The sequence below is a fragment of the Ursus maritimus genome, unplaced genomic scaffold (assembly GCF_017311325.1).
Source record: "Ursus maritimus isolate PB19 unplaced genomic scaffold, ASM1731132v1 scaffold_5, whole genome shotgun sequence".
NCBI lineage: Eukaryota > Metazoa > Chordata > Mammalia > Carnivora > Ursidae > Ursus > Ursus maritimus.
Genome location: NW_024426663.1, coordinates 37,734,386 through 38,022,743, shown reverse-complemented (window position 1 = coordinate 38,022,743; position 288,358 = coordinate 37,734,386). Strand labels below are relative to the sequence as shown.

Below are 288,358 nucleotides of genomic sequence, written 5' to 3'. Positions count from 1 at the left end.
TACAATTTCTTTTCTTCCGTTCAAGGTAGAAAAAAGTAGACCTAAGGATTTGGATAATAAAAACTGACTATATGTGGTTATTGAAAGTCACAAATGCTTTATCAGTGAAGATACAGATGACCCACTGATAAAGTTTTCAGGTGACTCTAAGTAAAGGTGAAAAATTAAAGTTCCAGAGGATCGCATCTCACTAGAGTACCATTCTAATAAAGAGATTCTTTTTTTTTTTTTTAAGATTTTATTTATTTATTTGACAGAGAGAGAGACAGCCAGCGAGAGAGGGAACACAAGCAGAGGGAGTGGGAGAGGAAGAAGCAGGCTCATAGCGGAGGAGCCTGATGTAGGGCTCGATCCCATCACGCCGGGATCACGCCCTGAGCCGAAGGCAGACGCTTAACCGCTGTGCCACCTAATAAAGAGATTCTTAATGATATTAAATATAAAGTGTTGTATTTAAATCACACCTATATAAGAGAAGGATAACATAAGAGCAGCACATAGGAAAAAACTCAAAATGTTTTGTTGTTTCCAGATTCAATATGAATTCGATTCATGTAGCTGCCAAAGAATAAGAGGGAAAAGAGTCACTTACCAGATGACACACTGAGTCTTGGGTGTTAGTTGTCAAATCCAGTGTATACTTTCCAGTCCTGACTTGCCTTAGTCTTTATGTAACATTTACACTGTTGGCCACACATTCTTGACTTCCAGAGATGTGAATTCCTAATTTTTTTACTATGAGCATTCCTCAAATTTTTTCAAGCTTCTTTTTCTTGACACATAGCCCTCAAATGCTAGTTTTTCTCAAGTTTCTCTCCTCAATGTCTACTGTAAAGCTCTTTTTCTGTCTCCTTGAGCATACCATACATGCTGAAGTCTCCTCTACACACACCATCCTGTCTGAAACCTTCCTCCAATCCAGTTAGTTTGCAGTCTTTTCCCCTCCCTACTGTTCTTATCTGTGTGCTCGCCGAGATATCCCAGTCTGTTCTGAGAATACGACATCTGAAGACATCTCTGTGTTTGTCTCTTGCCAAGAGCCGTGTCCTAGTCATCAGGTTCATATATCCAGTTGCTGAATTACCACACTTCCACGCCCTGCTGTGTCTTCCAGGCACTCATAAAGCAACCTGTCTGAAATCTACCTAGTACTGTTTCCCCAGCCTGGTCTTGCTCTTGCGGATTCTATCTGCAGTGGTGAGTTTGCTCTGTTTCATGAGAAACACTACCATCCGCCCACAGCATCCTGTCTCACAAAGTCCTGCCAGTCTTACCTTTTGAATATTTCTTGAATGCATTGTTTTCTCTCCCGCTTCTATTCCCACTTTTAATTATTGTCCATCCGTAGTAGTGAAGGCTCCCAACTAGTCTCCTTTACCTCCTAAAATTGGCCTCGCCCCCCTCCCCAGCTATCTGTGGATAAAGAAAGAAACCTTCCTGGCTAAACGATAAATCTTACCCTCTCACTGAGGGCATCCAATTGCCTCCAGAATGAAGTTCAGGCTCTAGTCTAGCATGACATTAAAGAACAAAAAACAGAGTCTTGCCTGTCAACCTCTCCAGCTTCATTTCTCTCTCATTTCCATTTCTAACTTCTAAATTGGCTGTGATTCCTAGAATACACTCTCCAGTGATTAAAAATAGGCCTCTGTTAGTCTTTCCATTATTCCAGGCTTGCTTTTAGGCTTCTTCACACATCCTATTCCATCTTTCCTAGGTAATTCCTATTCGTATCCCTTCTCCAGGAAACTTTCTCTGACTCCCCAGTCTGGGTTGAGTATTGGTCGTCTATGCAACTGTAACATCTTGATGTAACACTGTAGTTGCATTTGCAGTACCGTGTTGTCTGGTACACGTAAGTGATCAATAAGTATTTGCTAAATTCCTTTTTTTTTTTTTTGGAAGATTTTGTTTTTAAGTAATCTCTGCACCCAATGTGGGGCTTGAACTCATGACCCCAAGATCAAAAGTCACACGCTCCACCAACTGAGTCAGTCAGGCACCCCAGTGTATGCTAAATTCTAATGTGTTTCTCTGCCATACTAGCCAGTAAGTTCCTTGAAGCCTTATTCATCTTTTATCTTTACCAAATAGCTCCGAGTTCACTTTCTTCTCTGAGCTCCAAGTTCCTATTACATACCTTCACTTGGATAGCTTATTGGTGTTACAGACTGCCTATTTCCAAAATCGAATGCATGTAAAGTTCCTTTTTTCTCCAATCCTCCCACCCTCCCCCTATAAAAGAAAAAGACAGAAACAGTCTAATCTGCTTCTCCTTCTGAATCCTCTAGCTCTCACTCATGCCTATGTGCAACAGAAACACAGTCATGGATGCCCCTTCTCCTTCCATTCTCGCTTTACCAAATCTTCCTGGGGCTCCACTAGAAAGTAGAATCATTCCAGATGACTTCCAGTTCTGAAATTCTATTATTCTACCAGTAATCAGCAGCTTGGCTTATACAAAAATATATAACATTTTTAGGTTGAAAGAGGCAGCTTAGTAAATAGTTAAGCTTTCAGATTCTGGAATAAGAATGCCTGGTTCACATCCCACATGTGCCACTTACTTAGCTATGTGAGTCTGGAGTTAATACTTGAATGTTTGTCTGTGTTGGTTTCTTCATTTATAGAGTGAGGATTAAATGAGGTAACGCAAAGAAAACCCTTCGCATAGTGCATGGACATAATACGCACTTCACAAGTAGGTTAAATGACCTTGTGTTATATTCAAGTAGGTGCTTTCCTTTGCTTTCAATGTGACTTCGAAATCTAAAGGAGCTAAGGTTGGTAATTACTCATCTTTCATGTTTGTTATGAAATTTTTTTAAAACTACCCTTTATCTTTTCCTCGTGAGGTAGCTCTTCTCTGCTTTAAAGAGTAGCCTTTTGGTAGGTAGGCAGTCATAGAATTTGAAATCATTTTTATCATCGTGGTAAAATTTGCTAAGGATGTACATGTCTGATAGAAATACAAGGTGTCATCATTATTTTTCTTTCTCATATAGTCTCTTGACTTTTTTATTCCCCACGAAAGTACAGACAGTTGGCTTCTAGGGGCTGCTAAGGCACACCAGCAGGAGAATTGGGACATAGCATTAGTCAACATAGAACCACACAGGCCATGCTTTCTGATTATGTCTGTGCCTCTCTCAATAAGGACAGGACAGACTAAAGAAAAGTAGCGGGCACTGATGAGCTGTGGGCAACCTCAAGAGAATGACAGAAATGACCAAGTGCTTGGTGATAGACTGTAGTATTGAACTGCATGGCCTCTGGAGGAGGATTGCGTGGGTTACTGGCCATTTCTAGCGGTGTGACCTTAAGTAAGTGATTTAACCTCTCTGTGCCTTAATTTCACCATCTCTAAAAAAAGAGGTGATCTGTGTCACAGTATTGTTGGAAGGATTAAATGAGTTAGTATATGAAAAGCACTTAGAATCATACCTGCTATATAAATGTTTGTCATTGTTATTATTATTGATGGTGCTGGTATTGGTGGTTGACAGTGGCCAAGAAACAGCTAGAGGCTTACTTGTAACTAAATGAAGTAGCATGCCAGCCATCTGACAGCAATACTCAAAGTTGCTGGCCACCTGTTTTAGAAAGCCATATCCCTTGAAGCTTCTCTTAACAGTCCATTTACAATGTAACATTCATTATATCTGCGAGAAAGTAAAATGCTGAAGCATAAGCCTATAGTAGGCTACCCAGGACTTCACTGGCCTTCATCCTAAATTAAAGGATTTGAACTGGCTGGTTTCTAAGGCCCCTTCCAACTGTGAATTTATGAATCTTCATTCACTGGTTAAATATATTTATTCTTGTGCTCTTGTTTTCCTTTGAGGTTTGCTCCATTTAGTATCCCTTTTCTTTTTATTTATTTATTTTTAAGATTTTATTTTTAAATAATCTCTACACCCAACCTGGGGCTTGAACTTACAATCCTGAGATCAAGAGTTGCATTCTGTACTGGCAGAGCCAGCCAGGTGCCCCTAGTGTCCCTTTTAATATGCTTGCCAATGTGAGTTCATTTATGGAGTTCATGTTAATGTTGAGTTCATCTGTTTTTCAGACCATGTCTGAATTTAGAATAATAACTAGAGGGGCGCCTGGGTGGCACAGCGGTTAAGCGTCTGCCTTCGGCTCAGGGTGTGATCCCGGCGTTATGGGATTGAGCCCCACATCAGGCTCTTCCGTTATGAGCCTGCTTCTTCCTCTCCCACTCCCCCTGCTTGTGTTCCCACTCTCACTGGCTGTCTCTCTCTGTGTCAAATAAATAAATAAAATCTTAAAAAAAAAAAATAACTAGAGCAAGGCACATGAAAAGTCATTCATTTTTAAAAATTTTTTTATTATGTAAATTTTTCAATCATAAACCAAAGCCAAAAGTTAGTAGATGCACCTCCCTCACCAAGCTTCAAAATTGTCTGCTCATGGCCAGTCTGTTTTCATGTACTTCCTCTCCCAATTATTTTGAAACATATTCCCATTGTTATATTACTTTAATCATAGTAGTTCAGTATATAGCTCTAAGAGATCAATTACTTTTCAAAGATACATAATCTATGATAATTGATAGATAATAATAGATACATAATCTACATATCGTCATCACATGTAATAACAATAAACACCTATTTGTGGCTGAACCAGCCTTTAAAAAGAAAAGCAGACTAGTTGTTAGCTAAGCCTAGCATGAGGATTTAGCCATCATCATTCATTCAATAAAATATCCATGTGAGATGACCCAAAAAAGAGAGCCTAAGTATTAACTAATGTACCAAGGAGAGAAGTCTCTCTCCTGAGTAATTTAGTAAGGATTTCAATTCTGAAAAGTATACCCCAAACACCTATTAAATGTGCCAGAAGCAATTTATTCATCCTCCTAGAGAAAAATAAAAGTGGAATGTCTTCTTTGAATTGTGGTTTTCCATGAGTGTGGGTAGGCCATTTACTAATGAATTATTAAGGAAGTCTTGATTTCGTTTGTGAGGCAACACTTGATTTCAGATGCTATGATTCTCGAGTGGCTTTATTTAAGCCAGTTGAAGGATTTAGGAAGAGCAGTCTTTTCTTGTTCATTTACAGTACATTTCTTTAAAACCTGTAAATATTAAACCACTTGTGCTATATACAACATTAGCAGAAAATCATTTAGACTACTATCTTCTTCTTATTTTTCTATTTTTCTATTTCCTTCCTTCTAACTTTGTAATCAGCCTTCTCTATAAGTTCTATTTGCCAAAAGTAGAAATAGTACAAGTATTTCTAGTGTCACACAGTTCTTTGTATGACCTTAAGCAGTTTCTTTTTAACATTTTTTTTTAAAGATTTTATTTATTTATTCGACAGGATAGAGACAGCCAGCAAGAGAGGGAACACAAGCAGGGGGAGTGGGAGAGGAAGAAGCAGCCTCATAGCAGAGGAGCCTGATGTGGGGCTCGATCCCATAACGCCGGGATCACGCCCTGAGCCGAAGGCAGACGCTTAACTGCTGTGCCACCCCGGCGCCCCTCTTTTTAACATTTTTAATTTTTATTCCTATCTCTCGGAAAAGATGACTTTGAAGAGGCCCTTCTCATTTATTTACAGTGAAATTTGGGAACAAGAACTTACTTCCATTACATTCCAAAATCTAAAGAAAATTTCCTTTTTTGTTTTTTAAGTGGAACACTAACTTTTTTTAAGAAAGTGTTATTTATGTATTTATTTTAGAGAGAGACAGCACAAGGAGCAGTAGGGGACGGGGAGGGGCAGAGGGAGAGAGAGAGAATCTTAAGCAAGCTCCAAGCCCAGCATGGAGCCCGACTCCAGGCTCTGTCTCATGGCCCTGAGATCATGACCTGAGCCGAAACCAGGAGTCCTTTGAAACCAGGAGTGGTCAGTTAACTGACTGCACCACCCAGGCACCCCAGATCCCTAATATTTTAAGAAAGAGTTCACTAAACAGGATCATCGTTCATTCCTACGGGAGACTTTGTATAATATAATTAGTTCTACTTTTAAGCCTTACTGATAATAGGAAGTTGTACACAACTGAAGTTGTATGTGGCACTGGCTCCAAAATAAATAGTATATTTTCATTATGTAAAACCAAGATTGGACCTTTATAGCTGCACCGGTCATTTTAGTCATCAAATTTTTGTTGATAATTAAAAATAAACTTGTGTTTTTTTAAACAGTTCCAAGTTTATAGGGAAGTTGCCAGGATAGTGCAGAGAGTTCCCATAAATCCCTTACCCAGTTTCCCCTAATGTTAAAACATCTTACATTACTACAGAACCAATACTGATTCTTTAGTACGACTAAGGAACCAATACGTGTACATTACTCTTAATTAAATTCTACCCTCTATTCAGATTTCACTTATTTTTCCCTAATGTCCTCCCTTTTCCTCTTTCAAAATCCCTTTCAGGAGATCCCCTTCTATTTAATCAGCATGTTCCCTTATGCTCCTCTGGGCTGTGAGAGTCAATCATCCAGTCTTTGTTTTTAATGGCCTTGAGAGTTCTGAGTAGTACCAACAGGTATTTTATGGAATATCCCTCAACTTGTGTTTATCTCACACTTAGACTAAGGTTATAGGTTTTGGGGAAGAAGATGGCAGAGGTATTGTGCCCTTTTTATCATGTCATGTTTAGGGGTACACGATGTCTATGTGACATCACTGAAGATGTTAGTCTTGGTCAGTTCGCTGAGGTAGTGTTTGCCAGGTTTCTCTACTATAAAGTTACTTTTCCCCCACTTCTCCATGCCTGTCCTCTTTGGGAACAAGACACTAAGTACAGCCCATACCCAGGGCAGGAGAGAAATTAATCTTCACCTTCTTGAGTATTAGATATTTGGAATTTACCTGTACAGGAGCTTGGTTTTGTTTTGTTTTGTTTTTTCCTTTCTTGGTTCCTTCCCTCCTTCCTTCTCTCCTTCCTTCCTTTCCTTTCTTCTTTCCTTCTTTCTTTTTCATTCATGTATGTCAGTATGGAGTCATGGATTTTATACTTTGGAAGAACCAGTCATACTTTGACCCCCTCCCCTTAAAGGAGCTGCAAGTGGTATATACAGCGCTCAGCCACCTTTTTTAAAAACTTTAAATTTTGAGGGGTGGCTGGGTGGCCCAGTCAGTTAAGCATCTGCCTTCAGCTTAGGTCATGATCTGGGATCGAGCACCGTGTCAGGCTCCCTGATCAGTGGGAAGCCTGCTTCTCCTTCTCTTCCCCGCTTGTGCTCTCTCTTGCTATCTCTGTTGCCATCTCTCTCAAATAATTAAATAAAATCTTTTTTTAAAAAAAAACTTTAAATTTTGAGATACAGATTTACATGCAGTTATGAGAAATAACACAGAATGGTTCCATATCCACTTCATACAGTTTTCCCCAGTTACAATAAGGAATTGATGCAATCCACCAATCTTATTCACATTTCACCAGTTTTATATACACTCATTTCTATGTATTTTTCACATTTGTGAATCTCTGTGACCATTAGTCATCAAAGTTAAACACCACTTGCGTGAATACAAAAAAGGGACTGTACAATGAAAGAAAATAGATACTGCTTTTGGCTTTATCAGACATAGGAGGCTACTCAAAATAAAGGCCACTGGATTGTCTCTATGTTTAAGGTAGTTCTGCTCTGTACTCAAAGTATTTGTGGCTGAGATCATGGTATACATTTTTGTGAATGGGCTCTTTATGGGAAGCGAACTGTGTTATCTTTGCAAGAGCAGTTTGAAAGTTCAGTGTTTTTTTAAAGGTTTTCCTAGAGCTGCTAAACATTTTCTGTATAATCTAAGAAATTACTTTCCCATACCAGCAGGTGGAAGCAAGAGCAGTCTTATTGTGTACTTCACTTTCCAAGAATACTGGCATATTCTGTAGATAATCTGTCCATGACTCAAAGTATCTTTATGGTATATCCCTTAATTGCTTTTCTTCAACAACTTTATTGTGTTGGCACCTTCTCTTGATTGCTTTATTACGTTATTTACTTGGTGTCTTGGGCTGAACTTAATAGTCATTCTAGGACAAATTTAGATTTTTTTATTGCTTTTCTATCTCATTGATTCAGCAGTTACAACATGTATACTTTGCTCTAAGACGTTCTTCCCTATTTGCTAAGAAACACAAAGGTGACTAAGACATGGAGTGTGTTCTTAAAGGGCTTATATTCTAGTAGAATTAGAAGGAAAATGTCTTCATTCTTCCCCTGACCTTGGAGAAACAGAGCAGTCAGCCTTCCTCGTGTTTCACCAGCCAATCTATGGGTGGTATTCAATCTTCATATCAATTTTAATTCATTCAACAAATGTCTACTGAGTATCAGGCACTTTATAAGGACTTAACTTATAAATTTACGCTGTTTTCCTTATAGATTAAAAAGAAAAGACCAAAGCAGTCTTTAGATGTATCATTGATTTTTTTAATTTTTTAATAGATTGTATAGAGTAAGTATCCCAACATTCAGAGTAAACCCTGAAACATTGAACGTAAGGAATTTAGAAGTTAGAAGTAGTCAATGTTAGTAACGTTTCCTGGAATACACTTGGAAGACCTTCCACAAATGCTAATTGAAATAAAATGGAAGTGTAATACTCTAGGTCAATCCTGTTAGCTAGTTAGCAACAGCTAAGAAGAAGAAAATATTTATATAAAGTATATAAAAGAAAGGGGAGAACCAAGGTCTGAGGGTGTGTGTGTGTGTCTGTCTGTCTGTCTGCGGACAGAGAAGTACAGAAGAACTTGCCCATGGCAGAGTTGCTTGCTCTGTCCTTTAAATTCCCCATCACTTTATTCATATAAAATTCACTGCCTTGTATTCTCTTTGTCTCTTCCTCACAACTCTGTAAGCTCCCTGCAGGGCAATAACTGTGTCTTATTCACCTTTGTAACCTCAGTAAGTATTAATTAAAGGCATGATTGAAACAACTAATTCACTTCATGGGAAATCCCTTTATGATGAACCTTTTCTTGATAATATAATCTGGAGTGTAGGCATATTCACAGATGATGGTAATAGCTCACTGTATCTTATCTGAGAAATCATCAGGGAATAAAGAACTAGCCTTTGTTGCGTAAAAGTTTTCTTGGAATGCCTCAGCTGAACCTTATCTACGTGAAATGTAGATTTTTTGCCTGAGTACATTAAGAATGTGTGTGCAGCTTCCGATGAGTACACTTTTTCAGGTAGTTTACTGCTTACCTATGAACATTTACTCGAAGGGCTCTGGAAAAGAATGAGACCCAGTTGCAAAGGGTAGCCATCAGGTTGTCCCACTTTGAGGTGGTTTAGTCTTTGGAAATGGGTGACTCTAAGCCGCCCATGCCTACCTGGCCTGTTTTTCAGAGCTGGGTGAAAGCTGAAGTTGGGCACTCCTCCACAGCTTTTGCAGCAATCTTTCAGGGAGTAGCATAGATAGCAGATGAGGCAAGCAACATCAGTATGCATGCTTGACTTTCCTGATTCTCTCCCCATTATGAGTAGGGTGGACAATCATGGAGGTGCGACTAGTGAGAAATCTGCTATTTTCCTTCTCTAGGATGCAGTTGCAACATGAGTATAGCATGATAGTTAAGAATATGGGCTTTGTATGCAGATCTAGGTTTAAATCCCAGCTCCACACTTGCTTTGTGACGTTGATGCTTTACTCTCCGTGCCCCATACAAGCAGATTATTAATATGTGCCTCTTGGCTTCTTGGGAGAATTAAATGAGAGTCACGTAAACTCTTAAGCCAGCATATTAGCAGTCTTTTAATAAATAGTGGGGGTGATGTTGGTACTTATCAGTCATGTATGTGGCAAGCTTCTAGCTTCAGAGCCTAGATGATTAGTAAACTGGGAGTGGGAATTTGTGAGAAAGATCAAATTTTGGACATGTTGCATTTGAGATGTCTTCAGGTCTGGAGCTCTAGCTAGGCATCTGGATGGAATCATGGGAGGGGAGACACCAACTTTTTTCAGTGGGTACAGGAAGAGGAGCCAACAAAGGAGACTGAGAAGAAACGGTCAGAAAAGTGGAAGAAGGACTAAGAAAGAGTAAAAGTGAGCTTTCCCAGGGAACTTTTAGTGACATAATGTAGACGAATTAGTGATAAGACAAGAAATAGAGAGAGTAAGTGGGAAATTTGCAGGACATAGAAATTGAAGACTGTAAGTTGGAAGACACATCTTTCTTTAAAACTAAGAGAAAAAACATGGAAATGGGTAGAGGTTCAAGAGATTATCATACTTAATTGCATTCCTGTTAACTCAGTAGTCAAGCTAGAAGGATTTTTCTGGACATCAGTTCTGCTAAAGAACATCAAAAGTAATGATTTTGGCTAAGAATCTAACTCTCTGTTTACTGGGAAAAGGTGACTTATTCTAAGCCATGTAATTCTATAACATTCCGTTCGTGGAGCAGTTCTATCCTAAGTCAAATTAAAAGGTCCTTAAATGGGGGCACCTGGGTGGCTCTGTCGATTAAGCATCTGCCTTCAGCTCAGGTCATGATCTCAGGGCCCTGGGTCCCTGCTCAGCCAGGAGCCTGTTTCTCCCTCTGTCCCTTCCGCCACTCATGCACACTCTCTCTCCTCTCTGTCTCTCTCTCTCTCTTGCTCTTGCTCTGTCTCAAAATAAATAGTCTTTAAAAAAAATAAAAATAAAAAAATAAAAAGTCCTTAAATGAAAAAGCTGTTGCCTAAACCACTAGTAACTCAAATACCAGATGCTTACCTTTGTTAGAGAGCTCTATATACCCACACTGGAGGGCTCAGTGATGATTGAGTACTAATCCTGATCTGTTCCTCCAAAGCAGCAGTTGATTCAGAAGAAAAATTATTAGCAACATTCAGGATGCTTGAGTCCAGTATGTGCTGTGTTTTCCAGTCTGCACCATCTTCTCTAATTGCAGATCAGAGCTTTATATATAATGCTCCACAGAGGCTAAATACTCTCAAATGGAACTGCTTGTGTATTGGGCATGTAGATAATAGAAGAAAAGTATTGAATAACCTTAAGTGGAATTTTTTTGGGTCAGCTTGTCACCATTAAAATATACATGTACCACAAACAATGTTAGGTTCAGGGTCTTCATGTATCACTAAAACCCAGTCTCTGCTCAAGGTCTGTTGGACACACAACCGAGTCAATAAATGATTACTCTTCAGTATGATAAGTGCTTTGGTCATTGGACATGTAGAGTACTATCAGTTAATAGAGGAATAATTCCTAAAACAGCTGAAGGTAGTCACAAAAGGCTTCTGGAGAAGGGGAAGTTGGAGCTGAGATCGAAAACATAATCCCAGTCTGGGAGCATTGCAGTCCTCAGTGGCCGCTTTTGATAAACATTAGTTCTAAAGTCAATGTGAGGACCATTTGCCAGGTGTTTTAAAGAATTGGGGCAAGTTTCAGGAAATGCTATGCCACCACTTTAGAGAAAGGGTGAGGACAGAGATAAAATGTAAATTTGGAGGAATAGAAGTTAGGACATTTTGCAGAATGATCTTCAGTCTAGTCCTGGCTCTAATAAAACACATTTCCCTGCATGGATATTTATTTGTGACGTTGAAGGAAGATAGTGTTGCTGCAGTGTTTTAGCCACATCAGTCCCATCTCCTTTCAAGTGCACAATGTGCTCAGCAGTGTGCAGTGTGTTAGGGTTGGGGTTTTTGACAAAAGATATGTACAGTGCTTATTGTGCCTGGGAAAGCCCTAGTCTAATTTAGAGTATGAGTGAAGCCAATTGAACAGGCGGAGGATAGTAATTTAAATACCTAAAATGAATAGCATAAGTAAAAGGCTCAGATTTGGATGAACAGGAATGGTCAAAGAAGCCCTGATGGCAGGAAATGGAGGCCTTTAAACTATGCTTCAAAAGAATATGAATCCAATAAGTCAGAGCATTTCTGAAAGTACATTCCATAAAATGTTTTGCAAAAGTTTTAAGACAGTAACTCAGAATAATTGTAGCATGCTCGTTTTTCCAAATGAAATTCTGCAACCAGGTGATCTCTTTCAAAATCTGTGCCACTTGTTTTGTTTGTTTTTGTTTTTGTTTTGTGGGGTTTTTTGGGTGGTTTTTTTGTTTTTGTTTTTGTTTTTGAGTTTTTTTTTGCCAAACCTTATTTGTTTTTTGGACACAGGAGAGAGCCGCCCTAATAAAGGCACCTTCTTGTCAATTCCATTGTAGTATTCTGTATTGTTTCTTAGTTAGAAGTTTCAGAGTTTTGTGTTGAAAAGTGCTTTACAGAGAGAAGAGACACTGAAGAAGGTATGGATGGTAGAGAAATAATAGAGCCTGGAATTTTATAGAAAGAAAAACTCGTGTTTAATTACACAGTAGAATTCCCAGCTTTAATCTAGAGTCTCATTTTCAAATAATTGCATGTAATAACTCCTGTAGAGAAGACAGAATCATGCTGTGTTGCCTGCTTTCAACTTTGGTACTTCACAGCCGCAAAAAGTTACTAGAAAAATCCTCACCAGATTCTCAAGGGTACAATCACATTTGCTAGAGCGATTGCAGGTGCACTGGTTTCCCCACACAGGTGCAGTTCTCCAGGTCTGCAGAGGCACTGAAGGGGAAGAAAAGATCAATGTACCAGCATCTGAAGCGTTGAATGAGCTTGAAATCATAACAAAGGGGAATAGGGATATTCAGTAAAATGATGATGGAAGAGGAAAAGCAGAGACAATACAGAAAAAAATTCTCAATAGATCAAAATGTTTTAGTTAGAAGTAGGAGGGAATCCTTTTGTCTCCTTTTCTTTGGTAACAAGAATTATAAATCTTGAAAGAAATTAAAACAGAAACCCAGAAGGTGAGAAAAAGTAAAAGGTAAAAAAATATATAATGTGTTCTTTTGACCCATAAAATTATGGTTTCTAACTTCTGTTCCTTTGTTTTTATCCCTTCCGTATTCGGGGAATAGTATCACTTCAAGGAAGGAGTAGTCTTTCATTAATTGCAACAGAAACTGCGAAGGTGATTATGGGTATATCTTTTTTTTTTTTAATAAATTTTGTTTATTTATTTGACGGGGGGGGGAGAACAAGCAGGGGGAGCGGCAGAGGGAGAGGGAGAAGCAGGCTCTCCACTGAGCAGGGAGCCCAACGTGGGGCTTGATCCCAGGACCCCGGGATCATGACCCGAGCCAAAGGCAGCCATGTAACCGACTGAGCCACCCAGACACCCTGATCATGGGTATATCTTTTCAGCCAGGGTGGAGGTGCTGATATCCTTACCAGTTTCACTGAGTTACAATCATATATGCTGTGATCAAACACTCAACCTTTAGATAAATATTAGGAAATAAAGGAAAACTAGTGGAGGTTCATCATATCATTAAAGTTTGAGGTAATTTTCTCTTAAAGGTGTTTAACAATAATGAAAATTTGTCTGTAATAATTGGTTTGTACTTGCAAGAGTCGAGAAAAGAACAGGGGGTCGAGCTGCAAAAGTGCTGTGTTTCAGTCATCAGTCCACTTGCTGGTCGTTACATCAGCAATCCCATGCCCAGCCTCTTCACTTGTACTAGAACTTCCTTAGAAAGCCAGGCATTCATGGTCATGGCTGACTCCTCCTTGAGGCCTCAGTTCTGTGTTTCTGAGGGATTATGGAAATAATTATTTTGGACATTTTCAGCCAACCCCACATACTGAACTTTGCATCCCTATTATTCTCAGCTACCATCGAGTATTTAAGACCCTCTAGTCATCCATCATCTCTTGTGACCTTCCTGTTTGGTGTGTGTGTGTGTGTGCTCATTCCTTTATCAGTTTTCATTCCTTTATCAGTTACCATCCTCTATGAAGTAAATAACATAATACTGTCTTCAAACTGGCTAAAACATAACTAAAAAATAGCTCTAGGTCAGGTTTCAGAATTAATTGATGGTAGGGGTCAGGAATATCAGTAAATATTTGCTTTCCTTCCTTCGTTCTTCTGTTCACAGTGTTTGTTTCATAAGTCAGGTTCTACTCTTTGTCATAAGGTGGATGCCAGCTGCTGTCAAGGACATAAGCTTGCTCAATGACACACATTGGGAACAGGAGTTCTGAGGGTGGAGACAGCCACCTTCACAGATCATGGACTGGGGCAGGGGCGTTGGTGGTGTATGGGTACCAGGAAGAAAAATGTCTATATACTTAGTTAGAGGGCAGCAGTGAATGTCTGGACAACCAACACACGCTAGCTATCTATTCCACAGAAGGTAGACTTCTCCCTCGTTACTCCTGGAACTCCTGTCCCATAATAAACAAACTGTATGTTTTTATGCTCTCTGGCTTGTCTTTTCTTCTATTAACCTTAACTGGAATCCTTTCAACCCTGGGGAAAATATTTTCTATGCATCCCTCTTCCTTCCACACCCCATGTACCACAAACTAAGGAGGAAAGACCCCATCTTCTTTGTTCCCCAGCTCCTGCCTTGCCCCAGTTGTGCTCCCAGACCAGCACTTCTTTACCATTGTATAAAAACACCTCTGAGGCTCACAGTCTGATTTTATCATTCTGTGCCCTGCTCATGATGTCCTACACCAACTACCTGGTTAGTCTTCTCCAGTCTTTGAGGACTGGTTTCTGGTTCAGTCTTCCTTTCTACTCCCAGGTTCAGCTATCAAGCTGGTGACTCCAGTGTCCACATAGATGACTTTTTAAAAAAGATTTTACTTATTTATTTGACAGAGAGAGAGTGCACAAGCAGGGGGAGCAGCAGGGAGAGGGAGAAGCAGACTCCCCACTGAGCAGGGAGCCCAATGTGGGGCTCAATTCCAGGACCCTGGAATCAGGACCTGAGCTAAAGGCAGACACTTAACCGACTGAGCCACCCAGACACCCCTCACATAGACAGTTTGTCCGGTACTAGATTGTCAGTCATTTGCACTCTTTCACCTCATTTATATCAACCGTCCACTTCTGGGAAAATGTCCTGGATCTTGTCATACTGCTTAACCTTTGAATTCTTAAATTCAGACCCATACTTTTTTACTATAACCTAAGTACTCCCACTTTACCTGTTTTATTTATTTTACTGAGACTGGAGTCACTCTTTTCATCTAAATTGCATTCAGCTCTAGAAAATTGCTTAGATGCACTCTCCAGTTCTTTACCTTCTTCCTCCCCCTCAATCATAGGATTCTGACTTCCACCACGACCATCCCACTGACACTGCTCTTGCCAGAGCCATCAGGGACATTCCTGCTGCTAAATTTAACAGACTCTTCCATTTTTCTTGAGATTTGTACATTTGGCCCTTACGCACTCCCTCCGTTTTCCTGTGCTTACTTTTCACAACTTCCTAAATCCATTCTGGCTTGGTTTTCCTTCTACCTCAGTGACTAAATTTGAGTTAAGGCTCAGTTCCATTCTTACTCTGCAAACTCCCTTGGGCCAGTTCAACTAGTCCTGTAACTCCAATTACCATCTAATATTAACAAAATCTACTTAGCTGTGCTGCAGTCACTTCAGACTTGGCATGTCCAAAATTGAATTTCTCCTTTTCCCCACAAAGAGCCACCTCCTTCCAAATTTGCTATTTTGGTGATGGAACCACCACCATCCATCCATCTGGTTATAGGATAGAATCCTGGACAACATCCTTAGCTCTCTCACCCCCCCAACCCTAAACCAAGTACCAAGTCATATTAATTCTACTTTCTGAATATCTTCTAGGTCACTCCAGTTCCCCCTATTTCCTAGTTCAGGATACCATAGTATTATGCCCCAGTTACAGTAATAGCTTTCCTCTAGTATGATCTCTCTTTTCCAAACCTTTCAACTCACTATAATTTGGGCGATTTCTCTAGAATGTGTATCTTACTTCATCTCTTACCTGATTAAAACCCTTCAATGGCTCTCTCACTGCCGTCAGAATAAGGTTGAATTCTTCAGTGATTCCCAAGGCTCTTCATTCTCTAGTCCCTACTGACCTTATCAGACCTCTCTCCTTACAGCTTTTGGCATTTGGATAATTTCTGGACATTGTCCAGATCTTGGCTTGCTCCTTGTTCTCTCTGGAAAATCTTCCTAGAAAAGTTCCTTCTGTGGTCTTTCAGAGTTCCCTCTGCTTATCCCTGTCATAGTGCACATCTCAATGTAGTATAATAGATCGTTTATCAGTTGGTCTCTCCACTATAATAGCAGGGTCCTCGTCATTTTGCCTGTTTCTCTTTGATGTGTGTCACAATGACCAGACAGTATATGCTCATAAGTATCTGTTAAGTGAATGACCTTAAATAAGTCACTTAGCCTCTCTGAGTCTCAGCTGCATCATCTGTTAAAAGGGAATTATGTGCTGCCTGCTACATAAGGTTGTTTTGGAGGCTTAGAAGATAATAGGAATGAAGTTTAGCACAGTAGTTAAGAGTGCGGGTTTGGGGGGCAGCTGGGTGGTTCAGTCGTTAAGCGTCTGCCTTCGGCTCAGGGCGTGATCCCAGGGTCCTTGGATCGAGCCCCACATCGGGCTCCCTGCTCTGTTGGGAGCCTGCTTCTTCCTCTCCCACATCCCCCTGCTTGTGTTCCCTCTCTCCCTGGCTGTCTCTCTGTCAAATAAATAAATAAAATCTTTAAATTAAAAAAAAAAAAAGGTGCGGGTTTTGGATCTCTACTATCTGGTTTTCAATGCTAGCTCCCATCATATAACCAGCTGTGTGACCTTGGCCAAGTTACTTAACTTCCCTGTGCTTTAGCTTCCTCTTTGGTAAAATGAGAATAAGCACAGTATCTGCCTCATAGTTTTGTTGTGAAGACTGAGTGAATAAATGGAAAGCCTTTAGTACGGTGCCTAAACATACAAGAAATGTTAGCTATTATAATATTTTTATTTATAAGCTCTAAAATTATACTACATGGTATATATTACATATATACACACATATGGCATCAATTATTAGTTTGAGAGTTTTAAGGAGGTGCAGGCTTGGTATCATACATTTAATCTCTTTTTTCTTTTATCTTTTAGAATAATGTCATAGGAGTACCAGAGTTTATTTCCCAAGTCTTAATTTCAAATTGCCATAGTTGATTTACATGAAATTTTTGTAAAAAAAAATTTTTACATTGGTGTTCATTAAAAAAAGACCATTTTGAAAATGTTTTCTTGCTGAATCCCAAAATATTTTTTGAGTCTGTTACATTGTAGGTGGATATTAGCACAGAAAAACATTTAATACATTTATTTCTTTTTAATTTTTATTTTTTTAAAGATTTTATTTTTGTAAGTAATCTCCACACCCAACATGGGGCCTAAACTTAGAACCCCAAGATCAAGAGTCGCATGGTCTACCAACTTAGATAGCAAGGCGTCCCAGCACAGGAAAAACATTTAAGAAAGAAAGATTACTGGTTTAATGTATAAAGGACAGTATTATGTCTTTGACACCTAACTTTATTTCTCAACATGATTTAATTACATAATCAGTTCAGTGTTTGGTAGGTACTAATTCCATTAGACCTACATTCAAGGAGGAAAAAAAAATACAAAGGCATTTAGTTTTGTGCTGATGTGTTCACCTGAAAGAGATTTGTTCAATTTTATTAAAAAGTTCTTTTTAATGTGATTAGATAATACACATTTGTGTATTGACTTTGGACCAACAAATGCTTAATTTTTATTCGTTTTCTGATTCTTTTTAGAGTTGGTGGTTCCCGGATTTTATTCAGAATGACTTTAGGAAGAGAAGTGATGTCTCCTCATCAGGCAATGTCTTCCTATACTGTGGCTGGCAGAAATGTTTTAAGATGGGATCTTTCACCAGAGCAAATTAAAACAAGAACTGAGGAGCTCATTGTGCAGACCAAACAGGTGTATGATGCTATTGGAATGCTTGACATTGAGGAAGTAACTTACGAGAACTGTTTGCAGGCGCTGGCAGATGTAGAAGTGAAGTACATAGGTGAGTAGGATACAGAAAATCCTTGATATTTCATTTTGTAGGCATCATAAACCATTTTATGCATTCTGTTTTGGCAGTCCATTTTCCAATTTTACAAGACATTGATTTTTCCATAATCATTAATTGCCTAGAATTCAATTAAACAAGATTAAAATTTTTTATTATGTTGGCAATAGTGTTACAAAATGCACCTTCTCGTTACAACTGCTTTCTGGAGAGTTTTTTGACATAATATATCAAAACTCTTAAGAAGTTCATATCCTAGCCCTACAATTCCACATCTAGGCATTTAATCTAAGGAAATAATCAGATACAGGAAAAACTGTGTATAAATTCATGTTTAAACATGTACTCTGTCACAGCAAAAGTTTGGAAACAGCCCCTGGGTACCAACCAATAGAAACATGATACAATCATGTTGAGGAACAGTATTTAATAACATTTTTTTTAAAAGCACGGAGAAGAAAACCAGAAGAAAATACACAAATTTTAATAATAGCTAGTTTCTTGAGTATTGGGTTTACAGTTCATTTTTAGAAATTTACTTTTTCTGCTTTTCTCTACTTTTCATATTTCCTACATGTGAAATTTATTATGTTTGTAATATAAGTATTAGGCCCTTTGAGTTAAAAGGAATGAAGATTCACACCAGTTGCCTCTAAGGGTCAGGTGTACTCTGGGGTGTAGTTATGGCTAAGCAACCTTGGCCGTGTACCCAAGCTTCCATAGGTTATCTGTAGAATTGTGTATCATAAACGTGTGTATGTATTCTGCAGTTTGGAAGGTTGTCCAGAATCCTGCACAGCCTTAGTGACGTGGTCATCTCTTTACCCTCATCAGCCCTTCAACACCAAGTGTTCCCTACACCGTGTCCCTCCATACTAAGGACTCTCTTACCTCTTCTGTTTCATTTTCTGCCTCTTACCACCACTGCTTCATTCTGATGAAGGGCCACTAAATCTGGCTAAAAGTCTTGAACTCCTGAATAAAAAAGACCTGGTTGGTCTCATTAGTGAAACTCAGAGGGATGGAATTGGTCCCCATTCAGCAGAGTTTTCCCGGAAGGCAGCTTCATGTGTATCTCCCTCCCTGTATGCGGTTTGTCCTCCGTTCAGAGCCTCTGTTCTTCCATCACATATGGCCAAGATGGTGTGCCCACCTGGTGACTTATGCAGTTCACAAATATAGAAATCAGTGGGGAAAAAACAAAATCTTCTGCTTCTTCCCCAGTAATACATCCTTTAAATATACTTTCAGTTCTCTGATATTCTTGCTGTCCCGTAAGTTTAGCTTTGTGAGTTAATCATAAAAATTTTTGAGTTTCAGAGTAGCTTTTTAAAGACTAACTTGCTCTTATCAGTGTATGTTCTCAGAGCTCTGTCTGCCTCCTGCAAGAGCTGTTAAAACCTCATTTGTCTAGTGTCAGGTACTGTTTGCAGTTTGGCAGTGAGAGCATAAGTCTGGTTCAGGTCTTTGTGGCAAAGTAAGGAAGGAAATGGTTTTTAGTATTCTTGTTTGTTTAAGATTATGTTTCCAATTTTAGGCTCCTGCATTTTGTTCTGTTCATTTTAGTTCTGGAGCAATTTTGATTTTTTCTTAGTATCTTCTTGAGCTAATTTTAAAAAGTAAACAAATTGTAACTATATGGTTAACTCTATCAAACAAGTGCTGTGTGTATGAAATTTTAATTCTGTTCCATTTCTTTAGTCAAGGGACATAAAAGTGTGTATTTTAAATGAAATCCATAAAGAATAATTATTTAACTTGATTTTTTTAAACCACACATTATGAATTTATTCAGATATGTGAGGCAATTTTTTATACCTTTATCTGTAGCAATGTTTTAAGAAGACTGACATAAGTGAGGTAGCTTGTTTAACTGGACAATTGCTTGGTATGTTCTACTCTCTAACGTATATCACATGTGGAAGTTTTACCTCTTCGGAATACCTTCAAAGTACAAAAAATAATAAAAATGTATTCACTGCCACAGCATAGCCACAACCATCCCTATAAGCCATACTAATTTTTTTCCTGCAGTATGGGTTATTTCACTGACATCAGATTTTTGCCCAATTAAAGTCAAAATACAAATATATGAAAAACCCAAGAGACGATTTTAATATTTGAAAATTAGAGCAGACTACATTACCACCATCATGTAACAGGAATAGCCCCAGTATTGAGCTGCTTACTGGATGTGTCCACTGAGATTTCTGGGAATCTTCTGTAACTGTATGGAACTTTTTTATGCTTGTATGTAATGTTTGCATTGGGGGGAGGGTTTTTGATTAGATTCTCTAAGGAATCTCTAGTAAAGGTTAAGAATTTCTATTCTAAGCAACCCCTCCCCCACTAAATTGGTCTGCATTTTTCTAAAACATTCTCTGTCTCTGCCAGTCCCCACACTAGTAGTCTCTACTTCTCTAATCCTCTCCTGAGGTCTTCCTCTTGCCCTGCACATCCGAAGGTCCAGCCTTCCCCATAAGGCATGACAAAGTGCTCCAGTTCTTAGTATCGCTGTCTTGAGTTACTATCCCATTCATTGACAAGTAAGCTGCTCTGTCCTGTGTTGTTCCGTATCTTTTCATGTACTGTTCTGTACTCCCACGTCCCAAACTACAAAATGCATCACTGTGAGAACTATGTCTTTATCCTTCTGCGTTCCCAGTTAATAAATTACACCATAAACATACTTTGATAAGTGCTCAGCATACACCTTTATTGTTCCTAATAATGCCACTGCCACAGCCAAGTCCTGAATTAGATGCTGTTTCTTGATAGCCTTAGGTACCTTTACAGAAAGTATAAAATGAAAAATTTTAATTGGGATAATCATTCATCTAGTTAGGAGGTATTTTTCTTAGTACTGATTTGATGAGTCCTTATGGTTTTTTCCTCTATTGACAGTGGAGCGAACCATGCTAGACTTTCCCCAGCATGTCTCCTCTGACAAAGAAGTACGGGCAGCAAGTACAGAAGCAGACAAAAGACTTTCTCGTTTTGATATTGAGATGAGCATGAGAGAAGATATATTTCTGAGAATTGTACATTTACAGGTAAATTACATTATAAATCCCTTTAAAGGTTTATTTATTTATTTGAGAGAAAGAGAGCTTGCCTGTGCATGTAAAAGAGATGGGGGGGGCAGAGAGGGAGAGAGAATCTCAAGCAGACTCCCTGCAGAGTGCAGAGCCCTTCAGGGGGCTTGATCTCACGATCACGAGATCATGACCTGAGCCAAAATCAAGAGGCAAATGCTTACCCGACTGAGCCACCCAGGCACCCTAACATTATAAACCCCTTAAAAAGGAAAATGAAATCTATAATAAAAAAGTAAAAATCTTTGATCAACAATAAAAAGTATTTGAAAATGTCTAGATTTTGTTTCTAATTATTATAATAATGGGCATAGCATCGTGTTAATTTTGGAGGGTTTTTTTAGTGTTGTGTATTGTTACACCACATAGATTTATGTTGAGTTGCCAGTTACATTCACTTAACACTGAAGACCAAGTGTAAAAAAGTGTATATCTATAAATCTAAGGGTTTTTAACCATTGTAAAGGTAATGGTTCAATGTAAAAGCCTCTTTGAATTTTCAGACCATTGCAGGGTTTGTATTAGACAGGTCAACTACAAGCAAATGGTATTGTGAGTTGTTTATCTACAAATATTATGTGGTGTTGGCCATGATATTGATGATGTAACTGTTGATACTGCATGCCAGTCATTCTTTTTTTTTTATAATAATATTTTTTTATTATATTATGTTAGTCACCATACAGTACATCCCTGGTTTCTGATGTAAAGTTCGATGATGCATTAGTTGCGTGTAACACCCAGTGCACCATGCAATACGTGCCCTCCTTACTACCCATCACCGGTCTATCCCATTCCCCCACCCCCCTCCCCTCTGAAGCCCTCAGTTTGTTTTTCAGAGTCCATAGTCTCTCATGCTTCATTCCCCCTTCTGATTACTCCCCCTAAACCTTTCTTCCCCTACCGATCTTCCTAGTTCTTATGTTCCATAGATGAGAGAAACCACATGATAATTGTCTTCCTCTGCTTGACTTATTTCACTTAGCATTATCTCCTCCAGTGCCGTCCATGTTGCAGCAAATGTTGAGAACTCGTTCTTTCTGAAAGCTGAGTAATATTCCATTGTATATATGGACCACATCTTCTTAATCCATTCATCTGTTGAAGGGCATCTCGGCTCCTTCCACGATTTAGCTATTGTGGACAATGCTGCTATGAACAATGGGGTGCATATGGCCCTTCTCTTCACTATGTCTTTATCTTTCAGGTAAATGCCCAGTAGTGCAATGGCTGGGTCATAGGGTAGCTCAATTTTTAACTTTTTAAGGGACCTCCACACTGTTTTCCAGAGTGGCTGTACCAACTTGCATTCCCACCAACAATATAGGAGGGATCCCCTTTCTCCACATCCTCTCCAACAATTGTTGTCTCTTGCCTTGTCTATTTTTGGCATTCTAACTGGCGTAAGGTGGTATCTCAGTGTGGTTTTGATTTGAATTTCCTTGATGGCTAATGATTTTGAACATTTTTTGATGTGTCTGTTAGCCATTTGTATGTCTTCATTGGAAAAGTGTCTGTTCATATCTTCTGCCCATTTTTTGATTTGTTTATTTGTTTCTCGTGTATTGAGTTTGAGAAGTTCTTTGTAGATCTTGGATACCAGTCCTTTATCTGTAGTGTCATTTGCAAATATATTCTCCCATTCCGTGGGCTGCCTCTTAGTTTTTCTGACTGTTTCCTTGGCTGTGCAGAAACTTTTAATCTTGATGAAGTCCCATAAATTCATTTTATCTTTTGTTTCTCTTGCCTTTGGGGATGTATCATGAAAAAGGTTGCTTTGGCCGATGTCGTAGAGGTTGCTGCCTATGTTCTCCTCTAGAATTTTGATGGATTCCTGTCTCACATCGAGGTCTTTCATCCATTTGGAGTTTATTTTTGTGTATGGTGTGAGATAGTGGTCAAGTTTCATCCCCCAGCTTTGGTTTTCCTTTTCAACACTTCCTTGGCGATTCGGGGCCTTTTCTCGTTCCACACAAATTTAAGGGCTGTTTGTTCCAGTTCTTTGAAAAATGTCATTGGTATTTTGATTGGGATAGCATTGAAAGTGTAGATTGCTCTGGGTAGCATGGACATTTTAACTATGTTAATTCTTCTGATCCATGAGCATGGAATATTTTTCCATCTTTTTGTGTCTTCTTCAGTGTCTTTCAATAGTGATTTGTAGTTTCTAGAATATAGGTCCTTTACGTCTCTGGTTAAGTTAATTCCAAGATAACGTATGATTTTTGGTGCTATTGTAAATGGGATGGATTCCCTAATTTCTCTTTCTTCAGTCTCATTGTTCGTGTATAGAAATGCAACTGATTTCTGAGCATTGATTTTGTATCCCGCCACATTACTGAATTGCTCTATAACTTCTAGTAGTTTGGGGGTGGATTCTTTTGGGTTTTCCATATAGAGTATCATGTCATCTGCGAAGACAGACAGTTTGACTTCTTCTTTGCCGATTTGGATACATTTTATCCCTTTTTGTTGTCTGATTGCTGTTGCAAGGACTTCTAGTACTATGTTGAATAATAATGTGCACGCCAGTCATTCTTGTCTGTCATCCTTACGTTTTCAGGACTCACAGAAATGATGGATAATAAATGTTTCAGGTGGTTCTGCCTTGACTGTTTTTGATCTTTTCATTACCAATGTTGATTTGCTTCCTAGAGTTTCATTATGTCTTTGTTTTGAATTTTTATTTTCATGATACTCAGCAGTTTATTTGGAAAACAACCACTGTTTTACATTCCTAGACATTTTTGTTTAATTTTGCGTGTCTTTTTGCAAAATCTCAAAAATTTTGTTCTTTTTAGCAAATTATGACAAGAGTTGAAATAAAAAAGCAGTTTTATTTCAGATTTTTTTTGTAACTTACTAAAGAATATGTAATCAAGACTTTCTTTCTTTTTAAATATTATTTATTTATTTATTTATTTATTTGACAGAAAGATAGAGCACAAGTAGGCAGAGCAGCAGGCAGAGGGAGAGGGAGAAGCAGGCTCTCCGCTGAGTAGGGAGCCCTACTCGGGGCTCGATCCCAGGATCCCAGGATCATGACCCAAGCTGAAGGCAGAAGCTTAACCGACTGAGCCACCCAGGTGCCCCAAGACTTTATTTAGACATGTAAAATATACATGCTGTCTATCCCCTCATGTGAAACAGGCACTTTTCCTCCTGTATTTTGTACTCATCTCTGTGGTTTATAACTGTTCATCTTCAGAACTATAAAAATAACATAAATTATAATAACTTTATGACTGTTCATTATTAGTTACATTATTTTATTTTGTTCTTTGACCCCAGTTGTTATTCTGTGTGATTCAAGTCATGGCCCTTACAGTCTCCTTTTTTTTTTTTAAAAAAGATTTTATTTATTTTATTTATTTGTCAGAGAGAAAGAGAGGGAACACACGCGGGGGGAGCAGCAGGCAGAGGGAGAAGCAGGCTCCCTGCTGAGCAAGGAGCCCAATGCAGGACTCAATCCCAGGTCCCTGGGATCATGACCTGCGCTGAAGGCAGACACTTAACCGATGAGCCACCCAGGCGTCCCTGCAGTCTCCTACTTTTTATTTCATCGCCCAAAAATCTAATTTCTTTGCTAGCCCTATATTATATATGTATTTTAGAACTTTTTCCCAGAATTTCTAATTTCCTTTGATCAACTCTGTTTTCATTCTGACTTCTAAGTTTTTATTTGGGACTTTCTAGCCTCAAGAAGGTATTGCAATTTAATGTTATATGTCCTATCTAATGTTTTTCTCTGATTTTTATGAATAGTATCACAGTATAGGAGGTTTGTCACTTTAGATTTCTTTGTTACACTTTTAAATTTTGTATATGTTGTGATCTGATCCTGTTAAATTTGGGAACTAACTGCTGCGTGTCTAGTATACTAGTGTACTATACCACTATACCAGTGGATTCATCATATATATTCATTTGCTTGGGCTGGTTCACTTCAGGGTTTTATTGTGATAATTTGCAGTAGTTTCAGAATTGTTTCCATAATTTTTCCTTTTTTCCAAAAGAGTAATTATTACTATACATGTTGACTGTTGTGTCACCATTTTTAAAAGCTTTTATAATGTCTGTTAAGGCTAGATCAGAATAATAAAAAATAACTTGTAGTTTTTTTAATGCCCTGGAGCTTATATAGTGAATTTAGTTACCTTTAAACACTTTCCTTCACAAATAGTTGTATTTATTTAAGCAGTTTTTATTTTATTTTTATTTTTTTTTATTGTGGTATAGTTAACATACAGTGTTACATTAGTTTCAGGTATACGATATAGTGATTCAACAATTCTATATATTACTCAGTATTTAGGCAGTATTTTTTAAAATCTGAAACTATCAGTATGAGCTTTCTGGTAACATTTGGCACTTTAACAAGTGTCAAATCTCAGCTGATTCATAACTAAAAGCAAAGTTAGGGTCACCTGGGTGGCTCAGTGGGTTAAGCAACCAACTCTTAATTTTGGCTCAGGGTTGTGAGATTGAGCCTTGAGTCGGGCTCCACGGTGGGCGTCGAAACTGCTTAAGATTCTCTCCCTCTCCCTTTGCCCCTCCTACTTGCTGTGTGTGTGTCTCTCTCTCTCTCAAAAAATAAATTAAAAAAAAGAAAAAGTTAGATATATCTAAGTATTCTGTTTGTTATTCTGTTATGTTGTAAGTAAAATATGGCAACCATGATATAACACGTAAAGCCTTCATTAAGCTGGGTAATAGGATCTTAAATTTATATGAAGTCAGCAGTTTCAGGCGTGATCAACTAAAATGAAGGTGCTCTGGGGGCGCCTGGGTGGCACAGCGGTTAAGCGTCTGCCTTCAGCTCAGGGCGTGATCCCGGCGTTCTGGGATCGAGTCCCACATCAGGCTCCTCGGCTGTGAGCCTGCTTCTTCCTCTCCCACTCCCCCTGCTTGTGTTCCCTCTCTCGCTGGCTGTCTCTATCTCTGTCAAATAAATAAATAAAATCTTTAAAAAAAATAAAATAAAAAAATAAAATAAAATGAAGGTGCTCTGAATAATACTCAGGTGTCAAGATACCACCAATATAGACAACAATCTATAATATTCTTAATTCGATATAAAATGTTATTTTAGCTCTCATGTTATTCTTCACTTAGGATTGATGAATAGCAATAAGAAATTACTTTTCACAGTTCTTTATGCAAAATCTGTGCTCAGTAAGGCTTCCAGTTGTCTACTGATATATATAACCTATTCAGAACTTACTGACTGAAAATAGCAGCAGTCATTTTATTTTCTGTCATGGTTTCTGTGGATTAGGAATTGAGAAAGGAAGCATTTGGGTAATTCTGGCTTGGGGTCTTGCATGGATTGAAGGCAGTGGTGGCTAGAGCTGAAGCATGTAGAAGCCAACCAGATACCTCTCTCTTCATGTCATGTCTGGACAGCTCCATGTTGTCTCCTTATGTGGACTAATTTGGGCTTTCTCATATCATGGCAGCATCCGGGTAGTAGGACATGTTTCATGGAGACTCAGGACTCCAACAAGGGTGTCTCAACACACTACACAGAGGCTGCATTGCATTTTCTGACCATCTCAGAAGTCACATAGCATCGCTTCGGCCATACTGTATTGATTGACTAGTCCTTGCAGTCTGCCCAAATTCAAGGGACACTACATCTCAGTCTAGGAAGTATCAACTAATTTGCAATCATGTTTCACAACCTCCAAAATAAGTCATGTGTTGACTATAGATGGATGAAAATGTAATAGAGCCTGAGACTAACTAGCATACCCTAGTCTTCCTACCTTCTGCTTAATGTGTGGTTAGGTGTTTACATTGGCACAGCATTGTAGTTATCTAATTTAACTTTTATACCAATCTTGTGAGGCATCCCTTTTGATAAATGAAGATACTGAAGCTCACAAATGGTAACTTCCTAGGAGCCACAGAGGTAAATGTTTAGTGATTGTTCATCAAACCAAAGAGAGGAACAGTTGGTGACAGATCTAAAAGATAGGGCTTCAGTAACTGGTGCTAAGACATGGCTTATCCATCTAGAAAAAGGAAAAATTGGATCTCCTCACAACCAAACCGAGAAACATCTTCTATAAATTTATATAGAAATATATCTTTATGACACCTGAGCAGGGATATTTGTTAAACAAGACACCAAAGTGCTGACTGTAAAATGACTGATAAACATGACTAACTTAAAGAACTTTTGGGGCACCTGGGTGGCTCATTTGGATAAGCGTCTGACTCTTGGTTTTGGCTCAGGTCATGATCTCAGGGTCCTGAGATTGAGCCATGCATTAGGCTCCCTGCTCATCAGGGAGTCTGCCTGAGGACTCTCTCCCTCTTGCTCTGCCCCTCCCCCCTGCTTGTGCCCTCTTTCTTTCTCTCTCTAAAATAAATACATAAATCTTAAAAAATAATAATAAAGAACTTCTATCAATAAAGTGAAAAGACACTAATACTGGGGTGCCTGGGTGGCTCACTTGGTTAAGCGTCTGCCTTCAGCTCAGGTTGTGATCCCAGGGTCCTGGGATTGAGTCCCGCATCAGGCTCCCTGCCCAGCTGGGAGCCTGCTTCTCCCTCCCCCTCTGCGCCTCCCCCTCCTCGTGCACGTGCATGTGTAGTCTCTCTCTCAAATAAATAATAAAATCTTAAAAAAACACTAATACTCAAACTACTGAAATACTTAAATACTAAATTAAGAAATTTCTAAAACATAAAACTAGCAAAGCTTTAGTACCTAGAATATATAAAGAACTACTACAATCAATAAAAAAAGCAAACATCCCAAAAGAAAAATGTGCAAATGACATGAAAAATATTTCAGAAGAAAGACAAATGGCAGTTTAACATGAAAAGATGTTCAGCCTCATTAGTAATAAGGGAAGTGCAAATGAAGGTCACAATAAGATTCCATTTTTACTCATTAGACTGGCAAAAATAAAGAAGTCTAACAATGGTCAGTATCCATGAGTGTGAATCAGTGGGAATGTTTATGCACTGCTGGTAAAGGTGTAAATTGATTCAAAAATTTAGAGGAGTAACTAATCTGGAGAAAAATTTAGTATCATGAAGTTGGATCTCAAATTCTCCATAACTCAGCATATCCTCGCTGTCCCCCACCTCACTGTTTACCTAGAAATACTTTTGTGTTTGTACACAAAATTGAACAAATGTTCATAGCAACATTAGAATAGCAAAACGCTGAAACAACTCAGATTTCCATCAGCAGGAAAATGCATCAGCGAATTTTAGTATATTTACATTGGAATATTTTACAGCAGTAAGTAAGTACAGCAACATGCAACAGCATGGCTGAATCTTAGTAACAATGAAAGAAATATTTGCAGAACACTACATACAATGGGATATCATTTTAGCAAGCCCAAAAAGAAACAAAACTAAACAGTGTATATGTAAGTGGTAAAACTGGAAAAAAAAGTTTAGCATAGAAGTCAGAACGGTTATCTGTTGCACAGGTAAATGGAGTATCCATTTCATAAATTAAAGTGTGGCTTAATTTGTCATAACTTATGTATGTAATTTTATTCATTTATAGATTACAAATATTACATGCAAATTTAACGTGTTAAATTTAGCCTTAATTCTACCAGAAGAAAAGAAAAAGAATAAGAAATTAAAACAAGCATTTCCTCATTCCTAGCTAAAAACTTGTCCAGGTATCAAAAGCCAGCAGTCAGGGCCACGGGTCTTGGTGTTTCCCAGTCCTAACAAAGGTTTCTTAGTTGTTGGCTAAGAAGCCAGCAGAGGTTTCATAGACCCTCTTTCAAGCCATATTGGTGAGAAAAATGTGCAGTGTTTCCATGTTAAAAACATCGAGGCATATAATATTTTATTCCAGTAGACTGGTAACTAATCAGCACAGAAGAGGGATCCTTTAGTGAAGTCAGAGTCTCAGTTATGCCAGCCGAATCAAGAAATACAGGTGTCTGTTATAATATAGTTTATATTTTTTTCAGAGCCCTGGGCTTTGGTCAGGCCAATTCATCTTAGCCAATTAGTGACTTAAAGTTTTAATGTTACAGTGTAGAAGAATAGGTCACGGGGTTAAGTAGATGCTTTTAAGCATTATATGGGCTCCTACTCTACCAGCCATAGAGGCCTCATGCCAAATTAAAATACAACAAACCAACGCCTTAAGATCATGGCAAAGAAAAAAAAAAGGAAGAAGAAAGAAGGAAGGAAGGAGGGAAGGGGGAAGGAAGGAAAAAACTAAGTCCAAAATTCAGCATGGTAATGGTAATTCTCCTAACCCACACCATCCCTTCTTGATTTTGAAGCATGGAAGTCTAGTTATTGGTCAAATCACTACTACTGAAACATGTAACTTTGGGAGACTTTAAAAGCCTAGAGACCTGATATAAAGCATCAACCGCCTTGCCTTAGTTTCCCCATTAGCCAGACACCACTCTTGTGCTTCCCAAGTACTTAACTCTCTTTTTTACTCACTACCTGATATTGACATATCTGCTAATGTATTTGCATATTTGTATTTGACATATTTGCTAATGTATTCCTTCATATTACTTAAAGCACCTCAAGTATATTCATCTTTGTTTCTCCAGTACCTGGCCTAAGTAGGAGCTCAGTGAAGGCATGCTGAATGGAACTGAACGGGCCCTGGTTAAAATGTATCTTCATGCAGTATGGTTCCCCACTCCCAGTGTCCCCACTGTGCCTCTTGCTCACACCAAAGCAGGGGCTCTTGTGGTTGTATGTTGAATATATGCTGACTAGGCCAGCAAGCAGGCCTTTGTGTGGGCCCCCTCTCTGGGAACACAGGCGGCTACCTAAGAATGCCCTCTTCCCAATAGTCAGATGGAAACCTAACAGAAAACATAACATTGAAAAGAACAGGAAAGAAAGGAATGGACCTGCAAATAGAACACATTTAATTAAGCTACACCTCGGTCTTAGCTTTTGCAGTAGGATCTGTATTCTACTCTGTTATCTTCTATTGCTTTAGCATACTCACAGCTTATGAATCCATTTTGCTAAATGATTTTCAAAGAAATATACTATCTTAATTTTCAGGGTTCTTTTAACAACATCATAATTTCTACTTTGTATACACAATATAGAAAGTCCCACTGAAATTATTTTTTATTTACATAATTTAGAAACTGGAAATATGAGGGTCTTGCAAAGAAAAGGACACAGTTATGGGATAGAAGGTGGGGAGGATTGGAGAGAAATTAAGAACATTTTCACTTATGTATAATGAAATTTTGAATGATAATAAATTAAGGTGTTGTAATGTAGTGGTATAATATATTGGGGAAAGTGCCAAAGTAAGAATTTTGCAGAATTTATTTCTGTCCATTTTTACTAATAAATAGCTGAGTGATCTTAGGAAGATCATTTAACCTCAGTTTTCTTGTCTGTGAAATGAGTCTACAAGCACATGTGTTAAGTGTGTGTGCACAAATGTGCTCACACTTTTATGTGAAACCGCTTTGTTACAGGAGGAGGTTAGGAAAAAACTAAATCTTGTCACCACAGAGATTAAATAAAGTAAGAGCCTCTACTGTCAGATTATATAAATTTGAAAATTACTGAAGAGCACTTTAGGCCTTCCCCCACCCCTAAAGAGGAGAAACTTCACTCAGAGAGGTCTGAGACCTGGTTCCGACTCAAGTGGATTAAATTCTTATTCAGGAAGGAAGGTGCAACAACAGCAGAGCAGTCTGGAAGTATTGGCTGATTCCCTCTTAGAAAATCCTTAAGCAGTAATTCTGATCTTGCCTGGAGATTATAAGGGAGAATATTCATATGATCAGCTCTGGGACAGGAATGTGCTCTAGAAGCACATTTTAGAAGTGCTTTACTCCTACGAGAGCCCTCCAGAAATTTCTGAGACCTCAGAGTCTGACTGGCAGATGGTGCCTGGTTACAACTGAGTCAGAATTTCGTTAAGTATCATTTCTGTGGTAGGTCAAATATTTCACTACAGGTAGTCATATTTTAATTAGACCTAATTCGGGGCAGATTTTTCTCAGAACATCCTTCTACCTGTCTATGCTTGTCTTACCTTTTTGGGGAGTCAGTAGTTTTTACCTCATCAAGACCATGAGTTTGAGTTTACTGTGCTTGCTGAGTATGCTGCTGTGCTTTCTGAAGTAGCAGCCCGGGTCCTCCAATATACAGCAAGTACAGCCGCTCCTTTTATGCCAGCCCTTCCTGATCCAGCTGCTGAGACTCGTAATGAGCCTCTGTTCTAAGCTCAGAACCGCTGTGACCAGGTGAACCCAGGAACCCAAGTACCTGGGACACTGCTGTCCAGCAGTGTGCCCAGCTTCTCCCTTGGCTCACTGCCCTGCTGGGAAGGCCCTCTGCTTGGGATCTCCGCCTGCTTATTTGGATCCTTTACAATTTACCCCAGCTCTTTCCAGGCCCTTCTCATGGGGGATTTTTTTCCCTCTGTCCCTGCTACACATAGTTCCTGCCTAGATGCTCCCCAACCTTACAACATCCAGTATTATACCTTCTAGAATCTCCTCTTGCTATGCCCCACACCTCAGGACATACTTCCTGGTGTTGTTAAAACCAGCCTTGATCAACCCAGGTTAATCACGTGCACGTGAACACTGTGACTTGAACTGTTAGCCATCCCTAAGGGAGCCAGCCCACAGCCCTGTTATCTCCCTGGCCATTATGGGTTTCTTCCCATTGCAAGCACTGCTGCTGGGATCCCAGTGTGTGCCAATACCAGTTAGGGAGGGTTCCAACTCCGGTCATGCCAGCATGCTCAGAAGTTCTCCAAGGATATAAAAGGTTATTATGGAAAAAGGAGTCTAACCGTTCTCTGCCTCCATTGAGAATTAAACGCAGAGGAAACTGTGAGTAATGTGTGCTTTAGTACTAGGACATACAATTTTGTATTGATAGGCAAAGTTAGATACAGATCATCGTATTAAGCAGTACCCTCAGTTAAAATACAGCTATTTGGGGGGAGCCTGGGTGGCTCAGTAGGTCAAGCATCTGCCTTCGGCTCAGGTCATGATCTCAGGGTCCTGGGATTGAGCCCCCGTGCAGAGTTCCCTGCTCAGTGGCGAGTCTGCTTCTCCCTCTCCCTCTGCTTCTCCCCCCTACTCATGCATGTTCTCTCTCTCTCTCTCTCTCCCCCTCCCTCCCCCTCCCCCCAAATAAATAAATAAAACCTTTTTATTTTCTTTTTAAAGATTTTATTTATTTATTTGACAGAGAGATAGCCAGCGAGAGAGGGAACACAAGCAGGGGGAGTGGGAGAGGAAGAAGCAGGCTCCCAGTGGAGGAGCCCGATGTGGGGCTCAATCCCAGAACACCAGGATCACGCCCCAAGCCAAAGGCAGACGTTTAACGACTGAGCCACCCAGCCGCCCCTAAAAGCTTTTTAAAAATCTTATAAAATACAGCTATTTGCCTGCTACAACAGAGTGATAAATTACAGAATTATTTGCAGCAAACGCCTTACACCAGCAATCTAAAATGCAGGCTCTAAAGCTAAACATTGTTCTTTCAAAGATGTATTTAGTTGGGAAAATATAAACCTCAGAGGTGGGCAGCCCAGGTCTTGATGGAGAGAGAGTACACCCAATGGTAGGTCTCTAAGGCTCTAGAGACAGATGTCCCTCACTGGCTCTCACCCAGACTGAATCCATTACACCTGCTGAGTCTGTCTGGAGTGCATTTCCTCCCAGGGGCCATGAACTGACCAGCCATCCAGATGTGCCATATATATTCTGCCACCTGTTTTGAAGAAACATCTGGTGTTTTTATTACCTTGCTATTGCCAGGGGAATTTTCCATTTTCCTCCAGGGCCCTCCATTCTTGTGAGTGATGTTGTTTGTGTTGCTGCATATGGGTTCAAATGTTCTGTCCAGCTTTCCTCCTTTTTGTGCAGTGTTGACTCGTTTTCCCCAGATACTTGTTCATATGCTGTTTGCTATAGTCTCTTGATCTCTCTTGCCAAATGACAGTAAGGCATTTTTGAAGTGTTGGAAGCCTTTGGCTGGGGTTTTATCCAGCTGTCCTTGTTTGGTATGTTGGCAAAAGCGTCCCACTCTCCATTTGTGTAGAATTTGCCCATTATTTCTATTCCTGCCTCTCAAGTGGAACCAGGTTAGCAAATGATGGAAAATTAAATCCAGATGATTTGTGATAAGGAATATGTTTTTTGAAAAAGACCATGGTCATAGAGAATGCTCAGAATGAGATTATGCAAATATCTCTATTATCACACTTTCAAGTAGTACAGGCACTCTTGATTCTGATGCAAGGCAAGGCAATTCTGGTTAGCTTTTTCTTTATTTAATTTTTCTCCTTTAAATGAGCAAAGCTCACTAAAGCATAAAAGAAATTAGGTCTTCAAAAGAACCTGCCTCGTAATCACCTATGTGCTTCATAGCCCAACCGAGATGATAAATAAATTTGCTTTGGTCTCATGGTTTATAATTTACCCACGTACTATTGTAACAGAAATGGTTGTCAACTCTTTCATTTCAGGAAACATGTGATCTGAGTAAGATAAAACCTGAAGCCAGAAGATACTTGGAAAAGTCCATTAAAATGGGGAAAAGGAATGGGCTACATCTTCCAGAACAAGTACAAAATGTGAGTATATGTTTCTTTTTCTTATTGGGGACAAAAAAAAAAAAAAAAAAAAGAATAAAATACAACAAAAAACAGGTTGGGAAACAACACATTTGTAATATGGAAAATAATACATAATACAAATTCACTTACAATGTATTTGGTAGTCAGTGGTTTTAAATTCTACAACTCTTAATCTCATGGTGACTGACAGCTGATAATCTTTTTTTTTTAATCCTCTGCGAATTATATTTGTTTCATGTGTGGGGGGCTTATTTTCCCTGCTCTATTTTACATTTTCTTATGGCTGGTTCCAGGTCTTAATAGTTGATTTGCACTCTCACTCCCTTGGTCACTGGTAATAAAATTTTTATGGTGGAGAGTTTTAATATAAGGACTTTGGAATGGAATACCCTATGATTAAAACAGTTGACCCTTGAACAACCTGGGGGTTGAGGTGGCAACCCCCCCCTGCACAGTCAAAAATCCTTGTAACTTCTGACTCCCCAAAAACTTAACTACTAACAGCCTGCTATTGGCCAGAAGCTTTACCCATAACATAGTCAATTAACATGTGTTTTGTATATTATATGGTTTATATACTATCTTCTTATACAGTAAGCCAGAAAAAAAGAAAATGTTGCTGAGAAAATTATAAGGAAGAAAAAACACATTTATAGTACTGAACTTTATTTTTTGAAAAAAATTTGTATATCAGTTGCCCCAGACAGTTCAAATTCCTGTTGCTCAAGGGTCAAACGCATATGCCCTTTATTTATTTTTTTATTATTAACATATAATGTATTATTTGTTTCAGGGGTACAGGTCTGTGATTCATCAGTCTTACACAATACACAAAGCTCGCCATAACACTTAACCTCCCCAGTGTCCATCACCCAGCCACCCCATTCCTCCCACCCCCCTCCACTCTAGCAACCCTCAGTTTGTTTCCTGAGATTAAGAGTCTCTTATGGTGTGTCTCCCTCTTTGGTTTCATCTTGTTTCATTTTTTCCTCTCTTCCCCTATGATTCTCTGCCTTGTTTCTCACATTCCACATACAGTGAGATCATTTGATAATTGTCTTTCTCTGATTGACTTATTTTCCTTAGTGTAATACTACCCTCTAATCCATCCATGTCATTTCAAATGGTAAGATTTCGTTTTTTGATGGCTTCATAATATTCCATTGTATATATATACCACACCTTCTGTATCCATTCATCTGTTGATGGACATCTGGGCTCTTTCCATAGTTTAGCTATTGTGGATATTGCTGCTATAAACATTGGGGTGCATGTGCTGCTTCAGATCACTACATTTGTATCTTTGGGGTAAACACCCAGTAGTGCAATTTTTGGGTCATAGGGTAGCTCTATCTTCAACTTTTTGAGGAACTTCCATACTGTTTTCCAGAGTGGCTACACCAGCTTGCATTCCCATCAACAGTGGAGGAGGGTTCCCCTTTCTCCACATCCTTGCCAACATCTGTCATTTCCTGATTTGTTAATTTTAGCCATTCTGACTGGTGTGAGCTGATATCTCATTGTGGTTTTGATTTGTATTTCCCTGATGCCAAGTGATGTTGAGCACTTTTTCATGTGTCTGTTGGCCATTTGTATGTCGTCTTTGCAGAAACGTCTGTTCATGTCTTCTGCCCGTTGCTTGATTGGATTATTTGTTTCCTTGGGTATTGAGTTTGATAAGTTCTTTATAGATTTTGGGTAGTAGCCCTTTATCTGATATGTCATTTGCAAATATCTTCTCCCATTCTGTCGGTTGTCTTTTGGTTTTGTTGACTGTTTCCTTTGCTGTGCAAAAGCTTTTTATCTTGTTGAAGTCCCAGTAGTTCATTTCTGCCCTTGCTTCCCTTGCCTTTGGCGATGTGTCCAGGAAGAAGTTGCTGCAGCTGAGGTCGAAGGTTGCTGCCTGTGTTCTCCTCAAGGATTTTGATGGATTCCTGTCTCACATTTAGGCCTTCCATCCAATTTGAGTCTATTTTTGTGTATGGTGTAAGGAAATGGTCCAGTTTCATTCTTCTGCAGGTGGCTGTCCAATTTTCCCAACACCATTTGTTGAAGAGACTGTCTTTTTTCCATTGGATATTCTTTCCTGCTTTGTTGAAGATTAGTTGACCATAGAGTTGAGGGTCCATGTCCGAGTTCCCTATTCTGTTCCATTGATCTGTATGTCTGTTTTTGTGCCAATACCATACTGTCTCGATGACTACAGCTTTGTAATAGATCTTGAAGTCCGAAACTGTGATGCCAACAACTTTTGTGTTCTTTTTCAACATTCCTTTGACTACTGGGGTCTTTTCTGATTCCATACAAATTTTAGGATTATTTGTTCCAGCTCTGTGAAAAAGGTTGATGGCATTTTGATAGGGATTGCCTTGAATATGTACCTTGCTCTAGGTAGCATAGACATTTGAAAAATATTTGTTCTTCTAACCTGTGAGTATGGAACATTTTTCCATTTCTTTATGTCTTCCTCAATTTCATTCATGAGTGTTCTATAGTTTTCTGAGTACAGATCCTTTGCCTCTTTGGTTAGGTTTATTCTTAGGTATCTTACGGTTTTGGCTGCAGTTGTAAATGGGATCAACTTAATTTCTCTTTCTTCTGTTTCATTGTTAGTGTATAGAAATGCAACTGATTTCTGTGCATTGATTTTATATCTGGCCACTTTGCTGAATTCTTATATGAGTTCTAGCAATTTCGGGGTGGAGTCTTTTGGGTTTTGCACATAGAGTATCATGTCATCTGCGAAGAGTGAGAGTTTGACTTCTTTGCTGATTCAGATGCCTTTTATTTTTTTGTTGTCTGATTGCTGAGGCTAGGACTTATAGTACTATGTTGAACAGCAATGGTGAGAGTGGATATCCCTGCCTTGTTCCTGACCTTAGGGAAAAGTTCTCCATTGTTCCCCATTGAGAATGATATTCACTGTGGGTTTTTCATAGATGGCTTTTATGATATTGTGGTTTGTACTCTCTATCCCTCCACTGTGAACAGTTTTAATCAAGAAAGGATGTACTTTGTCAAATGCTTTTTCTGCATCTATTGCAAGTATCATATGGTTCTTGTCCTTTTTTTTAATTAATGTAGTGTATCACTTTGATTGATTTGAGGAATTTGAACCAACCTTGCAGCCCAGGAATGAATCCCCACTTGGTCGTGGTGAATAATCCTTTTAATGTACTGTTGGATCGTATTTTGGTGAAATTTTTGGCATCCATGTTTATCAGAGATAATGGTCTGTAAGTGTCCTTTTTGGTGGGTCCTTTATCTGGTTTTAGGATCAAGGTAATGCTGACCTCATAAAATGAATTTGGAAGTTTTCCTTCTGTTTCTATTTTTTGGAACAGTTTCAGAAGAATAGGTATTAATTCTTCTTTAAATGTTAGAATTCCCCTGGGAAGCCATCTGGCCCTGGACTCTTGTTTTTTGGAAGATTTTTGATTACTGCTTCAATTTCCTTGCTGGTTATGGGTCTGTTCAGGTTTTCTATTTCTTCCTGTTTCAGTTTTGTTAGTGTATACGTCTCTAAGAATGACGTATCCATTTCTTCCATATTGTCTAATTTGTTGGCATATAGTTGCTCGTAATATGTTCTTATAATTGTTTGTATTTCTTTGGTATTGATTGTGATCTCTCCTCTTTCATTCATGATTTTATTTATTTGGTTCCTTTCTCTTTTCTTTTTGATAAGTCTGGCCAGGGGTTTATCAATCTTAACTCCTAGTTTCATTGATCTATTCTCCTGTTCTTTTGGTTTCTATTTCATTGATTTCTGCTCTGATCTTTATTATTTCTCTTCTCCTGCTGGGTTTAGGCTTTATTTGCTGTTTTTTTTCCAACTCCTTTAGGTGAGGGTTAGGCTGTGTATTTGAGACCTTTCTTGTTTCTTGAGAAAGGCTTGTATTGCTATGTACTTCCCTCTTAGGACTGCCTTTGGTGCATCCCAAAGGTTTTGAACAGTTGTGTTTTTATTTTCATTTGTTTCCATGAATTTAATTCTTTTTTAATTTTCTGGTTGACCCATTCATTCTTTAGTAGGATGCTCTTTAGCCTCCATGTATTTGAGTTCTTTCCAATTTTCTTCTTGTGATTGAGTTCCAGTTTCAAAGCATTGTGGCCTGAAAATATGTAGGGAATGATCCCAATCTTTTCGTACTGGTTGAAACCTGATTTGTGACCCAGGATGTGATCTACTCTGGAGAATGTTCCATGTGCACTTGAGAAGAATGTGTATTCTGTAGCTTTGGGATGGAATATTCTGAATATATTTGTGAAGTCCATCAGTCCAGTATGTCACTGAAAGTCCTCATATCCTTGTTGATCTTTTGCTTAGATGATCTGTCCATTTCAGTGAGGGGGGTGTTAAAGTCCCCTACTATTATTGTATTATTGTCAATGTGTTTCTTTGACTTTGTTATTAATTGGCTTATATAATTGTTTGCTCCCATGATAGGGGCATAAATACTTACAATTGTTAGATCTTCTTGTTGGATAGACCCTTTACATATGATATAGTGTCCTTCCTCATCTCTTAGTACAGTCTTTGGCTTAAAATCTAATTTGTCTGTTATAAGGATTGCCACCCCAGCTTTCTTTTGATGTCCATTAGCATGATAAATGGTTTTCCATCCCCTCACTTTAAATCTAGAGGTGTCTTTGGGTCTAAAATGAGTCTCTTGCGGACAGCATATCAATGGGTCTTGCTTTTTTATCCAATCTGATACTCTGTGTCTTTTGATTGGGGCATTTAGCCCAATTACATTCAGGGTAACTATTGAAAGATATGAATTTAGTGTCATTGTATTGCCTCTAAGGTGACTGTTACTGTATATTGTCTCAGTTCCTTTCTGGTCTAAGTTACTTTTGGGCTCTCTCTTTGCTTAGAGGACCCTTTTCAATATTTTTTGTAGGACTGATTTGGTGATTGCAAATTCTTTTAGTTTCTGTTTGTCCTGGAAGCTTTTTATCTCTCCTTCTATTTTCAATGACAGCCTAGCTGGATAAAGTATTCTTGGCTGCATATTTTTCTCATTTAGTACCCTGAATATATCATGCCAGTCCTTTCTGGCTTGCCAGGTCTCTGTGGATAGGTCTGCTGCCAACCGTTGTAGGTTACAGACCTCTTGTCCCAAGCTGCATTCGGGATTTTCTCTTTGTCTCTGAGATTTGTAAGTTTTACTATTAGATGGTTGGGGTGTTGACCTATTTTTATTGATTTTGAGGGGTTCTCTGTGCCTCCTGGAATTTGATGCCTGTTTCCTTCCCCAAATTGGGGAAGTTCTCTGCATAATTTCCTCCAATATGCCTCTGCCTCTCTCTCTCTCTCTCTTTCTTCTTCTGGGATCCCAATTATTCTAATATTCTTTCACTTTATGGTATAACTTATCTCTCGAATTCTCTCCTTGTGATCCAGTAGTTGTTTATCTCCCTTTTTCTCAACTTTTTTCTCCATCATTTGGTCTTCTATGTCACTAATTCTCTCTTCTGCCTCATTTATCCTAGCGGTTAAAGAGCCTGCATTTTTTATTGCACCTCATTAATAGCCTTTTTGATTTCGACTTCGTTAGATTTTATTTCTCCAAAAAGGGATTTTCTAGTGTCTTCTGTGCTTTTTTCAAGCCCAGCTAGTATCTTTATAATCGTCATTTGAGCTCTAGTTCCAACATCTTACTAATGTCCATATTGATTAGGTCCCTGACAGTTGGTACTGCTTCTTGTTCTTTTTTTTTGAGGTGAATTTTTCCATTTTGTCATTTTGTCGAGAGAAGAACAGATAAACAAGAGAACAAAATACTGAAACTTATATATAAACTTATATATATACAAAAAATAAGACTAAATACAATGAAGGGTTAGACTATTACTGTAAAAATAAAAAAAGATTTTAAAAAAGGAATTGGTAAGATAAGTTGGTTGAAAAAGGAAATAAGAATAATTCAAAAAGAAAAAGAAAAAAATAAAGAAAATTTTAAAAATTAACTTTGAAAGACAAAAGAATCATGGGAAAAAGCCATGAATTCTCTGTGCTCTATTCCCCTAGCACTGGAGTTTCACAGGTCTCATTGATCAGTGAAACTTGGTCTTGGCTGGATGTTCTTGCTGATCTTCTGTGGGAAGGGCCCGTTGCAGTGATGCTCAAGTGTCTTTGCCCCAGGTGGAGTTGCACTGCGCTTGCTAGGGGCCAGGCTAAGTCATCTTCTTCGGTTTGCTCTCAGTAGCTTTTGTTCACTAAAGGCTTTCCGCACAGCTCTGAAGGATGAGAATGAAAACGGTGGCCTCCCAATCTCTGGCCCCAGAGGAGCTAAGAGCTCGGGGCTCTACTCCTCAGTGCGCCCTCAGAGAAAAGCAGTCAGTTACTCCTGTCTCCCTGGTCTCTGTCCGCACTCTGTGCTTGCCCAGCCTGTGACTTCACGTTTCTATCTCTGGTACACGGCCCTGTTTGGAATCTCCAAACCCAGGAGATTCCTGTGGCTTACCCCTGCACTCCTCCCTGGGGAGGAAGGGGAGTTCCCCAATCTGCTACTTGTTGGGCCTCAGTGCAAAGAGCAGTGGCTCGATTGTGCCTCGGATCACGGTTATGGCCACCCCAAACTGAGAGCCCACTCCTCGACTCTCTCTTTGCAGCTGACTTCCCCACTCAGATACGTGGGAGCTCTCCCGCCTTCAGTCACCCTCAGTCTTTCTGTGACCCCGAGGGTCCTGAGACCACATGTCCTACCCCCGCTTAGCCACCAGAGTGACGTCCCTCACTGGAGTAGACTTCTAAAAGTTCCAGGCTCTATCACTTGCCGGTAACCGGATGATGGAGGCTTCCATCCCCCTGCAGTCTGTCTTCCCCTATATCACCTTGGATTCACTTCTCCACACATCCTGCCTTCCAGAAAGTGGTTACTTTTCTGTTCACAGAGTTGCTATTTTCTTCGTTCTCCAGTTGAGTTCGTAGGTGTTCAGAATGGTTTGAAAAAAAAAAAAAATGAAATTTAGGTCTCCTACTCCTCCGCCTTCTTCAGCAATGCACAGAAAAGCCCTGTCATCGAAGGAGAGGTGCTGTGCAAGGACTGTACCAAGTTAAACACTTACAGCTCTGCCCTCCATGACCTTGTCAACCTCCGGTGCTGCATATGCCCTTTAAAGACAGACAGATTAGCTACTGAAAAGTGCTTCTCAAACTTTTTCTTTTGTCTAATGCTGATCCCATCATCCAGTTTCAGAAGTAAACCAGCTAAGCTACAGAATTAAATCATTCTTCTTGGACAGGACATATAATCCATGATCTGTTTCCAGATCATTCTTATAAACAGTAGAACAGAAAACAAGTGTGAAAGACATCCAAACCAAGTGATGTCAGCATAGTAGATATAACTGAAGGTACCACTGAGATACACGTACCTTTCTGTCACCTAAATGCCCTTCAAACAGCTTGTATCCTCTTCACCTTAGTTAGAGGAGAAATGTGTGACTGATCTCACTTACCTTACCTTTTGTCTTCCAGGTCATTCATCATTTCTGTTTGGGGCATTGTATTAGTTGAAATATACTTACAACTGACAAAACCCTGTTAACGCAGTTTAAACAATAGAAGAGATTTATTTGCTTGTGTAACTAGAAGATCCACCATCCAGAAGGACCTAGAGAAGCCTCCCTCAAATCTCCCCTCGTGTCTTAATGGCCCAGATTGGATCATATGCATAATCCTGAATTCCCCTTAGGCAGGAGAATGCCAGGCCTGGCTTACCTGAACCAGTCCATACTACAGCCGGGGTGGGATTATGTAGCTGGTGTAGAGTTACCCTGGAACTTCGGATAGGGTCAGGTCCCACCCAAACTACATGGCTAATGTAGAATGGGGGAAAGGTGGAACGGAGCTTGGGGTGACAACTGGAGTGTCCAAGAACAGTACTACACAGTATGTGTTCATTCAGCCGACTCAGCTTTAGTGCACATCAGAATTACCAGGTCATTCTTCTCCACAGTAGAACAGGAAACAAGTATGAAAGACGTTCCAAACCAAGTGACGGTTTACAGCAAAGCTGTTAAAGCTCCGAGTACAGGGTCCCACCTCTGAGAGTTTATGTTTTAGTTGGTTTGGTATAGGTCTCAAGAACATGAATTTTGAACAAGTTCCTAGGTGATGTTGAGGCTTCTGGTCAGGGCCATGCTTTGAGAACCATTAAGGTTGATGTAAATTTCATTATCTAGTATTTTTAGAAGATGGGACAAATTAATAAAAATATTTCGTGTTTTTTCTTGTGGTTTCCTTTTTTCTTCCTTTGATTTCCCACCTAATAGTTTTTATACAATTGTTAAGGTCCATATCACCTTAGTTTACAAAGGTCTTTAAAACTAAGACATGACCTTTTTTCCAAAGCAACCATAGAATTAGTTGTCTCTCCTTTTACTTCAGCACCAAATACTGATTGCTACATTAAAACTTTGAATTGGACAAGATTAAAAGATGTTAATTATTAACAGGCTACTGGAATCATTCACCCAGCAACTATTTATTGTGTGTATATATTATGTGCCTGAGTCTGCTTTGACCATACCTCCTAAATTTATTCAGTTGTTACGAGTTTACGACTTATTTCTAACACATCACTGGGATTGCCTTTTTGTACATGTTGCATACAGATACTCATGGACACAGCACAGAAGACTGCTGGAAACTGTTTTATGAAACATATCTTTTAAAAAACATACTTCCAGAGGGTTGGACATACAAGCCAATCTTCGTATAAAAGTGAAACTTACTTGACTGATGGCATTTAAAATGAAAGTTTCATTTTATTGTTAATGTTCTGTGTTTTGTCTTCTGTTCAGGAAATCAAAGCAATGAAGAAAAGAATGAGTGAGCTATGTATTGACTTCAACAAAAACCTCAATGAGGACGATACCTTCCTTGTATTTTCCAAGGCTGAACTCGGTAAAATTCTGGGAGTTTTTTCTGTTTAAATAATATAATTTAGGGAAATAATGTTACCTTATAGTTTGCCAAATCAAAGGTGAAGGAAACCTTTAAAAAATGATCCAGTACCTTCTACAGAACCCATCACCCCTTCTACAGAATAGACAACTGAACCGTGCCTAGATTTTATGATACTAAGAGTATATATTATTTCTAGAGATGCTCCAAAGGAGATTTCATAATATTTCTTGGTAACTTGTGCTGGTGTTTAACAGCCTTCAGTGCCTTGAAATTTTTTCCCTTGTAATATCCCCTACATTAAACTAGTCTCTTCTTAATCTGTTCTGGATCTTTCTTGGCTTAGTTTTGCCTGTTCTCCATCAAAACACCATCTGCACAAGTGCACTGAAGCCTATTCATTTTTTGAATTACCATCTCCTAAGCCACCTGTCCTCTAATCACCACCCCCATTCCAGTAACATCAAAATATTATAAAGATTGTCATTATTTTACTTGAATTTCAATTACTCCACAGAATTCCTAGAGCTTCTTAAAGGTACCATGCCGATGCTCAATAAACTAATAATGAGTGGAAAAATTGATGTATGAGAAAATGATTTTTTGCAGGTGCTCTTCCTGATGATTTCATTGACAGTTTAGAAAAGACAGATGATGACAAGTATAAAATTACCTTAAAATATCCACACTATTTTCCTGTCATGAAGAAATGCTGTATCCCTGAAACTAGAAGGAAGATGGAAATGGCTTTTAATACAAGATGCAAAGAGGTACTCTGAATGTTTGTCTTTCTTTTGTTTTTGTGGAAGATTTTAAGAAAGGGGTTTTCTTTGTTTACCAATGTTGAAGTCAGCTCAGAGACCAATATTCCTATTTGTGCGAGTATTATGCCTCCTGATTCCTGAAGGCTTTTAGTTTTTCCCTTGCTCATTGGTAGCCTTGGTGTGGCCACAGCCTAAGCTGTGCTAATAAAATAGAATGGGTTAAATAAACTAAAAGTTGTATTCTTTTACCAAGTCAGCAGTCCAGGGCTGGTGGAGCACCTCTCTGTCCTTAACAAGTGACTTCCAAGGCCATTCCAGCTGTCACCATTTCCCAGCCTGTCTGGAAGAGGAAAAATAAAGGACAGAGACAGCACCTTTAAGAAGACCTGTAAATGACATCAACTCCATTCACCTCCTAGTCCATCATCTAGTCATAGCTAGCTGCAGGGGAACCTGGGAAACGTAGTCTTCAGCTGACAGCCATTTATCCAGCTGAGGGGATTCTATTACCAAAAGGTAAAAAGGAAGAATTAGAAACGCATTCTCAGAGTCAGTGAGACAGCTCCACCACAGTCTGCCTCTCCAGATAACTGTGAGCACCTTTTTTTTCACACAGAGAACCCTTTCACCATATGCCGGATCATAACCAGTTACTGCCTTGAGCTCAAAGACCAGGATGTCTGGAGTCCTCTCAACTTGTAGCTTCTTCATGATCTAGCAACCCAAAAGAGAGGGCTTGTTGTCTGGTCTGTTCATCCCCAGGACACACATCCACTGCTAGAATAGGAACACAATAGCCATGGTAAAAACTCCTATATGGAAAAGGAAAGAATGGGAAACATACAACAGGCCCATACCAATTTTCAAAAACTGTTTGGCAGGAATTGTGAGCATTCCTTGTACTGATGAAGTTCCTTGGATTGCTCATTAAAGTGATTTGGGGTTTTTTTCCTAGCATGAATTTGTTTACCAATTGTACTACATGATCCCTGGTTGGGCCTGCCAAGAATTCTTTCTTGTCTGTTACCCTCTGCGACCATATTCTGGGCGGCTACTAGTAAAGATTCCTGCTGATGCTGGTCTGAAGCCTGAGGATTGCTTTAGGGATCAAATAACCGCAAGCTTTTGTAGGTCAAGCTCATGATGCCTTTGGTAATATAATTCCCTCAGAAACTTAGTAGGTTTCTTGTCTGTTTCCTTCCAGTCAGATTCATGTTAAAATAATTCTACCCCAATAATATTTTTAGTCAATAGTTCTTAAACCTATCAGATCTTTTTATATTGGCTCCTGTATCCTGTCCATCTTGCTTTTCCTCAATTTAATGGAGTCTGCTTTGGGGACTTCTGAAACAGTAGGCTTGAGGAGGAAGGTAACATTCTCAAACTAATCTTTACAATTCAGTAACTCTGAGGGACAGTCTTTTCTCCTGAAATTAAGAGTACAGAGCATTTGGCTTTGCCAGCCATCTGAAGTCCTAGATTGTAAGCCACAGACAGAACCTGTTAGTAGAAGTCTTTTCCTTCCGTCTTTGCAAACTGAACATTCTCGGTTGAGTTCATCTCTCTCATGTAATCTTTCTAAAAGTCACAAATAGCAACAAAGGTGCACCAGCATTAGTTTTCCCCAGCAGTTCCCCTAGAGCTAAGACTCAGTAGGTAATTGTTCTGCCTTCCAAGTTATGACATTAAGTCGTTGTAACAAATGTTACCCGTGGTATAATGAGGATCGCCAGCTTCCCAGCCGGCAGTGTCTTTGTCTTCACCTTCGCTTCCTGTACATTTTTCATTTTTCTTATAGCAGTACCCTGTTCCTAATATCAGCCTCTGTGGACGCAAGGGTACAGGTGAAGCAGCTACACAAACGCCAACCCAAAGCGCAGTGACTCAAATAATATAAAAGCTGTTTCTCTTCAGAAAGGATTAGTGGTTGGCAGAGGCTGGGGCCACTGGGGAATTACTCTTTAATGGTTACCAAGTTTCCGTTTGGGGTTTTGGAAAAGTTTTGGAAACAGATAGTGGTAGTGGTTGCACAACAGTGTGAACTGAACCAATTGTTGCCACTGAATTATACACTTAAAAATGGCTAAAATGGGAGTTCTGGCAGGAGTGGGAAGGAGAGTGGACCCCAGAGAGCCCTGAGCAGCCCCAGACCCATGGCCTACTTACCATCACACGGCGGGGGGGTAGGAGGGAGCGGCAGGAGGGGCGCAGCTGCCACAGCTGGCCCCATCCCCATCACTGTCATCCCGAGCAGCAAGTGAGGGGACGTGACCCAGCTCCCGCTGACCCTCTGCTCCTCGGACACCAGGCTTGGTATCCCGGGCAGTAGCCCAGCACCCTCACCTCCACGCACCCACTAGCGACGGCAAGCTCATCACAACAGAGGTTCTGGGAACAGTAAAGTGGTTCAGTGTAAGAAATTGATGTGGTTCCATCAACAGGGATGAGACCAAGGAAGATGTATTTGTATACCAGACTGCCATAGAGAATAACCCCGGGAGGTACCTGCACAGTGTAAGAGAGAGGGGGGCTGGAATTTGATGTTGGAGTAGGAAAGAGNTGCAGAGGCCCTGTTGGAGCCCCAGCGCAAGGCGGTAAATACGCAGCAGATGGTCACCATTACAGATGCTCTCCGTTGCAGGGATCCTCCCCAGTTACCGTAGAGGTATCAGGATACTGAGGGTTAGGAAAGAAGGAGGGCTGGGACAGTGCTCCTGAAGGCCAGGCCCGACTGTGCCGGCCCCCCCACAGGCCACAGTTTGTACCTGACTGCACCTCTCCGTGGGTGGCGACCACTCTTCCAACCCTCCTGCTCAGGGAGAAGTGCTGGAGGGCTCTGACAAGCAGGGTGCAAAAGAGCAAGGCAGACCAGTGAGACAGTGTGTATGGGGGTATAGACCACGATTCCACAGGGATCCTCCTCGGCAGAGACTGCCTGGAGAGGACTACTTTGAAGAAAGTAAGGAAAATTAAGATGAGACCCAATGTCAGCAGCCACCTCAGGGTCCCTGCCGATTTAATTTTAGTGACCCACGCAGATGCCCAGAAAACCCCAAATCACGAGGTTTCACAGAGGCAGAAGCAGCCAGTCTACAGCTGAGAATTGGTTGGCTTGCAAGCTTGAGAGGGCAGGGCTAAGTAAATGTGGGCTTACCATTGTTGGCATCATCCAGTTTAGTCATCCAACAAGAAGAGGTAAATGAGAAATTCCAGCCATAAGAAATGAGCAAAAGATTGGAGCTGAAGACCTTAAGTGCTTGCCTTTTGCCCATTGAGCAAATAACCAGAATTTCTAATCTGCATTATCTACGCAGCCTAGGGTTTCTATTGTTTTTACCTAAAAATGTCCCTTTTTGGGTCACCTGGGTGGCTCAGTCGGTTAAGCATCAGCCTTCAGCTCAGGCCATGATCCTGGAGTGCCCGGATCCAGCCCTGGCTGGCTCCCTGCTCAGCGGGGAGTCTCCTTCTCTCTCTCCCTCTGCCTCTCCCCATGCTCCTTCTCTCTCTCTCTCTCTCTCAAATAAATAAATAAATAAAGTCTTTTTAAAAAAATGATGTCCCTTTTTGGTAAGGATAAACGGGTTTGGTTTGGTTTGGTGTTTTTTATGGTTTTTTTTTTTTTAAGGCTGGTTTTTCTCAATACACCATTAAATGTTTTTAAATCATTTCATATCTGGCCGAGTTGAGATTTTTAAGAACCTCATTTTTAATTTGTGATAAAAGTTTACAACTTGATTTTTTTCAAAAAGTCAAATGGCAAACACCTGTTAATAAAGGTCTAAATTAGTTTTTTAAATGGTTAAAATGGCATTTTTTTATGTTATATATGTTTTACCACAATTTTTAAAGAAAGGTTGGTTTCTCTTGCAACTAACAGTCCTGAGGTGACTGATCCAGAGCTGGAGGAGAGTCTCTGCTATCCTTGGTATTATGGCTTTTAAAGTCGTTGTTGTCATACGCAGCTCACAGCTGGCAAGATAAACACCTGTAAAGTGATGACCCAGGAATTTTACTCATCACCTCTTTGATAGTCCCTTGTCCTGTTGTAGATCATGTGGCCACAACTAGTTTTAAGGAAGGCTGGGGAAGGAAGTCAGGGTATCACATGTCCAATAAAAACTCAGAAAATTCTTTTACTAAAAGAAAGAATTGGGGGGCAGGGGGGTGGGAGGTAGGTTTCAGGAAAATTGGCAGTCTACAGAGAGGTCTAGGAAATGGTGGACCCTAATTATGAACCTAGGTAGACTGACCTCTGTGTGTGATCTTCCTTAGAAACATGTCCATAAATATGATTTAATCATTGGGGATAATTTTTCTTTGACCTCAACATTTATTATTCTCCAGATCACTTTTCCTTTTATTGTTAAAAAAATAAAGCAATATCATTATTTGTGTTCTTAATACAGACCAAAAAAAAAAAAAAAAGTTTGTAATGATTTGAGACAAATCTCTGAAACATTCCTAAGTGTAGATAGTTCTGTGGCATTAAGTACATTCACACTGCTGTGCAACCATCACCACCATGTGTCTTCAGACTTTTTCTTCTTCCCCAGCTGAAACTCTGTACCCATTAAATGCTAACTCCCAACCCCCCATCTCCCCCATGCCTGGCTTCCACTGTTCTACTTTCTGGCTCTATGAATGAGGTTCATCGAGGAACCTCATGTAAATTGGAATCATGTAATATTTATTCTTTTATGACTGGCTTATTTTACTTAGCATAATATCTTCAAGTTTTTCCCATGTATTAGCATGTGTCAAAATTTCTTTCCCTTTTAAGACTGAATAATATTCCATTATACATATAGACCACATTTTCTTTATCCATTCATCCATTGATGGACATTTGGGTTGCTTCCACCACTTGGCTATTATTCACATAATGGTGTAGTGAACACAGGTGTACAAATATCTCTTTGAGTTCCTGCTTCCACTTTTTGGGACACATAACCACAAGTGGAATTGCTGGATTATATAGATTGTATTGCTGGATTATGGTAATTATGTGTTTAATTTTTTGAGGAATTGCAATACTGTTTTCCACAGCAGCTACACTTTTTACATTCGCGTCAGCAGTATACACAGTTTCCAAATTCTTCACATCCTCATTAACACTGTTTTCTATTGTTTTTATAATAGCCATACTAATGGGTGTGGAGTTAAAGTGGCAAACTTGTGTTTATATGTATTTATAACTACCAAAAAAGTATCAATATTTGTTCTAGTCTTGTCAATGAAATGGAATGGAATCACTGTATCAATATTTGTCCTAGTCTTGTCAGTGAAATGAAATGGAATCACTGTAGTCCTTAGGAATACATTTTCAGTCTAAGTTTATAATACCAACAATTCTATTAAGACTTCATAGCAATCTCCTGAGGCTTAAAAAGTCAATGATTTCAGAAGTAAAATTGGATCATGAATTTTAAAAAATGTCTGTAACACTGAAGTGGAGTCATTTATTAGGAGTTTGAGATGGTTTAAAAATAAATGACAGTTTTACCAACCTAAAAATACATGTAATAACTTCCTTTTAATGCTTTGGATCCAATTAATGATTAATCTTTGTTTTTGTTGTTGTTTATTGCTAGGAAAACACCGTAATTCTGCAGCAGCTACTCCCACTGCGGGCCAAAGTAGCCAGCCTCCTCGGCTATAGCACGCATGCTGACTTTGTCCTTGAAATGAACACTGCAAAGAGTACAAGCCATGTAACAGCCTTTCTAGGTGGGGTCTTTTTATAGTCATTTGTATATTTCCATTTTTCTTTTTCTTTGTTTCACTGTATTTATCTACATGCATATGGTCTTATATATTTGTCCTTCGCGATTTGTCACAACTGTAAGATAAACATGCGTTTGGCTCTGTACGGGACATGGCAGTTTGGGAGGCAACCCCAGAGTGTGAGGTGAAGGCAACAGCCTGAGACGCCCTCTAAGGAGAAAGAAGGAAACTTGTGGAAGCTACAAAGTGATCTAATTCTGATTAGGCCTGTAAGAGAATAGGTGAATACAGGCAACAAGAGGATAACTCAGATGGGAATATGCCAGTTTTAAATTAAAATAAATTAGGGAGAAAGTGAAATAGTCAGAATTAACCACAATATATAAATTGTGGTATCCATCCAAAAAGTGGAATTGCTGTATCCAAATGGACATTCTTTACAGGAAGGGATTAGTGATAAACAAAACCTGTGGCTGTTAAAGGCATTGAGCAATTTTTAGTAATAATGATCACAGGTTGCATCTGGTTTATTTTCCCTGGCTTTTTGAGGAGCCTAATCTCATTGAAGAATAATCATGTACATGAGATGGTTTCACTATTGTTTTGTTTCCTGAATTATAACATTCTGGAGTCAGAGTTCTCTGAGATAAACTTGAGCTTTGTTGATGGTGTGAGGAAGTTGTGGCTTGGTTTGGCTGGTGCTGAAAAAATGGGAGGGCAAGGAGCCCTGAAATAAATTACTGGGAAGAGAACAGCAGTGCTGTCATAATAGAGCCTGCTTTCCTTCCCTCCCTCCTTCCTTCCGGCCTTCCTTCCTCCCAGTTATCTACATCCAGTACTACAAAGGAGGAAGCACCATGCTAAAACACTGGTATATGGATGAATGTGCTTGCTTCCAAAAGCAATAAATCACTGACTTTTCCCACTTCCCTCACAGATGATTTAAGCCAGAAATTAAAGCCATTGGGTGAGGCAGAGCGAGAGTTTATTTTGAATTTGAAGAAAAAGGAATGTGACGAGAAAGGTTTTGACTATGATGGGAAAATCAATGCCTGGGATCTACATTACTACATGACGCAGACAGAAGAACTCAAGTACTCCATAGACCAAGAGATCCTCAAGGAATACTTCCCAATTGAAGTGGTCACTGAAGGCTTGCTGAACATCTACCAGGAGTTGTTGGGGCTTACGTTTGAGCAAGTGGCAGATGCTCATGTATGGAATAAAAGTGTGACACTTTACACTGTGAAGGATAAAGCCACAGGGGAAGTTTTGGGACAGTTCTACTTGGACCTCTATCCAAGGTACTGAGAACCACATTGTTGGAAGGGAGCCTAGGGATTGGATTCCTACTCAGATTAAGACTCTTCTCTTCCAGAGTTCTCATGTATGGTTCTTAGTGATGGAAGTAAAGATGTGGGCTCTGAAGACAGAGTGTCTGGCTCCATCACTTACTAGGCAACTTAGTGCCTCAGTTTCTTTAGCAGTATTATAGGTTGGACGAAACAGGAATATTAATTCTACCTGCTTTGTAGGGTTGTAAGGATAAAACAGTTGGTTAATTATGTACAGAACATTAACTGGAAGACTACCCTGCATATAGCTATTGCTTAATAAATGTCTGCAGCCATCATCATCATTATCATCATCTAGTTTGTTCACTACACTTAATTTAAAATTGGCCCCCAAAATATTTATTATTCAGGTAGTCTGTCTGCCAGTACTCATCAGTCTGTGGCCACTTCCCTGAGTCCGGCTGAGAGGCAGCAAAATACAGTAGGAATAACAAAATCTTTGTAGTCATTCAGATTGAGTTGGGATTCTTAAGTGACTTAATCTCTTTGAGACTCTGTTTCCTCCTCTGCAGTATGGGACTGGTATTCCCTTTATAGGATTGTTTCGTGCATTAGGCTATATATGCATATCACCCAAGCTAGGTAGTCAGTCATTGGTAAGAATTGAAAACATTATTGTCTCTGAAACATGTGGTAACCATGGACTCTGTAGCGCTTCATCAGACGTGAAAAGATTTGGATCACTTCCTCTCTAGGCTGCTTTCTAAAACAAAGCCAAAAATTACCAATTCATTTTTACTAACTAGGCCAAAGGAAATTACAGTAACCCCCTACTTTAGTAGCACAAACACGTTTTTAACCCACAGACTTTGGGTGACTTTGGGTAGATGCTGGGAAGCAGCCTGGATAACTGTGTCATCCAGACAGTGGACAATGGTGCCTTATCCCAGTGTTTTATGGACTTACTTTCACTTTCAAAATGATCAAAAAATGAGCCCTTGTCAAATGTAGATGGATCTATTTTTAATAAGAGTGTTAGCATACAATTTTAAGCCAAAAATTCCTTCAGGGGAAATCCTTCAACCCTGGAGTCTTCTAGAACTGTCCCCAGATTCTACTTCCAGGGTCAAAGATAGCCGTTCTTACCACTCCAGCCTGTGTCTCCCTGCCAACATATAATTGGTTTCTTTTGTACTCTGAGATCTAGCCTTTGCTAGCAGCACTGGTATGGGAATCAGAAGCTGATCTCTTGTGAAAGTAGTGACCTACTTAATATTCACTTCCTGTCACTTTCCTGTCACTTCCTAAAAGTGAGATGGAGTAACGTTTTATCTCAGTGACTCAAGAAAGGATACTTGGAACAGGTTTAAGAAAAACCAGTTACTTTCTTTTTTAAATCACATTTCAATTTTTATTTTTACCTGCTTTGTAGGGTTGTAAGGATAAAACGGTCGGTTAATTATGTACAGAACATTAACTGGAAGACAGAAACCTACTTCTAGAATAAAGTCCAATTGCACATAGCTTTTGGAGAGACCATCTAGACTGTTTAGAATACTGAGATTCTCAAACAAAACCAAAAATACCCTGATGGTTCCAACATAAGATGCTCGATAGGGACATTTTTATTTTTTATTTATTATTTTCTTAATTTGCACTTATTTTATGCAGCATTTACTCCTGGGACGTTAAGTTTTTGTTTCTTCAGTTTCTTCTGGGATATATTTTTCTTCTGTGCAGCCTCCTGTTCTGGTTTAGGAAAAGTCTGCTCGTTCAGTAAGGATCATCTCAGTGTGGCAGGGAGAACTCAGACATGGATTAATCTGACCATGAGCCCTGTAAGCTCCATGCCGCATCTGGGGGGCTTTGTTCACCAGAGAATCTACATATAAACCCTCAAGATACAGCGTTTTACTCCCTGCATTTTTAAGCATGTGCAGTAAAAATTCAGCACTCTTCTTGGGCCACCAACCCTGTGTCCAGCCCCACTGTTTGGCCTGGGCAATTACCAACTCCACCATTGTAGCGACGGAATGGCGCCCATTTCTTTTGCAAATTAGCACCCTTCAGATACTTGGTGACTTTTGGATATGCATACCCTTGATGGCCTACGCAGTTTCACGTGTGTTATAAAGTGAACATGAAGATTTGAACCTCTTGATTTGCAAGATTTTGTAGGATTTTCTGGGTCAGGTGAATAGCGAACCATTTACAGAAATCATCTCAGGCCACTTAGGGGAAGAGCGATAGGGACATTTTTAAAAATCACCATCATTTTGTAGACAAAATGTGAAAAGGCAAAACGTCAGAATAAAGAATTCTTTAAAATTAAATCAAGTTTTTTTTAAAGGAAAGATTAAAAACCCCTCAATGCCACTGATTTTTAAATTGATAGAAAATCTTTGATTTTAAGCTATTCTTGGACTTTAAAAGGTCTCCAAATATCTCAACCCTTGTCTGTCTAACACAGTAGCACCCATACTACTCTCAAGTGAAGAATATGCTTTCGGGGGAAAAAATACGCTTTTGGCCTTTTATAATGTACTAAGAGGTATAAAATAGGTTAAACAGGTCCAGATTACTTTAGTTTTCCCCCGTTAAAAATAGGGTTTATAGATCTGTTTACACATTTACAGCTAACTACATGAAATTATTTTAGAAAGCACCAGTTAGCCCATTGAACCACCAGAATCTGGGCTGGCTAAAAATGTTATCACATTCAGTGTATAGTTTCTGGTGTATCTGCTCATGGGTTCTATCCCCTCTTCTGTCTGCCTTTCCTTCCCATGTCCCTGCTCAGTGCTGTCTCAGCCTCTTCAGTAGGTCTCATTTGTAGATTTGGGCACACACTGTGTTCCTGTCCTTCCTTCAGACAGAGAGGATTTTTTTCTGTTCTCTTTGCCCCGGCAGTGGGTTTTCCCCAGTGCGTTTAGGGCAACAGTCTGTTGACCTTCCTCCTGGAAGCAAAGCAGTGCTTGATTCCTCTGTCCAGGCAGCTGCTCCCTCTCACCCTGCCACCGTCTTTCTGTGTGCCCCCAGAGAGGTTCAGGGAGAAGACCATGCAAACGGATGCAGAACGACCTTTTCTATAGCTCCCAGTGGCTCCCTGTTTTTGCTGGTCCACCATGGCCTTTAACAATTGGTTAAAAGACTCTTCTTACTGGTTTCTGCAGTATTTGCCACAGGTAAAAAAGTGCTTGCTTCCTCGCTTCCTCTCTCCTTGGAGGCATCTGTCTTGAACTGTAAGTTAGTTGATTGCCTTCCAGTTCGTGATGAATTCAAGAAAAGTTGTGATTTGGAGATTGTGTAGCATATTGTTGTTGTATGGATAGGAGCAATGCCCTTTCCAGCTTTATACCTCATAATGGGAAGCTGGAAAAAGCTCATTGTTTGTTTGGTTTTTTTTTTTAACTTGAATAGCATCAGCAGGCAAAACAGATTAATAAGGAGTCACCAAGAAAAGATAATATTAAAAAATTTATATATCAATCAAAACAAATCAAACTAAAAGTTCTATCCCAAACCTGAATGTACTGTTAGTCTTCTGAGCAAAAAAAAAGAAGACAGAAACCTACTTCTAGAATAAAGTCCAATTGCACATAGCTTTTGGAGAGACCATCACTGATACCCCATTGTCCAAGAACAGAGAACTTTATAGTGTAATTTATGCTTTTTCCCAAGCTAACTAAAAGCGTTCTGTTTCAAAAAGGCCTGACTAGTTTATAAAATGAGCACATTTAATTGTGAATACCAATTCTTCCTTTCTTGAATAAAAGGAACAACCTTATTGTCTGGCATTTGGTTTTTTTAATCAATTGTAATTTTAAGAAAAATCTGCTTAGTAAATCAAACTATATCTTTTATCTCAAGTTTGCTTTAACACAATTTAGTGTTTAGTGACACCATCTTTGAGGAAGAAAAGCAAGAGCCCGTTAAAGTAAACATTGGGCTCTACACTAGGTGTGGTGTATATTCTTGATTCTTACGTTAAGGTTTTTCAACAAAAGAAACCTTGGAAATAAAACTCATGTGAAGTGATAGTGGGGTTTTTGTTTGCTCAGTTTTAGTTTGTCCATTTTAATAAAATGTTGACCTCCTTTCTCAAGGGTGGATTGCATGTTTCAAAGTGTCCTCTGGTATCAAATCAGACTTCATGACTGAGAGAGGTCACAGCAGTGTTCTAGCTACAGAAGAGTGTTCATATCTCACCAGTGATGCTTCTGGTTCCCAGGGAAGGAAAGTACAACCACGCAGCCTGCTTTGGTCTCCAGCCTGGCTGCCTCCTCCCTGATGGAAGCCGCATGATGTCCGTGGCTGCCCTTGTGGTGAACTTCTCGCAGCCAACAGCAGGCCGTCCTTCTCTTCTGAGGCACGATGAAGTGCGGACTTACTTCCATGAATTTGGTCATGTCATGCATCAGATTTGTGCACAGGTGAGTGATTTTTTTATTGTAAACCTACCAGTTGTTTTTCTGGCTTTTTTTTTTTTTTTCTACTGCTGTTAGGTTCCTCCCCTTAACATGTTTTTTCGGAAGCTGAACACGCTCAAGAATGTCTTAGGCCAGGCGCCTGGGTGGCTCAGTCCGTTAAGGATCTGCCTTCAGCTCAGGTCATGACCCCAGGGTACTGGGGTCTAGTCCTGCATGGGGCTCCTTGCTCAGTGGGGAGCCTGCTTCTCCTTCTCCCTCTCTGCTTACCCTGCTTGTGCTCACTTTCACTCTGTCAAATAAATAAAAGTCTTTTAAAAAAAAAAAAAAAGAATCTCATAGGCCTTCTATAAAAACAGAATTTTTCTTATTGTGTCCTCTTACATAGCGTATTTCTCACTCAGAGGTTAATCCACTGATGAAGGATCTTCGTTGAATACCACTCTATGGAAAAAGAAGATTATCTGTTAAGGGTTACAGATACTCTGTTTTTTCCTTTTTATTCTTTTCTTCTCCATAGGAATTTAGTGTAAGTTTCACAGATAAACTGTGCTGTAATCTCTCTCTTCCACTTATTAATGCTTTGTTTAGTTGAGTGGTTTTCAACTGTCTCAGACTCTTCTCCTTTTTTAATAATAAATATGTTGAAACACCTCCATTACTAGCCTCAAATTAAAATCATAGATGATGTAGTATAACCATGTGGAGAATTTGCAAAAAAGGGTGTGTGTGTGTGCGCGCAGTGGATTGCAACTGATTTCCCCATTTCTGAAAATGAAAAGTACATTTTTTCTCAACTTCATAATACAGTTCAATAATCTAAGCCCACAGTATTAGAGGATAAACCATGTGAACTTGTTAATATTTAATGTTATCTGACATAAGAAAACATCGAGTTCGTAGTTCAGCCTAACAGTTTAGAAAACTGATATTAATAGAAATGGAGGAACAGTTTTCCAAATGTGAAATCTGTATGCATCTCTAAGGGCAAACTTTTTAATAAGAAGCTTTTTATTAAAATAGTTTTCAATTTACAGAAAAGTTGCAGATAGTACAAAAATTGCCCAGGTACCCCTTATACTGTTTCATCTTCTGTTAACATCTAGTATTACTGTAATAGATTTGTCACAGCCAAGAAGCCAGTATTGCTACATTACTCCTAACTAAACTCAGCACTTTATTTGGATTTTACTCATTTTTCCCGAACAGCCTTTCTCCATACAATTTTTTTCATTGATACAATGTCCTCACTGAACATAAATACATTTTTATGTTTTCCAAATAGTGATGTCTGGACATGGGTCTGTAGTAAGACATAATGAAGTCTTCATTATGAATAACCCTGAATCCAGCAGCAAAAACTACAGACTGATAAATGTGGTTTGTGTTGTCAACTCAAGCCCTAGACTGGTGTTGCCAACTGTCTTGGTTCAGGTTGGTGTAGCAGAATATCATAGCCTGGGTGGCTTAGAAGCAACAGAAATTTAACTCTCAAAGTCAGTTCTGGAGGCTAAAAGTCCACATCGAGGTGCTGGCAGATTTGGTGTCTTGTGCCTTCTCCCTCTGTCATTACATAGTGGAAGGGTGTGGGGGCTCCTTGGGACCTCTCTTGTAAGGACGCTAATCCCATTCATGGAGCCTCTGCCTTCATGACCTCATTACCTCCCAAACGCTCATCTCCTATCCTCACACTGGGGATTAGGTTTCAGTATACGATTTGGGGGAACAGAGACATTCCTTATTGGTCTATAGCACCAGTGGTGACATGATTTTCCAAAATGGTGAATGTTTCTTGGGAAACTTACAAACAAAAAAGCAGTCTTGCTTTGATTGACACAGGTAATCCCAATAGTTAAGAGTCCTGGAAATTAAAAGTGGGTACAAAATACTTCACAGAAATATGTTCAGTGGAGTTAGTTTCCGGGCTCGCTTAATTATAGATTTTTCACTTATGTGAATATGCAGTGGGACATATGAATGGCGTGCAGCATATGGGACAATTTTTTTTTTGTCCTGACATGTGCAGTTCAGTCCTGGACATCTAGCATCCCTGGCCCTCAGAATAGCCACTAATCATCATAATGACCAAAAATGTACCCACTCAGTTCCAAAGTGCTATAGTCACTATTGTTAAGAAACCGTTAAGTTCTTTCAAACATTTTATCTTTGCATTCTGGTGTTTCCATGTTTATTTTTTAAAAATGGGGAAATAAGATATGAATCTGTTCAAATAAAGAAGTCCTCATACACTGATATAGCCATTTCTATCCTGTGTTTAATCCAAGGAAAAGAAATCTTCCAGAATAACCTAAATTTTCTTTCTTACATAGTTTTAAAGTACTTTCACAGCTATAGGGTTCCTGAAATATTTATTTTCAATCAGTGTCCATTCTATGGCTGTTTCCTTTAATTAGAATAAATCTGATTTCCATTTTTCTAAAATATTTTTATGAGTAATTTAGAAAAGTCAAATACCTTTTCAAATTTCAGACTTTTGTAATATTACTTAGATTATCCAAGATCCAGTTATATATTTGTACATACATAAACTATAGCCTATTTTTAGAATAGTGCATCTTTTTTGGATATGAGGATTCTGTGAAAATCTGATTTAAACTGTGGATACCCCTTCTAGGAAAATGTACATACAACTCATACAATCAGATTTTTAGATGGGATTTCAAAGGGCTCACAGATTCCTTGAAGCCCAGACCATATTGAGTTCCAAGTTAAGAACTCCTGGTTATAGCAGTTTCCTCCTTATTTGTGTATTGATTATCAGCTAATGATTTCACAAGAAAGTAACTTGGTATCTTGATCACATTTATTAAAATAATAGTGGTTCTTGGATAGGGTTTTCAGTGCTCTTGATGTGTGTGCTCGTTTTCAGACACAGTCCTCTTAGAACCCAAGTATCATATGCTTACCATGTGCTCATAATGCATTTCTCTACCATTCCGTTATTCTCATGATCTTTTATGTTATTTTTGATCCTTTGAGATAGCCACTTTTAGTGCTGGAAAATAATGTTCCTGGTATTATGTCATTTTAGAGCTCTTTGACTCATGACTGAAATATATAAACCATATGAAAATATATACATGAATCAGTATATATACTGATATACTGATGACAGTATATATGGTGATGATAGCGTTTGTATATGATATCTCTGTCTTGAAACAGTGGGCTATATTTAATTCTTAGAGTTTGCCTAACTTCCTTCATGAACACAAAATGTGTCATATAGTTAAATAGTATGTGGTACAATACCTTGATTGGTCATTTCCTCCTGAGATTATCTTTGAAAAATCTCTTTTTGTCTATTAATTCTTTCAAATGTACTGTAATGTTTTAAGAACTTTTAAAGATATAAACATTAAATTACTATGTTGTACACCTGAAACTAATATAATATTATATGTCCACTACAGCTCAATTAAAAAATTTTAAAAAGAACTTTTAAGTTAATTGTATATGGAACCAATAATCAGTACTTTTGTCTCAGAAGTAATAGGCAAAGAACCACTTTTCTGCAGCTTATAATAATTTCAGAACCTTTTGTATTGACCTAAACTGGGTGGTAGTGAATAAGGAGCTTAATAGCTTCTGTGTTTAGTAATACTTTTGACTTCTTTGAGAAATATGTGAATTAAAAATTTGCCATACAGGGGCACCTGCGTGGCTAGTCAGTTAAGTGTCTGACTCTTGATTTCAGCTCAGGTGATAATCTACGCATTGTTTGATCAAGCCCCACATCAAGGTTCGCACTGGGTGAGGAGCCTGCTTAAGTTTCTCTCTCTCCCCCTCTGTCCCTCCCTTCCTCTCTCTCTTTCTCTAGTTAAAAAAAAAATTTTGCCATACACATCCATTAGATTGATTTTAAGATATGGCAGCTCAGTGTTTGGGTTCCCCACTTTGGCATTGTGCAAGTGTGGTGACCAGAAGAGCTCGTTGGAGCTTGTCATAGTAATATTTAAATGGGACTGCAGGAACACCCAGTTTTCAAACAGTAGGTGCACTAGTCAATACGTCTACTATTTCATCATTCAGGAGATGAGTTTCACTCATATTTTCTTGTGTTGATACTATGGGGCATATAATTTTGAAGATAGCAATCAAGAGGTAGTATCTGTTTTGTTTCTTGACGTTACTGTGGTTTGAGCTCTCAGTAATCACTGGCCTTTTGAACTTAGCTAGAAAAGAAGAGTAATGCTTCTTAACAGCTTCCATAATGACATGTGTGTTGGTGTGCACATTAGTAGTGAGTTGTACACTGTTAGAGATCATTATTTTAAAGCAACACAGGGCGTGCCTGGGTGTTGCAGTTGGTTAAGCATCCAACTCTTGGTTTCAGCTCAGATCACGATCTCGTGGTTGTGAGATCGAGACCCGCATCGGGCTTCATTCACAGTGGAGTCTGCTTGAGATTCTCTGTCCCGCTCCTGCGTGTATGTGCACTCTCTCTCTCGCTCTCAAAAAAATAAAATAAAATAAATAAGTCTTAAAGCAGCACAGAATCACAATAAAGCCTTACTAATTAAAAGTGAAAAGGATGAAAGGGCAGAAAAACTTCAAATTATGTAATTCCAAATAATGTGTTAATTTGGTCAAAAGGCTAATAGAGAGCTTCTTGTCTTGTAAATAAACCCTGAGGTACAGGGGTCAGGAAGGCACCCTAGTGTTAGGATAAGAACTGCCTTAGGGGCACCTGGGTGGCTCAGTCGGTTGAGCATCTTGACTCTTGGTTTCGTCTCAGGTCCTGATCTCTGGGTCGTGGGATCAGGTCCCTATGTAGAGCTCCACGCTCAACAGGGAGTCTGCCTGGGATTCTCTCCCTCTGCCCCTCCCCCAGCTTATACATGCTCACTCTCTTATAAGTAAATCTTAAACAAAATAAAAACAACACTTTATTAAAAATCCTCCATATGCTTGTGGGCCTGTTTGACTTTTAGCAAGTTATTACACTTCTTGAGCCATCTCATTTTTCTAATTCATAAATGAGGACAACAGTGCTCATACCTACTTCCCTGGGTGCCTGCAAGATTTAATAATATGTGAAAGGTACTTGGGAAAGCATTAAGTGCCATACATATTTGAAGTATTCTTCTAACTATATTTATACATAATTCAACCCTTTGGGGATCAATACGTAGCACACGAGTCATAATTTAAGAGGAGGAAAAAAGTTGCCATGAGGCAAAGTACTGTCACCTCCTGTTTAAGAAATTCACAAATGCCTACCCTCAGTAGATTTTTGGGTAAAGATCTGTGGAAGGTGATTAGAAACCGTCTGATTTAGGGGTGCCTGGGTAGCATAGTGCTTAAGGCTCCAACTCTTGGTTTCAGCTCAGGTCGTGATCTCAGGGTCGTGACAAGGAGCCCTACCTCAGGCTCTGTGCTCATTGTGGAGTCCGCTTGGGGTTCTCTCTCTCCCCCTCCCTCTGCCCCTCCCACTCATGTACACTCTCTTGCTCTCTTAAATAAATAAATCTATTTAAAAAAAAAAAAGCCAGCAGGTTTGTGTTTGTTTTTCTGTTGTTTTAATGTTTATTGCCTATTTGGAAATTTGATTCCTGAAGCTAGAGCAGCATGAGCAGTTTCGAGTATTGTGAATGGTGGGAAATGAGTTGAAAAGAATGTGGGTTTGTTTAATCTTCAGTATTAACACCGAAAAATAGGTCCTTGGAGGAAGCCAAGAACAAGCAGGATCAGACCAGCCAAGACCATACCTGGTTAGGCAAACTGGGCAGACTAAGGAGGCTAATAGCAGCCAAGATTTAGTGAGCACTGACCACATGCCAGACACTGTAATCAGTGCCTTACCTTCATTTATTAATTTTACCCTCACAGTATTTCCTGAAGTAGATTTACCAACCTACTTCTCTTATTAAACTATTATTCCCCCCATTTCCAAGTAGAGAAAACTGAGACTCAAGAGGGTTGGGTTGTTCGCCCACAGTCTGGTGGTCATGCTCTTCACCACTCTGTTGCCTGTAACCACTTTCGTGCTCTCAGTCCACGCCCTGGAAACAGCACTGTGTCACGTGGTCAGAATTTGCTCTCCCAAGTATGTGTCCCAAGTCGGATGGACTCTTTTCTCCTTCGCCTCCTAAATGACATTCCCTCTAAATCAACCACACGTAAGCATATGCGGAATGAATGAGTTTATCTAGTTCCGCATTTCCCTCTGGGTGAGGTGACCTTTCAGCTTTAGTCCTCAAGTACAGTAAACACTTAGCAGCAGCCTTGCCTCTGCTCCCTACCCCCGGCCCTGCACAGTGAGAGGTTCCATCATCAGTGTTAGAAGTGATTATTTTCAGAATCTCTTTTTTGTTATTTTATTTATTTGTGTGTTTATTTCCTTGTATATACACACATGTGTACACAAAACTAATGCTTAATGTTAGCTTGCGTCATGGTCTCAGAGCCTCAGGCTCCCTGCTGGGTGTGGGGCCTGCTTAAGATTCTGTCTCCCTTTCCCTCTGCCCTTCCCCACTACCCTACCATCACCACCGCCCCCGCCCCAACTTGCACGTGCAAGCGAGCGAGCTCTCTCTTAAAAAAAAAAAGTAGTATTTAAGACCTCTGCAGATTGTCTTTTAAATCATGGTGGTGATACAGATCTGCTGAACTATAGGGCTGCTGTGAAGATTAATAAGCAAGTTAGCAAAGTGTTATTCAGGGTCTCTTTATTACTATTATTACTTCCATTGATGGGTAGGTGTATGTGAAGTTAAAAGTATGAACTTTAACCCCCTATTTGTGGCAAAGTCTGGGAGACAGTGGCACTTCTCTTTTTTTAATGCTTTGTTACATAAACATCTGCAGCATCCCTGGATTTGGGGGTAAATCAGACGGGTCAGGATATGGAATGACTGCTAGGAAATCAATAGGGGATCACCTCAGACAGCCAGAGTCCATTCTCCTGGGGCCTTTTCTTCTAAACACAGTACACTTACTGATATCAGCAACTTCTTTTTCTTTGAGTTGGGATTTGGTATCATGAATATAAAACTTCCGTTGCAACCGCTAAAAGCATTTGGTCACTTAATTAGAACAATAATCTATTAAGACTTTGGTCTTTAAATACACCAAAAGCTCACATGACTTTTGAGCTTTAGTTTATATAATTTTGCTCCAGCTCCTGTTGTGTTGTCTGAATTGAGAAGTTAATCCCTGTAACATCAAATGATCTGTTGTGAAAATCTGTAACAGTGTATATTTTAGGCATCCTATTTTCTGTTTAAAAAGGTAATAATGAAAAATCTCATCATTTTAGACAACTTTCTTCCTCTCAAGAAATTATAACCAAACAGAAATCTAAGTTTACTTTGTTTTCTAGGCTTTTATTGTCAAAACCTTTCTTGCAGCAATAACGCTCTAAAACATTTTGAAGTGTCACCTGCAAAGTGATTTGTTAATCAGATTATTTTTGTTTATTTCACAATGCTCTGCTTTATCTGGGAAGTAAATTAACATCAGTAATTACTGTAGCCTATAATCTGCTATATATTCATCACCTTCAAATTGTTCTTACTGAAAACTATATTATATAAAGGACTTTTTAGGGTTCTTTGGAACCTACAGTTTAAAACTAGGGAGTGGTGTTTGCTGGCTGGTCAACAGTGAGTAATCATTCAGCAGTAGTGCTGTTTTGAGTGTCAGACCCCCAACAGGCTACTAGATCCTAAGACTTGTTCAGGGTTTCTTTGTAGACTTAATACAGTGGCTCACTGTGGATTCCTTTCTTTTTAGAATTTAGTCGTTTGCTGGAAATTGAGCTTTTGAATTTCGTAGGTTCTTTGTTCTCCTCATTTGAAAAATATTTAAATAATACTGCTCAAAGGGCACACAGAGAAACAGCGTGACTGACTTTCGGGAAATTAGTAAGCGGTAGGGTTATTTTTAGCTTTTACTCCTTGCAAACATTTCCTTTTGTTCTTTAGAAGACATTGTTGATCTGTTCATTCATTTGCTGTGCTCTCTCCCCCACCACCTGATGGCTTTGGACAGAATAAGCCTTCTCTTCTCTACTCTGAATGACATAACTGCGTTAATTTTTATTTTATTCAATTTTAGCTCATGAGTTATTCATTTGTTCATGTTTTTCTAGGTTCTGAAATACCACCACCACCGCCTTCAAACACACACATACATTTTGTTATTTGGGGTTGATTTGCACCCTCATTTGCAAATGTTGATGGCAAAATATTCACACAAGCAGAATATACAAAATGTGTATTTTTCTTAAAATAATTGTGTAGTGGTCGCTGATGGTGTGATTTATTTGTCTTTATTTGCTCTGTTACTACTTATTTAAAAACTGTAATCTTTAGAAAATTGTGCAGTTAGTATGACAGAATCCCAAGTGCAGGACAGGTGGTCACAAAGGCTGACCTTTACACCCAGCCTCAGGTTTGGTCCTTGAAACATCTTCCAGTATAGAGAGGAAGTAGGATTGCTAAGAAAGCACAGCTGAGACCTCAGTTTTGCTCTTCTTATGAAGGCAAGTTTGATATAAGACTTTTCTACTTTAGATAACGTCCAGGAAGATCTAGCCACTTTGTAACATCATAATGTAACCTTTTATGTTTTTCATTTTTCTTATAAGATAGAGAGGCACTAGAGCAATTGTGGTTAAAACCGTGGGTTCTGGAGTCAGACCACCTGGTTTCAAATCCTAGCTCTCCTGTTAATCTCATTATGTTTCAATTTCGTTACCTCAAAACAGAGGTTACAGTATGTACTTCATACAGTCATTTTGGAATTTGAATCGGATAATCCATAATGCCTTATGTGGTAAAGTCTCAATAGATGTCGGCCATTATGATTATTGTATCAGATTGTTTTATCTAAGTGTAGGATGTTTGTTATTTTAGAAGATTATATGCCAGAAAGAGGCAAAATATTCAGTTTTCTGGAACCCTTGCTTCTTTCCTGTAAGAATTTTTTATTGGGATGTCCTCAAACACAGGTGGCCTCATTCCAGCGCCTCATGAATTTCATCCCCTTTGGCCCTTCAGTATTTGCAGCTCTTCATATCTAGAATCAGCGCAATTATAATAGGAAGTCAAGCAAAACATTTTTTTGCATAAAGAGAGGAAGGCAGAATGTGCAATGGCTCTGACATCTGTGCTTCTGCCCCGGGCCAAAAGCAGAATCATTCTTTGCTGCTGATGCGGCGTCCCAGCTGCGGCATCCTCCGGTGCTTAAGCCCTTCTTCCTTTCCCGTCTCTGCAGAGCCGCAGGGACAGAGAAGTCAGGGAGGGGTCGGGGTGTCGTCACACATCTGAAGAGGGAAACAGGACAGAGGTTCAGGGAAGGACAGCACAGCGATACCCCCCATTCTGCAGATGACCCAGTTGGTTTAATGCGGAATCTCCTCTGCCGGTGGGGTTCTGTGGATGGTGTGCGGGTTCGAAAATATCAGCCTATTCTAGTGAATTCCCCTCTTTTCTGAGCAAGAGCTTTTCTGACATCTGATTCGACAATTTACTGAACTTCACTTTTTTAAAAAAAAACTTTTTGAACTCTTAGCCCACACCCTCAGAATAAGTCCTTTATTTTAACAAGGGATACCTTAACTCCTGAGTGTATCCTTTGTCCAGGAAACGATAGCCGCGTTTCACTCACCCCACTTGCCAGCCGATCCGCAGCTCTAACTCCCACTGAAGTGGCTTTCTACAGCACGGTTTTCTTAGAATCACTTATTTAAAGTTTAGAACACAAAGCATAACATACATGCAAACGATATCTGTCTGCAGTGGTGTCATTTAACTCTTTGATTTTGATTAAAACTTGAGTAGTTAAATAGAGTGACGTGTGCCCCCGGAAAAGCATGTATTGAATAAGTAAAAGGAAGCAAACAAAAGAGAAGTTGGGAGAAATTGTCTTAAATCTATTCATTTTTGGGGCACCTGGGTGGCGCAGTCGTTAAGTGTCTGCCTTCGGCTCAGGGCGTGATCCTGGCGTTCTGGGATCGAGCCCCACATCGGGCTTCTCCGCTGGGAGCCTGCTTCTTCCTCTCCCACTCCCCCTGCTTGTGTTCCCTCTCTCGCTGGCTGTCTCTCTCTCTCTCTTAAATAAATAATTAAAATCTTTAAAAAAAAATCTATTCATTTCTAATGGAAAAAAATTTTAAATATTTTTACTTCTAAAGCATAAGGCTAGTTTTAACTCAGACTGATTTTTGTTTTCAGTTCTGTTTCCTGATGATTGTTCCAGGTTTGTCTATGATTCAAAAGAATGAAATATTAATTTAACATAGAGTACTTGGTGGTTATTTTTCAGGCTGCTTGGCTATTGTGTTTTGTTTCCATTTAAATTTGAAGTTATCCTAACCCTTTATTCAAAGAGGCAGTTGACTCTGATTCTGACTTAAGTTTTGGAGGGTCTTTTTTTTTTTTTAAATATTTAAGTAATCTCTATACCTACTGTGGGGCTCACGACCCCAAGATCAAGAATCGCATGCTGTACCAACTGATCCAGCCAGGTACCCAAGTTTAGAGAGTCTTAATTATGATTCATCACATTTTCATTCAGTGCTTTAAAAAAAGACCTATGTGTTTGCTTTCTAGACTGATTTTGCACGATTTAGTGGAACAAATGTGGAAACGGATTTTGTAGAGGTGCCATCACAAATGCTTGAGAATTGGGTATGGGACATGGATTCCCTCCGAAGACTGTCAAAACATTATAAAGATGGAAGCCCTATTATGGATGATCTGCTTGAAAAACTTGTTGCTTCCAGACTGGTCAACACAGGTATGACTTGTAATTTTAGAAAAGGAAAATACATTAGAATTGCTTAATAGAGAATTGCTGGCCTCTTCTTCTATAGAACTTATTTCCCCTTTAATAATGATAGTACCCTCAGAGTGCTAACCTGGGGAGGGAAGACTGCTAAATATACTGGGATCGCGTCCAAGAAAAAAAGTCCACCCCTTCTAAATCTTAAAGGAGATACCTTGCTCCCATTCTGTACTGTGTACTACAGGCATCAGTTTTCGAAATCTTTGATCTTGTGATATTAGAACACGTAGTTCTCTCTTCTCCAAAACATGCCCAAACATTCTTATGTTATTAGGTCTTCTGACCTTACGCCAGATTGTTCTGAGCAAAGTCGATCAGTCTCTCCATACGAACGCATCGCTGGACGCTGCAAGTGAATATGCCAAATACTGCACAGAGGTCTTAGGCGTTGCAGCTACTCCGGGTAGGTAAATACCAAGACGTGGATTCACTTTCTCCTTGGGGCGCAGGGTATACTCCTACCAACACTGCCAGGGAAGGCAGAGTTCGTCAGGCAGCTTACCTCACGTAATTTGTTTCTGATTCCTATAATCAGGCCGTGACTTTCAGATAAGCTTACTCTGTCCGTAGGAGTTACCCTGTCCAAAAGTGCTTAAAGGAAAGGTGGCTCCAGCTCTGCAGCATTTTAGTGTAATCAGGCATGAGCAATTGGCCTCCACCCCAGAGCAGAGAAAGCCATTCACGTTTGGCAGCACCCACCTGACTCCTCCCTCCGTGTATGCACCGCGACTTCCCAGAGATTTCACTGAGAAATTGGCAGAAGGGGCAGTTTTAGAGAGAAGCACAAACTTCTACCTTGCTTCTGTTTTTGGTTCTGAGATCGGTTAAGGCAGTTTAGCACTTTGTAACTCAGTATTTATGGCACTCATGGGGGTGGGTGAGGAGGTGCACACACGTGTGTGTTCACGTTTATAGTTATATATTTGAAGCCAACATGTAGTTGTTCACGTATACATAGTTTGGTAACGAGACTTTTTTCACCGGCGAAGTCGTTATTTAAATGAATCCATCGCATTCATAGTGATACTAAAGGTCAGAAGAGTGAACTGAGTCAGTCCAGGCTCCTCACTTCCTTTTGTGATCTGTTTATAGTGGAGCATATACCAGCTTTGTGCCTGAGGCCACTTGGACAAAACCCCCTTTTTAAAAGTAGCCCTCGAGGTAGACAGAGTTGGTAAAACCTTTTTAGCTTTTTAAATAAAGAGTTCTTTCTCAGTAATTATGAACCTAAAATAAGTGCCGTTCTGACACATTTTAGATAGAAAGAGTTGTGACAAAGAGTAGGCTTACGATCAGAGTATCTGTAAGACACATGTCTAAGGGATAAGAAAGGACTGAGCAGTTCTGGAACACTGAGCTCTCTGGTGGGTGTGGACAAAGCCTCTGAAACTATTGTTAGGCATTCCAGAGCTTAGGGCCGAAACCATCTCCGAGGTTGAGTCATCGTAGCAGAGAAGTTTGTAAACATCTTGGCCAAGGACACAGGTAAAGCCAGGGAGTACAGGTAAGATCCTGCTTGTCTCTTCTCCCCAGTGTCGGGGCTCCGCATAAGGAAACCTTAGTCAGTTGATAACCTGATTAACATTGGCCATCACGTTGATTGAAATGTATCTTTCTTTAAAGGCACAAATATGCCGGCCACTTTTGGACATTTGGCAGGGGGATATGATGGCCAATATTATGGATATCTTTGGAGTGAAGTATTTTCCATGGACATGTTTTACAGCTGTTTTAAAAAAGAAGGGATAATGAATCCAGAGGTACTGTATTTTCTTTTCTCCTTTTGTTAATTTTGCAGTTGCTCCCTCCCCTTTATTTCATAGTGTAAAATATTAATTGCACCTAGATTTTAGAATAAGAGATTTGGTAACAGCTTTTAACTTTTAAGTCTTGCATCTTTTCATATCATACATCATTAAGTTGCAGTGCACAGGTGATTAACTCTAATTCTATAAGTTTAAAAAAAAAAACCTGCATTTTCGTGCTTATTAACATTCCAATATATTGCATAATTAAAATTCAAAGCTTTGTTTATGCATTTGAGCATTTATAGCAGCTAGTTTTGACATGTGCGGTACAATGTTTTAGTTTTATAGGAGGTTGGGAAGGAAAGGTAAACTCCTTCCTGATAGAAATAGTCTGCATATGTTCTGATATTCTCTACACAGTTTCTTTATACATTTTCTGTGGGAGGTATCCTTTCTCTGTAGCTGGCATACCCCACCTACGATGTAGTTTGCAACCCAAATGCCTCTAAGTAATTTAAGCTGCTTCATTAACCTGAGCCATTCCTTTCTGTGTACAGTGAATTGACTGCCAGGTGGCTACCAGCCAAACCTTCCTGAGTTACAGTCCCCCAGTCTCCACTCTTGTTGAAGACTCAGCTGTCAGATTATTTCTAGGGCTGATACATTTTCCAGTATGCTTTTTATTCTGTTTGATTCAGAAGTTAGAAGAACAAATTTTCAAAATCAGGCTCTCTGTGCTTATTTTAACCGACTAATTTGTTCTCCCAAACTTTGTTTCTGGATTGCGTAGTGCCTCAAACATATATGGTGAAATACATTGCCGTAATTTACACCACCATCCCCTCCCACCCCCCGCCCCCCCAAAAAAACACCTCCAGGACACCTACATTCTATACACTAGCCTTTCCAATCATACCATCTTCCATCCCACCCTACCCAGGCTCTTAGGTTACTATACACCTCCTTCCATTCCCTGGCCAGCCTGTTACAATGGTCAACCACTGACTGTTCTCATAAATATCTTGACTTCTGCATGACCTTGTGCCAAGTGCCCAGCCCTGGATTCCTCCACCATCTCACTTAGAGATGGTACCCTTGGGATTCAGAGTTTTCTGGAGAAGATTGTAGTGAATCCATGTTGCCCCACTACAAAGTCATGCTATCCGAACTGTCTGGACACCCAGTGTTACTCTGCTGTCCTGTCCACCTCCCTTATCGCGTTCCCCTGAGTCTCTCACTACCTCTCTGCTCTCCACTAAGAAAAGTAAAGTCATCAAGACTGAGTACTTCATCTTTTTTTCTCCTTGTATACTTCAGTACTTATCTTCTTTCCTTCTGTGTCAGAGATGTCTCTCATACCAAGCCTTACTGGTTTGCTGTCTTGGGAAAAAACTGGGGCTATTGCTACTGACTCTGACAACCCTATTGCTACTACTCAGTTGTTCTTTTTACCTAATTTCTCACTGTAAGAAACAGTCTTGGCGAACCTTTTTTATCTGGCTTTTGCCTCTACCAACTGAACTGGAAAGTTACTCTCTCTCCAGAGTTACCGCTGATGACCCGATGGCCAACTTCCTAAGGCTCTTAACTACTGGGTTTTCTTTTTATTTAATTCCTGATTCTTGTTAGTCCTCTCCTTGTTCACAGTCCTTAGCATAGCCATCAAATCCCTTCCTTACTTCCCAGAATTCTGTGTGTGAGCCAAATTTGTGTGTTCCTGTAGGTCGTTGCACCTTCGCAAATTTGTTCATTCTCGTTCTTCCACCTAAGATGTGTGCCTTCTTGTCTATGCCTCTTAAAAATTTTACCGTTCTTTTTTTTTTTAATTAATTTATTTGACAGAGAGACAGCGAGAGAGGGAACACAAGCAGAGGGAGTGGAGAAGGAGAAGCGGGCTTCCCGCTGAGCAGGGAGCCTGACGTGAGGCTCTATCCCAAGACTGCAGGATCATGACCTGAGCTGAAGGCAGACGCTTAACAGCTGAGCCACCCAGGTGCCCCCAAAATTTAACCATTCTTAAAGACCCTACTAAAATGGCCACTCACTTATGAAATCTTCCAAATCATTCAAACCAAAAGTGGCCTTTCCATTTTTTGAAGAGCAGAATGGACTTGAGCATGAGGAAGGGGCTTCAACAAGCTTTTTCTTATATCTGGAATTTTTAATATTAACTGTTACACAAAGCGGAAAGAAAAAAAACAGGTTATAAAATATTTTGGAGGCGCCTGGGTCGCTCAGTTGGTTAAAGTGTCTGCCTTGAGCTCAGGTCATGATCTCAGGGTCTTGGGATACAGCCCTGCATCAGGCTCCCTCCTCAGCGGGGAGCCTGCTTCTCCCTCTCCCACTCCCCCTGCTTGTACACTCTTTCTTTTTCTGTCAAATAAATAAATAAAATCTTTAAAAATAAATAAACTAAAAAAACAAAATGTTTTGTACCATAGAATGTAAATTTTTATTTTAAAATATATGTTTAGAAAAAGAGTACATCAAATGTTCATTCTTAGCATCGGGTGATAACTTGATGAGTGATTATTAAATATTTTTCTGTGCTTTCTGTGGCACTTTTCCTTATTTTTATGTAGAGCACATTATTATTGCCGAAATCAGAAAACAATGATTAAAGAGACACTAGGTCTAGTTATACAAAGGTACAATTATGACCTGTTACTGGCTCTTACTAGTTGGTGAGGCTTCCTGGCATAAGTGCTAACAGTACCTTTTTCAAGTAAGCTTCCTCACTCACCTCCTCGGTGCTTCCACTCACACAGCCACATCTCCAGCACCCTCCACCGTGACCGCTTCTCTCCCATCTGTCAACATGACAACCAAAGTTCTGATCCCAGTGGACCCCAAGGAACTTGCAAGTCCAGCAGCCTCAATCCCTGCCACTATGCTTCTAAGTACTTCCTCTTATTCTCAAGCTTCACAGCTTGGCAGACAGCCAGACTACTTTTAATTTAAGACCAGGGACCTGGGTTGAACTTGGAGAAAGCAAAATTCCCAAACAACTTGGAATTGTTGCCTTGTGGTGTTAAAAACAGTTTTCAGTTTTACTGTAATTCTGGATTTGACATTGCTGTATATTATTCATTTTATGCCATGAAGCTAGCTTTAATCCCTTCCGTTTTCTTTCCTCTCGAATACTCTGGGATATCATATCATTTCTTGCTCCCCTGCTGTCACAACAGTAGTGAATCTGGCTACAGTGACCAAGGGGAAATCCCTTTGCATCCAACCCTCACACTCTTCCCTGCAGTAGCAGATACTAAAATGGCTTTTTAAATAGCCATTTTGTTCCCTCCTACAAGTGCACTGTTTGGTTTTGTTTGCTCTGGGTTTTTTTTTGTTTGTTTGTTTGTTTGTTCGTTTGTTTGTTTGTTTTGCAAATGTTTGCTTTAAAGTAATACCTGATTTACAAAATTCAAATATCCACTTATTAAAAGTTAATACTTTGGGGGCACCTGGGTGGCTCAGTCATTAAGTGTCTGCCTTCGGCTCAGGGCAAGATCCCGGGGTCCTGGGATCGAGCCCTTCATCGGGCTCCCTGCTCAGTGCGAAGCCTGCTTCTTCCTCTCCCACGCCACCTGCTTGGGTTCCCTCTCTCGCTGGCTGTCTCTCTCTCTCTGTCAAATAAATAAATAAAGTCTTTAAAAATTAAATAAATAAATAAAAGTTAATACTTTGAGACAGTAATCCCATTCTACAAAAAACATCTGTCATTATTACAGGTTTGTTGTGATGAAGAGAAGGACTTTTTTTTAAGTTTATTTATCTATTTATTAATTTTTAGTAATCTCTACACCCAACATGGGTCTTGAACTGACAACCCCAAGATCAAGAGTTGCATGCTCCTCCAACTGAGCCAGCCAGGTGCCCCCAAAGATTTTTTACAGTATAAGGAACTACTGAATTTGATCTGAAGTCCTGAGTATCAGAGCAATCACAAGATCTCACACAGACTATGTTGTCTCAAGGCCCTCACCCTCCCTAATATGTTTTATATCTTTTTCCTCATCACTGAATTCTGCTATATTTTCTAGAATTACATAGTTTTTAATAGAAAGGGACCAGTTATTATTGCCCAGCATAGTGAATCAAAAAGACTTTCCCAAAGCCATTATAAAAATTCTGTAATAATAAGGATAAATAATAGACTCTAGAAACTTTTCAGTAATAAACCACAGCAAAAGCAAGCAAACAAATAAAAGGACACCTTGAAAGGAAGGAGAATTAGACTGTCTTAGGTTTCTTAATAAGCATCACAATTGAGTACATATTGGTACCACTGTAGCTATATAAGGTTGACATCTTTTTTTTTTTTTTAATTGAGGTATGGTTGACACATAATGGCATGTTAGTTTCACCTAGGAAGTGTTTGAATCATTTTGAGAAGATAGTGCTGTGGCCCTTTGAGGAATCAGAGCCTGCTATTCTCAGTCCTCAGACTCTAGAGAGGCTGTAGACTAAAAGATCACATGCCTTTGACATTATTGGTCCTGGCCATTGATATAAACAAACGAACATCTCCAGGCCTTCTCTCTGTAACCTCTTACCATCCTGCAAAGCTCAAGGTCTGCTCTGAGAAACATTCCAGATCTTAGCAAGCCTAACTGTAGAAAGTGCCCTACTCACTGGGAAAACAATAATAGGAAGGGTCAAATATAAAGCTTTTTTTTTTTTAAGTAATCTATATACCCAACGTGAGGCTCGAACTCACAACCCCAAGCTCAAGAGTAAGATGCTCTCCCAACTGAGCCAGCCAAGCACCCCAAACCTATAGTCTTCTGAATACCAAATGTAGCAATAGCATATTTTATGGTACAATGGTTTCATTCTGTTTTGAAGGTTTCTATCAAAGTATTAGAATTGGCCACTTATCTATAATAGCCAGAAGTTTGCTACCTCTGGTTTTATTTGTGATTTTCTCTCATCTTCATTGTAAATAGATAGACCATCTTAACTGTTTAGTTTGTTAAATATATTCTAAAGTCTTTGTTTCTAGTAGAATATGGAGAAGTCTCATTATCAGACAAATCTTTTCCTTCTCCAGCTCTTCTTTTAAATAACTGTGGAAGGGAGCTGCTTGGGAATAATTCTTTCCGGCAAGCTCTAGGGGCTCTTTGAAGATATCTTTAAGGTCACCAAATGTAGTTTCAAAATACAGCAGCTAATCATAGGGTTGAAAAAAATGGGGGCATTTTAACTAGGGCCATTTCTTTTTATAAGGCAACTTCATTGTGGGAAAATTTCCTAAGAGGTAAGAGACATTGTGGATTCAAAGACAATTATATTATTAAGCTAGAATTATCTTCCACCTCTTTTGCATTTAGAGAAATTGCTAACCTTTGTTTTTCCATCAATGAAGAGGGAAAAAAAAATCTAGTATCGCTGTATTTTAATCTGTAATGTAACTGGATCTTTACATATAATAACAGACACAGAAACATGATGAATTTGGGGTTAACATGCAAGAGAATTACCTGACAGAGAATGTGCAATATAAAGCTAAGTGTTCCAGTGCCCCTCAATCAGAATTCTAGGCCCAGTTCCTGCTGTAATGTGTTGCTAAGGGAGAATATGAAATTTCCTCTCCTGCAAGTCCTTCCAAATGGATTAACTTCTGCTTCAGCTCTCCGGATGTACCACCCCCAAGCTGATTTTTCTTACACTTCAGCCTTTTCCAATAGACTTAGATTTTGCCTGATTTGAGGATAAAGGAAGGAAATGGAATTGATTTCCAACTAACTTCTTACATATTTACAAGGCCAGACCTTCTAAGTCTCAAATCCCAACCAACTGGAAGCACTTTTTCTTCCTTTGTGTTCTTACAGCCCTTCTCTGTATTTCTCTTTGAACCCTAATAATCTGCTTGGTTAAGTGTCTATTCCTTTATCTCACCTCCTAGATCATAAGACCCTTGTAATAGGAGCTGTTTTGTTCATTTTTGTGTGTCCTCTGCTTCAGAACTATTACATTTAATTTTGGTCGTTCTCCCCATCCACCTCCCCTTCCCCCAGTACACACTGGCTGCCTTTTTATTTTTTTCCTGATCTCCCTCCCCATGAAAAAAACTTCTGTCTACCCTCACAAATTGAAACTTTGCTTAAGGTTTCCAGAAGGCCTGTTCGAATGGAGCAAAGATTCCTACCCACTGTTCTTGTTCCCATCTCCCTGACTACCAGCACCAGTCTTTGACTCTCTTCCTTTTTCTTTGTTGTTGTCCAAGGTATTCTTTTTCCACCCACGATCTCCCCACCCTCATAGAAAACAAAGGGTGTGCTGTTGGGAAGGAGTTCACAGATGGGCTGTGGAGGGAAACGTTCAAAGTCCACTCTTAAATTCACCCAGTGAGCCTGTGGGATGCCTGCTCGTCATCACCTGTGCTCAGGTGGACACTCTGCCCTGATGCCTGTTACTCAGAGTAGGAAAGAGACAGCTCTGGCTCTCCTCCCCAGAGTCAGTCACAACAGGAAGGAGGGAGGGTTGGAAGGCAGTGGAAGTCTGCATGTGCTGCCTCACGGATGCCCGAGATAGCAGGAGACCCAGGCTGTTGGCCATTTATACATTCTCATTACTGACAGATGATGGCATCCTTCCTTCAAGTCATATTGTTCTTAAAATATTACCCCAGGGGGTGCCTGGGTGACTCAGTCGGTTGAGCATCCAACTCTTGATTACAGCTCATGTCATGATCTTGTGGTCATGGGATCGAGCCCTGGGTGGGACTCCATGATCATTTCGGAGTCTGCTTCTCTCCTTCTCCCTCTGTCCCTCCCCCCAGTTTGCACACACACTCTCTCTCTAAAATAATTTGCTGAACAAATCTTTAAAAATAAATAAGTAAGTAAATAAATAAATATTACCTCAAATAAAGGGTACATATTCTTAGATAAAATGAGTGCCTGGTCTCTCCTACTTAATATTCCTACTGAATTGGGGAGTCTCTTTCTTATTAATAATGGAGACAAAGTCTTGTGCTTTTTTTAGCTTTATTAGGAGACAGAACTAATATTATGGTGATGCCAAACCAGGAGTGCATCTGTATCCCTGCTCTATACTTGAGACACTGAACGTAGGGCCAGTGTGAGAGGGGCAGAAGTGATCCCTGAGGATTACTGAGAGCCCCTGGCTGCCGTGTGTTCATTAGGGAGGAGGCAGTGTACTGAAATCATTTCTCATTCCCCATCAACTAAGTGAGGGAGGCATAGTCCTACTTGACAGGTAAGGAAACCAAGGCCCATAGCCACAGAGCCTAGGGTGAAGCCAAGATTCAGGTTTGGCCCTGACTCCCAAACTCCCGACCCTTCTTTAGAAAACACCCCTGTTAGAGAGGACTTGGACAGTCGCCAATAGATACACTCTCATCTTCCATGATTGAAAACCACACAGGTGACTAATGTTACTCACCTTCATGGAATAGTTAATAGAAGCTCTTACTATGTGCAATGCAGATCGTACTGAAGGATTTTTTCAGCATGAAAAATCTCCATGGTTGTCTTAGAACTTCTCTTTCTGCTTTGCTCTCAGTTCAAGTTTCTTTATTATGTAAACAAAATAGAATAACTCTGGGCAAAGACTCCTTCCACCTGTGGCATAAGTCTCCGAGACGGTGTTCTCACACCCAGAGAGCCAGTACCTTCGGAAAACACAAAAATTCACTTAACTTTTCTTTTCCTTTCTTTCTTTTTTTTTTTTTTTTCCTTTTTTTTTTTTTTTGAAGAAAAGCAAGATTCTATTACCAAAATGACTCTTAAACTGTTCTCCAAACTTCATTGCAAAGGAAATAAAACTATTAAAAGACCATTGCTCTGTAATTCAGGAAATTGAATCAACTTGTTTGGAGCCGTAAGCGGGGCAGGACTGGAGCTGTGCTGAGCCGCATACTGTGCGGGAGACGGAACAACGCCCGGCTCCAGGCTCCACGGTGACTTTACTGTTTGGAGGAGCCCTGAGCTGCGTCTTCACAGTGCCGGGCAGCTCCTCAAGGGCCTGCTTTCCTTTGCTACCTAAAACCACAGTTCTCTGTGCAAATGAGACTGTTTTGTGAGATACCGGTATTGTGGGAGATTTATTCTTTACCTTAATCTAGATTTTCATTGACGTTCCTATAATATTTGTGGAATGAAATATGTCTTTTAATAAGGAAAAGAATCTCAGATCTTAAGCATTAAGAATTTCTGCAGGTAAATATTAATTATGGAGTTTGGATGAAGAGTACCTGGGGCTCATCATACTGCTGTCTCCGCTATTAGTATATACTTATATTTTTTCCATTAAAAAGGGTTAAAGTATTTTTGTAATTCTGCAGATGAATTTAATTCACATTTTCTAAGTTCTTCCTATATTGCTACAGGCTTTCTTCCCCAGCCTGCCCAATCCCCCTGCTGATTCAACATTATAGGCAAATGTAAGCACATTGGGCAATGAAAGAAAGGGAAGGGAAGGAGATTGTTTGGGCTCCAGAGCCCTGAGCTGCTACTTCTTAGAATAATAAAGTCTTTGGTAGAAATAGCCATCACTCCCTTTTTAGGCTCTCGATTGCTGTTGTAACAGTCTTGGATTGCTGCAGACCAAGTAAGAAACGGCACATCATTTTTTTCCCCTAAAGAACATTAAATCTAGCTCTAAGCCTTCATTACCAGGGTTTCAGGAATTCAAATATCAGTGATTACAGGCACTACCCTTTTTAAGAAAATTTATCCAGAGCTTATAAATAAGGCAACAAGATTACTGCATGCCTTTTCAATGTCAGACTAGAATATTGTCCAACAGGCCCTTCTAAGGATCCTTGTGTGTTCCCGGCCTTGCACCTGTCCACTGGGGCAGCTACCCGTGGCTGTCAGACACCTGAAATGTGGCTGGTGCAACTGAAGAATTGGGTGTAAAAGTAAAAACCACATAGATTTTGATGACCTACAACAAAAAGTAAATCTCCGTAATTTTTATATTGATATATGTTGAAATAATGTAGATATACCAGTTAAAATATTTTATTAAAATTAATTTTACCAGGTTTTGTTGTTGTTGTTGTTACTTGTTTTAATTTCTTAAAAAAGCAGGGAGTCTGCTTGAGGATTCTCTCTCCCTCTCCTCCCCTACTTGCTCTCTCTCTTTCTCCAAAAAAAGGCTATTAGCCATATTGATCAAATGATATAATGAATATATGAAGTACTTATTTTATATGTGTATTTAGAATTAGGCTTCACTGAATTGTCTTGCTTTGCTTCCCCAAAAAGAATGATGAAAAGGAAGTGAAAATATTGAATAGCACTGATTCTGAATTACAGCCGTTTTCTTTCACTCTATTTTCTCATACATTATGTAAATAAAGGCAGGGTAACTGCAATGTGTTTTAAAATTCCAGACCTCATCCCCAAAGAAAACTTTAAAAAGATCTTTATTCCCAGCTCTAGGCCCACAGAAATATCTTACCCTACACCATGGGACATGTGCTATTGTCCTACTGCCATTCATAAAGATGAGGCGTTTTCTATAAGCCCCTCAGAAAAATGTTTGGCCATAGTGGTGCCACTGTTTACAGGTACACAGACCCCATGTTTGCGGCCTTCCTGAACACTGGCTTTGCTAACCCTTTTGAAATAGCTTTGAAGATGGGATAACCAAGAAGAATCTGTTATACATTCCATTTGGCTATTTTTTGTTCGTCTGTTTGCTCACTGTTGAGACTCTTAAGGAGACAAGACAGTAATAAAGAGGTGTGTAGAAGACCAGAGTTTGTAAGCCTCAGATCTCATAGCTACAAAACAAATAAGTACTACAGACCTGTAGTCTAGGCAAAAGAGAACCTCCAGACACAGTAAAGTCCTTTTTTTTTTCACCCTTACCCCTTTCTCTCTTGCATCTAGGGATTTGGAAAATTGCTTTAACAATGAATTATTAGGCATGATGTTTTATTTTATTAGGTTGGAATGAAATACAGAAACCTAATCCTGAAACCTGGGGGATCTCTGGACGGCATGGACATGCTCCAGAATTTCTTGAAACGTGAGCCAAACCAGAAAGCGTTCCTAATGAGTAGAGGCCTGCATGCTCCTTAAACTGGGGATCTTTGGTAGCAGTCCATGTCTGGAGGAGAAGTTGACATCGCCATGTGTTACTGGCCTGGAAACTGAAGGGAGTTTTGCAAAGGAAAGTTTAGATTTCTATTGACTGCCTTTTGTTTATCGCTTTGAAAAATTTTGCAGATGTAAATGGAATTATAAATACCAAGACCTAAGAAAACACCCATTAGAAAATAATTGTACTATAAAATTTCATAAAAATGGATTTGATTTCTTTTTATAAAAGTTTCATATGAATGTAATTTGATTTTTTACTATTGTAATCTAGATAATATAATGTAAGAGGGCTAAGAATTTTTAAATTGAATCATATACATTATATAATTTGATCCTTCTTATATCTTAAAGTTTTGTACTTGGGATTTCTGGACTGATAAATGAATCATCACATTCCTCTGGCAAATATTTTCTTAGAGCCCTACATCACCTTTGACCCTCTGTCTCATGGTAAAGTGTGACCTTTTTGCCCACATACCTCAGGGCCAGGAGAATATGCCCCAGTAATGCATTTATCTTTATATTTCAGGCCTTATGATTGCCACCTTTCTGCCACACTTAAGTTATGTTCCTCCATTGGGGTTTATCTTTTCTAAAGTCCTGTCAGAGAATACCAAAAAAAGTATGAGTTTTAACTGAACTGGCCTAATGTATATTGTTTTTGTGTCTTGTGTTAGAGGATTTTCGATCTAGTATTATAGGTTCTTTTCCACCTCAGCATATAAGATTGTCAGTCCTTTGGCATACTTGCCAGTTAGAGCACTAAAGCAAGTCCAAGGATACGTTTCTCTTCTCATGTTCTGATAAGTGGTTGGGACTTTGCCTCCTTTACTGCCATCTCATCCGCAGTGGCAGATAAACATGTCACAAATGGCAGTGTAGTGAAGAGAGCTAAAGCTGACGTGGGGCAGAAAGAGTTGAGAAACTCCAGAAGAGGCGTAGGTTCTGGACAGAGGTGTTTGAGGACAGCTGCTCCAGAGTGTTATGTGTTCTTAAACTCAGCCACAGGGAGGAGGCTCTTCATAGCCTATCTTGTCTGGTGATTTTTATTTTAAGTGAACCTTTGGATCTCTCTTTAACTTTCTTTTTTATGAGTCTAAATTCTACTTCTACAGCAGACCAGTAAACTCCCAGTACTTACTTTTCCCTAGGAGTCTACTCAATAAGGAAACCAAAATAGGATAATAAAAAAAATTTTTTTTGATTAAAAAATCCAAACTTTGAATGTACTCTGATAGATCTTCCAGTTGTTTTCCACTGTGTATCTGAGGTATGACTTTGCTGATGAGGTACAAAATGAGACAAATGGACTTTGTGCTAAATAAAAACATATATACATATATTTATTATGCTGCATAATAAAATTAATTATAGACAGTGGGAAAAATTAAGACCTCTAACAACACAGAAGAAAATTCTAAGATTATTATTGCCAAGCACATGCATTAAACATGCACAAGAAATCCTGCCCTCCCTCTGAGACAATTGCCTGGCCCTTCTCTCCCCCCCAAGTAGTTTTTCTAGCCTGTGGTACTTTTCTCATATCTTTTGTTTTTTCCCCCAGACTGTTCTGTTTTCCAGTTTCAGACAAAAACTCTCTTCAGCTTTTTCTATTGCCTTTCTATGTGTCTCCTTAACAGTAACTTTATCATTTTAAATCTTAACTTATTTCACATGGAAAAACTAATACTTGGTGTGAAAAAGGCTGCACACAATAAAGTTGCATTATTATCCATGACAATGAGCTCACGTTTCTTTCATACTTCAGTGTTAAAACTGAAATCCATAAGAAAACAAAAGCGCTATGATGTTCTTTTTATTTAAGGTCCACATCTGATAGTTAAAATCTTCCAAAGCATAGCAATAAATTCAAGTACTTATTCTTTAGCATAATTCAAAACTAAGGACTTATTTTTTAAAGCCTTTTTGAATGTAGCCATTCATCTATTTTTCTTTTCTTTTTCTTCAGATCAGAGCTTACAGTGTTGATAAGGCATTCTGAATCGTGGATAAACTATAAAAATTTTCGTTGGCCAACTTGCATTTGAGATTTGTGAATTGAACAACGTATAATAAAGTCTTTCTTGACTATTGATCCAGGAGATTTAGGTTTGTTTGGGGTTACCACAGAAAAGAGAAAGAAAAGGCATGATGTTATACCACCTAATAGAGACTTTTTTCCCTTTAGAAGGAATGCTGCATGTTACCTAGATGAATAACTAAAAATTATCTTGAGGAGCTATCACCTGAGCTATTTACGTGAAAATCTTGCTTTTCTAAAGTTAATAGGATGAAAGGTAAATAATCTGTAGCTCTGTAGAATTGAGAAACTGTATTGTGTAACAAGGCAAAATGGACAAAATATTTTTTAAAAAACTTTTAATTGATATGATTTTGTACGTGTACCTTCCTTAACTAGTAGGGAATGACTTAACTTTCTACTTTCTCATTTTGCCTTTAGGCTTTGTGTATGAATCAATGTGTAGAGCAATCCTGCCTCCTCAATGGATCATCTGACTTGTTTATGACCATTTTTCATTTTTTCCTTTGCTGTCATGCACAAGAAGAATTTCTCATGCTCTGAGGGAATTGAATTGAAATACTAATCCCCCAAATTGGGTTTAGGCATGGTTAACTGAGCCCCTAAAAGTGTTCAGAGAGAAACCCTGTTTCATCTGCATAGATGCAATGACCAAGGCTTCTTTCTTCTCTCAACACATTATTACAGTTATGTGTCTCCCTTCTGAAATTGGATAGCCCCTCAAAATTGAATATGCCTTCTCTGATGAATGTTTGGTGAAAATAAAAGCAAAAAGAAAAATAAAACATACATGCTTTCATTTTCTTTGAAAAACAGTCAATGTCCAAAGTTTACTTTTTCATTTGTTATTAATGGAGAAATTCACGTGGGAAATAGATCCACCTAAGAACCAGCTGTATCAAAGGCAAAGGGTAAACGTTGTAAGATCTAAATACTAGATCAAGGTAGCCTTTCCTGACACACCCACCATAAGACTTAAGACTTTGTCTGAAAAAGATCTTGAAAATTGGGGTAGTGAACAGAACCCCTCACATATCCCTCTCCAGTGAGTGATTCTTGAGTTTTTATTTGGCTGAATTTACCTCAGAGTTGCCTTTCCTAATAAAATATAGATCCAGTGCATCTGGTCCACTGTGTATGTACAAGAAAAGGGAAATGGTGACTATGACACAGGCTTTCTTGTTTCTACACCCATTCTGGCTGCTTATTTCATAGAACTTGGAGGCTCACCTAAAATTTTACTGCAATGATAAAATGTCCGTAGCGTTTGTTGTTGGGGAAACTGTTCGGCTTAGATTGGTTTAAAGGTACCAGATTCACTGAATCCAACAAGATACTGGACACCTCTTTTGAAATCTTTGTGGCTCAGATGGATAATCAGCCAGGTGGATTCCTAGCTATTGAAGAAACCTGAGAAACTGCAGGAAATTTCCAGTCCTTTGAATGAAGACACAGGAAATTCCATAAAAGGTATTATCAGATTTACAGATAACAGATTGGCAGTGGTTAAATATGATATTAAGATTTGAAATTATTTCAGTGCTGAGGCAAATTTAAGAAGAAATTGGACACATTCCATCGCCAAGGTGAATGGAACGGAAATTTAACTCGATACTTAGATCCTGGGTACTCAGGAAAAAAAGACACGACAGTTTTGTTTGACCAAATTCCAAGTTTATTTGCCCACAGTACAGCACACCTAGAAGGGGAACAGGAGGTAAGAATGAAAGCCTGTAAGAGTGTGTTGATGGAAGGTCATGTCCAGATCAAAAGAATTCCTCTTGACTCAGATGTGCTAAGATCAGTCACAGCTAGAATATCGTGTTCTGTTCTAGGTGTCACATTTTCAGCCGACTTTGGCCAAGTATCACAGTGTGTGAGAGAATAGGAACAGGAAGGTGATAACTGTGAAAATATTTCTCAAGAGGAATACATTGAAGAAAGGGAAGTGCAGCCTGAGATGAATTCAGAAATACAAATGATAGCTGTGTTCAAATACCTAAGGCTCTGGGAGAGAGAATGGGATTATTCTGCATTGCTCCAGAAGCCAAAGCTTAGAGAAATGGTTGGAAAAAATAAGGAGGTTTTAAAGCTCAGTACGAGGAAGTGGTTTCTTTCTTTTTTTTTTTTTTAATGAAATTTTGCAACATTTACATTTTTTTTTAAAGATTTTATTTATTTATGTGACAGAGAGACAGCCAGCGAGAGAGGGAACACAGCAGGGGGAGTGGGAGAGGAAGAAGCAGGCTCACAGCAGAGGAGCCCGATGTGGGACTCGATCCCAGTACGCCGGGATCACGCCCTGAGCCGAAGGCAGACGCCTTAACGACTGCGCTACCCAGGCGCCCCAGGAAGTGGTTTTTAATAATTATTGGTGACTGCAAATACATTCTGCTGCTGTTAATGAGGATTCAAACAAAGGAGTGTTACGGAGGACAGTCCTCCCTTGAGTAGACATTCATACCGGATCAGCTTTGAAGTCTCCCCAAAGTTTAAGATGCAACAAACTTATGATCGTTAGAAGGACATCACTCAGGTGAAAGAAATGTTTACATGCTTGGTCTTAGAAATGGCATGTAGATGGTTGCAGCTGCTCATACCACAGAGATAGAGTTTAAGCATTTACAGTTCAAGTGTTGCCTTCCTCCTCATCCATAATCAGTCAGTGCTTCTCCGGAGGTTATTATCAGACTCCTTATGGGTAATCTGGTAACAGGATGGAAGGTTAAAGTTGTATATGACCATAATAAAACCAAAGGTTCTTGCAGTCACATTTTCTTCCTTTACAGAATTTATAGTTGCTCTCTGCTTATTCTACCCATCATTACCTTCATCGCACACACACAGGCAAAAATCTAACTCAAGTACCCAGTTCATTATGCGTGCACTCCACCATATTTGGATTTGAGTCACTGTTTCTAGCCCCTGTCCTCCACAGTCCTTGACTCATAGTGAATAGTCCCTAAATGTTTGTTAAATAAACATACCTTCTTGGGGCACTTCAGTGACTCAGTCAGTTAAGCGTCCAACTCTTGATTTCGGTTCAGGTCATGACCTCAGGGTCCTGGGATCGAGCCCCACATCAGGCTCCACACTCAACAGGTAGTCTGCTTGAGGATTCTCTCCCTCTCCTGCTCCTCCCCCTGCTCACACACTCTCTCTAAGTAAATCTTTAAAACAAAATGCCTTTAAAATTATTTTTTTGCTATAAGGCTGCATTTTACTACAATAACTGCACAATATCTATAGGTGAATCTAAAACTACATAGATAATTTTTTTTACACCTTCCACATGAAGAGGCCCTTTTCCTTAGGGACTGAAAGAGTTTCTCTATGAAGTTTAGAGGAAAGAAACATGCTTTTTGTAAAAGAAAAATTGGGGAATAGGAAATATTTCTAAATATTCTTCCACTTCTCTCTGTGATTATGTCCTCTAAACCTAGGAATTTCTTAATCTAGATTCTCTGGTTCCCTAGAAGATCTAAGAAGAGAGAAAGCAGATGTCCACAATTGCCCAGAAATTATATTGGAACTTTTGTGTATGTGGATATGTGTATTTTTCTGAGAAAAGGATCCCTAGCATTAATCAGAAAAATTTAAGGACAATCTTAAACAATTTGCTTTCAAACTGCTGTTTTTTCATTCATTTTGGAGACTATGAAGTGCCATTATGTATCAGGCATTGTGCTTGGCTACCGAGGTTACAAAAAAATGACAAGAAGTCCTGAGGTCAAGTTGCTTAAATGCAGTGGGGAAGACAAATAAGTTTATAATACGTTGAGAAAAATTATAGAAGAAAGGTATGTATAAAAAGCCTTTCTACTGTTTTTCTCAACAGTGGTTGACTCCATTGTACAATTTGACTTTTGTGCCACCAAATTTTATGATTATCATGCCGCCTGCCACCACAGACTTATTTCTAACAAAATGGTTGATTTTCTCTTTTCAGCCTGTCAGCAGTGGAACTAAATGGTGCCCTTCCATCTCTGTTACATCCAGGAGTTTCTTAGGCCCTGTGATTAAAGGATTTACAAGTAAGAAAGGAAAATACTCACTTTAACCCTATCTCTCCATGTTGTGCTCAAATGGTTATAAACCAGGGCACCTGGGTGGCTCATTTGGTTAAGCATCTGACCCCATCTCAGCTCAAGTCTTGATCTCAATGTTGTGAGTTCAAGTCCCACGTTGGGCTCCATGCTGGGCATGAAGCCTACTTAAAAATTAAAAAAAAAAAAAAAAGTTTATAAACCTCTAGTCCTTAGAGGACTGACATGGGACTCCTCTTGACCTGACAAGTATAATATACCCAAGAAGCACTGGCACATCCTATAAATCCAGAAAACACACTGTTAATTAAGATAACTTTTATACCTCATTTCGTTGTGTAAATGTACTGTAATTTATTTAATCAACTTCCTGTTGATGAGCTTTTAGGACATTTTCACTCTTCAGACATAAACAATGCTGCTAAGATTATCTTTTCAAATATATCATTTTCCACAGCTATCAGTTTATCTGTTAAATAAATTCTTTAAAGTGTAGTTCCTGGTTCAAAGGGTAGAAGCATTTTAAGTATTGACAAATATTATCATATTAGAGCCATGTCTCTTAATACTGTTTACTACAATTGTTTAACTTTGAGGCAGTCACTAAAGATAAATGAGGAGAAGTAATGATTAGCAAACAAAAAAAAAAATCTGGTGTGATATCATTTATATTGCTTTCTTTCCCCCATTGGGTGATGAGAACTAAAGTTTACTTCTTTGAAAAAGTGGTAGGAGTGATTCCAGACAGGAATTTTCTTTCTCTATTAGTGATTGGATAGGTCCTACAAGGAATGTAAGACTTTATCCCAGAACAAAGCAGTCATCAGTCCTTTGTATTCAGGGCTAAGTGGGGAAAACCAAAAGATCCATTTTGTCATCCCTGTCCCAAATCAGATGCCTTTCTATGGTCTTAAACATTTGTGTGACTGACAAGTGGGACTTGTGTTGTAATTCACAATGCAATCACTGTTCTAAACACGCACATGGCCCACTCTGCCTCAGCTTCAATTATAAAGTCTTCAGCCAGAGGCTATTATCCTCTGTTTTGTTCAGTCAGCAGCACAGTTAGGCAGTGAATTTCCAACTGGGATCAGGTGGCAAGAGAGAAATTTCTCACACTTCATCTATCAATCCCTTATATATCCCAGCATATTTCTTCTTTTGGGGGACCCCTGATGAGGACAGTTTTTCTGGAGCCATTTGGGAAGGTGACCCAACTTTGCATTTCCTTTTTTCAATTCTACCTTAGTAAAGGAGGGAAATAGGACTAGTTGAATGTGACTTATCTAAATGAAGATAGGACCTCCAAATTCACAGAGCTCAGTGCTCCTGTGTAATGATTTTCATGTCACTAATTCTTCAGTAGATAAGCTGCATCCTCTGGTCTAACCAGCCCTATGAAGCATCACTTTCTCTCCTGCCTTCCCTTTCTTTCATCTGTCTTTCTCCCAAAAGACTAATTAGATGAATGGAAGATTTAAGCAAATGTCTCCAGATCCCAGGAGGAGCATGACAGAAGCCTGAGGCAGAATTCGTAGCTAGTGAGGCTGTGGACAAAGATCGAGGTGCTTTAGTTTGGGAGTGGGGGCTCGGAGGGCTTTTCTCACACCATCCCATTTTAGTTATGGTCACTATTCTAATGCCTGCAGGCTAAATAAGAGGTTTGGAAGGAGTAGAATAGGATAAATTATATAAACCACCCCTATAAGTAAATGCCATTTTAAAATGTTTGCAGAATGCTTAAGAGTTCTCAAAGATTTGGCTTCTTTCATAGCTCATCAACCCAATTTGAAGTAAGATTATATCCTTGTTCCAGAAAGCCAGACTGCTACCTGGTTGACCTTTTATCTACTGAAGTTCAGGTTAAGGTGGAAAAAAACATTCATTAAGCCCTAGTTAAATGTTTTGAATCCTAATTTAACTTTCCCCTAGTTAAAGCCAACTTCTTTTACAAGGGTGGTGTGCGTGTGTGTTAACATCTACAGAGACCCAGTGAGTTCCTCTGTCTACCTAATAAGATTCTCAGGACCATATCCAAATTTAGCCGGGCATGTTAGCACAGCAACACACTGTTGTCTGTGGCGCCAGTAGACAAAATGTCAGTACGCCTGCTGCATTCCTCGGGGATAATAGAAATGAAGTCATTACATCAGAAAATGGATCATGTGCTCAGGATATACTCCTCTCCCCCCTGAACACACTGGCTCTCCCAGGTTAAGGTCACTGAACCAGCAGCTGGAAGGGTTCTCGTAGCCAGGAAAGGGTGAGGCAGAAGTGCCACTTAGCAACACAGAGGTCTCTGCTATTGGAGACGGTCATGACAGAGGTTGGTATGGAGGCTGCAGTTTGAAAGTGCCTATCAGGAGGTAACCGCTGGGAGGTCAGTGTTAGAATGCAGGGGCAAGAACCTGACAGCAGGAAGGGCTGGTTGCGAACCATTGCAGGACTCAAAGGGGAGGGGGGCCCTGATATTTAAGAGAAGAAAGTGTTAGGCTTCAAGATATACTTGATTAACAAATTATTATTTTAATTCAAGATAAGTAGGGGAAGTTTTGCTTTTCAAAAGTAGTATAAGAGAATATCTCATTGTTTCCAACAAATTTTCAGGTCTTACTAACCTTTAATAATGAAAAGGTATGAAGTTAGAAGAAAAATCCTAGAGCCTCCTAACTGGCTCAGTTGGTGAAACGTGGGGCTCTTATTCTCGGGATTGTGAGTTCGAGCCTCATATTTGATGTAAGGATTACTTTAAAATAGAATCTTAAAAAAAAAGAAAAGAAAAAGAAAACTGCTAAAAACTTCCTTATTATCTCTTATGTATAGAAACTTTTGTAGTCTTGTTTTAATGGAACATTACCAAAGTTGACCTTTACTGTGCATGCCAGAAGAATCTAGCTGTCATCTTGAGACTCTAGAGGAAGCAATAAAAGGAGCTGTTTGACAAACTTGACAACCGTTTCTAACATTTCTAAACAGCCTAATCAATAAACAAAGGGATAAACGGTGTGGGTCAACTCTCTAGGAACCTATAACCAACATAAATAACTCTCCCCCATCAGACTTGTGTCTCGAGTCTCAGAAATTATCCTTTTTATCATGATTTTTATCTTGAATACTTCTTTGTGCCCACAAAGCTCACCCCGCTCCTCCACCCTTTCATACAACATTCTCACTTAGACCACATTCTTTGGATAAAGAAAATACAGTTTCAGGGTGGGTGTTTCTTTTGAAGCTAAGACACTTAAAAGGTAAGTGTGGAAAGCGAGAGAAGTAAATGCTTATTCCTTTCCCATCTGGATTTTGCAAAGCAAACTGCAAAAGAAAACAGCATAGTCTCAATCAGCGTGTGTTTAATTTCCTCTTGTCTCTCTCTCACTCTCCTCGGGATTAAATGTTCCCCTTGTCCTCGACCAAAATGGAAATATGATCTCATGTTTGTTTATTGGGTTACCTTCGCATTTCCTAGGACAGTAGGGTGTAAATTTTGATTTACTGACCTTACTTCTTCCCCCAAACACAGGGAAAGTCCTCAGGGAGCTTGCTGTAAGCATATCCACGTGCAGCTGAATCTCTTAGGTAGACACTGTGTAAAAATAGAGTGGTGCTTTAGGATGCTAAAGTGGCATCATTCAGTAGTGTCTCTGCACTCCAGGTGCAAGTCCAAGGATTCTGCTAAACAGAGTTGCCAAATACTAATTAAACTAATTGGTTATCAATGCTATTCTTAAACCTTCTGATTTTGGGATTTCTCCAGTGAGAAGAAAGAGGGATATATTTATTCCATTCTCCATACAAGATAAACAAATTCTGATCACATTGTATATTTAGTCAAGTGAACAAAAAACTATCAAGAGAAAACGATCTCAACAGTTTGGAGAGAAAGTGATGAGTCTGTTTATTTCTTTTCTCTCATTGTCATTTCACTGTGTCCAATAAATAATACTATATATTTCAAAGGAAAATGCAGGCTAACCTAAGTTAGACATATCAAAATGATGAGACTCATAATAAATGCTGCAATTTTCCATGATGAGGGAAAGAAAACAAATTTCCAATCTAGAAAATGGGATAAATTTAAGAAACTGGAGAGTTTCAAATGCATAGGAAACAGAAGGGAAGAAAGAAATTGCTATTCTTCTAAAACCAACAATGCAATTCCGCATCACAGCTATGAGACTGGCGGCAATACGACAAGATCTATTAAGGTTGAAGACGCACATGTCCAATAATTCCACTTAGGTGGATAGGTACTAGACAAAATCTTCTGAGTGTGCACCGTGAAATATCTACTAGAATGCTCACAACAGCTTTGTTTGGAATTGCAAAATAGTGAAAACCAAGAAAATATCCATCAACAGAAGAGTAGGTAATACCCTGGGGTATATTTGATTAATAGGCTCTATTGCAATCAGGATGAGCGAACTAAAGGTACATAGATCAATATGGGTATCACTTAAAAGAGTGTTGAATGAAAAGTCCCATTGTAGAAGGATATGTTCAGGTTAGTATTTATATAAAGTAGTGTGTGTGTGAGTGTGTGTGTGTGTGTGTGTGTGTGTGTGTGTGTGTGTGTGTTTAAAACACTACTATGTACCTTAGATCTATACATAGTATTAAAAGTACAAAAACATCCACATGAAAATGGACACCAAATTCAGACTATGATTTTCTCTGGTCAGGGGAAAAGAAGAATGGATCTGGGAGAGATGCTCAGGATGCCCCAACTCTAACTCCAGTAGTTTTTTCTTTAAAAACCCAGTGCAGGGGCACCCAGTGCAGAGACTCAGTTGGTTTAGCGTCCAACTCTTGGTTTCAGCTCAGGTCATGACCTCAGCAGCCTGGGGTGGAGCCCCGAGTCAGTCTCCATGCTCAGCGCAGAGTCTGCTTGAGAGTCTCTGTCTTCCTCTCCCTCTGCCCCTCCCCCCGCCCCCTGGCTCGAGTTTTCTCTCTCTCAAATAAATCTTCTTTAAAAATCCAGTGCAAATACGGCAGAATGGTAAGGTTTTCTAAAACATTGCTTTTTATTCCTTGGAATATTTTTAATTAAAAAAATGTATAATACTTTTGAGGGATTTGTCAAAAGGTGGATTTCAAAGCAAATTTTTACCAGTCCATCCAACCTCAGTCTTGCAAAATGCAGGCACAGATAACTGTCACATTCAAATATGTTAAGGATGCCCCTTGGGTGTCCCCCACTAAAGCCAAAAAGGAACATTCTAACCCAATGAAAATCAAGTTGAGGTTGTTATAGGAAAAATATGAGAGTGAGAGGTCCTGAGTCCTGCTCATGACCTCAGTGGTACTCTTGGCTGCAGGATTTAACCTAAGAGAGTTGGATTTGACCCCTGACTGCTCTTTCCCAGGTTGTAGTACTCAACCAGTGCTCATTACCATTCCCCTTTCTCCTTTTTCCTAACAGAGCCCGATTCTCAAGTATCTTGATTCATCTAAGGGTAATCCCATGGCCCTTGCCAATAATTGGCTCAGGAATGGGCATATGAATACCTCCAGGCCAATGATAAGTGAGGAAAATTTGCTAAGGACTTCTGAGGATGGCTTCCTAGTTTTCAAGACAAAGGGACAGAAAGGAATGGTCTTCTCCTCTGGCATTGTCCTGTGTAGTGTTGAGGCCAAGAACTGTGAGGCTCAAGATGAAGCCAAGGGCAGAACCAAGAGAATTACAAGGAAGTACAGTCAGTGCAGCTAGACTGTGTCAAGTCTGAAGACCACCTCACCTCTGGGCATCCAAGTAAGTGAGCCAACATATCTCTACGTTATTTAAACCAGTTAGAATTGGGTTTTCTTCCTTATGGCCAAAGACATTCCAACTGATACCTCCATGATTCGGCTTCCTCAGCTGTGTGTGATATTAATGTCTGGCCTTTCCTACCACCTCACTGAGTGGTTTGAAGTTCAAGATGAGCCAACATATGTGAATGTGCTTTGTAAACGATAAATTGCTATTCAAGGGCAAACTGGTGCTATTATTAATAATTTTGCTATAAAGCTGAGATAAAAATTTTAGTTCTCCACGTGAATTACATATGTGTCAGAATGTAGTTATTTGATTCATTTATTTTAAATGATACTTCAGAAACCTTATGAGAATGTGCATGTCATTCTTTTGAATCACATAAAGCAGTTATATGTTTATAGTATCAGTTGAGAATATCCTCAGCAAAGAGTTTTTACACGAGTACAGGACCGAGACATTTTAAATAGCCATAACTCCTTTATGTTAAAGGAGTTAAAAGCAAAACAAACAAACAAACAAAAAAGTTAAAAAAGAACATTGGTCTGTAAAATATGGTCTCCTTACTTAAAAACTGTGGGGTGTTTGGCATAACGTGTCTGTATCTCAGCATCTGCCATATCTGTCAGGGTTAAGGGAGAGAATTCGCGTAGAGTACTTAGACCAGCGCCTAACAGGTGACATAGTAACAAGTAGAATAATAGGTGTGCCTGGGTAGCTCAGTTGGTTAAGCGGCTGCCTTCGGCTCAAGTCATGACCTAAGGATCATGAGATGGAACCCCACGTCAGGCTCCCTGCTCAGTGGGAGCCTGCTTCCCCTCTCCCTCTGCTGCTCCCCCTGCTTGTGCTCTCTTGCTCATGCATACTCTCTCTCAAGTAAATAAATAAAATCTTTTTAAAAAAAAAAGAATAATAACAACCAATACTTGATTAACATGTTCTAGACATGTTCCACGCACCTCACATTTATCAGCTCATACACCAGACCTGTACTGTAGAGTTGTTGTAGTTTTAATTTTTAAAATAGCTTTATTCTTTTAGGGAAAATGTTATGTGATTGTTGCTTTAAAAATTAAAACAATACAGAAAAGTATACAAAGGAAATGGTCATCTTATTACCTAGGTGCTGAGTCTGGATAAGCAACCAGACACATGTCTGTGTAATGTGGCATGTACACATGCATACACATGCATATATACACAAAAGCATATGTATGTATGAGCGAATTATATGTATATGTGTGTGTATGTGTATATATATGTATACACACATACCTATACATAAGTTATACAGACATGAACACCTATTTTTGGTAGGACAAAACAAATGGCACTTTAAGTATATAGTTGCTTCCACCTCCTAGGGGATAAAGAAGTAAGACTTTTTTTTTTAGAATTTGTTTATTTTAGAAAGAGAACGTGCACACGTGTGCGTTGGGGGGGGGCAGAGGGAGAAAATCCCAAGCAGAGCCTGATATGGGGCTCGATCTCACAACTGTGAGATCACGACCTGAGCCGAAATCTAGAGTCGGGGCTCAACTGACTGAACCACCCAGGTGCCCCAAGAAGAAGTAAAATGATTTTGTATTGTTTAGGATATTGCTTGTAAGTGATTAAGGTTTAGTCAGGCAGCAGACACCTAAATACACCTTTACATAAATAAGGTCATGCTTTCCTTTTTTACTGGTCTTAATTTTTTTTAATTTAAAGGAGACCTCCAGTCACAGTACATCCCCACTATTTTTTTCATCGTTAACTACTTATTCCTACCTAATAATTCTCTTGTTAATTTGTTGGTTAACTCTCCTAACAATAGTCTCTTCTTATTTTTTGCTTTTTAAAAAAACTTTAAATCTTATTTTTTTATCAAAAAAATTTAATTGTGATAAAAAAAAACAGAACATTAAATTTACCGTCTTGACCATTCTCAAGTCTATGGTTCAGTAAATTTCATTGTTCAGTAGATTTCCAGACGTTTTCATCTCACGAAACTGAAACTGTGTACAGTACTCCCATTTTCTCCTCCCCAATCCTGGTACCATTCTACTTTCTGTTTCTATGAATTTGCAGCGATCTTATCTTCCTTTAACTCAACATTTATTCCCCAGCACCCAGTATAGTCATGTTCCACAAATATTTGTTGGGTAAACGAATGGATTTGTATTTGCACTATACAGAAAGTAGTTAAGAAGCAAAAAGAGGTCACAGCTTCATTTGTGCTAAGAAATCAATAACCTCCAAATAGCTAAAATTTATTGAGCATCTACTATGTATCAGGCACATTACGCTAATTCTGCACTTGGCCCTCTGCGGTCAATTTCCAACATAGCAGCCAGAGTGAACCTTTAAATATGTCAACTCCTCTACTCAAAACCCTGCAATGGCTCCTAATAACACTAAGATAAAAGTCAAAGTGGACTATGGGCCTTATTCTAGCTGGACCTCTTTACTTCTACCTTTTTCTGCTTTCCATCTCTGTCCCTTCCACTCTGAATATAATGGATTCTTTGCAGTTTCTCAAACATTCCAGTAACACTCACCGGTGGGCTGTCGGACGGGCTGTTCTTTCACCCTAGGCCATTCTTGTCCTAATATCCACATTGCTCATGCCCTCACTTCCATCAGCAATTTGTTCAATCATCCCGTCCTAGTGATCTGGTCCCTGACTATCCCAGTGAAAAAGCAACATGTGCCCCACCCCGACCCTGGTTCTCCCAAATTACTTTCTCTTTTCATCTGTGGAAGTTACCACCATATGACCTACCTATATTTTTCTTATATATTTTTGTTTGCTTCTGTTTCCCTCTACATAATGGCAGCTACTTTTATCTGTTTTATTCACTACTATGTCCCAGTGCCCAGAACTATGCCTGACACAGTGCTCAATAAATATTAGTTTAAAATGAATGAATTGATAAATCATGACAGAACGCAGGTCAGTGGTTGCCTTGGGCAGGCAAGTAGGGGTAGTTGAGCAGGAGAACAGGGAACTTCTAGATCTTGATCATGTATGTGATTACACACATGTGTAAGTTTGTTAAAACTTATTGGCATATACACTTAAATTATATCATATGTAAATTATACCTCAAGAAATGGATTTTTTTTTCATGTAGCAATTTGCTTAAAGTCAGCATTTGCAGAGTAGTAAAGCTGTAAATCAATCCCAGGTGTGTCTGATTCCAAAGTCCATCCTCTTTTTATGAGTCTGTACCACCTTCCCTAATCTCTGCCCTACCTAGTTTCCACGACCGCCCCGCTGAGGTCTTCACCGGAAGGCTCAGTCTCCATTGATTTCAGATTTATAAATCTTCAAGACAGGCAGTATGGTTCTGGTTTTTTAGATCTTAGGAATGAGAATCAGATAGATGAGTGGAATGCATTTGTCTCCCTCTGGGAAGGATGGTGTAGTGTAAACTCAATGATAGCAAACTGGTGTAATGGTCAGTTTTATTTGTCAGCTTGACTAGGTTATAAAGTACCTAGTCATTCAATCAAACACTAATCTGGGTGTTGCTGTACAGGTATTTTGTAGATGTGATAAACACAGTTATTTGACTTTAAGGAAAGAAGATTATCTTCCATAATCTAGGTGAGCCTGAACCAATCAGTAGGAAGGCCTAAGTCCAGAATTGAGGTCTTTCCAGAGGAAGAAGAAATGCTGCCTGTTGACTCAAGTGTCAACTCCTTCCTGAGGGTTTCCAGCCTGTCCTTCCTGATGGCTTGCCCTGCAGAGTCTGGACCTGACCAGTTAGCCCTCACAATCGCATAAGCCAATCCGTTGCAATAAATCTCTGTCTCTGTCTCTCTTTCTGTGTGTGTGTGTTTGTGTGTGTGTGTGTGTGTGTGTGTGTGTGTGTGAGTGATATAAATGAAAAGCAAGCAGAAGTGCCAAAAATGTGACTTCTTCCAACTATTAATGTCCTGATGATAATGCCTGGAGCTAATTAGTCCTCAGGTATCCATGTTCTTTTTTAAGATTTTATTTATCTATTTGACACAGAGAGAGACAGCCAGCGAGAGAGGGAACACAGCAGGGAGAGTGGGAGAGGAAGAAGCAGGCTCCCAGCGAAGGAACCCGATGTGGGGCTCGATACCAGAACGCCAGGATCACTCCCTGAGCCGAAGGCAGACGCTTAACGACTGAGCCACCCAGGCACCCGTCAGGTATCCATGTTCTTAACTGGACTTAGGGTGTCTACAGGGATGAGCCCTGCACGATTATGGTAATGTTACCATCTCCTCCCTCTCCCTGTCTGTGATAAGGTCAGCTCTGCACTGATCTCTACTTAAATCATCCCAGACCTAAGCCCTTCCCTGTCCTTCTAATCCGTGCCCCTGCATCACCCTTTAGACTAAGTCCTGAGTGGAGAGTACCTCCTGAGTTTCCTACAGCTGTGCCCAGCCTGCTTAATTGGAAGCTCTGTGGCCATCACTTCTGCATTGAAATGATTGTGTTCTTTGGTCACTGCATCAGTAGCTCTGCCTGTCCCAACTAGCTAGGCTTCTGGATCCACCGTGGCAGCCAGGTCTGTCTTGCCGTCCAACTGTGATGGGCAGATCTTAAACATTCCCCATCTCACCAACTTCATTCTGTGGCCGTCAGCAGAACATCAGACTTGCAAGGCTTGGTATAAACTGTAAAGGATGGTTAGAAAGACGAATCCAATTAATCATGAGTGGCTTAGTCACGAGAATAGCGGCCTTTTCTAAAAGCAAATCGAACTCAATCTTCTAAAGCTGAGATTGAAAACATGCTCTGTGTGTGTGTGTGTGTGTGTGTGTGTGTGTGTGTGTCTGTGTATTCACGCCTAACTTTGTGACTTGGATTATTTTCAGAAATTAGATTATTTTTCAACTAGCCGTTTGTTGTATTATCCATAGTTCTTAACCATTCTATCTATGCAGCTAAGTACGCTATATGCTGAATTCTGTAAGCTCTTAAATGTCACTGAGAACGGGAGAATGTTAAGCAAATATCGACTTTTTAAAAATTATTCATTTTAGTCATGGATTTCAACTTCCTTCACCACAAAAACCTTGCATCCAAGTTGTGAACAACTACCGAGAATGACTAATTTGAGGATTTTTTTTTCTCTTCTCACTTCTCCCTTCATGATACTTAAAGCAGTGATTGAAAACAAACAACAAAAAGTGAGAGATCTTAATTATCTCTAGACTTAATGGTGGAGATCTCTATACCTAATAGCCACAATCTTGGCCAGATCACTTAATGTCCTTGAACTTCATCAGCAGGTAAAGGAACTAGACCGGCTGTTTTTCAAAGTCTCTTTTAGCTCTAAAGTCCTGCGAGTTTCTGTGCTCTGACCCTGAGAATCAAAGCAGTGTTTGAATTTGCCCAAGGAAGGAGGAGCTACAGGGCAGGCAGAAGTCCTGTTTGCATAGGTCCTTCGGGGCTCCACCCACAGCGGGTAGTGGGTTAAAAATATGGCCAGTGCAGTGTACCCCCCTGCATATTAACAACAGAGAGAACACCCTTCTTTTCTCTTTCTAGATGAGAAGGTGATTTTAACTAAGTAAGAATGGGGTTTTAGAGAGTGAAACGGAGGAGGGGGGCCAGTGTTTATGTTTGTTTTATTTTTCTCTTGGTGGTGGAAGGGAAATTGCCACAGAATGGAGGATACTATAAGGTGGATTTCTGATCTGGATACTGTCATAGGGGCTCATCAGGGGAACCAGGGAGCTGCTGACCTGCCTAGGTGTGACTGAGCAGAGGCTGCCCCCTCTCCTGCTCTCCCCATACCAGCCCAGGTGGCTAGTGATCTGGAACTCCTTCCTGCCAGTAACACTCCACCGTCACCCAGTCCCAAGCCAAGCACTGTCTGCCCACCTCCGGGCCACCATGGCCACTGAGCGGAATCTCAGAGGGGCCTTGGGAATGGAGAGCCTCCCCACCAGAATAAGGTTCTTCCATCAGCAGAGTTGAAAGCTGCCCCCGCCTCTGGAGAGACAGTCTCTGAAAAGGACAGAAACTTACCGTCAGATCGGAGAGGAGTACTTGCTCCTTTGTGGCCAGGAGCTGAGGTTGTGGAAAATGCCTGACAGAGTGGCACAGGCTGGGGTCGCAGCAGTAGTGACCCCTACTAGCTCAGTCCCTGATGAAGATCCAAAACTGGTAAGAGCCAGACTGTTTCTGAGAACCTGTACAAGAGCTGTAATCGCTGACAGGCCAGACTAGTTCAGGTGGGCTGAAAGGGCTGACGTGTCCGGAGTGAACATCTGCCTGGTATTACCCACAGTCTCCCCGTGTCTTTCAGGTATCTGGTAGAAGCTGAAGAAATAAGGGTCACATATAAATAAACCTAATTGGATTGAGGGAAATGAAGAGGATTAACTCAATCCCTATTAATTTGGATTAACGTCACTTATACCTTCCAATGTAGGTCAAGCCTGGCTAAGGGAAATGAATTAAGATGAATAAGAGTTCTCTGTCTTCCAAAGACTACAGATATTTTCCTGACGAGTTAGATCTTTGTTAGTCATGACAGAAACAGCTCTAGGTAGGAAAAAATATTTTTATCGTGGTAAAAATAATAACATAAACTTTACCGTTTTCAGCATTTTTAAGTGCACAGTTCAGTGGCATTAAGTACCTTCACATCATTGTACAACCATCACCATTGTACCCATTAAACAACAACTCCTTATTCCACCCTCCCCCGTCCCCTGGCAACCAACATTTTACTTTCTAGGCATTTAACCAGTCTATATAGCTCACATAAGTGGAAATATACAGTATTGGCCCTTTTGTGTTTGGCTTGTATTATTTAGCATAATGTCCTCAAGGTTCATCCACATTGTAGCATGTATTAGAATTTCTTTCCTTTTTAAGGCTGAATAACATCCCATTGTGTGTGTGTGTGTGTGTGTGTGTGTGTGTATCACATTTTGATTATCCCATCATTTTGTCTGCACACATTTGGGTCGTTTCCACCTTTTGGCTATTGTGATGAATACTACTGTGAACTTTAGTGTGCAAATATCTGTTCAAGTCCTGGCTTTCAGTTCTTTTGGGTATCTATATGGAAGGAGAATTGCTAAATTTATATAGCAATTCTATGTTTAATTTTTTGAGAAACCACTGTATAGTTTTCCACAGCAACATTCCACCAGTGAAGAAGTGTTCCAGTTTTTCCACATGCTTGCCACTTGTTTTTTTCTGGGTGTTTTTTTATAATAGTCATTCCAATTTGTGTGAAGTGGTATCTCGTTGTGGGTATGAATTGCATGTACCCTAATGATTAGTGTATTGAACATTTTTATGTGCTTATTGTTCATTTACATATCAACCTTGGAGAAATGTCTGCTCAAGTCCTTTGCCCATTTTTTAGTTGGGTTGTTTGTGTTTTTGTTGTTGAACTGTAGGAGTTCTTTATATATTCTAGATATTAATCCCTTCGCAGATATATGATTCTAAGTACTTAGTCCTGAAACAGTTGTTCAAGTTGGCATGTTTTAACTTTTTTTTCAAGCCAGAACACATGCATTTTAGGACTAAAATGATATAGGGTCATGATATAGTTTTAAAAAAAACGAAAGGAATAAAAAAGTAGAAACCACTAGAAACTTCACAACCCAGAGATAACATTATTTTGCTGTACATCCTTCCAGGCATTTTCCTATGCCTGTAGAAAAATTTTCACAACCCAGACTATACATGTTATTTTATAACCTTTCTTTTTTTTTTTTAAGATTTTATTTATTTATTTATTTATTTATTTGACACAGAGAGAGAGAACGAGAGAGAGAGAGCGTGCAAGAGCATGCGAGCACAACCAGGGGGAGCAGCAGGCAGAGGGAGAGGGAGAAGCAGGTCCCCACTGACCAGGGAGCCTGCTGCAGGGCTTTATCCCAGGGCCCTGTAATCATGACCCGAGCCGAAGGCAGATGCTTAACTGATTGAGCCACCCAAGTGCCCCTCTATAACCTTTCCTTAGCAATAAACCAAGTATATATGATTGGTCTAAAGTACCACAAAGTACTCCACTAAATAGATATATCATAATGTTTTAATCACTCTACCAGCGATAAAAAATTGAGGTGGTTTCTAACTTATCCTTATTGGAAACAATGCTCCATGAAGGCCCTTCATGTATATCTTTACATATTTGTTCAGTTCATTCACTGGGAGAAATTCCCAGAAGTTGAATTTTTGGCCCAAAAGGTATGCATATTTAAAATTTTGATATCCTTTCTATTGCCAAATTACCTTCCAGAAAGGCGGAACCAACTGATACTCTTACTGTGTATGAGAGTACCCATTGTCCCACACCCTTGCCAAGCTGGCATGCTTTCAACAATGGTAAAAATAGGTTCTTGTCTGCTTTCCTCCCATGAATCCTGCCAAAGTGCATGACGTGAAACTAAATGAGAGGAATATAAAGTTGACAGATGGGAGGTATTTTGGTCACTGTAATGTTTTATCTAAAGCACACCATTTTCCCCTCAAAGCAAATGTGATAAAGTCCTCTTCATTTTTTAGTACAAGTTCTAGGAAGTAATTTCCTAAATGGATTGATTCCTTAGAGAGAGAATGTCTCTGAGGATATAGAAATTATTCAAACCAAATGTGCTTTTGGTTGATAGAGGATATACATTTTTTTTGACATAACATTATCTATCTTTTTTTAAAAGAAGCAAAGTGCTTCACTCGGTACTATTTATTCGAAGTGTCATATCACGGCTGATTCTCAATGTACTCAATTATTTGTCTAAAGTTTCTGCAGAGAAATTTTTTTCACCAACCTGGTTTTATGTTTTGTAAGTTTTTTAATTGAGGTATAATTTGCATTTAGTGTAAGTTTTTTCTCTTTAAAATCTGATTGCACATAACTTTCAAAGATAATCCTTTTATCTCAAATTAATGAGAGAGAATTATATATTTAAATATACTCTCTTTGGAAAGCACAGAAAGAAAAGAAGGGAGATTTTTATTTTTCTTAAAATTTCATTTATTTATTTGTCAGAGAAAGAAAGAGAGCACAAGCAGGGGGAGCAGCAGGCTCCCTTCTGAGCAGTGAACCCAGTGTGGGACTCAGTCCCAAGACCGTGGGATCATGACCTGAGCTGAAGGCAGACACTTAACTGACTGAGCCACCCAGGCATTGAAGGAGGGAGTTTTAAATCAGCTATTTCACTCTGTAGATATATAATCCCGAGCATTGAATTTAACATGATAGGCTTGTTTTCTCATCTGATAACCTAGAAAAATGAAATCTGCTACCTTCCCCATAGAGATGTTAGAAAGACAGAGATGTCCCAATCCTATAGGGAATTGAATTGTACATTTTTAAAAATATGTGGTCAGTCAAATATATCTAATTGTCTCATATCTGACCTTGAAGTTTTTGTGCCCAAAGGGATGTCTTTTTCAAACGAGAACATGTAAGTCAGATGTATGCTTTACAATACAAAATCACCCTCTTGTTTTGACATTCATATCAATTAAAAGCATTTTGAAACTGTTCAGCTTCACTGATAGTACTAATGAAACTTACATGTCAAAAAGCCAGAAAATAGTTTAGTTATAAAATGAGAACTGTACGTTAATAACCCTTTTTATTTTCCCCCTTTAAATTAAATTAAAATTTTCCCCTAATAAATTAAGTATATCAAATTATTATTAATGTAGTGCTTCCAATGTTAGCAAAATCATGTTTTTAAAAAGGCAATAAAATAACTAAAATTGTTTTGAGAAAAGAGAAAGACCACTCCAAATCCTGCTATCCTGGTAACAAAACTATGAAAAACTTTGCCATTTTTCATATTCCTTCCCAGGCTATATTCTAATGTGTTTTTCTTTTAACAGACTGGTTAGGAGTAAATGATTATCCTCTGAAGTTCTGCCTCCTTCCCAGCGGGGACAACTTGGGGGAACGCAAGCCTCTCTCCTCCTTTCTCACTCTCGCCTTGGGAAAAAGCACCTTTGGTGAGAATGAGAGAGGGAAGTGTTAATGTGTCACCCCGCCCTTCTTTCTTTCAGAGTGGCCTGTCCTTAAAGAATGACCTTGTGATAACCTTACTATACAGTAAGTTCTGTCCTGCAAGAAGGTCTGAAGTTGGAAGAAGTTTAATTCTGCAAAGTATTAGTAAGCTCATTTGACCACAGATCTACATCACGGTCTCCTGGCAGCTTTATTAGTTAAGAAGCTGACTTCTGTAAAAATTATTTTTTATTATGGTAAAAAGCACAGAACATAAAATTTACCATCTAAACTATGTCTAAGTATACAATTCGGTATTGTTAATGATATTCACGTTGTTATGCAAAGAATCTGCACAACTTTTTTTTGTCTTTCAGACTGATACAATCTGTTAATCAACAACTCCGTTTCCCCTTTCTCCCAGCTCTTGGCAACCACTGTTCTACTTTCTGTTTCTCTGAATGTGATTACTCTAGGTAGCTCAGATAAGTGGAATCAGACAGTATTTATCTTTTTTGTGATTGCCTCATTTCACTTAGCATATCTTCAAGGTTCATTCGTGTGGTAGCGTGTTTCAGAGTTTCCTTCCTTTTTCAGGCCGAATAATATTCCATTGTATGTGTTTACCACATTTTCTTTCTCCATTTATCCCTTGATGAAGCTGACATTTTGAACTCTTACCTGCCTGATTCTGGCTTCTTTTTCTACTTTTCTATTTGTTCAAAACTGAGGATGGGAAGAGTTGGCATAATGAATTTTCATCCCCTTAAGACACAGCAGATTGGACAACAGAGTGTTTGTGGTAAACATCTATTGTTTTGTCTGGCCAATGTCAAGTCAAAAAACAGATCTGGAGTGAGGTAAGGAGAGACTTCATTCAGAAGGATTACTGCAGTGAAGGGAGGAGGGCTGTTGCAATAGGGGAGTGCTCTAATCATAGGCCATAAGACTTGCAAGCTTCTCAGAGGTCAGGCAGGTCAAAGGTAGGCCAAACTGAGGGACCAAATTTAGGGGGAAGGAGAGAAACCTGACTAAAGTTTACTCAAGTTAAGTTAGCAGCCATTTGTCCAGCTTGGTCAGTGGAGTAAACAGTTCAGCTAATTATTTATGAGACAAAGAACGGAAATTTACAGAGTCTGTGTCTGGCCTTGTCGTAGGTAGACAAGGTGGTCATGAGTGTTATCTAAATCACGTGGAGAAGGGTGGTTCTTTACAGGAAGCCATTCCTTGGAACACAAAGGCTGAGTGGATGTGTGTACGGGGGGGGATTGTATGTGTGTGCGGGGAGCACAGGGCTAAGATAAATTTCAACATGGTTACCAATTCCCTTTGCCACTCTTTGTGGTAACAGAATGCACCTTGTGGAGAAAACACTTCACTCGGTTTGAGTGAGGTTGATCCCAGTTCCCTCTTTCAGTGGATGAGTGTGTAGCCCAGGCATTGACCATGTCCTGCCAATTCAAATATCTTCTCCTTTGGTCACTATTAATGATCCAGGATAGGGTACATGATCCAAGCAGGACCACCTGGTCCTCTGAGATTTGATCACGTGGGTGCTCAGAGAGAGAACCCTGACATTATCTAGGCCCCTGGACTCAGCCTCACCCATTAGTTCTACCTCTAGACTTCCCAGTTATATGAGCCAATAAAACACCCTTAACTATGTGGTATTTTTCCCCCCAAAAAATAACTGTGTTTGTAGTCCCTGAGGCCTTGGTTGGTTTGGGATGGTTGAAGGGCCCTGGCCATCTCTGATTATGGAAGATTCCAAGGGTCTTGTTTTAATTCCAAGAGTTGGAATATTGACTACAGAATTTTGGACATATTTCAAGCTTAAGTAATTCCATCCGCCCTCCCTGAAAATTTTTACTGCAAAAATATTCAATATTCTTTACTTCCCTCATTGGACTTCTAAGCATCCTGAGATTTCCTGGATCATTTTTCACTAATCAAAGGCAAGTCCTGAATTTGGGGAAAATGATTAGTAGCCCAACTTAAAACTGAAAAAGGAATCATGGTTTTTAAGGAGAAATGAGCTGCAGTGCCCTAGAGTTAAGTTGATTTTCAAGTTTTATTTGCTAAGTTATGTGAGCAAGAGATTAACATAAGGAATGGCAGGAACTGTTTTTTTCAAATATTCAGGAGAATGCACAAGAAGGCATCACAGAAGAAATGCAATGTGGTGTTAATAGAAATCATGAAGATTTTGTTTACATTTGACATTTTCCTAATTTCAACAGACATTTCTTATTTAATGACTACATTGTTCTGATAAATAAGAACAGTCGTGAAATGGAACATGAGAAGGAATTAGAATGTTTTAATTATGAGGGGGAATAATAGAAAGTAGCAACTAATCTTTGTAAGTAGATGTGCAAAAAAAGCTATTTCAACAAATATTTCTGGAGGGTCTATTATGTGCCAGGCACCAGGATATAGCAGTGAACAACACAAAATCTCCGCCTTTCATGGACCTTCTGGTGGGAAAATGCAGCAGTAAAATAAAAATGACAAATCTCCAATACTAAACACCATCAAGGTTCCTAGGGCAGGAGAGCCTCTGACCTGCTCTTGTTGGGCTGTTCTCTACCGATTAGAAATTGTGCTATCCTGAAATGCTACAGTGATCAGCTTATGAGTGATTTTTGGTTTCTCCTTAAAGTTCTTCTGTATTTCCCAACTTTTCTACAATGAAACTGTGTTACTTTTTAACTTAAAAAAGAGAGAGAGAGATCTTATTAAGAGGGAAAAAACCTTGGGCACGTGGGTAGCTCAGTCGTTAAGCATCTGCCTTTTGCTCAGGTCATGGTCCTGGAGTCCTGGGATCGAGCCCCTCATCGGGCTCCCTGCTCAGCGCGAAGCCTGCTTCTTCCTCTTCCACTCCCCCTGCTTGTGTTTCCTCTCTCGCTGGCTGTCTCTCTCTGTGTTTTGAAAAAACCTGACAGACAAGAAGTTCAAAGTATTAAATCTTGGGAGCGTGGAGGGCTGACCAAACACCTCTTCTTGTTGGCACCTTACTGTCTCTCCAGAACTGAAAAATAGGGGGGGTGGGGAGAAAAAAAGAGCCTTTTTAAAAAAGCAGCACAGTTGCTTTCACTTTGAGTGACTCTCCCTGCCCTTCTCTTGCTCTTGAGCTCCTCTGATAGAATCGAACACAGCTTATTTTAAAGTTTCACACACCTTTTAAAATTCACTTGTCAAAATTCCCGCTGCCCAAGAGCCTTGTCTCTTCCTTTCCCCTTTCTCTTTCTCTGGACTACCTGGTTCTCCTGTCCTTTTCCCTACAAAGGTCACCACTGCCCTGCGTCCGCATTCCAGGTAAACCTTAGTTACTCATTACTGCCCTTGTCACTTCCATTTCGAGCTGCCACTTTTCCACAAAGTGAGCTTTGTCTCCAGGTTACCGTGGTGTCCCCTGACAAAATGTCAGTCTAAGTTCCCTTTTAGTCACCTACGTTTCTATAAGTTGTACAATGAATTTGTAAAAGAACCCCTTGCCCCTGGTTGGTCCAAGCATTACATTACACTCTTTCCAGCTTTAGGGTTATGACAGAAAGTTCTGGTTTTGTGTCTGTTTTGTAATTGTTTTAATTGGGATTTTATTTTTATAATCAGTAGTTGCTTCAAACTTTTTTTTCTTTAATTTAAAGAAATTTTTGGTATTTTCCTTATTGCTTGGTTTTTTCCTTACTGACTCTTAGTATGGAAGTTGCCTTGAGTTTTATCAATGTAAAGGGAGAAATCATTTTACATTTGGGTAAAATTTTTAAAAATTATTTTATCTACTTTTTCAAATTGGTAACCTTTTTTTTTTTTGCTTTTTAAAAACTTTAAAAAATTGTTAACATACATACAGTAAAATACACTCACCTTTAATGTAATGCTCAATTACTTTTTCCGTATGTATATATCTAGTGTGTATGAGTATTTTACATATGTATATATATTTTTTAACCATCACCCACCTCAAGATATAGAACACTGCCAACAATCCCCAAATGTATCCCTTCCCAGTCAATATCCTCCTTGCACCACCCTCATAGCCCTCCATACCCTGCTCTTGCCAGAGATAATCACTCTTCTGACTTCTATCACCATTGATTACTTTTGCCTGTATTTGATCTTGAAGTAAATAGAATCTTCCAATATTTACCCTTCTGCGTTAAATCCTTTGGCTCAACATTCTATCCCTAATAGAATGCATCATGGTTTATTCTTTTTTATTGCTATATGGTATTCCATTCAATAAATATAAATCAATGTATATATCCATCTTCCTATTGATGGACAGTTGGAATGTTTTCCGGTTTTGCCTATTAGGAGAAAAGCTGCTACAAATGTTCTTGTCCGTGTCTTTCAGAGAACATATGCTTTCATTTCTCTTGTTTTTATACCAATGAGTGGAACCGCTAGTTCATAGAGCAGACGTATCTTTCCCTTTAGTCAAATTGTTGACATATTTACATGGCACAAAAATTCTGAAGGCACAAAGGAGTATAGAATGAAAAGTCTTTCTACCACCTTTACATCTCCTGTTCCATGCTTCTCCTTTCCAGAGGCAACCAACATTGCCAGTTTCTTGTGTGTTCCTGTGGAAACACACTCTGCATTTGGAAGCCTATGTATGAATCAGCTCATGTTTTACACCAAAGCAACCACACAATACAAACTCTTTTGTCAACAGATGTGAATTAATCACCTCCAGATAGAAGGATCAAGGTTTTCTAGGGGAGTGGTAGTAATTTGTACAGAGAGGTAACTCAGGTAGCTGGATGTGACTGAAGTGAGGCCATGAGGGCCCAGGGGCTGGGGACAGATGATGCTGAAATGATAGCCAGAGATGACAGATTCTGGAAGTCCTTGGATGCCATCCTAGAAAATTGTGGGTGTTACCTTGAGGGAAATAAGGAACCACCCAAAGGTTCCCAGTTGTGGGTGGAGCTGAGGTGGGGGAGGGGCAGGATTGGATTTTTAATGTTAAAGTTCCCCATGGAGGATTAAAGGAGGAGGAGGAGCCTGGCAGCTGAGACACAACAGTTGACAATACAGCAATACGAGAACGGTGAAGAACACACCCTGGCACTTGATGACGGAATCAGATGTAGGCAGTGAGGCAGAGCTCAGTGATATGGGTGTGTGGAGTACACAACTGTTTTGGAAGAGATAAGGAATTCAGACATGTTGTATTTGAGGCCAAGTGTGACATCCAAATATAATTTTAAGTAATTTCCGAATTTCCTGAGGTCACAAGAGAACACATCGATATGGTTAATTAAAATTGACGTGGGTCGTTCCTAAACCCTTCTTGGTTCCCTTGTTCACTGATTTCCTGGGAGTTGGCTGTCTTCCTGGGAGCCCTGACCCAGCCACACTTTTCACACAGGCACTCCTAGAAAAATTACAGCCTAGGATAGGCCCAACAGCCTTGAGCTTGACTCACAGCTTTTTCTCCTGGCAGAATTAAGGGGGAGATGAATGGCCACAATAGAAAAGAAAAAAAAAAAAAAAGATTGAATAATTAGAAGCACAGCTTACTGATCTTTGAACAGATTTTTAGAAAAGTATAAGCTTATTGATTTTTGAAATATAATATTGTCTTCTTAAATGGGAAAATAATGGAATGAGAGGAAGTTAGTTCCGATCTTGTCCCTCCAATGCAACCACAGTAAGCATTGTGGAATACTGTGCTCCCTCACATTTCTTCCCTGGTCCCCTTTCCACTCAGGTGTAAATCATACTGCAGTTGTTAGTAGGATAAAATAGATTGTGGGATCCTAGTGCCATAGGATGATTTTTTTTAGGCCAGAGGAATATTGAGTATAGAGTAGTAAGTTATCATTATTCTCTCCTTACCCCAGTGGAAGTTGTTACTCTGTTTAGGAAATAGAAGAAAATGCGGGCATACATTGCACGTAGTCTAATATATAAACAGGAGGTGGCATTGACGCTGAGACAGTCCAGCTTACCAGCACTAGAGTGGAACCTATGACTCTTTTTTCAATTAGTAAGAACTTGTTTTTTTTTTTTTTTTTAATTTACAGAGATTATGTGGCTTGATGGTATGAAAAGAGCATTGGTGCTTGAAATATAGCCCCAGTTTGGGCATTAACTTTGTGGTCTTGCATTTACTTTAAACTCTGTTAAATCATGTCCGATTCATGCCTGTCGGTGAATGCTTAGTGTGATCTCCTTTGTCCACGCCTGGTTTATGCCCGTTCCTGGACTTGGGGCTGGGATCAGCCCTCTAAAAACAGGAAGATCACGAATCAGAGAGGAGTACCAAAGAAAATTCCATGAGATGGATTGTTACCAGAAGGGGAAATGAATTCTGGGCAGGCAAAAACACTAGATTGATATCCGTCATGATCTTAGTAATCTTGTAATCTTAGTTTCTTTATCTGTAAAATGATGGGGTTGGTGTAAAAAGTTATATTCCTTAGTCTATCTGGATCAGTTTTCACAGGATTGAAAATACAGTGTTGTCCAAGGTATAAAGTAGGAGAAAAACTGTGCTCTTCTTGGGACTTCTAATTTGTGATCTCCATTCCTTGTGACTTTAGGGCAATTTCATGAGTTCAGACCAGGAGTTTTTTAAAACAGGTTCCTGAGTGACTTTCCTGTTTTTGTGTGCTGTCTGTATATACTTCCTGCAGAGAGACTGTTTTAATAATAGCAACATACGCCCTGAAACAACATACTTCTTTGACCCCATCACCGTTTTTATCTTTGGAAAGGCTATGATGTGTTACTGGGTGTTAAGAATAGTTTACTCTTCAGTGTGCAGTTGCCAAACTGAATTTATTTTTACTCAAATGGGATAGGGCCTGAGTAATACAATGACTCCCCAGAATTCAAGTTTTTTCATAGCACGTCTTGTTATCCCACAGCTCTGGGGGAGGGGTAGTATCAGGGAAGGCACAAACATACTTGGAGCAGAATTTTGCCCCAACAACTGTTTTCTCTCCAATCTGTACTTCAGTGATTATTTTTAATGCAACTGGCTCTAGAAAGATAATCCTGGCAGGACCTTTAAATTATGTAATTACACAGAGATGATGCCCAATAAAAAGTTCCCTGCTCTATAATTCCTGCACATTTGTCTGTATATCATGTCCATTCGCAAACTGGAATAGTAATCATGGTATCTCCATATCTCAGAAAGTTGTTGGGCTGCCTAAAATGAGATAATACATGTCAAATGCTTGGGCACGGTGTCTGGCATAGACTAAATGGTGGTAGTGTTAGTTATTACAATTATCTGTAACAAGAATAGAATTCCTGTCATAGAGTGTTGTTATGAGGATCAAAAGGGATAAAGCCTTGCACGTAGTGCTTAGCACATGGGAAACATTTAGAAATAGTTTCTGCTGTTGCAGCCCATAGAAGAAACTTATGATTGTTTTCAAGAAATAATAGTATTTCCAAAATCAATAGCTAGTAATAGTTATATTACTTGTGAATGAAACAAAATCTTCTCATTAGAGTAGTGTTTTCACTGCTCTTTATCAGTTTAACCCTGTTTTGAGTCAGCAAAATAGTATTATGATTCATTATATATAATGTATTATAAGGAAAAACCCATCCCAGGTTGCCATTTACCAGCTATTCAATCTAAGGAATTCAAATCAAATGGGAAAATCAAACTCTTGATTTTTCTAAGCCTTCACTTCTTATCTTTAAAAGGTCTATAATAGGGGCGCTTGGGTGGCTCAGTCAGTTAGGCATCCGACTCTTGGTTTCAGCTCAGGTCATGATCTCAGGGCGGTGAGGTCCAGCCCTGCATCGGGCTCTGCAATGGGCGTGGGAGCCTGCTTAAGATTCTCTCTCTCCCTCTACCTCTGCCCTTCTCCCCACCACTCGCAGGCTCTCTCTCTATCAAAATAAATAACTAAATTTTAAAATAAAAGGGCTATAATGATATTTACCTTGCATACTTCACATGACTATAATAAAAGATCATATGAGATTGGATTAATTAAAGAACCTGAAAGGGGCAAAAGGATAACACGTAAAAATAAAATTTCTTGATTTTTATTGTGCATCTACTAAATGCCAAGCTATGGTAAGGGCTTTATTTATATTATCTCGTTTAATCCTCACAATAACTGCACAAAGTAGGTACTATTTTTGTGTCTGTTTTTACAAGGAAGGATACTAATTTACACATTGAAGAAACAAGTGAGGATACAAACTAACATTTATTCAGACTCCTGAATACTCTCAACCTCTTTACAAATGCAAGGTGTTATTATCTTTGTATGGCGATATAATAAGCCTTTTTTATGACATGGTGGCACAAAAGCACATACACATGTTTATGTCAAATAGTAATTACCTGACATGTTTTATTCACACATTTCACATATGTTTAAGGGATCACTGCTAAATAAAAATAATGACTACCTCCTACAAACAGATGTGTTAAAAAATGATCATTTCCTAAGATGCCATAGACAGGTTCTTTTTCCAAACAGGAGCCAGGCCAACCAGTGCCTCTTTCTGTTCTGGAAGGCATCCACTTGAGGGACGCAGCATTTCTCAAGGAAAATAGATAAATCCTTTCTCTAAGGTAAAGAGATTACAACTTATAGTTGGGTCAGACAAAATGGGATCTGGAACAGCTACTCTCTTCTCAAAGAGCATTTGAACTTCATGAGAAAAAGGGGGCATGGTCACGCAGGCAACCATTACTGCTAATAAGTTGTTAGATTGAATATCTGTTAAATTTCAATACATTCCATGGTTCTAGCCCCAAATAATTATTTTACTTTAGACTATAATTCTTATAAAAATTCTTATAAATAAACCTCCCAAAAGTGCTAATAGCTAAGCTTTCACATTGTTAGACCTTAGAGTCTTTGAAAGTCCATGCTGAGAAACTTGTGATGTAGGTGTGAGCTGGGCTTTGTTGCTTACTTACACTGAATTTTAAATAACAAAATGGCCTCAAGTCTAATAATTGCAGTGTATTTTAGCTGTCAATCTATAGTTACTCACCAGAAAACCAAGATTGTTGATTCTTGGTGCGGTGGAATCGGCAGCATACTAGAGCCAGATGGTGAGAGCTGATTGTTACATATGCATGATTTTGAGTGCTAGTTATTAGACCTTGGTAACCTAAAATCAGTCACAATGGGATTATTTACACCACAAAAATTGGCAAATGCTGGAAATCAGCCCGCTCCCACATGGCTCCTGCCCCACAGAGCTGGTTTACCATCACACCCATGGGCAGGGACATCCTGTTTGCAGGGAGACGCTGTTGCCAAAGATCAGCAAACTGCTTCTCATAATACCTAGAAAGTTACCAACCCAGGCAAACGTGAAACTCAGAATAGCAATGTTTAGAGATCAATTTCCATCTCCGAAGGGCATAAGCTCTCTTTCAAGTGTCAGCTGCTGCTTGGCAACGATAGGTTGACATGGAGTACCAAAATATCCTGAGGTCTGTGGCAAGTGAGTTACTCATTCTCCTGCTCAGCAAAGTGAGGGGACATTCATCCCTGAAAACATGTTGGGATTATCCTTCCAATACCATTAATCACAATGAATATGTTTGAAGATCATAGAGTAACAAGATGGGAAAAATTGGAACTCACACAGTTGAAATACTTGAAGAACAATTCTCCACTAGTCTAGTCATTCATTGTTCTAATAATATTGCCTTGTATAAACCCTGCTTTCTCTGTATGTCAGTCAGGCCAGAGCTTCTAACTTAACATTTCCCCTTCCAGGGAATGTTCTAAGAACCATGTTTGTCATTTTGTTTGTTTTCTGCAGATTAACCAGACCTCTGTTTAATTCACCTGAGTCCTAACAGAATGTCTGACTCAAGGCCGTGAATACTTGTATTTCTTCGCCTTTGTGGCTTAAAAGTATAGAAATGAAATTAAGCCTTGGAATACAATCCAGGATCTTTGCCAAGAAAAGAAATATAAATTTCTTCAGACTGTTACTATATAGTGCCTGGTTTGAATCTAGTGAGCTCTCCCCCAAATGTGGAACACATATCATACTTTCAAGACAGCCTCAGAAAAAGGAAGCTACATCAGGCATCTTTATGAGGTGGGTGAGCATGGAGTTCAGAAACTTTGAAAATTAACATTTAAAGCAGGAATTTTCAATCGTGTCTCATGTTAGACTCCCCTAAGGGGCTTTAAAAAAAAAAAAATCTCAATGCCCAGGTTCAAACTGATTAAGTGAGAATTTTGGACATGAGACCCAGACATGGATAGTCTTTAAACTCCCCAGATGATTTCAGCACACACCAAGGTTTGAGAACCATTGGTTTAACGTAGTAAGATTAGTATTCTGCCAGGTGAGATTTATTATGTTCAGTCGACTTCCTAATACGTTAGAAGTCTTCATTTCCAAGGTGTCTGACTACCCCATTGTTGGCTTTACGACTTAAAATAGACAGAGGATCATGCATTAAAAACAATGATCTGGAATTAACCAGCTACCTGACATACCACAGTTATGATCATGTCACATCCTTGCTCAAAAAGATTCTTTGTTGATAAGATCTGATGTTGGTGAAGGTGCAGAGAAAAAAGCATTCCAAAACACTTTTTTTGACCATAGAAACTGACGTAATTTTTCCAGAGGACAATTTGAAAACATATATCAAATTTTAATGTGTATATATCCAGCAATTCCACTTTTAGGAACTTAGCCTAAAGAAATAATTGGGCAAGGAAGATGATCATACAAAGATATTTATTGCAACATTGGTTATGTAAATATATTTTCTCTAAATTTTTTTCATTTCAGTGCATCCAAGCTTTGAAATGCTTGGGGCCGTCTTAGAGTCCTCTTAGCATGTATTAACATGCAGCGGTATTCCTGATACATTATTGAGTGAAAAAACAAAACAGGTGGCCACTTATGTTAAAAAGTAGATCTCTATCTTTATGAATTTAAAATGTTGGAGGGTGGAACCCAAACTGTTAACAGTGACTGTTTCTGGGAAGTAAAATTATGATATGGTGGGAGGGAGGAGAATTTTTACCTTATTTTTTCTGTACTTCTGTATTATTGAATTTTTAAAAATGTGCATATGGTACTATTATCACTTAAATAATTTAAACATGTGTTAAATCATTTTTGAATCACCACCTCCTGTGGAATAAAGTCTAAACTCCTTAGTTTCATACCTAAAGCATTCAGCAGCTTGTCTCCAAACCACCTTTGCCAGTCTTTTAGAAACGTTTGTTGATAGAATTTCACCCTCACTCTCCTACTTATACTCACTTGAGCCCAACTGTTCTCACCAAATTTGCTTTCATGTTTTAGACCTCTGGAAATAAATACCTTTCCCCTTGCTTGCTTGCTTTCCCTCTTCTTCTCCAAGAACTAAAACCCAACTAAGCTACACAGCTCAGATCGAGTGCTACCAAACCGAGCTCTCCACCCCTTGAATTCTTATATAATATGATTCTGATACTCAAGAGGTGATAATTATTGAAGAAAGGAATAAATCTTCACAGTCACATTCAAAATTTCTGTTAAATTTGGTACTCTCATTTGTAAAATGACATACTACCTATCGTGTTGGGTTATTGTGAAGATTATGATAATTATAAAAATCACTTACCATATTAGCAGAACATAGTAATCCATAAAAAAGCTGGTATTATGATTATCTTTTATATCATCTCTTGACATCGTATCTCTCCATCTAGACAGTCCACTCCTGGATAGCAGAAACTGCATGCCATATAGTCTAGTATCCTCCAAACTCTATGCAGTAGGGCTTCCTATCTGATACACACTTAATGCTTGCTGTTAATCATGATCATGAAGACTGTGAAATACACATACTATTAACTTTCAAAGAAATAACAACTCAGTTTAGAAAATATTATGACTTCAGGGTACTAGGAATAAAATATTAACGGGAAATTATAATAGTAAAACACTGCTGACATGAAATGCATAAATGAAACAATATGCTCTTTCTTCAGTGAAATCCCAGAAAATAGGATAAGTCGTTCCTAGAATTCTATTTTCACAAACACAGTCAATACTTACAAGATGCTAGACAACAATAGTGAATTATTTACAGAAAACACCAGATGAATTTGGTTAGTTTAATATCTTGTTGGCAGATAACACATCATCGTTCTGCAGAAGGCTCCATGTGTTCAAGATTTTTGACATTATGGGATTTTATACGCTGTCATTGAAGTAGAATGCTCTACCACAAAGACATAACAAGAATCCCCAATTCTTGTTACGTTTACTTCCTTGGGTTCTAGCTTAAAATCACTACTAGATTACTGCTTTAAAATCTCAGTCAAGTTATTGGCAGCTTGACCGGAACAGTTTCTGTTGTCACTTAATCCCACGGGACAGACATGATCCATGTGGCACAGCAGAGTGCCATTGAAATGACTGGAATCACCTGATCCACTACATTACCCAAGGACAACGTGAGCCAGATTGTTAGTTTATCTTTAGAGGCCTCACAAGTCTTTTGCTGAGCATGGCCTCTGGTTTGCATGTCTGCTCATGACTTTACACTTTAACAGACTTGGGCCCTCAGCAGTGTGTGTCTCACTCCATGTCCAGTAGTCAAACAAGTCAATCACAGTGTGAGTCATTTAAAAAAGATACATAGATACCTTAGATGTTTTATTTATACTTAATAACGTATATGTGAAACTAGTTCAGCTATCTTTGCATGAAGGGTCAAGGCCTTCACATTTGGCCTGCTGAATAGCCACAATCAGTTTTTGTTTTTTCAAGGGTAAGGCACTCAAACCAACCAAGCAAAAAAACCAACTAGCATACGTGATATGAGCTCATCTATGCAAAATGTATAAAGATATTAGAAAAAAGGATGGAATAATGGAAGTTCATGGTACTAGGCAAGAGGAAAAAAAGGTTGCGGAATAATGTGTTCCTTATGGTCTTGTCCCAGTAAAAGCAAATAAAATTCCCTGCTTATTTGTACACACAGTGAAAGAACAAAGGGAAATGCATGGAAGGTTGTTAACACTGGTAAACTCAAGAAGATGAAGACACAGAGCGTGGAATGTAGCAGCGGAGAAGGGAAATAATTACTTTGATTTTACACATCTTTGTATAGTAATGAATTATTACAGAAACATTGTCAATTTGATAATACGAAATAGATGTAATTACTGGAAAGCTGAAAAGAATCTACAGAGAAATTATTAGAATTAATGTAAGAATTTCAGAAGATTACTATATCAAAATAAAAATTTACTGTGTTTATAAACACCAACAACAATCTGCTGGAAAACACCATTTATAAGAGCAACAAAAAGTACAAAGTATCTGCAAGATACTTGCATATGCAAGACCTGTATGGAGATAATTATAAACTTTGTTGATGGACATTAAAGAAGATTTCAATATCTGGAAAGATAAACACTTTTTTAGATAGGAAGACTCAGTATTTTAAGAAAAGTCTCACAAAATGGGTCTATAGCTACAGTGGAGGAGTAGTGATTATGCCAGTGTGGTATTGGTAGAAGAAAGACAAATAGACTGATGGAACAGAATGGAGAGCCCAGACCCAATCGACACTTGATGGGAAATCGGTTTATGGCCATGTCACAAAACCACTAAAGACAATTGTCTTGCCCAGGATGATGCCATCTCCCTGTGGCAGCCTATAGCTAATGTGTGGCCACATGGGATTGTAAAGGCCTAGCCCCCCTGCCTCAGAGAGGGTCAACTCGGAAGTACCTCAGATTCAAAGCTCCCTGTGAGTGAGCTGGGGCTTTCCTTGAGATTGCATTATAGCCCAGCTTCTCCCTCTGTTCAGCCCGGCCTCAACCCCTTCCCTTTCCCATCCACTGTTGGTGCTGATCCCAAGAGTTCTCCCTAATAAATTTTCTGCACGTAATCTCTGGCATATAAATCTAGTGGCATATAAATGGTTATGAGCACTTTATAAAACTGTTAGGAATTACTTGGTAAAGTTGAAGATGCATAAAACTTACAACTTCCATTCCAGTTCTAGGTGTATATACTCAAGAAACTCTCACCCAAAAATTTACAGTGGGGTTCCTCTTGGTCGAAAGAGATGAAGATGTTATCAGGAAGGTGCCACGTGGACTTCTAAGGTACTGGAAAAGACTAAATTACTTCAAACAATAACAAAATAAGCAGATTGTTCCTATAAAATGAAGAGATGGAGGACTGACTCGTCTGAGGGATCAGGACTTCGTTTTCAAGCTCTGAGGGAATTGAGGATGAACTCATTGACGGTTAAGAGAATCCAGAACAGTTGCACATTGTAGAAGGGGAATCTAGAAGTGGCTTAACATTTGAATAGGTGGGAGGGAAGTTAAGGGGGTGGTCCAGGTAAAGGGAACAGCACCAGCAAAGGGTTTCTAAACCAGCCAAAGAAAAAAGAGTACCACATATAGCTGGAAATTTTGCTATAAAGAATGAGGTGGGGGGTGGGGGGCGCCTGAGTGGTTCAGTAGGTTGGGCATCTGACTCTTGATTTCAGCTCGCTCATGAGCTCAGGGTCATGAGATTGAGCCCCATGTAGGGCTCCACTCTCAGCTTGGAGTCTGCTTGTCCCTCCCTCTGCTCTCTCTCTCTCTCTCTCTCTGTCTCTCAAATGAATAAATAAATCTTAGAAAAAGAAAAAATAATGAGGCCAGGTAATGGGATATCTTGAAAGCCAATTAAAATGATGCATATATGTTACGTTGGAAGGAAGAGCCATGAACAGTTGTGAGCGTGGGAGGAGCACCCTGGAAGATGTATTTCAGGAAGGGGAATCCAACACAGTTCCTGTTCCTGGGAGTAAGATTTTCACCTTTATAAACATGTACTCTTGTCCTGACTGGGGGAAAAAAAAATGCTTCTAATAAATGGCATCGGTGAATAAGACCAGCAGCTAACTTGAAACAATCTCTAAACTTAATTAATTACCAGACTGCTATTTGCCCAGTTTGGTGCTGGTCTCTGATGAGGAGTGTATTCTCAGATGCAGCTGTTGTTTCTGACAGTGTTGTTGTCTTTGCATGCTAAAATGGCTAACGTTGTCCTTAAAGGACTGCATGGAGGGCTGCTCTGTCTTTTGGATTACAACAGCATCTATGTGTGTGTGATCTTCGACAAGCCATGCTTATGTTCATGGATCAGTAGGTTGCAGTGAGAGAGTCCATCCTGACATTCTGTTATGTGCACTATGCCAGTGACACATTCTTTTTTTTTTTCTCCAAGCTGAAAGCCATGAAGGTAGTAGACAAGGTCTCACATCCTGAAAAGATTCAAGGTTGCTTTTGTTTCCAGTGCCTATTACCTCTTTGGAAGACACTTGATTAAAATACAATGTTATTGGACCTCAGGTTTCAGGTTAATCCCTTGTTGAAAGTGAGTTTCCTTTAGTTTTTCTAGCTTCGGGTGGTATCTCTAATGATCCGCCCTGGCTCCTTTCACGAAAATGGGGCCACACAACAATCCTTCCCTGTGGCAGATTCTGGAGCTAATCCTCTTCTCAGACCAGGGAAATCACAGAACCTGGGATATTAGTTCCACGGCGTCCAGCAAAATCATTGCTGTATTTGGTCCCCTTCTGTTGTTGCAACTTCCAGGCAGGAAGGACACTGGTCTTGCTTTTTGTGACCTAGTCCCTGTGAGTACCTAGTCTTATCTCTGTAGATGTCCCTTTCCTTTAGGGTTCCAGACTTTCCCACCTCACTCACAAATTTCAGGAAATGCACTCTACGCGTACCTAATGCCCCTGTCTGGGACCCCAGTGAATCCCTGGCACCCTCCAACCACTAGAGAAGGTGCAAAGCGGCCCCTCCCTACACTGGTTCCTGAGGAAGAGGAGCTCAGATGTAAACTGGCCAATGTACTTGGGCTACATAACCTATGTGGTGTGAATATGGCGGGGGCGGGGGGAAGGAAGGAAAGGGAAATGGGGTGAAGAATAAGTGATTTAAAAAAAAGTAAGTAATTTAATTTTTTTTCTACTCCATCTTGAAATGTAACATACATAAAGCATAGACATTTTAAATGAATAGTTCAACGAATGTTTACATATTGGATACACTCAGGAAGCCCCTACCCAGATCAAGATACAGAATGTTCCTCACAGGCCCAAAAGAGGTCTTGAATCCCTTTCCAGGCAGTATCTAACACCCCCACCAGCCTGTACCGAGAGATAACTACTATTCTGACATCTGTCACCATATGTTAGTTTTGCTGTTCTTGAACTTGATATAAACGGAATCATATAGTATGTTCTTTTTGTATCTGGCTTCTTCTGCTCATTGTTATGTCTGTGCAACTCACCCATGCTGTTAGTCTTTTAATTGGTTCATTTTCCTCAGTTTTATCTCCCCTTGGCTTATTTCACCATTGGAGTGGTGAAACCAAGATTTAGTGCTGAGCCTAAACAAGAGAGCATGCTTTCAGGGTGGACCTTTGGACAGAGGAAAAGCAGCCTCTGTGGCTCCCATGCAATCCATGTAGGCTTTAGGACCAAAGCCTAATAGGGACGTTCCTGAAGCATTGCAGTGGACACCTGGATGATGGCCAAATTTCCCATCTTGCCTCGATCAGTGCTGTGTTCCGTTTATCTTTTGGCATCTTCCTTATTGTATTCCTCTGAACATGATGCTTGCCTAGACAGGGTTCTCCCCTGATCATGTGATCTTCTGTGAGTGCTTAAGTACAGATCCTGCTAATTCCTAACCTGTTCACTGCTCTCACTCCTGACCAAAGAGTAAAAGAGTAGAGCTGGTTTAGGACAAATCCACACTTATTCTTCACAGAGTAAGTCCTACTGATGGGGGTGCTGTAGCATTCTTACTGTTGACAAAGGGCAACTATTAATTTAGTGTAAAATTTATTATCTTGCTGATGTCAGCTCTTGTGCTAGTCTTCCAGAAGATGCATGAACTTTCTGACACTTTGTTCTTTTTCCATGTGCAAGTAATTAATTCGTATCCTGGTACAAAATTTTGTATCCCTTCTATTCTATGCCTTTATCCACTTAGTTTAAATGTTAGGTTCTCATTTTATAAGAAAGGACTATGAATCCATACTTTGCCTGCTCCCTGAATCCACATCCCCCTCAAAGTAGAGAGAAAGAGAGAACATGAGTCTTCTCGTGTCCCCCCATTGATCCCTGAGTTCATCTTTGGTACAATCTTCCTAGAATTTTTACTGCACAAACCCTTCATTGTCATCTAATCACCTAATTTCTTTTCCCAGTAAATAACCTGCCTTTTCTATTACTGTCTTCTTCTGGAAAGGTTTATGATTCCTTAGTTACTTACCCATGGAAGAAAAGGGGTGGGGGTGGAGGTGGGGATGGTTTGCTTGTGAGTATGTGTGTGTATCTCCAACAAAACTCTACTTTTTGTTGTCTTTTATTACTTCATTTCAAAGAATCCTTCACATTTCACTCTTGTCCAGGTACTGATGCTGTCACAGGTGTTTTGGGAAAACATGGCTTATCTACATCCAAGTTTTCTTTACTCATCTGTCTTCCTTATTAGGTTAGACTTCCGAGGATAGCTCTATGCCCGATGCATAGCAGCTTCTCTGTGAATGGCAACTGCACGTGCCAGCACAGAGGTTCTGACTTCAAGGACATTGATGAGAGCAGTCGACAGGACTCAGTCACACTTTACCCCTGCTTGGAAAACCAGTTGCTGCTCTGCTGCTGCTGGTAGCCATTTACACTTGATTCATAATCAACACAAAGGGAAAATAAATTCTAATGTGATCAGTATGACTTTTCTTGACATAGAGTCAAATGTAGAAGATCGTCTGATGGAGATCTTTTGTGTTTGTTTGTCTCATAAAGGGCTAAGAACTTCGAGAAGGAGTGAAAAGAAAGCCTTGCTGAAAGTTAAGACTTCTTCTTCCCTTCATCTCCATTCAACTGCATCGTTTGAGCACTGATTATGCATAGACCCTGGGATCACAAAGGTTGGTGAGGAAAAGATCCCTTGTTTCCAGATTGAGAGTAGCAGTCCAGAAAGGCAGACAGACACGGTGGTGTAAACGACAATTCAACAGGAGGTGGTGAGTGCTGTAACGAAAGGAAGAAACTTCGTAGTGAGGTGGCAGAGAGGGGAGGGGCCAGCTCTGCCTGGGCAGTCTGTCCACCCCACAAAGACACGGCTGACCGGAGAAATCAGCTGATTAGAAAATTCATGAGAGCAGGATTCTCTGTAACCAATAATCAGTTTGTGTACTCTGGGAAGGGGACCTTCAGACAGAGCTTACTGTTTGGGATATTTGCCAGGGGAGAGAGAAAGAAGGACTGAGCAGAGGGGAAGTCAAGCTTCAATGCAAGCCTCAGACCATTGCTTAGGGAGCTCTGGAGCTTAGATCAGATCACCCCTCAGACTTGACCCTCATTGGGCCAAATGAGCCAGGCTGTGTATCCTCACCTCAACCATTCACTGCGCAGGGGCTACCCCAGAAGGGCGTGACCTTGGGGAAGGCGGATCTCCGCAGCTCAGGCAATCCCTGCGAGAACCGACAGCTGAGGGCGGTTTGTGAGGTACACTGCTGGATGAACCTCTGTACTCCATGGATGTCCAGCAGGCTTCTCCTCGGGGGGGGGGCGGGTGCGGAGGCTAGCCAAACCAACCACACCTGCTATTGCTGAGCCTGTTCTCGGGCCTGCAACTAGGACTCAACGTATCTCTCCTCCACTAACCATTCTGGAATCCCATTACTCTCAGCTAGCATCTCTGCTGGATTTGGTGGCTTAGCTGATGGCATGACCATTCCTAAGGGGAATGAGCCCCTTGTCTCCATGTCCTTCTCTCGTGTCTCTCATCTGTTTCCACTATTTGGCAAGGGTGTAACAAGAGGTACCCAAGTAGATCCCCTGAGTGCCACAACACATTCCTCCATGCCCCTGTTGTGTAATGGTGGCCCTGCCTCCTCTTCATGATCAAGGTCAGTTATTCCTGCCTGAATAGTGACTCGTCTTCATGTTAGCTGGTCCCTTAACACAAGAAGCTTGAAATGCTTAGGGACAGTCTGCTTATAGTTTAATTAGGTTCTTATTGTTTTCCCTGGGGGAAAGTGGTTCCCTTTGGGGATCAGAATCGCTAACCCTGAAGAACCTAATGTGAGGAGATGGGCAGCACAAATTCCCCAGGTGGATTATTGGAATGATGGTAAATAGGATCTTCCTGCTTTGACTTGTTGTCTCCCAGTCCCGTGAACTTGTTCTACTGGTAACACTGCACCCTGAGGATGGTGCCCCATCCTTACAAACTATTGGCTGTGAGCTGGCACTGAAGCATGTCTTCAGTAAGCCAGTAGCCTCTGGTTGGCATGATATGTGATAAAGCCAAGGGAATCCAATGGTCACGGGTCCACTCTCACATTTCCTTTGCTGTGAAGTGGGTCCTTGGTCTGATGGCTGTTATGTGGGATCCCATGTTAGTGGATCAAATGTTCCATAAGCTCTTGGACAGTAGTGCTAGCAGAGGCTCTGTAGGCAGAAAAAGCTAGCATATAACCAGAATACTTGTAAATTACTGTCAGAAAAAAAAATAAGTGGAAGGGGTCCAGTGTCTTCAACTTCTTACCAAGGTGATATTTGGTATCCCTTTTTGGGAAACAGTATTGAAATGGGGGCTCAGCATTGCTTTCTATTACTGACATGTTGCCCATTTGACAGTGACACTATTAGACCAGATTCAGTAAGTGGTAGCCTGTGCAGCTGGGCTCATACACAGTCTCTGTCTTTTCCCATGGCTCTGTCCACGTGCCCATCATGCCAGCCCTGGGGTGGCCAATGACAGAGGCTGATGGACATCAACCAGCCAAGTCACTTTGTCAATTTGGTTGTTTAGTGCCTCTTTCATGGCGGTTTCTCCCCAGCAGGTGTTAATGTGTGAAGCAAAGATCTTCACATTCCATGCCAACTCTCATATGTCCATCTACGAATATATATGCTACTTAATGAGAAATACTCTCAAGACACCAAAAGTCAATCATTTCCATTTAACTTCTGGGAACTCATTATTCAAACTTCCCCAGTCTAACCTTTGGATAACTTTCCCTACAAGGACTACCACGAAATTGACAGCAGAACTGAGTGTCAGGATGCTTTTCAACTGTTTGTAGAAAAAGACACCACTAAAGCTTGCTCTCCATAAAAGGTCAGTCATTTATTACTTCCACCTGTCTCCAAATATTCTAAGACCTCTGTCCCCAATGTTGTTTGTCTTTGAGGAATGTTAGGGTGTGTTTTAAGATTTGATTTTTAGAATGTGTAACTTGGCAGGGCAGTCTAAAGTTTTATACTTAAAGGGATTAATATCCTTTACAGGAAGGTGAACAAAGAACAAAGCATTCTTATTCTGAGGGGTGATTTTCAGCATGAATTTTTAAACCATTCAGAAAATATTGTCAATTAGCCCTTTTAATTTGGGAAATATATTTTATGGTATGTAAATATCTCTAACGTTAAAAGATACTAAAATGTTAGTATCCATTTTGTTGCTGAAAGCTAGTCTCCCAACTTCATTTTGTATATGAGCAAAGGACGAAATTATTTCTGACACCTACAATAAAAAATATATTGTTGTTGAATAAAGGGTTGTTATTAGAAAGAAGTTATCCAACCAGTTAGGCCTGTGGCAGTTGCATAAGCAGGGCCGTGTTCCCTCTTAATGGTAGTAGCCCACAAACCCTGTGGGCTCATAGGTAAACCAAAAGTACAATCCAACTTGGCTTATGGGTTTATAAGGGTATTTCATCTTGTTCTGATGTACAACATGAAAGGTCAGCATTGCAAGAAGTCTTGATCATCAGCATCTCCCCATTTTAGCTACTCTCACCAGTTATTAAGGCAAAGGACTGATAAAGCTCAGTGTCCCGTACCTTAAAGTTATCAAGAACTTCTTATAGTTGGTTCATTTCCTTCAAGGTTGCAGGTAGTATAGAAGTACTTTTTGGTTCCTTTGTATTCCTTTTTTCCAGGAGGCTTGGCTTTGAACCATGAATCACAATTCTACCCCTCCTGTTTGTACCTGCCCTTTTCCCCTCTTTTTCCTCCTCTTTGCTTGCTACATCCCATTCATACCCATAATAGAGGGAAGGAAAGCCAGAGGACACAAAAGAAAAGGCTCAGTTGAGTTAGGGAAGTACCTTATACCAGAGAGAAGTGCCTCTGTGCTGTTCCATTGCTTTCTCCAAAAAACAATACAGAGCCAGTACTCCATCTGGATTATATTCTTCCACTGTCTGCTACTGTTAGAAGTAGGCATTCAGTGCATGAATTTGAGTATCAAGAAAAATCATGAATGCAGTTATCTGAAACCCACCTCACTGGACACTGGTGAATGTAACTGGGATACCAACTCCTTGTCAAATCAAAGGAAAGAATTAAGCATCAATTCTCTGTTTAAGCTAATAGGCTTAGTTGAGGAGGAAACATTCTTGTTTACAGAAGAATTTCAGCTAATAAATGTGGAAGGGATGATAGGTTTATAAAATAATTATTTGAAATCCCTGAAATAACTGATTCAGGCAAAGATCGTCAATGGTTGATACCATTATTGGAAAGGCTAACAGGGAACTTTACAAGGGAGGGATTGGGCTGTCACCACATGAACGCTCTGATAATCTTAGCATCACCAAGAGTGGAACAGTCAGACACGTGGGTGTCCTCATACAATGTTTGAGGAAGCTTGCAGTGTCTCCTGTGAAGTGTTCTTGCTGCAACAATTTTTTAAAAAAATGAACATGAATATAATCAAGCCTCTGGAGTTTCCTTCCATTGGTAGCAAATATGGGAGATAGAGAAATAAGTGAAAGGATGCCAAAAAGACGCAAACAGATAATTTCAGAATGTGGAAACTCTTCAGGGCAGCTTACCTGGTTTCTGCCACTAGTCAGGAGCAGGGGGTGGAGAAAAGCTCCGGAGTACGCTGCTCAATAACCAGGTGCCGCGTGTTTGCATCCTGATCTGAACAAACCAACTATGAAAAGACTTCTTAAAAAAAATTTAAATTCAGTTAGCCCCCACCTCTATTACATCATTAGTTTCAGATGTGGTGTTCAAGACTTCATCCGTGGCGTATAACACCCAGTGCTCAGCACAAGACTTTTTTTAAGAAGATATATTTTATTTATTTTAGAGAAAAAGAAGCAGAAGAAGGAGGGGCAGAGTGAGAGGGAGAAGCAGACTCCCCGCTGAACAGGGAGCCCGATGCGGGGCTCGATCTCACAAGCCTGAGATCATGACCGGAGCTGAAACCAAGGGTCTGATGCTCAACCGACCACACCACCCAGGCGCCCCTATGAAAAGATTTTTAAAAAATAATCTGAGAAACTTTATTAAGGAATGGATTTTAGATCATACAAAGGCATTATTGTTAAATCTTTGATGCAATCATGGCAGTATGACTATGATTTCAGAGTTCCTAATTTGGGGCACCTGGGTGGCTCAGTAGGTGCGACAGACTCTTGATTTCGGCTTAGGTCACGATCTCCTGGTGGCGGGATCAGCCCACATCTGGCTGTCTTGGGCTCCGTGGTCAGCAAGTAGCTCCTTCCCCAGCTCACGCTTGCTCTTTCTCTAAAATAAATAAATGAATGAATGAATGAATAAATAAATAAATAAATAAATAAAATCTTTTAAAAACTGAAAAAAAATAAAAGTTCCTGTTTTTAGAGATGCATAGGTCAAGTATGCAGGGATGAGATGACTTGATGTCTGAGAGATACTTTTTGAAATTTCAGCAAGGGTAAAAGCAGGGACAAATAAATGTTGCAAAAATCTTTATAATTATGTGATTATGATTATATGTAATTATAATCAGGGTGATGGATATATGGAGGTTTATTGTACTATATTTGCTATGCTTATGTGTGTTTGGATTTTTTTTTTTTACACAAATTCCACATGGGAGAGAGAGAGAAGGCAAAAGAGCAACAAAATATACTAATATGAGAGGACATGTAAACACTCTAAAACATAAGAACCAAAGCTTAAGCAATTTTAACTGTTTATAGGCGCTTACAGGTTTCAAATATCCTATTATGGAAGAAAAACATTTCATGAGAAAATGATACAATGAAGTATGTGTATATGTGTCTGTGTTTACATTTCTAATTCCTTAAATAGTGTGTAAGAAATCTAGTCTTCAGCAAAATGATAAAGTTCCTAAAGCCAGTATATGTTCTTAGACAACCCACATGCAATATTTGAGATAAATATTTTAACCTCACTGCGTTTTCAACCACCCTCCCAAATGTCTTCATCTGAAAATAACAGTTAATAATTAGTGGGACACCTGGTTGCTTAAGCATCAGACTTCTGGTGTCGGCTCAGGACATGATCTCAGGGTCGTGAGATCAAGCCCTGCCTTGTGTTCTGGGCTTGATGAGGAGCCTGCTTGAGATTCTCTCCCTTTCCCTCTCCGTCCTCCTCTGCCCTCTCCCCACTCACTCTCTCTCTCTCCTTCAAATAAATAAATAAAGTCTTTTCAAAAATAAGTTAATAATTATTGCCAATGTAAACAGCAAACACAGAGATACTGCTTAGAACAGATGTATTATTAGTTCACTGTAATTGTATACATGGGGACTCAAATGTACCAAACTAAACAAGAACTGGTTTGGTACCTTGCCCTGCATTACAGAATGTCAGATCCCTGGGAATTAGAAGACCTGAGATTCATCCCTCCCCTGCCATGACGTATTATATGACCTTGGGCATGTTCATTCACTTCTCTTGGCCTTGTTCCCCCTTCTACTGAATGTGCATAATACTTTCCATCTACTTACCTTGGGGAAATGGTGAGGACTAATGAGAAAACATCAGTAAAGTGCTTTGAGCTCCTTAGGAAAAAAAAATATTGTTTCAGTACTACAGTGTATTACATTTTTATTTTGACAGAGAACCACATAAAGCTTCTGAATTATAGACAACAAACCAAGCTTTATAATCATCAACAAACACCATGTAGATCACATTTCCTAACAAGGAATGCTGTCCGAATAACTTTTTAATTGAACTCAGATTCAATTCGCATTTAAACCTCAGTTTCACTAGAAAGGCTGTGTAAATTGCAATTAAGCAGAGATTTGCAAGGTTTCAGCCATTCGCTTAAAGATCTAGAATGAAAGGTTTTAAAACCCTGAATTCCAGTTGGATGTGACTGTTACAGATTCTGATTTTAATTGAGATAACCACATGGGAGTAGAATAGGTTAAAATTAGTAATTACTTTAGTTTTAATTCTTAAACAAAATTACTTTCTAATCTCCCTTTGGGTAGGAATAATAAAAAAATTAAAATGTCCAGGGAATGTTGATTCTTCACCTAGAAACACGATTGGCAGGAATATTTCTAAATTCTCCTTCAATTAAGGAAATGGAATGTATAATAAATGCATTTGAATGTATCAACGAATCATTCTGGGTACTGAAATGCTGAAAAGCCACACACATGGTTTAAGTTGAAGTAGGAGAGGTTAAAAAAAGACTTTTTTCTTTCACTTTTAACTCCTTCCTCCTCAGTCTATAAATTCAAGAATATTTAGGTAAAGTCAGTCACTGGCTTCAAACCCCACAGTGGCTTCCCATTACCCTGTTTATTAAACCAAACTCCCCAGCACAAGCTAAAGGCCTTGCTCCATCAGCTGCCGCCCCCTCGCCTGTGTTCAGCAGCAGCATGCCTTCCCTGCCACATTGCTTTTTCTTCTCTTCCTTGAACTTGCAAATTTATTCTTTGTACTTGCTGTTCCTTCCAACAGGATTATTCTTCCTTCATTTCTTTACATGCCTGCCTCCTTTTCACTATTCACATCTCAGCTCAAATGTCACTTCTTTAAAGAGGCCTTCGTTGACCCCCTATTGTAAGCAGCCCCCTCCCTCCCCCACCCTCTATCACACTGGCCTGTTTTGACATCATAACATCGATCACTTTCTGATTTTATCTTCTTGATTTATTTGTTTGCTTGTTGTCTGACTCTTCCCTTCTCTACAGCAGGGGCTTTATCTCTTGTTCACCTCAGTTTCTGCTGTATTCCCATAAAAATATCCTAACTATTCCACCCATTCACTCAAAACGTCCGTCCCTCCATTGTTCTGTAGCACAAATCTTCTTCTCTTGTCTATCTGTCTTTCTGGAACCTAAGGTCGAAACCGTCTAATCCCTAGAAGAATACTCCAACAAGGAAAAGAATAGCGAATTCACTCTGCCTAGTTTATAACCCATTTTGGAGATGAAATTGTTTCTGTTGGAATCAGGGATTAGGGGCTTTTTACAAGTCATATGCCTCAGACTCTTAAGGAAACAACTAGTTCTCGAGTCAGTTTAATCTAGGCCAGGCTCTACCAAAAATCAGAGTCTTGATTTTCTCCAATCTGGCCCAGGTCTATAGGCTTACTTGCTAATCCAAGCAGTCAGAAAAACTCATGTTTATTTGTAAATGTTCTAACAGCCAGGGAACCTGTCATTTCTATACTTTTATTCATTAGTTCAACAGCTGTTTATTGAGAACATACTGGTCCTAGAACCTTACTAGGTTCTTTACAAGATCACAAGAAGTGATGTAAAAGTAGACAAGACGTTGTGTTTGTCTGTAGGGAGCTACCGATCTAGTAGAAGGACACAGGCAAGTAAACAAAAAATGAAAACACAAGGGTAAATGGGGAGTGTTTCAGGAATATAGTAAGGCGCCTTACTCAATCTAGGGCGGGAGTGATTCTGGGAGGGCTTCCCAGGGAACATGCCACTTACACTGAGATCTGAGACTGAGTGTAGCTGATAACCAGTATCAGGTGATGCAGAGAAGCCAGAGTGTTCCAGGTGGTGAGTGTGGTATATGCAAAGACCAGGAAGTAACAGAGCACACACAATGAAGCTCACTGTGGCCATGACAAGGTTTGGGGGAAGGGGAGGTGGGAGGGGCTGAAACTGTAGAAATGAGTAGGGACCAGATCATGAAAATCTTATAAAGGCAGGTTGAGAAATTTGGACTTAATTCTGAGGGCAGTGGACAGTCGATACATCATTTGTAGCACCAGAGTGACATGATCAGATCTGTGTTTTAGAATGATCACTCCAGCTAGATTAGATCTTCAAGGACAGAGACCAAAGGCAAGGAAGTGATTTAGAAAAATTTTGCAGTAATCGAAGTAAGAAATGTTAATGGTCTAAACTGTGAGTGGCAATGAGGATGAAGGGAAGTGATTTATGTTTAGCAAGTAGAATCAACTAGACTTAGCCTTTGGATATGGGGGATGATGGACAGGGATGGGTCAGAGATGACAGGTTGCTGGCTTGGGAAACTAGGTCAATAGTGGGGCCATTAAGAAGAAATTAAAGATGAGAGAGAGAGAAATTAAAGAAATTAAAGTATGGAAAGAAGGTAACTTTTGGATACATAGCCTTGAGGTGTTTATGGTACATTCACATTGAGAAATTTAGCTGGCAGTTTGTCTGGGCAAGAGATGCAGAACCGAGAGCCACTGGCATAGAGGTGGGAACTGAAGCCACGAGACTGGATAAGAGCTACTGTTCTTCATGTGCGGTAGTGGAGAAAACAATCAGTTCATTTTTTTTTCTTGAAAACAATTGATTTTTTCAATGAGAACAGCTAGAAAAGAATAGAAATATGCTACCAAAAAGACTAAGTGGTGTTATCATTATTACTCTCAGAATTTAGAGGCTTTTAAATTCAAGGCTAAGTGCCCAAGATGGCTCAAAAGTTCCAGTGACCAAGTAGTGAACGGGTAGAAAACTGTCTTTTGAGCAAGGGGGGGGGGGGAGTTCTACATTATTGATTGAGAAAGCTTGTGCTTCTTCCCATATTTCTTCTACCTAATGAGCTTTTAAACAAGCTCTCTGAGATGTACAAATGATGATTGTACAGGCTATTTCTCCCAGAGTATTACCTTTGTCCTTCCGCTTCCAAGAATTCAGCGCCCCTACGAACCAGTATAGCAGCTCTCAGGCAAACTGTCAGGAAATGAAGTTAACTTTGCTTTACTGGAAGGGCCATTTTCCAAGATATTTGTTTAAACTTTTAAAAAGGAAAAAGACACATAAAGTCTGGAGACTTTTTGTTTGGCTAAGAAATGCTACAGGAAAAAAGAATGGAAGGTAAAAATGGTTGTTGAGTTGCTTTGCTGTTTTCTCAGGCATCCGGAACCTGAGAAGGAAATGAGAGCATTTACAGAATACCTACTTTCTCTACCATTACCTAATTTAAACAAATAGTCACAGAATCTAGTACCACCTGTAGGCTCTTGGAAACTGATTTCTGTCATATCCCATTTGTATCAGATGTGTGGTTATGTCAGAGGCCCTGATTCATGTTCTGAATGTCCTGAAACACACGTGCAGATTAAGACAAAAATTGGTAGCCACGCAAGCAATAATGATCTGAAGACTATGTACAAGCTTTCTATGGAATTACATCCAGAAAGAAGAATGGCATTCCCGTGAAAAGACTAGAAGCAGAGTCATTAATGCTAGGTTCCTATGAAGACACTATGTCACCCAAAGTTAAGACCAGAGTATGTTGATTCACTTCGTAAATTGAGAACTCAGAGACCTCAAGCATTGGAAGAGAAGAAAAAGATAAATTAAATACATCAGACCTATTTTTAAAGTTTCTTAATTTTGGTTAATTAGACGAAAAATACAGTCCTCCCTCTTGTAGAAACATTGGAGGAAAAAATGAAAGAAAACAAAACTAAACATAATCCCACATCCCACCAACTTTAATATTTTGTTGTACTTTCTTCCATTCTTTTCTCCATGTATGTATATATTTATGTGAGTATGTGAGTATTTAAGACATATTCTTTTATAATACAGCAATCTGATATGATAGTGAGGCTTAAGATTGTTGGCTAGATCTAATTTCATATTTGCTTTTTCCCTGAAAAGGAAGAAAAATGTTTCAAATCTTAAAATTGAGGAATTATAATGTATGATTTTATAAGAATTGAATTTCATACCATTTTATCCAGAGCTAAGAGCACTTGCTCAAATTAGGATAAAATACTATAAACTGAAAAGAGGTTATTTTGGAATATTTTGTGCAGAGGTAGGAACTATAAGAGAAAGAGTGGTGGCAAGCAAGGTGACTTTCAGGAAAATTTAATAAAGCCCTAATCAAATAAATTAGATGTCCAGGTATTCTTATACTATAAAATTCTCTAACCACAGAGCCAACCTTATTAATGTGTGTCCTGGATATAAACATACTCTCAGCTCAAAGGAAATATTCTAATGGCTTCCTTCCAGGAATTCAATAAAGACAATATCCATGAACAAAACTATATTAACACAATTTAATAAATTAAACTGATAAGATCCCTCTTTTCCTTGGTTCCTGCCAGGCAAATCTCTACTACCAAACAGGACAATCTTATTTTTCAACACATAAGAATAGTTCTTTTTGGGGTGCCTGGGTGGCTCAGGTGGTTAAGCATCTGCCTTCAGCCCAGGTCATGATCCTGGGGTCCTGAGATCGAGTCCCGCGTTGGGCTCTCTGTTCAGCAGGGAGTCTGCTTCTCCCTCTCCCTCTGTCCTTCCCCTCTGCTCATGCTCTCTCTCTTTCTTTCTCTTGTACTCTCTCTCCCTCTCTAATGATAAAAAAAAAAATAATAAGAACAGTTCCTTTCTCCTGAATATACCTATAATCAGCTTAAGCGTTTCTCCATTCCAAAACTTGTGCTAATGTCTGGGGTGTAACTACATAGGATCCCTGTCTTCATGGAGCTGAGAGTCTTGTGTGGGAAGCAGGGGAAGTGAAGTAAAGTACAGAGCAGTGAAGTTACAGACAATGAAAGGAGGTATAGAGTGCTCTGAAATCTTCACCCAGATTCAGGGGGCTGAGAATCTTTCCATGAGATGTGATATCTACAAGAACTCAGAATAGCAATTAGCTAGGCAAAGATGGTATAGCAGTCTCTTCTGCTGTCCCAAGAGTCAGAGAAGGCACGGAAAATCAGAGAAGGCTTCCCAGAGATGGAAAGCTCAGATGGGGAGAGTGGCAAGAGATGATGATGAGGAGACAAGGGCCACATCCTGAAAGGCCTTGTAAGTCATATGAAGGAATCTGAATTTCTTTCCAAGGACAATGGTGAGCCATCCAAGGGCTTTGAGCAGGAGCAACATGATTAGATCATTGGCCGCAAAGTGGAGAAAAAGGACAGAGAGACAGGACTAAAAACAGAGTGTTGAGGAGACTAGAGGCAAGTGGGAGAAAGCATCTGATGTCCCAGGTTAAGGTAGGAGTAACAGGAATGGAGAAAACTGGACACTTTGGAGAGGTGATCATTTAAATTACTTATAGCCATTTCTGCCTCAGTGATTTTCCCATCAAGGTTCCACAATGACAAATGACAAGGAGAAGATAAGCCTGGTTCAAGGGCTTGCCCTCAAATAGCAAGGTAGATCAAATATCTATTTTAGTTAGCCATGTTCCTTGTCAAAAGAAGCTTATTAAAACAAGATCCAAATTATGTGGAAAGGAAGGGAGATGAAAACCCACAGTCAGATCAATGGAAAAATGTATATGGAGTTTTTTAAACTTTTGATACTGACTGAAACATGTATCAAAGATTTCCTTTTTTATTAATTAATAATTCAGTTAAGATTGACTAGACAATACATACGTATGATATAAAATTTCAAGTAGCACCAAACAGGTGTGAAATGAAAATTCTCCCTTCCACCTCCATCCCCTGCCCTGTAGGTTTCCTTCCAAGAGGCAATTAGTACCAATTTATTGTATCTTCTTCCAAAGATATGCTATGAATATAGACATATATAGCATAGTTTATATATTATTTTATATATTATATATTATTTGATGTATTATTTGGAAATCTCAGGTCTATAAATATTGTCATAGACTTCTTGGCAAATTATCCAATAATGTGGTATTTTAAAAAACATATTGATATATTTTATATATTTTTATATATATTTGATGTATACCTTATATATTATTTGATGTATTATTGATACTTTATGTATTATTTGATGTATTATTTAGAAATCTCAGGTCTATAAATATTGTCATAGACTTCTTGGTAAATTATCCAATAATGTGGTATTTTAAAAACATATTGATATATTTTTGTAAATAATATAATAATTATTTTCCAGATAAGCCGATCTCATTTTCCATATAAGTAAACATTTAAGAACTTTTTAGGAGTCTATGACCTAAAGTGTTTCATAAATACCATAAGAGGTAGATTAAGACTGACTCGCCATGTGTTCTGTCGCTGTCTCAAATTCCCTATCTACTCACTCTTCGTTCCATATACTTCTTGTTCCAGTCTAGTCGAACAGAAAACCCCTCATTATACCCATTATTTTTGTCTCTCCACTGCAAATGCATTGTGTCAAGCAGTCTTTCATTGTCTCCCTGAAAGTCATCTTTATTTTATTCTTCAAAATATTTTAAAAACCAGCATCTTCCAAGAAATTGACCTTAAAACTCTCCAACCTTTGGAAATAATTTAAAGTGACTCAGAATGTTGTGGAATCCTAGCCTCTGATGTATTTGTGCTCTATTTTCCCCTCAAATCTGAAGCCAACCTTTCCTATGAATTTTTCAGTTTCAAAAGACAGTGCATTCCTTGAGATCTTGCCTTTTGCAACAACATGGATGGACCTAGACAGTATAATGCTAAGTGAAATAAGTCAGTCAGAGAAAGACAAATACCATATGACTTCACTTGTATGTGGAATTTCAGAAACAAAATAAATGAGCAAACAAAGAAAAAAAAGACAAACAAAAAAACCAGACTCTTAAATACTGAGAACAAACTGGTGGTTGCCAGGGAGGGAAAGTGGGGAGGGGTGAAAGAAATGAAGGGGATCAAGGATACACTTACCTTGATGAGCCCTGAGAGATGTATAGAATTGTTGAATCATTATATTGTACACCTGACACTAATGGTACATTGTATGTTATTTATGTTTCAATGTCAAAAAAAAAAAAAAAAAAGGAAAAATAGAAAGAATACCATACATTCTCTTCGGTGTGTCAACATGACTAACATAGAAGGCTCTTTACGGTTAAGTTCTTCCTCCCTTCAGATCCAAAGTGTCTGTTAAAGCTTCCATCCATTTGTATTTCCTACTAATAAAATGAGATTAACTATTCCTTTATCTGCATAACAGCTGTTTAAATGCAGAACACAATCAAACCTACCATACACCATTTCCTTTTCTTGTCCATAATAAACACCTCCATTTTCTTCAGGTTTTCCTTTTGTAACAAATTCTTTTTCAGTTTTTTGGCTAAGATCAAATGTATACATGTGGTATGGTTTCTAGATATTTCATCATCTTGATTGTCCTTAGCTTATCATTATGTCTTAACAAGACTCACATAACCAAAAATAATGTTCCATCTTAGAGTGAACTGATACATAACCCAATCCCCTTTCCAAATTAGTAGGACCTGAGCTTGACCCAGGCCAGAAGTTTTAGGCTGGTTGTGGGAGTGGACCTTGCTGACTTGGTTCTGTGAGGTACAAGCAAAGACACTTCCCACCTAAGTGTGGACCAGAAGTAAGGGACAATTCAAAATGTCAAATAAGGGGAACAGAGAGCAAGAATTGGACCTGAAGCAAAAAATTAGTAATCCAGAATGGTTAAATTGAAGTGTCTTAATGTGTTCTTGTTAGTTGTCTGTATGGGGTAAAGCCTACATATTTCCAGTGATAGTAAAACACAAGAGGGGCACCTAAGTGTTTCAGTGGGTTAAGTTTGTGACTCTTGGTCTTAGCTCTGGTCTTGATCTCAGGGTAGTGAGTTCAAGCCTGTCTTGGGCTCCACACTGGGAAAACAAAAACAAAAACTAAAAAACCCACACAAGAACACAGGGATACGAGCTGAATCTTTTTACAGCGTCCTATCCGAGACATTGGTCAAGGAGAGAGAAGTGAAAGATGCTGAGCTATTTTGACTAGAGATCATATTGCTTTGAATGGGATATTCTCTCTTGATTAACGTAGCCTCAGGCAGCATCTGCGTTTTAAACCAGCATGTCACTCGGTTGTGATTATGGTCAACTAAAGCCATCAGGTCTCTTCTAGGAAGGGTCCCCATTCACAGTACATGGTTCTTCCCTTGTGAGATCATTTTTTCCTCTTAAATTCAGGAATTTACATTTATCCCTCTTAGAATTACTTTTCTGAGCATTGTCCTTGATTTAGAGGTTAAGTGCTTTGACGTTAGACTGCCCGGGTTCAGAACTCAGTTCATCCGTTTTCTGGCTGTCTGACGTTGGGCAGACTGTTTTACCTTGTTAATATTTTCTTAAATAACATGTTTTTCTTACTAACCATATTGGCTTTGTCTCTTAGTCATGTGACATCTCTTGCCATCATCCATATAGTTACTCATTTATTCAACAAATACATACCTTTCTTGTGTGAGGCACTGTGTTAGATATACAGTAAATGTTTTTTTCTGGGGGTCTTCATTAAATTCATGAGTAAAATTATTGCACACACTAGTTTCAAGGATCAACCTTGAACACATCTCTTAAGTTTATTTTTTTCTCTATGTGGATAAATAGACATCTATCTATTAATGAACATACAAAGAGTATGGTTGTTGAACCTGATAGAAATACAAGTGAGTAGACTTTTCCCATTCCACAGGCCCATCTGTTCAACTTTTTTTTAAATGCCTCACACTGGGCAGACAACAGAGTTCAGGACCCAGTCAGTTTTGTTAGTGGAAAAACAAGAAGAAATACAGTTAACATAGGTATTCTCCAAAAAAATGTACACTTTGCACCTGTATTTTTTTTTCAGAGAATCACCATTTTTAATAATTCCAACTGAAAACAATCCACCAGTAGAGAAATTAATTGTGGGATATTAACTCATTGGATTAATACATGGCAATAAAAAAAGAACCGATTACAGTTATACACACACACACACGCGCACACACACACACACAAATCTGGATAAATCTCACAAAGTAATGTCAAGTGAGAGAAGCCGGACACAAAATAACACACATTATATTATTCCCCTTAAATAAAATACAAAAACAGGCAAAAGTTATCGACACTATTAGAAATCAGTCTGGAAATCAATAACTCTCCTTGGGGGAGTTAGTGAGTAGAAGGGGGCATGTGGAGGGTTAGCCTGTATTTTGTACTTGCTCATGTACCATCCTGCTATCAACACTTCAGACTTTTTGATAAAAATAGATTTTTGACCATAAACTATATATAAAACACATAAAAGAGGCTAAACATACTTTGCCTAAATACATCAGAAATACTATCAAATGTATGTTTCAGTTAGAAGTGATTACTTCTTCTTTGTGAAAATCTTTATTCATCAGGTCTATAGCTTCTCAGGCTCAATATGCTTTTTGGAATTTGGTTGCCTGACCCAAGCGTCTGGCAGACTTTCTGCTAGACCAGCTGTCAATGAATGAAAAACAAGCAAGCTCTCAACTGCACAATGTGTATCAAGTCATTCAGTTCTATAAAAGGAATACTTGATTTGATCATCAGTGGCTGGGGTCTGGCAGCCGGAAGGTGATTACAACCATGTCCTGTATTTATATCAACCTCAATCACTCACTGTCTACCAGTTGAGAACCTTGGTTCTAATAAGATGCTCTCAGCCCAATATTTAATTTCCATAAATTACTTGTTTATTATCTACACTGCAGATTATCTGCAATGATTTTTCTTTGTCCTGGGTCAGCTTCTTCTTCTACTCTTTGCCACTTCCCCTACCATCCAGCTGGTGCGTGCCACCAGAAGAGACAAGCTTTTCTTTGGGACTTGTTTTGCCTCCCAGGGGACATTTTAGATAGTCACAACTGACATCTGGTGATAGAAGCCAGAGGTGCTGGTGACATCCTACAATACACAGGGTACTCACCACAAAGAATATTCAGGTCCAAGATGTCAGTAGTTTTAAAGTTGAGACATTTCCACCTACATAAGGATACAATAAAGAAGCAATTTACAACGAACAAATATATATCAAATTGAAATATGAGTGATTTGGGGGTTATCTTCTGTTTTGGATGCCCTATTCCCTAGCTCCTCTTCATGGACAATTGAATGAGTATTGAAGAGACACTCATTATTCCTTGTGCATGCCTTTCCCTGGTAGACACCCCTTCTTTTTAAGTGAGAACGTCTAATGCCAGTCATGTGTACAATGGCTAAGGGCACATTTGTGGGCAGAAGTTTATGTGAAGAACTTTTCAGAGTCTCAACTAAGAGTGTGGAAAATATTCTCAGTGTCAGTTCTTTTGGACTCCAAGAGGGTAAGACCTCTGGATTTTTTGGTTTCTGCATGTTTACCCAATTTTTAGATGTTCTTTCTATACCTCAAAGGCCTATTTCATTATCCTCCTTTGACCCTGATTAACTGAGTTACTTGCATGCTCAGACTTCAGTTCTGCACGACTGGACAAATTCTTGGCCTGAAACTTACTTTCTCATTCTCATACTAAAAGTACTGTTAATATTGATAAATTTTAATTGCTTTTCACATTTCTTTCAAGAGTGGCCTTGTAACACTTTTAAATTTACATTTGTCTCAACAGCTCTGGAAACAGCATTCCTTCTTTTAAATGAATAAATTACATTTTATTTGGGAAAATTTAGTCAGTACAATGCAGAGTTATAAGCAGGCTCCCTGCAGAGACATTTTTCATTTTGTGACTGCTTGTATACACCCAAGCCCTAGGTAGCTTACTGCACCCCTAACTTGAGTCTTCAGTGTCTAAAGGATCAGTTGAATGAGCCCAAGCAATGTGATCTTATTAATAGTCCATCTAGGAGTGTGGCCACGCATATCTGGTTCAGAATTGAAATTCGTAACAGCATCCAAGGGAATGGATTGACTCCAGGATCCTTGCAAGAGCTCTAAGCCATGCCAGGACACCATAATACGTCCAAGTTCTACCAACTCTGAACCAGAACTCACTCCTGAGAACTTTGGAGTAGGAGGAAGAAGTAAGGAGTGGGTCTTAGGAGCGGCATGCTCCGTAGGCATCTACTAACAAAGTACACTTCAAGCTTCTAAATTAGAAGAATGTGAGAGGTGACTGCGTTTCTTAAACTCAGATCTAACCCAAACCCCGATCTTCTCCCCAGACCCTGGAAACTCTAAAGTTGCTGAGTTTAGAAAGATAATTATGTAATTCCACCCCCCCCCCCAGCATTTCCAGAAAGCTGCTGACCTCATCTTGGAAAAATGTGTTCAAAATTCATCCTAAATTGCACCTTCTTGTTGACTCTGTCTCTAGCTGAAATAGAGCAAATGTACCATCATCATTATTTGACATGACTATGAAATTAATAAGAATAATAATCATAGGAATGATTTGTATGAAAACTCAATTAACCAACTTTTAAACATAGTAGAAACACAAGTTTCAAAGTAAACATGGCAGACATCAAACTCATATCTGAAAAGTTATGAAACAATATATTATAACCACAAGGATATTGTGTAACTGGTCCCCATATGGCAATCCAGAGCTGGTATAGTCAAACTACCATAACATGTGGTTAAGAGCAGTGATTTGGTGTCAAACAGGCCTTTGGTGAAATCCTGGTTTTGCCACTTACTAGCTGAGTGGCTTTTGACAAGTGACTTAAACTATCTTAGCCTTGGTTTCTTCAGATTTAAAATGGAGATAATGATGGTACTTATCTCATGGACTTTTGGAAAAATTAAATGATATCTTATGTCTAACATGTTTATTCAGTCCCTCAGTAAATATTAGTTTATATTTATTCTTTCTATGCAACAAGATGTTTTGGACATCTGTCTAAAGAGCATAACTTTAGGGGGCACCTGGCTGGCTCGGTTGGTAGAACATGCGACTCTTGGTTTTGGGGTCAGGAGTTTGAGCCCCATAGTGGGTGTACAGATTACTAAAAAAAAAAAATATATTAAACTTTCAAAAAACATAACTGAAGGATGGCAAGATCATGGTACTTAGTGAGCTTCATTTAATACTAGGAATGATGTATAGAAACTTTTTTTACTTCCTTTAATTTTGTTTTTTATTGTGGTAAAATATACATAACATAAAACTTACCACTTTAACCATTTTTAAGTATACAATTCACTAGAATTAAGTACATTCACAGTAGTATGCAACCATTACCACTATCTATTTCCAGAACTTTTCCATGATACCAAACAAAAATTCTATATCTATAACAATAATTTATCATTCATCTGGTCATTTTTAAATGATTATCTTATTATTTTTCTGTATAAAGAAAATCACATTTGCCTTTAATATTATGCAAGTATATTGTCATTGTAGAAAATAAGAAAATATAGATAAAAATTAAAATTAAATAATCTAAAATTCCATTCTTCACAAATGAGCGCATTGTTATTTTGGTATATTGTGTCACTGCTTTTTTTCTTGAAAACATATATATATATGTTTATGTATATATATGTACATATATATGTATATGTTTATATTATATATAAAATGGAATCCTATTACAAATTTTATTTTCTAACATCAGAAAGAATCCTGGTTGGCCCAGTCAATGGAGCATGCAACTCCTGATCTCTTGTAAGTTTGAGGCCCATGTTGGGTGTAGAGATTACTTAAGAAAATGAAATCTTAAAGAAAAAAAAAAGAATCTTTCAACTAGGTAAACACATTTCAGTAGAGGTGGTTAATAACCATGAAGAAGAGAAGCAGAGAAGTACTTCTTCATTTAAAAAAGGCTTTGACGGCAGGGTCCCTGGCTGCCTCAGTCATTAGAGCATGAGGACTCTTGATCTCCTGGTGGTGAGTTTGGCCCCACGTTGGGCACGACGCCTACTTTAAAGAAAAAAAAAAGTCTTTGATGGGGAAGCCGTGAGGAGAGAACAGCCAAAATGACTTGTTTGTATGGAGACCACTGCCTCTGAATAATAATTCTTCCTAAATCTACAGCTGTTGTGATCCTAAGAATTACTGTAGCAATCCAGCCTAAAGACTAATTGTCATCCTTCACAGTCTCTCAAATTAACATAAATAAATGAAAATCTTTTAAAAACATAGCACTAAACCAAAACTAATAAAAAATGACCATCTCAAAAAAGAAATGAATAGAGTGGTGGGGGAAAAAAAAGAACTGGCTTCTCTGAATGTATCTTGTTAGATCATTTGGCCATGTAAAGTATATCAATGTTGCAAATATTAAAAAATAAAATAGAAACATTTTTTAAAGGATTTTATTTATTTATTTGACAGAGAGAGAGAGACAGCCAGCGAGAGAAGGAACACAAGCAGGGGGAGTGGGAGAGGAAGAAGCAGGTTTCCCAGCAGAGCAGGGAGCCTGATGCAGGGCTTGATCCCAGGACCCTGGGATCATGCCCTGAGCTGAAGTCAAGACGCTTAACGACTGAGACACCCAGGCATCCCCAAAATAAAAACATTTTTCAAGCCATCGATAAAAATTATAAACATTCTGAAATAAATGAACCTAACTTGAACTGAACTGAATGAATTAAAACAAATGAACTTAATCAAGTCAGTAACACAAAAGATACAACTAAAAAGATACAAAGAAAATAATTATTTTAAAGGTATACCTTAACAGAACACATTTTAAGAAAAAGTCCAAAGAAATTGTAAGCTGTATGACATTGTTTGAATTCTTATTCTGAGAGCTGTAAAAACATAATTTTGGAGCAATCAAAAAATTTGATTACATCTGGATATTAGTTGATGCCAGAAAATTTTTGTTAATTTTGTTAAGTGTGATGATATTTTCATTATGTAAGAAAATGTCTATTTTTTGAGATAGTCATACTGTAGTATCATATGATTCTGGACATAACCCAATGTCTAGGATGCAGTTTAAAGCATTTCAGCAAAGAAGAAAAAGGGGACAGATGAAGCAAATGTGGCAAAAGTTTTAATGTGTTGAATCTGGGTAATATACATGAGAGTTCGTTGTATAGTCTCTCTACTCTAGAATATATTTGAAATTTTTCAACATATGAAACATTTTTGTTTCAATACAAAAGCAATTTTTAAGTAAAAAAAAATTGTATCTGTTCTGGATACTATTGCTGTGTAACACAATACTCCAACATTTATTGGCTTAAATGCAATAAATATTATATCTCTTATTTTCTCTAGGTCAGAAATGTGGGGAGGGCTTGACTAGGCAGTTCCAGCCCTTGTAATTTCTCATGTGATTGTGGCTGGAACTGTGACAGATGTGGGGAGGGGCAGGCTGGAAGGGGAAGGGAGGCTGGAAGAACTTGAGACTGGCGGGTCAGCAATCTCAATTTCTATTTATAGTCACAGGGCCTCTCTGTGTGATCTTGCCATGTGGGCTAATTTGACCTTTCTCATACATGATGGCCTCAGGGAAGACAGAATGTTGAGTTGGTAGCTGATGTTTTCAAAAGCTAGTATTTCAGTGAACAAGGTAGAAGCATATTGTCTTTTATGCCCTCACCTAGGGAATCACATAGTGTCATTTGCTCTGTTTTTTATTGGTTGAAACTGAATCAAAACTAGCCCATTTACAAGGACAGAGTTCATAGATTGCACTTTTGGTGAGAGGGATATCAAAGAATTTGTAGATATATTTTTTTTTTACTTTATTTTTTTTTAAAGATTTATTTATTTATTTTAGAGAAGGGGGAGGGGCAGAGTGAGAGGGAGGCAGTCCCAAGCAGACTCCGTGCTGAGCGGAAATCCTGACATGGGGCTCGATCTCACAATCCTGAGATCACAACCCCAGCAGAAACCAAACTTTGGTCACTTAACCAACTGTGCCACCCAGGCATCCCAAAGAATTTGTAGATATATTTTAAAACTGCCACACCATCCCATATATCTGAAGAACAGTCCCCAACTCAAAAGACCACAAAATAATTGATGGTCTGTTTGTAATGGTAGCTCCTAAGTGGGGAGTCTTCTGATTCTTAGGACCACAGAACAGCTGATTCTTCTTGAAATTCTGAAATTGCCATATAAATCATAGATTTCTCTCAAACTTATTAACTTGGTATCTCTCAAATTACTTTGTGAGCTATCACTTGTGAAATGCCTAGCCTCATACTGGATCCGTAACAGATATTCTGCAAATGCTGTTGATATCTAACGTCTATACGAATTCCTAAAGAAGTTTTTACTGTGTGAGTGCACCATTAATAAATAGCAGTTGCTGCAACTTTGTGATTTTCTGAAAGGCCTGACACAGTTACAATTTGAAGGAGGAGTGAACCTCTGTAGAAATTTATTCTAGAGGCGCCTGGCTGGCTCGGTCAGTGGAGCATGCGACTCTTGAACTCAGGGTTGTAGGTTCAAGCTCCACACTGGGTGTAGAGATTACTTAAAAATAAAATTAAAAAAAATAATAATAAATAAAATAAAATTAAAAAAAAAAAACAACAAAGGAAAAAATGTTGAAGTTGGGCAATGGTTGGACATAACATGGAGTGAGTTGTTACATAGGCCAAAGTGCCTATTTTGTTTTTACCTTCTATCAGCTGTCTTTGTCCCCAGATTGCCTTTTTAAAAACTTTCCCGAGCGACAGAAAAATAGGAGCATCTCCCTTACATGAAGTATGAATGTGTCATGCCAAAGCTTTTTGTAGAATACTAATGATGTTTAGAATCCAATCTGTTTTAAAATATTTCTGAAGATTAAGCAAAACATACACCAGATTTTCAAGTCTATAAGAAACGGCAGATTTTCTTCTTAAATCTTAAAAGGCAAAGAGAACCCCATTATGATATTAGACACCAAAGTTAATTTGTTATGTAAATTAATGTCTCATTTTAGAAGCTGATAGAAGTGGTAACCAGATAATTACTATAGTTATTCAAAGAAAAATACCGAATATTTTGTTTCCCTTAAAAGGAATTTAATATTTTACTATTCTAATATTTTCCTTTCCCTGAAAATTATAAGTCACATAAACATTGGGTTGATTATAAATTATGCATATTCATTTGTTGAAGTAGCTTATTAATTTTTATTGATGTTACTGTATTACTTAAGAACAATAAAATTACATTGTAGTGTTCAAACTCTTTACTAATATAGATTGTCTACCCTTCCAACATTACATAAAATTCAGTGCCTTCACTTTTCCTGTTTAGCAGCCTTTACTTACCTAGGGGTATTTGTGGAATTGATATTTATCTAGTTCCACATACCTTAGTCTAATAGCTTAAGAACTCCATGTTCCCCATCAGTCAATTATGATATATCATAGGGCATAAAATTTCATTGGGTCAAAGGCTGTTGACTGAATTCATTTGTGATGTTTACATCACAGGCCAAAAAAACCCCCAAAAAACAAAAAACAAAACAAAACAAAAACCCTCAAAAACTGTAAACAAATGAGCCTGGATTGATTGAAACATCTCTTTACATTCTCTGCACTGGCTTGTTTACCTTCTAAATCACGTTCTATAAAAAAATGCTTTTTTGGGAGATGACATGTTATTGAAATCAAGAGTAGGGATAAAAAAAGAGAGAGGTACTATGTATATTTTCTTTATGACATTCTTTGTGGAATATGTTCTGGCAAAATAGAAGGCATTACTGAAATCATTTGACTGAGGAAGAAATTCTACACTGCACAAAACTCTCATTGATGTCAGTGGGAAATCTGTGAATGGAACAAACGTTGAACTTGACCCTGTAATGTTGAAACTGCAATCCTCCCTGCTCTTGGCAGAGGCTGGCTTCCCACTGAAAAGCGTTGTAGTCTGTGCAGGGATTACACAGCGGGTTAAATAGTCTAGTTTTTCGCTTCTTTTGGAGCAACAGATGAAACACATAATACCTTCCTTTAGGGCTGTTACATACTTTAAACACCAAAGACTTTAAATGAGTTGGTGTGAGAGAGTAAAAAGTAGAGTCTATGGATGGAAATTTCTGTTGGTAATGATTTTTAAACTACCTTCTCTGCCAGTGACTCAGAAGCATCAATGAGTCATATATACATTAAAGGAAGAGAAGACTATTGAGATATTAGACACCACCCAGTATATTGGTATTGAAGCCGTGCGCACTCTGGTTTCGTCATACTCCATCAGGCATGCATAAAGAATAATTATCAGCAAGGTTCCAGTGCAAATGGTTTTTGGTAAAATGAGATGTGAGGATTACAGATGAGGTTAAGAGGAAACATAGAATCAACACTTCCAAGTAAACTACTGCAGTACCAAATTGGAATGGCTTATTTTTTCTTCAATCCCACCAATAAAGATGTAACTCTAGCTGTCAGTCTAGCACAATCATGGCTGCTACACAGAAATGAGCAGTATGTTATGCAGAAAAGGCCTTAAAACCACAGAGTCTCTACGGATATGCTCGGGCACTTGAATAACATCATTACCAGGGTCCTCTTTTTAATTGTTTGTATTTGGTGGAATATTTTTTTCTTGCAATGTATACTTCGTAAGCCCTTTATTTTCTACAATGTATACACATGGTTTTTATAACAAAGAGAGAAACTAGAAGAAAAGAAAGGGACAAGCTTTTGTTGTAAATGAGCAGAGGAAGAAGACTAAGAAAACAGGAAGTATTTCAAGATGAAATTAAAACTGCTTTTGTTTTTATTCTACGGAAGGTTGTGAATTATGAAAAAAATCCCCAATGATTGAAAGTGAGAATGTCGGCTTATAAATGGGTGTGGAAAAGCTACTGCTACAGGCAACTAAAGTAGTTACAGGACAGCACAGAATTTAATGGTTGGCATTGACGCTCTGGCTTCAGGTTGCTGGGTTCATATTCCAGCTCTACGAATTCCTACCTAGGTGATCTTGTACAGGCAGGTTATCTATTAACTGGCAATATAACTTACTATGCTGATAAGAAGAGGAGGGAAGTCAGGGCTTGGGAGAAGTTCGTGCAGGCCAGGGAGTGCTGCCCGAATCAGCTGTAGAAGTCAGGTATTTGCTTCCACAGGTAGTAGCTAAGGACACCTGGGAGCCTCTGCTGCCCAGGGTGCCTTCAGAGGAGTCCTCTGCCCCATTAGCCTAGGAGGTCCTGGTACAGCGGGCCCCTGCTTCCCAGAGATATCAGACTTCTTCAGAAACCAAATGGCCTCTAGCAGTTTTCTTTCCTTCTTTTTACGCATTCACAAGTACTATGGTTTTGTTATTTTTTTAATGTTATAGAATTTGGGGGGTTTCTTTTTTTTGTCTTGTTTTGAGTTTGTCCAACGTCATTCATCTTTTGTTTTTTAATTTTCCCCTTTACATATATATACTCTGTTGCAATCAATCTCATTTTTTGAGTTTTAGGAGGGTTTAAATGTAATTTTTTTTAAGAGTTTATTTATTTATTTGTCAGAGAGAGAAGCAGGCTCCCCGATGAGTAGGTGTGGGGCTCAATCCCAGGATCCTGGGATCATGACCTGAGCTGAAGGTAGACTCTTAACCGACTGAGCCACCCAGGTGTCTCTTAAATGTAATTTTTTTCCCCACTTGCTCTTTTTAGTGCTTTCTGACTCTCGTTTTCTCTCTCCCTTCATCCATTGTGTTTTCTACAAATTGATTTCAATCTTTTAAAAATATTTTGCTTCGCTTTCTGGTTTTAGGTTTGGTCTATTTTTAAAAATCGTTTTAAGGCTACTTTTTTCTCTTCTTGTCCTACCTGATCCCATTTTTTCCCTATTACTTGTCTTTGGAACACTTGCCAGGGAACAAGTCCAAGGAGGTGTGAAGAGTGGAGAGAGTTCACATTACAAATAGAGGCCGACTTTCTTCTGCCTCTTCCCCACCCCTATGGTTACTCCAGTACCTGACACCTTGGATCCTTTCACAGGATTCCCCAAGCCCTACCAGAACCTCAGTCTGTAACCCTGACGGAATCTGGGAATTAATTTCAGGGCCTTAAACTCATTACATAAACACAATTTTGATTTGCTAGAACAATTTGCTACCATCTCACACCGTCAGGACTTATTTAAGAACCCTAGTATCTTACAGTCCATGGTTTCCAAGTATATAACCTTACTTTGAGCACAATGTGGCAAATGCATTTGTAGAAGCCTAGTAGCCTGGCCTAGGGGAATATGCCCAAACAGAGGCCCACTAGTGTATACCCAGCCCTGACCCTTTCCAGTTGGTGCTGTTGAGCTTCCTTATAGACATTCATGGAGAGCAGCAGCACCAGAAAGACCAGTTTCTGGGACCATATTTAAGTTAAGTTATTTTTTTAAATTAGTTTATTTATTTGAGAGAGAAAGCGTGCCCATGTGAGCGGGGAGAGGGGCAGAGGGAGAGGAAGAGAAGCAGACACAGGGTCCATCTCATGACGCCAGATCATGAGCTGAGCTGAAATCAAGAGTGGCCTCTTAACCAACTGAGCCACTCAGGTGCCCCATAAGTTAATTTAATTGCAATTTAGTTGTCATCAGAATGGCCCACTTCCCTTTCTATCAAAGTCATAGGATCACCTTTTGATATAGCCCACTAGGGTTCCTTTTGCTCATTGAGACAGTTGAAAAGGAGCTCTCACCCTAACTATAATAACAATAGCAAAAGCTCACTAGACTTTCAGTTATCTTATTTTGTTTTATAACAAAGTTTATTTATTTATTTTTGTAACCTCCACCCCTCCTAATTTGGGGCTTGAACTCACAAGCCTTAGATCAAGAGTCACATGCTCTTGCAACTGAGCCAGCCAGGTGCTCCAAGTATCTTGGTTTTTAAATGAGATTGCTCTCTACCTGCTTTTTTTTTTTAATTATGTTAGTCACCATACAGTACTTCATTAGTGTTTGATGTAGTGTTCCACAATTCATTGTTTGCATATAACACCCAGTGCTCATTGCAAAATGTGCCCTCCTTAATACCCATCACCAGGCTAACCCATCCCCCCGCCCCCTCCACTCTAAAACCCTCAGTTTGTTTCCTGGAGTCCATAGTCTCTCATGGTTCATCTCCCCCTCTGATTTTCCCCTTCCTTCTCCTAATGTCCTCCATGCTATTCCTTATGTTCCACATATGAGTGAAACTATAGGATAATTATCTTTCTTTGCTTGACTCTTTTCACTTAGCATAATCTCCTCCAGTTCCATGTTGATGCAAATGATGGCTATTCATCTTTTCTGATGGCTGAGTAATTTTCCATTGTATATATGAACCACATCTTCTTTATCCATTCATCTGTTGAAGGGCATCTCGGCTCCTTCCACAGTTTGGATATTGTGGACATTGCTGCTATGAACTTTGGGGTGCATGTGCCCCTTCTTTTCACTACATCTGTGTCTTTAGGGTAAATACCCAGTAGTGCAATTGCTGGGTCATAGGGTATCTCTATTTTTAACTTTTGAGGAACCTCCATACTGTTTTCCAACTTGCATTCCCACCAACAGTGTAAGAGGGTTCCCCTTTCTCCACATCATCTCCAACATTTATTGTTTCCTGCCTTGTTAATTTTTGCCATTCTAACTGGTGTAAGGTTGTATGTCAATGTGGTTTTGATTTGAATTTCCCTGATGGCTAATGATATTGAACATTTTTTTCATGTGTCTGTTAGCCATTTGTATGTCTTCATTGGAAAAGTGTCTGTTCATGTGTGCTGCCCATTTTTTGACTTGATCCTTTGTTTTTTGGGTGTTGAGTTTGAGAAGTTCTTTATAGATCTTGGATATCAGCCCTTTATGTGTAATGCCATTTGCAAATATCTTCTCCCATTCTGTGGGTCGCCTCTTAGTTTTGTTGACTGTTTCCTTTGCTGTGCAGATGCTTTTTATCTTGAAGTCCCAAAAGTTCATTTTTGCTTTTGTTTCCCTTGCCTTTGGAGACATGTCATGAAAGAAGTTGCTGTGGCTGATGTCGAAGAGGTTACTGCCTATGTTCTCCTCTACGATTTTGATGGATTCCTGTTTCATATAGAGATCTTTCATCCATTTAGAGTTTATCTTTGTGAATGGTGTGAGAGAATGGTCGAGTTTCATTCTTCTGCATATAGCTGTCCAATTTTCCCAGCACAATTTATTGAAGAGACTGTCTTTTTCCCATTGGATATTTTTTCCTGCTTTGTCGAAGATTAGTAAACCATAGAGTTAAGGGTCCATATCTGGGCTCTCTATTCTGTTCCACTGATCTATGTGTCTGTTTTTGTGCCAATACCATGCTGTCTTGGTGATCACAGCTTTGTAATAGAGCTTGAAATCAGGCAACGTGATGCCCCAGCTTTGTTTCTCTTTTTCTTTTCTTTTCTTTTCTTTTTTTTTTTTTTTCCAACATTTCCTTGGCGATTCAGGGTCTTTTCTGGTTCCATACAAATTTGAGGATTGTTCGTTCCAGCTCTTTGAAAAATGTGTTTGGTATTTTGATAGGGATGGCGTTGAAAGTATAGATTGCTCTGGGCAGCATAGACATTAGGGAATTGATTCCATTTACAATAGCACCAAAAATCATACGATTCCTAGGAATAAACCTAACCAAAGAGGTAAAGGATCTATACTCTAGAAACTACAGAACACTTATGAAAGAAATTGAAGAAAACACAAAAAGATGGAAAGCATTCCATGCTCACGGATTGGAAGAATAAACATTGTTAAAATCTCTACCTGCTTTTTAAGGCCATTACATATTTCAAATGTTTATTGGCTCTTTGTATTATGTATGTGTGTGTGTATGAACTGTTGATTTATGTCTTTTGTAAATACTTCTATTGGATTATTATTTTGTTCTGGATTTATAAAAGCCTTTTATATATTATAAATATTAGCTATTGTTCCTTATATATGTTGCATTTTTTCTCCAACTGTCATTTGTCTTTTTAACTTTGTTTATAGTGGCTTTTGCCAACAGAAGTTCTATAAATTTATGTAGTTCTGTCAAACTTTCTTTGGCCGTTTCTGGTTGTTTCATGTTTGGATTACTATGTGGTGGCAGTATGGTATAAAAGAACACATACAGAAATGGGGGAGAACTGTGTTCTAATTATGGTTCTCCTCTAACCAGTACTATGACTTTGGGCAAGTTTCAAATCTAAGTTCTCTCACCTATAAAATGCAGCTCAACTAGAAACCAGATAACCCACCTCTTAATGCTTAACCCACCCTTCATGCTTATTCAAACACTACTAAAAATGTTCAGATTCTAGAGTTTTAAAAGCTTATTATCTTTAAGTGGGCCAACGATTCTCCCTAAAATTAACACTTCTAATTTGCCTAGCAACATTTCATGGTGTAAAATCTAGCCAGTGTCTGAATAATAAAGCTTCTGAATTTTGGACAGCTGAATTAGTGACTTGAATTTTTATATAAAACTTGATGAGTTTATACCTACCTTGTCTTTTAGATTATAGACTTTATAGAAAATAGACCCCGCATTTAATATGTAATCTATAGAGCCACTAAATCAATGGACATATGATATTTTATTGATGATAATAATGAAAAGTATTACTACTGATGTAATAGAAAAAAGAATTTTTATTTATGTAATATTTATAGTGTGCTTTCATGTACCTCATCTCGTTTGCTGCCCACAATAACCCTATGAGATAGATAAGAAAGGCCTTATCTTTACATTTTATAGATCATGAATAATTGTACAGAGATTAAATCATTTGTCCAAGGTCATCAGCTAGTAAATGCTAATGTCAGTGCCAGAACTTTTCTGAAAGATGACAAGATTGATGACAAAGAATGTATTAGCTAAGGTTTCATTATGACAGAGGACAAACTAGAAATATCAGTTATCTATGAGGTAAAGTGGCTGGAAATCAGGTAAATGAAATAAAATATCAAGAATGAAAAAGAAAAATTACGTTGAAATTATCAAATAAAATATTTGAAAACTATTTCTTCTCTACATATTTATTTCTATGTAAAGAATCACAAATCCTTTGAAAGAAAAGTGACATTTCTCTTTTTATTTTATTTTTTTTAAGATTTTAGTTACTTATTTGATATATAGAGAGAGAGCACAAGTAAGGAAAGCAGCAGGCAGAGGGAGAGGAGAAGCACCTGCTGAGCAGGGAGCCCAACGTGGGGCTTGCAGGGCTCCATTCCAGGGCCCTGGGGTCACGACCTGAGCCAAAGGCAGCCACTGAACAACTGAGCCACCCAGGTGCCCCCAGAAAGTAACATTTCTATTAATAGTTTGGCATGATGTTTAGCAAGAAATATGAAAAATATACAATAAAAAGTTTTGTTTAAGAAAACACAAACCCTTGGAGGGAGTTTCTAAGGGTAGAATGAAGACAAATTTAGTATCTATTTTAGAGGAAAACTGGAAGATTTAAAAACTAAGAAAAGTAAAATACTTCATGACTGATCTGATGGTTGACATTAATTTGATGATAGAAAAACAAAGGGATTGAGCTAGGGAGAACAGAAGATAGAGGAAACATTTTAAAATATGCTATTATTTAGGTCAACATTTTTGAAGGAAAATTTGCACTCAATTCCCAGAAAATACACTTTTTTTCCAATGGAAGAAAGTATGAGTGTTAAAGTATATCCAGAATTATTTCAGAAAATCCAATTGAGAAGTTTCATTTTCCAAATACGGATGAAACAAGATTTAAGTGAGATCTCTCCAGTATTCTGATGATATTGTTGTCATCAACAACAAAGAGATGATTTACTTTGAAATAGGAATGGTATGACGCTTAGCTAACCAAGTTTTTATGTTACATAGTTGCCATTTAGAACAGTGCATTTAGCCTCACACTACATCTCAAATTATGCTTCACACTCATGTATTGGCTATTTTCATTCATATTTGATACTCAACAATTAAAAAAAATACTATAGAAAAATGTAAAGTTCAGTGTGCAGTTAAGTAGAAAAACAGCAGTTTCATTACCCAAAGAAAGATGGTATTTTTTTTTTAAAGATTTTATTTATTTATTTGACAGAGATAGAGACAGCCAGCGCGAGAGGGAACACAAGCAGGGGGAGTGGGAGAGGAAGAAGCAGGCTCATAGCGGAGGAGCCCGATGCGGGGACCCATCCCACAACACCGGGATCACGCCCTGAGCCGAAGGCAGACGCTTAACCGCTGTGCCACCCAGGTGCCCCAAGAAAGATGGTATTCTTAAGTAAAAGCCTTCATTGAAAGGCAAAAAGCAGCAGTATTTAAACTTTTTTGTTGATTAATACTGTTATGATTTAGAAGGAAGCGTGCATGTTGTAATATGATTGACATAGATTATGATTCATACCAGAGAAGACATGAGAGGGGAAGTGATCAGAAGGAAGTAGTAAAGTTGGAAATGATTACAGTGACTGTTTTAGTTGGTCCAGGACAGTCGTGGTTTTACTTTTGTTGTCTCTGTGTAATTGTTATTAATATGTGCTTTTCCTCTCAAAAGTATTCTAGTTTTAATGATACACTATATGGCCATCTTTGAAATAATGGAAGCATGGTACATGTTACCAGTGAACTAATAATAGTTAACACTTTTATGTGCCAAACACTGTGCTAAGCAGTTTATGAGCATTGTCCTACGTCATCCTCCGATAATCTATAAGGCAGTTAGTATTATAGTTCCCACTGTAGAGATGAGGAAGCTCAAGTTTATGTTTATAGATGTTCAGGAACTTGCCCAAGGTCACTCAGTAGCCATGTTTCTAGTTCAAGCTGTCTTGTTTCAGAGGACACATAATCACCACACATTATTTATTTTCTCTCCACCTTAAAAAAAATTCATAAAACATCTGAAAGAAACTTAATTCTGATAGGCAACAAAATGTATAGGATGGGGGAAAAATTATTGAGCATAAACTAAGGCAAAAAACTTGCAAGCTTTTCATAAAGCTTTTCACAAGAGGCAGACTTACCTCTGTTTCAAAAAATATTATTGAAAATATGTCAGAAAGGCATGCTACGGGAGGGATGATTCCATTCCCAAAGCATTATAAAATCCTTAATTTTGGTTCCTGCATGTATTGCCTCTTTTGAACCCAAGTGTCCTTTTCCCACACACTTGCTACCCTAACTTCCTGCCCTCTCCCTATCAAGGGGTAAAATGAAGTGAAAATAGGGAAGTCAGTCCTTATTAAAAATACATGTTATAATGTATTTTGATCGAATTGATCTAATGCTTCTAGACTTAAAAAAAAATCTACCTCTATTCTAGCCCGCAGATTAATTTTCCCCTAATACTACTGTGATAAAGACTTTGGTTTTAGGTAACCAACTCTTCACTAGGTGTTGAGAAAGAAAGAAAAGAAGGATGATCACCCTGAGCTTCCCTTTGCCCTCTGCTTTACTTTCTTTTCACAGTGCTTCTGCATAGCTGCCTGGATGGTGCAGGGAAATAACAGGGGGACATTTTTTAAAACAGTAGATAGGCTCTTTGCTGAGACTTTTTTTGTTTGTTTGTTTCCTGATGGATGCTGTGTGCATTCCCTGGAATGCTTAAGACTTTAAGACTTTCCTTCAGATAGGTGGCTTATCTCTAGCAGACAGTAATTCCTCTCCTGGGTGCAGCCATTGGGAAGGGGAATCCCAAAGAAAGAATTCCCTGCCTTTCTCAGAGAATTATTTAGAGAATCACAATGGGGAAGATGAAGCTAGGGTATCAAACACAGTTATTAGCTTTCTCTCTCAGGTGGTCCTGGAGTTCAGTTAATCATTACAGAATCACAGTTAGGCAGGCTTGTTGAAGGTGGGGCTTTAGTTCTCCTTTTAATCATAATTGAAATGTTAAGTCCATCTTAGTTGAACTGTGGGAGGATTTTCAAAGGAAACTAATCTGTAAAGCACAGAACAAGAATGCCTTATAATAAGAGAACAAATGGAAGATTTGGCTATATCTGTATGTGCTGCTCATGTGAGTTAGAACTAAGTAGTCAGTGATGAATAACAAAGATGAATCATTATTTCTGATTACTGAATACCCTGATCACATATCTGTCATTTCACCCTTCTGTGTGAGCACAGGCACAGAATTCCTGCTGAAGATACTTTACAAAGGCATCATTAAAGAAATATTTGTCAAAATCGGTAATATTGGTAAGTGTATCCTGGCTTCTAACCTCTTAAGGTCAGTGCTTTGGGGCTCATTCTTGCAGTATACGTAGGACTTATTTAACAATCAAATGGGAGGCACTTCATTGTCTATACTTCTTCATATATTTCCCCAAAGAATGGAACCACGTTTCCCTCTCCTACCTTTTCAGCGTCAGCATATGCTATCTCTATATTCCCTCCCATCAAAAGCTGCTTTGGGGAAGCAATCTGATGAATTAGGTATAAATGACTAAATAAGGCTTAAATATTACCTTTCCCAGGATTATGGCTTTGTGCTAGAGAAATAAACGACTCAAAGGGATTAAACTCCAGCAGCAAAATTTTAGGTGAGTTGGAGGAGGGTTTTGGTTATAGAAACTTTTCCAGCCTAAATGGTAATCAGCCAGATTGGACCCCAGTAGGAATTTAAGTAGGGATGGAAAAAGAGGCTGGGGCCAGGTCAGGTCCCAACTTAGGGACTGGTCTGGTCCTATTATTTAGGTTTGGGAGGGGGTGGTGGTGGTGGTTAGGCTTACCTGAATCTATGATGCCACATTTAAAGGGGTCTTGAACCAACTTGAGACTAAAAGAACATTGAAATTCCAGATTCCAGCTGGTCTCATGCTGCTATGGGAGTAACTGCCTCCTGGGATGCTTTAGTAGAGTGACCAATTCAGTTCAGGGCTATGCTACTGAGTCTGGTCAGACCCAAGCCAGTTTTTGAAAGGGGAGCAGGAAATCCTTCTTGTGAGATTAAAAATAGCATAAACAATATACCAACTTTAGATTCTACACAATGGCTAAGATTCGTATTCGCATAAGATGGCTTAATTAGCTTGGTGTTACTATTACACCTGGCTGTCATTTCATTTCCTAGCTGTAGTTAAATTCTCTCTTACCTCCAGTCCAGCAGAGTAAACCTGAACACTTTGGTACTATTTGGGAACGTTCAGCTTCTGCTCTACCCTAAAGAACTACCTGTGTTAATTCCAGCAGTCCTGGAAGTAGTTAAAATTCTGTCACACTAATAGAATGTCTTGAACACCTTTGGAGTTATTTCAAGTGTTTTCACTAGCGCACAGTCACTTTGGTAAACAATTCTTTGACGGACTTTATGAACTCCTTCCTTTGGGTGCAAGCCAAAAATTATCTATTGGGCATACAGTTCTTTATTCAAACTTGGTAATAAATAATTATCTCTGGAACACAGACGGAAGAACCGAAGCAATGACTTCGGGGACACAGAGACTAATTACCATCATTGTACAGGGTTAAGTACAGCAAGAGACTGGGGGCGGGGAATGGTTTGTTCCGTATCTGTTACGTTCCTTCTCCGGTAAAACAAGGCCGTCTTGTCTGTTAACATATTTAAAGCAGTAACTGCAAAAACTGTGCAATGTTATGGTTGAAGCGTTTTATGCCATATGTGTTGATGGAATGCTTATGAGTCTCTCTTCGCAATAAACGCAAACCCTGCCAGACTGAATTATTAGGGCCAGCGCAATTCAAGACTGCACCACCGAAACCGCTGGGGTTGGAAGCCTACGTCGCATTCGGAGTGTGTCCAATGCTTGCTTCTAACAAAGGCACTATCTTGAGGCAATTTCGCGGGCCATTTTCCCCCTCCCAGCGCCAGCTTTGTCTCCTCGCCGGTGTGAGGCTGAGACTTGGAGGAGCCCCAGCTGCTTTGCTGTGCGAGCAAGCTCCGAGCTAGGGCCGGCGTGGGAAGCTCCACCGAGCCGCCGCTGTGGTTTCCTGCAAACCAAGCGTGCCATTAGAGGAAGTTGGAGTGCTGCAGTTGAAAGAGATACCTGCAGCCTTAAAATTGGGGCTGGACTTGAACCCTTCGCACCGATTACTGTCTTATAAAGAAACTCAATCGGCCGGGACATAGGAGGCTTGGGGGCTCTTAGTCTCCCCGGCTGGGCGCAGAGGAGTCGGGGTCCGCGTCGTCAGCGCCCCCCAACTCGGGCGGCTGGGGGGTGGCAGGCAGGCCTCCCCCGGCCTGGGCCGCAGAGCGGGCCTAACGCCGCGCCTTGCACGCGAACCCCCGCCGCCGCCGCTCTCCCACGGCCTCCGGGTCCGCCGCCGCCCCCCGCCGCCGCCGCCGTCTGCCCGTGCCGCCCCCGCGCGCGGTGACTGGCTCGCGCCGGCCTCCAGCCCGGCTGTTGGCGGTTGGGGCGAAGCCGGCGGGAGGCCGCCCCGCCCCCGCCCCCGAGCAGCGGCGCGCAGTCTCTTCCCCCTCACCGCCGGGGCGGTGGCGCTGTTGCCGCCGCGGCCTGTGAGGCTGTAACTCCCCTTCCGCCCCAGCTCCCTTCCTCCTCCTTTCTCTCCTCTCCCTCCCTCCCCTCCCCACTCCTCCCCTCCCCTCGCAGTCTCTCGCTCGAGTGAATGTGGCGCGGCGGCGCGGGACGCAGCCTCGGCCCCTGCCGCGGCCCCGCGAGCTCGTGAGGAGACCCAGCCGCCGCCTGCCCCCACCCCCTGCGCTTCCCGGGGGAGCCACCGCCGCCAGGGAAGAAGAACGAGGAGCGGAGCGAAGGGACGGCGGCGGAAAAACGGGAGAGGGAGGAGAGGAGGGTTCGAGGGCAAGTAGGAAAGGCGGAGAGGGACGGACGGAAGAACGGACGGCCCGACGGACTGCCCGGGGAGGGGGCCGCCATCGAGCTTGCCCGGCCCCTCGGCTCCGGCCCGGGGCGGCCGCGGCGGCGGCGGCGCGGGCGAAGGGCGCGGCAAGCGCTATCGAGACAATAACCCCGCCGCCCGGCTCTGGGGGCGGCGGCGAGGAGGAGCTGGCGGCCTAGCGCGGCCGAGGCTAGCCCAGCGCCCCGGCGGCATCTTGGTCCCCGCCGGCCGGATTCCGCCGCCGTCGGGTGTGCGGGGCGCGCCGGGCGCCCGGAGCTCGAGGCTCTCCGCGGACGCCCGCTGCCCTCCCCCTCCCCGGCGCGCGCGGAGCTGGTTTTCCGGGTTCCCCTGGACCGAGCTGGATCCTGATTCTGCGCCAAGGCAGGAAGTGAGTTTCGCACGGTAATTCCGGGCGGTGTCACGAGTGAAAAGTTTTTTTTCGGCGGAGATCCTAGTTGGGGCTGGGAAACTCCTGTATAACTTGAGACCAGGAAACCAGCCCGCTTCCCAACCCCCTCCAAAGCCACCTACTCGTCCTACTGCGGGAGGCCACTCCACATCCGCTCTCACCGGAGAGAGAAATTCGGCTGGATCCAAAGTGACTAATGAAGGGAAGGAAATCATGTCAGGCGAAGCCTTGAAAAAGCTGCCCTGAGACACTGCCCGACCGAAAGGTAATTTTCACCAAAAGTGTGTCTAGAAGTTGCAGAGGTCTTGGGCCGGGAAAGAGAGGGTACTTTAGTGTTTCTCATTTTTCCCCCAGTTGCCCTAAATTAATCTTTTGTAGTGTCGAAGTGGATAGTATTTCAGTTGCTAATTAGTAGAACTGATTTTACCCCCCTTCTACCATCTGGACTCTGGTTACTTTAGAAGAGATTGTAAGAATGCGGTGAGACTAAAAGTTTTAAGCAATCGGAAGAAAGAGTGCCTTTGTTCATCACTAGGTCCAGAAGTCTTAGTTTCCTAAAACATATACAATGTGTATTTTTTATTTATTAATTCCTGAACCTGGCAACTTCTGTTTTGGAAAAAAGGTCGCTGCAGCGAGGGATTTAGTGTTGTTGAGACGGCTGCCACATTTGTTTATACTGTTACCGATTATTTGACTTTTGCTTTAATTGTATATAGAGTTTTTTCTTTTCTTTTTTTTTTTTTTTTTAGTTGCAACCCTTAGAAACGTATTTGGTTGGATTTTATAAACAAATAAACTTCAGTAACTGGCTCCTTTCAGACGTTTACAATCTTATGATGCTTGTTTGGTTAATTAATCGAAAGGAAGTATCTGCTTAATTTTTCTTGTGACTGACCTAGGAAGGAGAAGGAGAGAGTATTATGGATAAACAGAGTTGTAATTAAAAAACAAAAACAAAAGTACGCCCGTAAGTAGTCTGATGTGTTTGTTAGGACTTCTCTATAGTTAAGACAATATATAGAGAAAGGGAAGTAAAACCCTTAAAATGATTTTTATGGGAGTCTTACTGATTATAATAAATATCAGTCCTTTTAGAATAGTACTTTATTTACATTTTTGTGTTGATGCAAATGTTTTGGCCGGTTCTGTCTAATAAGTGATAGGTACCTACTGTGGTGGCAGGAATTAGTGAAGCATGGGAGACGTTCCACCAGTCAGAGTTACAAACACTTCTGAACCAATCGGTAGTCCTTAAAGGAAAAACTAGTTTGTTCATAACAAACACAAACGGCTTTTTTGTTGGTGCTTTAGTGTCTTTAATTTTTTTCTCAGTATACTTGTGGTAGAGGAGGTGCAACATAATACTGTGCTTTTTAATAAATATTAAATAAGTATGGCATCCTGTTGGTAGGTATATCTTAACTATGAATTAATACTGAGTTTGCTCACGCTAGCCCACGAAAAATAGTTGGCATTCTTTACTTCAAAGAAAAGATAGCTTTTGAAAAGCAGAATCAAATTATTTCACAGCTTGTTTGTTATGTTAAGTACATTTCAAAATGAGAGTCTTTTAGCTGTTACTATATATTGTTTTGATTTTTTCCCTCAGTAGTCTCTGGAGATCCTTTTTTAAAAATTCATTGTTTGTTTATTTATTTGTGTTGGTAAGATTGTGTACCATTAAGTCATTCCTATTAAGTCAAAATAGCTTTATGAAGGAATTTAAAGTGTGTAAGTGATCTGCTTTATGATTTGGGGATGTAATATTAAGCATCTAAAGAGGTTATTCTTGGGCATCTGAAAGAGCAGAACAAAATAAATGGCATTGAACTTCAGTTTCCTTATATGGCTTATACTTGGCCTCAGAGCAACAGAGCCTTAATAGAGCAAGTCTTTTATAGAGAATTATCACTTTGTGAAGATGTTTCTCTGCATTAGTAAAGTTTACACGTGAAAAGTATTGTAGCACTTGAAAATGACTGCTTAAATCCGTTTTTAGATAAAGGTTTTGTGGTGTTTTTTTGTTTTTTTGTTTTTTTTTTTTGCGCATCAGTAGTGTAAGTTTAGATGCAGAGAGCACACTTTAAAAATGTGAAATGTTCACCTTTGTACAACGTTTGATTCCTTTTGTACCATCAAGGCAAAATTTACCTTGTGGTTTACTTAGAATTTTGTTACTTCAGTACTAAATTAACTTAATGAATTTTAGGCTTTATACTATTGTCAAACTATACATATATTCAAGCGTTGTTTAAAATGTGACCATGGGGTTTGAAAAGAGGTTAAAGAAAGGAAAAAATCAGGAAAAATCAGTTGAAATATTCAAATGGCTTTACATTTTGGACATTCTTTTTAGTATTCGTCTTCTCTACTTCTTAGTATTGTATGGGTTTTCTTAGATTAAATTGGCAAATGTAGAATACTTGCAAAGCTTTTGTTTACATTGCACAAAATACATATTTAATGCACTATTTGTGGAACGTACTTAGGAGTTTTCAATAGTGATAAGCTTAATCCTTCAACTAATTAATTCAAATATTATATTATGAAGTCCGCCTGTTGTTTCAGATCAAGACTTTTCATGTCTGAAAAGCTTACAGTGGGTCAAATATTGAAACCAAATTTTTATTGCCCTGCTGTTTCTTAATTAAGCGATAACTATAGTTAGAGACATTTTGTGTATATCATTGGTAAATCTCTAAATTCACTTCTTTTATAGGTATTGATACTGAACTCTTGGTAGGAAATGATACCTTTTTAAAGAAACACTTAAAAATTTCAGAAAATTAGGTGCATCTTTCAGCATTTATTTTAAATAATTGTTCATAGGTAACATAATTTAGACTTTAAGCTGTTTGGGCTAGGAATAGATTATGGCAGTGTTTATAAAGTATTTGAATTTATGCAGAATTTTAGTGATGCTGGATAGCAAAGTAATTCTTTTGTGAGTGCTTAGCTAGATTCTTTTTAAATACACTTTGTCGCTTGCACTTTTTGTTTTGACTCTTTCACTTGCCTATTTCTCTTTCTATTAGCTGCTTTGTTTTTTTGGGGGGGAACACCTGTGTTGTAAATGCTAAAGAGGTCTTTATCTTTTCCTTTCTTGACAACATAAATTGTACTTGTGCTTTGTTGGTCAAAATAGGTTATTCAGTTTTTGCATGCAGGCTGTTTGCTCTTGCCATGGAAATGAGTACGTGAATTATGCTTTACAGTACATACTTCTGAATTTTGTAAGGAAAGAGCTCAGCACTTCTGCCTCCAAGTTTTCTTTGATTGACTACACATTTTTTGTTTCTTGGTGCTTCTCATCACTAACTCTTGAACCATACTACACCCATTTTTCAGATTTACCTTTAGTTTTCTCCTCTTAGGTTTTCTTTTCCTTTTTTTTTTTTTTTTAAAGATTTTATTTATTTATTCAACAGAGATAGAGACAGCCAGCGAGAGAGGGAACACAAGCAGGGGGAGTGGGAGAGGAAGAAGCAGGCTCATAGCAGAGGAGCCTGATGTGGGGCTCGATCCCATAACGCCGGGATCACGCCCTGAGCCGAAGGCAGATGCTTAACCACTGTGCCACCCAGGCGCCCCTCCTCTTAGGTTTTCTAATTGTAAAAAAAGAAATCTAGCTATTATTAGGGTTTATCTTCTAATTTCTTTAGCTTCCTATTTTTATAGTTTGCTTCATTTACTTCCTCTATTTTCTCCATGTTCAGCTGTTGTTTCTTGATTATATGTTGCCCGTCCCCTCTTTTCTAAACTTTATGAGTCCATGTTCATCCCCTAAAAAAACTGTTTACAGCATGAATAGAAAAAATTTATTTGCCCCACTTAATTGTAAATATCCCTTTTGCATTCCCACTTAGTTCACATGCCAGTATTGTAACCTGGTACTCATTAATAGATTTTTTAATTTATGTTTCCTGAACTTTTTTTTTTAATATCCCCAGAATTACATCTGTGAAGTAAGATCAGGTTGTTATGTACTATTTTGTTAAGACTCTACAAACCCCTATACCTCTTTGTTTCATTATGCTTTTGGTTTTTTAAAACACACAACCTTATATCTCTGTATTTTTCTTCTCCATTTTGTCCCTATCCTTTCTGTCCTGCTCCTCAAGTTAGATGTCTTTTCTCTCAGTGTCCCAAAAATTTTGAAATCGGCTTCCTTTGTCCGTTTTTATGAAATAAGCACAGTGGAATTCTGTTACTCGCTTTATTCTTGTCACTGAAATTTTTGTTTCAGGTGCCGTTGGATGACGGCCTTGCCGAGCTTTATAAATGGTAGTATGTAAGACAGTAGAAAAGATTGTCTAAAAATTAAGTTAATAAAAGAACACTGTTAATCTGGAGAATATCTATGATTTTAGGTATATAGAATGTAGTAGAAAAAGTAGAAAATAATGAAAAAGACAAGTAATCAAAATGGGTGTAATAACATCTGGGCAGTCAGTTCTGTGGCCATCCTTATTCAGAGCCCATTTACTTTTATGTACATAGTGAGTGGTTTCCTGGCTTGTTGCTTTGCTAGAAGGGGTGAAAAAGGTGCTGTAGCAGCATCCTTAAGTTCCCCGGAGGGAATAGGAAAATGGAAAGAAGATTGAATAATTTAGGAAATAGAGTAGTCTTGGACAACTTGCTTTGGGACAGTGTGCCTTATACATTTCATTTGTCCTTAGGAGAATTCACTTTATTATAGCGTAGTATAATTGCGAGTAATAGATGCAGACCTAAGGCAACTATTCGAAATTTTTTGGTCTTAGGATCCCTTTATACTCTTAAAATTATTAAAAACCCCACAGAGCTTTGTTTTATGTGGGTTATGTTTATTTTATTTCCCATATTAGAAATTCTTAAGTATCAATTAATTTGTTTAAAAAACTATAAATCTGGGGTGCCTGGGTGGCTCAGTCAGTTAAGTGTCTGCTTTTGGCTCAGGTCATGATCCCAGGGTCCTGGGATAGAGCCGGAGTTGGGCTCTCTCTCTTTCTGCCCCCACCCTGCTTGTGTAAGCTCGCGGGTACTCTCTCTCTCAAATAAATAAATAATCAAATAATTAAATAAAACTGTAAGCCATTGTATGTTATGACACATGTAATGAAACAACAACTTTTCAAAACAACTCTTTAGCAAAAAGATTTTTCTACATTGTTAAATATTTTTGCAAGTCTCCTATGTCTGCTTAAATAGAAACAGCTTGATTTTCACATCTGTTTTTATATTCAGTCTTGTAGTATGTTGTTTTGGTTGAAGTATATGAGGAAAATCCAGGATTATACAGGTATGTGGTTGGAAAAGGGAGTATTTCCGTCGCTTTTTTTTTTTAAAGATAATTGTGGATATTCCTTGATACATCACCAAAATTTCTATTTTTTTAAATAAAGATTTTATTTATTTGTCAGATAGAGAGCGGGCACAAGCACGGGGAGCAGCAGGCAGAGGGAGGAGCAGACTCCCTAGTGAGCAAGGAGCCCAATGATCCCACATGACCTGAACCGAAGGCAGACGTTTAACCAACTGAGCCACCCAGGCGTCCCCACACCAAAATTTCTTAAAGGATAGCTGCAGTGTCAAATCTGACACTGTATCAGTGAATGTTTCATTCTTGTTACCTGAAAATCCATTAGTTTATCTTGCACTTTGAATGTTTTACCTGTTTGTGATTTCGTTACATCATGTAATGGTTGTTTGAGAAATACTGGTTCATTGGGTTGTACATTTTCCAAAATTCGATGCATTTCACTAGGTAGTAGCAAATAAAAGAAAAAATTGTTAATATCACCACTAATTTCATCAAAGAAGTTTTTAATATTGTGAAGCTGTCAAATTCAGGGTGGCAGGTAAACATTGTCCACATTTCTAAATTTCACTTGGAAGTTGGAGTATTAATCATTGATAACAAATACTGTTAGTGTTTTTCCCTTGAAGTTGCAGATGTACTTGGTTTTTTTTTTTTGAGAAACTGTCTGCCAAATTCCTAAGTCTACAAGCATAGTTTGTCATCTGTTCTTTTAGGCCAAAATGGTGTTTCCTGAGAAAAAGGCTAATTTAGCTCATAATTTGAAGTAATTATACAAGTGCTTTTCCTCAACATTGCCATTCCTTCACATAAAATGTTAAAAAGGCATGTATTAAAGAGTTGACTTTTACTAAAACTATTTTTTACTGCTTTATTAAAGATATTAAGTGAAAGTGGCATTTACAAAGAAATCTGGGAATTAACTATAAAGAACAAACTAGTGGTTGCTGGAGGGGAGGTGGGCAGGGGATGGGTTAAACAAGTGATGGGGATTAAGGAGGGCATTTATAATGAGCCCTGGATGTTGTAAGTGATGAATCACCAAATTCTACACCTGAAACTAATATTGCACTGTATGTTAACGAGCTGAACTTAAGTAAAAACTTCAGGGGAAAGAAAAGAAAGAAATCTGGGAATATGCAGTGGTGCACATATAGCTTGATGCCAGTGCTTTTGCACTAAGGCGCTAGCAATTTTACCCACTGTATTTTTGCACCGTTGCTGTTAATATAATAGGAAAAGGCAAATGATGTTTCAGTATAATTGTGAAAATCGTTTTGATCTGGAAGACTCAAAGTATCTGAGGACTTCTAAGGCCCAAGGAGTGCACTTTGCAATTTATGAAGCTTTCATTACTTCCTTTGATTTTGTGTGTGTGCGTGTGTGTGTGTCTGTCTCTCTCTCTCTCTTCTGGTGTTATACCTTGAAAGAATCCTGAGGCTTGATATTTTAGCTCACCAATTTGGTCTTCACTTCTTTTCAGTTACTTTATTTAGTGGGGAGGATAGAGTTTCTGGGAACTCTTGCTTTTTCATGGGAGTTGATTTTTTTTTTCTTTTTTTGAGAGAGAGAGAGAGAGGGATGGAGAGCATGTGTGCAGTGGCAGAGGGTGGGTACAGAGCTGAAGAGGGAGAGAGAATCTTAAGCAGGTTCCACGCTCAGTGCAGAGCCAGATGTGGGGCAGGATCTCACGATCCTGAGATCATGACTGGATCTGAAATCGAGCGTCAGATGCTTAACCAACTGAGCTACTCAGGCATCCCAAAGGAGTTAATTTTTAATTTTTAGTTGTATTTTTGATTTACTTGTAACCTTTTGAATCTCTGAGATAAGTCTTTTACATTGTCTTCTGTTTCCTCTATTAGCAGTATAGGAGATTTGCTCTTACTGTACTTGGTGTATCCATCACGCTTCTAGTTTTTCCTCAAATGTTAGACTTTTTGTTGTGGTTAAAGCTTTGTATTATGGTCCAGATTGTATGGTATTGGTCATTTCATGGTATTCTCCCAGCCCATATGGATCCCTGTTCTTCTGGCTTTGGTATATTTAGTTAGCTGATGGCTTTCTCCTTTAGGGTATGTGGGTAGCTTGTCCTCTTACACGTGTTTCCTGTCCCTCAGGGGATAATATTCCCCTATTTTCACAGTTATACTGGCCAAGTGTTAGAAATCCCGCAGTACAGAGTTGCTTGCTGGAGGCCTTAACCGTGCAGCTGTTCTACTATGGTTTCATTACCTGGCTGACTGCCCAGGACACACTTCTCCCAATCCTTCTTGCTAAGAAAACGTATTCTTTTTGGAGATTCCACTTTGATTGTTTTGTATATTTGGTTCCTCAGATGTGTTGTCTTTTGTTGTCATCCCATCCCTTCCCCCCATTCACTTTGGATTCTCAACAAATTCCATTCTGTGTTGTCTGTAGATATACTCCTCTCTGGTACTGTTACAGATTTTTTGTAATTTTTCTTTCATATTAAAAAGTTTAGAATGATAACAAATATACAGAAAAATTGAAAGCATAGTACAAAGAACTTTTTTGTCCTTGACATATATGGCACTATGTTGCCCACCTGATTGATACTCCATTACCCGCAAATACTTTAATGTTTATTTCCTACAAACAGGTACATTAAACTGCGTAATGACATCATAACTGTCAAAATTAGGAAGTTAACAAAGACTACATTACCAACACCCAAATTTTACCAGTGTCCCCCACGTCTTTTAGAGCAAAAAGATCCACATGACAATCTTGCATTACATTTAGTTGTCATGTCTTTTAGTCTCTTAATCTGGAACAGTTTCTGTGTTTACTTTCAAGGACTTGACTCTTTTGAAGATTATAGATCAAGTTATTTTGTAGAATATCCCTTAATTGTATTTCCGTGACGTTGTTATGATGAGATCTTTGATTAGATTTTCATGATTAAATTTACATTTTATGATTAGATCTTTGGCAAGGTTATCATGGAAGTGATGTTGCATTCTTCTCATTGCTTCTTATCAGGTTGTAGGTGATTTCAGTTGTCCCATTATTGATAGTAGTCATTGACTATGCAATTATGGTTGTAACTACCAGATACCTCCTATGTCAAGGTATTCTTTCCTCACTTGTAATTAATAAATATTTGGAACTATGTAAACATTTTGTTCTTTGTTTTTAATTTATTCATTTATTTACATCACCATAAACTATTACATTCACTGGGTTATAATCCATTATCTTTTGTTTTGATACTCAGATTGTTCTAGATGTGGCTAGTGAGAACCCCTTCTAGTTGGCTTAATTTCTTTTTTCTTTTTTCTTTTTTTTTAAGATTTTTTTATTCATTTATTTGACACAGAGACAGCCAGTGAGAGAGGGAACACAAGCAGGGGGAGTGGGAGAAGAAGAAGCAGGCTCCCAGCGGAGGAGCCTGATGTGGGGCTTGATCCCAGGACTCCGGGATCACGCCCTGAGCCGAAGGCAGAGGCTTAACGACTGAGCCACCCAGGCGCCCCAATTTCTTTTTTCTTTTTTTTTCTTTTTTTTTTTTTTAAAGATTTTTATTTATTCATTTGACAGAGATAGAGACAGCCAATGAGAGAGGGAACACAAGCAGGGGGGGTGGGAGAGGAAGAAGCAGGCTTCCAGCAGAGGAGCCTGATGTGGGGCTCGATCCCAGAACGCCGGGATCACGCCCTGAGCCAAAGGCAGACGCTCAACGACTGAGCCACCCAGGCGCCCCTCTTTTTTCTTTTTGATACAGTTCTTCCTCCTTGAGCAATTCTTGTATCCAGAACAATACGGTATTCTAGAGTTACCGTTAAACTCACTCCAGTATTTTTAGTAGAAAATGGTACTTAGAAGCCAAGATCTGGGCACTTCTTGTCTTTGTTGCACTTGGGGTATTGCTGCTCCCAGGCCTTCTTAAGTGCATAAAGTGATGGGAGATTTTTATTTGCACACATGTACACGTTCACATTTTTAAGTATATTTCAATAAATATAGAATGGTTTCTCATGATACATCTAATTCTAATTTAGTACCACAGGGTTCATTCTCATGTTTTTCCTTTCCATAGTTGTAATTTATCTCTGATAGTGAGAACTAGTTTTGTTTTTATACTTTTTTTGTGTGAGGGAGATTAGATAAACATTTGTTCCAACATTTTCATACAGAAGTCAAGTCCCTGTAGTCAAATTAATTTTCAAAGTATTTCTAAGAGGATACAGTTCTTTTTTTTTTTTTAATAATGATTTTTTATTATATTATGTTAGTCACCATACAGTACATCCCCGGTTTTCGATGTAAGGCTCGATGATTCATTAGTTGTGTATAACACCCAGTGCACCATGCAATATGTGCCCTCCTTACTACCCATCACCGGTCTATCCCATTCCCCCACCCCCCTCCCCTCTGTAGCCCTCAGTTTGTTTCTCATAGTCCATAGTCTCTCATGTTTCATTCCCCCTTCTGATTACCCCCCCCTTTCTTTATCCCTTTCTTCCCCTACTGATCATTCTAGTTCTTATGTTAAGAGGATACAGTTCTAAAATGTAATATTTGGTACAATACATTTAGGTGAAATATTTCATTCCTAATAATCCCAGGTTACTATGTGAAAGGTGGATGGAAAGAATCAGTACTCTTATTGTCTACGTTGGATACGTCCTTGTGGAGGTAATATTGGAGCTCAGTTTTAGTTGAGTGCAGTAATTTTGATGTAACTGTGTTTTCCACATTGAGGTTATATTGTTAGGATGATTCCAAAGTTTGGCCTGTGTATCTATCCTTGTGATAATGATGTCCTTGGAATTTCAAACCTTAGACTAAATTTAGAATCTGGATTGGATGGGTGGGGATGAAATTGTTTCATTTGTATTAGGACCAGTGTAAGAAACCTGTAATCTCCCTGCCAGGGCTGTCACTTAGCCTAGAAAAAATTGGTTTGACTTCCCCATCCTTGGAGATTTTGAAGTGATTTAAGAAGTATACTGGCGTGGCTTCCAGGTGGCTCAGTCAGTTAAGCATCTGCCGGCAGCTCAGGTCATGGTCCCAGGGACCCGGGATTGAGCCCTGCATCTGGCTCCCTGCTCAGCGGGAAGCCTGCTTCTCCCTCACCCTCTGCTGCTCTGCCTACTTGTGGTCTCACCCTCTCTCTCTGTCAAATAAATAAATACAATCTTAAAAAAAAAAAGTATACTGGCATTTCTTTTTGTGAATAGAATTAAGATTTGCTTTCAGTCTTCTAGGAAAAGATAAGGATCCTGGCAGCAGCAAATGGATTCTTTGGGTGCCCTGTTAATCTCTGGGGACTTCAAAAGATTTTGTTAATTATCCTGGGACTAACTGCAGAGTAACAGAGACTGTGTATAGTAGATGCACTTTGATTTGTCAGAGATACTTGGTATAAACAGAGTGTCTTGTCTGCTCTTGTGAAAACCATCCCCACGCCAGAAACCCTGGGAGTCTTCTTCCTGACTTTAGTTACTGAAATCAGTACTACTTCTATCAGTTCTTTCTTTTAAGTATCTATAGACTGAGTTATTTTAGGGTAGGCTAGAAAGGCTGGATAAAGTATAAGCAGTGAGAGGCTTTGGTAGGCAAAGGGCTGAAACAATTACGTTTTTTCTCTGATATAAAAATTCAAATACAGAAATATATAGCAAATGAAAAATTTCCATAATCCCATCTCCCAGGGATACTTTTATCAGTGCGTTGTATATTTTTCTGAACACTTCAGTGTGTATTCCATCTTTTCACTGTGCTTGTATATGTATGTGTAAGTATTTTTAAATAGAAATGGGAGATATATTTTAATTATATATAAGGAGGTATGTATATGTATTAATTAGCATTATGGTTGTTATACATATAATTCTATACAGAATGTATGTTTATTCTCGACTCTTTGCACATAAATGTTTGCACTTTTATATGATTTTTTTCTGTTGGATAAGTACCCGAAGTGCATTTGCTATGTATGTAATTCAAATTGATTGATAGAAGCAGACTCCCTCTGAAGATTTTGTATCAATTTATACTTCTACAAATTAGGATGGAAGAGTACCTTTCTAAGTGCATTCTTGAACAAATTGGATATTAGCTGTCTTAAAATACTTGTGCATATCTGAGATAGATAATGAAGTATGATAGGTAAGAACATAAGCTTTGGAGTCAGATTGCCTAGATTTAAATCTACTGCTTACTAACTGACGTTGGCAAGTTCATTGTAAGAATTCTTTTAGGAATATTACATTTTTGTGTGCCTTTTTAGTGTTTCACATGGATTTAATTGGTTTGTTACTTATATGCTGTTTGGTTATATAGAAGTTTAAAATTTGATATAGTCAAATTAATCAATCTTTATGCATTTTTGGGTTTAATGATATTCTTGGAAAGGATTTGTGCCAAGATTATAAATATAATAATGTAAGTTTTTGGCTCAAGGAGTGAAATAATCATCTGGATTTATTCTTAAAATATTTTTATCTAGTTGTATCACCATTTGTTGGGTAAATCACCTATAAAATTCTATTTTTATCAATAGTAAATTCCCAAATATACTTAATATCAAGATTTTTGTTTTTTTGTTTTGATAATACTGTGCAGTCTTGATTTTTTTTCCCTTCATTATAGTATGCTTAATACCTGAAAGTTTTGGCTTATCACCCTATTTTTGTTTTCAAAGATTTATTTATTTGGGAGAGAGAGAGCATGCAGACACACGCATGCAGGGGGGAAGTTCAGAGGGAGAGGGACAGAGAAACCCCAGCAGACACTGAGCTGAACATGGAGCCTGGCTGGGGCTTGACCTAACCACCCTAAGATCATGACCTGAGCCAAAATTAAGAGTCAGATGCTTAGCCGACTGAGCCACCCAGGCACCCCTATCACTTTACTTTAAAAAGAATTTTCCAGATGAACTTGAATCATTCTTACTAAGTTCTAAATGCTTGTTGGTATGTTGATTGAGAATCACTTCTCGGCCTTTTGGCTAAGATCAAGTGTGGTGTGTTGGCTGAGAGTGCTTTGAGTTCATAGATTAACTTAAGAAGTAATTGATACCTCTAAAATAGCATATGTCTTTATCGGAGGGTAAGTTTTCCATTTATTTAATAGTTTCTGCCTTTCAGTGGCTTTTATGATTTTTTTTGTCATATCCATGTTTCTTACTAGTATGCCTTTTTTTTAAGATTTTATTTATTTGACAGAGCACAAGTAAGGGGAGCGGTAGACAGAGGTAGAGGGAGAAGCAGGGAGCCCGATGCTGGGCTTGATCCCAGGACCCTGGGCAGACACTTAACTGACTGAGTCACCCAAGTGCCCCTCTATTAGGCATATTTCTTGTAATTATGAAGAAATGTGTATATTTTTTTCTGTTTATTTCCACAAAATTAATAGAGGGAGGGCGAAAGCTGTTGCTGTTGTGAATGAGGCTGTTTCATTAATTGTATTCTTATCTGGATATTTAATAGAGGAGGGAGATTGATTTTTCATGTGTATCAACCACTGTATTCTGAAGACTTGAAAAGAATTGCTAATAGATTTTTAGTTATGTGCTTAGATCTAAGTATATAATTTGTTGCACTAGTCAAAGTACTTTTTATTTTTAATTGAATCATAAATATATTAATTAAATTATATATTCTAACATTTTTGTTATTTAATGTGCATACCAACAAGTAATTAATAACCATCTTTTTAACTACAAAAATTTTTTGAAGTTTTTCTTTAAATACCAGTTAGTTAACATACAGTGTACTATTAGTTTTAGTGTACAATATAGGGACTCAGCACTTCCATACATCACCCTGTGCTCATCACAAGTGTACTCCTTAATCCCCATCACCTATTTCACCCATCCCCTCACCCACCTCCCTTCTGGTAACAGTTGTTCTCTGTTAACTGCGAAATTCTTACCTCAATTTCCTTACATTGTTTGAGACCATCTGCCACTGTTAGGGTGGCAATGTGATTAATTTAATCTTCATTAATGGGGTAGGTAATTTTTATTGCTGCCCAGGACCTCCCGTTTAATCATACTGTATTTGCTTTCTAAAGCATTGTTTGGGCGTGGAAATGGGAAGGAGCAAAATATAATTTGCTAAACTGAGTGCCATTTGTTAGAGAAGTAAAAATCCTTGGGTTGATGTAAGTAGAAGTTGGTATCTTTTACTATAGTTCTGCCCCTTAATTGCCTCTTGAAGGTGTTTTCAAGTAATACTTGAATGGCTTCATGAACCTCTTGTTTCTTAACTGCTTTTTGATTTAGCTCTGAAAAAAAAGTTCTAATTGGAAACATTTTCCTTGAATTGCTTAGTACTTAGTATGATGATAGTAGTAATTATGTATACCATTAAATGGCAGTTATTTTGGTCCTTTGTTTGATTTATAATAATAAATTCTCTACTTAAGTAGTTTATACACATAATAAATGTTTTTGTCAGTTTACATGTTTTACTGGCCTTGACCTTATCCTTCCTTGTAATATAATTAATAGATAATTTGGGTGTGAATGAAAGGTATGTTCCCCAAATGCTGATACTTCCCTCACATTCAGTGGATTTTATCCCTGAAAGTAACTAACTTAGAAAATAGTCTAGTCTAGATAAACACCTTTTTTTTTTTTTTTTAATTAGCAGAAAAGGAAACTATTGGCTCAGATGGGGAAGTGAAATCCTAGAGGTCATTTAGTTTGTTAGTGATGTAAATGAGGTTTGAAAAATAAATGCAGTTTTCCTGACTGTATTGGTTTTTCTCTCTTCTTTTTAAATTTAAATTCAATTAGCTAACGTATAGTATACCATTAATTCAGATGTTGGTTTTTCTCTTACACCAACACTTTCCTAGGTATTTTCTGAAGTATACATTTTCTTTAGAATAGCACTGTTTGGGATACCTGGATGGCTCAGTCCGTTAAGTGTCTGCCTTCGGCTCAGGTCATGATCCCAGGGTCCTGGGATGGAGTCCTACATAGAGCTCCCTGCTCAGTGGGAAGCCTGCTTCTCCCTCTGCCTGCCACACCCTGCTTGTGCACACACACTCTCTCTCTCTGACAAATAAATAAAATCTTTCAAAAAAGTAGAAAAGCACTGTTTTTTGTGCCAGATGTTTATTTTTTGCCTTTTAATTTTCACCCCTCCCCAGCTTTATTGAAATATCGTTGACATATAACATTGTGTAAGTTTATTTTTTTTATTTTTATTTTTTAATAAAGATTTTATTTATTTATTTGACAGAGATAGAGACAGGCAGCGAGAGAGGGAACACAAGCAGGGGGAGTGAGAGAGGAAGAAGCAGGCTCATAGCGGAGGAGCCTGATGTGGGGCTTGATCCCAGAACGCTAGGATCACGCCCTGAGCCGAAGGCAGAGGCTTAACTGCTGTGCCACCCAGGCACCCCAAGTTTATGGTGTACAGTGTGTTGATTTGATTGCCTCCACTGTGTTAGCTGACACCTTCATCACAGCACATAATTTTTTTCTTAGCAATTTTCAAGTATGTAACACTGCATTAACAATAATCTATCACAATGCTGTGCATTAGATCCCCAGAACTGTACTTTTTCCCCCCTCAGAAACATACTTACAACTGAAATCTAGAACAGCAATATTTTCCAAATATTTTTAATAGTTATTATAGAAAAACAAGTTCTGGATTCATGCAAACTATGAAACCTTGGACTAATAACCCCCCCCACCTTTGGCAGGTGCCACTTTGTCATAGATGATCATTTTTAAAATTTAGAAATAACTGAAATACGGCTCATTTAAAAAAAAAAAAAGTTGACATCAGTATTTGAGCCAAGAGGACCTATGGAAAGATTTATCCTAAAGCAGTATGTAATTTGTAATCTCGAATTTAAAAAAAACCACTGTTTTTAAAGATAATATTTATTTGAGAGAGAGAGAGAGGACACAGGCAGAGTGGCAGAGGGAGAGGGAGAAGCCACTGCTCAGGGAGCCCAACACAGGGCTGGATCCCAGTACTCCCAGATCATGACCTGAGCTGAAGGCAGAGGTCCAAATGACTGAGCTAATCTCTGTAATCTCAAATTTTTAAAACAAGACAACTTTTTGAGTAGTTTCAGATTTTCAGAAAAATTGAGAAGGAAGTATGGAGTTGCCATCTACTCTACTGCAGTCCTGTTTCCCCTTTAATTGAGTGGTACATTTGTTACAGTTGGTGAACCAGTATTGTTAACATTATTAACTCATAGTTTACATTAGGGTTTACTCCTTGTGATGTACATTCTATGGGTTGTTTTGTTTTTTATTATTATTATTATTTTTTTAAGATTTTTATTTATTTATGTGACAGAGAGACAGCCAGCAAGAGAGGGAACACAGCAGGGGAGAGGGAGAGGAAGAAGCAGGCTCCCAGCCGAGGAGCCCGATGTGGGACTCGATCCCAGAACGCCAGGATCACGCCCTGAGCCGAAGGCAGACGCTTAACGACTGCGCTACCCAGGCGCCCCTGTTTTTTATTATTTTTAAGTTTTATTTATTTGACAGAGAGAGCAAGAGCAGGAGCAGGGCAGAGGGAGAGGGAGAAGCAGGCTCTGCAGAGCAGGGAGCCCGATGTGGGGCTCGATCCCAGGTCCCTGGGATCATGACCTGAGCTGAAGGCAGATGCATAACTGACTGAAGTGCCCCCATTCTGTGGGTTTTGACTAATGTGTAAGGCCTTGTGTCCACCATTGTTGCTAATGGTAGCAGCAGCTTATTCATCATGGACAGTTTACGGATAAGTGAAATTAATGACAGCAATGTTATATAGAATGAGAGGGAGGAACTGGGAATATTCTGAGAATTCTTTGTTATAATACTCTGCATTACTTCAGAAGATCAAATTACATTTTACTGGCATATATGTAGGAATAAGGTAATGCAGAATGTAAAATTACCTGTATTGACTATTTGGAAGCTGATTTTTAAAGAAATGTTAAACTCTTGGTAATTCATCTCCAGTTTCTGGAAAAATAAAATTTAAATGTTGACCTGTTTCATTTCTGAGAAACATGCACAATTATAGATGAACGTGGGCGCATTCTCATCGTTAAATTTTTTAATGATTGTTCTACAACTCCTGCTTGGCTTCTTTGTACACATTGTCATCCATCAAGTCCAACTGAAGTGCCACTGTTTCCACAGAAGCTTCCTCAGGTTTTAAGTTTTCCCTTTGGATTTATAACTTAAAATTTTATTTTGAATTGTGGTAAAATACATATAACAAAGTTTACTGCTCTAACGATTTTTAAGTGTACAGCTCAATATTAAGTACATATTTTTGTGCATTAATCACCACTGTCCTTCTTTAGAACTCTTCATTTTGCATAATTACAACTCCATACGCATTAAACAGTAACTTCCCCTTCCTCCCCTCTTCTTCCCAGCCATTGCCAACCACTATTATACTTTTTGTCTCAATAATTTTGACTAAAGTGCCTCATAAAAACGGAATTGTATGGTGTTTGTCTTTTTGTGTCTGGCTTATTTTACTTACCATAATGTTACAAAGTTCATCCATGTTGGGGTACCTGGTTGATTCAGTTGGTTAAGCGACTGCCTTTGGCTCAGGTCATGATCCTGGAGTCCTTAAGATGGAGTCTCCCACTGGGCTCCCCACTCAGCAGGGAGTCTGCTTCTCCCTCTTACCCTCTCCCCTCTCCTGCTCTCTCTTTCACTCAAATAAGATCTAAAAAAAAAAATGTTCATCCATGTTGTAGCATATGTCACAATTTCCTTTTAAGCCTGAATATTCTATTGTATATACCACATTTTGCTTAACTAATCATCTGTCAGTGGACGCTTGGGTTGCTTCCACATTTTTGCTATTGTAAATAATGCTGCCATAAAAATATGTAGCTCTCTGAGACCCCGCTTTTAAATCTTCGATTACATACCCAGAAATGGAATTGCTGGGTCATATGATAATTTTTTTTTTTTTTTTTTTTTTTGAGGAACTACTACATTGTTTTCCACAGTGGCTGTACTATTTTACATTCCCACCAACACTGCACAAGGGGTCAAATTTCAACATATCCGTGGCAACACTTATTTTCTGTTTTGTTTTTGTTCTGGGTAGTAGCCATCTTAATGGGTATGAGGTGGTATCTCATTTTAGTTTTAGGTTTTTTTTTTTTGTTTTTTTTTTTTAAGTAATCACTACATCTGTTGTGGGGCTCAAATTCACAACCCTGTGATCAAGAGTCACATGCTCTACCAGTTGAGCCAGCCAGGTGCCCCTCTCATTGTAGTTTTAATTTGCTTCTCCCTAATGACAAATGATATTGAACATCTTTTCACCAGCTTACTGGCCATAAGCACTTTTCACGTGCCTATTTTATATCTTTGGAGACATGTCTGTTCAAGCCCTTTGTTCATTTTTGAGTCAGGTTGTTTTGTTCTTGAGATTGAGGAGTTCTCTGTATTCTAGATATTAATCCCTTACCAGATACATGATTTGCACATATATTCTCCAATTTTGTGGGTTGCTTTTTTTTTTTTTTTTTACCCAGTTGATAGGGGCTTGCTGTACACAGGTTTTTAAAGTTTAATGAAGCCCAATTTGTCTGATTTTTTTTTTTTTTCTTCTGCCTTTGCTGTCATAGATAAGAGCTCACTGCCAACTCCAATGTCCTGGAGCTTTTGTCCTATGTTTTCTTCTAGGAGTTTTAGTTTGGATTTATAACTTTTTAAAAAAGATTTTATTTGAGAGAGAGAGCATGAGTGGTAGGTAGAGAGGGGCAGAGGGAGAGGGAGCTAGGTGCCCAACTTGGGGCTCGATTCTAGGACCCCAAGATCCTGACTTGAGCTGAAGGCAGATGCTTAACTGACTGAGCTACCCAGGCTCCCCTGGATTTATAACTTTCAAAGTACTTAGCTATTTAATTTAAAACTTAAGTACTTAAACTGTTTTGTATTGTTTCTAATTGTTAGTGGATATTTTGGTTAGCCTAACTAAATTTTTCTTTTTAAAATAAAAGTGCTAGCATTCTCTTCTCCCCCAGTTTATAAGTGTTTCATTTCAGGCTTCTTTCTGGAATTAAACCCTCTATGTTGAGATAATTGCAGATTCACATGCAGTTTTAAGAAATACTGTAGTGAAATCTTATGTGTTTTTTATGCATTTTTCTCTTGAGCGGCCTCTTGGAGAATTACAGTACAGGGTCACAATCAGAATGTTAAAATTGACCACAAGATACAGAACAGTTCCATCATCACAAGAATCCCTGGTGGTGTCCTTTTATTACTACTGTATCCATCTCCTTCCCATAATCCCCTCCCCTCCATTTTTGTCGTTTCAGAACTGTATAAATGGAGTCATACAGTATGTAACTTTTGGGATTGACTTTTGCACTCAGCCTAGCTTTTCGGAGATTCATCAGAGTTGTTGCTTATAGTAACAGTTCATTCATTTAAGTGGTATTCCACATTATGGACATACTAACATTTTGTTTAACCATTTCACATTGAAGGGCATCAAGGTTGTTTTTCATTTTTGACCATTATGAATAAACCTCTATGAATGTTTATGTACAGGTTCTTGAATGATGATAAATTTTCATTTTTCTAGGATAAATGTCTAAGTATAATTGTTGTGTTGTGTAGTTTAGTTATATGAGAAACTGTCAAGAGTATTTTCCAGAGTGGCTGTAGCAGTTTGCATTCTTACCAGTAGTGTGTGACAGATCCATTTTCCAACATCTTCACCAGCATTTTAGTGATGTTACTATTTCTTTCTTTCTATTTTTTATTTTAGCCATTCTTAAAGGTATGTAGTGGTATCTCATCCTATTTTTAGTTTGTGTTTCCCGCATGGCTAATGATATTGAACATCTTCTATGTGCTTGTTTACCATCTGTGTGTTCTCTTCAGTGAAATGTCTGCTCATGTCTTTTGCCCATTTTCTAATAGGATTTTTTTTTCACTATTGAGTTTTTGAGACTTAATATTCTAAATACTGATTCTTTCTCAGATGGGCGGTTGGCATGTATTTTGTCCCCTTTATTGCTTGTCTTTTCATTCTTTTTTTCTTTTAAGATTTTATTTGTGAGAGAGTGCATGTGTGTACACTTGAAAGGTGGGAGGGAGAGGGAGGAGGGGGAAAGAACCTCAAGCTGACTGTGCTGAGCATGGAGCCTGATGCAGGCTGATCTCACGACCCTGGAATCATGATCTGAAACAAAACCAGGAGTTGGACGCTTATCCAGCTGAGCCACCCAGGTGCCCCTTGTCTTTTTTGCAGAGCAAATGTTTTTAATTTCATGGGATCCACTTTATTAGTCTTTCTTTTATGGGTTGTGCTTTTGTTAAGTCTAAGACTCTTTGCTTATCTGTATGTCCTGAAAATTTTCTCCTTTGCATTTTTCTGAAAGTTTTATCATTTTACATTAGATCTGTGATTTATTTTGAGTTGATTTTTGTATAAGGCGTGAGAGGTCAAGGTTCTTTTTTTGATTTATAGATGTCTACTTGTTCCAGCATTATTTCTTGAAAAGGTTTCATTCTTACTCTATCGAATGGCTTTGAATCTGTTGAAAATCAATTGGGAATATCTGTGTATAGACATTTTAACTTAAGGAAAGGTTTAAAATAGTAAATAAAAATCACATGTATTTCCACCTCTGTGAGATAATCACTGTTAATATTTTGTTGTGTTTATTTCTAGTCTTTTCTTGAACTTGTGTATATGTGCATGATATGATATACTTTTTGTTTAAAAGAAACCAAAATTGTGCCAACCTTTGTGCTCCTTTTATTTTGTTTTATATAGCTCTACTGTAGTTGATTGATGAAATTTTATATAAATTATAAATTTTACATATTTGACATACATTTTTAAAAAAAAATATTTATTTAATTTAGAGAGAACACATGCACAGCTGTGTGTGAGGGGAGCAGGCGGGCAGAGGGAGAGGGAGAGAAACAGACTCTCCTCTGAGTGTGACATGGGGCTTGATGTGGGGCTAGATCTCAGGACGGTGAGATCATGATATGGTTGCTTAAACAACTGAACCACGCAGGTGCCACTGTCAGAGCTCTTTATACTTTAACAGCATTTAAGCACCTGCCTTGTGCTAAGAACTGTCCTAGGCTCAGGGGAGAGGACAAGGAACAAATAAATATATTAAGTCTTTCTTAATTATGTTCCTAGTCTGTAAGTAGCCCTACCTTTATTTTGGTAAATGGAGAAACTGAGGTATATAGGGATTCTTTTGCCAGGGTCAACTGTTCTCTTCAGTCTCTTTACTTAAGCAGTTAGTTTGCTGTGTCGCTTTCTAGCATTTTTTGTTTGGTGATCTCTTTAGATTTTTTTTATTTTAAGTAATCTCTATACTCAACGTGGGGCTTGAACTCACAACCATGAGATCAACAGATGCATGCTTTACCTGCTGAGCCAGCCAAGTGCCCCTAATTGGAGATCTTTTCAGATAATAAATAAAAGGGCAGCCTTTAAAAAAAAAAAAAAAAAAAAGTTTTTCTTTTATCCTTTTATTACATGATAGAATTACTTAAATAAAATCCGTGTTCAATTTGACATTATTTTTAATAGTTCTTCGTAAATATAAGATTTGAAGTTACTTTTAATAGGATGTAAATACTATAGTTAATAGAAATAGAAAATCACATCCTAGGAAATGAATAAGGAAATAAATAGTTTTTAAGTAATTTAGCATGATTGCTGTGGTAGACCAGATTTAGCTAAGCTTCCTGGGAGCCAAGGTTCTCGTTACCCTAAATAAAGAAATGTATCACAAGTTCTGCAGAGGAGACAAAAGATTTTCCTAACAATTCTAAATGATTTATAAAATCTGAATTCCCTTATGTAAGAACTGTTGAGTAATGAATAGACAATATTGTTGACAACAACTCAATAGCTCATATTCTATAGCTCTCAGGCTCTTTTTCATAATGATTTTTTTGTTTTTTCAATTTTTTTTAAATAGTGATTTTTTTTTTTAAGAGAAGTGTATAAATACAAAAAGCTCAGTGAAGATGGATTATATGCAAGGATAAGATAATATAATTCAAAAAAATATATTTTTTTGTGCTCTTACTTGACCTAAGGGTAAAATAGATGTGGCTGGATATTTTTTATACCCCTCTATCCATCATTGTTCTTATTTGGAGTTTTGCTAGCTGGATAGCAGACTATTTCAGGATTTTGTTTTCTGATGAAGGAATGACATATCACAATTCTATTTCGCTTATTGATGGACTGGAAATCAGTTGAGGAAATGGTATGTTTATTTTTGTATTATGAAAATTGAGAAGTATTTATGTCTTGAGAGAAAGCCATTCCTTCTCTATAAGGTGTTCTTGCCATTGTAAAGCTTGTAGTTTCCTCAGGAGGCAAGTTTAGATCTGCTCCTGTCGCCTAATGCAAATGCTTTGCTGAGACCACTAAAACACCAAAGAATATGATACAGATGATTTTAGCTTAGGAGGTTTTCAAGATTTCCAGTAGTATAACCATTCAAATGTCTGCTATTAAAAAATCCTCATAGTCCCAGGAAATGTTAAATTTAGATCTGGATGGTGTCCCAGTTTACTTGACTGAGTTGCCTTTAAAAATATAAAGAAAAACTCTTCAGCTAATTGAAAGAGGTGACTCTAGAGTGCGGTATTATTTAACACGGAGTGGTTGCATGTTGGAGTATGAATGTCACTGACAGAAATTGTAATTCTTCCAGGTAAGGTACACCCATTCCTTTTTTCATAATAAGTGTCAGGACTAGTTGTCCTTTTTAAAAATAGAGTTAATTTTTCAGGGCAGTTTTTTAGGTTCACAGCAAAATGAAGCGTAAAGTCCAGAGATTTCCCCCATATACCCCTTGTTTCCACATAGGCAGTTATCAGCATTCCCCACTAGAGTGGTACATTTGTTACCATTAATGAACCTACACTGATATGTAATTATTACCAAAGTCCATCGTTTACTTTAGGGTACATTCTTGGTGTCATACATTCTGTGACTTTGAACAAATGCATGGTGACATGTGTCCTTCATTAGAGTATTATACTGGGCAGTTTCACTGCCCTAAAAATCCTCTGTATTTCTGCCTCTTCATCCATTTCTCCAATTCCTGGAAAGTTCTGATGCATAGTTTTGCTTTTTTCAGCATGTCATATAGTTGGACAATATATATGTATGTATGTTGACTTTTCAGAATGGCTCCTTATACTTTGCAGTATGCATTTACAGTTCTTCCACGTCTCTTCATGGCTTGATAGCTCATTTCTTCTTAGCTCAGTATAATCCATTTACTGAATGTACCAGGTTATTTATCTATTCACCTACTAGAGGACGTCTTATTTGCTTCCAAGTAATGACAGTTGTGAATAAAACCTTGTGCAGGTTTTTCTATGGTCATGTTTCCAGGCGCTTTGGACCAGTATCAAGGAGCACAATTGCTGGATCATGTTTTAAGAGTACGTTTGGTTTTCTAAAAAAACCACCAAACTGTCTTCCAAAGTGTCTGTAACAATTTTGCGTTCCCATTAGCACTGAATAAGAGTTTCACATCCTCAGTAGCATTTGATGGTATCAGTGTTCCAGGTTTTGGCCATTTTAATAGTTTGCAGTAGTATCTCATTGTTTTAATTTGCGTTTCCCTAATAACATATGATGTGGAGCACCTTTTCATGTGCTTATTTGCCATCTGTGTGCCTTCTTTGGTGAGGTGAATATTAAGATCTTTGGCCCATTTTTATTTATTTTTATAAAAATTTTTATGTATTTATTTATTTGAAAGAGAGAAAGTGTGCATGGGGAGGGAGGGTATGACAGAGGGGTAAGGAGAAGAAGAGGGGGAGAGGATCTCAAGCTGACTCCACACTGAGCAAAGAGCCCAGGCGCCAGGCTCGATCTCATGACCTGACCTGAAACCAAGAATCAGATGCTTGACTGACTGAGCCACCTAGGTGCCCCGAGAAGTTATTCTGTCAGCGACGTAATTTTTTCCTCTCGTCCATTTTGACACAGACAGAATATTTGTATTGAAATTTTAGAATGGTTCCCACCCATAGGCCATGGTATTTTATTGCAAAAGACTCCCAAATCCATATGCATGTAGGAGTTTTCTCAACAGGAACATTGAAAGTATAATTTATTATTATTTTGGTCCTTGCCATTTGTACACCCATGTTGTCCTTACAGTCACTGTAAATCATTAATGTCATGGAATGCTATTTTATTTTTTTATATATATATATATATATTTTTTTTTTTTTTTTTTTTAAAGTAATCTGTATGTACAGCGTGGGGCTTGAACTCACGTCCCCGAGTTGAGTTGTCATGCTCTACTGACAGAGCCAGCCAGGTGTCCTTATACTTGGAATCTTAAGACCTATTTATTTGTCTTGTGTCCTTTGTTTATATTTAAATATGCATAAAATACCTAATTTAGAGGCATGTCGGAGTTCAATGTATGTTAGTGAACTGGGCACAAAACATGAACTTTTTAATTGCTCCAACAATATTTTTTCACTTTTCCACAGAAAATTTTTAGGAAATTTGTTACTTAACAGAAGTACTTTTCAAAAGTAGTGTTTGAAAAATGAAGGCTGATTTCTACACATTATAAATTAGATACGTCCAGGAGGACTTAAGTAGGCAGGACATTTTTACACAGAATATGTGTAGTAGGTAAAGATCTGGGACTATGAGCCAGCAGGCTGATTTCAGGGACTCTTCATGACCACTTTCCTAATACAACCTAAGTAAGCAACATCGGTCCCTCCTCCGTGAAATGGGGATAAAATTAGGGTTAGGGTTAGAACCTACTTCACAGAATTATTTTGAGAAATGAGATTATGTGTGTAAGCATTTAACAGAGTACCTGGCACAGAGTAGCTATCAATAATGCCTGTTTTTTATTTTGTATCATCAAGACTTAATCCCCAAACCTTGATTTATTTTTTAACTTTTATTTTTTTTAAAGATTTTATGTATTTGAGAGAGAGAGAAAGAGTGAGAGATTGGAGAGAGAGTACGAGTGGAGGGGAAGGGCAGAGGGAGAGGGAGAAACTTGCCCCCGAGTGGGGAACCGGATGTGGGGCCCCATCCCAGGACCCCCGGATCATGACCTGAGCAGAAGGTAAACACTCAACCAGCTGAGCCACCCAGGCACCCCCTAAACCTTAATTTAAATTCTGACTTCTAGACACAGCCATTTCTTGCAATCTTAGGAATGCCAACACTTAGAAGTTTCTAGTTCTGTATTGGTTAGATGGACAGTTTATAAAAGTTGGCACTTCAGCAAGATAATGTTTTAAACTGTACATTCTCTATTATAGTGATTTCTTGCTAACATTTGGAATTTCTTCAAAGCCCAAAAACATCATTCTCCATAATAACATAATAACAACAAAGGAAATAGTTCCAGACATCTTCAAATAAAATGTTTATTTTTCGCTTTCTAGTAGATTCTTAATGGTGTGCCCTTTTAATTGTCCTTTCTGAACTGCATTTGTCTTGTATCCACCATTACACTTCTTTCTTTTCTTTCTTTCTTTTTTTTTTTTTTTTTAAGATTTTATTTATTTATTTGACAGGGAGAGAGAGAGAACAAGTAAGCCACAAGCCGGGGGAACAGCAGAGGGAGAGCAAGAAGCAGGCTCCCTGCTGAGCAGGGAGCCTGATGTGGGACTCGATCTCAGGACCCTGAGATCATGACCTGAGCTGAAGGCAAACGCTTAACTGACTTGACTTAACCACCCAGGTGCCCCTCCCCTGTTGCATTTCTAAGCCCTTTGAGATTAGAGAACCACATATACTTTTTGTTCCCCCAACACCTTTGTAATAAGGCGTTCAGTAAATGGAGAACTAAATGATGTGGTTTTAAAAAGAAGAAAAAATAATGTTTGAATAGTAGAAGCAGCTTAAAATTTTCTCCTTTATTCTTTTCTATGGGTCTGATGCTATTTTACTTAAAAAATAGATGAGTCTTGCCATTTGCAGTGACATGGATGGAACTAGAAAGTGTTAGGCTAAGCGAAGTAAGTCAATCAGAGAAAGACAATTAGCATATGATCTCACTGATATGTGGAATTTAAGAAACAAGGCAGAGGGTCATAGGGGAAGAGAGGAAAAAATAAACAAGGCAAAACCAGGGAGGGTGACAAACCATAAGAGACTCTTAATCTTAGGAAACAAACAGGGTTGCTGGAGGGGGGGTAGGGGGATGGGGTAAATGGGTGATGGGCATGGGGGAGGGTATGTGTTGTAATGAGCAATTTAAAAAAAGATTAAAAAAACAGATGGGTGCTGGCTCAGTCGGAGGAGCATGTGACTCTTGATCTCTCCGGGTCATGAGTTTGAGCCCCACGTTGGGTGTAATGATTAATAAATAAAAACTTGAAAAAAAAAAAAAAAAGAAGATGAATTTTTTGCCCTAAGGGATGTTTGGGATGACTTAATAGAATAACAGATGTTTTACCTAAAATATTAAACTGAATTCTAAGGCTTTTATCAAGTGGTGGTATTTTTAAGTCTTACTGGTAAATCTTCTGTAACAGGGTGTTAAGACTGATCTTGTTTTCTTTCTTTGGAAGGTTTGTAATGTTTATAATCATACCCAAGCTAAGTTATCCCCAGAGCAAACACATTAGCTTTACAGAAAAATGAGGATTCAGACTGGCTTCTTGTTTTTGTTTGGTCAATTCCAACCTTTTTTCTGGTCTTTGCTCGTGGTTTCTTCTTCTCTTGAACCCAGGAAAAAAATATACTTAGGAGGAAATTCACCTTAGGAAGTTAGGGCCTTGTCTTCACTATGAGAATTTGCATTTTTATAGAGGTTGATTTTAGAGGGTCCAGAAAATACAGCTAATGAAATTTCAAGCAGTGGCATTTGTGTCCAGGATTCTCAAATCAGGTCATGTGTTTCAACAGGTTTGGTTCGTTTTCTAGGACAGTGTACACACTGCATAAAAACATATTTTATTTATAGATCACTTCATTTAAAACACCACATAGAGAGCCAAAGAAGTAATTACCACGTTGAAGTGGCAGGTGGAATGAGAAGTCTGTAGTAAGGTAAAATACCTCACCCCAGTAAAGGATTTGACTGTCTGGCTTCTTTACCATAGCATAGTGTTTCCAAAGTTCATCCATGTTGTATAATGTATCAGTAGGTAAATCTCTTTTTATAGCTGAATAATATTCCATTGTATGGATATACATTTTGTTTATCCATTAATTAGTTGAGGGGTGTTGAATTGTTTCCACTTTTTGGTCACTGTAGATAATACTGCTATGAACTTTAGTTACAAGTTTTCCAGAGAGAGTATGTTTTCACTTCTCTCTTATATACCTGTGAGTGGAATTGATGGATCATATGGTAACTGTGTTTAACTTTTTGGAGGAATGCCAAACTTTTTCAAAAGTGACCGTACCGATTTACATTTCCATCTGCAATGTATGAGGGTTCCACTTTCTCCACATCTTCCCTGGCAATTGTTATTGCCTGTCTTTTCGATTATAGACATCCTTAGTGCCAGTAGTATTTTATTTCAGTGTAGTTTTGATTTGTGTTACCCTAATGACTGATAATGTTGAACATCTTTTCATGTTCTTATTGACCATTAGTATATCTTTGGAGAAATGCCTCTTCAAATCCTTTGCCTGTTTTTAAGTTTTGTTGTTTGTCTTTTTATTGTTGTAAGAGTTCTTTATGTATTCTGGATACAATTCCCTTACCAGATATGTGATGTACAAATACGTTCTCTCATTCTGTGGGTTGTCTTTTTCACTTGCTTGATAGGGTTGATATTCTTTTAAATTTTATTGTATTTTATTTTTTATTTTATCTTTACTTTTAAAGATTTTATTTATTTAGATGAGAGAGAGAGAGAGCACAAGCCAGGGGAGAGGCAGAGGGAGAGAGAGAAGCAGACTCCCCGCTGAGCAGGGAGTCCGATGAGGGTCTCAATCCCAGGACCCTGGGATCATGACCTGAGCTGAAGACACATGCTTAACCATCTGAGCCACCCAGGTGCCCTTTCTTTTAAATTTTAATGTTAATGTTTCTAGTATTTATTTTATTTTCATGAACGTGTTGTAGATGTTTGGTTTTTTATTGAGGAATTTCTCTTTCTAGTTTACTAGGATTTTTGTCAAGAATGAATGTTGTCTTTTATTAGATTCCCTTTTGGCATTGTCAAGAAGATCCATTTTACCTCCTTTTCATCTGTTTGTATGATGTGCTGTTAATAGATTTATTCTCTTAGCATTCCTAGAATTATAGTCTTACTGTATTTGAGTTTCTTTTATATAATTTGGGATTTTTTTAAGTATTCTTGAGTATAAATGGCATATTGATGCAGTATGCTAACTTTGATAGGTGTTGTATAAGGATTATATTGAATTTGTAATATGAATTGAGAACTTTTTCATATTTCCTCTGAGCCCCGAATCTTGTGATCAAATTCCATTCCTTTTAAGTTTGTGAGTGTATAGGTGCTTAGTGTCTTTTAGAGTAGTGACTTATTGATAAACCCTTAAGTTTCATCCATGATTTCCTATTTCCTGAAACCATTTCATAATTTATATTTTTCTAGTAAGTCACGCAAAATTTTAAACATCACTATATGTTGAATTTAGTAATTTATTTTTAAATTACCTTTTTTGTTCTGCAATATATGATAAAGATCTACATTTACTCCAAAATACAGAAATAATTTTTATCTGTGGTATTATATTCCCATTTTGATTCCTACTGGTGTGTTTTCTATCTTTAGACTTGCTGGAAAATTGTCTACTCTTAATGTTTGTATTCTTCTCCAGGTGACCCTTGAACAGCATGGGGCTTGGGGGTGCTAACCCCTGCACAGTCAAAAAGTGAAGTATAACTTGAATCCCCCAGAACTTAAGCACTAATAGCCTACTCTTGACTGGAAGCATTATTGATAACATAAGTAGTTGATTAACAAAAATTTTGTATATATATGTATTATGTATTGTGTCCTTACAATGAAATAGGCTGGAGAACAGAAAATGGTATTAAGAATATCAAGAAGGGAGCCTAGGTGGCTCAATCGGTTAAGCGTCTGCCTTCGGCTCAGGTCATGATCCCAGGGTCCTGGAATTGAGTCCTGCATTGGGCTCCCTGCTTAGCTGGAAGTCGGCCTCTTACTCTTCCTTTTCCCTTCCCCTGTCCTCCTTGCACGTGCTCTCTTTTTCTCTCTCTCTCAAATAAATAAAATCTTGAAAAAATAGAAGTAAAAGCTTTCTTTAAAAAAAATCATAAGGAAGAGAAAATACATTTATAGCACTGTACTGTATTTATTTAAAAAAATCCACTTATAAATCCACTTGAATATGTGCAGATCGAACCCATATTGCTGAAGAGTCAACTGTACTGCCACCAAAACCAGAACTACCTCATGGATTCAGTCATCATGTTTACTCTTTCTCTTTTCTGAATGACTGATTCCTGCTTTTTTCTTTATATTCCTCCACTAAATGGAGACATACAGCGGGGAGTTGGATATGTGGTTGATAGTAGTCTGGTCTGCAGTGTAGCAGGCAGTTCTGGTGTGCAGCATCACATCATCTTGGCTCACCTCTGACTTTAACTGTAGGTGCAAGAAACAGTACCATACAGTGCAGAGAGTCACCTTAGGATGTCCTTCCCAGTGAAAGGAAGCCCTAGCAATTTCTCTGCTATGGGAAGCCAGCTATTACAGAAAGCAAGCATAGGCTGGTAGCCAGTGAAAGTTAATGTCCATAGAGGCAACCCTTAATCAGTGGCAAACAGGAGCAGATGGAGAACAGTTTATCTCTCTTCCTATAGGCAGACATTCCGAGAGATTACCTGTGTGCTTCTCAAGAAGTTTAAGTAGAATGAGACCCTGTTGTCCTTAGGAATAACTTTGACAATATACCATTCCTTATACTGGCTTTTTCTTCATCTCTGCCTTACTCTTCCTGCTCCCTCAGGTCATTTCTTGGACAGGGAATGTCCTGTACTTAAGTCCTTACTTAAGCCTTTGCTTTTGGAAGAACCCAGACTAGGACAGTTATCATTCAAGTACTTATTATTTAAAGAGTTGATAAGATTTCAGCACTCGAAACTTAAGATATCATCAAGGATATGGTGAAGAGGACCAAAATCTGTGTTGTCTGTCACTATAATGTTTTAAGTGGTTGGCATTAAAGAGGAGCAACTAGGAAAGGAGACTGAAGCATAACTAGTGGTGTAATAACAAAATTAGGAGTATGTGATGTCTTGGAAACTAAGTAAAGAAAATGTGTAAAGTAGTGGGAACGATGCTCCTAATGAAACGAGTCAGGTGAGATGTGAATTTAGATTGAATTTGACAGTATGTGGGCCATTGATGAACTAGGAAGAGTAGTTTCCATTGAAGTGACAGGGACAAAAGTGTGATTAGAGTGGGTTTAAGAACAATTGATGAAATAATTGAGGACAGTGTATATAGACAACATGTTTGGAATTTTGCTGTAAAGGGGAGCAGAGAAATAGGTTAGTAGCTGGAGAGATATAGTGAGGGAGAGGTCCTTCTTTTTTTTTTTTTTTTTTAAGATTTTATTTATTTATTTGAGAGAAAGAGTGTGCACATGAGCCAGTGGGGAGACGGAGAAACAGACTCCCCACTGAGCAGAGAGACCAATGAGGGGCTGGATCCCAGTAGGCAGACGCTTAGCCAACTGAGCCACCCAAGCCCCCGAGAGAGGTAATTTTTAAGATCGGAGGAAAAGTACACCTACTTGGTATAGCATATTGCTGCACATGATCAAAATCACTTTGTTCTGTTCCCAGCAGGGCTTCCCAGATGATGCTTAATGATTTCAAGCATCAAGAAAAAGTTGTTATTAGTAGTCATTAGCAGAAACTGAGGATATTGGGTATTACTCTAGCATGGAAATGAATACTAGGAAGTAAAATAAATAAATAAATAAATAAATAAATAAATAAATAAAGGAATACACACAAGGAAGTTAATCCACACACAAGATTGTGTGTTATGAGGAAGAGTTGAGATCTACTCAAGACTGTATGAGAAAGCTATTTCTAGGTTTGAAATAAAGCCGAGATTTACTTTCCCTATCACAATAAGCACCATCATTGTGAATATACATCTGTGATATATACTGCCCCAAATGTCTTTTTTTGCACGGCTTTTATTGGCCTATTGTTGAAAATTACAGAATCAACTATAGTGTTAGAAACAGTTGAATGAACACACAGACCTCCAGTATTCCTTTTCTGCACCATTTCATCTTCCCAAAGTTTGGTTATGAGCCATATTGAGCTGCTTTTTTTCCTGATCCTCCCTGTACTTGCTCCCTTTGATTGTAGAATAATCTAACCTTAGCCTTTCAGAGTTAAGTAAACAAATTCTTTTGGGGATGTTTGCATTTGTAGTCTTATTTCTAATTGCAGAATGAAATACTTATTTTTGTAAAAATAACCAGGCCCTCTTCTTCCATAAATTAATGTCATTTCTCCTAAACTGAGACGGAGGAGAATTCCGGAGACTTTTCCTCTACCTTGACCAAGTTTACTTGACAAAGGAGGGAGTCAGGCTACATATCTTCCATGCGACTATCTTTTCTATAAATAAAACAGTTTCATCTACACTGGAAATGCCCTGATATTTCTGCTTCTAGTTAGGTGATAGGAGGACACAGAAAACCTTTGGTTCCCTGGTAAGAATAAGAAAAATCTGGAAACACAAAGGATCCTGGTTTAAAAAAAAAATATGGCTAGCAAAAATCTGTGAAACCAAGAAAGCCTTAGTGAACTAAATATCACAGATAATGAACCTCTCCTGGGTGAGTCAAGAGTGCGACAGCTTCCCTGCCTGGGGACACGTGACTGGTCAGTATAGGATAGAGAAGCAGACTTGCCATAAAGACAAAGACTGAAGTGATGAGTATAACTCATCTAATTTTTTGAATGACATTGTGGGCTTTGTGAAGGGATGGGAATCTGACAAGAGCCCCAAAGGCAAAATAAATCACTAAGCCTGATAATTCCATCCACCTTGAATTTTGTCATGAAGCAGCAGTAGAGGGAGGAGGTCTTGAAAAGCTCAGAGAAACGTGTAGTCCTGCAAATTCAGTGGTTCTTGAGTTGTGGGACTCTGCTGGATTCAAATCTAAAAGCAAACTGAACCAAAAAATACTTGGAACTGCATCCCAAATTCTCTCTACCCAAGATGATGACAAGATCAAAAATGTGGCTGTCTTTGGGGGTAGAAAAGTTGTAAGTTGAAGTGATCACAGATGAAATCAATCTAATTAAAGCTGCAACCAGTCCCAGCTCATATAGATTTTTGCTGGGAATATGAATTACCAGTCACCTATCCTGAGAGAAGAGTGTAGACTTTCTGGGAAATAAAGAAAAATTACCAAAACAATATTGTGCTTAATTCTCAACTTTACTCTTACAGCGTCTAGAATACTATGAAAAATTGTGAAACCTACAAAGAAACAGGAAAATGTGATGGCATATTTAAGAGAAAATAGTTAATAAAAGCAGACTTATAGATGACTTAGTTAAGTAGGAGAGAGGGATTTTAAAGAAATTTACAGGGTAGTATGTGAGGGATTGGGTATTTCAGGAGAGAATGGCCAAGCTGAAAATAAGCCAAATGAACATTATAGAACTGAGAAAGGCAGTATCTTAAAAACAAAACAAAACAAAACAAAAAAACTACTCGAATTGGCTTACCAGCAAATTTGTAGTAAGAAACAGACTGAAGAAAACAGTAAATTTGTGAATAAATATGAAATTCTGTTTTCTTGTTTTTATTTTTTATTATCTTTTTTTAAAAGATTTTATTTATTTGAGAGAGAGCGAGAGATCACAGAGGGAGAGTGAGAGGAAGTAGCAGACTCCCTGCTGAGCAGAGAGCCTGATGTAGGGCTCAATCCCCGGCCCCTGAGACCAGGACCTGAGCTGAAGGCACATGCTTACCCAACTGAGCCACCCAGGCACCCCTATTCTTTTTATTATCTTTTTTAGATTTATTTATTTTAGAGAGAGAGCATGTAAGAGCAGGGGGGGAGGGGCAGAGGGAAAGGAATTGAGAGTCCCAAGCTGGAGTCCAATGTGGGGCTTGTTCTCATGACCCTGAGATCATGACCTGAGCTGAAACAAGAGTTGGTTGCTTAACTGACTGAGCCACCCAGGCTCCTGTTTCTTGTTTTCAAATTTATATAACAATTGATAATGTAAAGCAAAAAATACCGTGGGATTTATAATATGTGGAAGTAAAATGTATGACAGTAGCTTGAAATATGGGAGAGAATAAATATAAGTATAAATGATACTCTTAAATTTCTTAGATCATATGTGAAGTGACATATTTGAAGGTGGATTATGATGAATTAAGACTGCATATTGTGTATTCCTAGAGCAACCAAACAACAACAACAACAACAACAGCAAAGAGGCCATAAAATGAGATAGTATGGGGAAAAATAGCATTATTTGAAGTCAAGAAAAAAGAGGAACAAAGAACAAATAGAAAATAAATAGTAATGAAATAGATTTAAATTAAGCCACACCAATAATTATATTAAATATAAATGGTCTAAGCCCACCATCAAAATGTAAAAATTGTCAGATTGGATTAAACAGGAAGACCCAACTGTATGCTTCATACAAGTGGTCACTTTAAAGATAAATTTGGTTAAAAGGAATAGAGGGAAAAGATACACTGTATTAAAACTTACTGAAAGAGGGCGCCTGGGTGGCACAGCGGTTAAGCGCCTGCCTTCGGCTCAGGGCGTGATCCCGGCGTTCCGGGATCGAGCCCCACATCAGGCTCCTCTGCTATGAGCCTGCTTCTTCCTCTCCCACTCCCCCTGCTTGTGTTCCCTCTCTCTCTGGCTGTCTCTATCTCTGTCAAATAAATAAATAAAATCTTTAAAAAAAAAAAAAAACTTACTGAAAGAAAGCTCCTGTGGCTACAATGATAATCAAGCAAAATATATTTCAAGGCAAGGATTGTTAATAGAGAAAAAGAACATCTTATAATAAGGATCCACTTATCAAGAAGGTGTAAGAACCCTAAATGTGTATTCTTCACTCTATAACAGAGCTTCAAAATACATGAGATAAAAATAGACAATTTTAAAAGGAGAAATAGACTTACACTGATGGAGATTTCAGTATTTTCAGTATTTAGTAGGAAAAGAATGCATAAAATGGTAAGGATATAGAAGATGTGAACACCGTCAACCAATTTAACCTAATTAAATTTATAAAACAGTATGCCCAAAAGATGCAGAATGTGACATTCAGGAGGACATGAAACACTCAGATGTTTTGTGGGGCTGTCCAAAAGCTTCCACATATTGCAAAGGCTAGAAATCATAATATGTTCTCTGACTACAGTGGAATTCAGTTAGAAATAGTAACAAATTAAGGTTTAGTAGGTCTCCAAGTATTGAAATAAAGACGATTCTAAATAACCCATGGGTAAAAGAATAAATCAAATGGAAAAAGTGAAAGCATTTTAAATTAGCAAAGACATATCAAAATTTATGAAGTACAACTTAGAGAATTTACGGTTGTAAATCTTGAAGAAGAAAGTATTAGAATCAGTTATTTAATCTTTCCCTAAGAGGAAAAAAAGAAATTAAATTCAAAATAAGTAAAAGGCAGAAAACATAGAAAAAACTGAAACTAATGAAATAGAGAACATACCCTAAGAAAATGAACAAAGCGTAAAGTTTCCTCTTTGGAAAAACTAATATAGCTGTTAAAGTTAGGAAGATCGATGGCTTAAAATAACAGGAATTTATATTTCTCTTGAGTTTGTGCATCAGCATTGTGGTCTTTTATCCTACACTGTTCTATGACATCATGTTCTCTGGGCAACATTCAAAGAAGGTGAAGGTGGAGGTTTTATTTATTTATTTATTTATTTATTTATTTATGTTTTTTTTTTTTTTGATGCAATGTTCCTTGATTCATTATTTGTGTGTAACACCTAGTGCACCATGCAATACGTGCCCTCCTTAATACCCATCACCGGCCTATCCCAGTCCCCATCCTCCTCCCCTCTGAAGCCCTCAGTTTGTTTCACAGAGTCCATAGTGTCTCATGGTTCATTCCCCCTTCTGTTTACCCCCCCCTTCATTCTTCCCTTCCTTCTACCGATCTTCCTATTTCTTATGTTCCATAAATGAGTGAAACCATATGATAATTGTCTTTCTCTGCTTGACTTATTTCACTTAGCATTAAAGGTGATGGTTTTAAATCTTCTTGAGGCATAGTTACTGTTATTTCCACGACAAAGTGCCATATAAGCAAGTCACAAGATCAGCCCGAATTCAAGTAATGGGGAAATAGACTCAGTCTTTTGATCTTGGGTGGTATAAAACACGGTGGCTGTGTTTCCTTTTTTTTCTTATAGAGAGGGAGAGTGAGTGCAGGGGGTGGAGGAAAGGATAGAGGGAGAGGGAGAGAAAGAATCTTAAGTAGTCTCCACACCCAGTGCAACACAGGGCTTAGTCTCACCACCCTGAGATCATGACATGAACTGAAATCAACAGTTGGATGCTTAACTGACTGAGTCACCCAGGCGCCTCAACATGTTTCTTAAAATTTACACTGGTTAAATCAGAAACAGTGAAGGGTCTAGATTTTCCCCTCCTTACAAGCTGGTATGTTAACCTGTCAGAAGACACACAACCTCTAGATGAGAGACAGAGTTTATTACTCACTACAAAAGCAGCATCCAGGGCATGTTTTGTGTAAATGACCCCAGATTTAATCTTCACAGGGCTACATAGTAAGGATCAAATGGTAACTGCACAGGCAGTAGTGTGCATTGCAGAAGAGGAACCCCAAATTGGGAGACTCTGATTTTACATAGCACCACTGGCAATGAGAGTCTGTGTCATTTCCTCTGAAAGTGAGAGACAGAAACCTTATCTTTACTCTGGAATTTAAGCACATCTTCTTGGGAGAAGATGTCGGACTGTTTTAATTTTGCTAAGCGTTATTATCTTGGAATGTCTCTTTATACAAACATATTAAATTGCCTGTAAATGACAGTGCTCAGAGAATTCAGACCGTGCAGAAATGTGAGATGTTCAGGGAGAATTGTTTTCCAATACAGTGTGCTCTCTTGCTCTAATTTACTTTCCTCCCATATACAAAATTCGATCACTCCTCACTTTTTTTTTTAAGATTTTATTTATTTGTTAGAGAGAGAGCTCACAAGTAGGGAGAGTGGCAGGCAGAGGGAGAGAAGCAGACTCCTCTGCTGAGCAAGGAGCCTGATGAGGGGCTAGATCCAAACCTGAGCCGAAGGCAGCACTTTAACCAACTGAGCCACCCAGGAGCCCCTCTACTTTTTTTTTTCTTTTTAATATATATTTAGAGAGAGAGCGAGAGCATGCCAGTGTTGGGAAGAGGAGGAGAGGGAGAGAGAAACTCAGGCAGACTCTGCACTGAGCGCACGGCTTGACCCCACAACCCTGAGGTCACAACCTGAGCCAAAACAAGAGTCGGTTGCTCAACCAACTGTGCCATCCAAGTGCCTTGATGACTCTCTTCTCCAGAAATTTTATCCCATTAGAGTATCAAGGCTTGAAGTCCAGTGTTTTATCATCTAAATGAGGTCTAAGTACAGATGAAGCTCTGCCATTTGTAATTAGGGAAATGCAAAACAAAAGTACAGTGAGCTATTTCTATGCACGCACTACTACGTAAGAAAGACTGGAGAATATCAAGTGTTGGTAAAGATGTAACTGGAACTCTGGAAGTGTTAAATGATAAAACCACTCCCAAAAACAACTTTTAAAAGTTACATAATTAAACATAGACTGTGACCCAGCAGTTTCACTTCCATGTATTTATCCATGAGAACCAAAGCCTGCATTCTTTTAACACTTATACACAAATGTTATAGCACTCTTACTCAGGACAGATTCCCTTGGCTAGGGTGTTGATTGGAAAGTAGCACATGGAGACCTCTGCTGCAGTGGTGGAAAGACTCTGTGTGTGTGTGTGTGTGTGTGTGTGTGTGTGTGTGTGTGTGTGTATGTATGTATGTATGTAACTTTTTGACCCCCTTTACCCATTTCTCCCCCCTACCCCACCCCATGCTTCTGGCAGCCGCCAATCTGTTTTCTATATCTAGGAGGCTTTTTGGTTTGTTTTTAGATTCCACATATAAGAAAGATAAAATGGTATTTGTCATTCTCTGTCTGACTTATTTAACTTAGCCTAATATCCATCCATCCAAGTTGTTGCAGATGGCAAGATCTCATTCTTTTTATGACTGAATCATATTTATGTGTGTGTGCACTGCAGTGAACATGGGGGTACATATATCTTTATTGGTTAGTGTTTTTGTTTTCTTCAGATAAATACCCACAAATGGAATTGCTGGATCATATGGCTGGATTTTTTTTGGGGGGGGAGGGGAACCTCCATATTGTTTTACATAGTGGCTGCACCAATTTACATTCTCACTAAAAGTGCAGAGGGGTTCCCTTTTCTCCACATCTTCACCAATACTTGTTATTTCTCTTCTTTTTGATAATAGCCATTCTAAAATATGAGATGTGATATCTCATTGTTTTGATTTGCATTTCCCTGATGATTAGTGATGTTGAGCATCCTTTCATCTGTTGGCCATCTGTATGGTTTTGTTTTTTTTTTTTTTGGAAAAGTGTCTATTTAGATCTTCCACCCATTTTTTTAATTGGATTTTTTTGTCATTAAGTTGTAAATGTTCTTTATGTATTTTGAATATTAGTCCCTTATGACTTGTATATATTTTCTCCCATTCTGTAGGTTACATTTTCCTTCTATTGATGGTTTCTTTTGCTGTACTAGAGGCTTATTTAGTATGATGTAGTCCTACTTAACTTACTTTTGCTTTTGGTGTCAGATTCAAAAATCATTGCCAAGACCTACGTAAAGAATCTTACCTACCTGTGTTTTCTTGTATGAATTTTATGGTTTTAGGTCTTAGGTTCACCTTTTTTTTTTTTTAAGATTTTATTTATTTGCGAGAGAGAGCACACACAAGCTGGGGGACAGAGAGGGACAAGCGTACTCTGCTGAGTGCAGAGCATGACAATGGGGCTCAATCTCATGGCCCTGAGATCATAACCTGAGCTGAAATCAAGAGTTGAACCCTTAACTGACCGAGCCACCCAGGCACCCCAGGTTCATCTCTTTAATCCATTTTTTTTTAAAGATTTTATTTATTTATTCGACAGAGAGAGACAGCCAGCGAGAGAGGGAACACAAGCAGGGGGAGTGGGAGAGGAAGAAGCAGGCTCATAGCGGAAGAGCCTGATGTGGGACTCGATCCCGCAACGCCGGGATCACGCCCTGAGCGGAAGGCAGACGCTTAACCGCTGTGCCACCCAGGCGCCCCTCTTTAATCCATTTTGAGTTAATTTTTATGTATGATATAAGATAGCGGTCGAGTTTCGTTCTTTTGCCTGTGACTTTAGTTTTCCTACTATCATTCATTGAAGGGACTGTCCTTTACCCCTTGTGTATCCTTGGCTCCTTTGCTGTAAATTAATTGACCATATTTTTTTTGAAAAGTGGTATTGGAATTTTGATAGGGATTGTATTGAATCTTTAGATTGCTTTGGGTAGTATAGACATTTTACTGTATTGATTCTTTCAGTTCATGAGTATGGAATAGCTTTTCATTTATTTGTGTCTTGAATTTCCTTCATTAATGTCTTACAGCCTTTAGAGTTTTCTATATATGCTATTGTCATCTATAAATAGTGACAGTTTTACTTTTTCCTTTGCAGCTTGAATGCCTTTTACTTGTTTTTCTTGCCTAATTGCTCTGGCTAGGACTAGATAGCTTCACTGGTGAATATTCAAAGAAGACTTAATACTTATCCTTTTTAAACTCTTCCAAAAAAATAGAAGAGGAGGGAAGTCTTGCGAACTTACTTTATGAGGCTTTCACTACCTTGAGAGCAAAACCAGACAAAGATGCCACAAGAAAAGAAAATTACACAGCTATATTCCTGATAAACATGGATGAAAAATTCCTGAACAAAATATTAGCAAACTGAATTCAGTAGTGCATTAAAAGAATCATGTATCATGATCAAGTGAGATTTATTCCAGGGATTCAAGGATGGTTCAACATCCTTAAATCAGTCAGCGTGATATATTGCATTAACAAAATGAAGGATAAAAATCATATAATCATCTTGGTAAATGTGGAAAAAGCATTTGACAAAAGTTCAATATCCAGTTATGATAAAAATTCTCAAGAAAGTGGGTATAGAAGGAACATATGTCAATGTAATAAAAGCCATATTTGACAAGCCCATAGCTAACATCCTACTCAGTGGTGCAAAGCTGAAAGCCTGGGGCGCCTGGGTGGCTTAGTTAAGCATCTGCCTTTGGCTTGGGTCTTGATCCCAGGGCCCTGGGATTGAGCCCCACATTGGGCTCCCTGTTCATTAGAGAGCCTGCTTCTCCCTCTCCCTCTGTCTGCTGCTCCGCCTGCTTGTGCTCTCTTTCTCTGTGTCAAATAAATAAATAAAATCTTAAAAAAAAAAAAAAAAGGCTGAAAGCCTTTCTTTTAAGATCAGGAACGATACAAGGGTGCCCACTCTTGCCACTTGCATTCACCATTGTCATTGCTGTTAGTCACAGAGATGTTTACAGTTTCCAAACTATAAGAATCTATTTCATCATGTAAGTAATTTGTAGAAATGTAAAAATGGAAATTTCTGCAAATGTGTCATGCTTTAGTAACTTGAATATGTATGTCTACTACTTTATTTGAAAGTTGGGTTAGTAGTGCCAATGTTGGAGAAAGTCTCAGCTTTCTACTGGATTAGAATCAGGCCAGTAGGGTTCAGACATTGATGTTAGTCTTATAGCCCTTAGTGTGGAACTTAGCTGTTTGTTGCTGTATATGTTGTAGGCATAGCACATTTTATACATTCAGTTGCTGATTTTTGCCCTTCAGGATCACATGCTCTTACATAGCATTTATAATTTTTTTTGTTGTATAAATTTCTTACCTTTCTATTCTTATTTTTTTGGCATATCAGTATTTTCATTGTTTACTATTCATGTACCTACCTGTAATGGGTTAATAGGGTCCATTAAATAACTCAGTACTAAGGACAGGTATACCAAATATAGATTAACAGACATTGTGATAGCCATGATTAAACTAAAATGACCTTAAACAACCACTGAGTGTCAACTAATAGCTGTGGGCATGCCTGAGGAACCTTTGTTGTACGTTTTAACTCTTGAACTCATATAGAAAGATTGCTTCAACATTAAAATTTCTCTCAAATCTACTTGGGTATATCATACTGATAGGAAAATATACTGTATTTTTAGATCGATAGGGAAATATACTGTGTTTTTATAGTTGTTTCATTTATTTATTTATTTATTTATTTATTTATTTGAGACACAAAAACAAAGAGAGGCAGGCAGAGGGAGAGGGAGAAGCAGACTCCCGACTGAGCTGGGAGCCCAATGCTGGGCTCCATCGCAGGACCAGGAGGTCATGCCTTGAGCCAAACGCAGATATTTAACCATCTGAGCCACCCAGGTGCCCTGTAACATACTATATTTTTAAAAACCTTTATAGTGACTTCACTTTTCACTTGTTACAGTAATACCCAAGCTGAGAGTTTGTCAAAATAATAGTAGAGAATTGGGAGGGAGAAAAGGTGGTGGTTTGAGCATAAATAGAATAAGATCGACCATGTATTGATGATTGTTGAGAATGTTGGACAAAAAGAATTACATCTGCACTTTAAGATAGAGAATCTTGAGTTTTATATCTAATCTCTAAAATAAGAATCTCCAGAGGGGCACCTGGGTGGCTCAATTGGTTAAGCATCCAACTCTGGATTTTGGCTCAGGTCGTGATCTCTGGATCGTGAGATCAAGCCCTAAGTTAGGCTCCATGCTCAGGGTGGAGCCTGCTGGTCCTCTCCTTCTGCTCTTCCCCCCACTCTCACGCTCACTCGCTTGCTTACTCTCTCAAGTAAATAAACAAACAAATAAAATCTTGGGGAAAAAAAGAATCTCTAGAAAGAAGGCACAGTAACCTGTATTTTTGAGAAATACCCTTTGTGAGTTTTATTTGGCTAGTTAAACCATTGCACCCAAGGTATGTTTTTTGTTTTCCTCCTCATATACAGCTTTTTTATTGGTGGGACATCTTGCTAGGACAGTCTATGAATTGTTGCCCAAATCTCTTCATAAAAATTTACCAGTGGACTCTGCTAACTCGATTATTCCTATCTGTTTACAGATCAGATGTTGTGACTCCTGATTCATATTCTACTCTTGCTACTGCTCTATTTTTCTAATGTCTTTTATAGCTGAACTACCTGAATTATCTGTATTCTTGAATTGTTTTGTTTTGTTTCTACCACTCCACATTAAATGACCTTGTTAACAAGGTCATAGTCAATGACCTTTGCTACATAGTGGTAATTCCAAATTCTTATTAACATAGTTGATAACTTCTTCCTCCTTGAAACATTTTCACTTTATTTTTACAGTATCATTTTCTTTTCTTGACTCACTGACTGTTTCTCTTCAGTGTCCTTTTTGGTTCTATCCTTATTTTCTGACCTCTTAATTTTATATTTTGTATTTTTGTATTATCCCAGGGTTTAATCATTGAACCTATTCTCTTTTGTGTCTATGCTCATGCTCTTCATGCTTTCATGTAATTTCATTGCTTTAACTAACATCTCTAAGCAGATGACTTGCAAATTTTTATCCTCAGCTTAGATCTGTCCCCACATCTCTGAATGCCCATATTCAGCTGCCTACCAAAGATCCTGCTAGGACATCTTTCAGGTATTTTAAACTACCATTTCTAAATACAGTTTTCACATATCTCTTCTCTCCAACCTGCTCTTCCGTTGCCATGTTCTGTTTCAGCCTATTGGCAATTCCATTCTACCAGATTATTACTTATGTAGGAGTATGTTGAATAATTTCATGACCATCTCTGTTTGCTATATGCACAGGTATTTTTTGTGACATGTATTATATGTAGAATTTGTGGGGAAGGTTAAACAACTCAGTAGTACTGAAACCATTTGGCAAAGAGAAAAATAACCCAATAAATTTAGGGTAATTGTAAAATTTTGAAGTATTAATATTAATATTTATTAATATTACCGAAATTTTTAATAAAAAGATTATGATGTGTATACTTTTTATTAATGTTACTGTTTTGGGTTTAGGCTGTTTCACTTTGTAATATGTAGTACGTAAATTCCACTTTGTAATATGTCTGTAGGTACAGAAAACTTCACAATGGTTTAAATAAATGGGGAATTTAGTTTTCTTACATACCAAGAAATCCAGAAGAAGGCAGCAGTTAACATTGGTCCAGTTGCTCAGCAGTGCTTTTAGAGATCCCCAACTTGTTTTGTTTTTCTACTTTGTCAGCCTTATTAGTTGTTTTTTAATACTCACACTTGTTGACTTATGGTCATAGGATTGTTGTTGCAGCAGTAAACATGTTTACATCTATCCCTGGATAAGGAAAACAAATGTTTGCCCATAACCAACCCCATTCCATCCCCAAAGCAGACTTAATATGTCACTGATCTCAACTGTGTCCTCCAACCCCTTGAGCCTTTCAATTCTGGATATTTAGCTGGGTCCATTACCGCCCCAGAGAAAGTAAAATTTCCATAAAGGGAAGAATAGAATCTGATCAGCCGTTACCGTTGTCTGCTTCACAGAACCATCCGAAACTATGAAATTTAGGGGGCCTGGGTGGCTCAGTTGGTTAACCATCAGACTCCTGGTTTTGGCTCAGGTCATGATCTTGCAGTCATGAGATTGAGCCCCAAGTCGGACCTTACGCTCAGCACAGAGTCTGCTTCAGATTCTCTCTCCCTCTTTCTCCCTCAGCCTGCTCGCTCTGACTTGCTCTCTCTCAAATAAATAAATAAAATCTTTTTAAAAAAACTAAATTTAAATATAATTGGTGATTTGAATTTATCTGCTTGGAAGAACTTTATTAAAGTTTCTCAGTAGGTTCAAATAAATGGGGTTTTAATGTTAGGTGGGTATTATTTGATCTAGATGAGGGTTCACCATAGCTTATGAATATATTAAAAACAATCCAGTGACTGGTTAAGAAGCTAGCTATGTATTTAGAAGTTAGCATATTTGTGTGTTTACAGTAGTGAGTTTTTGAGAATTATAATTTACATTTTGAGGCAAATAAGAATTTAAAAGAGATGATCGCTTAAAGTCATAAAGATCTATTTTTATTGTTAATTTTGTTTCTTTATTTTGGTTTCCACAGAATGTTGGCTCAATTAAGAAACATCAGGGAGATAAATTCAACCCAGTGGTAAGTAGCTTTAATTTCTTTTTTTTAGAAAGTGTCTGGCTTAATGTTATGCCTTTTTTTTCTTAGTTGACTTCTCTTTCTCCATTTTATAACAATATTTTTATGTCTCCCGTGTTAAGTCTGGTTAATAAAGTGGCTCTTACTTAATCATAACAGTAAAATTCTAATGAACATTCCCCATGTTGATCACTTCCTTTTGAGAACAGGCCAGGCTTCCTTTGGTTTACTTCCGTATAAAATTGTGTAACGGAGGATCTCTTTGGTTGTTATTATGCATTTATTTCTCTTTCATACGGTATTTACCTCCTGTACCCTCAATAATCAAGTTCCCCCTCCTTTCTTATCAATCAGCAGTTTTAGTCTGCTAAATTAGGGTCCATTTTTATATTGGCTTGGGGCCCACTGAATTTAATCAAAGATCTGAACTGCTCTCTTCATAGCCTCTGTCAACAGGAAATTTTTACTTAAGATGTAAACTGTTTCCTAGAGTATCTAATTTCCTTTTCTGAATTCATTGTCTCTTCTGAGAAGTTTTACAATTTCTGACCATCTGTCTGTTTGCAACATGATGTGTTTATGGTTATCACTACAAAAAAAAACCTTGGAGGTTATCTTAGCTTTATTAACAATTACTCTGTCTTGTAAATTGCCTTATGCTTCAAGTGTGCTGCACAGATGATAACATCTAAAACAAATACACTCTTCTAAATTACGTATATTTGGTAGTAAACATTCCATGCCCTTTATTCTCAGCTAGTAATTATACTCCCAAATCCATTTTGATTCAGGAATTTTTAGGCCGTATCTTTCAAGTTCTTGGGTACTGTCATATAAATATAAGCATACAATGTTTATAATTTGATGAACCAGAATATTTTCAGACATCGAACCAACACCGTCCCACAGAACTTTTTGTACCGATAGAAATGTTCTCTGTCTTCTCTTACTAAGTATTGTAGCCACTAGCACATATGGTGCTGTTGAGCTTTTAAAATGGGCTTAGAGTGAGAAACTAGATGTTTAATTTTATTTGATCTAAATTGAATTTTAAGTTAAAAGTGGTTTAATTAAAATGGGCACATGTCTAGTGGCTACCATATTGGATGTTTTTAAGTGTCCTCTTAACCCATTATCAGTTGAAATCTTAGAATCTCTTGACGTTGAAATCTTAGAATCTCTTGAGCAAGAAATTTCATATTCATTTTTGGAATCTTTTATTTTGGGGATCTCAAATACACACGGATAAGCTAAATTCCCCCTTAGCAATGAAATTCTTATTAGATCAACAAAACTGTGTATTCTTATAAGTAAAACACACTTACATATAAATAAGGATTACTAATTAACATTCAGTAAACTTTTTTGGATATTTCTTTGTTGACGAAGTTTTTTTGTTTTTGTTGAAGTACAATGGACATACACATTATATTAGGTCAGGAGTACAACATAATGATGATTCAGTATATGTATGTATTGCTAAGTGTCCACAACAATAAATCTAATTAACATCCATCACCGTATGTAGTTTGAAATTGTTTTTCTTGGAATGAGAACTTTTAAGATCTCCTCTTTTAGCAATTTTCAAATATGTGGTACAATATTATTACTATTAACTGAAATCACCATGTTATGTGTTATATTCCCGTAAGACAAAGATTTTATATAGAAACTTTTATGTTTGACGTCGTAGTGNNNGGGAAGGAAAGATTTTTCCTTGACCTTTTTAGGGTCTTTGGCTGGGTCTGAAGACTAACGTGACAAAAACAGTTTAACAGGAGAAAGCATGCAAATTTATTTCAGATAAGTTTTAAGAAGCACAGGAGCCTTTATGAGGGGTAAGGATGTAAAGAAACCATTAAAACTTAGCATATTTATGCTAGATTTGATGAAGAGTGTAGACTTGTACAGATACGATAGGTCAGAGTATGAGTTAAGTGTAGTAAACTGGGGGAAGTTTAGTAAAGCCCATTTATTAGGATTCTTCTCCATTCTTGAGAGATTGGGGTGTTCTTTTCCTCCCCAGATATAAGGAAGGCACATCTCACATGAGGATTTTATGACCTATTTCAGTGGAGAAGTAAAAGGGGAGGCCAGCATGACCTCCTGCTTCTGCTGTTTTCTCACATTCTTTCAGTTGAAAGTATTCGGTATGTGAAGGTACCATACTTTGGAGTAGTGCGTTCTGAACCACTTCAGTGTTTTAATTTTGTAAACCCTAAAGAAGTGCCTAAAAGGCCTATTGATATTTTGATCATTTTGAGAACCTGAGTTCAAGTATATCCTTATGTATTGAGAAGTAGTATAATGCAGTAAGAGCACAGAATCAGTTTCTTTATGGAAAAATAGGGATAATAGTACATGTCTTAGATATACGAGGATGAAATGAGAATATACATGTATTTTATCTAAAAAACTTAGCACAGCGCCTGGCACATGCTGATTGACTAAGAATAGTCTTATTTTTAAAAAGATTGCAAGGGAAATACTTAGTTGTCAAACACCTTAAGAATATCATATAATTTGAAATAGAAGTTGGTAGCAGTGCCTTGCAGAGCCATATTGAAGCCTGAGGCAAAAGAAAAAAATTGGTAATACCAATCCTGTCTTTATTTAAGAATTAGTCATTTTGTTCATAAACAGATTATTTTTCAGTGATTTTAATTTTGAAAATAATGCATTAAAATATTTGATTACTGAGTTTTTTGGTGCTTCCTTCTATTTTGTGCTTGAGGCAGTTTCCCTCACTGGCTTCAACATAGTCTTGGTCCTGGTTAGAAGTATTGTTACTCTACTTGTCTTGTGATTAAGGCAAGGATTTATATTTTACAAAGAGTTGTTAACTGATTAGCAGTCATTCTTATTTATTGAAGTAGGCTTTTCTTTGGTAATATAATCTTAGACTAGTTGGAATTAACCTATGGATAGGTTAAAATTAGCCTGGAGAATTTTCACTAATTCAGAATTAAACCTTTCTCCCATTTAATTTGAAACAGTGAAGTCTGTATGTACTTTATTGAAGCAAGTTTATTCTCTAATGTGTAACCTTACACAAATATAGGACCTATAAGCTCTTCAGAAAAATTAAAAGACCAATATTTAATTGAAACAAAATACCCTTAGCATGTATTGAAATTTTGATGTGGAAGAGCCTTGGAAAGTTAAAGGGGTGATGATTCTGATGGCTCATTAAGGGACACCTGAAAATATCTTTGCAATTCTACTACCTACTCAAAACTGGGTATAGTTAAATTCTTTTTTTTTTAAATATATATATATATAAATTTATTTATTTGAGAGAGAGAAAGAGAATATGAAAAGGGGGAGCAGAAGGAGAGGGACAAGCAGATCCCCTGCTGAGTAGGGAGCCCAACATGGGGCTCTGTCATGACCTGAGCGAGCAAAGGCAGATGCTTAACCAACTGAGCAACCAAGGCGCCCCCAAATTCTTAATTAAAAAATAGCTCTTACCCAGATATTAAAGAAATATCTTTGTTGCATTAGGGTTTTTCTAGTTTAGAGTAAGCAAGACTCATAAAGCATGATTCTTATAGAAGCATATAAATAGGTATTTAATATCATTTTTTAAAGTATAGAAGTACTTGAGTTTCATTTGAAATTCAGTATATATAAATTTATATAAATTTTGACAGTAAAACAATGTTTAAATGTATTCCATTGGATGAGTATAAAGAAGGAGGTACTTATCTTTGATATATAGATTGTGATAAAGGAATTTTAATTATTTTTTTTTGAAAAATTTTTGGTTATAATATGTATGTTTTAACTAAATTTATTTTTATTTGAATATTGCAGTGTCTAAAAATGACTACAAAACGAAGTTTGTTTGTGCGGTTGGTACCATGTCGTTGTCTACGAGGGGAAGAGGAGACTGTCACTACTCTTGATTATTCTCATTGCAGTTTGGAACAGGTTCCCAAAGAGATTTTTACTTTTGAGAAAACTTTGGAGGAGCTCTATTTAGATGCTAATCAGATTGAAGAGCTTCCAAAGGTATGTTAATACTGTCTTTAAAGAATTGTCTTTGGTTATTTTTATGCAAGAAATTTTGATATCCCCACTGTTGCCATAATGCTGCCAATATATTTGTGTTTCCATTGTTTCCTTTTTTTTTTTTTTTTTTTGGTTTAATTTTATCTTGTGGTGTACAACAGAATCAAAAAAATTTTTTTAAAGATTTATTTATTTGAGAGTGAGAGAGCGTGTGAGCAGAAGAGGGGCAGAGGGAGAGCGTGAAAGAATCTCAGGTACTGTCTGTGCTGAGCGTGGAGCCCTACAGAGGGCTCGATCTCACAACCCTAAGATCCGGACCTGAGCCAAAACCAAGAGAGTCAGATGCTTAACCAGCTGCACTACCAGGCACCCCCAGAATTTTTTAAAATAGAATTTTAATCTTTGTTTCTTCAAGCTAATTGCTTGAGTGAGCAAGTAAGTTAAAATTTTATATTTAATGTCCACTTTTTATGGACATTAAATATGTTTGGTAAGACTACACGATTTCTGCAGCCAATAATAGATTTAGCTAGACAAAAATTGAAATTCATGTTTTCTTTTTCTAGTTTTCGTAAGACATTGGTCTACATTATTGTAATTGAGAAGAATAAATTGTCCTTTTGGTTGGCACCTAATAATTTTGTTATTAAGCAGGTTTTTAGAGGTAGTATTCTGTTTGCCCCATTTCAGTTGGTTTGGAAAGGTTTTGGAGGATGTAACATTTCTGAAATCTAAGAAAAACTAGAAGGAGGAAAGTTGTTTTGTTGCCATGAAATATCCTCACATTATCAGTTCCTTTGCTAAAATTTTTCAGTGGCTACTTTTTTTTTCCTTAAAAATCCTTCTTCATTCTCAGTTCATTTTCTTATTTATTATGGAAAAGCTGCAGTACCTTTTTTTTTTCTCCCAAATTTTTATTTAAATTCTAGTTAGTTAACATCTAGTGTAATACTGGTTTCATGTAATACATCTAGTGTACTACTGGTTTCAGGAGTAGAATTTAGTGATTCATCACTTACGTATAATATCCAGTGCTCAACATGAGAAGTTCCTTCCTTAATACCCGTCACCCATTTAGCCTATCCCCACCCATCTCCCCTCCAGCAACTCTCAGTTTGTGCAGTAGTTGTAATTTGTTAGAATGTTTTACTACTCATACAGTAGTGTTTATCAAAACTGGATGGAGATGTGTTCATGGCTCATAAATATATGTGTGGCATTTCCAAAAAATGAACTATTATTTGCCCTGGTGGATTTAGAAAATAAAAATAGAGAACATCCAGTTAAATTATAATTTTTAGATGAATAATGAATATTTTTTTAGTATAAGTGTGTTTTATGCAGTAAATAGGACATACTTCTACTAAAAATTACTCATTATTGGGGCACCTGGGTGGCTCAGTTGGTTAAGTACCTGCCTTCAGCTCAGGTCATGATCCCAGAATCCTGGGATCAAGCCTCCCCCCCTGCTCAGTGGGGAGCCTGCTTCTCCCTCTCCCGCTCCCCCTGCTTGTGCTCTCTCTGTCATATAAATAAATAAAATATTTTTAAAAAATTATTCATTTTTTATCTGAAATCCAAATTTAATCAGGCATCCTGTATTTCATCTGGCGACCCTAACTGAAACAGAACGGAAAGTACAGTGTGTTGCATATATCCATTGCTGCATGAAATATATGTGTTAAGTTTCTGTGTCTGTGTGTATACATACTGGGTGGCAGTGCTTTGAAAAAGACTTTTCCTTTGGTGGCTAGTAGTAAAAGCATTTGGAAAGCCAGTGCCATCCAGGGTTGTCTTATAAAGAAATCTATATATGGCTGTGGGTAAAATATTAAAGACTGTGGGTTGCATACTTATGAATTACTTCCCTAGGTTGTAATAAGGTGCTTTGTAATTACTGTTTCCTTATATATTGTTCTTTAGAAAGTAATTTACTTAGGTTGTTCTGGAGAACTTGGAAGTCTAAGATTAGTCCCTTTCTGTAATAAGCACTATTAGGGTCTCAGCCTGGTGATTGAGTAGAAAAGAGAGAGGTTTGCTGTGATAGTGCAGATAACTGAATCACTTACACTTCTTTCAGTTTTTGGGAGAATGCTCTTCTTAAAAAGGGCTTATTCAGAGTCATCCTGATAAACAGTTTTTTGTTTGGTTTTCTAAACACTTTGCTTTTTAGAAACAGTTTCAGATTCATAGCAAAATTGAGATTTCTCATATACCTACACTATCCCCACACATGCATAGCTTCCCCATTGTCAACATCTCTGTCAGAGTGGTACTTATATTGAAATTGATGAACCTATGTTGAAAAATTATCATCACCCAAAGTACATAGTTTATAGTATGGTTCACGCTTGGTGTTGTACATTATATGAGTCTGGACAAATGTATAATGAAATGTATCCGTGACTTGGTATCATACAGAGTATTTTCATTGCCCTAAAAATTCTCTGTGCTCCATACAGTTTTTTGGTATGGAATGTAGAAGTGACCCATTTACCAACACTTTTGGTTAAATATATTTTATTTTAAATACATTTTGTTATTGTGATTTTAGCATAGGAATGTATTTGTTCCTTTATTTTTTTTTGTCCTCCCAAATCAGAATTAAATATTTTCAGTCCTTCTAAGTCAATTGTACATATTTGGGTTTAATTTATGTAAATTTTCATTTTGGAATAAGGGTGCCTGAAATACAAGTTCCAAAGTTTGCCATATTTAATAGCCACTTATTTTTTACTACTTTAACAAAGAATACAACATATAGTTATTCTTACTGAGTGCATTTTGCTTGGGGCAGAAGTAAGAGGATGTAAATGATTAAGTAGTTCAATTGTGTTCAGATCCATAATAGCATGAAACAATAAGAGATCTTTTCTGGTATTTATGTAAGTATAATTCATTCAGTTTAACCACACTAATAATATTTATTTGTTTAAAGGTTAATAAATGAAATATTTAGGGAAACTTAAATAATCAAAATCCTTTCTTCTCTTGTTTCAATAGCAACTTTTTAACTGTCAGTCTCTACACAAACTGAGTTTGCCAGACAATGATTTAACAACATTACCAGCATCTATTGCAAATCTCATTAATCTCAGGGAACTGGATGTCAGCAAGAATGGTAAGATTTTTTCCCCTGGCTTTCTGTACTTAGGAACATGTAATTTTATTACAATTTCTATTGTGTGTTAACAAACAAAAATACAAAATTAAAAAGTGTTATCATATTAACTTTCATATATATAAAACTTATACATACAATAGTTTAAAGCAATGTGGAGATAAATGCAAAAACTTTTAAATGACCTTTTAATTAAAATGCTGTGGATACATGCATGTATATACTTATGTATCCTTAAGTTTATGTATTTATATATATTCATTGTCCTATTGTTTGTAATGATGAGAAACTATTAACTGTAGTGTCCACTGTTGATTATGCTATTTATATATAGCCACAAAGGGGAGTTAAATGTAGCTTCATCAATACTGGCATGGAATATTTACGTTATAGTGGTAAAGGTTAAAAAAAAAGTTGTGCAAATTATAAATATACTGAACATCATTGAATATTTATTGAAAGACCACCTTTTGCCGAGTACTGTATTATGATCTAGGATTACAGTTGATGAGAAATAAAAGGACATGGTCAGTGTTCTCTTGCTGCGTATAATCTAGGCTTAGTTTGATATACACTGAAGACAGTGTGGTATATTCTGAAATGTTAAGTGCTTACTTGGTCCAATAGAGAGAGAGGTAGAGACTTGAAAATTAGAATGAACATGTATTTCTTACATAATTGCAAAAAAAAAAAAATCACAAGAGAGTAAATACTAAATGGTCTGCCAAAAGATAAGACTTCAACAAACACTAAATCTAAGTTATATTCAAATAATTCTTTATAACATTTGGAAAAAATTTTATAAACAAGTCCCAAAAAGTTAGTGCAGTAGCACCAGTAAATGGCTAGCAATCATATTCCATAGCTTTTGGTTGCATAGTTATTTTTTGTCTTGATGATATGAATATACAGGAGTGATCTTTCTATCATATCAGTTCTACATTTTAGGACTTACTATGAAAACCACTTTAGGACTGATTAAGATAATCACCCTCTTTTCACAATTAGTAGTTAACTTTTAATGAATTTACAACTGTGCTTACCCATTTCTATAAAAAAAATTACTCTAAATAAAAAAATTTATGTGTTTATTGCATGCCTTCATTTACTAAACCCTAATTATTTTAGTTGTGGGCAATCAATATCAAATAATTGTATATTTTGTAAAAAGGTCATCAATTTAATACTTCTGTTTTAAGGATTAAATCCTTTTTAAGGAGGTGTAAATGTGTTCACAATTCATTCTAGGTTCAGGGAAGGTTATAGTGGTTAGTGCTGTACTGGGTGTTAGTTGTCAATAGCCAATAAATTTTAGTTTAAAACTTGTAATTTTTTAAACTTCTGTTGAAACATGTAATTTTCAGGTTAAAAATTTGCCATTATTTGGAGGTACCTGGGTTGCTCAGTCATTCGAACCTTGATCTCAGTTCTTGGTCTCAGGTCTTGATCTCAGGGTGTGAGTTCATGCCCCATGTTGAGTGTGGAACCTACTTAAAAGAATTTTTTTTTCCTGTGATATGAAAAATTTGTGTTTTTTAAATAAATTTAGAATTTAATTACTACTTAGATTGGATTCATTTATATCCTGTTTTCTTCCAATTTATTTCAAAAATTTCATAGCCAAATAAAAAGCCTACATAAAAATTGACAGAACACTCATGGATTCACCCACTTTTAGCATTTTGCCATGTTTGCTTTTTTTCTCTTTTAAAAATATATATGAATTTAAATATGTTCAGGGAAAAGATATGTTGTTGCTTATATAAAATTTCTCTTTGGTAAACCTATTTAAAATTTTAAGTTGCAGACATGAACTTTATCTTTAAGTATTGGAAGAAGCATGTCCCAAGAACAAGGAAATCCTTACACATAACCACCACAATATCATTATCACCTTCAAGAAATTTGACATCACATTTTCCCTGTTGCTTAAAAATGCCCTTTTTAGCTATTTTCCCTCCATCCCCCAGTTAAAGATGACATAGCATTCAGTAATGTCTCTTCAATCTTTTAAAATCAGGAACAGTTTGCCCATCTTTTTGTGTTTTTCATGACATTGCCATTTTGAAGAGTCAGGTCAATTGGTTTTTAATTTGTGTGACTTTTCCCCTCATGATTTTATTTAGGTTAAATAGATTTCTTCAGTTTGAAACTTCTCTTTAAGGGCAGTTTGAAATGAGTTTCAATCCTTGGTGCTTTTTTAGAGTGACAAGTATTGATAAATTTCAAAGAATTTAATCCACTGTCATTGTAGTTCTCCATATGCTAATAGTTAAGTCAACTCCATAGTATTACAGAAGTATGAAATTGTGATATTAGAGGTCATCAAGTTTAATATTCCATCCCAAAAGGGTGTTTTCTACTTTTTTGATTTTTTTAAATGGAAAATGTTAAAGTATAAGGAAAGAGATCTGAAGTAATCTTGACTATTACTAATACAATTGTATGCACCTGGGAAAGGCCGGCAAACTGCTACCACTATTCATGGTATGAAAATAATACTTGGCTCAGTAATGAACATGCTTGCATGGATCTCCTGAAAAATACATTAACTCTGGATTTATTGCTGTGAATTGAGGATGATGCAATTATGATGCAGCAGCATCCTTAATATCTTAGACTTCCATGCAACTTCTTAAAGAATAGTGTGTTGGAATTATGACAACCTATTGGACTGTAGTGTTTCTCTTTTTTTATTCTAGTTTCAGCAGTTTTTTTGTTGATTATATTGAAAACCTGTTTCATGTGATTGTATCAGCCTGTGTTTTTGAGGAGTTGGAAATAATTTATATATGGTGAGAAGATTTAAGATAAGCACTCAAACCCAGAAAGAGAATGACATTAGTGATTGCTGTCAGTGAAATCTTACAATGTATTTTCACTAAAAATTAAATTGACTTATCTATTTTTTCTTCTATTTCTTTTATGCTTTTTATTTATGTTTTAAGTGTCATAATCAGTCCCTTGCCTTTTTTTTTTGTTTGCTTGTTTTTTTCTCCTTTTTGTCTTAAACTCATATCTAAATGCACCTGCTCTGAAATGTAAATTAGTTTAATTTGCTCTTCCTTTTGTGGCTAAAGTTTTGCTTTATTGTTAGTTTTTTAAAGAAATAAAAAGTCACCATGCTGCTGTCCCAAGTCATTGCAAAAAGCAACTAGTGTTTGAGAAATAATTATTTCTTGTGTTCAAATGCCTATGCTTCTTGAGAAGACTAATGAGGATGATGATTAAAACATTCTGCTAGGTGGTTGATTGGGAAAGCTGGTAGGGAAAGGGAGATAAAAGAAATGAAGACTAACCTAGTTGTTAATTCATCTGTCTGAGCACAGAAAATAGAAAGCCAGGAAATTATAAGGCAGAGAAACCAGCAAGAATAGCTCAGATAGTTCTGATAGGGGAATGCTAGAGAGGTTAAATAAGGCCTTTCTTTTTAATTGAGTCAAAAAGCCCTGGAAGAATGAATTGAAAGTTTGTGGTGAAAACAGAAAGCAGTTCATTGAACCTGAGAAGATCTGATGATTAGGGACCAACTGCTAGAAAAGGCTCTTCAGTTTAAGCTCAAAGAAGTTAAATTGATTATGAGGAAAATTAGTCACTGTATTTTTCTCCTGTGTTTTCAAATTTCTGAAATTGCTAACGTGCTTAATAGTTAAGTTGAGCTCTTTCAATAAATCAGTTTGTTCAAGATCATGAAAGAAGAAAAACCGTGTGTTAAACTAACGTAGAACTTAAAAATATTTAGACCAGTGATCACTGGTCACTGCCAGCTATGTTAGTAATGTAGACTGTAACTGGGGTGTTCACTCACTATACCTTACCATAGGCCTTATCTCTAGTGTTACACCTGGTCAAATCATACATCTGTTACCCCTTAGCCAGTATAGTTATTTGAGCTTGCAATTCCTGGTTTAGACTGTTTTGACTGGAACTCACTGTTCTATTCTGTACTGTTTATTACCATAGCCTTTCAAGTGCAGAAACAGTAAGGAACCAGTATTAACTTATGTTATGTAATTAATATAACGAGTATTGATGCCCTCCCAGCAGAGATCACCAGGAACTCACCTGTGGTTGAACAGTTCGGGTTTATTACTTGATGCAGTGAACAAAAACCCATACTAAAGGGTTTAAAAAAAAAAAAAAAGACTTCTTATAACATTTGGTGATATGGGGGAGGGTTTAAGAATATGAGGTTTTGGGGCGCCTGGGTGGCGCAATCGTTAAGTGTCTGCCTTCAGCTCAGGGCGTGATCCTGGCGTTCCAGGATCAAGCCCCACATCAGGCTCCTCCACTAGGAGCCTTGCTTCTTCCTGTCCCACTTCCCCTGCTCGTGTTCCCTCTCTCACTGGCTGTCTCTCTCTGTCTAATAAATAAATAAATAAGTGTTAAAAAAAAAAAAAAAGAATATGAGGTTTTGCTCTGGATGGTGTCAAGAAGTAGGGGTAGTTCTATGATTGGGAGTCTTTTTTTTTTTTTTTTAAGATTTATTTAGAGAGAGAGAGAGAGTGGGAGTAAAGGGAGTGGTAGAGGGAAATAGTCTTCAAGCAGACTCCCTGCTTATTTCAGAGCCCATGAGGTCCCATGAGATCACAACTTCAGCTGAAACCAAGAGTTGGACATTCAACCAACTCAGCCACCCAGGCACCCCTATGGTTGGGAATTTTAATTTTATCTGTAGCGAGGGTAGATTAGAACAAGTCTAAAGTTGTAATAGACAAAGAAACAGCAGTCATTCAATAGTTAGGAGAAGGGATTGTTTGGTATTTTGTATTTTGGACAATGTTCATATTTGTTCAGACATGATTATAGTTGACCCTTGAATGATGTGGTGGTTAGGAGCGTCAACCCCCTACACTGTTGAAAGTTTGTGTATAACTTTTAACTCCCCCTCCCCCACCAAGTTAACTATACTCACAGCCTACTGTTGACTAGAACTCTTACCCCAACATATATATATATTATATAAATAACATACAACATGTGTTGTAGTATGTTGTATGTATTATATATTATATTCTTACAATAAAGTAAGCTGGACAAAAGAAAATGTTACTGTAATCATAAAATACATTTACAGTACTGTAAAAAAAATTCATGGTTAAGTGGACTTGCACCATTCAAACCCATGTTGTTTAAAGGTTAACTGTACGTATTTGCTTTTGTTTTGATATTTCATGGTCAAAGAATGGCCTGGTCTGATGTTGATACTCTTTGAAATCATGTAGTTCAACAAGAGAATACCAAGATGTCCCTTTGAATGCCAAGTAGCTAGACATGACCAGGCCAGCTCCTAAATGTCAGGAAGTATATTCTCTTTCCCATCAGTAAAGAAAGAGTTCTTCTGTAATTAAGCAATAGTAATACAAAGAGGAAAGCCACATTTTGTAATATCTAATCTAGTGTTTTCATTTTATTAAGTTTGAGTGACAAAGTCTTATAAAAATGGTCTATTGCAAAGAACGAACACTGTTAGATTCAAGTGAGAATGAAAAAGGGGAAGATACTTGGAATTGTTAGAGAATTAAGAAGTCATTCATGGTAAAATTCAGGTTCTGCATATATTAAGGATAAAATGAGCCATCTTTGAAGACTGGCTAATACAAGCACTGAGAGTAGGCCTCACTAAGAAAGTGACATGAACAAAGACTTCGGAAGTTAGCCATGTAGATATCTGAGTTAAGAATGTACCAGAAAGAGGGAATAGCCCATGTAAAGTTGGTAAGGTGCGAGTGTCCATAGTATGTTGCGAAACAGAAGACCATGGAAGCTAAAACATAGTAAGCAAGATGGGAGAGTGAGAGGAGTAGAGGTCAGAGAGATAGAGCCTAGTAAGCATTAGTATGTTTTTTGACATTTACTCTAAATGACCTGGAATCATTTGGAAAGCTTTGAGCATATTGATCAGAGCATGATCTGATTTGTGTTTTAAAGTCTTAGACTGTCTGTATGTAGAAACATTGTGGGTACCAGTTGGGCTGCTATTTCAGTCATCTCTGGTGATAGTGATAGAAGCAGTGAGATGGGAACAGACTCTAAATGTACTTGAAAGTTGAATTGACAAGATTTTAAGATGGATTGAATGTGGGACATGAGATAAGAGATAAAGATGCCCTCAGTCATATTGGTCTATGCAAGTGGAAGGACAGAGTTGCTGACAGCCAAAATGGGGTCATCTATGGGAGTTGTAATTTTTAGTGGAAAAAATCAGGTCATTTTTGGACATGTTATATTTGAAATAAGATACCTATTTATTCACAGGGGTCCGGAGTTTTCAGTCAAGAGGTAACTCTGCTAGCTATACATAAGCGGGAGTTGTCAGCATATAGATGGTATATAAAGCCAGAGGTTAGATACAGTCACTAAGGGCATGAGTGTGAAAGAAAAGAGACCAAAAGAATGAGTCCTAGTGGCAACCCAACATTAAGAGACCTGGAAGAAGAGGAGAAAGGTACAGATGATCCTGAGAAGAAAGACTACTGAGGAAGGAAAGAAATGAGTAGGATGAAAATACTTTTCTTTGCTACATTTTAGCTTCTCAAGAAAAGGAACCATGTCTTAGTATTTATAGTCTATAATAGTGTTTTACATTGTATGTAGTTGGTACATATTTGCTGAATAGTGCAGAGTATAGGTAATTTCAGTTTGGGCCGTGTTTTGTTAGAGATACCCAAGCAATACCTAAAGGGCATTTGAAAATTCTTATTTGGAGTTAAGGGGAGAGCAGGGAACCAGAGATACAGATTTAAAAACTGTAAGAATTAAAGTCATAGTAAATACAATGCTAGCAGTTTGTAAAAGAAAACTCATAAGTATTTCAATATACTCCTTTAAGGAAAAATTATTACTGTGTATCTGAAAGCTGGAGATGATTTAGAATTACTTATTTCACAGATACTGGTTACTTTTACTGGTTACTTTTACTGGTTATGCTACAGAATAAAGTACTTTAAATTTTTTAAAATATTAAGTATATGTTTGTATTTGTGGAAGGTGATAAAAGCATTACTTTCCATTAAATATTAAAATTATAGAAATCTAATATAGAACTCTCGAAATTATTCTTTCTCCATATAAAAGTTTAGATCAGTAGAACATACTGTACTCATTGGTCCTTACATAGACTTTATCATGTACTAAAAGTATTATAGCTCTTGGATAATATTTTTTATGTAGATGATTTCATGATACTTTAAGGACTTAAAGTCCAAAGAAATGAGATATTTAGCTAAATTTTTTGAAATGAAGTGGGGTGCTAGTGAAAACCGTGGGATGTGCTTCCCCTGTTCTTCCTCTAAATGTTTTATTTTAAAAGATGTGCTTGGTAAGAATAATGCATCATGGGGCACCTGGGTGGCTCAGATGGTTAAGCGTCTGCCTGTGGCTTAGGTCGTGGTCCCAGGGTCCTGGGATGGAGCCCCACATCGGGCGCTCTGCTCAGTAGGGAGCCTGCTTTTTCCTTTCCCTCTGCCTGCTGCTCCCCCTGCTTGTGTGAGCGCTCATTCTCTGTCAAATGAATACATCTTAAAAAAAAAAAATAGAATACACCACAACCAAGTGGGACCCACTCCAGATATCCAAAGCTCCTTCAATATTTGAAAATTAATCCGTGTAATTCACCACATCAGTAGGCATATAACTAATTCCATTCTTTAGTGTTTACATAAGAGAAATGAAATATATGTTTAGAGAGTGATTTTTTTTTAAAGCAGATGTTCATAGTACATTTATCATAATAATCCATACTCACTGCCTTTTTTGCCCTTTTTCCTCCATGTCTCCCACTTCTGGCCCCTGAGTACCAAATCTGCCCTGGGAACCCTGCTGCTACCCCCATACACATTTTTTAAAGTATTAAGTCAGTTTAGCAAAGGGGTACTGTTTTAATGTATTAGAGTTATTTTAGTGTATCCTATAGAATTACCACTTGAGACAAATTGTTATTTAAAAGACAGATAAACATTTAACTTCTGAAGACTATAAATATTTGTATGTAAATGAATGAGAGATAAGAAGAAGGAATAAAATTAGTGTAAAAAATATGGATGTTATTGGTAGTAAATCAAATTTAGCAAATGTTTGCTGTTCAAAGACGATATACTGATCAGAAAATCAAATCAACCTAAACAAAACCTTCGAACAGTAATAGAAGAAACACATAAACTATTAAGTAATTCATTGTGTACATACCCTAAAATGTGTAATTGAAATATTAAATTTCTAGGTAAAAGGGATGCTTTATAGATCAGTAGTTCCAATTTTGTGACTTCGAACAGGGTTTTTAAGTTTTTATTACCATTAATAAGAAAATTCTTCTGTCCCGCATCCCTCTTAAAGCAACATCTCTCGGGGCGCCTGGGTGGCACAGCGGTTAGGCGTCTGCCTTCGGCTCAGGGCGTGATCCCGGCATTATGGGATCGAGCCCCGCATCGGACTCCTCCACTATGAGCCTGCTTCTTCCTCTCCCACTTCCCCTGCTTGTGTTCCCTCTCTCGCTGGCTGTCTCTATCTCTGTCAAATAAATAAATAAAATCTTTAAAAAAAAAAAAGCAACATCTCTCATATTCCTGTTACCATCATTTTATTAAAAAGTGGCTTTTCACTCAAAAAGAATGAATACTATAAAGCCACTAAGTTTTATTTATTTTTTTTTAAAGATTGTGTTTATTTATTTGAGAGATAGAAAGCAACGGAGAATGAGCAGGGGGAGGGCAGAGGGAGAAGCAGACTCCTCGCTGAGCAGGGAGCCAGATGCAGGGCTCGATCCCAGGACCTTGGGATCGTAACCTGAGCTGAAGGCAGACCCTTAACTATCTGAGCCACCCAGGCACCTCTAAAGCCACTAAATTTTAAAACTTAGATGAAATGAAAAGTAAATTTGCAAAGTCAACTCAAGCAGAAAACTTGAAAAGACCAGTGAATACAATATTAAATTGGATAGTCAGAAAAACCACCAGACCTACTTTAAAGAGCAAATTTGGCTAAACCTTCATGGAATTGGGATTATCCCTAATTTATAAAAATTATTCTATAGATTAGAGTATGGGGGAAAGTACACAACTCTGTTTGTAAGTGTAAAATACAACTTTGATAACAAAATTAGATAAAGACTAAATCATAATGTTGGGATCCTGTGTTGGGCTGACAGGAATTTCTCTGCCATAGATCTCGTCCTCTATCAGGCTGGCCCAAACCATCCCAGCCATGTTTCTCACAGAACAATAAGAGGACCCTGAGAACTAGTGGAAATTAGTCATAGAGCTTATTTAAACCCTCAATTTCATCAACTTGGCTAATGTTTCAGTGGCCAAAGCAGAATACATGGCTGAGCCCGGAATCGGGAGATAGGGAAATTATACTTAATATTTTGATGGGAGTAGTTGAAGGATCACATTGTAGGGAGTGGTATAGGAAGTGAGTCCATTAATGCAGCCGCTCTATGACACATACCTAGAAATGAACTTTATAGAAAACGTGCAGTACAACCTAAATGGAAGAAAGCATAAAACTATGGAATAGATATGTAGAAGGATCTAAAAGGAAAGACTGTCAGGAAACATAACCATGAAAGAGTCTGAAATATGACAGAGGTGCCTCTAAAAATCAATGGAATAAGAAAAATATCTTGTTAGCATTGGAACAGTGGTTTTATATGGGAAATAGAAAAAAAAAGCCGCCTTCATAATATGTACTAAAATAAATTGCAAATTAATTAAGGATAATAATATGAAAAACAAAATTATTGGAAAATGTAGGAGAATATTTTTGTGACTTTGAGATAGGAAAGAGATCTTATTCAAGATATAAAGAGTACAGTAGGGGGACTTGGATGTTTCAGTTAATTAAGTGTCCAACTCTTGATTTTGGCTCAGATCAGGATCTCACTGTCACGAGATCGAGCCCCATGTCCGGGCTCTGTGGGGAGCATGGAGCCTTCTTAAGATTCTCTCTCTCCCTCTCCTTCCTTTTCTCTCTTTCTCTCTCTCTAATAAATAAATTAATTTTAAAAAAAGTACAGTGGTAAAGGAATGAAATTTCTATATAACTAAATAAATAATACATGACAAACTGTGAGAAAAATTTGATATACTAGTATTTCTAAAGAATGCTTACAATCAATAATGAAAGAATAATCTAATAGAAGACAATAAACAGGGAGTTCAAAGAAGAAGAAATAAAAATCATCAATAAACACATGAAAATATTGAATATCACTAGAAAATATCAAGAATATCTAGCTTTAATTTAAATATACATTTATATTATTGCTGGTGAAGTTCAACCCCTTATATTGGCATGTAAAGACAATAGCAAATGTTGACAAGAATATGTATAAATAAGTATTGTGTGAAAGTTGGTATTGCCACTCTGGAAAAGAGTTTGGAAGTATCTAGTGACATTTATAACTCTGTGCCATGTCCTGTTCGGCTAGTGAAAAAGAGAGGCAAAGTTTTTCCCCCCAGAGAGCATGTTTTCTTAGCAATAGGGTGGTAAACTTCTAAAGATAGGTAAATATATGTTAGCCTGCTTGACATTGTCCCATGTATTCTCAGTTATGTTGATATTTTTTCATTCTACTTTTTTGCTGTGTTTCATATTGGTTAATTTCTGTTGCCATGTCTTCTGGCTGACTGAAATTTTCTCCTACAGTGGCTAAGCTTTTTTTTTTCTTAAGATTTTATTTGAGAGAGAGAAAGAGCATGAGGGGGGAGGGGAAGACAGAGAGGGATAAGCAGACTCCCCACTGAGCACAGAGCCCAATGAGGGACTCAATCTCAGGAACCTGAGATCATGATCTGAGCCGAAGTTGGACACTAAACCCACTGAGCCACCCAGGCACCCCAGTCTTCTTTAAATCCTGTCCTGTATTTTTCATTCGGATACAATATTTTATTTGTGAAGTTTCCATTTATTTCTTAAGTTTAACCTTTTCCTCTTCACCATTTTGTTCATTTTTTCCCCTTTAAGTACACTAACTGTTTTAAAGTTCTTTTCTTTTGTCTCTGAGTCTGTTTCTAGTAACTGAACAGTGGTAAAATCTGGTGTACCTATCATCAACCAACTTCAGCATATATCATTATATTGAATACCTCCTAGTATACCTTCATCTGTACCTCCCACTTTGCCATCCCTGATAGTTTTTGTTAAGATTTATTTATTTATTTATTTATTTATTTATTTAAGAGAGCGAGAGTGAATGGGGTGGGGAAGGGCAGAGGGAAATGGAGAGAGGGAATCTCAAGCACACTCTGTGCTGAGTGTGGAGCCCCACATTCACAACCCTGAGATCATCACCTGAGCTGAAACCAAGAGTTGGCTGCTTAACTGACTGAGCCACCCAGGTGCCCCTTCACTTCTGATTATTTTAAAGCAAGTCACAAACAACCTCTTTCATATATAAGTATTTCAAGATGAAACCACTCTATTGTCATACTTGAAGAAAAAACAGCTAACAGTAATTCCTTAATATCATTCGAGATCCATTATTGTTTATATTTGCTAATTTGAAGATTTATAGGAACTCTATAAATTCCAGCAAAAGTTCCTAAAACTGAAATTGAAAAAATGAGTTATCTTGACTATTAGAGAAATTGAATTTGTCATAATAACAATGGTAATAAAACCTTCCCTTTAGGAGTCATTGAGCCCAGATTTCTTTAGTTGAATTTTTATTGAGGTAATTGTAAATTCAGATACAGTTGTAACAAAAATTGCAGAGTTGTTACCTAGTTTCCCCAGTGGTAATGTTTTGTAATATTCTAGAACAAGAGAGATATTGACATTGATACAGTCCCCCAATTGTACTCTTGGGTCTCCTCTTACCTGGGTAGTTAGTTCCTCAGTCTTCCTTTGTCTCTTTTGACCTTGATAGTTTCAAAGTTTACTGGCTAGCTATATAGTAAAATTTCCCTAAATTTGGATTTGTTTGATGTTTGCTTATGATTAAGCAAAGAATATGTTTTTGGCAATAATAAGACAATACTGGTATTGCATCTCTTCCCAGTGCATCTTAGATTTGGTGACACATGATGTTGCTAACTGGTGATGCTAACTTTGAAGCAATTTAAGATGGTGCCTTTGATATTTCTTTACTATAATTGCTTTTTTCCTTTTGCAATTAATAAGTATCTTTTTGGGAGAAACATTGAAAGTATATTAGTATCCTATTTTTCATCATTATTTTACCCACTGATACTAACATTTGCTGATGAGTTTTAACTGAACAGTTATTACTGTAGTATTTGCCAGTTGGCGATTTTCCATCACTAATTTTTGGTCACCTGAGATTCGGTATTTGGCACTGTGGTAAACTTGCTTACCTAGAATGGTACAGTAATGAAGTTGAAAGAAGTTTAAATGATCCTTTAATGTCAACTAAGTTGAATATTCATGCCGTGTTAGTACAGGAAGGAGTCTTAACAGAATTTTTATAATATTTTAAAAAGGTTTTAGCATTCTGTTAGTCTGGATTATAACATTGCTACTTGACATTTGTGGGTTATTGTTAGTTCACAAATTATTGTTACTCTATTTTTGCTGAGATAATTTGAGGAAATAAGAGTAAGTGCTTAGAAAGTTTACTGTAATCTGGCTTGTTCTAGCATTTATATGGTATTTTACTGAAGTATTGGTCAGCAACTGCCATCATGCATATCTGCTGGCATATCAAATGTAGATTTTCTCCTACTTCTACCTTCAGCTTTGTTCTCAGCTTTGTCATTTTATATGTATGCTAGAGCCCAGCATTAAAAAAAGTAATGCATCTTTTTATGTCAGAAAACCAGAAAGACTGCTTAAGTGTTCTGTATTTTATATTCTTAACATCATCAAATAGAGAAGACACTAATATTCAGAGCTAAGAGAAGAAAAGGGAGGTAAAACTAATAATTGGCAGTTATAAAGAGGCACATGAACAAAAGATGAAAGAGAAAAGAGAGAAATTGTTATAGAGTTCTGTTTGGCTGATGTCAGTTTGTCTAGATCCTAGTTGGTAAATTTTGAATTTGCAAGGTAAACAGTAATGAATTTTGTTGTCATTTTATCCTTTGTAATAGATCCTTTTAATTTGATTATTAATTATCTGTTCACTTTATAGGAATACAGGAGTTTCCAGAAAATATAAAAAATTGTAAAGTTTTGACAGTTGTGGAGGCCAGTGTAAACCCTATTTCCAAGTAAGTTCTTAGTTGAATTACAAGTTAATTTTGTGAATAAAACAGCTTTGAATTAGTAGTAGAAAATCACTTTCTGTATTTTTAATGAGTAATTGGTATCAACCTTGAATCTATACAAAATTTCAGTTTTAGATTTAAATGAAACCTTTTAAATCATTTTTCTAAGCCCATATTTTACAAAGGTAAATTAGACATCCAAACAGATAAAGCAAGCGTTTCACTCCAGGTCTCATAGATAGTTTGTGTCAGAAATGAGGCTAGAATCCAGGTCTCCTCCCTCAGTGATACTTGCACTATGTAAGGATATCTTCACTCACAAATCAGCTGTGTAGCACACTAAAACTTTCGAAAATACTAAAAGAAACTGAAAGATCAGGAAGGTAAGAGCAACAAAAAGAAAAACCATGTGATTGGTGGCACCATATACTAGAGGTCATAAATGTTCTTTTATGATGGTGATGGCTATAAATAGAACGAACACTTTCCTGACACCAGAATGTTAAGTTTTGCAAAAATGGAATGGTGATGCAAATATGAGCAGTAGAGCCTGGCGTAATAGAGCTAAGTCAGAAACTGAAACCAGCTTTCATGTATTACAGTACAGTATTTAATGAGTATTTTCAAACGTTGATCTGCTGTGGTAGATAAAGGAATGTGACATAGGGGAGAAACAAGATGAGTCAAAGACTGAGAGGTCTCACTGCAAGAGAACCTTGTACTTTTTAAAATCCAGGAAAAACATGTACTGATGATGTTTTATCTTTAGCTAAAAATATTGCTCTTGCATCCAATTGTAGATCTAGAATTTCTTTTGTAAACCAGAGGAAATAAAGGGAAGCTAATACATGTAGGTTCTCAGATGGCTTTAAAACGTCCTTCAGCTTTTTGTATTATTTCTTCTCATTTGCTTATTATAAAATTATGCAGTCTTTATTTGGTTATTTAAGGGCCAGATGTTGAAATTGAAAATAATTCTGAACTAGTGGTTCTCAAATGGGAATGATTTTGCTCCCAAGGGTCATTTGGTAAATTCTAAAGATAATTTGGGGCTTTAAAACCTATGGTGGTGGGTGGTGCTACTGGCTTCTAGTGGATAAAGGCCAGGGTTGCTGCTAAACGCTGCAGTGCAGAAGACAGCCTCCTCACCACAAAGAATTATCCAGCCCCAAAAGTCAATACTGTCAAGGTTTGGAATTCCTTATCTAGTCCTTTGGATTGGTGTAGATAAAGCAAATTTCAAGAGTGCCTGCTGATGTGTTAGTTAGGTCCTAAATACATTTCTGTGTATTGTGGTTCATTCATAGTTGAACTTTTTGTGCACATTTTATCCTCTTTAGACAAATACTGTCTGATTTCCTATTTACAAAGAGAAGAAGTTATAAACATTGAAACAGGTAAATTATTACAAAAAGGAAATCTAAGTTTGAGGGTCCCTCATTAAAGTAAAAAGGTGTTACCTGTTAAGAACATGTCTTGGTTAGACAGATTCTTAGAGAGATTCTATGAGACTGAAATTCTGTATATTAATTTAACTTAAATTCTGGTATATTTTATATAGGCTTCCTGATGGATTTTCTCAGCTGTTAAACCTAACCCAGTTATATCTAAATGATGCTTTCCTTGAGTTCTTGCCAGCTAATTTTGGCAGGTAAATTACAGTTTCTCTTAAAACCTTTTCTTGTTAGTGCTTATAAAGTTTACAAAACTACAAGTTGCTTTAGTTATACTATTAATTACACTTTCATAGGCTCTTCTTTTGCTCTTCTTTTGTAATTATTTCCAAACCTTGTGGTTTTTATAGTTTTTTCAGAACTTGTTATTTGTCTTTGAATTTATTTTCCCAAGTAAATAATAAGCAGTGAGTATTTAGAAGAAGAAGGTAATTTACGACTTGAATTGTTTTTTTGTAACAATGCAAAAAATAGTTTAAGTGTGGGTAATTTCTATATATTTGGGACACAGAATGCTTTATTCTTAGCATTTATCACATTTGAAAATGATCTAATTATTGATTTATCTGTCTTCTCCATTAGAATCAAAATTCCGGAGAAAAGAAAGTGTGTTTCTGGGGACCCACCCCATTGGCCCAATCCCACAAATATCTGAACATAGAGTAATTCTTGCCATAGTTTCTGAGTAATTTTTTTTTAAATGAAAAGATGAATCAGTGAATGACTAATAGGTATCAAATTATTATTGTTTTAAAACTAATTAGTAGAGTAAGTGCTTTTCAATGACATGTTAATTTTAGTCGTCTTTTTGTCTATAAATAAAGATAAATACTGTATGATCTCCCTTATATGTGGAATCTCAAAACAAAACCCGAGTGTCATAGATACAGAGAACAGATTGGTGGTTGCCAGGGATGAAGGTGGGCAATACGGGTAAAGGTGGTCAAAAAGTACATATTTCCAGTTATAAATTGTGAGGATGTAATGTATAGGATGCTGACTATAGTCAGCAATACTGGATTGTGTTTTCGGGAGTTGCTAAGAAAAGTAGATTCTAAAAGTTCTCATCATAAAAAAAAATTGTGGTAACTATGGTGATGGATGTTAACTACATTGATTATAGTGATCATTTCACAGTATATACATATATACATTATGTTGGATACCTGAAACTAATAATGTTGTATGTCGTTTACATTTCAATTAAGAAATAAAGAATTCTGGGCATTGTTGTAGCCCAGTGACTGTCCTGTGGGAGCCACATTATCATTCTTCTTATATTATATACATACATATATATGTATGTGTATGTGTGTAATAATGCATATATATTATATATATATAAATATGTAAAAAGTGTACTTTTCAGATTCCTTTTCTGTATCTGGTATTTGGACCACTTTTTTATGGAAATATATTTGACACATAACATTGTGTAAATTTAAGGTATACAGCATGTTGATTTGATACATTTATATATTGGAATATGATTGACATTGTGGCATTAGAGTTAGCAGCTCTAGACCACCTAATCTCATTTTCCCTTAATTTTATTGGAATATGCATCATTGAAGGGCTAGAGGATTTCTCCTTAATTTGTCCCCTTAGGCTCTCTTGTTCTTTTTTCTTTTGGAGCTGGGCTCTGAAGTTGAATTATTCTCTAATCTACTAATGGCTAATATTTTGGGGAGGTGTGTTTGCATGAAATGCTGTAGGATTGATATTTAGGGACAACCAATTTGTGCTTTAAATGTGTTTAGAAGTGTTTAACTACCCCCCTCCACCACACACTAGTTCTGAGGAGCAGAAATAGTCTTTTCTTACTTTGTAATTATGTTGCTTTAAAACTTCAGATCATGACATCACTTTGGTAATTAAATTTATTATCTTTGTCATAGATGCTTGATTTGTTATTTTGTTTTCCAGATTAACTAAACTCCAGATATTAGAACTTAGAGAAAACCAGTTGAAAATGTTGCCCAAGTAAGTAAAAGTGCTATTCTTTCTAAAATTAGAATTTTTAATTCTTTTGAAGATTTTATTTTTAAGTAATCTCTTTCCCCATTGTGGGGCTCGACCTTATAATTCCCAAGATCAAGAGTCACCGACTCTACTGACTGAGCCAGCCAGGTACCCCAAGAATTTTTAATTCTTAAGTCCTTAGAGAAATGTTAACTTTGTAATATCTAAAATATGAGTGAAAATTATTTTTAAAAGACTGACATTTGTGGTCATATTTTAATTAGTGGTATTGAATATAAAACTTTCACATCTGTGGTTGGTATAGTGATTTCATAGCTTTCTGAAACTTGGTCTTGTATGACAAATATCAAATGTGTCTGTAAAGCCCACTAGTCCCATATAGAGGTCCCAGTTCATATACTGGAGCTCTTAGATAGTATTCATTAGTGAGATCTCTAAGGTCTTCATGTGAAGTCTGGTAACTGTAATTCTAAGAATTTGTCCAGTTTTATAGTCTTGTAAATTAGAAGTGGGGTGGAGGGCCCCCTACTGGTAAGCTAACATCAAGAAGAGATGGCACTCCAAGAGCAAATAGATAAAAACTAAAACAGATCTACACACTCCAAATACACTGTAGTCTGGGTCCATTTATTGAAAAAAATACATTAAAACTTCCTGAATTCTTGTTACGTTTTTACAGTGTAGGCATTGGCAAACTACCATCTTGTTAAATATGGCCCACTGTTTATTTGTGTAAATAAAGTTTCATTGAAAACACATTTATTCATTTACATATTGTCTATGGCTCCTTTTGCTCTGTAATGTGTTAAAGTCAAGTAATTGTTACAAAGACTGTTTACAAAGGCCTAAATTATTTATTCTCTGATCCTTTACAGAAAACTTTGCTGATTTCTGTTGTGATTGATTTGCCAAGAGTTAATTATTACCTTTTAAGGGAGATATCTCCAGTTCCCAAGGAGTTAGTTTTGCTTACTCACCTTCTGTGGCATCTTATTTGTATCTGTTATGAAATTTACCACATTTGTCTTATTTTTTTTAATACATTTTACTCCCGTTTTTACCTGACCAACTTACATGCATGCACACATGTATCTGTAACCTTCCCGATGAATGTAATTCTTGGAGGACAAAGAGCATATCTAATTTTGATTCCCAGAAGACATTATTTATTAGCTGATAATTGTTCAGTGCAGAAATGGTTGGTGTTTATAGTGATGGTTGTGAGTGTAAATTAAAATGGGAATTATGATCCATATTAAATCCAAAAAGGTTTAAATACTTTACAGATGTGGTACTGGCATTGATGACTCCTTAGTTCAAACTGACTGCTTTCTAAGAGATTTGAATAAGATGTAAATTGTTTACTGATACAGCTCAGCGTATAATTAATATGGCTTATCTGATACCATAATTTTAACTCATTATTTTATCTCCTTATTTAACTTTAAATTGGGCTCTGTTTGATGTGTTTTCAAATATAATTCTTTATGCTCTCTTTTAAAGACTTGTGATTAATACTTTTGACACCTCACAAACTATTAAGAGGCAGTAGTTTTAAATGTTACGATAGTCACGAGCATTCAGGTTATGTGAGTGAACCTTTTTATAATCAAAGATGAGAGCAGTGGGAAAGCTGTTTTAGATATGTAGCTAAGTGAAATTTAATGCCATCTAAGTACTAGAGGGCACAGGGCCAAGCACACAAAAGATATGTTTTTTTTTCCTCTGCGACATAAGAAGAGATGATAAAAAGGAATCAAATACAAAGAAATTTTAGAGGTAAACAGGAAAAAATTTGAGGGATATATTGTTTTTAATGTCTTCTTGAAGTAGGAAGCTGGATCTTAAGTGAAAAGACTTGAAAATGAAAACATGCAATTTTGTCTTGGACTTTTGAGGTATCTTAGAAGAACTAAAGTTGCCAGTATAAACTAATGCAAGTTGAGATGGAGACATTTTGAGGATTTTACACTATATTTCTTTTTTTGTTACATACACAGTGTCATTCACTTTTTCCTGGATCAGTTTTAAAACTTCACTTTCTAAAGATGTTATTCATAATTGTATTTTTCCAGTGCACCACTTCTTTTTTGTACTCTTGTATTACCCTTTTTTGCAGTGTTTAACTGCTCCGTGTGGACTTTCAGTGTTCTTTTGTCATTTTAAGAATACTCCTCACACCGCTCTACTTTTCTCAGTTGTTTACCTGGGATAGTATTATGGATATAGTTTAATATGATAGTATCTCATCTTTCTTCAGAAAGATACTGGAAATACCTTTTGCTTTTTATGAAGCAAACTACAACTGACTTGGAGATTTTCTGGACAAAGACAGCTATGAGTAAGGGAAACAGAATTACAGTCCTTTATAGTACCTGAGACCAGGCCCTTAATAAGTTTAACTTAAATAAAGCAGCTTTGAGAAAAATTGGTGTTGTGAAATAAGTTAAAGGAATGTTGACAGAATGACATACTTAAAATGGAAGGGTTGGGAAAAATTAGCTTCCTCTAATGTTAGGTCAGTAACGTAGTGGCATTACAGTTGTGTGTGTTCTTTTATTTGTACATTTATTATTTTTAAAAGATTTTTTATTTATTTATTTGAGAGAGAGCGCGGGTCCACAAGTGCAGGGGAGGAACAAAGGGGGAGGGAGAAGCAGACTCCCTGCTGAGCATGGAGCTCAATTTGCGGGCTTGATTGATTGATGGATGGCTGGACCCTGGGATCATGACCTGAGCCGAAAGCAGTTGCTTAAACAACTGAGCCACCCAGGCGCCCTCAGTTATGTGTGTTCTTATGTATGTTAGTTTTTTCACTGAAAAACCAGAGAAATGTTTTAAGTGAGTTTTATTTTACTTTTTCTAATTTATTAAATTTCCAGAGAAGATAAAAATAGTCTGTGTTCTCGTGTCTTAATTTAAGGAGCCTGTTGGTTTTAAATTATGTTAATTTTAAGTCATTAGCATATTAATATATGGCTAATATGATGGTAACTGTATTTTGCTTTCATTTTGACATATTCTAAAAAATTACAGCACAAAGTTCTTTATCTGGGTAGCTGGTAGTACCTCAATCTATCAAATTCTAGGTTTCTCTAAAAATAACAATGTAAGAATGCACATATGTGTTTGAATTAATTAGTTTAGGTTTTTAAAATGCCATATTGAAGGAGAGATAAAAGCACAATTTAGTTTATTTCATCATGAAATGAGTTTTTGTACATTTTTCAAGTTGCTGTAGTTGCAGAGAAATATTGGTAGTAAGTTGGAAGTGAAAGGTGAACTTTATTCATATTTATGATTCTTATAAAACTTTGAGTTGTATTGAAATTAATTTGGAAATCTGGTAAGAAATGTCGTATTTACTATTCTTAGAATTTTGAGTATTAATTTTCAGAATTAAGCTATCTTGAAGTTTTACAAATGTATAACCAATCTTGAAAAATGGTATTAATTACTATGTAGCTGCCAAACAGTCTAATTCATTAGTTGATTGGTATTATATGAAAATTTATTCTGTGAAAAAAATGAAAAGCAGTTACTTGTATTATGGTCTGTATGTTTAAATTTACTATGGCTACTTATGAATAGAAATGAAGACCTGATGAGAAGCCAAAGTTAGAGAATAATTCATAACTTACTTTATTTAGAAACTAAATAAAGAATATTTTTCTGAGAAATTATATTTATTTTGTCAATATGGTGAAACCTGAAAAATTAGATATTACATAAGAATGTTTAACACTATTACTTTTGAAAACTTCCATTTAATTGATATTTTTGTATATTCAATTCTTCATTAATCCCTTGTGCATAGAACCATGAATAGACTGACCCAACTGGAAAGACTGGATTTGGGAAGTAATGAATTCACGGAAGTGGTAAGTTCATACCAGTCTATACAGAGGTCTTAAATTTGATTGAGCACATGTGAAAATTAATGTATTTACTTATTAGCATTTTTAAATATAAAATAGGTTAAAGATATATACATATTTTTGGGAAAAAAGACGTGAAAGTTCTTACCAGGGAATATTAAGCAGACAGAAATATCTGACAGTAGTGAGAATAAAATGTAAAATAAATAAGAAACCCATGGAAAAGGTAACTAAAATTTTTATGCACAGTAAGTAGACAATTTCAGAGATTATTAGGGAAAAACAAAGTTTCATCAGCCTAGAATGAATAAGAAAAAGTAATTCTGAGTCAAAAGTAGCTCCTTGAAGGTATTGCTCAGGAATTTATTCAATGATAAAATATTTTTCTATAATTTTACTTAATAGCTAAAGGGAGAACATTGCTTGAAAGAACTGTTATTTTTCAGTTGGTAATAAGACCTCTGAATTGTTTCTGTTTTGTATGCAAAGTGTGCTTTGATATAGAATCAAAAGGAAAAGGAATATGTAAGTAGATTTTTGTCTTTAGTGAGTTCTCCAAAAGAACTCAGAAAATAAGCTAGATATTTTTTTCTGAAGAGGAATTCATTGGCTTGAATATCATCATCATTAAATTTTGTTCCGTTATGTTTATAAGTGTGGTTTTTAAAATTATGGTAGATTTCAAATGATAGTCTTTTTTTAAAAAGATTTATTTATTTATCTGAGAGAGAAAGAGCTAGCTCATGGGGTGGGAGGGGGTAGGGGGTAAGAGGGAGAGGAAGAGAGAATCTCAAGCAGACTCTGCACTGAATGCAGAGCCTGAGGCAGGGCTAGAGATCTCTTCCTGAGCCCAAACCAAGAGTCTGACATTTTAACTGACTGTACCGCCCAGGTGCCCCTAGTCTTTTTTTTTTTTTTTTTTTAATTCTAGTATAATTAACATACAGTGTTATATTAGTTTCAGGTATACAATATGGTGATCAACAACTTACACAGTACTCAGTGTTCATCTAGAGCACTCGTAATCTCCTTCACCTATTACACCCATCCCCCACCAACCTCCCCTCTGATAACTATCACTTTGTTCTCTGTAGTTGAGAATCTGATCCTTGGTTTGTCTCTTTTTTTTCTTTGTTCATTTATTGTGTTTCTTGAATACCACATATGAGTGAAATCATGTGGTGTTTCTTTTTCTGTGACAGACTTCATTCGCTTAGCATTATACTCTCTAGAGCCATTCATGTTGCAAATAGCAAGAGCTCATTCTTTTTTATGGCTGAGTAGTATTGCATTACACACACACACACACACCACATCTTTTTTTTTTCAAAGATTTTATTTATTTATAGAGAAAGAGAGAGAGTGAGCTCAAGCAGGGGGAGGGGAATGGGAGATGGAGAAGCAGACTCCCCTGCTGAGCAGGGAGCCAGATGGGGGGCTCAGTCCCAGAACCCTAAGATCATGACCTGAGCCGAAGGCAGACATTTAACCAACTGAGCCACCCAGGTAGGTGCCCATACCACATCTTCTTTATCCATTCATTTATTAGTGGACCCTGGGCTGCTTCCATATTTTGCCCATTGTAAATATTGCTGCCATAAACAGGGTGCATATCTTTTCGAATTAGTGTTTTCATATTCTTTGGATAAATACTTAGGAGTGGAATTCCTGGATCATATTTTTAATTTTTTAAGGAACCTCTGTACTGTTTTCCACAGTGACTGCACCAGTTTGCATTCCTACCAACAGTGCAGGAGGGTTCCTTTTTCTCCACATCCTCGTTAACACCAGATGTTTCTTGTGTTGTTGATTTTAGCCATTTTGACAGGTGTGAGGTGATATCTCATTGTGGTTTTGATTTGCATTGCCCTGATGATGAGTGATGTTGAGCATCTTTTCTTGTGTCTGCTGTCAAATGATAAGAACAAGAATTTCTCAGTATTCTCAGCTTCATGATTGCCCTGTGGGTGTTAAACATTTGCTCATCAAATAGAGTAAACTTACAGCTCAAGTCAGTGGAAGAGCATGGTGGTTTTGGCTTTTTTTTTTTTTTTCTAAAATACACTTGCATATTCTGTATTATATTTTAATTGAAGATGTTTTATGATGGGTTTTATTGTGTGTTGTGGAAGTTTTTAACCCCTTGTGAAAAAATACATGCACTGTGCTTTCTAACTTGTTAAGCTGTTGTACTCTTAAGGTTTTTAAAAGTATTAATCTACATCCATATTAACTATTTGAAAAATCTTAATTATTCTATGAATCAATAACATTCAGAATCATTAATTTTTGTACCATTTCGGTCTGCAGCATTATACATTTTTTAAAAACTCACCCTTAGAATGATTAACAGGTAAAGCACAAAAAAATATTTCTTTTAGTCCAAGATACACCTAGAATTCTTACCTATATTTATACATTAGCAGTAAATCTGAATGATGTGACTTTTATATATTGTGTTATTATGTTGGTTAGATATGATGATACTCTATGCCGTCATAGTGTCAGTGACTGCACGGAGGTTGTGTGGTGACAGAAATACCTTTGAAGGATGCATTCAGTAGAGCCTGCAAGGGCAAATGCCCAAGATCAAATTTTATCTCAATACCAGGGTCCACTGCAACCCTCTGATTAATTTTTTGGTTATCAACAGCATATTAAAAATAATATTTCATTATATAATTGCTAAGAGTCTAAAATAACAGAATGTACATATCATGTGATTATACCTTGGTTTATTTACCTTTCCCTTATTATTGGACAGTTAAGTTGTTTTTTCTTTATTTTTCTCCCTCCTAGTCATCAGGGAATATCTTTGTCCTTTTCATAAAAGGCCAAATCTTTTTATTTTAAAGTAGACTTTATTTTTTAGAGCAGTTTTAGGTTCACTGCAAATTTTAGCTGAAGGGTAGGTACAGAGATTTCCCATATACACCCTTCCCACACGAGTGTAACTTCCCCCATTATCAACACCCCCCACCAGAGTGGTACATTTATTACACTTGATGAACCTACATTAACACATCATAATTACCTGAGATCCATAGTTTACATTAGGTTTTACTTCTGGTGTTGTACATTCTGTGGGTTTGGACAAATGTATAATGATATATAGTGTCATAGAGAATAGTTAATTGATAAGTAATTAATGATGAATTAGTTTTCTTAATTTTTTTTTAAATTTTATTTATTCATTTGACAGAGAGAGAGAGAGACAGCCAGCGAGAGAGGGAACACAGGCAGGGGGAGTGGGAGAGGAAGAAGCAGGCTTCCCAGCGGAGGAGCCTGATGTGGAGCTCGATCCCAGAATGCTGGGATCACGCCCTGAGCCGAAGGCAGCCGCTTAACGACTGTGCCACCCAGGCGCCCCTAGTTTTCTTAATTCTTAATTGATTCTATTCCCCCCATTTTATTTGTTTATTTATAATTTAAATTTATTTAATTAACATGCAGTGCGTTATTAGTTTCAGAGGTAGAGTTCAGTGATACATCAGTCTCATATAATACCTAGTGCTCATTACATCACATTCCCTCCTTAAATGTACATCACCCAGTTACCCCATCCCCCACCTCCCTCCCCTCCAGCAATCCTTAGCTTTCTATGATTAAGAGTCTCTTAGGGTTTGTCTCACTCTCTGATTTCATCTTGTTTTATTTTTCCGTCCCTTCCCCTATGATCCTCTCTTTTGTTTCTTAAATTCCACATATGAGTGAGATCATATGATAATTGTCTTTCTCTGATGACTTATTTCACTTAGCATAATACCCACTAGTTCCATCCGTGGCATTGCAAATTGCAAGATTTCATTTATTTGATGGCTGAGTAGTATTCCATTGTATATCTATATACCACATCTTCTTTATCCATTCATCTGTTGATGGGCATCTGGGCTCTTTCCATAGTTTGGCTATTGTGGACACTGCTGCTATAAACATTGGGACACAGGTGCCCCTTAGAATCACTACATTTGTATCTTTGGGGTAGATAACCTAGTAGTGCCATTGCTGGGTCATGAGGAAAAGGCTGAATCTTTTTACAGATAATGATTGAGAGTATCTTTTTATTGTACTCTTGAAAGCTATGGGACTTATTTTTATTTCTTTATTAGTTTTATAAATACTTGAGCCTGTTGTGTAATCAGAAGCTTAAATGAGTTTTATGCAATCTACTCTTCTGGAATGCTTACCTTTGAGTTCTCTTTTAGTAGTACCACTGTGGTAACTATAATACAGTGAAAAGTCTAGAGTCTTGGCTCCACTCCATGCCACCCCCCCCCCAGTTATTTATTAAGTGTTTTAAACCAGAAGTTACCATTATAAGTTCCCTAGAGCTTCTTTTGACAAAAAAATTCAGGTAAATTATTGAATCCCTCCACCCCCTTCTTATCCAAACAGCCTGAAGTACTTGAGCAACTAAGTGGATTGAAAGAATTTTGGATGGATGGTAATAGACTGACTTTTATTCCAGGGGTATGTATATCAAATTTTAAATGGCTTCTCTTATTGCAATCTGTTCTTTGCAGTTTTATGAATTGTACATTTTCAGATTCCTTTTTTTTAAAGGATGATTATTTAATTGTTAATAGAAGCAAATAGCCTTTTTTTTTTTTTTTACTATCAATACATTCTTGAGTAAAATCAGAAAATTACCATAGTAAACTTTGTAAAATAGACTCTTTTTAATTTCCTGGACCTGGAGTGTGTCCTTCCCAATGGTTGCAATTGAGTTTATATCCTAATTCATTTTGTCCAGAGAATTGTTAAAGTGGGATATTTTCTGTGTAGTTTCTGTCTTATCGAGTGACATTTATTTATTCCATACCCAGAGAACCTAAGAGTCCCTGTATGTCCTATTGCCCTAGCCAGTGGTGATAGCTGAGTTCCCAAAGAAAAGTATATGTCCATTGTCGCCCTAGTAGGCTCTTAGCAGGAGCTCCTGGCTTTATTACTGAATACATTTCTTATGGCATTTAATAAAAAATTGAATCTTTTTTCTCACATAAACATTTCATTATGAATTATAACTTGGTATTGAGTTTATTACCTAAACTAGCCATAAATTCACTTAATATAGTCCTTAGATTTCCTTTTTTTACTTACAGTTTATTGGTAGTTTGAAACAGCTCGCATATTTGGATGTTTCCAAAAATAATATTGAAATGATTGAAGAAGGAATTTCAGCATGTGAAAACCTTCAAGATCTCTTGTTATCAAGCAATTCACTTCAACAACTGCCTGAGACTATTGGTTTGTATTGCTTTCTAACTCATGTAATCAGTTTTTACTGATGTAAAATCTCAGAAATTACATTTTTGCCATTATTTCACTCAAAGCTTTCATAAATCAAATTTTATATGTTATGAGCTAGTTTTATTGTACTTCCAGTCACAAATCTTACTTGAATTTTTTCCTCATGTTATAAGTTACACATTTTACTTATTGGTTGACATTACTATATTTTTCTTTAAGGAAATGTCATTTTTATCACTATAATAAAATTTAAACTCTTTAAAAAGAGGTTAATTTATCCAAACTTTAACTCCTATTCATAGCCCTTATCTAGTAACTTTTTTCATTCTCCATTTTAGACTCACAGATGAGAAAACAAACCAGTTTAGCAAATCCCCTTAGATTCTATATTTGTGTAGTTGCTCTTAGTCTGATGATGCTTCAAGGAAATTGAATTGTTTTGAGTCAAGAACAAAAACATAAATCTTGCCATCTTCATGATGTTTGAACATAAAAACCAAAAAATATTTTTATATATTTATTGAGTTACATACCTGTTGGTTACATTTTGCAAGTTCTATAATTTATTCATAAACACTTTTAGTTTTAAATTAAACTCCGTTTTTTTATTATTTTAGTATTTAGAATACACAGAATAGTTTGCCATATACCTATGAATTTTATACACCTACCATTCCTTTTTGTTTGTGCTCACTTGTGCCATGGCATTGTTTTAAGGAGCTTGGCTACATCTGTGAACAAAGCAGACAGAAGTCCCTACTTTAATGAAGCTTACATTTTAACAGGAGTAAAATAGATAAATATACACTAAGGTTAAAAAGTGATATATTGGTAAAAATTGAAAATATAGGGTAAGGGAGTACAGAGTTATGAGGTTAGGTTGATTTCTCTTTTAGATAGGTTGATTAAGAAAGTTCTGTATGATTCATGTCAAATGTAATATGCGTTCACATTGACTGTTGGTTGAATTCTAGTTCAAGCTGGAAAATTGTATATTATTTCTTCCCTCAAATAGGTTCATTGAAGAATGTAACAACTCTTAAAATAGATGAAAATCAATTAATGTATCTTCCAGACTCTATAGGAGGGTAAGATTTTTCTGCATCGATAGAAGACTTTACTTTCATTCAGCTTTATATGTTTATGTTTAAATACAGTATGTATATATTTCATTCAACCATATATATTTTCAGATAAGTGCATAAACAGCATCTAAAGGAGATTCCATAAACATTTAAATAAGTAATTAGTTATAGGTTGGGTAGGTTTTTTTATAAAGGTAGTCTTATTTTTATTGTTAAGTTAAGCTTAGTGGAAATAGAGTTTTTCTAGATTTGTTAAAGTCAAGTTCAAATGTTTACACATTCTTCAATTTTGGTTCTATATAGGAAACTTTTTTAAAATAATGTGTTTTCTGTTTTAATTAGGCTAGTATCAATAGAAGAACTGGACTGTAGCTTCAATGAAGTTGAAGCTTTGCCTTCGTCTATTGGGCAGCTTACTAATATAAGAACCTTTGCTGCAGATCATAATTATTTACAACAGTTACCCCCAGAGGTATTGTATTTTAAATTTGCTTTGAATTTTTTTCATGTTATTTATTATAGCCATCCAGTATGGTTTTATCTGTTTTCTTTAGAAATAATTATGTAACTCTGTTATCTATTTTTAAATAATAATTAGCTATACTGATTTACAGAGATACCTAAATACTTTTCTTTATACATGAAAATTAATAATTGAAAGGAGAAAATATATTTCATTTTATAAGTGAGGAGACTGTTTTCATAACTTGGAAATAATATTTTACTTCTGTCTGTTAAGCAATAGGCCAGAATTTTGATCTCCAGTTTTATGTTTCTTTTTCAGATTGGAAGCTGGAAAAATATAACTGTGCTATTTCTCCATTCCAATAAACTTGAGACACTTCCAGAGGAAATGGGTGATATGCAAAAATTAAAAGTCATCAACTTAAGTGACAATAGGTTTGTAATAATGTTGGTTTATAAAAGACGTTGATGGATGAAATTCAAGTTTCATTATTTAATAGAAAAATGGCATGTTATTTTCATATATATTTTTGGGTTTTAAATAGAATTTTCATTTGAAAGAATGACCTGATTTTACCTGTGTTTTTTATACTGTGGTTATTTGTCATAGTTTATTTTGTGTCAACTTCAGCTATATAACTTACAGCTTGAGCTATATAGCTGTCCTTTCCTTATAATCACCTTTTTTATTCCTAAAGTCGTTATCTTCACCTTAATACTGCTGCTGAATGAAGCAGCTTTTCATCTAATCTACTCCCTGTATTTTTCTAAGCAGAGATGTGATTAGGCACCCATTCGCATAGCTTGGGCAACACAGTCAGGGTCCAGAGCAAATAGAACACTAGAGTTACTAAATTGGAATAATGTTTAAATTAAGAACAGACTGTCCATAATTTTTCTTGAGGTAAAAATACTAATAATGATAAAAGAATGTTTGTAGAGCATTTACAAAGTTTTTAAAACAACACTACGAAATAGTATAATAGGTATTGTCATTTTATGAGGAGAAAATTGAAACTCAAATTTAAGGTGACTCATTTAGCTCGTAAAGTAGAGCTTTAATGTAAGCCCAGTTTTCTGACTAATTAGGGTATTTGGACTGTTCCATTTTATTTAAGAATAACCACTGCCTTTTTTTAAAATTCAGTCCTCATTTCTGGACATACTTTGTACCCCAAAGCTAGAGCCCTAGGTTCTAGCAGATTGCCTTGGAAGATGGCATAGCAGAGTGGATAGGCATAATAAGATAGAAGGTTTGAGTAAACATTCTTTTTAAATAGGTGCTGTTCTAATTTGGCATTCTGATGAGTTGTTAATATTACTTTGTTTTTTATTCATTATAATGTTTAAATAGTCTTTGGAATATGGAAGTGCTGGCGCACCACAGAATACAGAACAGTGCAGTTTTTATAACAAACTATCACTAAGGCTTCCTGTAGTTCTTTCTGAATACAAATAAAATATCCAAAGCAATGTTATGAGATATTGCTTAATGTGTTCTTGTCTTTGCATTAAAGTAGGGATGGTTAACATTTTTTCCTAGCAGATAATTCTTTGGGGGGTTATTAGATTATCCATTTTTCTGCTAGCTGAATTGATTCAATTGAAGAATTATTTTTTTAAAGTGAATTCTTATTAAACTGAATAGTATTTTGTCTTATATCTTATGTCAAAGAACTATATTGGGTTCTCTCCTAAATTAAACATTTTTCTCCTATTTTCATATTCAGTAGTACATTGTGGTTTAGAAGCCCATTAGGTTTTGCTCTTTACATTTTAACATTTGTTATTTTAATTTTGTTTGTATTTTCTCCACAGATTAAAGAATTTGCCCTTTAGCTTTACAAAGCTACAACAGTTGACTGCTATGTGGCTCTCAGATAATCAGGTAGGCATTCTGATTTTGTAAATTACTGGAATTCCAATTGTGTTATATGATTATGCATAATAATTTACATGGGCTCATTTAAGAGCAGTTCTGTTCTGGTATACATTTTAAAATATATATAAGAAAAGTCTTGGAAAATATTTAGATACAGATATTTTTGTGCAGCTTGTGTAGATTCAAAACAATGAATCCTATTGAACTTGTCTAATTTCTCCTGAATCTGTAAAATATATATTAAGAAATCAGACTCAATATTCTCTAACTTCTTAAAGTTGTTATAGTGATCCTCTGTGGCATATATCTATAGACATTTAATAATCAATTTAAATTATGCTTCTAATCAAACACTTTTGCACACCTTAAAGAAATGTTTCTAAGGAACTATGAGTTATTCCTTGGACTTTTCTTTGATTGATAAACATTTATTGAAGGCTTACAATAGGTCATGAACTGCTCTGGGAGCTTGAGATATATTGGTGAAACAAACAGCATCTTCTTATGTTCTCATTGAACTTACATTTTCAAGGGAGTTAGAGAGAAACAAGTAATTATGTAATAATATGCCAGAGCTACAAAGAAAACCAACTTGATAGGCATTAGAAGAGTAGCAGGGCAAGAGTAAACATCTTATTTTAAATATGGTGATTTAGGAAGTATCTTTCTCTAAGGAAGGGAACCAGTAGATCAGATGCTTACATGAAATTAGGAGTGAGCCATGCATAGACTAGGGCAGTGAGTTGGGAGAGGAGGTACATTTAAATATTAAGAGTAAATTTCCCAATATTAGAATGAGCTTGGTGTAACTGAGAAATAGATAAAAGCCCTGATGTTTGGAATACAGTGAGCAAGGAAGAGAATTGAGTAAGATTAGATCAGAGAGGAAAACTGGAACTAGGTGACATAGGATCTTGTAGGCCATACTAACCAGTTGGGATTTTACTCTGAATTAGATAGAAATCTACTGAAGTATTTCCTGCCAGGGAATGGCAAGAGGTATTGTACATTTTTAAAAGATCGTTTTGACACTTGTGTGAGGAATGGACCATAGTTGGGTGCTAAGGTTATGAGTGGAATATTCTGTTTTGGAAGGAGAAAGTTCAGTAGGGACGCTGTTGGAGTAGTTTAGAAGGAGGTGTTGTTGGGCTTCAGCTTTTGTGATAATAATGGAGATGGTGAAAAGGAATGTAGGAATGTCAGGTATTGGCTGGAGATCAAATTTGAGAGTCAGCTTCATACAAATGTTCCATTTAGCACCATGGACCTGCATAAAATTACTAGGGAGAGAGGGTAGAGAAGAAAAGAAGATCAAAGACGGAGCGTAGGGAAGAGAGTCACCCCAAAAGGAGAATGCCGGGATCACGGCCTAAGCCGAAGGCAGACGCCTAACGACTGAGCCACCCAGGCGCCCCGAAACCCAAGCACTCTTTGGTGAAGAAGTTTCATGTACTCAGTAACTGTACAAGTGGTTCATTGTGACTAGAATATAACCTTTGAGTGGAAGAGTAGGAAATGAGGCCAGAGAGGTAGACAGGTACCAGGTCATGGAGAATCTTGTATGCCATGCAGAGGAACTTGCTTTATATTTCAAGAAAGGTGAATAGAATTTTTTTTTAACTTGCATGTTAACTCTGATAAATTATGAGTGGCTTCTGAAAGATTGTTTTAAGAATTCAGAAGTCTTGGGGCGCCTGGGTGGCTCAGTCCTTAAGCATCTGCCTTTGGCTCAGGGCGTGATCCCAGCATTCTGGGATTGAGCCCCACATCAGGCTCCTCCGCTGGGAGCCTGCTTCTTCCTCTCCCACTCCCCCTGCTTGTGTTCCCTCTCTCACTGGCTATCTCTGTCTCTGTCAAATAAATAAAATCTTAAAAAAAAAAATTCATAAGTCTTATTCAGGCTCAGTGGAAAATTGCTGTGATTAGGGTGACTGTAATTTATTGTCCATACTAGGACACTTTTGATAGTGAAAGGGGCTTTATGATAATTATGTCAGATCAGCATGTGTAAAATGCGAATGTCCCAGGCAAGTTGGGCGTTTGGTCATCATAGTCAAATCAGTTATTTATATATGCCATCAGTTTAAGAGGAAGAAGTGATCCCGTGATACATGTCAACCCTACTGTAGTTGATGGTGAATCTGTATAACATGAACAAGGAAGTAGTAGGATCAAATTGTTATTTTGGAAAGCTTTTAGGCTGCATTGTGAAAGATGGATTTAGCAGGGGTGATGGTGCCAGGTGTGAAGGCAGGAGAGACTGGTTGGAGGGCATTGCCATATTCAAGGCAAAAGAAAATGTTGGCTTGAAGTAAGATATAGTAACTGGGCCAGGGAATAGAGGGTGTATTTAAGGCATAATTTAAAAGGCCGCATCAGTAGAGTATATGAAGAATGCATATGTGTGATGAGAAAGGAAGTAAAAGCAAAGATGAGCCTCAGAGATGTGGCTGGAGTGACTCGCTGGATATTGGTACAGTAATCAAGATGAGAAACTGCAACAGAAAGAAATAGGTTTATGGGAAGATATTAAGTTCCAGTTAGGCATGTTAAGTTTGAATTACCTTTGATATATCTGGTTAGGTACCTAGAGAATAATTCTAGTAGCCATGATCCCCGCTCCCCCTGACCCTGACCCGACATTGTTCTATATTGTGGTTTCTGTGCTCTTGGTTTCTCTATTCTTTTAATTTCGAACCTCCTGGGATTTCTCAGAACTGCCCCTGAGGGCACAATTTCCTTTTCTCCAGGACCATTATAGACTTATTCCATTTGTTTTTTTAATTAAGAAAAATTTTTTTGAAGATTTCTGTCCAAGAAGAGATATAGGAGCTCAGCCCATCATCTTAATCACTTTTTTTAGGGGGTGGTTTCATAGCTTTTATTATTTTCTCAAAAGGGATTCTATGAATTTATTATTTAATTGTTAGGGATGGATGAATCCTGCGGAATACTAACATACATACATACATGTATTTATTTATGTATTTATTACTAACATTTAAGAGGCAGGTAGATTGATAGGCTTAGAAAGAGTGGCCATAGAGGGAGAAGAAAAACTATATGACAGTAGATTCAAGTTAAGGATGAGGCAACTGGCTTAAAGGAAGAAGTTGTAATGCTGTTGGAGGGGGTGAATTCAAATGAAATCTGGAAAATATGCATTATATTTTGGCAAGTTAAAACTTGCCAACTTATTTCGACGATAGCTAATGTAGTTTTAGAGGAGTACATCAAAAACCCAATTGATGCAATTTAAGAAATGAATAAATGAGAGAATGGAACCATAGAGTTGTTGATTAAGCTTTTAAGAAGGTTGGATGAGAAAGAAAAGGAGTAGTGGAAAATAAACTGGTAGCTGGGACAGTGTAAGAAGGAATCCTTTAGTATTAGAGAACATTTTTATAGGTTGTTGCAAGGAGGCTGTGTGGAGAATGAGATTAAGAATATGAGAAGGGAGTTGGATAACTGGTGTGTGACTGATAGAATTTTAAACTGTGGTAGAGGGACGCCTGGGTGGCTCAGTTGGTTAAACATCTGCCTTCGGCTCAGGTCATGATCCTGGGGTCCTGGAATCGAGCCCCACGTCGGGCTCCTTGCTCATCGGGGAGCCTGCTTCTCCCTCTACCTGCTGCTCCCACTGCTTGTGCACACTCTCTCTTTCTGTCTCTCTCTCTCTGACAAATAAATAAAATCTTTAAAAAAATAAAACTGTGGCAGGAATTCTTATCCTTTTGAAGGCAGCTTGGTCTGATGTTTGTGAGAGGGAGAGCTAAAAATGTTTATGTTGAAATTCTTGGAATGTAGCAGTTTCCAACCAGTTGTTAAATCCTATTTTTGTTTTTTGGGTTTTTTAAAATCTTTTAGAAAATAGTATCTTCAGAATATAATTTAGGAAACATGGAAGGGTTTTCAGGCAACATTGAGATTCCTGTTGAAGTTGGTTATCACAAACTCGTAGTTAAACTAATTTGCTCAATTGTGTGATACAGACAAAGCGCAGGATTGGTATGATTGTGGGTTGCAGCTTTGCCATCAAGGTGTAAAAGAAAGACAATGCAGCAAGGAGGTCTTGGTAATTGGCAGGAAATTGGTTATAATGAGATCCAGTGAGGTACAAAGAGAGAAGCAAAGATGAGAAAGAATGATGGTGATAAAGTTGGAAGTTCAAGGGAGTGTCAGTCTTGGTGAAATTGACTAGCAAGTGTCGAACACTGGAGAGAGAGCACTGCATGGTGTCTGTCTTAGCATTCTCTACTGGTTGTCCTTGTGATTGACCACTCCTCAGTTTCCTTTCAGGAATTTTTCTTCTGCCAGTCTTTTATATGTTGGTGGCCCATGTAGTACTGTAGGTTCTTCTTTAGTTTCTTTTCCTATACTTTCCTCTAGGAAAGATGCAATTACTCCCTGTATGCCCGTTATTCCTAACAGTTATCCTCAGCTCAGTTCTCTTTCCTGAACTGCACAATCATTGTCTACTTAACATTGCCACCTAGATGTCTCAAAATCAGATAGCTCAAAAGTGAACATTCCATCCTGTGCTCCAAATCTTTTTCTTTTCCTGGGTTCCCTGGATCAGTAAAAAGTACTTGCTAGAGACAAAGACTTGGGTGTATAATTCTTAACTACTGTTCATCATAGAGTGTATCATCTTTTACTTAGACCTGCACTGTCCATTACAGTAGGCACTACTGTCATGTGTGTAGTCCAAATTGAGATGTGCTCTCAGTGTAAAATACACACTGGATTTTGTATATACAGTATAAACAAAGGAAGTAAAATGTCACATTGCAATTTTTATTGATCACACATCAAAATTATATTTTAAATATATAGGATATGTTAAATTTAATGCATTATCAAAATTTAACTTATTTTTGCTTTTTAAATACATGCACCTGCCAAAAATTTATAAACTATCTATGGTTCTCATTTTAGTCTCACTTTTGTATTTATGCTGGACAGTGTTGACTTGGACTATTGAGATTCCTAACAGGTCTCTGCCTCCAGTGTTGGCACCACTTCCAATCTCATATCACCCTTATTTCATTCTGAACCACACTACAAATGTCCTTTTATCTGGTTCCAGCACTAATCTATTTAAAACCTTTTCATGACTTCTCCTTTCTCCATATTGTATCCTTCAAGATCTTGCTCATCCTCTGTCTTCATCTCTATCCCTTACACCTTCATTTTCATATCCCCAGATGAGTTCTCTCTTGGAACATTCTCTCTCCCCCTTCTTACCTGGCTAAAGCCTATTCATCATGTAGGAAGTTATTCTCTCAGGAATGCTTTCCTAATCACTCAAGTTTGTGATAAGTGAACACTTCCTATGTGTTCTGTTAACTCCCTGTACCCTCTCCATCCTGTACTTAAATCATGTTGTAATGTCTCATTTTGTTATCCCTATCTTTCCTCTCATGTATTGTAAGCTCTCCCAAATCAGTAACCATTGTATACCTGGTGCCTGTCATGGTACTTCAGCATATAAAGGGCAAATATAAGCAAATATTTGTTGAATGAGTGATTTTAGATTTCAGAGGATGAATATTTATTGGATATATTGTGGGAATTATGGAAAGGGAGTAGAATGAATATCTGAAGTGAAATAGGAATAGAGTGGTGCCTGGCTGGCTCAGTCCGAAGAACATGCGACTTTTGATCTCAGGGTCATGAGTTCATGCTCCATGTTGGGTGTAGAGATTACTAAAAAAAATAATAATAAATTTAAAAAAAGAAATAGGAATAGAGATCACTAGAATTAGATGTTTTAGGGAATGGGGAGGCTTGGTAAATAGTTCTGAGTTTCTTTTTCTGTCTTTGTACTCCATAAATAGCAGATGATTAGTTTTCTTATAACATCTTTGTTAAAATATAATTTACTTACCATACAATTCACCCATTTTAAAGTGTACAATTGAATGCTTTTTAATATATTTATAGAATTGTGCAGTTATTGCCACAGTTGGTTTTAGAACCATTTCAGGGGTGATTTGTTGTTTGTTTTAAAGATTTTATTTCCTTGAGAGAGAGAGAGCACAAGCAGGGGCAGCGGCAGAAGGAGAGGAAGAAGGAGGCTCCCCACTGAGCAGGGAGCCCAACACAGAGCTCAATCCCAGGACCCTGGGATCATGATCTGAGCCAAAGGTGGACGTTTAACTGAGTCACCCAGGCACCCTGGGGTGATTTGTTTTTAAAAGCCTCCAAATAATTTTGTTACGTTCATCTAAGTAGACTGCTTTCCCCTTTCTCATGTACTTCTCATCTGCTAAGACATCCGTGGGTTAAGAGAATGACCATGTCATTTACATTTTATATCTATTGAATTATCCATGACTATGGAAAGTTTGTCATAAAAGAATCAAGAATAGATGGGAGGTCAGTGGATATTAGGAAAGATAGAATGGCAGAGGCAGAGTTCAGAATGGTAGAGGCAAAGTTGAATATCCCTCAAAAGAACAGGTATTTATACTTGAAGAGATAAGTGTGATGATCTCATAGCATTTGTAAGCTCTAAATCTACCCCCTAACCCAGGGTTTATGAGCTGTGGGAGAATAAGCACCCCTGTATTTGAGAAGACTTAAGGGGAGCACTATCTTTGGGGAAGGAATAGATCTACCATTTCTGTCATCTGAGGAGGTCAAGGAAAGTTTCCAGTGAAGATGTTCGAGATGTAGGGCAGTTTGTTTACCACAGAAAAATTGAGGGGCATGGAGGAAATGTTTGAATAGGAGTAAGATTATAGGATGGATTTAGCTAGCTGCAGAGTTTTCACAAAAGTCTAAAGATTTAATTGATAGGGTGGCAGGTGAAGGAGAAATTGGGTAGTTCCCCCTCCTGTTTGGAGTTGACCCAAGGCTTGGATTGGTAGGATTTTAGGTTAATAGGCTGGCAAAAGTTATTAGTTATATTAAGAATAAATTGAAAACAGTTTATAACCAGTTAGGAAAGAAGACTTAAGAAAAAATGAGGTCTAAATAACCTTTATAATTTATAAAGGTTTACAGTTTCACCACTGAGTAATTTGTGGTACCGTTAATGGAGACAAGAGACAGAAGAGAGAAGCAGGTTACAACTTAATACTTGTTTTAAATACTCTCTTTTCAGCTAAAATTAACCTGTAGATAACTAGACTAAGCTTTCTAAACCGTTTCTATAAAAGCCTCTTCCCAAAGGGAAAAGAACATAAAGGGGGCACAGTAATGTAAAATGGAAAGGCTTGTTTTATAGCTTTATTAAATCACTGTGATAAGTAATTATTGGATTATGGGTATACTTGGTATATGAGATGTTTTTAAATTGTATTGATAATCAGTGGTAATTGCAATACAGTATGAGTTTTGTATACTAAAAACTAAATTTTTTGTTAAGATTCTTATAAGGTTTCAAATCAATGCTTAAACGTTTTTTGTGTATATATAAGCTTGCTTTTGTAATCTACACATTGGTACTTTTAGAAAAAATGGTGAGTACTTATTCAGAAGAATTGCTGGGTATGTATTTGCTTTAGGATTATTGAAAAGTAAACATTTATTTTCTTTCCCTAGTCCAAACCCCTGATACCTCTTCAAAAAGAGACTGATTCAGAGACCCAGAAAATGGTGCTTACTAACTACATGTTCCCTCAGCAGCCAAGGACTGAGGATGGTAGGAACTCAAGAATTTCTTTTCTTTTAAAAATTTAAATACTAACAAATCACAGCATAGGTGTGAAGTGAATTTTAAGTCTCATAGACTTTTACTAGCTTGAAGGGAATTTGGAGAATTGGTCAATAAATTTCTGAAAATGAGAAAATAAGTATCTCAGGGTTATAGATAGTTGAAGTTAGAGGTACATGTAGACCATGTGCTTCCTTAAGTGATTCCTTGAAATTAAGCAGTCAACTTTATCTATTATAGATCTCTCTATTCTTTAGCTAAATGTTAGGAATGCATGTCAAGTGTTATGTAATTACGAGTATTGAACCAGGAAATATTTTGTTCACTTCTTTTGTTGTAGACTAAATACTACCCTTGGATCTGCATACCAGATAAGGATAATTTGTAGAATTCTGATTAAAAAGTTATTTCTAAATTCTTATGTTTTGCCTATAAAGGGGAATAAATATGCTGTACTATTGTACACGCATGTTTTTCAACAGTTTTGGTATAAAAGCCTTTTAGACTAAGGAGCAAATTGTTTTTATACATGTTATGTGTCTGTGTGTAATGTATATTTTATGGTGCACCTAAAAATATAATTTTTATGTGTATATTTTTCTGAAACCAGTGAAAATCTTTATGGCCCAAAGTTATTTATAAATTAACTCTAAATACATAAAAACACTGCAGAAAAAAATCTAAATTAACCATTAATTTTAATTTATAAAATATACCACAAGCCAGTTAAATAAATTCTTGAGCTTCCGTTTCCTTATCTTGGAATAATGATAATAGTATCCGTTTTGCAGGGTTTTTGTGCAGATGAGAAGCACTTGATGTAAAGTGCTTAGTACAATGACAGAATCAAATTGGGTGTTATTATTCTTACATTGTTTTGGCAGGTTTAGCAAACAGTTTTGAAATACTTAAATAGATTAAAAACTAAAATCATTTAACTTCTGTTCCATTGTTGGTGATAAATAGAGAACTCATTTATCTGTGCTAATTATTTCTTATTCTTTGCAAGAAGGAATAAAAGACTTCCTCTGCTTGATAAGTTATCATTTCATGGGAATTATTTAATGAGATTTATTTGGGTGAAGCAAAACTATTTAGCTTTTGAATTGAATTAAAAGTTAAGGGGCGCCTGGGTGGCACAGTCATTAAGCGTCTGCCTTGGGCTCAGGGCGTGATCCCAGTGTTTTGGGATCGAGCCCCACATCAGGCTACTCCGTTGGGAGCCTGTTTCTTCCTCTCCCACTCCCCCTGCCTGTGTTCCCTCTCTCGCTGGCTGTCTCTCTGTCAAATAAATAAAATCTTAAAAAAAAAAAAAAAAAAGTTAAGACTTGTGAGAAGTCAGATGTGATTAGCTTTCTTCATTGGGGCTCTATAGTTAATGCTTAGAAAATAGGTTTGTAAGCACAATCCCTCTTTCATATATTTAAATCGATCCCCAGTTTCCATATTTAATAATATAGTTTGGAAATGTATTCATAACAAAATGTAGAATACTTAATTTTAGGTAGTGTTGAAGTATTGTTTTATGCAGGTACTCTATATGTGCATTAGAAGTTAAGAAGTTCAGGGGCACCTGGCTAGCTCATTTGGTAGAGCATGTGACTCTCGATCTCAGGGTCATGAATTCAAGCCCCTCATTGGGCATAGAGGTTACAAAGGAAAAAAAAAGAAATTAAGAAGTTCAAAATAGATATACCAACTCTGGCTTATGCCCTTATTTGTGCATTTTGGGGAATTATAGTGAATATTTGGATACGTCAGTAGGTGTTTTTTTTCTTTGTTTGCCATAGTCACTGGGACTTACGTCTCAATTTTCTACTTAATCTCTGAAGATGATTTCTAATAGTATTACAGTCAGCTACATAATATATTCAAATACTTGTTCTTTTATGTGGGAAGATAGAATGCTAATACTTAAAATATTTGTGAGGAAAGAGAATAAATTCTTAGTGCAGAGAAGAGACTTTAATGTCCTGTTGCATGGGTTAGCAAATTAGGTAAGTAAAGAACCATTTAATAAATATTATAGTCTTCGTAGACCATACTTTCCTGTTGCGGCTACTTGATGCTGCCTGTTTCGTGCAAAAACAGTCATAGACAGTGTGTTAACAAATGAGCATAGGTGTGTTCTATTAAAATTTTATGAGCAGAGAAATTTAGATTTCATGTAATTTTCATGTGTCATGAAATTGTTTATGTTTTGGGTGTTTTGCCCCAACATTTAAAAATTTTAAAACCATTCTTAGGTTGTAAGCTATACAGAAATGGTAAGTGAGCCAGATTTAATAGCTTTTTGTCCCTGTCCTAAAGGGTAGAAAAAGGAAATTGGGAAAATTCGTTCTTATTCTCATTTTGCTCCTTTTATTTCAGAAAAATAATAAAAACTGGTAATTATTAGAAATCCAATACAGTTATCATACTGAAGGAAGATTCTCAAACATAATTACTTTTTCCTTTGTGATGGAACCAGTCTCCAAAAGACATATTTAATCTTTGGTATTTTTATTATATTAATGTGTTATTAGTGCTTTGTCTACTGCTTTTGTTACTGCCACATAGAGACTTCAGAATGTTATTTTCCTTTCATTTTAACTAACACTAAAATAACCAAACATGATTCCAGCAATGAATAAAACTAGGCAAAGGCATATAGTGTATTTTTTATTTGAGTAATGGACTAATCTGTTGTGGTTTTTTTTTTTAAGATTTTATTTATTTAATTGAGAGAGAGAGTGAGCATGAGCAGGGTGAAGGGCAGAGGGAGGAGCTGAGCAGAGAGCCCAGTGCGGGGCTCAATCCCTGTACTCAAGGGATCATGACCTGAGCCTAAGGCTGATGCTTAACTGACTGAGCCACCCAGGTGCCCCTGAACTAAACTGTTAAATACATAATTGTGAGGTGCCACTGAAGGCCCTTCCAGGAAACAATCAGATAAATATATTGTGTCATGACACTTTTTTTTTTTTTTTTAAAGATTTTATTTATTTATTCGACAGAGATAGAGACAGCCAGCGAGAGAGGGAACACAAGCAGGGGGAGTGGGAGAGGAAGAAGCAGGCTCATAGCAGAAGAGCCTGATGTGGGGCTCGATCCCAGATCGCTGGGATCACGCCCTGAGCCAAAGGCAGACGCTTAACCGCTGTGCCACCCAGGCGCCCCGTGTCATGACACTTTTTGTTCCAATAAGAGTGATTGACACACTATGGCCCATGGGCTGTATCTGACCTGCTACCTGTTTTTTGTGTGGCCCACAAGCTAAGAATAGTTTTTACAGGTGAATATTTACATCAGTGTGATGATAGTCAATGCCAGTTAAGCAAAATTTTACTCCAACAGTAAGAACTTCAGTCTTCTCATTTGCCTTATAATATAACAAAAAGTGGTACTCAATTACTAGTATATTTTAAATTTGTTGGTAATCTTTGGAAATGTGATTTCTCTCGTAAGTACCTACTGTAGTATCCTTGATTTTGTCTCTTGGTTCACAAAACTTAACATATTTATTATCTAACCATTTACAGAATGGTGACTCCTGCTCAGAACTGTTCTAATCATGTGTATACTCATGCCTTGATCTCTCTTACTGTCTTCTCTTTTCATGATTCAAATTTACCTGGCCTCCTATCATTTCTTTCGTTTTAATTTATTCCCTGTTTGTTTCTAAAAGGTCATAGTTCAGGTAAGAAATGTATTTGTATATAAAGAGTAGAAGTAGCAAAATAAAATCTTACCCCTTTGAATGTTTGGTATGAGAAACATATTTTAGAGTAGAAGAGTCTTAAAAGGAAAAGTCTGAGATACAGTTACAATATGCTGAGTCCTTGGGGCGCCTGGCTGGCTCAGTCGGAAGAGCATGTGACTCTTGATCTCAGGGTTGTGAGTTTGAGCCCCACCTTGGCTGTAGAGATTACTTAAATAAAACTTAAAAAAATAATATTCTGAGTCCTCTTAGAGTTTACACATTTCTCAAGGTATTTCACTATAGGTATTATTACAAGGAAGGCACTGTAACATACTGCACTTAAAATACTGAATCAGAAACTACATTGACATGGCCAGGTGGGTGAATTTTTTTTCAAATGCAAGAAAAGCTTTTTCCTTTATCATAGTGCCTCAAAGAAATAAACAAGTCAGAAAATACAATGTTCTTGGCTTGGAGTTTTATACAGTTTTAGGGGAATAGATACTTGGTTCACATTTAATTCATTCCATTTTTATCGAGCACCTATGTGCCAAGCAGTGGGTTAGATCTAACTATTTAAAGATAAAAATCCTTGCTTCAAGACGCTCATGTTCTGTGGTGCCTGGCTGGCTCAGTCAGTAGAGCATGTCACTCTTGATCTCAGGGTTGTGAGTTTGAGGCCCACATTGGGTATAGAGATTACCTAAACTCTTAAAAAAAAAAAAAAAAAAAGCAGCAGCAGCTCGCTTTCTAAAGGGAGATAATGATGGATAAGTTTGAAAGAGAAGGATGGTATTTTGGGCCTACTTAGAGGAATCGGTGTTGAATGGGAAATATGCATCCATATAATAATTGTAGCTGGGGAAAACTGGTTGTTGCAGAGGTCAGGGAGTTATCAGTCTGAATCTTTTGATTGCATTTCTTTACTCATTGAAGTCAAAGAGAAAATTTCCTCTAGAGGCCAGGGGAAGGGCCTTTGAAGACAGTGATTTGTAGTGGGAAATCAACTAGAGATAAATAGAAGGATTCCTGGGCAGCACTGAAGATGGAGCAAAGATGAGGGAATACCATAAATTTGTAATGGTTCTAAACAACAAGGTGATGTCACTTTTCTCTGAGAGAAGTGAGCAGTTCCAGAGCAGAGAAGGTAGGTGATTGAAGTAGCACATTATGGGTTTTTTTGGATAGGTATAACCTGAGGAAAAGGGGCAAGAAATGTGAGAGTGGTTAAAATAATATATCATTAAACCTAAGCCAAATAGAAAAGAAAGTAAAACCTAGAGTGGTTTTACAGGAAGAATAAGAAGGATAGTAAGGAACTCAGAGTGTACCAGCAATAATAAGGAAGTGGATGATATGAAAGGATGAGTGTAGTGGTCAGGGAGGAGGAAAATTTACAGAAACTTACTTCTTGAGTGTGACCACAGTTATGAATCACGTTGGTGAAGTACAAATGGACATTGAAATTGAGAACTGTGAAATTGTAGTATTGTGGGGTAATCACACATTGTTACCATTCTAGATTGGCAGGTTTTAGGTGGAGAGAAAGGCTGTTAGGCAAATACTAGAGTCTGCAATGAATATCCCAGGGTGATCAGGTCTAGTGGCATCTAAAATGCAGAGAAAGTAGTAGTATTACTTGATGCCGTGAATCTCAAAAGATGCGAGATTCATACTTAAAGGGTAGAAAGTGTAGCCGATCAGAAGTTGACAAGAATGAGAGGCATGGTAAAAGTTACTTTCCTTGGGGTTCTGAAAAAATTCTGGTGTAAGATTGCTTTGGCATGATGTAAAAACACTTAAGAGATTTCTCAGCTAGGCTGGTGATTGAAATTACTGGTTAAAATGGGAGGGGAATTTTCTGAATCCTGGAAATAGGGTTTGTTGCAAACTGCTTGGCTCTGCTTGCCTTTCCTAGTATACCACACAAGTCGATAGGAATTCCTAGGAATTTGAACCACCTTCCACAAACAAAAAGAAACTTTCTAATTCATTAACTATTAACGCCACAAAGTTATTTTTAAAAAAATTCTTGAGCCACGTATTGAAGACAAGAAAAAGCAGAAGACAGAAACTCAGTTCTCCTTGTGTGTTTGGTTTTGTGGCATTCTTTGTTTGTATATGATATTAAAGAAGGGTAAGAAGCCCACAATAAGGACCAAAAGTTAATGATAATTATGCTACTTTTGCATAAATATTCAAATTGACCACATAGGGGTATTCCAGGGATTTCATTTTTTCCATTAACTAATTTTGAGTGCTTTTACTCCCTTTTGTTTTGAGCAGGTGTAGTCATTTTCGTTTAGTGGGCAGAAAACGGTTATGATTTTATCTCGTATTGCACAACCTTCTGTAGGGTGATACATAATAGTCAAAATGGATTAATTTTTAAGGCTTAGATTTTTTTTACCTGCCTAATAAGCGAAAACATGTAACAGTTGTTGAATCTTTACCTTCAATATTATAATGCATAGCAGATATGTAGTGTTGCATTTATATTAGATTTTCAGTTTTCCTTACATTTTGATATAGAAAGTATCTTGCAAGCGCTTTATTTACTTAGTAAAGCTGTATGTAAAGTATAATGTATAATGCAAAAATGTAATTACACGGCATCAGGGTAATCTTTTTTAACCAAAAGAACTCGCTTTGTCTTTGTCTCCTCATCCCGCATATGTAATGAACAATATTGGAATTGGGGAGATTATTCTGAATGCAAAAACTTGGATGAAATAATTTATATATCACCATGTTATATATGTGCTGCCAAAGGTAGCACTGTTGCCGTGCTGCTTTTTGTGGGGAACTGCACAAAATCACGTATCTACTTAGAGTTGTAATTGTTAGATTCTTTTCGGGAACCCTCCTGGTAAGAAGGCAATTTAGCTTTAGGGATGAAAACATATATGATTAATATTGTAAAGAAATATTAGGAGGTACCTGGATGGCTCAGCTGGTTGGGTGTCTGCCTTTGGCTCAGGTCATGACCCCAGGGTCCTGGAATCAAGCCCCGCGTCACTCCCCACTTGTGGGGCCTGCTTCTCCCTCTTCCTCTGCCTGCCACTGCCCCTACTCGTGGTATCCCTCTCTCTCTCAAATGGATAAATAAAGTCTTTAAAAAAAAAAAAAGAAAGAAAGAAAGAAAGAAATATTAGAATCACAGCCTAGTTGTTAATGTAACATTTAATGCTGCTGGCATTGACCACTCTTGACATATCTTAATGTTTATAACTCAAGAAAATTATGAGCAAGTAATGTTTTTCATAATTACAGTAAAATATAGTAGATTTTTTTTGTTTTTTGTTTGTTTTTCTCTAGTTATGTTCATATCAGATAATGAAAGTTTTAATCCTTCACTGTGGGAGGAACAGAGGAAACAGCGGGCTCAAGTGGCATTTGACTGTGATGAAGACAAAGATGAAAGGGAGGCACCTCCCAGGGTGAGTCCTGTTCTTCCTTCAAGTTTGAAACAGGTCTGCTGATATTTATTTGGTGCTATTTACCTTACTGTGCTGTTTTGGGAGATACAGAGGATTACTGGTTTCATTCCTTGCCCTCAAGGCATTTAAAGTTTTATTGATCCTACACAAATGTCATGTGAAAGAATTTGAGAACAGTATAAAACTGTGTTATTATAAGCCAAATTTCATAATATAAAGACAAGAGAAAAATACATGATTGTTTTCCCTCTTCCCTTTCTTTAATGATTTATTATTTAGATTCTAGGATCAAGAACTCTGTTATGAACATGTTTTTCTTTATGGGATTGAGAATCTGTGTTGCAGTGACAGAAGTAGTAAATAATTCATTTCCAAATTACTTGTGGATGTAATTATTTTTCCCTTATATAAACTAGCTGAATCCCAGAAAATGACAATTAGACTGACTTTGAAAGTATTTGGTTCCTGCCATAAAAGACAACATATAAATATAGGAATTTTATATGTGTCTGGGTAAATAGCTGGAAAATGTAACTGTTTCAAAGCCAAGTGATAGTGTTGGCAATATCCACACCATAAATCTTAAAATGGAATACATATAAATCTGCTAAAAAAAGCATTCCAAGCATTAGTTAAATATGTAACTGTGAAGTCTTTCACTATTGATAAAACCATACTTTTATTGTGTTTAAAATGCTTTCAATAGCCTGTCATCTGTGTTTAAAGTTACCCCCAGGAGCCAGATAATCAACACGATTAAGATGGATTATAGATTAAATGTTGAGGTTGGTGTTAGAAATATTTATCCATATTTCAAATTTTACTTATTTTATTTCTCTAGGAGGGAAATTTAAAGAGATATCCAACACCATACCCAGATGAGCTTAAGAATATGGTCAAAACTGTTCAAACCATTGTACATAGATTAAAAGATGAAGAGACTTGTGAAGATTCTGGAAAAGATCTGAAACCACATGAAGATCAGCAAGTTGTAAATAATGATGTGGGTGTGAAGGTTAGAAAACTCAAAATAATTGACTAAAACGTATTTCAAGCTTTTTAAAACTTTAAGATAATAATTGATACAATGGTCCTTTTTGTATACACGATAATGTCCTCTCAAATTTAGGGTGGTGTTTTCAGCCACCTGAAGTAAAAGCTGGAATAATAGCAAACTCTCTAATTGCTGTTATTACACTTCAGTATGGTACAGACGTTCCATGTGGGCAGGATAGCGTCAATATAGGTTTTAAAAAATCTTGCCTGAACCAAGAATAAGATAAGGAATGTCAGAAAATTCATTGTTACAGAAATACTTTTTTCCCCATGATAACATTTTGATCCACTCTACCCAATTCTAATTTTAAATGTAATTGCTATGCAGACTATTTCCTTGGGATGTTTCAGAAACCTACACAGATCCTTAAAGTTTGTGTTCCTTCAATGGACTTTACCCCCCATACTATATTACAGAAACTGAAGTTTTCTCATGTCACTAGAATTACTATACATTCCACAATCAGCAGAAAACACTCTAACCATCCTGAGTTTGAGCGTGCTGAGCTAAGTGATTCACTCATGAACACCAGCTTTGCAGCTTAAAAGGTGAAATGTAGCCTCAGCTAAATTATAAAGTTTAATGTGGTTCGTGAACCTTTGGGGGCCACCTACTCTTCAAATGAGCATATATGGCCTAAATATATATATACTAAATATAAATATACTAAATATATATATTTAGTAATCTCTACACCCTTTGTGGGGCTTGAACCCATGATCAGGAGTCACACACTCTTCCTACTGAACCAACCAGGCTCCCCTACTTTTAAATTCTAATCTGAACTATAGTACAAAAATAGATATAGAGCTTTAAGGAATATGAGTTGTTTTTTCTTTTACATAGACTTCAGAAAGTACCACTCCAGTAAGAATCAAAGCTGATGAAAGAGAAAAGTATATGATAGGAAACTCTTTACAGAAGACCAGTGAATCTGAAGCTGAGATTAGTCCTGGGAGTCTACCCATGACTACAAATATGAAAGCCTCGGAGAATTTGAAGCATATTGTTAATCACGATGATGTTTTTGAGGTACTGCTTTGTGATTATTCTCTGGCACACTTGTAACAACTTTGAAGAATTTAGTATTTCATTGTTGCTAATAACTAAAGATAGAAAACTGATACCAAAAGCAGAAAATATGCTCATTTGAGAAATTTCATGGTATTTACTTTATTATCACTTATTTATCACTTTGAACTTAAAATTTTATACCTGTATTGCACTCAAATGTTTACTATGTAAATTAGATTGTGGTGGTTCTATTCTAATTCTTTAAAATACATCATCTCAACTGTTTAACAATAAAAAGGTTACCATAGGTATATTTAAATTATTTCACTTATTTAAGCATTTATCGTTGGTTGTGAAGTTTTTTTTTTTCCTTGAATGTCTGAGACTTTTTTCTTTTCTTAATTTCAGTATAGTTAGCATACAGGGTTATATTAGTTTCAGGTGTACTATATAGTGATTCAGCAATTCTGTACTTAATTGAGTACTCATCAAGAGCACTCTTAATCCCATCACCTATTCACCCATCCCCCACCTCTGGTAACCATCAGTTTGTTCTCTGTAGTTGAGAGTCTGATTCTTAGTTTGTCTCTTTTTTTCTTTGTTCATTTGTTTTGTTTCTTGAATTCCACATATGAGTGAAATCATGTGGTATTTGTCTTTTTCTGACTTCACTTAGCATTATACTTCCTAGAGCCATCCTTGTTGTTGCAGATGGCAAGATTTCATTCTTTTTGATGGCTGAGTAATATTCCAGTATATCTGTCTGTCTATGGCAAGATAGATAGCTACACACACACACACACACACACACACACACACACACACCTTTATTCATTCATCTATCGATGGACACTTGGGTTGCTTCCATATTTTGACTGTTGTAATCGATGCTGCCATAAACATCAGGGTGCATATATCTTTTCAAAATAGTGTTTTCATATTCTTTGGGTAAATACCCAATAGTAGAATTACTGGATCATATGGTAATTCTATTTTTAATTTTTTTGAGGAACCTCCACACCATTTTCCACAGCGGCTGTACCAGTTTGCATTCCCACCAGCAGTGCAAGATGGTTCCTTTTCTCCACATCTTCACCAACACTTGTTGTTTCTTGTTTTTGATTTTAGCGATTCTGACAGTTCTGAGGTGATACATCATTGTGATTTTGATTTACATTACCTTGATAATGAGTGATGTTGAGAACCTATTCATGTGTCTGTTGGCCCTCTCTTTGTCTTCTTGGAGAAATGTCTGCTCATGTTTTCTGCCCATTTTTAAATTAGATTATTTGTTTTTTGGTGTTGAGTTTTTTAAGTTTTTTATATATTTTGGATACTAACCCTTTATCAGATGTGTCATTTGCAAGTATCTTCTCCCATTCAGTAAGTTGTCTTTTAGTTTTATTGATTGGTTCCTTTGCTGTGGGGAAGTTTTTTTATTTTGATGTAGTCCCCATGGTTTATTTTTGCTTTTGTTTCCCTTGCCTCTGGAGACATGTCTAGAAAAATGTTCTGGGCCACCTGGCTGGCTCAGTCAGTAGAGCATGCGACTTTTGATCTCAGGTTTGTGAGTTTGAGCCCCACATTAGGTGTAGAGATGACATAAAAATAAAATCTTGAAAAAAGAGAAAGAAAAAAAAGAAAGAAAAATGTTCCTATGACCATTGACAGAGAAATTACTGCCTGTGCTCTCTTCTAGGATTTTTATAGTTTCAGGTCTCACAATTAAGTCCTTAATCCATTTTGAGTTTATTTTTGTGTATGGTGTAAGAAAGTGGTCCACTTCCATTGTTTTGCATGTTGCTGTCCAGTTTTCCAAACACCATTTGTTGAAGAGACATTCTTTTTCCCTTTGGTTATTCTTTCCTGCTTTGTCAAGGATTAATTGACCATATGATCATGGATTTATTTATGGGCTCTATTCTGTTCCATTGATCAGTGTTTCTGTTTTTGTGCCAGTACTACACTGTTTTGATTACTACACCTTTGTAGTATATCTTGAAATCTGTGATTTTGATACCTCCAGTTTTGTTTTTATTTTGTTTTAAGTAGACTCCACGCCTGATGTGGGGCTTGAATTCAGTGGCTACTAGTCTACTAAAAGTTGTTCAACCTTCACTGCAGTTACTTTTCAAATGTTTGTTACCCCCAAAAGAAAGGCAGTACTTCATAGCCATCTCCCCACAACCACTCCATCCCCCTGAGCCCTACCATCTTATCTACTGATTATCTGCCTCTATAGATTTGACCATTAATACTCCATTGTATCATTAATGATGGACATTTTGGTTATTTCCACATTTTGACTATAGTGCATAAGGCCACTGTGAATACTTGGATACAAGTTTTTGTGTCAGTAAATATTTTCTTTTTTTTCTTGGATATATACCTAGGGGTAGAACTTTGAATCATATAGTAACTGTTTACCTGTTTGAGAAAATGCCAGTTTTCCAGAAGTAGCTGCACTTTTTTTTTTTTTTTTTTTTTGCTTCCCCTCATATACTGCTGGAGATAATGTAAAATGGTAAAGCTCTAACTTTACAAAATTAAATTCTGAAGTGTTTTTGATTTATAGCTACATTTTCCACTATGTATCCACTAGTTATAAGTGGCTATTTAAATTAAGTAAATAAAGGTAAGAACTCTGCTTCTTAGTTTTACTAGTCAACATTACAAATGATCAGTAGCTACGTCCAGCCACCATGTTGAACTGCACAGACAGAGCATTTTTATCATTATAGAAAGTTCTTTTAGAGAGCACTGGTATATAGAAAAGGTGATATTGTGGGTTCATAGTAGCATCTTTATTCCTGAAAAATTTAAATATATTCAAAGCACATCTGTCTTCAAGATTATCCTTTAAGCTGGTATTCACTGCAAGAAAGAAACCTCGTGGCTTGTGAATGTACTTTAAATGGATCACATCATTCAATACACTTATTAAATACATTGGGCCTAATATAACATAATCTGTGAAAAGGTTATTAGGTTTGTCCTAGTGAACTTAATACTTTATTTTGTATGATTTCTATGTGTAAGGCACTGTGTTTGGAGCTATGGTGGCAGAATAGATACATGGGTATATAGATATAATCAAGGTTAGAAGGTGCTTAGTATATAAGAAAAGTACTAAGTAATAAAAATACTAAGTGCTACATAAATTTAGAAAAGAGATATTTTCTGGCTAGGAACAACCGAGATGCTTTAGGATCAAGGGGCTGTTTAACTTGTACTTGGAGTATTTCATCCAGCAGAAATAGGAGAACTGAATAAAATATGGAAGGAATAATGATAGCAAAAGAGTGTGCTTGAGAAATGTAGAAAAAAGCATGTTCCATCTATCTGAGTTTATCAGGGGTGGTAGAAAGAAACAAAATTAGTAGAATAGTTTGACTCCTGATGATGAGGCTCTGGAAAGCCATGCTGAAGAGTTTGGATTTAGTGTTCTGTAGTCTTTGAGGAGCCACTGAAGGCCTTTTAGCAGAGCAGTACTTGTGATAGAGCTATGTATTAAGGTTATCTGGCAACAACTACTGAATCTTCCCAAGTTTGAGGGCTTTTAGAATAATAATACTAGAAAATGTGGACTGGAACTTAATTTTAAGAATGTAAGAGATTTACTATGTAAATATCCCTGACTATAAGAAGTGGAGAAGAGGGAATAGTCACATAACTTTGGTTGAATAGGATGATGATGCCATTAACTGAACTTGGGTTTCAAAGCAGGCTTTGAAGGACTAGTTTGTTTTTGAATATCTGGTAGTTGAACACTTAACAGGACCATCCATTAGACGTATTCAGTAGGTCACTGGAAATGTGTATCTTTAGCTTGGAAGAGAAATGCAAGCTAGATTATAAATTGAAGAATTATCTACATTAAACATAACATTGAAGAAAATGCAATCCAAAGAGAAAGAGTGAGGAAGGATAAAATAAGAGCTAACTTCAGGTACATTAATTGACTTGAGCACAGGAAACAGAAAGGTGAGAGGAAATGTAGGAGGCTGTAGCTCCCAGATGCCAGGTGTAGTATAGGAAGAAGTCTGCTCAGCAGTTGAAAGTACTGCACGTATCAAAATTAGGAGAGACCATTTGCCCTTCCTTCTCCCGTTCTCTCATTCTTTGCATTCATTCTGTCATTAGGTCCTATTCATTCCAAAATTCCTGTCATGTTCTCTTCATCAGCCATCACTGCCATTGCCTAAGGTTAAACGTTTTTTTCTTTAGAACTGTAGGATAGCCAGATCCCTTTATGCTGGTCTCTTTCTCTTCCTGTACATTCTTAATATCAGAGTTACCATTTTGAAAGATAATCTGATGTGAGTTCCTGGCTTGACAACTTCCAATAGTGACCAGCACATACCTGAGTCCATACTTAAGAGCATAACCTTTCCCTCTTCAATCCAGTCTAATTTTTCTGTCTCCTGCTAGTTATCTGAGCTCTAGCTACATGGAGTTGGTATGCTCTGCATACCTTCTCTTATTTCCATGCTTTAATTTGTGCAGAATGTCATTTCTGTCTTACCTCACCCCTCGCTTCTGTTCCTTCCTTCTTTACTTTCTCTTCCTGTTCTACTAATTAGAAGTGTCTTTCCATTGTAGTACAGTCGTGAACAGGGTTTGGCAAACTGTGGCCTATAACCTGTATCTAGCCCCCTGCCTGTCATTATATGGCTTGCAAGCTAAGAACAGCTTTTACATTATTAAATATTGAATAAAAATCAGAGTAAGAAGACTATTTCATGACATGTGGAAAATTAGATGAAATTCAATTTTCCTGGCACACAACCACAGTCGTTCGTTTACATGTTGTCTGTGGCTATTTGTGTGCCACAATGGCAGAGTTGGGTAGTTGGAAAAGAGACTTAAGGCTCTCAAAGTGTAACATACTTACGATCTGGCCTTTTTACTGAAATAGTTTTCTGACCCTAGTCCATATCTTTATTATGTGACTTACAAGTAACGGAAAGTCTTAGTAATTTTAACAGAACAATGTTTAAGACTTTTTATTTATTTTCATCATATTATTTATTTATTTTCATCATTAGGAATAATAATTTGCAAAAGCTCTGTTTTTTATATACAGTATTTGCGATGTTAAAATATTTCTATAAATAGTTGTTTACTACTAGGTCCTTTTGTTTGCTACCCCCTTTCACTTATAGCATTCAATAGCAGATAATCAAGGAACCGTTGTCAAATATTAGAGCAAAATTCATGGAGAATAATAAAAAATTCTATCTTCAAATTGGTCAAAAATTGCCATTAACTCATTTTAATGAAAGAGCACCTCAGTCCTTCTGACTCCTTGCAACTTGATAATCTTGGAGGAGATAAATGTGAGAATTAGGAAGAGACTTTTGGTTGGAACACCTTCTCTAAACTGAGTTTTTCAAAGACAGAGATTGTGTTTCATTCATTTTTGTTTCTCTAGCACTTGGCGTAGTACCAGCCACATATTAATCATTAATACACTTGAGTTAAGACCTACCATGGAATGTTACCCCATAGCCACTTTGACTATGGGATAATTGTTAATAATTACCATAATTTTATTACCATATCTTGAAAAACTTAAATTATATATTAGTTTTAGTTACTATTACCATAAAAAGGTTTTTCATCCATGTTCTGAATTATCTTTTCCCTTTGAAGTTCTTATGATTTAATATCTATTCATTTAAAGAAACCAAAATTTATTTAAATACTTTTTTTCTTTAAATTAGGAATCTGAAGAACTTTCTTCTGATGAAGAGATGAAAATGGCAGAGATGCGACCACCATTAATTGAAAGCTCTATTAACCAGCCGAAAGTGGTAGCTCTTAGTAATAACAAAAAAGGTTAGATGTTGAAAGTACTAGGAATAGAAATGGGCTGAATTTATCAGATTTATAAATTCTTTTGAAATAAATTTCATTAAATGTCATTATTTTATTTAAAACACTTTTTCGAAAGTTTTTAAAATAAGCCTATCTAAAAGGTCTACTCCTTCTTCTTGTTTTTAAATAAGAATCTTAGCAGATATTTTCTCGTCTCTCATGCAAGGTTATGTATAAGGGCGTGGCCTTTATAGGCAGATAAGCCTGCATTGTGATTCCGTTTCTGCTGCTTATTTGCTGGGTAATCCTTGAGCTTAATTTTATGCATATGAATTTACCTAACTTGACATAAATTGAGGCTAATGAAGGAATTTGTGAGTATCAAATGTGCTAGATTATTCAGTATTCAGATCTAGCACAGTACGTGATGTAAAATAGTACTTGTTGTTCTTTTATCTGTCCTGGAAATCTTTTTAAACCTTCCTCACACCCAGCCTTTTTTTTTCATGTAACAGAATCTCAGACTCTTAGAAATGAAAGGGAACTTGAAGAATATCTATCCCTTCCTTTCATGCTTCCCTCATTACTCCCCCCTAGTGCCTGAACGTGTCTATACTATCTCATCCAGTCTTTGCCTTTATGGCATTAATGAAACTTACATCAAGGTGGCTTTTATATAGTTTGTGTTTCATAATAATAGTGATAGTGATATTTGAGTACTTACTAGTTGCTGTTTACTATGCTAAATATTTTACATGTTACTATCTGTCACAAGGAGGTGGAAGAAGAAGAAGAAGATGATCTAGGAAAGAACTTACCTGCCATCTTGCTTAACAGTATTTTAAAAATTAAGACTCCAGCACCCAAATACCTTCAAGTTGAATCTAGAAAGCCCCATGTGCTATTATTGTCAACTGTAAAGAATCCAGACTACTTGAACTGTGCTCCTAAGATATTTGGAACAGAAAAAATATCTTTAATTCATATAATCTCCTATGACTGTGTCTATATATACTCTTCCTATGATTTGGGTAGAATTGCATTAAAAACAGTCTCCAGGGTTGTAAAGATACTATGTTACTATCTTTTTTCATTTTGTTTTTAAGTAAGCTCTTTGCCCAGCTTGGGGCTTGAACTCATGACCTTGAGATCAAGAATTGCATGCCCCACCGAATGAGGTAGCCAGACGCCCCAAGTTACTGTCTTTTTATCATTACTTTAAAAAAATAATAATACTTTTTAATAGTACCTGCCTATAATGGAATATGAATATTGTCTATTTCTGTTTATATAAAAAACAAAAGCCGTCTCATATAGTGATCATTTTTCATATGCACTTTAAAATGGTTTAAGAATACAAAAGAAAAAAAAAAGAATAGCAAAAGAGAGCTCACCTTGTGCAACTTCTTGATTTGTTTGGTGCCTTTTTTTTTTTAAATTGACTGTATTGCTCATTTTTATTTTCAAAACAGATGAAAACAGCTCCACACTTGTATGAGATAATTTCTTCCCCAGATAAATTTACAAATTTAGGATGTGAACTGTATTGTTTATTCTTTATTATTATGACTTTTTAAAGTTGTGAATGAGGGGGCACCTGGCTGGCCCAGTTGGTAGAGTATGTGACTCTTGATCCCATGTTGGGTGTAGAGCTTACTGAAAAAAAATACAGTGAATGAGTGCAAGAGCCATACTCACTAAAACTAATTGATGGCCTTAGAAAAACATTGTATAATATAATCTTGTCCGTAGTTAAAACTAAAACTTTCAGTAATCTTAACATAGATTATATTTGTCAAAAGCTTAATGGCATCACAAGTTTTAAATTATTTAATCTTCGTGTGTATTAGGACTGAATTTTCAGAAGTGCCTTTGTTTATTTTATAATCCATAGAATTCTTTATATATTGAACCAGGACAATAAATGCCATTTGTCATCACTGCAAAGTATTAAACTCAAATCCTTAGTGACTTTATCAACAACTTAAATTTTTTTGTTTCAGATGGTGCAAAGGATACAGATTCTTTATCAGATGAAGTTACACACAATAGCAATCAGAATAACAGCAACTGTTCTTCTCCATCTCGGATGTCTGATTCAGTTTCTCTTAATACTGATAGTAGTCAAGATACCTCACTCTGCTCTCCAATGAAACAAACTCATATTGGTATTAATTCCAAAATCAGGTTTGTGAATATCTTAACAGAATCATTTATTTGTACAATAGAGATAATAAGGCAAATAAATATATATGACTAAAACAAAGGAGATTTCACAAATTAATATTATAGAAGTAGTTCAGGTAGTATATGATTTCTTTTCCATTTTATTACTACTTATTTAACTTTGCTACATTTCCATTTATGTTAGTTTTTTAAGTGGGGAAGAAAAGGAGCATCTGGCTGGCTCAATTGGAAGAACATGTGACTCTTGATTTCAAAGTCATGGGTTTGAGCCTCACATGGGGTGTAGAGATTACTGAAAAAATAAATAACCTTAAAAAAAATAAATGGGGAAGAAAGGATTTAAAATATTCTAATTCTCTTCATTAAAAAGTTGGACAGTGTTATGGTATTTTTAGATATGACAACATAAACAGCTTGTTTGGAGTAGTTCAAGTTGAAATGGGTATTTTTTAGATTCTCATTTTTGGGGGATGCCATTAAAGGGCATTCAGTATTTTTAATTACTTCTGTATCTTTGAATCAGACTTAAATTTGTAGGTCAGACTATCTAAACAAGACTTAATTCCTACAGGCTAAAATTAGCTGAAGTTAAAACAACTATTATTTGGGCTTTCAAACTACTTGGCTATCAAAATAACGTGTGTTGTTTTACCTTCATGTTAATGTATCAGCTAGGTGCTTATTAGAAAGATTTGGGTTACTACTGAACCCAAAGTTTATTGTAGGGATATTATTGACTACTTTTTAGAGTAAAATGGTTCTTAAATTCCAGGCACAGTTAAGTCAAATTTTGTTTGTCTTGATTCATATTGTTTTAAAAGGAAGATGAATTTTATGTTGCAAAATGAGTTTAGCTATTACATACTTGTAATTATGATTAATTATTTATATCTGTTCTCTGAATTTGAGGCTATGACCTAGTGTGGTAGTATAATAATTTTTATAATCTCTTAGATGTTAAGATAATGATTAATTTCTTGAATAATAAAATGTTACCAATATTTTGTTGAGAAGTAGTTTAGTATTATATAAATCATGTTTTTTGTGTAATGAAATAAAGGCTGTCAAAGGGATATAGCCACACCTTTGTTGTTTTTGTTTTGTTTTATTTTTTTTTTAAGATTTTATTCATTTGAGAGAGAGAGAGAGAGAGCTCATACAAGCAGGGGGAGAGGGAGAAGCAGGTTCCCTGCTGAGGAAGCCGGGAGCCTGATGTGGGGCTCGATCCCAGGACCTGGAGATCATGACCGGAGCCGAATTCAGACTCCTAACCATCTAAGCCACCCAGGCACCTCCCCCCTATGTTGTATTTTTAATAATGATTATAGTCTGTTACCTAGTGGGAAGATCAATACTAAGGAATATTTATTAAACATAACTTGAATATTTATACAGGAGGACACAAATATGTCTTCATATTTGTGTGAAATATAAGTAGATTTATTTCCACCAGGCAGAAATAAAATGTTTTCTGTAATTTTGAGATAGCACATTTATAAATATTTGACAAATACAGTAAGATAACTTAGAAGAGTGATTAGACTTAGTTTTGCTTTTGATCTTCATATTTTTTCAGTGCTGCATTGTTTATTTTATTTTACTTTTTAAATTACTGTACAGTAAAATTGACTTTTTGTTGAGTTCTGTAAGGTTTTTTTTTAGTATAGCCTACTTTCTTCATTTTTTGTAGAACTTTGAGTAATTGTTTAATTCTTAGCTTTTTGCAATTTCCTTATTTATATATTTAAATCTAATAATAACTACTCAGTTAATATAACTAACTTTGGTTAATAATGTAAGGTTCAGAATTATTTGTAAAAATATTCTGTGCTCTTTGCTCACCTATTCAAGTTACTGGCTTTCATGTGTCTGTCCATCTTTCAAGCATTTCCTCTTGTAGCACATTCATGAAAAGGTGCTATTATAAGTCCATTTTTCTTCACTGTTTACTTCTGTTAAACTTTATTCTGACAAAGTGATTGGTGATATTATCTATGAATTTTAGTTGCTTTGTTTGTTTTCATTTAATGTGAAGCTATATTATTTGATTATTACAATAATATTTTAATATTATTCCTTGCTAATAAATGACTTTCATCTTTGACTCCCATCAGGTCTTTTAACTTTTTGTACCTACACATTAACTAAGTAGTTGTTAATGTTTCTTATTACTAAGAAACTGAGCTTTATGTTTGTGATAAAATTCTTTGTTTTAGGCAAGAAGATGAAAATTTTAACAGCCTTTTACAAAATGGAGATATTTTAAATCATTCAACAGAAGAAAAATTCCAGGTTCGTGATAAAAAAGATTTTAACTTACCTGAATATGATTTGAATATTGAAGAGCGATTGGTTCTTATTGAGAAAGATGTTGACTCAATGGCCACATCTGATGAATCTCACAGATTAGACCATATCAATATGAATCTTAATAAACTTGTAACTAATGATACGTTTCAACCAGAGATAGTGGAAAGATCAAAGACACAGGATATAGTGCTTGGAACAGACTTTTTAAGCATTAATGCTAAAGGAGAAGCTGAGCCCTTGGAAAATGGAAATAAGTATCCTAATCTGGAATGTGTAAATAAGGTAAATGGACATTCTGAGGAAACTCCACAGTCTCCTGGGAGGACTGAACCACATGTCACTGATTCTACCGTTGATGTGGGTATTTCCAAAAGCACTGAAGATCTCTCTCCTCAGAGAAGTGGGCCAATTGGATCTGTTGTGAAATCTCATAGTATAACTAATATGGAGACTGGAGGGTTAAAAATCTATGACATTCTTAGTGATAATGGACCACAGCAGCCAAGTGCAACAAGTAAAGTAACATCCAATGTCGATGGAAAAAATATTGTCAGGAGCAAGTCTGCTACACTTTTGTATGATCAACCCTTGCAAGTATTTATTGGTTCTTCTTCATCTTCTGATTTAATATCAGGTACAAAGGCAATTTTCAAGTTTGATTCAAATCATAATCCTGAAGAGCCAAATATAATAAGAGGCCCTGCAGCAAGTGGCCCACAATCCACGCCTCAAATATATGGTCCTCCACAATATAATATCCAGTACAGTAGCAGTGCTGCCGTCAAGGACCCTTTGTGGCACACCAAACAAAATCCCCAAATAGATCACGTTGGTTTTCCTCCTCAGCGCCTTCCTAGATCAGAGAGCACAGAAAGTCACAGTTACGCTAAACATTCTGCCAATATGAATTTCTCTAACCATAACAATGTTCGAGCTAATACTGGGTACCATTTACATCAGAGACTTGGGTCAGGAAGACACGGGGAAATGTGGGCCATCTCACCAAATGACCGACTCATTCCTGGAGCAACTCGAGCTACAATTCAGCGACAAAGTAGTGTGTCCTCTACAGCTTCTGTAAATCTTGGTGAATCAGGTCCCACGAGGAGGGCCCAAATTCCTGAAGGAGATTATTTATCATACAGAGAGTTACATTCAGTGGGAAGAACTCCAATGATGTCAGGATCACAGAGACCTCTTTCTGCACGAACATATAGCATCGATGGTCCAAATGCATCAAGGCCTCAGAGTGCTCGACCCTCCATTAGTGAAATACCAGAGAGAACTATGTCTGTTAGTGATTTTAATTATTCACGGACTAGTCCTTCAAAAAGACCAAATGCAAGGGTTGGTTCTGAACATTCTTTATTAGACCCTTCAGGAAAAAGTAAAGTTCCTCATGATTGGCGAGAACAAGTACTACGACACATCGAGGCCAAAAAGTTAGAAAAGGTAATTAAATATGAATTTTTCATTTTCCTCTCTATGAACTTATTTTTCTTAAAAATATTTGGTATTCTTTGTTTCTTAAACAAGGTAAAACAAGATACTCTGAAGTACTGAATATATACTTGTATTTGAGGAGTTTTTTCTTGGTACTTAAAATAGAGTTCAAGTCTAGACTTAGCCAGACAAAACAACTGAGATGGTAGGATATGTTTCTTTTCTGTCTCTTATTCCCCAGTGTTTTCTGATGAGCTGAAATTCATTCCATATGTTTATGTGTATATCTCTTTTAGATTGTGCCATACATACTGTAAATAATACATGCATATACATGTGTACCTCTGTTTAGCATTTTCTGACGTCCTGCTCTCCTCTGTTAATAATTATTGGTTATTTATGTGTACAAAAATAGCAGTTTTACTATATAATTAGCAGAATAACAAGAAATATAAATGTAAATATCTTATCTAAGAATTTTTTTCCCAGTTAATGTTATAAGACTAACACTGTCACTGACACAGATGGCTTTTGGCATGGCATTTACTCTTGACTTTTCTGAACTGCATTTCTGACCTGTCTGAACTCAGGTATCTGTGCTGCTAATGAAGTTTGGAAAACATTGGTAAAATAACAAGATCATGTTCAGTTTATAACTTAATGGGTAAAGGTCAGTTTTTGAAAGGAGTTAAAAATTTTTTAAATTATTGTGTACAACTGATAAATTAGTGTCACAGTTCTGTGGCTCAAGTGTATAAAGCATGCTCTTTAAGATTTAGCTTCCTGTCTCTCAGTGGTTTTTACCCAAGAATTTTCTTATCTTTGTTCATTAAATATATGTTTTTTTAAAACAGCTAAGTGTATACAGCCTCAGTTAGTCATTTAAAAAACTTCCTTAGGTCTGATTTTTCAAAAATGAATGCCTAAAATATGATTAGTACCATATTACATCAATGCACATTGAACCTCTGTCTGTAAGTGTTAGCTCTTTTCAGTACTGTCCTCTCACCTTTAAATAGCTGAGCATCTAATGGCCTTAGGCAATCTCATTCTTATCCGTTTTGTCTCAGCTGTAACTGTACGTTTTGTTGAGGCTCTTTGAACTTGTTTGCTTTTTCTAAGGAATTTGGAAATTTCTTAAGTAGAGGAATGCCATAGCTGTTTTATAAATAAACTTCTGGAAATAGTATGAAACTAGAAGGAGGAAGTGCTATAGTTTTGGGTTTTTTTGGTTTTGTTTTTGTGTGTGTTTGTTTTTGAGGAGGAAGAGGCTGTAGTTAAGTTGATAGAGTTATGAGGGTCTCGAGTGGTCCAGAAAATAAATGAGAAATGTATTGATGGAATTGAGACAAATGCAAGAATTCAAGAGACAGTTTCAAAACAGACTCTAGAATAGTTTACTTGTGATTAGAATATTCCTCTCATAAGTCTTTGAGAAAAAGGAATTAAGCTTGAGTGGCGCCTTGAATAACTGGTTGTTGGGAATGCCAACATAGAAAAAGAAGAGCAGATTTGAATGAAGAGAGGAGTTTGGTTATCATTGTATTCTGAGTAGTTGACATCTCCGGCAGCTTTTCTCCCCTATTACTGCCCTTTCTGTTGGAGATGTACCTAGACTTGACTAAATAGGAGGCAAGTAGCAACCACCCCATTGTTCATTGTACCTCTCCGCTTTCTATATTTAGAAATCGGCCATTCAGTTACTTCAAGAGTACAGGACAGTAGTTTCCCAGTTGTGCCTACCGGTAATTTAGAGGGGAAACTAAGAAAAGCCTGTGAGGACAGAGAGCAATATGATTTAGACTACAAACTTGAAAACATTTTTTAACAATGGTGGAGGGTGATGGAAAAATCTGTTTGCTCCTCTGTAATTCCTTTCCTCCCCCAAACATAATTCATATGGCCTGGTAGACATTTGAACAATACCCTTAGGGGATTTCACAATGCCTGCCCCACCTCTAGAGGTAAGTCCCCAAATCAAAAGTTGCTACTTTGCTCAGCTTAGTTGCTTAGCATTAATACAAAAATTGGTAAGTTATTGCAGCTTACTTGGTTTTTAAACCTTCTAGTAGTAACCCCTCCTTCCCTTCCCTGCAACAAACTGTACCTGGAATCTGGACATATAAATAGATCTCACCTCATGCTTCTCAAGACTTATTTAATTAAACTAATAATTCTGGTAAGAAGCACTCGACCAGGATACCATTAACATAACATAATTTTCACATTCAGTTGCTGTTCTACAACAATTAGCATGTAATGAACAGCAGTGTCCAGGATGTATTCCTTAATTGAGCTCTGCACAAATGTGTTGTGTTGTGACAGGGTGCAGTTTTATGTAGATGTCTATGCACAGGCCTGAGTTCAAAACCGGACCTGTTCTGAGCTTCAGCCTTCTTAGTCAGTGACATAGTTAACAAAAACTTTATATATGTTCGACAGAAGAAGCTTTGTTCCAGGCTGTACATAGAATTTAAAAGGGTCATTTGGACCACTCAAGTTAAGAACATGTTAAAACTATGTGTAACATATCAGTGTGTGTTGTTTATGTTTCTGTGTATGTGTGGTTGTGTGTATAGTTTCTTTATTTTTACATTTTAATCAAATGTTTATGGAACCTCTGAATTGCCTCTGCCAAATCCTTATTGTCTGTGAAATGGTCTGGGAAAGTATAGGCTTGACCTATTACGTTTACCTTTTTCTTTAGCCATTACTTTGGAATCCACAAAATGACTAAAAGTGTACATTGTAATTTTATAGATCCCTTTCATTCTGGAATGGCACATTAATATTTCTTGGTATTAGAGATCAACTTCATAATCTGCAGAAGGCATACATATTCCCTAGGAATAATATAGAAATGCTCGTTATGATATTTCTGTATTTCTTGATAGCAAGCCATGCTCAAAATGTGGTTGCTCTCAGTTTGACCATAAGAACCTCAATATTTAGGGACATGACAAGAAGCATCCACTTGAAAGAAAAGCATATTACAGCTCTGGGAATTAATAAGCAGAAACAATGAAAACCAGGCATTGTGTTTATTGAGGTATATTTTTCAGGCAACTCTGGGATTAGTGATAAGGGATTCATCATTGTAAGGATTCCATCAGTGGTTCTTCAAGTTTAAGCAGCAAATGCCACTACTAACTCCTAAAATGTAATCTTAAGTATCTATTTATTTAATTGGGAGAATTTTTTTACATGTACATTGTCTTAACTTTTTTTTCCTGGTAACTGTAGAGCAGTGGGAGCCTTTTAAGTGTTATAGCCTAAAACTTTGTGTATATGTTCAACTTTTTTCTAATATAAGACATGTTTCTAAATGCAGAAGGTAATTTTTTTTTTTTAGAAATTACAGTGCCCAAGAGCCAGTTGTGTTTTGCAGATTTATTTTGTGCTATGTATGTATAGATGTTTAAATTCTCCATTTATTTAATAATATAGAATTGATTTCTATAAAATGAAGCAGACTTTAGAAATCCATTTTGACTTAGAAATAACTAGTTGTTGGTAAAATTTATCTTTATAGAGAAATTAGCTTGTGTTATATATATAACTACGTATGTACACATACATCTAGGTATGGCATCAGTTCTTCTTTTCTGACAAACTTCTATTAAGGTACGTTAGGAGTAAAGGAAATGATAGCATTATAAAAGCACTGTATGTTTGTACTTTCTTCTTTAGTGTTTAAAACATGTGAATGGTTGGTTTACATGTACTTTATGTGTATGTGTGTATGTTGTCATGTAAATATATCGTAAATAGTGCCAATTTCTTGCAGTGGCACTGAAAATTTGATGCATGATATTCCTGCGTGGTATTGGGGTTACTTATAAATACGTCTTTGTACATAACATGTCTTGTGAATATTGCATGCTACACTAATCTCTGTTAAATCTATCCCCTCTTTATTCAGAGCATGCTGTCAAGGTCCTTTAATTCCAATTTTACTGCTGTAAGCAACTTTCACTATGGCAGCTCTAGGGATCTGCATGGCAGCCAAGGCAGCCTTGCCTTGAGTGTTGCAGACGGAAGAGGTTCTGGTGGGCACATTTTTCGAGTGAGTACCTGCAGTAGACCAGTACTTTTAGTACACAGAAGAAAAAAAACACCCCCGTTTTAATGTTTTCACATTTCTAGAAAATAAGTTTTTACAGTGGGTTAGATATCTTGATTACATTCTAGTTCTTCCATGACTTAGTCCTAAAACTCTCTGCAAAACTGATTTAGTATTTATCTCTCAAGTTTCTTTGGTTATAAGCTAAGGATGTAGTAAACTCTTGTTTATGTAAATAGGGATGAGCAATTGGAATAACTGAGTGGTTTTTTAAAAATTATTATGCTTTGTGGTGTTTTCTCTTAATAAAATGAGCTAGTCTCCAGAGGTCATGGTTTTAAGGCTGTGCTATATGTAGTACATAGAAGTGTTACGGGGAAGAATAATTTTTAGTTCAGTGATTTAGAATTGGCAAATGAGAAGCACTACCTGGAAGTAAGTTTAATCACAATTCACTGAATATGATGAAATGTAAGGCTGGAGAAACTGTAGTAAGTACCATGGAAAAGGCAAAAACCCGAATTCTTTATTACACATGTTTCAGCATAGTCATTAATGATGAAGAAGGAAGGTTTATTCTTTTAATGAAAGTTAAGGGTAGATGATAAGAATGGCAGAGAAGGAGAAAGAACAGAACAACTCTGGTATGGCTCTATTTTAAGATTTTTCTCTTCGTAACAACTTAAGGTGGTAGCCTGGCCTCTAAATAAATATTTATTTCTCCCCCTTTCCTTCCATTCTGAAAAGATTTTTCTCCTCTTATAGCATTATTTTGTCTCCTCCCCATAGTTTTATTTCCATATTGATTCTTACTTCTGGATCCTTGCTTTTTCCTGAGGGTCCTCATCACCACCCCCTTTTTAATACCTGCTGGCTTTTGCATTGTTGTGTTCTAGGACAAGAGTGGTCTCCTGGATTCACTTTGCTGTGGCTGGACCTCACCTTTCTTGCTCTGCCCTCTGTTTTTCTATGTTAGAGTCATTGCAATTGTTTTGTAATTTATCACTTTGAAATGGGGAGAGAAGAGTGATAACTAATTAAGCCCTGCATTTCTGGTACTCATTCCAACTAAAACCATAGAGTGAAGAGCAGGGGCTTGTATTAACTCAAGGGTAATCTTTATGGTCATCTAGGACAATTGTTCTTTCCAAATTCTTATACAGTAATAGTTTTTGCTTATTATTCTTAAACTTAGAGCCTTTGAGGTTGTTGCATTTTGCTTTTTCATTCATAATATCCTTGTTCTTTTAAAGACTAAATAAACAGTTATATATTCAGACTTGAATTTAAACTTCAGGCTATGACCTAAGTTGATTACTATGCATTCCGAAAGCACATCTCAAAAATGGGGAAGGAAGGCAAAATATTCATTGCATAAATACACAAAATTAGATCAAACCAAATCTAAAATTGCTAATCGATGCTTTGAACCAATAACTAACTGCACATGTTATCTCTGTTGCAGATAAAGTTTCTAAGATTAAAAAACAAGCCCTTAGGCTTATGTGTATCCTGTGGCATATCATAATGAAGTAGATTTCAGATTATTTTTCAGAATGATGATGTAGTATACATATCTGTGTTGCTAGCTACATATTGTTTTGAAAGTAACAATAGTGCTATTTATCACAGTTCCTTTAGTTTTCAAAAATGTAGCTAGGTGTGTTTAGAACTAAATTAAAATGAAAAGTATGGGCATCTTGCTTCCTAGTGTTTTATAAAAATATTCAGAGACAATGAGCTACTGAGTTTGTTTTTTCTCCAAAGCTATCAATGAGGTAAACTATAAGGATATTATTGACATACAAAAATATGAACTCTAGTTAATTTTAAAAGTGTTTCACCAACCATTGGTTTTAAAAATACGGAGCTCTCCAATACTAGTATGATAGCATTAAGCAAAAGTGAATTTTATAAGACTGTGTTTTTGTTGGTACTGCCCATCATTAATAATAAAATCCTGGGTGGCACTGTGCTGTTAAAAGAATAGCAGTTATTTTTCTTTTACAAAAAAAAAAAAAAAAAACCAACCCCAAAACAAAAAAACAAACAAAAACCCTTTTTGTAGTACTCAACAGGAGTAAATTTTAGTTGCTCTTAAAATTTGGGACTTTTAACTTTCGTTAATAGCTAAATTGTTCACAGTGTTAAAAGCTAGGTATTACTAGAAATAAAACTAAAAGCATTACAAAGAAATAGCTAAACAGTGTATATTAAAGGTACTAATATTTTATCTGTTTTATTGAGATATAATTGGCATATCACATGGTGTTAGTCCAAAGTGTACATCATAATAATTTTATATATATATAGTGAAATGATTACCACAGCAAGTTTAGTTCACGTCCATCATAAAGGTACTAATATTGATGGCAGCTATGATCATAATGGTTGACTTGGTTCTTCATCTTTCCACTACCTAGTAATATTTTTTCCTAATCTCCTTTGAAGTGTCATCTTCATTTTGGTTTCACATCTGAAAGAGCATTATTTGTTTACTTTTTATTTTCCCCTCATTTGAAGCATCCCCAGACATCCTGTCCAGGAGATCCTTGTCAAGATGATATATTCATTTCAGGACAGCCGAACTACTCGTCAGCTACACTTAGTCACAAAGATGTTCCTCCAGACAGCTTGATGAAAGTAGGTGTTCAGGAAATAAATGAAGACATCTCTTTGCATTTGTTTTACAGCTTTTGAACTGGAAATAACATATATGCTTTAACACTGAAAGTAATTTTTTGAGGACTTTTCCTCCTTGATTAGTAAGATTTTTAAAAAAACTAATTGGGAAATATGAAATAGATTTTTGTTCTGTTATTTCTATCGGTCTTTATTACTACTTAGTTTAGTCCATGATTTTTTACCACAGTGGAAAATGATTTTATCGTTATATTTGGATTTCTCTACTGTCATCTGCTTATTTTATTGTTTAAATAAGAGGCTTTTTGGCATCCTGATAGTAAACCTTTTGGAGAATTAAAGATGAACTTGTCTTAAATTCTTCATTTGAGGATGTTTTACTGTTATTAAAGGCATTTAAAAATACTTTAAATGTGATTAGAAATCCCCTTGAAAGACTTTTGTATGTGGTAGACTAGATGATGATCGTATTCTTAATACTTTTGTAACTGAAGCATCCCTTAGAGAGCTTACTTTTCTGTCACCAATACCAGATACATAATTCTTTTCTTTAATATTCTCTCTCAGCCGTTCTTTCTCCTAATTAATTCCATATACCTAGTATAACCTGATACATTTTTTGAAGCATACTTAGGTATTCTGTGAAAACTTCTATGTTGTTTTTGAGAGTAGGAACCCAGCCATGTAACATAAGTTCATACATAACTATTTATTTTACCCTTTTTTTGTTTTTCTTTTAATTAAGCTATGTTTTTCAGTTTCTTTTTCTTTTTTTTCTTTTTTATTTTTTAAAGATTTTATTTATTTATTTGACAGAGATAGAGACAGCCAGCGCGAGAGGGAACACAAGCAGGGGGAGTGGGAGAGGAAGAAGCAGGCTCATAGCAGAGGAGCCTGATGCGGTGCTCGATCCCATAACGCCGGGATCACGCCCTGAGCCGAAGGCAGACACTTAACCGCTGTGCCACCCAGGCGCCCCTCTTTTTCTTTTTAATATCCATTTTGTAGTTTAGGTTACTGGGTTGTTTCATACTTTTATTCTCCTGAGCCATCTGCTAATGATAGCTTAATATATTTCATGGTTAACATTGATGTAAACAGGCACAACCAAGAATCTAGGTTATCAGGCAGTCTTAGCATAGGTCAGAAGTAATTATTGTTTGGAAAATTTTCCCCAGGAGAACAGTACGGAATCTGCACGCACATAGGAATAAATGGTACAAGCTTGGAGAAAGCGAGTGTAGCCCACAGAGTTGTGCATAAGTAGTAAAGTGACAACACAACCATTTAAAGGCTCCTGGCGGATAAATTGCTTCAAATCTACAATGTTCAAGTAGTAAACAACCACAGTTGTTTTTGTTTTTGTTTTTGTTTTAAGATATAGGGATAATAGAGTACCTCATTCACTTTTTCTCCAACCAAGGTAAGATTTGTCATAGAGTGATAGTATCTTTGTGCCCTGTTAGGAAGCACCTGTTGGAAAAAAAAAAAAAAGAGAGAAAGAAAAAGAAAAGAAAACACCTGTTGGAAACTTTGTAATTCAGAATTAACCAAGTTCTGAAGTATAACATCACCAAAAAGATAAACTTTTTTTAAAGTAAAAATCTTCACCAAGGCCAGACTTCTTTGTTTCCTTCAGCAAGTTTCATGTAACAAGAGCATGCAGTTCTAAAACAATTACCATAATCTTTTCACACACTTTTCTACTTTGGATAATTTTAGGAGAATGGAGCTCAATATCTCTCTCAAAGTTTTTCTGTAATTCACTTGTGAATAAGATCACCTTTTTATCAATAATCAGCAATGAAGTTTTAAATGACTGAATAGCCAAAAAGCTTTCCCCCTTCTTTACAGCAGTCTCTTTATTGCAAATATTTATAATACAAATGTAAACTTATTTTTCAGATAGTTTCCTCATACTAACGTAACAGATGTTAGCTGCATTTGCACAAGGGTGATTTTAAGTCTAAAATTCAGATTCAGTCTAAATGATGAGAAGCATTAAAACAAGGATAATTCTTTAACAACAAAATAATTATCTCAGATTTTTTGTGTAGCTTGGAGAAAGTAAAATAGAATGTCAAAGTTTCATTTTTGTGACTACTATTTTATGGAACTAACATTTAGAGAGTTTAAAAGTTGCTAACTGGTACACACACATGAGGAAGAAATCAGTTTTCTACTGTATAGCTGTGTTGACTTGTTAATTCTGGAAAGAAAAAAATAAAAGTAGAAAATGCAGTCAGATTAGGAAAAAATCCTCTCTCGGAAATGGCTACTTTTGTTCAGAAGAAAACGTGAACAAATGCCTCTTCTGTGTGTATGTGAGGTGGGAAAATTTACCCTTTTAAAAGGGCTTAAATTTTTAAATTTTGACATAATCATTTTAACATTTGGTTACTGTAAGAAAGATAAGTCCATGCATATTGAACAGAAAAGCAGATAATTTTAAATGTAGATAGGATTTCCTTTCATTTGAAAACTTTAAAGAATGAGAATCTATCTACAAGCAGTCAGGCAAGTTTAGAATTAATAGCTTTTTTTCTTTTAAAACTGTAAAATTAGAAAAAATAGTATAAGTGGCTTGATACTGTGTGATTTAGAATGTTAAACTCTAGTGCTTTTGTAATGCTCCAAGAACAAAATCCAAATATTTGTAATGAGACATTATTGTTGGTCATTTTAAGACACTTCGTGTTTTTCTTAGATGCCTTTGATTAATGGACAGATGGGCCAGCCCCTCAGGCCTCAGGCAAATTATAGTCAAATACATCACCCCCTTCCTCAGGCTTCTGTGGCAAGGCATCCCTCTAGAGAACAACTAATTGATTACTTGATGCTGAAGGTGGCCCACCAGCCTCCATATACACAACCCCATTGTCCTCCTAGACAAGGCCATGAACTGGCAAGGCAAGAGGTAAGAATAATCAAGAATATTTGAAATATGAAACTAAGTTCTTAATGTACTTTATAGGTTAACTATTAGCAATAAATCCATATAGAATTTTAACATAGTTTTTACCAATTTGTTGAAAGGTTTGGTTTCATGTTAAGTTTATAGGGTGTCAAACTTAATGGTTTATCTTGACTTTGTGATCCCCTGTGTTCTGATTAATTGACATAGCAGTGTTTTGGGTGTGATTTTTTTTTTTCCTAAGGTGGTTGTTTATACAAAACCATTGATGATACTCCAGTAATTAGACCTTCTTCAGGAATATGATTAGTAGACCATGAAACTTGACTGGCAAATTATGGTTTACTATTATTTGTTACTGAGAGTTTGAAATTTGGCTATAGTCTCCAAACTACTTCGAGAATTAAGTCTTACAAAGTACTTAAAAAGTGACTAATCATACATTTATATATTTTGATAGTTTATTGGTAAAATAATACTGTTAGAAACTTAGGCAGAGAATGTGTGCTTTATTCGTTTGATTTTGTCTCTGGGGAAAGGGAGTACTTTGTAACAAGTTTAGTTCTTGATCTCTTTTTATAAAGTGGCTATAAAAAATACTATCAGTTGATCATCAGTCCCAATGTCTGCAAGCATATAAACAGTTTCAGGAAATGAGGAGTTGATACCCAACAACCACCCAGGGATTTTTAAATATCTTATGAAACACCCAATAAACAGAGATACTGTGTAATTTAGATGTTTTACAAATGGAAACTGATAATAACTGTGTGTGCTCTATATCATTAAAATCCATGATATCTAAAAAAAAAAAAAAAAAGGATCAATAGTAATTAGTTGCCTATCCTTGGAAAATAGCAGTAGATGAAGTTAGGAGCTATGCTTTATAATCCCAGCTGTGCCTTTAACTCACTAACTCATTAACATAATATTCCATGTCATAGTTTCCCTTCATCTGCCCAAATATTTATTTTAGACGAATCTTTATATATAATTTTACCAGTAGTTAAATACTGTATTGTAGCTTTTTCTGAGATACTAGTAATAGTTTATTTTCATATTGATTCAGATTCGAGTGAGAGTTGAAAAGGATCCAGAACTTGGATTTAGCATATCAGGAGGTGTTGGGGGCAGAGGAAATCCATTCAGACCTGAAGACGATGTGAGTTTGTTTATATGTACTTGAGATACCGATAAGTTTTTATTCACTACTTAATGCCTCTTGTACATAAGTAAAAATCTAACAGATACTTTTATAAATCTAGACAGATACCATCTTTTTGATTTTTCTTTGTATCGTTCAGCTTTTGTTTGGAAATGTAATCACTTCAAATTAATTGTTTGAGGAAAACAAATTAAATCCCGTTTTAAATGTTCATCATATTGTGAAGTGGTTTTTAAATTTGGTTATTACTTTTCTGCCCATCTGTACTTTAAGAGAAGTCACTATACTCAAGTCAGAATTACCAGCACCAAAAATAACAGTGGGTTGTAACAATATTCAGAGAAGACAGGGAGAAAACTTGTACTGTGATTCAAATATTTACATATTGTCAAAGAAAAATTGTTCCTTGTTACTCTGTCATCGATGCATACTGTTTTCCCTTAAGTGTTTATCTTCTTTGTTGTTATTAAAGGGTATATTTGTAACAAGGGTACAGCCTGAAGGACCAGCATCAAAATTGTTACAACCAGGTGATAAAATTATTCAGGTAACTAAGATATATTTTTTTATTATTTTCTTAATTTTTCATTTTATACGATCTTTCCCATCAAGTAATTATTAAATGCCAGATTTTGAAAAAAATCATTTTGTGAAGTTTCTCCTTAAATATTTGTGGATGAAAATAGTGGCATTTTTTATAGGCCACCCTCTAAATTTTCATAGTTTAAGATATTTCTTCCTAGAACCTTGGAAAATCGTGGATATTTTTGAATACATGTTTGATGATATATCGTAGCGTTTGGTTTAAGTTCAGGAATGTTAACTTCTTTAAGATGGTGAAAGAATCTTTTTGTTTGTTACGAGAATAAAAGAATTTCACTCATGTGAAGCACTTAGAACTGTGTGTCTGGTGTATAGTAAGACTTAATGAATGTTAAGCCTAAATTATAAGAAATGTAGTGTTCATCTGCTGGCCCAAGGCAATAGGAAGGGTAGTCCTTGCCCTCTGCTAACCTTGTATCTTGGTGACCTCATCTACATGTTAGCACATACACATAACGCCATGCCTGGCACTGTGTCTTAGCCAGGTGCTTCCTAACATTGGGTGCTACATAAGAATCATCTGACAACGTAGACAAGGTACAGGTTCCTGGGTCCCATCTTCAGAGATTTTAATTTCATAGATGTGGGGTAGGGCCCAGGAGTCTACATAATGTTTTAAATTGCCAGAATGATTCTTATTTTCTGCCAGGTTTGTGCACTACCAGTAGAAATTTAAATGTACAGATGCAAATAAATTACTATGAAATGTTTTTCTTAAAGACATTTTTCTTCTTTCTTCTAGGCTAATGGCTACAGTTTTATCAATATTGAACATGGACAAGCAGTGTCCTTGCTAAAAACTTTCCAGAACACAGTAGAACTCATCATTGTACGAGAGGTTTCCTCGTAAGAATTGTGGACAGAAAAAGAGGGAAGGCAGCAAGATTTATTGGAAGATATTTGCAGGAGAAATTAATATTTTGACTATTTTTATATGTAAAGAAGAACTCAAAAAATTATGTTCAAATTTGTACATTAATGAAATAATGGAACTTGTGGTTAGAGGGAAAAAACCACTGTACAGTATATAGGGGAGACTGTTGAATTCATACCATATAAAAGTTCTTGTTAGGTTTTTAAACATAGCAATCAAGGCTACAAAAACAAACATACGTTGTTTTTGTATAGATTGTAGGTTTATTTTTGGATTTCATACACATGACTGAACTCTGTGCAAGGCTCTAGTTAGCCTTGATTGTAGCCCAGAGACAGATGGCAGAGCTTTCTGTCTCATAGCTTTTGTGCCCTTATTTTTATTCAACTCGTATTAATGTTTTTCTGCTGAAACTACTTTTTTTTTTAATGCGGGCAAGAGATTTGAAGTGTTGGTTTTTGCTATGTGCATATTGAATTGAAGAGTGAGTAGGTGAAGGTGGTGCTGGTGGGTTCACTTTCCAAGGCCAGATTAAAACACTTAATTCCTATAAAAATCTGGAAGCAAAGATGGAAAAAACAGCTGTTAATGTGTTTTTATTAAAAATAATGCAATAAAAATATAATGTCTTTTTAAAGAAATAAAAAAGACAATAATTGCATTTTACGAGCTCTACAGGATCTCTTCTTGTCATAGCCATTGACAATACATTTGCTACTGGTGATTCAGTTTTTAATTTTTTAGTCACAGGAAATTTTTAACTCCTCTGTAGATTCATGTCCATGCATTTTTTGTGATATGGATATCTCTTGATTTTTTGCAAATGGTGGTCCTTGCAGTCTGTTTTATAATTAGTATTCCATTTTAATCTTAATTTATAATTTTTATTTTAAGCAGCAAATGAAACTAAAATGGCCAGTTTTAAGATTGTGTTGTTATAACACAAAGTGTAAGCAGATTTAGGAAAGCCTCTTGATTTTGTTTGGTCTCACATTGCCTTGGTAAAGTAAAAGGAAACAGTACGCATGGAGCTAGGAAACCAAAGCAAGTTTGTGAAATTGGCACAGTGATAGAGAATTGCTGTGGAGAGTTGTAGAGCAAAGGGATGGGTCCTTGAGGCCTACCAGTGTGTAAAGGTGTTTAAATAAAGGGCTGTTCCTACAGGTAACATTAAATGTGAACTCGACACTTCAGAGTCTTTAAAGGGTTTCTAAGTGTATCAGTGTGTTAGAATAGTGTTTTACCACCAGCTGCCTTTGTTCCTTGTTAGTATAACAAATATTTCATAGATGTTTATTAATTTGTTTATCCAAACCATAATTTTGTTTCTGTTCTGTCTTTGTAATTCAATAAAATTTGAGTAACATGCAATGGTAAGAATTAATGCATGGTTATTTGGACCAGAAAAAAGTGCCACAGAAGACCAATAACTGTTTTTAGTCAAGGCTAGTCTGGAGCCTTTCGTTAGAGCAATATTCAGTTATTGCAATTCATTTTTAATTACTAAGAAATATAATTTTGAAATTTTTAATCTGTTATGCTTTGTTCTTCAACCTTGTTTTAATTAAGACTTTTATAGGACTAGCAAAAACGTCAATTTACATTATTTTTGCAAAAATAGTTGGACTCGTTCCTTTCTTGCTAGTCAGAGTTAAATAGGCAGTAATTTTCAAAAGATGTGAACTCAAATATTGCACTTCTTTCAAGATGTTATCATTTGGTTATTGTACTGTATAGTTTTAATAATATTGATTGAAACCCTTTAACAACTCTTTGTAAATTTTAACTCATTTTAGTTGTTTTTCAGTACTATTTACATAGGAATTGATTTTTATGGATATAGTAGAAGAAATGTGCTGTATTTTGATAAAATTCATTTACTGTATGTGTGTTGTAATCTCTAAAAAAAAACAATGACAAACAGCTTCTTAAGACAAGCCTCGGTGTTCCCTTTATTCATAGTTTATTTTAAAATATTAATTTTGGCACATCGTTTTTTTGTTTATTTCAGTTTTTCAGTCACATTCTACTTTTAGTAAGTACTTAATACATAAAATAGATATAATTGTGACATTTTCAACTACTTTATCTCACATCAGATACAGAAACATAATTTTGGAAAAGGAAATTAGCCAAAAAAAAATGATTGATCAGTGATCTAACCTTAAGCTAATTGTCTGCATATCATATTGATACATTACAAGTGCAGCAAGTATTACATGCACTAGTATTTTATTCTCCACTAATTAGTTAAAAAAAAAATTTTAGTGTTCTTATAACACATATAGTTGAGTAAGAAAGTTAGTTACCAAGGAAGAGTAATGTGATAGATTATATAGCAAAAAATTAATAGCAAAAAAGTTTTGTACTTTAATTAAATAGCCATAATTTTCTTCTAAAATATTGGAAAATTAAAATGAAATAAGAGCTCTTTGTTCGAATTTTTGTTTTGGTTGGTAATGATAAGGTTTCAAAATTTGAATGGAAAATTAAATCTTCTGAGGAAGTGAAGACATTTTTAGTTTACGTATTGTTGAATAATTTGTAGTCAAGGCCCATACCCATAACTGACATTATTTAAATATTATGTAGCAAACAATCAAAACCAAAACTGTCTCATTTTTAGTGATAGTGTTTAAAATTGACCACTCTAAAATTTTAAACCATTAAAAATTGTATGTTCAGAATAATTTATTCTGTACAGAATTCTTTATACAAACTGAAATTTTATGCTGATTCATGAGGGGAATCATCATCTAAACCCATAAAAGTCCAAAGTTTCTTACATATTTATTATGTAAATATTTTTCTGACCTCTTTGGACTTGAAGTTGTGTATATACTGGAAAAAAAAAATTTAAGACTTTATTTTTAAGTGATCCCTACACTCAACGTGGGGCTCGAACTTACAACCCCAAGATCAAAAGTCCCATGCTCCACTGACAGAGCCAGCCAGGCACCCCTGAAAAATTCTTTAAACACATACACTGGCATAAACAGAACTAACCTTTTAAGTATTAATTTGTTGTGCTTAAAAGGAAATCCCATTAGCAGCTATGTAATATCTTTATCAGTCAGCATGTGTAAATCATTCCAAATTTTTGTGCTTATTTAGAATGCTTGAAGTTAAACACAGTGAATAGGTAGTAAACTTACGCAGTTTAAAGTTGTGTGATTTATTTTATGAAATTCAGGGTGAGAAAAATTGTCATAGAAAGATACACACCAAATTTTTTGGCACTTGTATTTCTGGGTATGGAGGAAGTGTAGTTTACCTTAAATTACTGTTTTTTTACTTCTAAAGGAAGCCATTGGAATGGGAAATGTTTTCCACTTAGTTCAAGATTGGTGAGAAGTCAAATCTATTTGAAAGGCTTTTTTTCATTCCTTCTGTTGAAATTCTTATTAGCTTATTATTTTGGTTTATAGTAAATAGATATGAAATAGACTTAAATCAAAATAATTTTTATGTTTCATCAAAAATATTAATACACATAGTTGATGTCCAAGGGAATAAGATACCACTTGTCTCTTAAAAGGTAATCTAGATTGTATGGGCAGCCTGCTCCAAGTTTTAGGGATTCCCCTTGTTCTTTCTTTCTTTTTAAAGTAAACCCCATGCCCAAAGTAGGGCTTGAACTCATAACTCTGAGATCAAGAGTCTGTTGCTCTATCGCCTGAGCCAGATGCCCCTACCCATTTGGTGGGAGAAGGGGAGAGGGGGAGAGAGAATCTTCCTTTTTTTTTTCTTTTTTTTTTAAGATTTTATTTATTTGAGAGAGAGAGTGAGTGAGAAAGAGCACAGGAGCAGGGGCAGAGGGAGAAGAAGAAACAGGCTCCCCACTGAGCAGGGAGCCCAGCACAGGGCTCAATCCCGGGTCCCTGGGATCATGACCTGAGCTAAAGGCAGCCGCTTAACTGACTGAGCCACCCAGGCGCCCTAAGAGAGAGAATCTTAGGCCGACTCCATGCTCAATGTGGAACCTCTCCCAGGGTTCAGTCTCAGGAACCTGAGATCATGACCTGCGCAGAAATCGAGAGGATGCTTATGAGTCACCCAGGCGCCCCTACCTCTCCCCTTGTTTCTTAATAGAGAGTTCAGAAAACATTGTCCATTTTATACCTAAAGCTGCAGTTTCTTTGCCTCTGCAGAATTTTTAGTCCCAGGGGATAGTCAGCATAGTCATTTACAGTTTTGGAAAACTTAAAGGACAATGCTATCTTTTTTTTTTTTTTTTAGGACGATGCATTCTCTTTGCGAAGCAATTTGCATTCTAAACTGAGAAAATTTTTTAGGAAAAACACTTCAGTAGAATCTCCTCAGGTTTTATTTTAAAGAACAATTAAGTTCCTCCTAAAACCTTTGTATTGGATTGTTAGGGAAAAAAATATTTTTTTGTTTTCCCTAACAAAATAATTCTGATAATTTCCTTTTCATATAACAGTTATGATCTCCCTTGGGATTTCATGTGGTCCCTACAGCTTCTTAATCAGCCCTTAATCTAATTATAGGATGAAATATGAGATGCTCACATATCATCAGTAAAGGAAGAAGTCCGTAGTGTAAAATTATACCACCCTCCACCATGATTTTTATTTTGCATGAAAAGATGTTAAAGTCTACACACATTTTTCCTGAACTGATGTTCCTTAAATCTAATCAAACCAATTTTGTTCCTTCAAGGCACAGCTTTAGAAGGATCTTTTTTCTTTAATGTGTTGTTCTTCCCAACTATCTTCCCAATGAACTTCCTTGTCAGAAAAGCTAAAGAAAACTACACCAAGCATTGAAGAAAAACAAATGCACAGAGCATGGACTTTTAGGATGGATGATTCAGAAGCCTCATCTTCATGAAAAGCAAAACCTAATACTCTGAGAACCAATGCTATCCCAGAATGGATATTAAAATGTCTTTCACATTTGGATCATCCTTCAAGAGCGTTCAAGTTCCCAAGAATAGGAGGAACCATGTGCAGGCTCGGCTATCACAGTAAACTGTCCAAGATCGTACCCTGGTGCGTCCTTCAAGCTCCTCCTATCCACATCCCTAGAAGTGACAGAAAAGACGATTATTTCATACTACGGTAGGTGAAAGTATTGTTTAATCTCCACAGTTTGGAGAAATAAAATTGCATTGGATACATAGATTTTAAGGAATTCTTTGAAATCCTAGGACACATAGGGCCAGAGAATTCTACCGTGAAAGGTGAATCTGGCTTCAGGGATGCTTCAAAAGTAGAGACAGAATAAAAGATCAAGGAGGAGTTCTAGGTAACACTTGTGAGTACTGTATCTTAAGAGGTTGGTTATAATTACTACCTTTTTTATGCCAAGCACTATGCAGGAGGTGATGTATGCGAGTGATGATATTAGAAGTGATGATATTACTTGTTTTGTACCAGCCATTTTACCAGGCTTACCCGATGTCCTGTCCTTCCTTTTGCCCATCATTAGGGAAAATAGTTTGTGGTAAGCAAATAACATTCCCATGTAAGTTCATATTAAGACGAGAACAACACTTACTGAACATTTGAAGAAAAGCAACACCATGGAAAGAGTCACCAAACAGAAGTACCATTATTTAAAGAAATTGTTATTTCAAAATGGTATCTTCTCAGGGAATATTGAATTCGCAAGATCAACTGTTAGGGAAGCATTTAAATATCTTTTTTAGTTTGCTTTATTTATTTATTTATTTATTTATTTATTTATTTATTTATTTGACAGCACAAGCAGGGGAAGCAGCAGGCAGAGGGAGAGGAAGAAGCAGGCTCACTGAGCAGGGAGCCCGATGCAGGGGTCGATGCAGGGCTGGATCCCAGGATTCTGGAATCATGACCTGAGCTGAAGCAGATGCTTAATGACTGAGCCACCCAGACACCCCGCATTTAAGTATCTTTATAATGGAAAGTAGAATTTGTCACAAATTCAGTAGTTGTGCTGAAGAATAGGAAGGATATCCCAAAGAGCAAATCTGCGAGCTCTTTAGATGAGGATTCCATAAAATGTAATGCAAACGAGCCAAAAAAAAAAAAAAAATAGAAACAAGACATGAAAGAAAAGTCTCCTGCTCCAACATGGATCTAATAGGAGTTCAAAGGGAGAAAGGAGGGTATGGGTACACAGTGAAGGGGGGAAAAATTAAAAACCTCAAGGAAATGTCCTAGACCTGAAGCACAGAATAAGTCTTCAGACCAAATGGGTCCATTCATGGCCAAACGAAAACTAGCTATGTCTTCACAAAGTTTCAGATCAGCTACTAAGTTTTTAAAAGATCCAAAAAGAGTATCTTACGTTCCAAAATGTGAAGGCAGTTACTTGCAAAGTGAACAAAATCAGAACTTTAATGACCCACTTTGGATTCAGGGATATTTAAAGTTTTTCATGTCAGAGGGCAAAATAAAGACAGTTTCAGAAATTCAAATTCTCAAAATTAATCTCCCACTGAGCCTCAACAAAAGAGAGGAATATATTTGAACCAAAACCAGGAAGTATATTGGAAGAAAATGAGAAATCTCAAAAATAGATTTGGGATCCGAGGAATAATGACCAAAACCAGATGTAGTGGAGCAAAAGTAGTGTGATTAGTGTTGATTGTAAGTAAGAATATGGTTGTAAAATACTAGATCGCTACAAATGAGAGGAGAATTCCACTTTTTCTAAAAGAAACTATACGTATTGGTTAATTCTAAGTTCTTAGGGTAAAATCTAGTTAGAATTTATAGGGTGAAAAACGATTATCAAAAGAAGAGTGTTAGGGTGCCTGGGTGGCTTAGTTGGTTAAACATCTGCCTTCGGCTCAGGTCATGATCCCAGGGTGCTGGGATCGAGCCCCGCATTGGTCTTGCTCGGCCGGCGAGCCTGCTTCTCCCTCTGCCTACCTCTCTGCCTGCTTGTGCTCTCTCTCTGTCTCTGTTAAATAAATACATACATACTATACATACATACATAAAATCTTAAGAAAATAAGAATAGTGTTGGTATTTTTTATTTAATAAATGCAACAGGCTATAGATTTTTATTATGTGATGCATATACACATAGTGTGAATCAACCATGTTTGATTCAGCCATTTTTCCAGTGATGAACACCTGTGATGTCTCTACCGCACCTCCCTGCTTTCATAAACACCAAAGTGGTGAGTATCCTCATTTATGTCATTTTTCGAACTTCTGAAAATTTCTCTAGAATACATACCTAGGAGTACAATTGCCAGGTCTCAGATACTATGACTTGCACAGAGCACTGCCAATGTACTTCCTGGGAAGTCTGCACCAGTTTACACTTTCATTGGCTAGACATGAATCTCATTCCGCACATATTGGCAGACAGTTGTGACTTTATAACTTGTGCATGTTTAATGAATATAATGTATTCTGAGATTCTTTTATTTTCCATTCCTTTGATTACTGGTGTGTTTGACTAGTACATACACTTGTTAGCCATTCTGTAATTTTCCTATTCCCTTTCCCCATTCTTCTGATGTTTTCAAGACCAATTTGTAGGAGTTCCTTTTCTATTCCAGATACTACTTTCCTGTTGTTTTTTAGACATCGCCAGTATCCTAGTTCACAGTCTGTTTACTTTTGTTTATGATATCCTTTGTTTAAAAAAAATAAGTTTAACATAATCTATCATTTATGCTTCTTTGTTCTTAAGTCTTCTCCATATCTGAGTCAAAAAACTATTTTCCCACATTGACTTCTATTGGCTAGATATATTTACTATTAATATTTAGATTTTAATCCATCTAGTTCACCATTATATATGTCATGAATTTGGAATCAAACTCCACATTTTCTCTACAAGGCTCAAAAGTCTACATTTTTCTATTGATCTTCAATGCGATGTTTATTATATACCAAGTACCTATGCATCCATGCTTTCTATAGTGTTCTCTTAGCCTGTTTTTCTGTTCCTGTGTATCATTTTTTTTCATCAAGTTTGAAAGTTTTATAATGAAACACCTATCACCTCGATTCTTCCATTAACATTTTTCTATATTTGCTTCTATGTACTGTTACTTTTATAACTGAACATGTGTATCTACCTCAGTCTCTTAGAGCATCGACCCTCCAGCTCTGCCGAATTAGAGTCAGCAGGAAGGCTTGTCAGGCCGGACCCACAGGGCTTTTGATTGAAGCAGGTCTGTGCCCAAGAATTTCTATTTCTAGCCACATTCCCAGGTATGCTTGATACTTATGGTCTGGAGATAACACTGAGAGAGAATCATTGTCTTACAGGCTAAGTCTTGACTCTTTACTCCTGTTTTCAGAACTGGTTTAGGTATATGCAGACTTTTATTTTTTCTCGTGCATTTCAGAGGAATTTTATTGGCATCTAAGTCATTGGGAAAATGCACTGAATTTTGTCCTTCCTTCAATCCCTCTTTAACTCCAGAGGCTGCCCTTCATAGTTCCTCCATTTTCACAAGAGCCTCACACTAAATGTGATCTCATAGTCTCTGTCATGTAAATGCTGTTTGAACAGCAGGCATCTGTGAGTTTTAGTCACATTTCAGAGGAAATCCCAGGTTGAGATTATTACTGTCCATAGCCTCTCCTGACACCCACATAGCCACCTCTGCAGAGAAAGTCAACTTCTGCCTCCAGACACTCCTCCTCCTGCCTTCTTTTTCATTCATTGTCACTGTGGGTAAGACATAGGTCACCCATTCGCCCCTCCCAAGCTGTCTTGAATTCCAGATCTACCAAATAGCTAGGACTATTTGTGTGAACTTAGAACGTTCCTTAACATTTCTGTGCCTTATTTCCCAGTCTGAGGAATAGGGATAGTAATAGTGACTAGTAAATAAGTTGATGGTTGACAATAAACCCTCAAGTTATTTAAAAAAAGTTTAAGTATAAAAAAAAAACAAATTCCCTTTCATAATATATTTTTATAGCTAGTATCAGAGAGGGCGGGGTAATAAAACGGAGGAGATACAGAAATAGATATTTTGAGAGACCGATAGACAGGCAGACAGATACCAGGCCTTGTCTAAAAGACTTGAATCAAGAAAGATGTTCTCCTGTTGACCTTGAAGGGATAGTCATACTGTGTGAACCGCCTATGGAGAGAGGCAACCTCTAGGAGCTGAGGCTTCAGTTCTACAACTGCAAGGAACCGAATTCTGCTAACAACCTGAATGAGCTTGGAAGAGGCCCCCAAGCACCAGATAAGGATGCAGCCCAGGTGCATTGAGTGCAACCTGTGGGACCCCGAGCAGAGGTTCCAGCCAAGCCGTGCTTGGACTGCTGACCAACAGGAACTTTGGGATCATATACATGTGTAGTTTTAAACTGCTACGTTTGTAGTCACAGCAAGAGAAATCAAGTGCAACTAGCATATTCATTTTCTACTTTTCCTCCCCATGACTCCTCTGATTCTAACCAATAGAGCTGGACCTATCGAAGAGCCTAAAACATTGACCTTGGCTTTGTGCCTACAACATTTCCAAAGACCCTCTCCCAGACCCCACTCCACTTCCTTGGATCAGACCCTCTTGATTAATATTGGCCCCAGTGGGGGCGCCTGGGTGGCACAGTGGTTAAGCGTCTGCCTTCGGCTCAGGGCGTGATCCCGGCGTTCTGGGATCGAGCCCCACATCAGGCTCCTCCGCTATGAGCCTGCTTCTTCCTCTCCCACTCCCCCTGCTTGTGTTCTCCCTCTCGCCAGCTGTCTCTGTCTCTGTCAAATAAATAAATAAAATCTTAAAAAAAAAAAAAAGAAAGAAAGAAAAGAAAATACACAGAGATTTTCACTTAAAAAAAAAAAAATATTGGCCCCAGTGGTACTTGTTATATTTTGTGATAGGGAAAACACCCCATTCCCTGCCATCAAACCTGGAAACATCCAGAATGTCATCTGAAAAGGATGGGTGACGAGCAAGACCTCTGATATCATGCAAAGGATTTTATTCTAAGGACAATAGTAAGTGACATAAATGATTTGAACTTTAAAAAGATCACTGTGTTGTATGTAAAACGGGTGGGGTAGCAGTGGCTGGGCTTAGGGGAAAAAAAGCTTAGAATTAGCACACCATTAAAAGGTTCTTGCAAAACCCAGAATAGGGATGACATTGGCATCTGCCAAGGTACTGGAAAAGGATTTTCAGGAAGGGAATCTGTAGATAGGACAATAGGACATACTTAAGAAGCACCAGGGTAACAGGATGCAGACGGGGCGGGGGTGGGCTGAGGCAGATAGGGAGGAGGGATTAAAGGTTATTTACAGGTTCTGGCTGTAGTTGGAAGACAGGTGGTGATGCCACTAGTTGAAATCGGGGATAATAAATCCTGATGTGCACTTGCTTTGTTTGGACCATTTGGAAATGCCTACCTGGTATTCAGGGAAAAGTAACAGGAGAAAGAGAAAGATTCAGAAGCCTTCTGTTTAATGATAAAAAAATATTAACTAGTCAATAAATAAAGTCATGATGATAAGTGGATACAAGGAGATAGTCCTCATCATACCTTTTCTGAACTCTGAACTTGCCTATTCTTTGATATTTAAAACTTACACAACTTAAAACTTACGGTTTATAACTTAGAGTAACTATTTATTCTCATATTGTCAGGTGTATTATTTAGTCTCATTTCTGAAACTATTGGAAATTCCTTGATGGAAGCATCTCTGATGTCCACTCTGAGGTACTGGGTCTGCAGTAAGTACTCAACATCATATAAAGGACCATTTGTTTTCCCACAATGGACTTTTACACTTTATCCACACATGAAGAGAGTCAGGAAGAGAGAGAAGGAAAGACCGAGACAGTGGAGAAGTCAAGAGGTCAGACATAAATGGGAAGTTTGTGTAGGGTCAGTTAGGCCATTGTAAGGATCACTTGGGTTTTACTTGAGAGAGAGGGTATAAAAAGAAAATGATAAATGCCACGAAGAGAGGTCCAGGAGGAACACAGGATTTCACAGGAAGACCCATGCTGACTTGCAGCATAATCAGCTTTGAAAACAAAAGGTTTGTTATGTACATATTAAAGTACTCAGCAGTTGAGTTCAATAAATATTTGTGGATGATGAATAAATTATGCGTGTGCTGTTCAGATGGTGACATAGTTTCATACAAATAGCAACATTTCACATTAGCAACATTTCCAGGCATGAACATACATTCACTGAAAAACTGACATCAGCCAACTGTCAAAAGTGAATCCTAAATTGGCTGCTTGGCCCCATAGGAGGTTATAATGAAGCTGTTCATGGCTTGAAGAAAAAGTAGTTAAGATGTCTTCCGACTGGCAAATCCTGGATGGCACTTCTTTAATTGATTGAGGTATTATCAGCACCGTATGCTAGAGCATTAGCCAGCTCCTGCTGCCGACAGTCAGACTTGCCTACTCTTTGCCAAAAATCCCATCTGCTCTCCATCCTCAGTTTCTTCACAGCCCAACAGCACGTTCGTTATCTCTAGGAACAAAGGCAAAAACATTGCTACTTCAGTCATCCTAGTCATGGTTTAAAAATGAATTGGATTTAATGGGTTAAGTTTTTCAAGTATTCTTTATCGCTACATCAGGCAATCGCACAGATGTCAGGGTACAGAACATCAGCTTTTCTACCTCGGTATTTTTGAATACGTTCTTACTACTGGGTTAGGAAAATGGTACACAGCTGTACATAACCTTCCATTCCAAATATAATTATTGGTGCTATAGCTTTGTATATACTACTAATAAGCTAAGAATTTCTTTTATCAAGCATTTATTATATTATGAAAGATATTGGCAAAAACCAATTTATTGAAACTTTTAAGAAGGATTCTACTGGATTAGTACCTTAGAAAAAATCAAAGGTTTGCTTATTTGTATTTGATAGTCTGTGGGCATTTTTAATTTTGGTCAATAACAAAAAAAAAATCACTAAATTTTTCCATCACTCTGAAAATCCAGAAAAAAGAAACTTTCTATAACTGTAAGAAATAATCTGGTTATTATTTAATTACAGACAATTTCTATAAGCCTATTTTGTCTAGTTTGCATTAAACTCTGTTAAATATGAGAGAAACGGTACAAATTAAAATACCATTTTTTGAATTGTTGTCATTAGACAAAAATGGGATTACCAATGTCACCAAACCTTAGAAGGTTATTTTGGTGTCCATGGAAGTACTATATGTAAAAGCAAAAACTGGTAGCAACCCAAATAAGCAATAATATGAGAATAATTAATTAAATAAAGCAGGTACTTGGTCTACTGTATAATTTTTTTAATGATAACTAGAAATACAGGAAAACAAAATAGAAAAATGATTATGATAAATATAATGTTAAGTAGAAAAGGCAATTTAGGGGCGCCTGGGTGGTGCAGTCATTAAGCATCTGCCTTCGGCTCGGGGCGCGATCCTGGCATTCTGGGATTGAGCCCCGCATCAGGCTCCCCCACTGGGAGCCTGCTTCTTTCTCTCTCACTCCCGCTGCTTGTGTTCCCTCTCTTGCTGGCTGTCTCTCTCCGTGTCAAATAAATAAATTTTTAAAAATCTTAAAAAAAAAAAAATCTTAAAAAAAAAAAAGGCAATTTATAAAAATATATGTACCTTATGATCACCACTGCAGAAGCCTTATATAAAGATTGGAGTGGTAGCTTTATGGAATGTTTTTGCGCTATTATCAAAACTTGTAATTGTTATGTTGTCTGTCTAAATTTTAAGGGAAAAAAGTGATCTTGGGTCATTCTCAAATACAATAGCAAATATTTGGCCAACAGCAAACTGTAGATAAGTATTAAAGCAGGTATTTTAGCCCTAAATGGTGAGGTAGGAGAGCCCAACTGCATCCTTCCCCAAAGATCAACAATTAGACAGCTATCCATGACAGCTCTGGAGTCTACTTAAGAAATTTTAGCAACACACTGGAACAAAAGACCTAAGAATAACTGCATAAGATGAAGAGGAAGACAGCTTCATTTTTCTCACATCATCCCATCCTCCAAGTCAGCATTGCTCAGTGTCAAGAGGAAATTTCCTAGCTACGAAGAGTTCCTCTCACCAGCAAAGGAAGAGTGGGGTGAGCAACCAGCTTCCCCAGCCTTTTGGGGCACTGCATGAAGGTCCCACTTTGGTTTCATTCCACCTAGAAGGGCAAAGCTGAGCTATAAAGGTGGCTAGGAACAAGGAATAAAAGCAGGTGTTACCAGTAGCAGCCACACAGCAGGAATCATGGTGGTTCACTGCCTGCTCTGCAGACAAACTCAGCATATTTCGCCACTGAAGAAACTAACAGCTAGTATATTCACTGGGGACACGCTGCAGATTTTACTAGCTTTTGCCCCACAGATATTTGCTTTCTATACCAGCTGCCTGAGACCCTCCACTCCATGTATGCCTTACAGAACCTGGGAACCACAGTGGTAACCAGCTCAGGACACTGCAGCTTTGCTAGTGAAGGCACAAGCCTTGACACTGGCAGCTAACACCTACTACCATGCACCTCCTTGCTAGCCTCTCTAGCTTTGCACTTGCATGCTGCTGACCTGACATTTGTCACCAGTCTCCAATGCAGTGTACATGCCCAGGGGAAGACTGCAGATAAGAGAGAGCACATCAATAACCAGGGCACCAATGGTTGGTTGTGGGTGTGGATCAGGCCCTGACTTCAGTCGGTTAAGCATTTGCCTTTGGCTCAGGGCATGATTCCAGGGTCGTGGGATCAAGCCCCGCATCTTGTAGGACTCTCTGTTCAGCGGGGAGCCTGCTTCTCCTCCTCCCTGCTGTTTCCCCTGCTTGCACACTCTCTCTCTCTCTAATAAATAAATAAAATCTTAAAAAAAAAAAAAAAAGAAGAAGAGAAAGAGAGACCAGAAAAGCAAGAAAAAAAATAGGGGCACCTGGGTGGTTCAGTTGGTTAAAGCATCTGCTTTTGGCTCAGGCCACGATCCCACAGTCCTGGGATCAACCCAGCACTGAGCCCGAATCAGGCTCCCTGATCAGTGGAGGAGCCTGCCTCTTCCTTTCCCTCTTCCTCTCCCTCTTCCTCTCCCTCTACCATTCCCCCTTCCTCTGCTCTCTTCCTCATTCTCTGTCAAATAAATAAATAAAATCTTAAAAAAATAAAATAAAAAAGATCAGTGAAACCATGGGCTGCTTTTTTTTCCTAAAAAGTAAAGAAAACTGACAAACATTTAGCTAGACTAAGAAAAAAAGAAGACCCCAATAAATAAAATCAGAGATGAAAGGGGAGCTATTACAACTGATGCCAAAGGAATACAAAGGATCCTAAGATACTATACTGAACAGTCATACACTAGCAAATGATAACAGAAAAAAATAGATACATTTTTGGAAACATACAGCCTACCAAGACTGAATCAAGAAGTAGAACATCTGAACAGACCCATAACTAGCAAAGAGACTGAATCAGTAATCTAAAACCTTCCAGTATGTAAAGCTCAGACCAAGTGATTTCACTGAAAAATTCTACCAAACATTTAAAGAAGAACTAATACCAATCCTTCTCAATGTATTCCAAAAAATGGAAGAGAAGGCAACACTCTCATTTTGCAATGTCATCATTACCCTGATACCATAACTGGACAAGGATACAACATGACAAGATAGTTAATTACAGGCCAATATCCCTGATGAACATAGCTGCAAAAATTCTCAAAATATTAGCAAACTGAATTCAACAGAACATTGAAGGGATCCCATACCATGATCAAATGGGATTTATCCCTGGGATGTAAAAATGGTTCAACCTGTGCAAATCAAAAAATGATATACCACATCAGCAGAATAAAAAATGATTTTTTGGATATGACACTTAAAGGACAAGCAACAAAATAAAAAGTGGGACTACCTCAAATGAAAAAGCTTTTGCTCAGCAGAAGAAATAATCAACAAAATGAAAAGGCAACCTATGTAGTGGGAGAAAATATTTATAAATCATATATCTGAAAATATTTGTAAGCCATATATCCAAAATATATAGGGAATTCAAACAACTCAATAGCAAAAACAAGCAAAAACAAACGACACAATCTGATTAAAAAATGGGCCCAGGAACTGAACTGACATTTTCCCAAAGAAGAAATTCAAATGGCCAACAGGTACATAAAAAGTTACTTCACTTCAGTAATCATCCAGAAAACCACAATGAGATATTACCCCACACCTGTCAGAGTGGCTGTCATCAACAAGACAAGAGATTATTAATGCTGGCAAGGATGTGGAAGAAAGGGAACCTTGTACATTGTGGGGGGAATGTTAACTGGCGCAGCCACTGTGGAAAAGAGTATGGAGGTTCCTCAAAAAGTTAAAAATAGAACTACCCCATGATCTAACAATTCCACTGCTGGGTGTATACCCAAAAGAAATGAAATTAGGATCTTGAAAAGATGTTTGCATTCCCATATTTGTTGCAGCATTTTTCACAATAGCTAAGATATGGAAATAACCTAAATGTCTGTTAATGGATAAGGATGAAGATGTGAGATATATATGTTATTCAGTCATGAAAAAGAAGAAAACACTTCAATTTGTGACAATATGGGTGGACCTTGAGAGCATGGTGCTAAGTGAAATAAGTCAGATAAAGACAAATACTGTGTGACTTCATTTACATGTAGAATCTAAAAAACCCGAACACCTAGAAACAGAGTAGAGTGGTGGTTACCAGGGGCTGAGGGGGTGTGGGAAATGGGGAGATGTTGGTGAAAGGGTATAAACTTCCAGTTATCACATGAATAACTTGTGGGGATCTAATGTACAACGTGGTGATTATAGTTAATTACACTGTATTATACACTTGCAGGTTGCCAAGTTTTTTTTAATGTTAAATGCAAATTTATTTTTTGATAGTAAAAAATGTAATCCTTGAAAATCAGAATACTTAAAGGAAAAGAGCATAATAACTTCAGTTTTAAACATCTACATGAAACAACCATTGCAAAGTTTGACAAAAATACACACTCAGAACATATGATTAGGGATGCCTGGGTGGCTCATTCAGTTAAGCATCTGCCTTCGGCTCTGGTCATGATGGGGGGTGGTCCTGGGATCCAGTCCCCTATTGGGCTCCTTGCACAGTGGGGAGCCTGCTTCTCCCTCTCCCTCGGCCTGCAGCTCCCCCTGCTTGTGTTCTCTCTCTCTCTCTCTCTCTCTTTCTGACAAATAAATAAAATCTTAAAAAAAAAAAAAAGAACATATAGATTACCTAAAAAAACGAAAACAGAAAAATGAAAGCAGGCAGTGCATATAATTGGAAACCAAGTATGATATTTAAGGTAGCTCTTTTGAAAAGGATTAAAATATTTCTATAAATATGCTTTTGAATTTAATGTGTAAGAATCTAATTTGCCATACTAAATGGTTTTTCTTAACCTTCTCCAATATTATTTATATTTTTAGTTTATCTGTAAGGTAATCAATATATTCCATTTTGGAATTCAGCTTGATCCTCTTGAATGTTTGTATAAACACCCTCT

At 37.5% G+C, this 288,358-nt stretch overlaps 2 protein-coding genes, 2 long non-coding RNA genes and 1 pseudogene across 9 annotated transcripts in view; 3 read left to right on the top strand and 2 right to left on the bottom strand.

Moving 5' to 3' along the window:
- Positions 1–79,434, top strand: part of NLN (neurolysin) — a 97,717-nt gene extending 18,283 nt beyond the window's left edge. Inside the window, exons 2-13 of one of the 2 annotated variants that reach the window (XM_040622225.1) lie at positions 17,612–17,871; positions 20,782–20,930; positions 33,457–33,564; positions 42,385–42,487; positions 43,097–43,257; positions 48,843–48,978; positions 49,913–50,279; positions 54,502–54,703; positions 65,278–65,464; positions 65,787–65,915; positions 67,136–67,272; positions 77,184–79,434. In XM_040622225.1, coding sequence (XP_040478159.1) covers positions 17,612–17,871; positions 20,782–20,930; positions 33,457–33,564; positions 42,385–42,487; positions 43,097–43,257; positions 48,843–48,978; positions 49,913–50,279; positions 54,502–54,703; positions 65,278–65,464; positions 65,787–65,915; positions 67,136–67,272; positions 77,184–77,318 — 2,074 coding nt within the window. In that variant the 3' untranslated portion in view covers positions 77,319–79,434. The remainder of the gene's footprint in view (positions 1–17,611; positions 17,872–20,781; positions 20,931–33,456; positions 33,565–42,384; positions 42,488–43,096; positions 43,258–48,842; positions 48,979–49,912; positions 50,280–54,501; positions 54,704–65,277; positions 65,465–65,786; positions 65,916–67,135; positions 67,273–77,183) is intronic. The other variant, XM_040622226.1, reaches the window with a different exon arrangement.
- Positions 44,234–47,852, top strand: LOC121100671 (annotated as a pseudogene).
- On the bottom strand, positions 62,971–76,165 carry LOC121100715. Its single transcript, XR_005832480.1, has 3 exons — positions 75,000–76,165; positions 74,668–74,896; positions 62,971–63,989 (listed from the first exon to the last, which is right to left on the bottom strand). It is a non-coding gene; the product is annotated as an uncharacterized LOC121100715 (long non-coding RNA).
- A 72,620-nt stretch (positions 79,435–152,054) lies between the features above and the next one.
- Positions 152,055–273,852, top strand: ERBIN (erbb2 interacting protein). Of its 5 annotated transcripts, none has more exons than XM_040622221.1 (27): positions 152,059–152,371; positions 194,697–194,744; positions 198,558–198,755; positions 201,759–201,876; positions 214,970–215,048; positions 216,607–216,696; positions 218,426–218,482; positions 222,300–222,363; positions 226,756–226,830; positions 227,463–227,607; positions 228,626–228,698; positions 229,038–229,167; positions 229,480–229,595; positions 230,979–231,048; positions 238,594–238,693; positions 245,706–245,827; positions 246,669–246,842; positions 247,731–247,916; positions 253,625–253,739; positions 255,722–255,905; positions 258,122–259,667; positions 263,581–263,724; positions 266,245–266,364; positions 269,153–269,281; positions 270,348–270,440; positions 270,916–270,990; positions 271,789–273,852. In XM_040622221.1, the coding sequence occupies exons 3-27, from the start codon at positions 198,567–198,569 to the stop codon at positions 271,894–271,896; spliced, it is 4,302 nt and encodes a 1,433-aa protein (XP_040478155.1). In that variant the 5' UTR covers positions 152,059–152,371; positions 194,697–194,744; positions 198,558–198,566; the 3' UTR covers positions 271,897–273,852. The 5 variants fall into 5 exon arrangements, with proteins under 5 accessions (XP_040478157.1, XP_040478158.1, XP_040478155.1 ...); XM_040622220.1 differs by having other exon boundaries at positions 152,062–152,371; positions 269,072–269,281; XM_040622223.1 differs by lacking the exon at positions 269,153–269,281 and having other exon boundaries at positions 152,055–152,371.
- Positions 273,853–282,578: 8,726 nt separating this feature from the next.
- The window catches only part of LOC103663626, a 21,157-nt gene continuing 15,377 nt past the window's right edge, over positions 282,579–288,358 (bottom strand). Inside the window, exon 3 of the long non-coding RNA XR_568827.2 lies at positions 282,579–283,345. This is a non-coding gene — a long non-coding RNA (uncharacterized LOC103663626). The remainder of the gene's footprint in view (positions 283,346–288,358) is intronic.

Excerpts from the sequence above, each read along its gene's own strand:
- ERBIN (XM_040622220.1), top strand. The coding sequence starts at position 198,567 with ATGACTACAAAACGAAGTTTGTTTGTGCGGTTGGTACCATGTCGTTGT. Across the intron at positions 215,049-216,606 it reads AGTGTAAACCCTATTTCCAA|GCTTCCTGATGGATTTTCTC; the intron begins GTAAGTTCTTAG and ends TATTTTATATAG. Across the intron at positions 228,699-229,037 it reads CTTCCAGACTCTATAGGAGG|GCTAGTATCAATAGAAGAAC; the intron begins GTAAGATTTTTC and ends TGTTTTAATTAG.